At 44.9% G+C, this 245,550-nt stretch overlaps 39 protein-coding genes, 1 long non-coding RNA gene and 1 other non-coding gene across 70 annotated transcripts in view; 18 read left to right on the top strand and 23 right to left on the bottom strand.

Annotated features, from left to right (window-relative positions):
* Nucleotides 1-19,729: 19,729 nt before the first annotated feature.
* On the top strand, nucleotides 19,730-25,454 carry LOC101076551 (multidrug and toxin extrusion protein 1-like). Of its 2 annotated transcripts, XM_029848671.1 has the most exons (16): nucleotides 19,730-20,047; nucleotides 20,891-20,992; nucleotides 21,082-21,150; nucleotides 21,254-21,402; nucleotides 21,509-21,551; nucleotides 21,679-21,723; nucleotides 21,883-21,980; nucleotides 22,050-22,147; nucleotides 22,546-22,727; nucleotides 22,802-22,910; nucleotides 23,091-23,166; nucleotides 23,279-23,348; nucleotides 23,430-23,562; nucleotides 23,967-24,061; nucleotides 24,204-24,442; nucleotides 24,507-25,454. In XM_029848671.1, the coding sequence occupies exons 1-15, from the start codon at nucleotides 19,811-19,813 to the stop codon at nucleotides 24,435-24,437; spliced, it is 1,740 nt and encodes a 579-aa protein (XP_029704531.1). In that variant the 5' UTR covers nucleotides 19,730-19,810; the 3' UTR covers nucleotides 24,438-24,442; nucleotides 24,507-25,454. The 2 variants fall into 2 exon arrangements, with proteins under 2 accessions (XP_029704531.1, XP_003978689.2); XM_003978640.2 differs by having other exon boundaries at nucleotides 19,733-20,047; nucleotides 24,204-25,454.
* Nucleotides 25,455-26,009: 555 nt separating this feature from the next.
* Nucleotides 26,010-34,338, bottom strand: LOC101076323 (multidrug and toxin extrusion protein 1-like). Of its 11 annotated transcripts, XM_029848658.1 has the most exons (21): nucleotides 33,479-34,338; nucleotides 33,183-33,192; nucleotides 32,783-32,876; nucleotides 32,513-32,697; nucleotides 32,091-32,288; nucleotides 31,113-31,214; nucleotides 30,958-31,026; nucleotides 30,729-30,877; nucleotides 30,604-30,646; nucleotides 30,404-30,448; nucleotides 30,087-30,184; nucleotides 29,630-29,727; nucleotides 29,424-29,537; nucleotides 29,082-29,149; nucleotides 28,889-28,997; nucleotides 28,709-28,784; nucleotides 28,565-28,634; nucleotides 28,339-28,471; nucleotides 27,780-27,874; nucleotides 27,547-27,639; nucleotides 26,010-27,452 (listed from the first exon to the last, which is right to left on the bottom strand). In XM_029848658.1, exons 5-21 carry the CDS (start codon nucleotides 32,244-32,246, stop codon nucleotides 27,120-27,122), a joined length of 1,851 nt encoding a protein of 616 aa, XP_029704518.1. In that variant the 5' UTR covers nucleotides 32,247-32,288; nucleotides 32,513-32,697; nucleotides 32,783-32,876; nucleotides 33,183-33,192; nucleotides 33,479-34,338; the 3' UTR covers nucleotides 26,010-27,119. The 11 variants fall into 11 exon arrangements, with proteins under 11 accessions (XP_029704518.1, XP_029704516.1, XP_029704515.1 ...); XM_029848656.1 differs by having other exon boundaries at nucleotides 32,783-33,192; XM_029848655.1 differs by lacking the exon at nucleotides 33,183-33,192.
* Nucleotides 34,339-36,202: 1,864 nt separating this feature from the next.
* Nucleotides 36,203-43,209, bottom strand: LOC101065401 (multidrug and toxin extrusion protein 1-like). Its single transcript, XM_029848666.1, has 20 exons — nucleotides 43,134-43,209; nucleotides 42,437-42,532; nucleotides 41,844-42,028; nucleotides 41,455-41,652; nucleotides 40,477-40,578; nucleotides 40,322-40,390; nucleotides 40,093-40,241; nucleotides 39,968-40,010; nucleotides 39,772-39,816; nucleotides 39,455-39,552; nucleotides 38,995-39,092; nucleotides 38,791-38,904; nucleotides 38,449-38,516; nucleotides 38,256-38,364; nucleotides 38,076-38,151; nucleotides 37,932-38,001; nucleotides 37,706-37,838; nucleotides 37,199-37,293; nucleotides 36,966-37,058; nucleotides 36,203-36,871 (listed from the first exon to the last, which is right to left on the bottom strand). Exons 4-20 carry the CDS (start codon nucleotides 41,608-41,610, stop codon nucleotides 36,539-36,541), a joined length of 1,851 nt encoding a protein of 616 aa, XP_029704526.1. The 5' UTR covers nucleotides 41,611-41,652; nucleotides 41,844-42,028; nucleotides 42,437-42,532; nucleotides 43,134-43,209; the 3' UTR covers nucleotides 36,203-36,538.
* A 2,504-nt stretch (nucleotides 43,210-45,713) lies between these two features.
* Nucleotides 45,714-50,593, bottom strand: LOC101061763 (multidrug and toxin extrusion protein 1-like). 2 transcript variants are annotated; one of them, XM_029848667.1, is made up of 17 exons: nucleotides 50,407-50,593; nucleotides 50,215-50,316; nucleotides 49,745-49,813; nucleotides 49,516-49,664; nucleotides 49,391-49,433; nucleotides 49,193-49,237; nucleotides 48,875-48,972; nucleotides 48,418-48,515; nucleotides 48,212-48,325; nucleotides 47,870-47,937; nucleotides 47,677-47,785; nucleotides 47,497-47,572; nucleotides 47,353-47,422; nucleotides 47,126-47,258; nucleotides 46,566-46,660; nucleotides 46,333-46,425; nucleotides 45,714-46,238 (listed from the first exon to the last, which is right to left on the bottom strand). In XM_029848667.1, the coding sequence occupies exons 1-17, from the start codon at nucleotides 50,560-50,562 to the stop codon at nucleotides 45,906-45,908; spliced, it is 1,851 nt and encodes a 616-aa protein (XP_029704527.1). In that variant the 5' UTR covers nucleotides 50,563-50,593; the 3' UTR covers nucleotides 45,714-45,905. The 2 variants fall into 2 exon arrangements, with proteins under 2 accessions (XP_029704527.1, XP_029704528.1); XM_029848668.1 differs by having other exon boundaries at nucleotides 48,418-48,449.
* Nucleotides 50,594-56,449: 5,856 nt separating this feature from the next.
* Nucleotides 56,450-66,752, bottom strand: LOC105417499 (multidrug and toxin extrusion protein 1-like). The gene is made up of 18 exons (XM_029848670.1): nucleotides 65,476-66,752; nucleotides 61,997-62,194; nucleotides 61,019-61,120; nucleotides 60,864-60,932; nucleotides 60,635-60,783; nucleotides 60,510-60,552; nucleotides 60,313-60,357; nucleotides 59,996-60,093; nucleotides 59,543-59,640; nucleotides 59,337-59,450; nucleotides 58,654-58,721; nucleotides 58,461-58,569; nucleotides 58,281-58,356; nucleotides 58,137-58,206; nucleotides 57,910-58,042; nucleotides 57,403-57,497; nucleotides 57,169-57,261; nucleotides 56,450-57,074 (listed from the first exon to the last, which is right to left on the bottom strand). Exons 2-18 carry the CDS (start codon nucleotides 62,150-62,152, stop codon nucleotides 56,742-56,744), a joined length of 1,851 nt encoding a protein of 616 aa, XP_029704530.1. The 5' UTR covers nucleotides 62,153-62,194; nucleotides 65,476-66,752; the 3' UTR covers nucleotides 56,450-56,741.
* On the top strand, nucleotides 66,687-68,898 carry tmigd1 (transmembrane and immunoglobulin domain containing 1). The gene is made up of 6 exons (XM_011611643.2): nucleotides 66,687-66,823; nucleotides 66,916-67,200; nucleotides 67,864-68,151; nucleotides 68,274-68,377; nucleotides 68,455-68,489; nucleotides 68,593-68,898. The coding sequence occupies exons 1-5, from the start codon at nucleotides 66,757-66,759 to the stop codon at nucleotides 68,464-68,466; spliced, it is 756 nt and encodes a 251-aa protein (XP_011609945.1). The 5' UTR covers nucleotides 66,687-66,756; the 3' UTR covers nucleotides 68,467-68,489; nucleotides 68,593-68,898.
* A 2,103-nt stretch (nucleotides 68,899-71,001) lies between these two features.
* On the top strand, nucleotides 71,002-74,069 carry LOC105417495 (uncharacterized). Of its 2 annotated transcripts, XM_011611645.2 has the most exons (6): nucleotides 71,002-71,153; nucleotides 71,612-71,924; nucleotides 72,005-72,312; nucleotides 72,402-72,497; nucleotides 72,958-72,996; nucleotides 73,403-74,069. In XM_011611645.2, the coding sequence occupies exons 2-5, from the start codon at nucleotides 71,616-71,618 to the stop codon at nucleotides 72,986-72,988; spliced, it is 744 nt and encodes a 247-aa protein (XP_011609947.1). In that variant the 5' UTR covers nucleotides 71,002-71,153; nucleotides 71,612-71,615; the 3' UTR covers nucleotides 72,989-72,996; nucleotides 73,403-74,069. The 2 variants fall into 2 exon arrangements, with proteins under 2 accessions (XP_011609947.1, XP_011609946.1); XM_011611644.2 differs by lacking the exon at nucleotides 72,958-72,996.
* An 816-nt stretch (nucleotides 74,070-74,885) lies between these two features.
* On the top strand, nucleotides 74,886-79,182 carry cct8 (chaperonin containing TCP1, subunit 8 (theta)). 2 transcript variants are annotated; one of them, XM_011611641.2, is made up of 16 exons: nucleotides 74,886-75,072; nucleotides 75,473-75,563; nucleotides 75,675-75,754; nucleotides 75,837-75,986; nucleotides 76,141-76,321; nucleotides 76,414-76,475; nucleotides 76,554-76,691; nucleotides 76,821-76,999; nucleotides 77,082-77,148; nucleotides 77,225-77,312; nucleotides 77,395-77,510; nucleotides 77,612-77,683; nucleotides 77,777-77,941; nucleotides 78,053-78,172; nucleotides 78,456-78,589; nucleotides 78,899-79,182. In XM_011611641.2, the coding sequence occupies exons 1-15, from the start codon at nucleotides 75,013-75,015 to the stop codon at nucleotides 78,561-78,563; spliced, it is 1,677 nt and encodes a 558-aa protein (XP_011609943.1). In that variant the 5' UTR covers nucleotides 74,886-75,012; the 3' UTR covers nucleotides 78,564-78,589; nucleotides 78,899-79,182. The 2 variants fall into 2 exon arrangements, with proteins under 2 accessions (XP_011609943.1, XP_003971223.1); XM_003971174.3 differs by lacking the exon at nucleotides 78,456-78,589 and having other exon boundaries at nucleotides 74,888-75,072.
* A 107-nt stretch (nucleotides 79,183-79,289) lies between these two features.
* Nucleotides 79,290-85,147, top strand: rskrb (ribosomal protein S6 kinase related b). The gene is made up of 13 exons (XM_029848979.1): nucleotides 79,290-79,631; nucleotides 80,672-80,947; nucleotides 81,080-81,163; nucleotides 81,235-81,303; nucleotides 81,811-81,880; nucleotides 82,641-82,748; nucleotides 82,853-82,893; nucleotides 83,020-83,047; nucleotides 83,232-83,321; nucleotides 83,454-83,542; nucleotides 83,716-83,826; nucleotides 83,913-84,026; nucleotides 84,101-85,147. The coding sequence occupies exons 1-13, from the start codon at nucleotides 79,602-79,604 to the stop codon at nucleotides 84,335-84,337; spliced, it is 1,347 nt and encodes a 448-aa protein (XP_029704839.1). The 5' UTR covers nucleotides 79,290-79,601; the 3' UTR covers nucleotides 84,338-85,147.
* Nucleotides 85,148-86,186: 1,039 nt separating this feature from the next.
* On the top strand, nucleotides 86,187-92,249 carry aldocb (aldolase C, fructose-bisphosphate, b). Its single transcript, XM_011611640.2, has 9 exons — nucleotides 86,187-86,340; nucleotides 89,263-89,379; nucleotides 89,493-89,704; nucleotides 90,030-90,084; nucleotides 90,187-90,347; nucleotides 90,425-90,508; nucleotides 90,729-90,903; nucleotides 91,040-91,239; nucleotides 91,319-92,249. Exons 2-9 carry the CDS (start codon nucleotides 89,268-89,270, stop codon nucleotides 91,409-91,411), a joined length of 1,092 nt encoding a protein of 363 aa, XP_011609942.1. The 5' UTR covers nucleotides 86,187-86,340; nucleotides 89,263-89,267; the 3' UTR covers nucleotides 91,412-92,249.
* A 383-nt stretch (nucleotides 92,250-92,632) lies between these two features.
* mia (MIA SH3 domain containing) lies at nucleotides 92,633-94,128 on the bottom strand. Its single transcript, XM_003971312.3, has 5 exons — nucleotides 93,993-94,128; nucleotides 93,316-93,543; nucleotides 93,110-93,243; nucleotides 92,913-93,023; nucleotides 92,633-92,835 (listed from the first exon to the last, which is right to left on the bottom strand). The coding sequence occupies exons 2-5, from the start codon at nucleotides 93,431-93,433 to the stop codon at nucleotides 92,812-92,814; spliced, it is 387 nt and encodes a 128-aa protein (XP_003971361.1). The 5' UTR covers nucleotides 93,434-93,543; nucleotides 93,993-94,128; the 3' UTR covers nucleotides 92,633-92,811.
* On the top strand, nucleotides 93,946-97,785 carry bicdl2 (BICD family like cargo adaptor 2). Of its 2 annotated transcripts, XM_011611638.2 has the most exons (11): nucleotides 93,946-94,024; nucleotides 94,112-94,172; nucleotides 94,539-94,976; nucleotides 95,433-95,648; nucleotides 95,778-95,894; nucleotides 96,097-96,243; nucleotides 96,330-96,476; nucleotides 96,588-96,662; nucleotides 96,910-96,992; nucleotides 97,290-97,404; nucleotides 97,472-97,785. In XM_011611638.2, the coding sequence occupies exons 3-11, from the start codon at nucleotides 94,731-94,733 to the stop codon at nucleotides 97,637-97,639; spliced, it is 1,314 nt and encodes a 437-aa protein (XP_011609940.2). In that variant the 5' UTR covers nucleotides 93,946-94,024; nucleotides 94,112-94,172; nucleotides 94,539-94,730; the 3' UTR covers nucleotides 97,640-97,785. The 2 variants fall into 2 exon arrangements, with proteins under 2 accessions (XP_011609940.2, XP_029703830.1); XM_029847970.1 differs by lacking the exon at nucleotides 93,946-94,024 and having other exon boundaries at nucleotides 94,109-94,223.
* Nucleotides 97,786-97,895: 110 nt separating this feature from the next.
* Nucleotides 97,896-101,413, bottom strand: LOC101070918 (mitochondrial import receptor subunit TOM40B). Of its 2 annotated transcripts, none has more exons than XM_029847971.1 (10): nucleotides 101,239-101,413; nucleotides 100,644-100,842; nucleotides 100,437-100,504; nucleotides 100,258-100,350; nucleotides 100,068-100,169; nucleotides 99,871-99,976; nucleotides 99,540-99,662; nucleotides 99,386-99,462; nucleotides 99,203-99,305; nucleotides 97,896-98,941 (listed from the first exon to the last, which is right to left on the bottom strand). In XM_029847971.1, the coding sequence occupies exons 2-10, from the start codon at nucleotides 100,825-100,827 to the stop codon at nucleotides 98,802-98,804; spliced, it is 996 nt and encodes a 331-aa protein (XP_029703831.1). In that variant the 5' UTR covers nucleotides 100,828-100,842; nucleotides 101,239-101,413; the 3' UTR covers nucleotides 97,896-98,801. The 2 variants fall into 2 exon arrangements, with proteins under 2 accessions (XP_029703831.1, XP_003971360.2); XM_003971311.3 differs by having other exon boundaries at nucleotides 97,898-98,941; nucleotides 101,143-101,413.
* A 127-nt stretch (nucleotides 101,414-101,540) lies between these two features.
* fdxacb1 (ferredoxin-fold anticodon binding domain containing 1) lies at nucleotides 101,541-104,858 on the top strand. 2 transcript variants are annotated; one of them, XM_029847969.1, is made up of 5 exons: nucleotides 101,541-101,712; nucleotides 102,528-102,684; nucleotides 102,965-103,168; nucleotides 103,243-103,401; nucleotides 103,477-104,858. In XM_029847969.1, exons 1-5 carry the CDS (start codon nucleotides 101,694-101,696, stop codon nucleotides 104,603-104,605), a joined length of 1,668 nt encoding a protein of 555 aa, XP_029703829.1. In that variant the 5' UTR covers nucleotides 101,541-101,693; the 3' UTR covers nucleotides 104,606-104,858. The 2 variants fall into 2 exon arrangements, with proteins under 2 accessions (XP_029703829.1, XP_029703828.1); XM_029847968.1 differs by having other exon boundaries at nucleotides 101,548-102,000.
* Nucleotides 104,859-105,252: 394 nt separating this feature from the next.
* alg9 (ALG9 alpha-1,2-mannosyltransferase) lies at nucleotides 105,253-109,972 on the top strand. The gene is made up of 15 exons (XM_003971309.3): nucleotides 105,253-105,453; nucleotides 106,264-106,399; nucleotides 106,480-106,614; nucleotides 106,735-106,805; nucleotides 106,892-106,980; nucleotides 107,171-107,306; nucleotides 107,371-107,458; nucleotides 107,611-107,716; nucleotides 107,993-108,115; nucleotides 108,295-108,449; nucleotides 108,545-108,674; nucleotides 108,757-108,904; nucleotides 108,979-109,108; nucleotides 109,195-109,325; nucleotides 109,414-109,972. Exons 1-15 carry the CDS (start codon nucleotides 105,314-105,316, stop codon nucleotides 109,535-109,537), a joined length of 1,842 nt encoding a protein of 613 aa, XP_003971358.1. The 5' UTR covers nucleotides 105,253-105,313; the 3' UTR covers nucleotides 109,538-109,972.
* Nucleotides 109,973-109,974: 2 nt separating this feature from the next.
* On the bottom strand, nucleotides 109,975-114,191 carry layna (layilin a). Its single transcript, XM_029848838.1, has 8 exons — nucleotides 113,459-114,191; nucleotides 113,318-113,338; nucleotides 112,683-112,980; nucleotides 112,272-112,429; nucleotides 112,151-112,195; nucleotides 112,010-112,063; nucleotides 111,794-111,890; nucleotides 109,975-111,604 (listed from the first exon to the last, which is right to left on the bottom strand). Exons 1-8 carry the CDS (start codon nucleotides 113,547-113,549, stop codon nucleotides 110,935-110,937), a joined length of 1,434 nt encoding a protein of 477 aa, XP_029704698.1. The 5' UTR covers nucleotides 113,550-114,191; the 3' UTR covers nucleotides 109,975-110,934.
* Nucleotides 114,192-116,033: 1,842 nt separating this feature from the next.
* On the bottom strand, nucleotides 116,034-121,798 carry LOC101069998 (complement factor B-like). Of its 2 annotated transcripts, XM_029848272.1 has the most exons (19): nucleotides 121,731-121,798; nucleotides 121,378-121,448; nucleotides 120,927-121,130; nucleotides 120,651-120,845; nucleotides 120,401-120,577; nucleotides 120,245-120,331; nucleotides 120,025-120,164; nucleotides 119,159-119,297; nucleotides 118,939-119,067; nucleotides 118,730-118,843; nucleotides 118,511-118,645; nucleotides 118,333-118,439; nucleotides 118,074-118,206; nucleotides 117,840-117,978; nucleotides 117,684-117,760; nucleotides 117,151-117,251; nucleotides 116,943-117,072; nucleotides 116,800-116,849; nucleotides 116,034-116,729 (listed from the first exon to the last, which is right to left on the bottom strand). In XM_029848272.1, the coding sequence occupies exons 2-19, from the start codon at nucleotides 121,433-121,435 to the stop codon at nucleotides 116,553-116,555; spliced, it is 2,292 nt and encodes a 763-aa protein (XP_029704132.1). In that variant the 5' UTR covers nucleotides 121,436-121,448; nucleotides 121,731-121,798; the 3' UTR covers nucleotides 116,034-116,552. The 2 variants fall into 2 exon arrangements, with proteins under 2 accessions (XP_029704132.1, XP_029704133.1); XM_029848273.1 differs by lacking the exon at nucleotides 121,731-121,798 and having other exon boundaries at nucleotides 120,660-120,845; nucleotides 121,378-121,535.
* Nucleotides 121,799-122,862: 1,064 nt separating this feature from the next.
* On the top strand, nucleotides 122,863-126,095 carry chek1 (checkpoint kinase 1). 2 transcript variants are annotated; one of them, XM_003971306.3, is made up of 14 exons: nucleotides 122,863-122,996; nucleotides 123,230-123,301; nucleotides 123,448-123,562; nucleotides 123,641-123,749; nucleotides 123,825-123,889; nucleotides 123,965-124,034; nucleotides 124,118-124,306; nucleotides 124,408-124,512; nucleotides 124,698-124,781; nucleotides 124,861-124,933; nucleotides 125,009-125,177; nucleotides 125,278-125,409; nucleotides 125,485-125,586; nucleotides 125,726-126,095. In XM_003971306.3, the coding sequence occupies exons 2-14, from the start codon at nucleotides 123,237-123,239 to the stop codon at nucleotides 125,807-125,809; spliced, it is 1,362 nt and encodes a 453-aa protein (XP_003971355.1). In that variant the 5' UTR covers nucleotides 122,863-122,996; nucleotides 123,230-123,236; the 3' UTR covers nucleotides 125,810-126,095. The 2 variants fall into 2 exon arrangements, with proteins under 2 accessions (XP_003971355.1, XP_011609938.1); XM_011611636.2 differs by having other exon boundaries at nucleotides 122,864-122,996; nucleotides 123,258-123,301.
* On the bottom strand, nucleotides 125,924-131,125 carry LOC101069540 (complement factor B-like). Of its 2 annotated transcripts, XM_011611637.2 has the most exons (18): nucleotides 130,926-131,125; nucleotides 130,395-130,598; nucleotides 130,135-130,320; nucleotides 129,877-130,050; nucleotides 129,680-129,766; nucleotides 129,420-129,559; nucleotides 129,103-129,247; nucleotides 128,887-129,024; nucleotides 128,376-128,483; nucleotides 127,943-128,077; nucleotides 127,753-127,847; nucleotides 127,497-127,629; nucleotides 127,252-127,390; nucleotides 127,068-127,144; nucleotides 126,843-126,943; nucleotides 126,630-126,759; nucleotides 126,503-126,552; nucleotides 125,924-126,414 (listed from the first exon to the last, which is right to left on the bottom strand). In XM_011611637.2, the coding sequence occupies exons 1-18, from the start codon at nucleotides 130,981-130,983 to the stop codon at nucleotides 126,238-126,240; spliced, it is 2,277 nt and encodes a 758-aa protein (XP_011609939.1). In that variant the 5' UTR covers nucleotides 130,984-131,125; the 3' UTR covers nucleotides 125,924-126,237. The 2 variants fall into 2 exon arrangements, with proteins under 2 accessions (XP_011609939.1, XP_029704134.1); XM_029848274.1 differs by lacking the exons at nucleotides 125,924-126,414; nucleotides 126,503-126,552; nucleotides 126,630-126,759 and having other exon boundaries at nucleotides 126,854-126,994.
* Nucleotides 131,126-131,211: 86 nt separating this feature from the next.
* On the bottom strand, nucleotides 131,212-137,724 carry vsig10l2 (V-set and immunoglobulin domain containing 10 like 2). The gene is made up of 13 exons (XM_029848271.1): nucleotides 137,281-137,724; nucleotides 136,451-136,804; nucleotides 135,793-136,068; nucleotides 135,314-135,589; nucleotides 134,578-134,841; nucleotides 134,237-134,494; nucleotides 133,876-134,166; nucleotides 133,261-133,614; nucleotides 131,977-132,099; nucleotides 131,874-131,898; nucleotides 131,684-131,772; nucleotides 131,442-131,594; nucleotides 131,212-131,344 (listed from the first exon to the last, which is right to left on the bottom strand). The coding sequence occupies exons 1-12, from the start codon at nucleotides 137,345-137,347 to the stop codon at nucleotides 131,446-131,448; spliced, it is 2,526 nt and encodes an 841-aa protein (XP_029704131.1). The 5' UTR covers nucleotides 137,348-137,724; the 3' UTR covers nucleotides 131,212-131,344; nucleotides 131,442-131,445.
* A 528-nt stretch (nucleotides 137,725-138,252) lies between these two features.
* Nucleotides 138,253-148,293, bottom strand: nectin1a (nectin cell adhesion molecule 1a). Of its 2 annotated transcripts, none has more exons than XM_029848976.1 (10): nucleotides 147,784-148,293; nucleotides 141,902-142,014; nucleotides 141,127-141,385; nucleotides 140,878-140,995; nucleotides 140,622-140,803; nucleotides 140,432-140,549; nucleotides 140,174-140,325; nucleotides 139,909-140,041; nucleotides 139,754-139,817; nucleotides 138,253-139,233 (listed from the first exon to the last, which is right to left on the bottom strand). In XM_029848976.1, the coding sequence occupies exons 1-10, from the start codon at nucleotides 147,833-147,835 to the stop codon at nucleotides 138,919-138,921; spliced, it is 1,506 nt and encodes a 501-aa protein (XP_029704836.1). In that variant the 5' UTR covers nucleotides 147,836-148,293; the 3' UTR covers nucleotides 138,253-138,918. The 2 variants fall into 2 exon arrangements, with proteins under 2 accessions (XP_029704836.1, XP_029704837.1); XM_029848977.1 differs by having other exon boundaries at nucleotides 139,754-139,814; nucleotides 147,784-148,291.
* Nucleotides 148,294-152,571: 4,278 nt separating this feature from the next.
* On the top strand, nucleotides 152,572-155,678 carry bud13 (BUD13 homolog). Its single transcript, XM_011611634.2, has 10 exons — nucleotides 152,572-152,745; nucleotides 152,864-152,951; nucleotides 153,280-153,364; nucleotides 153,449-153,685; nucleotides 153,823-154,052; nucleotides 154,126-154,234; nucleotides 154,406-154,544; nucleotides 154,625-154,806; nucleotides 154,885-154,966; nucleotides 155,166-155,678. Exons 1-10 carry the CDS (start codon nucleotides 152,606-152,608, stop codon nucleotides 155,257-155,259), a joined length of 1,386 nt encoding a protein of 461 aa, XP_011609936.1. The 5' UTR covers nucleotides 152,572-152,605; the 3' UTR covers nucleotides 155,260-155,678.
* Nucleotides 155,679-155,919: 241 nt separating this feature from the next.
* On the top strand, nucleotides 155,920-158,795 carry LOC115252776 (uncharacterized). The gene is made up of 3 exons (XR_003891104.1): nucleotides 155,920-156,017; nucleotides 157,936-158,240; nucleotides 158,535-158,795. It is a non-coding gene; the product is annotated as an uncharacterized lncRNA (long non-coding RNA).
* snrnp35 (small nuclear ribonucleoprotein 35 (U11/U12)) lies at nucleotides 155,985-157,664 on the top strand. Its single transcript, XM_011611633.2, has one exon. It carries the CDS (start codon nucleotides 156,113-156,115, stop codon nucleotides 156,782-156,784), a length of 672 nt encoding a protein of 223 aa, XP_011609935.2. The 5' UTR covers nucleotides 155,985-156,112; the 3' UTR covers nucleotides 156,785-157,664.
* Nucleotides 158,796-160,483: 1,688 nt separating the features above from the next.
* LOC101068403 (rho GTPase-activating protein 42-like) lies at nucleotides 160,484-170,993 on the top strand. Its single transcript, XM_003971301.3, has 24 exons — nucleotides 160,484-161,045; nucleotides 162,428-162,523; nucleotides 162,620-162,681; nucleotides 164,009-164,080; nucleotides 165,012-165,113; nucleotides 165,192-165,302; nucleotides 165,789-165,893; nucleotides 166,056-166,185; nucleotides 166,302-166,402; nucleotides 166,604-166,713; nucleotides 166,798-166,876; nucleotides 166,983-167,022; nucleotides 167,102-167,164; nucleotides 167,255-167,329; nucleotides 167,455-167,539; nucleotides 167,612-167,670; nucleotides 168,038-168,143; nucleotides 168,369-168,528; nucleotides 168,621-168,771; nucleotides 169,093-169,770; nucleotides 169,852-170,014; nucleotides 170,127-170,198; nucleotides 170,286-170,365; nucleotides 170,500-170,993. Exons 1-24 carry the CDS (start codon nucleotides 160,892-160,894, stop codon nucleotides 170,586-170,588), a joined length of 2,943 nt encoding a protein of 980 aa, XP_003971350.2. The 5' UTR covers nucleotides 160,484-160,891; the 3' UTR covers nucleotides 170,589-170,993.
* Nucleotides 170,994-171,030: 37 nt separating this feature from the next.
* Nucleotides 171,031-176,364, bottom strand: trpc6a (transient receptor potential cation channel, subfamily C, member 6a). The gene is made up of 14 exons (XM_011611631.2): nucleotides 176,104-176,364; nucleotides 175,508-175,836; nucleotides 175,170-175,302; nucleotides 174,755-175,055; nucleotides 174,461-174,646; nucleotides 174,157-174,321; nucleotides 173,831-174,077; nucleotides 173,537-173,764; nucleotides 172,916-173,180; nucleotides 172,372-172,567; nucleotides 171,845-172,045; nucleotides 171,681-171,734; nucleotides 171,511-171,586; nucleotides 171,031-171,442 (listed from the first exon to the last, which is right to left on the bottom strand). Exons 1-14 carry the CDS (start codon nucleotides 176,241-176,243, stop codon nucleotides 171,318-171,320), a joined length of 2,646 nt encoding a protein of 881 aa, XP_011609933.2. The 5' UTR covers nucleotides 176,244-176,364; the 3' UTR covers nucleotides 171,031-171,317.
* Nucleotides 176,365-178,479: 2,115 nt separating this feature from the next.
* Nucleotides 178,480-181,393, bottom strand: angptl5 (angiopoietin-like 5). The gene is made up of 8 exons (XM_011611630.2): nucleotides 180,994-181,393; nucleotides 180,246-180,417; nucleotides 180,010-180,113; nucleotides 179,832-179,925; nucleotides 179,607-179,710; nucleotides 179,395-179,515; nucleotides 179,060-179,245; nucleotides 178,480-178,870 (listed from the first exon to the last, which is right to left on the bottom strand). The coding sequence occupies exons 1-8, from the start codon at nucleotides 181,048-181,050 to the stop codon at nucleotides 178,551-178,553; spliced, it is 1,158 nt and encodes a 385-aa protein (XP_011609932.2). The 5' UTR covers nucleotides 181,051-181,393; the 3' UTR covers nucleotides 178,480-178,550.
* Nucleotides 181,394-183,600: 2,207 nt separating this feature from the next.
* On the top strand, nucleotides 183,601-190,858 carry LOC101067712 (transcriptional coactivator YAP1-like). 2 transcript variants are annotated; one of them, XM_011611628.2, is made up of 9 exons: nucleotides 183,601-183,995; nucleotides 184,320-184,554; nucleotides 185,913-186,112; nucleotides 186,661-186,821; nucleotides 187,666-187,767; nucleotides 188,007-188,110; nucleotides 188,207-188,325; nucleotides 188,491-188,591; nucleotides 188,680-190,858. In XM_011611628.2, exons 2-9 carry the CDS (start codon nucleotides 184,351-184,353, stop codon nucleotides 188,859-188,861), a joined length of 1,173 nt encoding a protein of 390 aa, XP_011609930.1. In that variant the 5' UTR covers nucleotides 183,601-183,995; nucleotides 184,320-184,350; the 3' UTR covers nucleotides 188,862-190,858. The 2 variants fall into 2 exon arrangements, with proteins under 2 accessions (XP_011609930.1, XP_011609931.1); XM_011611629.2 differs by lacking the exon at nucleotides 187,666-187,767 and having other exon boundaries at nucleotides 183,607-183,995.
* A 668-nt stretch (nucleotides 190,859-191,526) lies between these two features.
* Nucleotides 191,527-196,515, top strand: birc2 (baculoviral IAP repeat containing 2). 2 transcript variants are annotated; one of them, XM_011611626.2, is made up of 13 exons: nucleotides 191,527-191,818; nucleotides 192,614-192,707; nucleotides 192,786-193,066; nucleotides 193,140-193,442; nucleotides 193,517-193,796; nucleotides 193,939-194,038; nucleotides 194,118-194,196; nucleotides 194,453-194,501; nucleotides 194,665-194,907; nucleotides 194,984-195,082; nucleotides 195,165-195,320; nucleotides 195,411-195,452; nucleotides 195,576-195,775. In XM_011611626.2, the coding sequence occupies exons 2-13, from the start codon at nucleotides 192,614-192,616 to the stop codon at nucleotides 195,767-195,769; spliced, it is 1,920 nt and encodes a 639-aa protein (XP_011609928.1). In that variant the 5' UTR covers nucleotides 191,527-191,818; the 3' UTR covers nucleotides 195,770-195,775. The 2 variants fall into 2 exon arrangements, with proteins under 2 accessions (XP_011609928.1, XP_011609927.1); XM_011611625.2 differs by having other exon boundaries at nucleotides 191,529-191,818; nucleotides 192,522-192,707; nucleotides 195,576-196,515.
* Nucleotides 196,391-198,188, bottom strand: rpl23a (ribosomal protein L23a). The gene is made up of 5 exons (XM_003971170.3): nucleotides 198,054-198,188; nucleotides 197,198-197,378; nucleotides 196,833-197,009; nucleotides 196,638-196,707; nucleotides 196,391-196,447 (listed from the first exon to the last, which is right to left on the bottom strand). Exons 1-5 carry the CDS (start codon nucleotides 198,121-198,123, stop codon nucleotides 196,433-196,435), a joined length of 513 nt encoding a protein of 170 aa, XP_003971219.2. The 5' UTR covers nucleotides 198,124-198,188; the 3' UTR covers nucleotides 196,391-196,432.
* LOC115252822 (small nucleolar RNA Z17) lies at nucleotides 197,089-197,158 on the bottom strand. Its single transcript, XR_003891158.1, has one exon. It is a non-coding gene; the product is annotated as a small nucleolar RNA Z17 (small nucleolar RNA).
* A 408-nt stretch (nucleotides 198,189-198,596) lies between the features above and the next one.
* On the bottom strand, nucleotides 198,597-202,573 carry ddx52 (DEAD (Asp-Glu-Ala-Asp) box polypeptide 52). Its single transcript, XM_011611624.2, has 15 exons — nucleotides 202,370-202,573; nucleotides 201,900-202,143; nucleotides 201,439-201,569; nucleotides 201,168-201,353; nucleotides 200,941-201,084; nucleotides 200,637-200,748; nucleotides 200,479-200,551; nucleotides 200,186-200,389; nucleotides 200,010-200,100; nucleotides 199,779-199,901; nucleotides 199,557-199,707; nucleotides 199,407-199,482; nucleotides 199,236-199,307; nucleotides 198,860-199,138; nucleotides 198,597-198,732 (listed from the first exon to the last, which is right to left on the bottom strand). Exons 1-15 carry the CDS (start codon nucleotides 202,523-202,525, stop codon nucleotides 198,702-198,704), a joined length of 2,073 nt encoding a protein of 690 aa, XP_011609926.2. The 5' UTR covers nucleotides 202,526-202,573; the 3' UTR covers nucleotides 198,597-198,701.
* An 81-nt stretch (nucleotides 202,574-202,654) lies between these two features.
* Nucleotides 202,655-209,290, bottom strand: heatr6 (HEAT repeat containing 6). Its single transcript, XM_011611622.2, has 20 exons — nucleotides 208,973-209,290; nucleotides 208,435-208,542; nucleotides 208,182-208,322; nucleotides 207,988-208,103; nucleotides 207,789-207,903; nucleotides 207,584-207,685; nucleotides 207,337-207,498; nucleotides 207,049-207,257; nucleotides 206,769-206,943; nucleotides 206,478-206,684; nucleotides 206,286-206,385; nucleotides 205,750-206,135; nucleotides 205,555-205,677; nucleotides 205,337-205,423; nucleotides 205,112-205,246; nucleotides 204,914-205,033; nucleotides 204,696-204,820; nucleotides 204,428-204,524; nucleotides 204,124-204,328; nucleotides 202,655-203,845 (listed from the first exon to the last, which is right to left on the bottom strand). The coding sequence occupies exons 1-20, from the start codon at nucleotides 209,261-209,263 to the stop codon at nucleotides 203,271-203,273; spliced, it is 3,579 nt and encodes a 1,192-aa protein (XP_011609924.2). The 5' UTR covers nucleotides 209,264-209,290; the 3' UTR covers nucleotides 202,655-203,270.
* A 941-nt stretch (nucleotides 209,291-210,231) lies between these two features.
* Nucleotides 210,232-212,727, bottom strand: LOC101067043 (HLA class I histocompatibility antigen, Cw-8 alpha chain-like). Its single transcript, XM_003971295.3, has 7 exons — nucleotides 212,356-212,727; nucleotides 211,981-212,244; nucleotides 211,465-211,743; nucleotides 211,081-211,383; nucleotides 210,878-210,985; nucleotides 210,715-210,732; nucleotides 210,232-210,632 (listed from the first exon to the last, which is right to left on the bottom strand). The coding sequence occupies exons 1-7, from the start codon at nucleotides 212,402-212,404 to the stop codon at nucleotides 210,604-210,606; spliced, it is 1,050 nt and encodes a 349-aa protein (XP_003971344.3). The 5' UTR covers nucleotides 212,405-212,727; the 3' UTR covers nucleotides 210,232-210,603.
* A 1,894-nt stretch (nucleotides 212,728-214,621) lies between these two features.
* Nucleotides 214,622-216,095, bottom strand: LOC101075095 (dynein light chain 2, cytoplasmic-like). The gene is made up of 3 exons (XM_011611620.2): nucleotides 215,970-216,095; nucleotides 215,417-215,554; nucleotides 214,622-215,330 (listed from the first exon to the last, which is right to left on the bottom strand). Exons 2-3 carry the CDS (start codon nucleotides 215,546-215,548, stop codon nucleotides 215,193-215,195), a joined length of 270 nt encoding a protein of 89 aa, XP_011609922.1. The 5' UTR covers nucleotides 215,549-215,554; nucleotides 215,970-216,095; the 3' UTR covers nucleotides 214,622-215,192.
* A 1,264-nt stretch (nucleotides 216,096-217,359) lies between these two features.
* LOC101066816 (HLA class I histocompatibility antigen, Cw-8 alpha chain-like) lies at nucleotides 217,360-220,332 on the bottom strand. Of its 2 annotated transcripts, none has more exons than XM_029849040.1 (6): nucleotides 220,201-220,332; nucleotides 219,396-219,656; nucleotides 218,553-218,831; nucleotides 218,169-218,471; nucleotides 217,903-218,073; nucleotides 217,360-217,835 (listed from the first exon to the last, which is right to left on the bottom strand). In XM_029849040.1, the coding sequence occupies exons 1-5, from the start codon at nucleotides 220,247-220,249 to the stop codon at nucleotides 217,937-217,939; spliced, it is 1,029 nt and encodes a 342-aa protein (XP_029704900.1). In that variant the 5' UTR covers nucleotides 220,250-220,332; the 3' UTR covers nucleotides 217,360-217,835; nucleotides 217,903-217,936. The 2 variants fall into 2 exon arrangements, with proteins under 2 accessions (XP_029704900.1, XP_029704901.1); XM_029849041.1 differs by having other exon boundaries at nucleotides 217,962-218,073.
* Nucleotides 220,333-220,759: 427 nt separating this feature from the next.
* On the bottom strand, nucleotides 220,760-223,488 carry LOC101066595 (serine/arginine-rich splicing factor 1B-like). 2 transcript variants are annotated; one of them, XR_003891151.1, is made up of 5 exons: nucleotides 223,074-223,488; nucleotides 222,707-222,876; nucleotides 222,436-222,608; nucleotides 221,603-222,177; nucleotides 220,760-221,299 (listed from the first exon to the last, which is right to left on the bottom strand). XR_003891151.1 is itself a non-coding variant. In XM_029849042.1 (4 exons), the coding sequence occupies exons 1-4, from the start codon at nucleotides 223,262-223,264 to the stop codon at nucleotides 221,995-221,997; spliced, it is 717 nt and encodes a 238-aa protein (XP_029704902.1). In that variant the 5' UTR covers nucleotides 223,265-223,488; the 3' UTR covers nucleotides 220,760-221,994. The 2 variants fall into 2 exon arrangements, 1 of the variants encoding a protein (XP_029704902.1); XM_029849042.1 differs by having other exon boundaries at nucleotides 220,760-222,177.
* A 92-nt stretch (nucleotides 223,489-223,580) lies between these two features.
* Nucleotides 223,581-227,319, bottom strand: pigs (phosphatidylinositol glycan anchor biosynthesis, class S). The gene is made up of 12 exons (XM_003971292.3): nucleotides 227,188-227,319; nucleotides 226,437-226,576; nucleotides 226,243-226,354; nucleotides 226,076-226,165; nucleotides 225,896-225,987; nucleotides 225,556-225,796; nucleotides 225,337-225,479; nucleotides 225,141-225,255; nucleotides 224,905-225,050; nucleotides 224,685-224,785; nucleotides 224,398-224,608; nucleotides 223,581-224,306 (listed from the first exon to the last, which is right to left on the bottom strand). The coding sequence occupies exons 1-12, from the start codon at nucleotides 227,204-227,206 to the stop codon at nucleotides 224,028-224,030; spliced, it is 1,689 nt and encodes a 562-aa protein (XP_003971341.1). The 5' UTR covers nucleotides 227,207-227,319; the 3' UTR covers nucleotides 223,581-224,027.
* A 595-nt stretch (nucleotides 227,320-227,914) lies between these two features.
* LOC101066139 (alpha-crystallin B chain) lies at nucleotides 227,915-229,826 on the bottom strand. Its single transcript, XM_003971291.2, has 3 exons — nucleotides 229,371-229,826; nucleotides 229,030-229,152; nucleotides 227,915-228,951 (listed from the first exon to the last, which is right to left on the bottom strand). Exons 1-3 carry the CDS (start codon nucleotides 229,548-229,550, stop codon nucleotides 228,760-228,762), a joined length of 495 nt encoding a protein of 164 aa, XP_003971340.2. The 5' UTR covers nucleotides 229,551-229,826; the 3' UTR covers nucleotides 227,915-228,759.
* Nucleotides 229,827-230,692: 866 nt separating this feature from the next.
* Nucleotides 230,693-245,018, top strand: cfap54 (cilia and flagella associated 54). 3 transcript variants are annotated; one of them, XM_029849009.1, is made up of 57 exons: nucleotides 230,693-231,038; nucleotides 231,277-231,439; nucleotides 231,638-231,743; nucleotides 231,820-231,969; nucleotides 232,043-232,208; nucleotides 232,308-232,366; nucleotides 232,616-232,759; nucleotides 232,972-233,085; nucleotides 233,282-233,368; nucleotides 233,485-233,677; nucleotides 233,764-233,829; nucleotides 233,906-234,018; nucleotides 234,103-234,217; nucleotides 234,318-234,403; nucleotides 234,490-234,627; nucleotides 234,764-234,905; nucleotides 235,038-235,090; nucleotides 235,205-235,333; nucleotides 235,462-235,657; nucleotides 235,782-235,918; nucleotides 236,025-236,222; nucleotides 236,294-236,386; nucleotides 236,475-236,663; nucleotides 236,814-236,935; nucleotides 237,010-237,157; nucleotides 237,233-237,388; nucleotides 237,461-237,583; nucleotides 237,672-237,788; nucleotides 237,923-238,022; nucleotides 238,122-238,202; nucleotides 238,285-238,411; nucleotides 238,535-238,628; nucleotides 238,728-238,816; nucleotides 238,907-239,104; nucleotides 239,200-239,351; nucleotides 239,428-239,549; nucleotides 239,745-239,939; nucleotides 240,034-240,233; nucleotides 240,446-240,581; nucleotides 240,694-240,799; nucleotides 240,912-241,073; nucleotides 241,155-241,343; nucleotides 241,433-241,520; nucleotides 241,632-241,802; nucleotides 241,891-241,957; nucleotides 242,088-242,273; nucleotides 242,360-242,446; nucleotides 242,519-242,638; nucleotides 242,798-242,845; nucleotides 242,932-243,079; nucleotides 243,185-243,354; nucleotides 243,434-243,588; nucleotides 243,672-243,765; nucleotides 243,893-244,019; nucleotides 244,148-244,299; nucleotides 244,508-244,654; nucleotides 244,736-245,018. In XM_029849009.1, the coding sequence occupies exons 2-57, from the start codon at nucleotides 231,294-231,296 to the stop codon at nucleotides 244,853-244,855; spliced, it is 7,317 nt and encodes a 2,438-aa protein (XP_029704869.1). In that variant the 5' UTR covers nucleotides 230,693-231,038; nucleotides 231,277-231,293; the 3' UTR covers nucleotides 244,856-245,018. The 3 variants fall into 3 exon arrangements, 2 of the variants coding, with proteins under 2 accessions (XP_029704869.1, XP_029704868.1); XM_029849008.1 differs by having other exon boundaries at nucleotides 239,425-239,549; XR_003891141.1 differs by lacking the exons at nucleotides 243,185-243,354; nucleotides 243,434-243,588; nucleotides 243,672-243,765; ... (2 more) ...; nucleotides 244,508-244,654; nucleotides 244,736-245,018 and having other exon boundaries at nucleotides 239,425-239,549; nucleotides 242,376-242,446; nucleotides 242,932-243,017.
* A 217-nt stretch (nucleotides 245,019-245,235) lies between these two features.
* dixdc1b (DIX domain containing 1b) overlaps nucleotides 245,236-245,550 on the top strand; it is a 6,785-nt gene continuing 6,470 nt past the window's right edge. For all 3 annotated transcript variants that reach the window (XM_011611616.2, XM_011611617.2, XM_011611615.2), the window contains exon 1: nucleotides 245,236-245,495. In XM_011611616.2, the coding sequence (XP_011609918.2) occupies nucleotides 245,433-245,495 (63 nt within the window). In that variant the 5' untranslated portion in view covers nucleotides 245,236-245,432. The remainder of the gene's footprint in view (nucleotides 245,496-245,550) is intronic.

Genomic DNA, 245,550 nt, shown 5'->3' with positions numbered 1-245,550 from the left:
CTTGCCTTTGCGCACGTCGAGGTTTAAGCGCACTCTATTGCCTCGTCCCTTGTTCCATCCTGAGCAGCAGAAAAACGCAGAGTGACCTCCTCATCGGGCATCAATTAGGGCCATTTGGTGACGTATCCCTGGGCGTCCGAGACTCGCCTGTGCAGTTACAGACCGTGAAGTGGCGTGCGTGTTCTCCAGAGGCCCTCTTTGTCCCGCAGCCTGCCTCTCTCTCTCTCTCTCTCTTATCCCAGGTTGCCCTGGTCCTGCGCGCCTCACGGGGCCACGCGAGGTACCCAATTTCTGAGCAATTGCCACGGACGGCGCAATTTTCCACCCGCTGTCTCACATTATTGCTGCTCCCCACCTGTCTGCGGCTCAGTGTGCGCTGAGCGCGGCCCCTCATTACCATTCTCAGTCAGGGAGACAGACAAAAGTGAGCAATCCTTTGTTCGTAATTGAGCTGCACTTTATAAAGTTGCCTTTGCACAGGAAAGTAGGAATGTGCAAACCAACATGAAGCCATCTCACTAATTTCTCTATCTGAAGATTAAAAATATGCTGTTTCCCATTAATAATAAAACTACAGCAGTAATTAGAAACCATCTGATCCGTGTCAAACGGAGCCCCGTTAAATTAGAGGCTTTCTGATGCGAACGTTAATATTTGGAGGCATAATTTAACTTTCAAGTGAATCATAATCACAATTAGTCAGCGGACTCGTGAGGTTTTCATCTTTAAAGGATTTGGTGATTCATGAAACCATCTCCCATCATCAGCGCGCCGGTCCCCTTCTGCAGCACCTTCTCCTCCTGATCAGTTCTCTGCTCTCTGACTCTCGTCATTATCTGCGGGGCTACTAGAGGCGCACATTTTGCAGCTTTGTGAGAATTCCTCCGTGTTGATTTGACAGCAGCCTCCCCGGAGGTCTCAAACCTCGCCAGTGCTGCGGAGCACAGGAGAAGAATCAGAGCAGCATGCACGCTCTGACTTCACCTCTCTTTAAGAGTAAAAACGTTTTGGTTTTTTTTTTTTTGGGTTATTCAGCCTGTAATTTCCAGGTTTGTTAGGATTCATTATTGTTCAAGGCCGCCCAAATATTGACTTGCTCATCGTTCTGGATATGTTGAGCATTCAAGAATTTCATGTCCTGAGTAATTGTGTTGATTTATTGCTAAAACACGCTCATTTCCATACGCCTCATTTCAGGATGAGTCTCTATTCTGGCCTCGCACTATTCGCCTGTCACTCATCATGTGCACGTTGGTCCATTTCCAAGTATGTGCATGAGGTTGTGGGTGTGTTTTCTTTGCACGTCCTGTCCATTTGGGTACGCTCACACTGGGATCCTATATTATCAGTGATGCTCTGGGGTTAATTGCACATTAGCTGCAGGATTCAGAGTCAGATGAGGCCGAGCTCATTATGAGATTATGTGTGACCTGTTTCAAGATGTCTCGCTCCGCTGATGTGAATGCGAGATCTCTAATCCCGATCTGATGTGCGGGGGAAAAGACGTAGAGATGACGAAAACCTCGCCCAAAACTTTGACATCTGGGGCGCAAACGGGCAGGTTTGACGCCTGTGAACGGCGTCAGCACCGAGGCAAACCCGTGGTTGGCGCTCGAGAGACGAGGGAGCCCCGCGGAGGGAGGCTTTGGATCGGACAAATGCTTTTGTCTTGTGATTTTCGCAGGTTGGAATTTGGTGCCGCCGCGTAACCTCCGCTTGATGCGTTTTCACGCACGGCGGCTGGTTTGCAGCAGAACGTTGGCGTGTTTTCTGCAGCGGCGGTGGCGGCGGCGGGCTCGCAGAGGTAAGTACTGCGCCCGGGGGCAGATGCTGATATAACGGTGTGGCATTATCAACTGCCACTCAGCATTAGCTGGCCCCTTACCCTCGCTCGGTGTCCGCACCCCCGCTCTGACTCACTCTGCCGCCTGCTCGGCCACTCACACAGACCAACACTGGTACGCCGTGCCTGCGTTTAATGGAACACACACCGCAGAACACATACACACCTCACAGTAATAGTTCCATTTGTACCTCAATTGTGCGCTCGGCTCCTCGCTCTGTCTCTCACACTCAGGCAAACACACTTCCTCTCTCCTACTGTAATGCACATCACAGGAAAACGAGCGCTTGGTGGAGTTTCGTGTGGTCACCAGAGGTTCCCCGTGTGTGAACAAAGAGGCTGATGGTACATGGTTCCTTTAATTTAGCATGCTCTTTTTTCCCTCCTCTTTTTTTTGCAGCTGGCGCCGGACTGGGTTGCTGTCGGACCTCATAACGAGGCAAGATCGAGAGAGATACATTTGCTGCATTTTGGCCACAATTATGCTAATCAAGGCTTGGGGTGGGGAGGGGGGGGGGGGGGGTCCTTCAGAAAGCGTGCTAATGCAGCTGCAGAAGGTCTCTACCTGGAAGTGATAGAAAAACAGGGCTCGTGATTAACAGAAGCTTTTCCGCCCACGCCGCTTTGGCAGAGGAGGAAAGGCGAAGTAATTGCACCATAAGGTTCCTACAACACAAAGCACGGCTGAGACCTGATGATGCGTACAGGACCCTGGCACCCACATTATAATGTACTGTACACTTTCATCCAACTCTCCTTTTGTACACCATCTTTCTGGATGCTACTTCAAGTCGTGCTCACTTTAAGGCGTTTTTTTCCCCTATAAAAACACGTTCGTGTGAAACTAAGGGCATAAAAGGGCCTTGGCGTTCTCATGATTGCATTATAGGGGTTGTGTATACACTCCTTTAAATGTTAGTTGGCTGCTTTGGCAATAAAGGAGGGACAAAGGCATTTATTTTATTTACAAAATGAGCTTTTACAGTTTATGCTCTTTCAAAAGTGATGGCAAAAAGAAAGAGGGGCATCTGTTTTTGGGTTGAGGTTTAGTTTCAAATGGAAGCAGGTTTGGAAAATGACACACACACACACACACACACAGCAGTTATATATACAAAAGAAATGCACAGTTCATTAAAGTTGGCATTTAAACTGTGGTTCGTGGAAGGTGACAGGAACAGAGACGCATGTTTAAAAGGTTGGCAGCCACTGATCAATACTGTAGCTTAGCATCAAGCAGAGAAATAAAATGCAACGATTTAATTCTTCGTAGAGGCAGCCGCCCTCAAATATCCATTCTCAGCGGGGCGTTAAATAGTTCACCTTTTGCCTTTTGCCTGGCAGCCTGAAAGACAAATGTACGCTAGGTAACCCCGACCCAAGTGATGATGGCATAAATCTGTGATGGAGTCTCGATGACTCCCAGCGTAACTCCTGCTAACGTGGAGGAGTTATGGCGGGACTTGGATCCCTCCGAAAATCTGAGTAGTGCCCCCCCACACGTGCGCCACGCTGATTTTGGTCCGGCCCTCTTGAGTCAGGTATTATTTACACTCCCCAACATGGGCCGCAAAGTGAGCACTGCAACCTTTGAGAAACGGTGACGGATGGCGTAGGAGGCCGGCGACGCATTCGAGGTTGATGAGCCGAGTCATATCAGCGCGTGCAACATCAGCGCTCGCCATCAATCTCCCCCCCCTCCATGCTCACCCCGCTTCCCCTGTAGACATCTGGCACATGCATCAGCAAATACACTATTGAAAGTGAATTGAACGCAGTCCCACCACACACACACACACACTCACACACACACACACAGGCTCATGGGCAACGGTGCACATTCAAGGCCTCTAGAAAAGACACTGGGCTGGCAGCCAGCTGCCTCTAATGTACTACTGTAAAACCTAACACGGGGCTTTATTAGAGTAATAGCTTGCAAATGTTTCATTTATAACCTCCGCATCAGAGAGCACGGGCTGTGAAACCAGCGCCTGGGGAGGCAGCGGCGGTGAAAAACAGCCTGTCATAAAAGCGCCGCACTTGCTCATGCAGAAGCTGCTGCTCTTCCACGCCGCAGATTCATCACGCAGACAAAAGGCTGGGCAGACTATCCAGTTCCACCTAACGTCATCATTAATGGGGGGATTCTGAGAATTCCAAAATAACATTGCAAATCTGCAATCTGAGAAAATACTAAAGTCGATCTGATCGTTCGGGACGGCGAAATTAGGAAGCACGCGAAAGGGGTCACAGACGTGGACGGCGCTCGCCACCAAAATGTGCGAAAGTTCCCCAAACGCTCTCCTTGAAGTAATGATGAGACTTGAAAAGATTCCTGATGCATCACCGACACAAACCAGCGCCAACATAAACACGGCGTGCGTCACATTCTGGCTCCTTTAAACACAAATGTCAAATCGTGGCGCGTGGGACGCTGGAAACAGTGGAATCTGCTTCTGTGACCCTGCGTTTGAAAGGAAAATAACAACACCGTCATTAACAGTTAGCCTTGGATTAGCATTCTCAGGCTACACTTAAACTGTCACTTCTCCTTTAAAGATACCGGAAAATCCTCCCGATATTCCCACCAGCATCCGTGACCAGGGATGCGAGCGTAGCTTTATCTCCCAGTCCCTCCTATAGGCCTCATGCAAAACGCACAGAATGTTCCCATATTTTGTAGCTTAAGGCAGAACAACAGATGAGTCCTCCAAAACTCCTTGTTAAAAAGAAAACTGTTATCAGTTATCAGTGCTCCAACTGACTGCAGGGGAAGTAATTTGAAAGCAGTTTGAAACGCAGTAATTTGCCGGCGTGACTCATCGCAAACACCTACAGCAACAAAACCTCTGATCCTGAGAAGGAAGAATAGGATAACACAACTCTGTAGTGTGTGTGCATGTGTGTGCACGTGTCTGTGCGTATGATAAACAAGCTGGTGTTTGAGGTTTATAGATAAGCTATATACAGTTGCAGGACACGCTGAAAAGCACCTGTCATGTAATTATGGATTACAGCAAACTGTTCCCTTTAACCCCCTCCTACGCACACACGCACGCACACACACACACGTGTGTGTTGTGTGAAGACATGGCACTGGTTTCTGTGCACATTCTTCTTCTAATTTTGTCCCAGAATGCCTCAGTGCGCAGGCCGTGAGATACAAAACAGATTGCCGGCACCTTTTTATGAAACAAGCCGATGATATCAATGGCAAAACGGTGCGTTCACTGGAGGTGTCAGGGCGAGGGAAATTATCATGATTAATGCGGGGCTGCGTCAAAATATGAACATAATCAGTCTCTCACTTGTTATCGTGATGTGTCCCTGATTAATTTGGTCGGAAGATTTAAAATAAGATACTGGGGTTCATTTCTTTTGCTTTTTTTGCGAAGGTACAGGAAGCTCAACAGACTTTTCATTTATCGGGTCGTTTAAAAACAATCAATCTTCAGCTGACGATCTGAAGCTTAGACCGTACAAAAGTCAACATTTTCAGTGAGGCCACATGTGTTTCCTTCCTTCACTTCCCACCACATAGAAGAGAGTCGTCGTGCGACTGGTTTCAACGACAGGACGGATTTCTTGGATATCTTTGGTCGTATTCCTTCCAACTGCAGCGACGATGGCGTTAATTGATTTCCCCAGTTTCTTTTTGTCGCTTTCGTCGCAAATCAAGCAGTGCAGTTGAATTTCACAGCTACCTTCTATGCTATGCTATGCTACGCTATGATCTTGTGAGAAACGCGATCTTGTTGGGCCTGTTAAATTGAATCATTTCACAGAGCCCATCTGAAAGGCTTCCCAGAGGAATAACATGGCGGGTTTGCAAACCGATCAGTCGGAATAAAGCCGACCCCACGTGGAGCTGTGGCTCCACCACACACTTAAAAGGTTTACTGGATTTGCCGCTGTCGGATGAGGGCGGGTCTGGGCGGAGACGGGCGTGGATTTGGTGGCTGGATATGTGCGATATCATAGCGATACTTGTGCAAGCCAGTGAGAAGCCAAGAGCGGGCATGACCGCCAGACTCCAGTCCTTTTTCCAGGGGTGGGTGCGGCCCTTCTGTGCCAGTTCCCCAGCCGAAATGCAAAACTTCCACCTCGGAGGCAGCGGCAGCGGTGATGGTGCTGAAGCGAGGGCGGCGCCGCGGCCCGACGGAATTCAGCTGCAGAAGCAGCAGGGTGTGACCTTTGGAGAACACGTTGTGTGTTTGAATTGAGACACAACTGGGTTAAGAATCAGCAGCTAGCACGGCCAACCCAAATGCAAAGACAGGAGGAGCGCCAGATGGAGCCACCAAGCCCCCACAAAGGGGGACAAGGTTACCAGCCCTGGTTGATCCTTAGCTTGGTGAACACCGTCCATTGGTGCAGCCTCCACCTGATATTCTAGTTTATACACACGACCCCCGAATGACTTTCTGCTTCTTTAGCCCTTTGATCAAACCCCCAGTGAAGCCTTTTCTAATGTCCAACCAAGATGCTGGCACGTCCGACAGCACGTGGATGCGAGCTGTCCCGCCACATCCGTTGTGCCATTTGTTAAATGTGGGTGCCTCTGGAAGTCTTTTTCTAAAGATATTGGTTTGTTGATATTGTTTGTGAGCTCACCATGAATGAATGAGTGCTGTAAAAAGGATCTCTGTCTATTTTTCTAAACGCTCTCGTGATGCGAGGCGAATCTCCCTCCTGTTGCTCACCGGGTCGGTGCCGCATTTGATTAAACCACCTCCAGTCCATACTATAAAAAACTTCCAGCCCTTTCTGTTTCTTCCACTTTGTTCCTTGAGTGTCCGATAATCGTCGTGGTCTTTTCAGCTTTTCCCGCGCTTATGTCCGCTGGTTCTACTGAGCTTTCCTGGGGAACCTCGTTTCTGGTCTCACTGTGTACTGGACCGGGCCAGAGAGCAGATACACACCTGTGCCATTGTGGGGGTTTAAAAATGGTGGGTTTGAGTGTTTTGAAACGTTCCTCAGTGGCGTCGATCCTTTGGACAACGAGGGAATCGACATGATAAAAGTACCTACTCAACATGTTTGGAACCCCAGACAAGAAGGGAATCTTTTCAGCTCCGGTACTTCTGTGGAAACTTGACCGTGCGGAGTTGCTGGTGGTTTGTCTCGAGGCCTGACAGCAAATGAAACCCACTGAGGACTGAAATAAGTTGGGAGGAGATGAACCCAAAGTTTGAGCTGTATTCCGATAAACCGTCTAAAAATTGACTCAAAATGAAACCTGTGACATTCACGATTAAACCATGAAGATCTTCACCTGTGGAGCCTGTAGTGGGGGTTCGGGGGCTGGGACAGTACTGTATCATTTTTTTTTCCATGACAACAAGCAGACAGATACCGTCCTCATTGGAGCCAGTGGGGGAAAAGCTCAGCTTGTAAACGTAAGAGGATTCGAGCAGTAAATGGCTGAATAAAAGCTTCCATCCAGCCAGCTCAGTGTTCACAAAATCCATTTCCCAGATAGCAGCACACAATGAAATTTCCCATTTCTTTATCTGGGTCTTCTGCTAATCTGGCGGTGATTTCCTCGAAACAAAGCAGTGTTCTCCATATGTAACCCAATGTCATAAAGACGCCTCTTGTCTCCCCTATCGTTTCATATCACCACCTCCTCTATTATAGCTGCAAACATTCATCATATTTTCCTTTCCCTGGATTCTTTCTCCTTTCTTTTGTGTCCGTGTTGCTCTCAGTGATCCGCATCCCTCCTTATTTCTGCTAACGTGCAAGAAAAGTGGAAACTGCGTTCACAGGCATAATATGCAATGAAAACTGCCAAATCTGAGCTATTTACACAGGCCTTTTATAGTACAATATTGACATCTTTCATCCCGGTAACTGTCGAGTTACGATGAATCAAGTTCATTTTCAGAGAAATTATAGTAAGATTCCATATTCCAACTCTTTTATTTCCTGCATAATAATGCATAATAGGACGTCCTCGTTGCTGTAATCAAGGGCGAAACCAGTTGTTTCTAAGCTGGGGATGCACACGGCGTGCAGATTTCCATATGTTATCCATCCGCACCGACTGTGAATAATTGCATAATGCCGCTAAAATATGACTTCCTGGCAACACGGAAAAGCGCATGAATATGGAACTCTTGCAAGGAAAAAACAAATTTCTGGCTTGAGCAGTTAACACGCGGAGAGCTAATTCCTGGAAACTTGGCCTGAAATGTGTCGTTGCTCAGCTGCTCTGGTGCCGTGACCGACATCCTCCGAGCTTCGTTGTAGTTGGAAGCTTTAATATTTAGCCTGTCTCCTCGTGGACGCCCCTCCCTGATAAACTGGTATCCTGCTGTTGGTTTGCAACGTGTGCGTGTTCGCTAATGCAGTCCAGATAATGGGAACGCGGCTCGTGGTTGGAGACAAACTGCAGCTCAAGACGGCCGGGTTGAGATGAAGGATCAGGAGTCACCTTCGCGGGTCTGGAAGCTGCATCAGCATCGCATTTCTTTGGTTTTTTGACATACCTGTCAGAGCATTGGGTCCTTAATCTTCGTTTTAAACGCATCAACAAGAAAATTAGACCATCTGAATTCTTCTCACCTGTGTCACCTGTGTCTCAGTGTGTATAACCTGTTTATGTACTCTGTTGGTGAAGCCTAATCCTCCGCCCACTCGCACGTCATCACAGAGCTTCTGTTTCCTCCACAGGGTGATCAAAGCGGAGCCGCGACAACAGCGGAACCAATGACATTTTAAAGGGAAACGACAGCAACAAATGACAATCACGCAACTCCGAGGAATTTACCGTTTCACTCACATCCCAAAAATTCGCAGAATATGGTCTGTTGTGGGGTTTCTTCCCAAAAAATGTCCACCCGTGTTGCTACAGATCGTCGGCAAGTCACCATGAACGGCAGCAGAGCGGCCCAGAATAGTCTGGAGGTGGGCGTACGCGCAACATCAGCACAAACGCAGCCCTTCAAGCTGCGTTAAACTGGACGTCTATCACCAGGAGACCGGAAGGGTCAGACCGTAGCCGTGATTGTTGGAGGGCTCCTTCAGAAACAGGGGGATCGGGGTTGAAGGAAGGAAAGTGCAGACACCTTGGGCGGCCCTGTTGGTGGGGCATTACATTTGAGAATAACCCTCCCCGACGGAGCTCTCCAAAAACAACAGAAGCAGACGTTGCAACCAAAAGCCAATATTTCATCACTGTTTTGCTCTGTGTTTGAGGAGACTCTCCCAGGAATAAACCATCAGGAAGGGAAGCATGTTGGCTTACATCTGCTTCCACATGTTTTGTGTAACTAATTGGATAAGCATAGAGAATAAAGCACGAAATTGCCTTAAATATATATATATATTTAAATGTGTGTGTGTGCGTGTGTGTGTGTGTATCTGCAACAGTGGATGCAGCCCACTCTGCAGGGCGTTGGTGGGGTACAGAAGCACACACACACACACACACACACACACACACACACTTTTATGAGTCATACATTTAATATGCTCTCCCTTCCTACTCATATCATAAAGACTCTGGGAGATGGAAACGGAACATCCTCCCTCCTTGTTTTTCCTCCCCAGACTTTACGTCCAAGACTTCGGCATCCATTTCCCCCTCCGATGCCCCCACGGGTCTCAAAAGCACGGTTTGGACCCCCATTGTGCTCTTAACAGCAACAGCAACAACAACAAAAAAAAAATCGTATGCACATGGCGGCGTGTGTGAGAGAGATAAGAGATTAGCCTGAGTCAGATAATGATTCAGGACACCAGGTGGCAAGTGCTTCAAATGAGGCTCTCACTCACACACACACACACACACACATACACACACACACACAAAACCGTGCACTTCCACTGCTGCTCTTTTACCAGCTCTTTTCCACATCAGTTTATGTTTTTCTTCCCTCCTTCACTGCTCTCTGTCCCTCCCCCCAACTGCCCACCACCACCTTCCGTTCTCCATGCAGTGCTGCCCTGCGTCCCTCCACGCGACAAACTTAATAACCCACCGGTTCACGGGTGGGCGTGGAGAGGGTAACGGCAGAGATAAGGAGAGGAAAGACGGATCGAGTGGAGAGGAAAGGCGGCAGGGGCACGAACAGAGAGTGAGGGCCAGGTGTGAGGAGACGAGCGTCGGATTGACATGGAAATTGAGTACAAATCTCAAGGATTTTATCTTTTTTGGTGGTGGTGGTGGTGGTGTGTGTGTGTGTGTGTGTGTGTGTGTGTGTGAAAGCGATGGCGGGTAATTTAGAAAGTGTGGGATATGGGAATGTGTGTTGAGAGGCAGAGAGGGTTATAGAGAGCTGCGTAGAGGTGGATGGAGGTAGGGATAGAGAGATAGAAGGAGGGGTGGTGATCCTGGGGGCCTGATGACTCATGGCTGTGCTGCGGTTTGTGCGTCACTGGTGCTGGCTGGAGGAGGAGATAGTGGAGAGGTCTACACATTTAATTACAGCCTTCGAATTTAGACACACTGCACACACACACACACACACACACGAAATAAGATCGCAAATAATTTTCTCAAGTAGACAAATCGGTGCAGACACACACGTGCACGTGCACGCGCACGCTGTGGAAAAGATGTTTGCAGCATCTACTTGGAAATTGAATACAGACAGTCTTTATGGTCCCTTTTCGGTGTTACCAGCTAAAATGATTAGCGTCACGAGCGCGAGCGCTCATTCTCCGCATGCAGCCATCCCATCCCAGACAGAGCTCCAGGCACAAAACTTATCAAACCCCCCCCCTTCTCCCATCCAACCCCTCCTACATGCACCCTTTTAAAAAAAACTACATTCCAAAATACCAAATTGTATCCTTTGAGCAGGTGCACCAGGCAGCCTGTGACTGGAATATGAAGCAGACCAGCGGACGGACGTGTAGGACCGGCTTTGATGACGCAGTCGACCGTACTCTCCTCAAAGGTTACATCAGCAGCGTCCTCGTCACACTGGCTTGGACTGGTTCTGCCGGTTAAAGGTCATCCCTGTAAGATTGCGCTGCCGTGCATCAGCTGGCGCCTTATTTTGACTTTATTTATGCTTGTACGGTTTTACTTTTCTTTTCTTCTAGCTCGAAATCTTTGCATCTGTTCTGAGCACCTCAACCTCATCGGCCAAATAGTTTACATAAAAAAAGGGCTGTTAGATTTGCCAATAAACTGATTTATAATAAATTCTTTTACATTGTGATGGATGGATGGATGGATGGATGGATGGATGGATGGATGGATGGATGGATGGATGGATGGATGGATGGATGGATGGATGGGAAATCTGTTGCGTCTCTTCGGTATTCCAAAGGTAATATGGCAGAAGACGGAGGGGGCATTCATCTTAAAGCGAGAGAGAGATTGATGCATATAAAAGTCATTTCCTGTGTCACCTCAGCGTAAAGGCTCCTCTTTCCCATGCAAACATATCAGACTGATTCACAGCTCCCTCTCCTCTGGCCTTTTCACCACCTGTCTTTTCCTCCCTCCCTGACTTCCCCTTTCAGTCTGCCGACATTACCGTCTTTCCGTGGCAATTATCCCTAAAGCGTTTGCGCGCCTTGTCCTTAAACAATGGCGGCAATCAATTGCCCTTCCTCCCGCTTCCTCCTCTCTGTGCCCCCTTTTACCCTGCTCGCGTAAAGGGAGGCTAATTTCACCCCCAAACACCCCCCCCCCCCCACCACCACCACCACCACCACCACCACCAAAAAAAAGCATTGGACGAAAAATGGTAGACAGAGGAGTGGAGGAAAATGAGATGGGGGGGGGGGGGTACAGTTTGAGTGGGTCATGTTGCTTTGAGGCGTGTTGTGTCAACTCAACAGTGCCATGCAGATGTTGGGCAGGCAAACGCACAGCTGGCCCGAAACGCATCCCACTAAGGCGTTAAATGAAGAGCAGAAAGACGAGAGCAACGATTAAACGTCACCTGCCTTAGAAATTCAATATTGGACTCAGAAAGCTGCCAGGCTGAATTAATGCGGCTCAATTTGACACAAAGGCCGAATTTATGCTTTTATTTTCATACAAGTTATTATTTTAATGTTATAATTAAATTAGAAAATATATATATATATATATGATTTCAAGCTAGAAAATGTTCTTGATTGTGTGTGTGGGTGTGTGTGTCTGTGTGTCTGTGTGTGTGTGTTTTAAATCAATTCGAGCATGTTTTCCCGTCAGTTTTCAAGGTCTTTCAATTTAACGCCCATTTCCCCTCTCATTCATCCAGTCGTGTCTGCTATCAGGAGGGATCAGGGGCTCCGTCCCTGGGGAGGGAAATCCCAGCTGCCACTAAATAATTTTTCAGATCTCACCAATAGACCTAATGTCCACAGACACCGAGGGCCGCCGAGTCCATTTAACAGCTGCTTAACGCATGAGTACACAAGTGACACACACACACACGATCCCCCGTCCTCTACACACACACACACACAGATTACAATAACCAGGCTAATGATCTCCTCAATGGGACAACTGGGACTCTTCTGGTTCGTCTTCAGACTGAGGCCCCACTGGGACCCCAAGAGAGGCTCAGGGGTAATTACAATAAGTGTGTGTGTGTGTGTGTGTGTGTGTGTGTGTGTGTGTGTGTGTGTGTGTGCGCGCGTGCCTGCATGTGCAAGATTAGCCTAATCTACAATGGAGCTCGCTTTGATTTGGATTTGATGTAAATATGTAAATATTCCAACCTATCTGATGCCGTCTCAAAGGAAAACATGAAGCATTTCCAGCCATAAAATCCATCGATAAATTTAAAAAAAGAAAAGAAAAGGAACAATATAAAGGAAAGCAAAAGCTCGCCTCCGCTGGACTTTATTCACATATCGTGTTTGTGGCTCAGAGCATGTTGGCTGATGATGAAACATTAACAAAAGTGAGTGTGACAGTGGATGCAGATGACTGCAGAGCAGCAGACAAGAAACGGAGAGGTGACTAATTGAAAGGGAGCGAGGGATGAGGAAATGGAGGGATGATTGATGTGACTTTAGTGCTGGGAGAGGGAAGGGGGGGCGGAAAATGCGGCAGCAGGCACAATCCGAACCTCACCTTTTTTTGTGTGCCATTTTGCCTTTGTTTCTGCTGGCTCCCCTCCATCATCATCATCATCACCATTATTACCCCTCCTTCCCCGCCGCGCCGCCTCGCTGGTGGTCTCACATCACCACCACCCCCCCACTCTTGGTGACACTCACTGTGCCAATCAGACCCTAACCTGACATTATGGCTCATTGTGAGGACGAAATGCAATGAATCGGGAGCACCTAGGAAAAGCCTCCTTGAGGCTCCGTCTCATTTTTCCCCTCCTTTATTTTGTGGCCAGAGCACTCGGATCAGGATGTGTTCAGTGGTCACCAGCGTTCAGTGGTCACCAGTGTTCAGTGGTCACCAGTGTTCAGTGGTCGCCAGCGTTCAGTGGTCACCAGTGTTCAGTGGTCGCCACCAGTGTTCAGTGGTCACCACCAGTGTTCAGTGGTCGCCAGCGTTCAGTGGTCACCAGCGTTCAGTGGTCGCCAGCGTTCAGTGGTCACCACCAGTGTTCAGTGGTCTCCAGCGTTCAGTGGTCACCAGCGTTCAGTGGTCACCACCAGTGTTCAGTGGTCTCCAGCGTTCAGTGGTCTCCAGCGTTCAGTGGTCACCACCAGTGTTCAGTGGTCACCAGTATTCAGTGGTCGCCACCAGTGTTCAGTGGTCACCAGTATTCAGTGGTCACCACCAGCGTTCAGTGGTCACCACCAGTGTTCAGTGGTCACCGCCAGTGTTCAGTGGTCACCACCGGCGTTCAGTGGTCGCCAGCGTTCAGTGGTCGCCAGCGTTCAGTGGTCACCAGCGTTCAGTGGTCACCGCCTGTGTTCAGTGGTCTCCAGCGTTCAGTGGTCTCCAGTGTTCAGTGGTCACCACCAGTGTTCAGTGGTCTCCAGCGTTCAGTGGTCACCACCAGCGTTCAGTGGTCTCCAGCGTTCAGTGGTCTCCAGCGTTCAGTGGTCTCCAGCGTTCAGTGGTCACCAGCGTTCAGTGGTCACCGCCAGCGTTCAGTGGTCTCCAGCGTTCAGTGGTCACCAGCGTTCAGTGGTCACCACCAGCGTTCAGTGGTCTCCAGCGTTCAGTGGTCTCCAGCGTTCAGTGGTCTCCAGCGTTCAGTGGTCACCAGCGTTCAGTGGTCTCCAGCGTTCAGTGGTCTCCAGCGTTCAGTGGTCACCAGTGTTCAGTGGTCTCCAGCGTTCAGTGGTCTCCAGCCCGGGAAGGTCTGGTGGAAACAGAGAGCAGGAGGAGAAAGATGTCTCCCAATAATAGTCACGGCCGAGGGAAAGCTAGACAAAGAGAACTGAAGGTTCAGGCAGCTGAAAAACACTGTGGTCATCTGCAGTGCGATGAGTCACCTGTAGGCAGCACACACACACACACACACACACACACACACACACACACGGACCCAAAAGAGACAGACTGTGCAATCAGTCCTCAGCTGTGTTGCTACACTCTCGTGTTTCCTCGTGAGCTGCAGTCGCAGACGTAGCGATCGGAGGCCGCCCGCTGAAGCAAAAGTGGCCAAAGGAAAACATGATTAAAAATCACGAGAAACAATCGGGACGATTCCGCCTCGGAAAGCGTTCCGGCGTTCCCGTAATGAGCGTCTGCTCTTATTCTTCGGATGTTCTTGTGACTCATTGAGTGAACATATGGGGGTTAACTCATCATATCTGACCATATATTTCCCATCCCAAGTCTTTTCTTTACACACGTTTCTGCTATTGATAAATGTTTAAATCTTAGGGAAGAGATGCTTAAAGCCACCAAAATACTGTTGAGTATGATTCAGTACTCGTTAAACACGTTGGATTTACAGTGTTTGTGACAAATGACAAGCTTAATTATTAGATGATAAAAGCTTTATCTTTATCTTTATGAGGAACACCTGAAACGGACACGTTTGAAGAAAAAAACAATGAATTCGCCAACAAACCTTCTCAGCATCGTGTATCCAGCATTCCTGTGTCTATTTTATCTCTTTTCTTTCTGGAAAGCTGAATCATTTCCCAAGCAGGATATACTGAGCGACATTTCTTTCTTGTGTGTGTCAGAAACATTTGTAGCAGAGCTGCAGTTTAACCTGTCTCATTATTCAGCGGCTGTCAGATAGCACAAGGTTACTACAAAACAAGGCGCTGGTCCGGCTGCAGCCTGACGGAGGGAACAGGTGAGCTCTCGGCTAATTTCGAAACAATCCGGTGACATTACGGCGCTTTGATGGGAAAGGTCTGACCGGTGACATTGTTTTTCAGATGGAAAACGCCAGCTAGCTTCATCTCTTTTCAAGGCTCATCCCCGGCACGCAGCACTGCCCCTCCACCCACTTGTGTGTCCCTTGAACAAGGACGATATTCATTCAGTCCATTTGTGTTGCTGGTGGACAGTCGTGCCGGTTAAACATCCCATCATATCTGGGGTTCCTATGCAGCTCTTTCCCTCTGCACATTTGCACAAATGATTCTATGTCTCCGCGCCGGAACGTTACAGTTAAGTGATTTATGTAACTTTCATCAGACTGGAAACATTCAGGTGCGAAAGACCAGAAAGCTTTTTAGCTATAGTTCACTGGATCACCATGGCAACACTGTCAATGAGCGATATGTTAACTACCACTTCAAGAGTTGGAAAGGAGATATCATTATGGAAGCTGTGGAAACAGCTAACTCTTTTGAACTCTCTTTTTTTGTCCTCTTTCGATGTCCAAGGTGTCCCCGTGTTTGAATAAGCTTTATTCGAACTCTTTGGGCCAAGTTCTGTCCATGTCCGTGGGATCCAGACTGTTCCCAAAACAATGGAGGACCATCCAATCTTAAATCAGGGTAAATCAGGAAATCAAACCCACCTTCCCAAGTGAATTTTGTATTCAGTTTGGTTCCTTTTTGTCTTCTTTGACTTCTTTCTCTGGTTCAAAGTGGTTACATTACATTGTTTTCTGTTCATGCAGTGTCTTTGGCTTAAATGCTAACACTACCCATTCACTTCCACTGTTTGAGCTAAGCTAATTAGCAGTAGGCAAAATGGGAACACGTCTCTCTTCCTCAAGGGTAAACAACACCTAAACAAACCGTCATGACTGGCATCAGAGCCAGAGTCCCATCAGTTCCCTTCACATGTCCAGTATTTTAGCAAATTTTTTTGTAAAATGGTACAAAGTGGAGACGTTTCATCCATCTTTGTGCCAAAGGTGAGAACAAATCAACAAGGAAAAGGATCAAGTCAAGCTTGATTAACCTAATGTTCTCTGTGCTTGTCCCCCTTAGGAAACATCTATAGTCACGTTTAAGGGCTGTGGTTGTCCACCACACAGAGGACTGAGCGAGACATTAGCAGGCTGGTGGGGGAGGGAGGAGAAGCTCAGGCAGATCCACTGACTCCATCTTACGCATGAAGTTTTGCATCCAAATCATCACCCTCAGCAGCATGACAGCCCCCCCTTTTATCGCTAAAATCACTCACGCCTTTGCATCAGCTATGGACATGTCTCCCCAGCTGTTTGTTGAGTTGTCTTAGTCCAGCCAGTGTAGAGCCGTAGATGTCAGGTCTGGAGAGGAGGGATGAATCTGAGGAGAAAATCAGGAATGAAGGGATAAATCTGAGGATCACTCAGGAATATGCTAAACATCCCATCGTGGACCAGCACAGGATGAAGACATCATAGTTAATAACACCATGCACCTTAGAGTGGCTCAAGACACAAAAACACATTTGTATTTGTGTCTTTGCAGCCCCCCGAGATGACGTTTTTGTGCCGCCTGTTTGTGTTTACCCCCCTGGACAAACTCATGATTTCATCAAAGGTTCCACCATAAGGGCGCCGAACCACGAGGGGCTGCGTTGTTTAAGAGGCCAGGTGAGTCACGGAGGCATTTGAAAGGCTCATCAGTTGCATCGGGGCGGCGCACTCGCATCAACAGTGGGGGCACGCTGAGTTCCCATGATGCTCGTTTGAGCCGGGAATTCATTAAGCCTTCATGTGACCTAATTACCTGAGAGGCTCACATGTTTAGACTATAATTGGTTCCCAAGGAAGGACAACGGCTCTTCGCTGCTGCCAAAAGTTAAGATTCCCAGTGCAGCGCTGTCACGTCTATAAAGCCCGGTACTCGACATGAGTGGAGCGCCGTCGTGACTCCTTCGAGTAATTCAGATGTGACTCACCAAAGACATCCAAAAAAAGCCCAAAATAACCCAGCGTCACGCGTCAGGTTCATACCTGCGTTCGTCAGGCCTGAGCGACTCCCCGTCTGTATCGTCACTCCTTTGGTGAGACGCTTCCGCTCAATCACATTGAAATTACGAGCACACCGCATCCCTCCAATTTATCACTCGGGTCTCTCCATATTTATCGGTGTTCTCGGAGCGTCGCCACCATAAAAGGAAACAAGGCTGCCTACAAACTGATTCTTATGTAAATCTGTAGCCGCCATGATTCTTTTATTCGGCTTTGACTCATGTTTACCGGCTCAATGCAAGTGCCGGGTGGGACGTGGATTCTGAGCATGAGCCCCCCCCCCCCAGGTTCCCCCCTACACCTTCACCCTTCTCTCTCTCTCCAACTGACCACCGTGCCGCCAACGTGAAACGGGCACGTTTGTGTGGCGCCACGTGCCGTATGTGACGTACATATCCACGTAGCAGCGTTTGGTTTGTTTTTTCAGGGGCTTATTGACTCCAATCATCTCCAGGCAGCATCATCATCATCATTGGGGGGGGGGGCAGACATCACAGGCCTCTGCGTCACTGTTCCCCCTCCCCCCAAATTCCCAAATCTCTCGCCACCACTCACGCTACCCTCAGTGTGGCTAACAGCTAACAAAGGGGGATGGAGAACATGTTAAAAATCACTCTGGCACTCTTTCAACGTCACTCCCCTGATCCATCCTCTCATCCACGGTCTGCCTACCCCCCCTCCCCGCCTCCGCAGCCCCACTGCACTCTCCCTCTTTTGGCCTCTCTATCAAACATTCACCTCCTTTGTCTCGTCCACTCTTTCTTGTTCCATCACACTCTATCTTCTGGCACGACAATCTCCCAGCGGCCGCCATTATCTAAAGCACACATCTCCCCATTTATACCCTTCTGTCATAGGCACAAAAAAAATCACAATCTACACACACACAGTGTCACGGTGAGCAAATACTATCACCCCTCCCAGAACCCTCTTCCCCCACACACGCCCGGCCCAACACCACCACCCTCTACCCCCCTCCAAAGCCCCACCGTCACCCTAATCCTAATCACGCCACCACCGCCGTCATCAGCCCTTATCTCACTCCACCAAATCTGCTCTGACTCAAAACAATTTCCTCTCATTTGCGATTTTAGAGCGCTCCCCCGCCTCCCCACCGCCGTTAACCCACCTACCCCCTTCGGTAAACCCACAGCGCCAGAGCCACAATATTCCATCGCTGCCCGTCAGGCGCAAACCCCACCCAAAGCACAAGGCACGCACTCACACACACACACACACACACACACACACACCCTGATTGGCCGCCATTAAAGAATGACGGCTCGTCGTAACTGGTGACTGTCATCCAGTGGAGCATGAGAAGAACTGCAGTGTGACGTCACGGAGGACGCCGCCGCCGCTGGTTGGCGGAGCATGTTTACGTGTGTGCGATTCTGTGCGTGGGATTGGGATGGGGGGAACCGAAGGGACAGAATTTGGTGGGTGGAACCCGGCGGGCCTTACTGCATCACTGAACTAGGAAAAAGACTGAGAGACTACAGAAGGCGTCACAGCCCCCACCCCTCGCCTCAGATCGGCCTTTGGTTTCCGTCTCCGTCCTGTGGTTTCCTCCACTGCAGTTGGGACCTGAAGCGGGCAGAATTTGCTCCTTCTCTGTCAGGATGAATTATGCTCATTTGCATGGATGGTGGCAAATCACATCACGTTCTGATTGTTGCTACCTGTTCCCCCCACCCCTGTGGTGCCCCTCTCTGCCCCTCTCTGGTGTTGACAGTGGACATCCTGACAGTTTGGCCTGTAGGTGAAATACCCCAAATCTGATGAAGGAAGCACATTTGAATGATACATTAAAATCCCAAAAAGTCCATCCAGTGTTCAGACCGATGTGCAACATTTATTTATCTATTTGTGCAGGGGCTAAACAGCGCCCCCCGATGGTCGCTTTTAGATACACGCTGGCAGAGGAAAAGTTTTAGTTTTCTTATTTGTTTTTACTGTATCTGTGCGTGTGCGCACAAGTTTCAAATTTGCACCCCATTCACTGCCACTGAATGAGGGATCAGCCCAGACTTCTGCACAATAATATTGAAAATCAGATTCAGTCTGCAAATATGGACCTCTGCGTGTTCCAGATTTCCCCTCTATGCCTTTAATAGCATTTAAACAAAAATAAGTCTGTAATTTCAATCACGGTAATAAGCAGTTTTGTTTGGCTTTTCCGTGATTGGCCCCGGGTCCATTCATCCCCCTGAATGGTTTTAATTTAACGGGCTCGGTTGGATTTTGATTACTTGCGGAGAGCCTCCAAACCCCGCTCCCTACCAGGTCGTACACTGTTTGGAAGAATTCCAAAATCTTTTTGTTTGGTTTATGATGAAAACTGTAAATGAATGAACTTCCTTTTGAGTCAGGTGACCTTTGTCATCCACAAAACCCTCACTAACTTTAGTAAACAGTGACCAAAGTTTCAATAAGGCACCAATCTGTTGGCTGGAGCCAGCTTGTTTATATAACCACCTCACCATAAACACTAAACACACACACACACACACACACACACACACACACACACAGAAAAGCATGTCTTTTCCATTTGGACCTTTTGTTGACGAGTTCACGTTGAAACCTGACTTTAATCAACACTGTACACTGTTTAAATCCGTCCCCTCCCAGAGAGTGACGACCTTCCCTTGGTTATTGATTATTAGGAGGGTAACTGGTTATTGATTACGTCCAGCCTTCTTGTCTCTGCCCCAAGGGAATGAAAAGGAGTGAATGTTGGGTCTGGCTTCTGTTTTCTGCCCAACCTCATTCCGATATGAAAGATTCCGCATCAGAAAACTCTGGCAGAGGTGTAAATGAAGAGTCTGAGAGCGATGAATCAGCTCGCAGCGTTGACTCATGCTGCAGATCCTGGCTGCAAAGAAGGCTCAAGCCCGCCGCACCCGAGGATTACAAGAGTGAAACCATTGATTTTTTAAAACTGTCGGGACCCGTGGTAAGATGCTGTTCAGAATGAAGAGCTGCACAGGTTGGGAGCGAAGATTGTAGATTATTACAAGCAGCTAGGATGTGTCCACGAATCATTCCAGTGCTGCTTAACTTGTTGGTTTTAGAACAGGGATTGTCATTTACACTTAAGGGATTATTATATTTGAAAAATACATTTTTAGAACATCCTTCTGGAGAAGCACCAAACCATAATAGCTGTCACATCTAATTGGTTGTATTTTATTTCTCTAGAAATGTACATTAGATATCAGTAATTCAAACTAAATTCCAGGTTGAATTTAGAAGTGTGTTATATTTTCTTTAGGAAGGATAATTAGGATAAAACTATTTAAGGCTATATAAATGCACCTTTCACGTCATAAATTACTGTATTTGGAAAGTTCTGTTCGTACAATGAAATGAAAATGACTCACCAAATAAGTGCATGTGGAAACAAATGCAATATTAGGTAAAAAATGGAAAAACCTACAACGTTTAAATAAATGTAAAATATCCACGCGGTTCAGTAATCATTGCGGGGGGCCTCTGTGTATCACAGCCCCCCGGCCGGCACTATAGAATTCAGAACTCAGCTGAAAACACTGCAGTATCAAACACAAGTGATGTGAATATGCATCAAACCCCTGCGACAGCTTCGACTGCAGGGCGTAAACACACAGGAACACAGAGGAAGACGTGCAGCCTGCCAGAGCACAAATCAACCATTTCCTCCTTCGGGGGCTTTTAAAAGGTTTTATATTTCAGTCAGCTACTGCGTTCAGTGGGGGGCAAATTTCCCTTATGCTAAGCAGCACTTTTCTGTGGTCTCACCAGCATTTTTGTTTCCCAGTTTATGTCCCAGTCCATGAGCTTCCTGATTGGGTTCACCAGTTTGGTGTTTTGCGGACACATGGGTAAAACAGAGCTGGCGGCGGTGGCGTTAGCAATAGCGGTAGGGGTCATTTCCGCTTCCATTCACAATTCTGCTTTGATGCTTTGATGTACTGTGCCACGTTAAAATCACTGACTTATACATTGCAGGTAATAAACGTCACCGGCATTTCAATCGGCTCTGGTTTGGGATCAGCCTGTGACACGCTTATATCTCAGGTGTTTGATTCATCTCCTTCATGCATATTTATGTGTTAAGGTGCATCGTTGTTTATACGTCTCCTCACAGGTGAGCATTTTATCTCCTTCTTTTCTGTTGCAGACGTATGGAAGTGGCAACCTTAAGAATGTAGGAGTCATACTCCAGAGGGCAGTTCTGATCCTGCTTTTAGCCTGTTTCCCCTGCTGGGCGCTGCTCATTAACACTCAGTCCATCCTACTGGCTGTCAGGCAGAGTCCAGAGGTTGCAAGGTGAACCCTTTCTGCATCACAGCCCGTGACATCCGGCGGCTCATTACCCGTCAATCAACCCATTCAGTATTATTTGCAATTCTCCCTTTTATTTGCCAACATAAAGACTCTCCCAGCTGTACGTGAAGATCTTCATGCCCGCCCTGCCTGTGAGTTCAGCCTCCTCTAAAGTTTTGCAGAGTGACATTTCATGTCCTCCGTCCTCGTTCAACGGTGTCTGCGTCACACTGCCGATCTAATTAACCCCCATTCATCGCCCTGTGTCTGCTTCTGCAGGCGGCCTTCATGTACCAGCTGCAGGGGAGGTATCTTCAGAATCAGGTGCATTTAATGACTGCAAAGCCACTGGTGTGAAGCAAAATAATGACTGAAAGTTTTGTTGCTAATGAGATCATTTTGCGTTAGAGAGCAGCGTGCGGCGCGAAAAAGTAAGAGACGTCGGGAGGCAGTGAAATTTTGCCGGCTTGTTTCTGCTCACAGGGTATTATGTGGCCTCAGGTGATATCAGGAGCTGTGGGGAACGTGATAAATGCCATCATTAACTACATCTTCCTCCATCTTCTGGATCTGGGTGTTGCGTGAGTACTATTATGAATAATAAGGTTTCATCATGGCTTTTTGACTGAGCGTTCTTGTTTCCACCGAAGTGGCTCTGCAGGCGCCAACGCCATCGCTCAGTATTCCTTGGCCATATTCTTGTTTGGCTACATCCGCTTCAGAGGATTGCACAAAGCTACCTGGGAGGGTAAATTTAAGCTTAAGCTATTGCTGTAGCAAAAAACACTTTTGCGTGCTTTCACCTCAGCAATCGTTCCCTTCTGTGTCAGTTAGACCTGAAGACTCTAATTTGGTAACATTATCTCACTAACTTGCTAAATTAGGTGCTGTCAGTTCATGCTAACGCAGCTGTGGGGACTTAGCGAATCAAGCTGGTTTGATGGGCCCCTCTGCGCCATTTGCCGTATACCATTAGCAGGCTTTTGGTGAGGGAGGGGTCGCTAATTGCTTTTCAGTTGAGGTGAATCTGTGCATGCAGATGTGACAAAATCAAGGAGAAGAGTTGTGAAGAGGAGGCACATTACTGTGTAATAATCCAATTAAGCTCCAGCTATTCACTCTGACACCTCCTGCCTCCTGCTGAAGGCTGGTCCAGAGAGTGCATGCAGGAGTGGGGCCCTTTCCTCAAGCTGGCCGTCCCCAGCATGCTGATGCACTGCCTGGAGTGGTGGCTCTATGAGATCGCAGGCTTCCTGGCTGGCATCATCAGCGAGGTGGAGCTGGCCGCTCAGTCCGTCATGTATGAGCTGGCCGCGACGGCATACGGGGTAACTCCATCTCCTCGGAGAACCCCGATGGGGGGGCTTACTCTCTGCTGAGCCACTTTCTTCTCGCCCTGCAGATTCCCATAGGCTTCTCTGTTGCTGCAAGCGTACGGGTCGGAAACGCGCTTGGCGCTGGGAACACCGAGCGGGCCAAGCTGTCCAGCAAGGTCTCCCTCATCTTTACACGTATGGACCCAACACTGTCACTCCCCACTCGTTTTGGGGGTCAGACCCTGAGTTTCTGAGGAAAAAGCTAGATTATAACTGCAATATGAATAAAGTTGAATGAAGCGAATTCATTTTTTGTCCCTCTGAATCTTCCAACCACGTTGTAATAACAGTTTCTGTTTCTCACCCTCGGTCCAGTCGCAGCCTCCTGTCTGGTTGCAGTGTGTCTTTTCGCCACTAAAGATGTGATAGGTTACATTTTCACTGCGGACAAGTGAGTTTTGTTGTTTTTAGGTCAACAGCGCTGACACTCACACGATGCGTCGCCTCATTTCGTGTTAACCTCGACAAAACTCACCCTGGAAAGTGATTTTTTTTGCACACAGGGAGATTTTACAGCGGGTGGAAGCTGTCATGAAGATGTACGGTTTAATCCACATTGCAGAGGCCTTTGCGGTCAGTGTCCAGTCACTTATTCCTCCTGCTGAACTTTCTTTTCTTTGTCTAACTTTATTTTTGTTCTAACCCTCCACCCAGGCTGTTACGGGAGGTATTGTCAGGGGGGCCGGGAAGCAAACGGTCGGTGCCGTGTGTAACCTGGTGGGTTTCTATGTTATTGGGCTTCCCATCGGGGCATCTCTAATGTTCCCTGTCAAAATGGGCATCGTAGGTGAGCCACACTGTTCTTTTTCACCCACAACACACTGTAGAGGGGTGGTCACCAAATCCTGCCAGGTTTTCTGTCCCACCAGGTGGACACCTGTTTTCACCTGGGATCCATCCCAGTTTTATTTGTGAAAACAACTGTCGATCTGGTAGGACAGAAAACCCGGCTGGGCCTGATAGGACTGGATTGATGACCTTTGCTGTAGACCTTTGCTATATCAGACTTCTTTCTGACAATAAAGCCAGAAAATTCTGGTTTTATTGAAGTAGAAGAAGCTAATTATTTATGGCCCAGTAATCAAGTCAATGTATATATGCTGACATTTACTGTACAGAACATATACATGGATACGCTCGACCGTCCATTATTTACCCTCAAACTAATGGCTTTTTCATTTCCTGTTGCAGGGCTGTGGATTGGCTTCTTAATTTCTGTCAGTGTGCAAGCTGTGTTTTTCACAGGGTTTTTGTATAAACTAAACTGGAAGAAAATCACAGAAGAGGTGGGAAAACTCAGCAAATGACTGCGTTTGGCTTTAATAAATTAGATAACATTACAGTAACTGTGTTCCAGGGCAGCGATGAAACAACATCGTAGCCAGGCTGGTATTTAAATGGGGCAAAAATGCTCCTTTACCCCCACAGGCACTGGAGAGGGCAGGAGTCCCTACAGCCAGCGAGAATAAGGATGTTAAAAAGAGCAGTGGAACCAGTCCTCCGTGGTCAGTGGAGGGGATGCAGGAAGCAGCGGGCGCAGGTCAGCAGATGTCTTCGGCACTGACGGTCAGGCAGCTGCTGGTGCGACGCGGCCTCTCCCTGGTGCTCATGATCATCGTCCTCGCCACTGCAGTCTCCATCGCTGAGCTGCTCGACGCCTAGGAAACGTAACCCACCACCACACCGTGGGACGACGATGAGCTGAAGTTGATGCTTATGCTGTTTTTACAGCCTTTCAGGAGGATTATTCCCACACTGGAGGCGTCATTTGGAAGGTCTAAGGGAGCGATGGAGGCGCAGCCACTGCTTTTACCACCGCCAAACACCAGGGGGCAGAGGACGACGTTACAACTTTACACTTGTTGCTTTAATTTAGTTGATATGGTTCATTGATCTTATTAATGATGCAACCAACAGGAGCGTGGCTGAAATTCTTATCCACATCTAAAAACCTGCTGCGTGACAACGGCTCCAATTAAGACCCACAACAATCTGTTCTAGTTAAAGCAGCAATGTTAATATTCTGGAATTAGAAATGACAATTAGGAGTTATGTTTAGGTGGCAGCAGGTGTCTGTGGATGTGTGTCGCCTCCATCAAAGATAGAGAAGATGCTTTTTTCCCCCAGCCCTTTGATCTGTTTTGCCAAATTTGACAGTAATGAGTTCTCTGCAGCCCCTTCTGCAGCAATAAGCCGCCTGTGTACTGTGAGAGCTGCTGGCCACCTTCAGTCAGCCTGCCCAAAAATAAAGGCTGCATTTTTGTAATAAGACGCTGAACAAAGCAGGTAAAAACAGGCAGGATTTCCTTAATTTTTTCCGTGACCTCCAAGATGAATTCAGAGGAGACGATAAAAGCTTCCACCAGTGTGCTGTCCACAAACTTTAACATCAACACCTCATTATTTAATATGCAGACGAGGCTTGATTTGTGGTTGCGCCGCTGTCTGAGCTTCAGACTTGCTCATCAGTGAAGACGCTGCCACGGGCTCCTCAGGGAGACTGTAATCTGGGCCCGTTTCCCTCCGGAGGCTGCAATCAGTGACACGCTGTGGCATCATTAACAGGAAGCTTTTACATCAGAGCCGACCGACTGACGAACCTGTGACCTAGGAGGCAGCAGCTGAAGGAAGAATGTGGCTCCTACACTGCAGTTAACATCTTATTGTGCGGAACACGACATGAACAGTAACACTGGCTCTCCAAAGGTTGGACTAATGCATAGTTCGCTTTTTTTCATCTTCTTTTTCCCTTTTGTGGCCACAGAGAGGGTACACACACACACACACACACACACACACACACAGACAAAGGCAGGCCCTGGATGGGTCGCCAGGACATCCCAGAGCCCCATGTAGCATTTGTGGTTCAGTGCCTTGCTCAACGGTACTTCAGCAGTTCTCTGAAGGTGCTCTGGCACTGTCAATGTTAATGACGAATATTCAGACATATATACATCTCATTGATCACAGCTACATTAAACCATAAAATGTTTCTGAAGTTTCTCATCACATTAAAGGGCAAATCAGGTCCTGTTATACTGCAGCCCGTCACCAGGGGGTCGCTGGAACTCTTAGATTAGATTATGCTATGTCAGTGACATAACAGCTCCATAATATGACATAATGTCATTCATTTAAAACACAATCGGCCAGTGATTACCATGCTACATAACATGTACTCCAGACTAAAGTGGGTGTTATGTAACAAAACCAGCCGTAGCCTCTTGTCTCGAATAAAAGAGAACAATCACATCAATCACTTACGTATGACATCATTTTTACATATGAATTTAAGGAGTCATTTTGTCATTGAACATCTAATTCCACGCTGAAGAATTCCTGTATGTATGTAAACGACCATGAATAAATTGCTGCCTCAGATCAGTTATGAAATACCACTTTTAGTAGCCTTTAAAGATGAAACCTTATGAGAGGTGTAATCACCGTCCATACGATGTCCCTGACAGGGTGATGGATGAAGCCTAATCAGGCACACTCTGGAAATGACAACAGAAAACCTGTTGATTGTGACTGAAGCAATTATGAACATTGGCAAAAATGAAAATGAGTTCTAGAATTTTGCCCCGTTGATGAGCTTGAGCTCCTGCATTATAATGATTATGGTCTTGTGTTCAAACTGATCCAGCAGGAATGAGAAGATGCTGGAGAAAATGATGCAGCTTCCACCTTTTAACTTTACAATAAAAGCATCTGGAAATCAAACAAGCCTTTTCAGAATAAAAGATCTGTGGCAATTATTTACATTACTGCAGTGCTTCTTATGCCACCTGACAAACTGTAACTGTAAATAATCGAAATAAACAGTTTTAACTGTAAATAATACATTTGACACCCTTCAGGTGCATTATCTATGAATTAACATCAGCATCAATTCATTTAGCTTTAATTGATTGATCTATTTTTTATATTTTTTTAAACATTTTTTTAAGATTGAGTCCATTACACAAGACATTTTCCGGTAATGCAGCTCTTATTTTAACTCCACGTCTCCACTTCTGCTGGACCTTCTGAGTGTTGTAGACCAGAGACACTGGACAACCAAACCAGGGACAGATATCATATGTCCAAAATGGAGGTGGTAATACCAGACATTGTCTCAACGTTAATTAGCACAAGTGTTTCTTCTTTTAAAATATCTTATTTTTGTTTAATTACTACACATACCACTACTGTTATATTGGAAGTGATAGCTATATGATCCGTGGTTTCCACCTATGGACCGAGACCAGGTCAGATGACACCCGGGAACATGACTGTTGTCGACCACTAGATGGCAACATTTACCCATCGGCGTTGGGGGAGTCAGAGCGACGTCCCACACACTCAGTGGTGTAGAGGCAGAGTTTTATTCTCAGACATGGTACCGTTGGCCAGTAACAGGATAGGGGGCTCAGGTACGGGGAACGCAACATGAAGAGCGACTCCCAGAACCAAAATGAGAACTACAACCAAGACAGCCAGCCCCCGTCGCAACAGCAGCTGAGGGACAGAGAGCGGCGCGTTGGGTCGGCTGCCGGTGTTGCTCTGCTCGGCGTCTCCGTCAGGCGGGCCTGCGTCTGCGTTGTTGCCTTCATCCTCCTGGTAAACTTTCAGCTCCTGGGTGCTGACCAGAGTGTATCCCTCAGCTTTAGGAACTCCCACACTGTCACAGTCGGCCTTCACAATACAAGGGTACAAAAGTTAAACCCTCAATGACTCAACAATGACACAATTATAACGAACCAATCGGTTGTTTTCTGCATGTGCGTACTGTGTTTTGGCAGTCAGAGTCAGGCACCACCCCGTCACCCTGAGCTACACTCACAGGAGCCCCCTCGGCTGGAACTCCAGCTCGCTTCTGAGCCTAAAAATGCAGCACAAGAAAAATGATGCTTTTAAATTCTGGTGTGTTTTTGTAGTTTGTTCCAGTTAACCAGTAGGACTAATTAACCCAAGTAGATCATATTTTTCAGTGATGCTGATGCTCGATGATAAAAATATTACCTTCTTGGTGATTTTCTTCCAGTCGATTTTGAAGAACAAACCAAGAAAGAAGAGCGACTCCAGCAATATTCCAGTCCAGACACCCGCCCACAGACCTGACAGGAGACAGAAAAACTCCCTAAATGAAGGACAGCTCATGCTGGGGAGAGGAGCACTGAAGAGTTAAACACATTTTATTCTATCTTTATGTGGAACAGGTGATAAATTACTGTGCAATGTATCTTTATAGCATAGTAATTACAACATAAAAGCTAGAAACACATCAAACATCTTAACATCTGGAGTCACTGTGCATGCGTGTGCATGTGTGTCAGCAGGATGCATGCCCAGAGTCTCCATGCTCTCTGGACTGAGGACTCTCTTTTCTTCCATTCCTTGCATTTATTGGGGTGGTACCATCCACACAAGATATTTAAGGTAGGTGGCACTAGCTCACGCGGATGGATACGTTCACCAGCCCTTTAGGATCGGCGTAAAGAGGCCGATGCTTCTGAGGGCTGCAGAGAGTCGTGCATCAATAGTGAGACATCCAGCGATAGATTATGAAAGAAAACTTTACCGAATAAACTCAGCTGTGCAACAAACATCAGAGATGCTCCCACTGCCAGACCGATGACGTAGTAACAGATCATGTTGGCGAAGGCAACAATTGCCTGCAGTCCTGATCCCAGACAGATCCCTGTGGAGGCAAGCTGCAGGAATACACAATCAGACCATGTGGAATCAGAGAAAAAAGCAAAGTTTGGTTCATAAAATGGCCACATAAAATAATTTGCTCCACTTACCAGGAGTGCTTCAAAGAACCCAGCAAAGATGTTGAGAGTGAGGATCTGCGAGACAGTCGCCACAATATTTCTGCAGTGGAGAAGCATCATCATTCAGTTGCTTGAGAATGATGGAGGAGTGATATGTGGTTGTTGGAAACTCACTGGTCAGAGGTGAATATGTATCCGACGTACGGCTTGATTACAGCGATGATGATGCCCTGAACCACAGCAATCGTTCCTTTAGATAAAACCCAGTTGTGTTACTACGTTTGACACTGAACTACTCTGGATTTACAACTAAGATGCTGCTTCTACTTCTAATAATAATAATAACAAGAGTACCTGCGGAAAGCAGAGCCACTTTTCCACTGACTACAGCTCTCTCAGTGTCACCGGCCCCCAGCGCATTCCCCACACGTACACAAGCAGCTGCACTGGTGGCTGCCGGAACCTGCAGGGACCCAGCAGCAGAGACACATGTGTAGTAGCATTAAATGTTAGCATTTAAAAAATAATGATCATGAATGATTCATACCATTGATGTTAGAAGTGTTATTTGATACAGCACATGTTGAGCTGCAAGAACAGCTTCTCCAAACACTCCTGGTAAAACAAAGGTCAGAGTTCAGGCCTGTTTTAGGCTTTCACAGCTCCTTCACAAATTAAAGACCACAGGGTTAATGCTGTGTCTTTTATATCACCCAAATATCTTGAATTTAGCATAATAGGATAAAAATTGTATGAATTTATGTAATGTTTAGCATAACTAATTACATTGGATGCCAGCAATAACTTCAATTAAAACAGCGACACTGAAACAAAACTACAGGAAATGATTCGTATTTTTCAATGATTGTGAGAAACAAAGAGCACTAACCAGCCAAGACAGATACAATCTCATACATCCACCAGTCAAAGCACACCACGAGTGCACAGGGAACCGCCAGCTTCATGTAGGCCCCCCACTCTTGGAGACACTCCATGGACCAGCCTGAGGAGTTTGATTTAGATCAACGTACAGTCGGCTCTGGATGCCCACCCTCAATAGTTCACATTCTTTTGCTGTTGCTGCCTCTAACTCACCGTCCCACGTCTCCACATGGAGCTTTTTCCATCTTATGAAGCCAAACAACAGCAGACAGGAGACGATATCAGAGAGGCTGTTTGTGATCGCGGAACCTCTGCAGACACACACGCCTCGTTACAATAAATGAGAATCCATGTTGCTCTGAAGATCGGCTGCATTAGGAAGTACGTCAGCACTGATGAATGTAAATGAAGCGGTGCTCTGAGTGCTCTGGGGGGAGCAGATCAGACCACAAAATAAACATCTCATTTCATAAAACAGCTCATCTTAAAATCTAAAATGACATCTCTTGAATATTTCACCATTACAAAAAAAAACTTTTCAAACTGCATACAGCAATCAAGATTTGAGACGTGGAATGGAGGCTAGCAGAGTTTTCTTTTTCTTTCTTCCTAAGGATTAGATGTTATATATTTGTCTGTGATTAAATACACAATGTGAGAACACACTTACGTGCCGCCCAACTGGAGGCTGTAGATTAAAACGTAGTTTGATATCACGTTAAATACATTTGTGGCCATGGAGCAGAACATCTGAGGCAAAGTGATCCCCTGGCAGACAGACAGAAATAGAAGTTAGTCAGAGCCCCACTATCATTTACTTTCATTTCTAAATACACTAACATGCTAATGTGCATCTTTATTCATACGCACTGGACATCGAACAGCTAATGTGGACACTTTGGCTACAGTAAAAAAAAAATCCCTTTCAGTGAATCACTGGTCAACAGAGCTGATATTCCAGGCAGGTGAAGCTCTCTGTTCCCTTACTTGGTTTTGCAGGTAGGAAGACTGCAATTCACGCAGCAGCACTGCCTGTGTAATAAGCAGAATCAGTGATCACCTTTTTTTTTTTTAACTCCGATTGTGTCATTCATTTATTGATTACTTTGGAGATGTGAATATTTGACATTTGCTTTCTTATGGCACCAATTACTGGCGCATTAATACAGAGCAAACATTGACCTCACCGGAATAGCTGGTAGATACGCAACCACGTAAACGTTGGCAATTCTGGTGGGTTTTCAAACAGAGAAAATTCAAATGTCACAAACGCTTGAAGCAACAATAAATTAAGTGTTTCATGTCAATTTACCTCACTAACTTCTCATCCTGGTGCAACAGGAGCATTATGTTGGAAATGTTGAGGAGAACAGCCCAACAGAGAAAACAAAACAGGAACAGGATCAGCGAGCTCCTCTGGACGATGACTCCAACACGTTTCATGTTCTGACCTCCAAACGTCTGTCAATAGTGAGTGATAGCAACAGGAACTGAGTCAAACTCATTACAGAAGTTCAATGGGTTAAATGGGTTCAACTCACCTGGGAAATGAAGGTGTCGCACGCCCTTACAAGTCCAAAGCCCATCGCAACTGTGGTAACAATAATGGCCTGGAAGTAAATCAGGTGACAACAGGTAACTTTTGCTGTTTGATTCTCCTCAGATAAATTTACAGAAAGGTAAAGAATATCAGCACTGCGAAGAAAAGAGCAAAGCCACCCAGCTGAGCACTTCCAATGTGACCACAGAACACGCTGGTCACAAACTTTATGGAGATTTCCAGAAGCCGAGATATCGCCTGTAACAAGAAGAAGATATCAGAAGGTTCCTGACTGTCATTGATAAAGGCATCGGTCAGGTTTGGTTTTAAAGTACCGTCCATCTCACTTTCTCCGTCGGTCAGCATTTAGTCCCAGCTGACGTTTTCACAATCATAGCATTATATATATCATATTATATATAATGATATGATAAAAGCAATAATGATGACAGAAGGAATAGCTGTATAATATAGGATAACAAGTGGATAACTACGGAAGCGTATTGCTACCACACATACAAAAAAGTCAATGCTCAGTATTATGTTAGAATGAGAAACTTTCACATAATTTTAAGATGTTGCTAAATCATAATGTTCTTTTTTCCAAAGCAAAAAAGACATGAAACTGAAAGCATAAGGGAAGAATTATGGCTTCATTGATCACTTCTCACCCTCTATTTGAGTAATCAAGATTGTACTCAAAACATAACTAGTCCAAACTTAATAAAAAAAACTGGTAGTTAGTAGTTGTCTAGGCAACCAGCACTGTTGCCGTTTTACCGTAATACCAGAATTATCGGCGCATCCCAAAACAACGAGCGGCTGATTTGGCCAGAAAATGCGCCTCACTTGATAGCGGTAGAAAACCATTTCACATCTAACTTGTTTAATGGGGGATAAAACGTTATTACGTGAAAACATAGCTCATTCCGAGATTACGTAATCGCTTCTAGTTATAACATGATACTGAGCAAAGCACTTCTTGTATGGTTGGCAGCAATACGCTTCTGTAGTTTCTGCCTGTTATCATATATTAGACAGCGATTATTCCTGTAATCATTATTGCTACTGCCATTCTATATACTAGCGCTTCCGTAGACAACAGGTTCCCCAGCAGTGTCGTCCTGGACTCACCATTGGTCCTGTGAGCTTCATGGTGTGGTACAACTCCTCTCTGTACATGGGGGGCAGCCACCGACAGAGAAGTTTGGACCTGGTTGCATCTCCATCGTCTTGTTCACTGTTGTCCTTCTTAGCATCGCTTTCCCCAGCAGCAGACCCCGAATCCATCACTAGATCTGCAGGATCCTGGCAACTAAAATGATTTAAGTTCTAAAGTAATACAGAGAAAGTGAGAGATGGAGAGAGGGATGGAGAAGAGAGGTGGAGAGAGGGATGGAGAGAGGGGTGGAGAAGAGAGGGATGGGAGAGGTGGAGAGAGGGGGAGGAAATCGGATTAGTGGTCAGGGAAAGTGGAGAAAATGTGGAGTGACAGAGGGACAGTTAAAACAAACAGTTCGATCAAGCACTTTGAGTGATTCCAGACGAATTTGAACCTCTTTTCCTTGTTTACGTCACTTATCGCGATGTTTTGGCCCTTCCGAGACTTCGAGGTTTGTCCAAAAAAAGCTTTATTGACACCTGTGAAACAAACACTGGGCGCTCACTCCACAGCGGTGAGTCCCAATGTGTGAGCTGCCGCCCTGGTGGACGGTGTTGGTACTGCCGGTCGGCGCTGAGACTATATAAAAATAAACAAATGTGGTAGGAATCGAAATAATTTGATAAACTTATTTGAATGCTTTTTAATAGATACATTTACGTACATTTACGTCAATCTGGCATTCATCAACATTTTAGTAGCTCAGATCTGTTCGTAGCTACTATCAAATTCTGCACATGATTTCGACCGTGTCGCACCTGTGTAAATGTACCAACACACATAAAAAGCGCTGGTCACTATTGTAAATTACAACTTAAATTCATATTTCACTCTGTTATGTAAATTGTAAGCACATGCCTTTCAAAAAATGTGATATAGGCATAGGCTAAACATGAAAAGCCATTAGAAATATATGCAAAAACTATAGGAAATATATGCAAAGGCACGGGTCCTCCCCGGGACAAGTCACCAGTTCTTTGTAGGGTCCTAGTTGAGCATTTCTTGGTCTGGTACATTGCTCAAGGGCACCTTGACAGTGCTCTGCAGGTGTTTTAGAAACTTACCCCACTTCCCCTAAACACACTCATACACACACAAACACACACACACACACACACACACACACACACACACACACGAGTTAAAGGCCCTGCACTAAACTTTTCCCAATTGTCAGACTTGGAAACGGACTTTACACTCAACACACTAAAAAAAAAAAACAATTTGGTGACTTAAGCAATAAAACTAACAGTAAAAAACTGTTCTGTGCACAACACAAAAAGATTAAAAGCTGCAACATGAGTGATAACAGGAAATATGTTAGCTTAAATCATTTCATTTAACATTAGACAACACTCACCTTCACGTCACCTTCAGGTTACACATTCCAGCTAAAGAGTTTTTGTGTTTGGTGGGACAGAGGAGCTGATTGTCTGAGTGAGTCCTGCTACTTCCAGTTTATCATTTCAGCTCTGCACATTGCAACACCGTGAACTTTAACCTCTACCAACTGTGGCAGTACATGATAATGCTCACTGTGTATGTGGTGGGAGGTAAAAGCAGCTTTGGACAAAATATTAACACTATGAATAGATTCAATTTTCTTCTTTTAACTAGTTAAATATGAGCAAAAGCATAGCATTATTCTATTCTATTAAAGCTGCATATGATAAAATATATTGTTTAAAAACACTGCATATATTTGTAGTTATTGTTACTTACAATCCAAACACCACAGTGAGACCAAATACATTTGATACATTATTTTACATATGTCATGAATGAAGGAAGTAGCTTTAATATCAAGCACGTGTCGTTTAAATTACAAACCAGATCTGAGAACTGATCCCAAGAGCTGCAGCTCAGTGGTTTAACAGCAGGAGCAACATGGAATAACTGACTGGTCCGATGAGGAGAATTCCTGCTGTCTGCTGGCTTTTCACTGCGAGGAGCTTTGTAATTCAGTGTAAATATAAATGTTTTAAATATTCAGGGGCTCAGAAATGAACAAATAAACCTGACAGAACCAGTCAAAGCTCCAGTATTTTATCAAATAGACATGTTGCGATATGAAACCATGAGATTAAGGGCCCCTCTCTTGGGTGAAGAGAGGGGGGGACCTGTCAACTGATCACCACCTGGTGGTGAGTTGGCGCCGATGGTGGGGAAGGATGCCGGACAGACCCGGCCGACCCAAACATATTGTGAGGGTCTGCTGGGAACACCTGGCAGCCTGTCGTGGCGGCAATGCCCAAACTCGCTGGTGGACACCAGCGTTGAGGGATGCCGTCAGGCTGAAGAAGGAGTCGTATCGAGCCTTACTGGCCTGTGGGACTCCTGAGGCAGCAGATAGGTACCGGCAGGCCAAGCGGAGTACAGCTACGGCTGTTGCCGAGGCAAAGACCCGGGCATGGGAAGAGTTCGGTGAGGCCATGGAGAACGACTTTCGGACGGCTTCGAAAAGGTTCTGGACCACCATCCGGCGTCTGAGGAAGGGGAAGCAGTGCACTGTCAACACTGTGTATAGTGGCGATGGTGTGCTGCTGACCTCAACTCGGGATGTTGTGGATCGGTGGAAGGAATACTTCGAGGACCTCCTCAATCCCACCAACACGCCTTCCAGTGAGGAAGCAGGGCCTGGGGACCTGGGGACAGGCTCTCATGTCTCCGGGGCTGAAGTTGCCGAGGTAGTCAAAAAACTCCTCGGTGGCAAGCCCCCGTGGCGGATGAGATCCGCCTGGAGTTCCTTAAGGCTCTGCATGTTGTAGGGCTGTCGTGGTTGACTCGACTCTGCAACATCGCGTGGACATCGGGGGCGGTGCCGCTGGATTAGCAGACCGGGGTGGTAGTCCCTCTATTTAAGAAGGGGGACCGGAGGGTGTGTTCCAACTATAGGGGGACCACACTCCTCAGCCTCCCTGGTAAGGTCTATTCAGGGGTACTGGAGAGGAGGGTCCGCTGGAAAATCGAACTTTGGATTCAGGAGGAACAATGAGGTTTTTGTCCTGGATGTGGAACGGTGGACCAGCTCTACACCCTCAGCAGGGTCTTCGAGGGTGCATGGGAGTTTGCCCAACCAGTCAACATGTGTTTTGTGGACTTGGAGAAGGCATACGACTGTGTCCCTCGGGGGGTCCTGTGGGGGGTTCTCCGAGAGTATGGGGTGTCGAGCCCCCTGATACGGGCCGTCCGCTCCCTGTATGATCGGTGTCAGAGTTTGGTCCACATTGCTGACAGGAAGTCGAACTCGTTGCCGGTGAGGGTTGGTCTCCGCCAGTGCTGCCCTTTGTCACCGATTCTGTTCGTGACTTTTATGGACAGAATTTCTAGGTGCAGTCATGGTGTTGAGGGGGTCCGGTTTGGTGACCTCAGGATCGGGTCTCTGCTCTTTGCAGATGATGTGGTCCTGTTGGCGTCATCGGCCCGTGACCTCCAACGATCACTGGATCGGTTCGCCGCCGCGTGTGAAGCGGCTGGGATGAAAATCAGCACCTCCAAAATCGGGGCCATGGTTCTCAACCGGAAAAGGTGGCGTGCCTTCTCCAGGTCAAGGAGGAGATCCTGCCCCAAGTGGAGGAGTTCAAGTACCTCGGGGTCTTGTTCACGAGTGAGGGAAGAATGGAGCGGGAGATCGACAGGCGGATCGGTGCTGCAGTAATGCGGACTCTGCACCGGTCCGTAGTGGTGAAGAGAGAGCTGAGTTAAAAGGTGAAGCTCTCGATTTACCGGTCGATCTTCGTTCCTACCCTCACCTATGGTCATGAGCTTTGTGTCATGACGGAAAGAACAAGATCACGGGTACAAGCGGCCGAAATCAGCTCCCTCCGTAGGGTGGCTGGGCTCTCCCTTAGAGATAGGGTGAGAAGCTCTGCCATCCGGGAGGAGCTCGGAGTAGAGCCGCTGCTCCTCCGCGTTGAGAGGAGCCAGATGAGGTGGCTTGGGCATCTAGTTAGGATGCCCCCTGGACGCCTCCCTGGTGAGGTGTTCAGGGCATGTCCCTCCGGTAGGAGGCCCCCGGCAAGACCCAGACCAGTCGAGAGACATAGTCTCTCGACTGGTCTGGGAAAGTCTGGGGATCCCCCCCGGACGAGCTGGAGCAAGTAGCTGGGGAGAGGGAAGTCTGGGCTTCTCTTCTTAGGCTGCTGCCCCCGCGACCCGACCACGGATAAGAGGTAGAGGATGGATGGATGGATGGAGCTTAAGGGCATTGATAACTTTGAAGAAAATTCCGGAAACACCTGTAAAATGGCAATAAAATGTGAATTTTCCCAAACACAGCCATAAATGTTTAACGTCCATCAAATAAAAATGTTCTTTGAGTGTGGAAAAGTTTTTTTGGTTTTGCTTTTGGTTTTTAGAAACAAGTGTCTTTCAGCCAAAGCTCTGCTGACCTTGTGGGTCAGAGCGACGTCCCACACACTCAGTGGTGTAGAGGCAGAGTTTTATTCTCAGACATGGTACCGTTGGCCAGTAACAGGATAGGGGGCTCAGGTACGGGGAACGCAACATGAAGAGCGACTCCCAGAACCAAAATGAGAACTACAACCAAGACAGCCAGCCCCCGTCGCAACAGCAGCTGAGGGACAGAGAGCGGCGCGTTGGGTCGGCTGCCGGTGTTGCTCTGCTCGGCGTCTCCGTCAGGCGGGCCTGCGTCTGCGTTGTTGCCTTCATCCTCCTGGTAAACTTTCAGCTCCTGGGTGCTGACCAGAGTGTATCCCTCAGCTTTAGGAACTCCCACACTGTCACAGTCGGCCTTCACAATACAAGGGTACAAAAGTTAAACCCTCAATGACTCAACAATGACACAATTATAACAAACCAATCGGATGTTTTCTGCATGTGCGTACTGTGTTTTGGCAGTCAGAGTCAGGCACCACCCCGTCACCCTGAGCTACACTCACAGGAGCCCCCTCGGCTGGAACTCCAGCTCGCTTCTGAGCCTAAAAACGCAGCACAAGAAAAATGATGCTTTTAAATTCTACTGTGTTTTTGTAGTTTGTTCCAGTTAACCAGTAGGACTAATTAACCCAAGTAGATCATATTTTTCAGTGATGCTGATGCTCGATGATAAAAATATTACCTTCTTGGTGATTTTCTTCCAGTCGATTTTGTAGAACAAACCAAGAAAGAAGAGCGACTCCAGCAATATTCCAGTCCAGACACCCGCCAAAAGACCTGACAGGAGACACAGAAACACCCTAAATGAAGGACAGCTCATGCTGGGGAGACGATAAATTACTGTGCAATGTATCTTTATAGCATAGTAATTACAAGGTAAAAGCTAGAAACACGTCAAACATCTTAACATCTGGAGTCACTGTGCATGCGTGTGCATGTGTGTCATGTGTGCATGCCCAGAGTCTCCATGCTCTCTGGACTGAGGGCTCTCTTTTCTTCCATTCCTTGCATTTATTGGGGTGGTACCATCCACAAAAGATATTTAAGGTAGGTGGCACTAGCTCATGCGGATGGATACGTTCACCAGCCCTTTAGGATCGGCGTAAAGAGGCCGATGCTTCTGAGGGCTGCAGAGAGTCGTGCATCAATAGTGAGACATCCAGCGATAGATTATGAAAGAAAACTTTACCGAATAAACTCAGCTGTGCAACAAACATCAGAGATGCTCCCACTGCCAGACCGATGACGTAGTAACAGATCATGTTGGCGAAGGCAACTATTGCCTGCAGTCCTGATCCCAGACAGATCCCTGTGGAGACAAGCTGCAGGAATACACAATCAGACCATGTGGAATCAGAGAAAAAAGCAAAGTTTGGTTCATAAAATGGCCAAATAAAATAATTTGCTCCACTTACCAGGAGTTCTTCAAAGAACGCAGCAAAGATGTTGAGAGTGAGGATCTGCGAGACAGTCGCCACAATATTTCTGCAGTGGAGAAGCATCATCATTCAGTTGCTTGAGAAAGATGGAGGAGTGATATGTGGTTGTTGGAAACTCACTGGTCAGAGGTGAATATGTATCCGACGTACGGCTTGATTACAGCGATGATGATGCCCTGAACCACAGCAACCGTTCCTTTAGATAAAACCCAGTTGTGTTACTACGTTTGACACTGAACTACTCTGGATTTACAAATAAGATGCTGCTTCTACTTCTAATAATAATAATAACAAGAGTACCGGCAGAAAGCAGAGCCACTTTTCCACTGACTACAGCTCTCTCAGTGTCACCGGCCCCCAGCGCATTCCCCACACGTACACAAGCAGCTGCACTGATGGCTATCGAAACCTGCAGGGACCCAGCAGCAGAGACACATCTGTAGTAGCATTAAATGTTAGCATTCGACAAATAATGATCATGAATGATTCATACCATTGATTTTACAAGTGTTATTTGATACAGCACATGTTGAGCTGCAAGAACAGCTTCTCCAAACACTCCTGGTAAAACAAAGGTCAGAGTTCAGGCCTGTTTTAGGCTTTCACAGCTCCTTCACAAATTAAAGACCACAGGGTTAATGCTGTGTCTTTTATATCACCCAAATATCTGGAATTTAGCAAAATAGGATAAAAATTGTATGCATTTATGTAATGTTTAGCACAACTAATTACATTGGATGCCAGCAATAACTTCAATTAAAACAGCGACACTGAAACAAAACTACAGGAAATGATTCGTATTTTTCAATGATTATGAGAAACAAAGAGCACTAACCAGCCAAGACGGATACAATCTCAAATATCCACCAGTCAAAGCACATCACAAGTGCACAGGGAACCGCCAGCTTCATGTAGGCCCCCCACTCTTGGAGACACTCCATGGACCAGCCTGAGGAGTTTGATTTAGATCAACGTAGTCGGCTCTGGATGCCCACCCTCAATAGTTCACATTCTTTTGCTGTTGCTGCCTCTAACTCACCGTCCCACGTCTCCACATGGAGCTTTTTCCATCTTATGAAGCCAAACAACAGCAGACAGGAGACGATATCAGAGAGGCTGTTTGTGATCGCGGAACCTCTGCAGACACACACGCCTCGTTACAATAAATGAGAATCCATGTTGCTCTGAAGATCGGCTGCATTAGGAAGTACGTCAGCACTGATGAATTTAAATGAAGCGGTGCTCTGAGTGCTCTGGGGGGAGCAGATCAGACCACAAAATAAACATCTCATTTCATAAAACAGCTCATCTTAAAATCTAAAATGACATCTCTTGAATATTTCACATCCATTACAAAAAAACCCTTTTCAAACTGCATACAGCAATCAAGATTTGAGACGTGGAATGGAGGCTAGCAGAGTTTTCTTTTTCTTTCTTCCTAAGGATTAGATGTTATATATTCGTCTGTGATTAAATACACAATGTGAGAACACACTTACGTGCCGCCCAACTGGAGGCTGTAGATTAAAACGTAGTTTGATATCACATTAAATACATTTGTGGCCATGGAGCAGAACATCTGAGGCAAAGTGATCCCCTGGCAGACAGACAGAAATAGAAGTTAGTCAGAGCCCCACTATCATTTACGTTCATTTCTAAATACACTAACATGCTAATGTGCATCTTTATTCATACGCACTGGACATAGAACAGCTAATGTGGACACTTTGGGTACTGCAAAAAAAAAATCCCTTTCAGTGAATCACTGGTCAACAGAGCTGATATTCCAGGCAGGTGAAGCTCTCTGTTCCCTTACTTGGTTTTGCAGGTAGGAAGACTGCAATTCACGCAGCAGCACTGCCTGTGTAATAAGCAGAATCAGTTATCACCTTTTTTTTAACTCCGATTGTGTCATTCATTTATTGATTATTTTGGATATGTGAATATTTGACATTTGCTTTCTTATGGCACCAATTACTGGCACATTAATACAGAGCAAACATTGACCTCACCGGAATAGCTGGTAGATACGCAACCACGTAAACGTTGGCAATTCTGGTGGGTTTTCAAACAGAGAACATTCAAATGTCAGAAATGGTTGAAGCAACAATAAATTAAGTGTTTCATGTCAATTTACCTCACTAACTTCTCATCCTGGTGCAACAGGAGCATTATGTTGGAAAAGTTGAGGAGAACAGCCCAACAGAGAAAACAAAACAGGAACAGGATCAGCGAGCTCCTCTGGACGATGACTCCAACACGTTTCATGTTCTGACCTCCAAACGTCTGTCAATAGTGAGTGATAGCAACAGGAACTGAGTCAAACTCATTACAGAAGTTCAATGGGTTAAATGGGTTCAACTCACCTGGGAAATGAAGGTGTCGCACGCCCTTACAAGTCCAAAGCCCATCGAAACTGTGGTAACATTAATGGCCTGGAAGTAAATCAGGTGACAACAGGTAACTTTTGCTGTTTGATTCTCCTCAGATAAATTTACAGAAAGGTAAAGAATATCAGTACTGCGAAGGCCAGAGTAAAGCCACCCAGCTGAGCACTTCCAATGTGACCACAGAACACGCTGGTCACAAACTTTATGGAGATTTCCAGAAGCCGAGATATCGCCTGTAACAAGAAGAAGATATCAGAAGGTTCCTGACTGTCATTGATAAAGGCATCGGTCAGGTTTGGTTTTAAAGTACCGTCCATCTTACTTTCTCCGTCGGTCAGCATTTAGTCCCACCTGACGTTTTCACAATCATAGTATTATATATATCGCATTATATATAATGATATGATAAAAGCAATAATGACAAAAGAAGGAATAGCTGTATAATATAGGACAACAAGTGGATAACTACAGAAGCGTATTACTACCACACATACAAAAACGTCAATGCTCAGTATTATGTTAGAACGAGAAACTTTCACATAATTTTAAGATGTTGTTAAATCATAACGTTCTTTTTTCCAAAGCAAAAAAGACATGAAACTGAAAGCATAAGGGAAGAATTATGGCTTCATTGATCACTTCTCACCCTCTATTTGAGTAATCAAGGTTGTACTCAAAACATAATTAGCCCAAACTTAATCAGAGAAACTGGTAGTTAGTAGTTGTCTAGGCAACCAGCACTGTTGCCGTTTTACCGTAATACCAGAATTATCGGCGCATCCCAAAACACCGAGCGGCTGATTTGGCCAGAATATGCGCCTCACTTGATAGCGGTAGAAAACCATTTCACATCTAACTTGTTTAATGGAGGATAAAACGTTATTACGTGAAAACATAGCTCATTCCGAGATAACGTAATCGTTTCTAGTTATAACATGATACTGAGCAAAGCACTTCTTGTATGGTTGGCAGCAATACGCTTCTGTAGTTTCTGCCTGTTATCATATATTAGACAGCGATTATTCCTGTAATCATTATTGCTACTGCCATTCTATATACTAGCGCTTCCGTAGACAACAGGTTCTCCAGCAGTGTTGTCCTGGACTCACCATTGGTCCTGTGAGCTTCATGGTTTGGTACAACTCCTCTCTGTACATGGGGGGCAGCCACCGACAGAGAAGTTTGGACCTGGTTGCATCTCCATCGTCTTGTTCACTGTTGTCCTTCTTAGCATCGCTTTCCCCAGCAGCAGACCCCGAATCCATCACTAGATCTGCAGGATCCTGGCAACTAAAATGATTTAAGTTCTAAAGTAATACAGAGAAAGTGAGAGAGAGATGGAGAGAGGGGTGGAGAAGAGAGGGATGGGAGAGGTGGAGAGAGGGGGAGGAAATCGGATTAGTGGTCAGGGAAAGTGGAGAAAATGTGGAGTGACAGAGGGACAGTTAAAACAAACAGTTCGATCAAGCACTCTGAGTGATTCCAAACGAATTTGAACCTCTTTTCCTTGTTTACGTCACTTATCGCGATCTTTTGGCCCCTCCGAGAGTTCGAGGTTTGTCCAAAAAAAGCTTTATTGACACCTGTGAAACAAACACTGGGCACTCACTCCACAGCGGTGAGTCCCAATGTGTGAGCCGCCGCCCTGGTGGACGGTGGTGGTACTGCCGGTCGGCGCTGAGACTACCGGTATATTAAATAAACAAATGTGGTAGGAATCGAAATAATTTGATAAACTTATTTGAATGCTTTTTAATAGATAAAAACGCATTTTCAAGTAAAAATACAAACCAATTGAGTGTTCTTCTGCTTTCATCTAAACTCAATACGATGAGGGTCACCTCATTTTTTGAACCCTCACATAAGTATTGGAATGTAACTCATATCTCATTATCAATGGGGGATCATAACTGAGGGACTATTTCATCTTGTTTTGTGCCCTGCAAGATGCTGTGGTGGCTGCCAAGAGTTGATATAGTTGCACAATACAATAGGTTTCAAATTATAAAGGGTTGCTTTAAGATCAGAGCACTGATCACTGGGTCTCATTCATCAAATTTGGGCATTTGTTTAAACTGTTTGTAGACGTACATTTACGTCAATCTGGCATTCATCAACATTTTAATAGCTCAGATCTGTTCGTAGCTACTATCAAATTCTGCACATGATTTCGACCGTGTGTAGCACCTGTGTAAATGTACCAACACACATAAAAAGCGCTGGTCACCATTGTAAATTACAACTTAAATTCATATTGCGCTCTGTTATGTAAATTGTAAGCACATGCCTTTCAAAAAATGTGATATAGGCATAGGCTAAACATGAAAAGCCATTAGAAATATATGCAAAAAATATAGGAAATATATGCAAAGGCACAGGTCCTCCCCGGAACAAGTCACCAGTTCTTTGTAGGGTCCTAGTTGAGCATTTCTTGGTCTGGTACATTGCTCAAGGGCACCTTGACAGTGCTCTGCAGGTGTTTTAGAAACTTAGCCAACTTCCTCTAAACACACTCATACACGCACACACACACACACAAACACACACACACACACACAAACACACACAAGTTAAAGGCCCTGCACTAAACTTTTCCCAGTTGTCAGACTTGGAAACGGACTTTACACTCAACACACTAAAAAAAAAAACAATTTGGTGACTTCAGCAATAACACTAACAGTCAAAAACTGTTCTGTGCACAACACAAAAAGATTAAAAGCTGCAACATGAGTGATAACAGGAAATATGTTAGCTTAAATCATTTCATTTAACATTAGACAACACTCACCTTCACGTCACCTTCAGGTTACACATTCCAGATAAAGAGTTTCTGTGTTTGGTGGGACAGAGGAGCTGATTGTCTAAATGAGTCCTGCTACTTCCAGTTTATCATTTCAGCTCTGCACATTGCAACACCGTGAACTTTAACCTCTACAAACTGTGGCAGTACATGATAATGCTCACTGTGTATGTGGTGGGAGGTAAAAGCAGCTTTGGACTAAATATTAACACTATAAATAGATTAAATTTTCTTCCTTTAATTAATTAAATATGAGCAAAAGCATAGCATTAGTTTATTCTATTAAAGCTACATATGATAAAATATATTGTTTAAAAACACTGCATATATTTGTAGTTATTGTTACTTACAATCCAAACACCACAGTGAGACCAATTACATTTGATACATTATTTTACATATGTCATGTATGAAGGAAGTAGGTCCCCCCCTCTCTTCGGTGAAGAGAGGGGGGGGACCTGTCAACTGATCACCACCTGGTGGTGAGTTGGCGCCGATGGTGGGGAAGGATGCCGGACAGACCCGGCCGACCCAAACATATTGTGAGGGTCTGCTGGGAACACCTGGCAGCCTGTCGTGGCGGCCATGCCCAAACCCGCTGGTGGACACCAGCGGAGAGGGATGCCGTCAGGCTGAAGAAGGAGTCGTATCGGGCCTTACTGGCCTGTGGGACTCCTGAGGCAGCAGATAGGTACCGGCAGGCCAAGCGGAGTACAGCTACGGCTGTTGCCGAGGCAAAGACCCGGGCATGGGAAGAGTTCGGTGAGGCCATGGAGAACGACTTTCGGACGGCTTCGAAAAGGTTCTGGACCACCATCCGGCGTCTGAGGAAGGGGAAGCAGTGCACTGTCAACACTGTGTATAGTGGTGATGGTGTGCTGCTGAACTCAAATCGGGATGTTGAGGATTGGTGGAAGGAATACTTTGAGGACCTCCTCAATCCCACCAACAAGCCTTCCAGTGAGGAAGCAGGGCCTGGGGACCTGGGGACAGGCTCTCATATCTCCGGGGCTGAAGTTGCCGAGGTAGTCAAAAAACTCCTCGGTGGCAAGGCCCCGGTGGTGGATGAGATCCGCCTGGAGTTCCTTAAGGCTCTGCATGTTGTAGGGCTGCCGTGGTTGACTCGACTCTGCAACATCGCGTGGACATCGGGGGCGGCGCCGCTGGATTAGCAGACCGGGGTGGTAGTCCCTCTATTTAAGAAGGGGGACCGGAGGGTGTGTTCCAACTATAGGGGGACCACACTCCTCAGCCTCCCTGGTAAGGTCTATTCAGGGGTACTGGAGAGGAGGGTCCGCTGGATAGTCGAACCTTGGATTCAGGAGGAGCAATGTGGTTTTCGTCCTGGACGTGGAACGGTGGACCAGCTCTACACCCTCAGCAGGGTCTTCGAGGGTGCATGGGAGTTTGCCCAACCAGTCAACATGTGTTTTGTGGACTTGGAGAAGGCATTCGACCGTGTCCCTCGGGGGGTCCTGTGGGGGGTTCTCCGAGAGTATGAGGTGTCGGGCCCCCTGATACGGGCCGTCCGCTCCCTGTACGATCGGTGTCAGAGTTTGGTCCACATTGCTGACAGGAAGTCGAACTCGTTGCCGGTGAGGGTTGGTCTCCGCCAGTGCTGCCCTTTGTCACCGATTCTGTTCGTGACTTTTATGGACAGAATTTCTAGGTGCAGTCATGGTGTTGAGGGGGTCCGGTTTGGTGACCTCAGGATCGGGTCTCTGCTCTTTGCAGATGATGTGGTTCTGTTGGCGTCATCGGCCCGTGACCTCCAACGATCTCTGGATCGGTTCGCCGCCGCGTGTGAAGCGGCTGGGATGAAAATCAGCACCTCCAAAATCGGGGCCATGGTTCTCAACCGGAAAAAGGTGGAGTGCCTTCTCCAGGTCAAGGAGGAGATCCTGCCCCAAGTGGAGGAGTTCAAGTAACTCGGGTCTTGTTCATGAATGAGGGAAGAATGGAGCAGGAGATCGACAGGCGGATCGGTGCGGCGTCCGCAGTAATGCGGACTCTGCACCGGTCCGTAGTGGTGAAGAAAGAGCTGAGTTAAAAGGTGAAGCTCTCGATTTACCGGTCGATCTTCATTCCTACCCTCACCTATGGTCATGAGCTTTGTGTCATGACGGAAAGAACAAGATCACGGGTACAAGCGGCTGAAATGAGCTTCCTCCGTAGGGTGGCTGGGCTCTCCCTTAGAGATAGGGTGAGAAGCTCTGCCATCCGGGAGAAGCTCGGAATAGAGCCGCTGCTCCTCTGCGTTGAGAGGAGCCAGATGAGGTGGCTTGGGCATCTAGTCAGGATGCCCCCTGGACGCCTCCCTGGTGAGGTGTTCAGGGCATGTCCCTCCGGCAGGAGGCTCCCGGGAAGACCCAGGACACGTTGGAGAGACTATGTCTCTCGACTGGTCTGGGAACGCCTGGGGATCCCCCCGGACGAGCTGGAGCAAGTAGCTGGGGAGAGGGAAGTCTGGGCTTCTCTTCTTAGGCTGCTGCCCCCGCGACCCGACCCCGGAAAGAGTAGAGGATGTATGGATGGAGATTAAGGGCATTGATAACTTTGAAGAAAATTCCAGAAACACCTGTAAAATGGCAATAAAATGTGAATTTTCCCAAACACAGCCATAAATGTTTAACGTCCATCAAATAAAAATGTTCTTTGAGTGTGGAAAAGTTTTTTTGGTTTTGCTTTTGGTTTTTAGAAACAAGTGTCTTTCAGCCAAAGCTCTGCTGACCTTGTGGGTCAGAGCGACGTCCCACACACTCAGTGGTGTAGAGGCAGAGTTTTATTCTCAGACATGGTACCGTTGGCCAGTAACAGGATAGTGGGCTCAGGTACGGGGAACGCAACATGAAGTGCGACTCCCAGAACCAAAATGAGAACTACAACCAAGACAGCCAGCCCCCGTCGCAACAGCAGCTGAGGGACAGAGAGCGGCGCGTTGGGTCGGCTGCCGATGTTGCTCTGCTCGGCGTCTCCGTCAGGCGGGCCTGCGTCTGCGTTGTTGCCTTCATCCTCCTGGTAAACTTTCAGCTCCTGGGTGCTGACCAGAGTGTATCCCTCAGCTTTAGGAACTCCCACACTGTCACAGTCGGCCTTCACAATACAAGGGTACAAAAGTTAAACCCTCAATGACTCAACAATGACACAATTATAACAAACCAATCGGATGTTTTCTGCATGTGCGTACTGTGTTTTGGCAGTCAGAGTCAGGCACCACCCCGTCACCCTGAGCTACACTCACAGGAGCCCCCTCGGCTGGAACTCCAGCTCGCTTCTGAGCCTAAAAACGCAGCACAAGAAAAATGATGCTTTTAAATTCTGGTGTGTTTTTGTAGTTTGTTCCAGTTAACCAGTAGGACTAATTAACCCAAGTAGATCATATTTTTCAGTGATGCTGATGCTCAATGATAAAAATATTACCTTCTTGGTGATTTTCTTCCAGTCCATTTTGTAGAACAAACCAAGAAAGAAGAGCGACTCCAGCAATATTCCAGTCCAGACACCCGCCCACAGACCTGACAGGAGACAGAAAAACTCCCTAAATGAAGGACAGCTCATGCTGGTGAGAGGAGCACTGAAGAGATAAAACACATTTTATTCTATCTTTATGTGGAACAGGTGATAAATTACTGTGCAATGTATCTTTATAGCATAGTAATTACAACATAAAAGCTAGAAACCCGTCAAACATCTTAACATCTGGAGTCACTGTGCATGCGTGTGCATGTGTGTCAGCAGGATGCATGTCCAGAGTCTCCATGCTCTCTGGACTGAGGACTCTCTTTTCTTCCATTCCTTGCATTTATTGGGGTGGTACCATCCACACAAGATATTTAAGGTAGGTGGCACTAGCTCACGCGGATGGATACGTTCACCAGCCCTTTAGGATCGGCGTAAAGAGGCCGATGCTTCTGAGGGCTGCAGAGAGTCGTGCATCAATAGTGAGACATCCAGCGATAGATTATTAAAGAAAACTTTACCGAATAAACTCAGCTGTGCAACAAACATCAGAGATGCTCCCACTGCCAGACCGATGACGTAGTAACAGATCATGTTGGCGAAGGCAACAATTGCCTGCAGTCCTGATCCCAGACAGATCCCTGTGGAGACAAACTGCAGGAATACACAATCAGACCATGTGGAATCAGACAAAAAAGCACAGGTTTGGTTCATAAAATGGCCAAATAAAATAATTTGCTCCACTTACCAGGAGTGCATCAAAGAACACAGCAAAGATGTTGAGAGTGAGGATCTGCGAGACAGTCGCCACAATATTTCTGCAGTGGAGAAGCATCATCATTCAGTTGCTTGAGAATGATGGAGGAGTGATATGTGGTTGTTGGAAACTCACTGGTCAGAGGTGAATATGTATCCGACGTACGGCTTGATTACAGCGATGATGATGCCCTGAACCACAGCAACCGTTCCTTTAGATAAAACCCAGTTGTGTTACTACGTTTGACACTGAACTACTCTGGATTTACAACTAAGATGCTGCTTCTACTTCTAATAATAATAATAACAAGAGTACCTGCGGAAAGCAGAGCCACTTTTCCACTGACTACAGCTCTCTCAGTGTCACCGGCCCCCAGCGCATTCCCCACACGTACACAAGCAGCTGCACTGGTGGCTACCGGAACCTGCAGGGACCCAGCAGCAGAGACACGTGTGTAGTAGCATTAAATGTTAGCATTCAACAAATAATGATCATGAATGATTCATACCATTGATGTTACAAATGTGATTTGATACAGCACATGTTGAGCTGCAAGAACAGCTTCTCCAAACACTCCTGGTAAAACAAAGGTCAGAGTTCAGGCCTGTTTTAGGCTTTCACAGCTCCTTCACAAATTAAAGACCACAGGGTTAATGCTGTGTCTTTTATATCACCCAAATATCTTGAATTTAGCAAAATAGCATAAAAATTGTATAAATTTATGTTATGTTTAGCCCAACTAAGTAAATATGATGCCAGCAATAACTTCAATTAAAACAGCGACACTGAAACAAAACTACAGGAAATGATTCGTATTTTTCAATGATTGTGAGAAACAAAGAGCACTAACCAGCCAAGACGGATAAAATCTCAAACATCCACCAGTCAAAGCACACCACGAGTGCACAGGGAACCGCCAGCTTCATGTAGGCCCCCCACTCTTGGAGACACTCCATGGACCAGCCTGAGGAGTTTGATTTAGATCAACGTACAGTCGGCTCTGGATGCCCACCCTCAATAGTTCACATTCTTTTGCTGTTGCTGCCTCTAACTCACCGTCCCACGTCTCCACATGGAGCTTTTTCCATCTTATGAAGCCAAACAACAGCAGACAGGAGACGATATCACAGAGGCTGTTTGTGATCGCGGAACCTCTGCAGACACACACGCCTCGTTACAATAAATGAGAATCCATGTTGCTCTGAAGATCGGCTGCATTAGGAAGTACGTCAGCACTGATGAATTTAAATGAAGCGGTGCTCTGAGTGCTCTGGGTGGAGCAGATCAGACCACAAAATAAACATCTCATTTCATAAAACAGCTCATCTTAAAATCTAATATGATATCTCTTGAATATTTCACCATTACAAAAGAAAACTTTTCAAACTGCATACAGCAATCAAGATTTGAGACGTGGAATGGAGGCTAGCAGAGTTTTCTTTTTCTTTCTTCCTAAGGATTAGATGTTATATATTCGTCTGTGATTAAATACACAATGTGAGAACACACTTACGTGCCGCCCAACTGGAGGCTGTAGATTAAAACGTAGTTTGATATCACGTTAAATACATTTGTGGCCATGGAGCAGAACATCTGAGGCAAAGTGATCCCCTGGCAGACAGACAGAAATAGAAGTTAGTCAGAGCCCCACTATCATTTACTTTCATTTCTAAATACACTAACATGCTAATGTGCATCTTTATTCATACGCACTGGACATAGAACAGCTAATGTGGACACTTTGGCTACAGCAAAAAAAAAAATCCCTTTCAGTGAATCACTGGTCAATAGAGCTGATATTCCAGGCAGGTGAAGCTCTCTGTTCCCTTACTTGGTTTTGCAGGTAGGAAGACTGCAATTCACGCAGCAGCACTGCCTGTGTAATAAGCAGAATCAGTGATCACCTTTTTTTTTTAACTCCGATTGTGTCATTCATTTATTGATTATTTTGGAGATGTGAATATTTGACATTTGCTTTCTTATGGCACCAATTACTGGCACATTAATACAGAGCAAACATTGACCTCACCGGAATAGCTGGTAGATACGCAACCACGTAAACGTTGGCAATTCTGGCGGGTTTTCAAACAGAGAACATTCAAATGTCACAAACGGTTGAAGCAACAATAAATTAAGTGTTTCATGTCAATTTACCTCACTAACTTCTCATCCTGGTGCAACAGGAGCATTATGTTGGAAAAGTTGAGGAGAACAGCCCAACAGAGAAAACAAAACAGGAACAGGATCAGCGAGCTCCTCTGGACGATGACTCCAACACGTTTCATGTTCTGACCTCCAAACGTCTGTCAATAGTGAGTGATAGCAACAGGAACTGAGTCAAACTCATTACAGAAGTTAAATGGGTTAAATGGGTTCAACTCACCTGGGAAATGAAGGTGTCGCACGCGTTTACAAGTCCAAAGCCCATCGCAACTGTGGTAACATTAATGGCCTGGAAGTAAATCAGGTGACAACAGGTAACTTTTGCTGTTTGATTCTCCTCAGATAAATCTTGTTGCTTCATCAGCTGCAGGTTTTATTGGTGATTTGATAGATTGTTATTGTTTTGCATCACATTCAATCAAATTATAATTTTGACTTAATTATTTATCCAGCCGGCCGTTAGTCATCCATTCTCTGATTGGCTATTTTATTTTTTAGGGTGCAACAGCATCAAGTGCATTTCACAGTGATGCTGCTGCACCTTTAACAATAGAGTCAACCTCAACGAGGCCAAGATTATGATGACTGTTCTATGAACAAACGTATTGTGGTCCTGGGATTAACACAGGGATTACACATTTGCAGCAATTTAGGGGCAGGTACAGAAAGAACGGAAAAGAATATCAGTACTGCAGAGGCAAGAGCAAAGCCAGCCAGCTCTGCATTTCCGATGTGACCACAGAACACGCTGGTAACAAACTTGGAGGCGAATTCCAGGAGCCGATGTATCGCCTGTAACAACAGTGGTAATAGCTGTATAATATATAATAGGAACCAGATAACTCCCGAACAGTTTCCTCAGCAGTGTCGTCCTGGACTCACCAGTGGTCCTGTGAGCTTCATGGTTTGGTACAACTCCTCTCTGTACATGGGGGGCAGCCACCGACAGAGAAGTTTGGAGCTGGTTGCATCTCCATCGTCTTGTTCACTGTTGTCCTTCTTAGCATTGCTTTCCCCAGCAGCAGACCCCGACTCCATCACTAGATCTGCAGGATCCCGGCAACTAAAATGATTTAAGTTCTAAAGTAATACAGAGAAAGTGAGAGAGAGATGGAGAGACGTATGGAGAAGAGAGGGATGAGAGAGAGCCCATTACACACATGGGAGTGACCTTATTAATAGGCCTATCAATTAGATTGTTAACAGAAAGTCTCCACCAATGTACCAGTACATATTAATAAACAATTCAGCTTGTGCTCACAGAGTCACGAATAAATACACAGTTCTACATAGCCTCCTGACTACCAGTAGTTCAAATTTGTTCTGGAGGACATTTGGAAGCCTGAATGTCTGAGACTCAGGACTGAAGATAATCACAGCTTTAAAGACAAGACTGGGCAGAATTCGGCATATCAGGAGGGGAAGGTGAACACAGTAAAGGGCTGGCCTGACTCGAGAGCCTTTGTCTCATCAGGGAATGAGTAGATGTGAGATGGTGGACGGTCGGCCATCTTGAGCAGGTCAGGCTTGGCTCGCCACAGGTGACATCCTCGGCAGGAGTGTTGATGTTTGAAAATAGCTTGTCTATCCAGCAGAACCTAGAATTTCCTTTGCAACTCAGCAAGTACCAACTCTGGTCCGGGGTGTAAAAGAGTGCAGTCATAGTCTAGGATGAGCAGTTCCATCAAAGGAAGATGTGGATCCAAGACTAGTGGGTGAGTAGCATCAATGGCCAAATCCTCAGCTCTGCAAAGTCAATCGCCAACCCTGAGAAGAACTGTAGCTTCATCGTACTCCGCAGACAGGGAACTGGTCCTGCCAAACTTGAGAGCTTTGATCTAATCAGTCTAGCTGGGCTTCATCTCGTCTAGCTGAGCTTCACAAGGCTGATTTGGGATCTGGGGATCTGCAGCTCAATGAAGGACCCTCATTGTAGCTTCTATGAGCTTCTTTCATGAAGCGAAATCTTCAACAACAGGGAGCTGGGAGGATAGTCACATTACCAACCCTACCAGACTTGCTTAGCTCGCTGTCATCGGACTGAGAATCAGAGGGGAGCATTGTAGGCCACTCATCCTGAGGTCAGTGGAGAAACTCTGGACATTGATGTCAACGCTGCGGACTTGTCAGCTTGCCCAGGGCCAAACCTCAAATGAGGCTCACATATCCAACTGTCAGGCTCAGTCAGGTACTGGAACTCTGCATCTCATGTCCCCACAGAGACCTTACATCTTCAGGACTATGATTTGATCCAGTAGAATACCATGGTTGGAGTAAGCCCATAGGACAATCCATTGTATGGCCATTGTAAGATCTGTTTGAAGGACAGAGCTTACTCATAAATACTAGGCTCCTGCTTTCTCTCCATATGCCTCAAGATGAAGCGTTGCACTCGTTTGTCAGTGGGCAGCAGGCAGATGTGCTGAAACATGCCCTTTATATCCCTGCTCACTGCCATTTCATTTTGAACCCAACATGGACACAGAGCAAAGTAGTGTCCATGGTCCAAAGCAGGTCTAGGGGAGACAATGCTTGGAGACAGACCTTGGCATTGAAAGTAGTTAAAAACAATCATTTCCTTATCATTATGCTTCAGTACATGGTGAGGAACCAGGACTCTGCAGTCAAGTTGTCTTCTTCAGGGGGGCACCTTTACCGCATAACCAGCCTTTTCAAGTTTTCAAGTCCATATCTTGTTAGAGTGGACCTCTGCTCTGTTCAGGTCTGTGGCAAGTCTTCCCTCTATACTATGGCTGCAAGGTCACACAGCTTCCTTTGTTGCATGAAGTGGAGTAGCAGTAGCCCACCTAACTAGAGGGGTAGTGTACCACTGGGACTCAACATTCATGAAGAGCTCAGTAGCAGGGGACACAGTGGGGATGCAGAAAAATTGTGAAGGTAGATGTAGGATGTAGGACCCTGAAGTGACCCACCTAGTTGAGTACAAACATCATTAAGACCACCTGGTCTAGCTACCCAGACTGGCTGTATGGGGACCAAAGGTATTGCATATCTGAACCTATTAGGAGCAGTGGGTGAGCATGGTTGATTGGTACTAAGGGCAGACCTCTGAGGTGCCCTCTGCTGTAGTGCCGCCACTAGGTAGGAGTGTTCAACAAGGCTCAGACCTTCAACAGTGAAGGCCTGGTGGAAAGTGGGAAAGTGTACACATTGGAGAATGTTCAAAGGAGACAAAACTGCCCTGGGGCTGTTTGACATTCTGCTGAATTGTCTGTAGGTCAAGAGTCTTTGGTCATCCACAGAGGTTCAGTTACCACACTGCTTGAGGGAGAACCAGACTTTATACTGAGCTCTAGTGTGGGACATGTAGGTTTCCAAAGTGGGTCATCATTCTGTAGGATAACCTTGATGACATTTAGCGTCACATGTTGTGATCAGTTGCATTTGGCATGGTCACCATGTTGATGCAGGTTTGGGTCTGCTGGATGGAGTCGTGTAGAATGGCGAGGTGCAGTTCCTTGCACATCCTGCAGGAGGGATTCAAATTACTGTCGTTTGCAGTCCTCTGATCCATTTTACAACCTAAGTGGTGCCGCAATATCTAATAATTGATCTTTGTGATAAGTGATCCATGTTCTCAATGTGACGACAGTATGGCTTAGACTTGCAATGAGGAGTCTCTGATGGGTTAGGGCTAGGGCTCTAAAGCATTGAAAAGGATAGTTGTGGTCTCCTCTCAATAGTGGGTGATACAGTCCTTCTTGACTAGCTTAGGCTCCTAATGATGATAGAGTGCAGCAGCTAAACTTGAGAGGCACTTAGCTTATGACTTCATTTGAAGCCAGACTTCCAGGTCAGTGAAGGTGTAAATCAGGTCTGACGACCCCAAGGTTCAACTTGTATCCATTTAGTCCTTCAACGGTCCCAAATACTCCCCCACAACATTAAATAGAGAGGGTAAATGAGTCACAAGCTTCAGAGACACTGAACTTGATAGCAGGCGTGTTGAAAATGGCACCTAGCTCTGACAGGGACAAGCTGCTGTGGTTGGCAGTACTTACCTTACAGGGCCTCCAATGCAGCAGTGTAAGGGTGTGTGTCATACATATAGGCCTTAGCTTTGTGTGAATTACTGGGCACCTTGAAGTGGTCTAGGCATGCCAGTCCTGCTGTGGAATGTTGTGGGACCTGGGTAGCAATTTTTATGGACAGAATTTCTAGGTGCAGTCATGGTGTTGAGGGGGTCCGGTTTGGTGACCTCAGGATCGTGTCACTGCTTTTTGCGGATGATGTGGTCTTGTTGGCGTCATGGCCCGTGACCTCCAACTATCACTGGATCGGTTCACCGCCGCATGTGAAGCGGCTGGGATGAAAATCAGCACCTCCAAATCCAAGGCCATGGTTCTCAACCAGAAAAAGGTGGAGTGCCTTGTCCGGGTCAAGGAGGAGATCCTGCCCCAAGTGGAGGAGTTCAAGTACCTCGGGGTCTTGTTCACGAGTGAGGGAAGAATGGAGCAGGAGATCGACAGGCGGATCGGTGCGGCATCCGCAGTAATGCGGACTCTGCACCGGTCCGTAGTGGTGAAGAAAGAGCTGAGTTAAAAGGCGAAGCTCTCAATTTACCGGTCGATCTTCATTCCTACCCTCACCTATCGTCATGAGCTTTGGGTAATGACCGAAAGAACAAGATCACGAGTACAAGCGGCCAAAATGAGCTTCCTCCGTAGGGTGGCTGGGCTCTCCCTTAGAGATAGGGTGAGAAGCTCTGCCATCCGGGAGGAGCTCGGAGTAGAGTCGCTGCTCCTCCGCGTTGAGAGGAGCCAGATGGGGTGGCTTGGGCATCTAGTCAGGATGCCCCCTGGTGAGGTGTTCAGGACATGTCCCTCCGGTAGGAGGCCCCCGGGAAGACTCAGGACACGTTGGAGAGACTATGTCTCTAAACTGGTCTGGGAACGCCTGGGGATCCCCCCGGACGAGCTGGAGCAAGTAGCTGGGGAGAGGGAAGTCTGGGCTTCTCTTCTTAGGCTGCTGCCGCCGCGACCCGACCCCGGATAAGAGGTAGAGGATGGATGGATGGATGGATGGACGGATGGGTAGCACATGGAAGCTATGTGTTCAGGTCGTACAGCTCTACCAGCCCTAAAGGAGGGAATGATAGTGGACTGTGCCTGGATGGTCATAAAGGGGTGGAGCAATCACTTCAGGTAGAGACTGACAGCTCCCGGGTGACGCCACTACAAGTCCCTTTTTTCCTTGCTCCTGAAGTAATGAGTTAATTAGCTTGGCTAGCTGAAGCTTCTCCTCTTTATTCATGATTCTTCTCTGCCTGTCAAGACATTTAGTCAGTGTTTCACAGGCCTGTTGTGACTTGTGTTGTAGGCGTTGTACTTTGGGCCCTCGAATTGCAAGCTCATTGTGGAAAGGGAGGGGCTAGTTCTTTTGGAGGTTCATCTGGTTGTTGAGGTTCTTATAGTCACTTTGGTAGTGAGGTAGAAGTTGCTTGCTCTTTGGACGAACATGCCTCTCTGTGACATCCTGGTGAGTGACGTCAAACTCCGTTGAACCCATAGCATTGTGGAGGAGCTGTATTCGTCCCAGAGGACCATGAACAAGAGGTCTGTGCCGAATAAAGTCAGTGACTCTCTGAGGCTCTGGCTAGAGAGTCTGAGAGGCAGTTTAGGCTTATAAAGGCTTTGTTTCAATCAATCAATCTTTATTTATATAGTGTCTGTTACAATCAAAATTGTTTCTAGGTGCTTGAAGAACATGGTTCTGAAAACACAATTTAACAGCATATGGCATACTAATAAACAAACAATAACAAACAAACTGACATTCATATAATGAAATTATAAACATCTCCAATTAACAAGAAGGAATAACAACATAAATCAGGACATAAATTCCTTGAATCATAAATCAACTAACAGATCAGACATGTCAATTAATAATAATAATAATAAAAAATTGTTATTATATAAATCATGTGTATAGGTTGCTTTGCAAGCATGCACAAGTTAACAATCAACTTGGCTACCTGAGCAAAAGCCAACAGAGAAACGCTACACAGAAAAACAAAATAACAATCTCCAGGTTGCATTAACTGTAGTTATAAAATAGATCAACTCTACTTACATTTGTCATTTACACGTTTCCCATGCCGCAACGCGCACAAAATTCCACAAACACTCAACATGCAGGAGAAGAAACTCCACCGAAACTCTGGTGCCAACAGAACGTTAAGTACTGCAAATTTATAACAGCTTTCCTACAGTCAGGCTAGAATAAATAGAAAAAAAGAAACATGACACAAAAAACCAGTTTGGTGACTTAGATAATAACACTAATGGTCAAAAATAATTGCACACACATGTGCACACAGGACCACATCCCTTAACACACAAAGGTTACAAAGTGAAACATGATAACTGGCAATATGGCAGCTCATATGATTTGACGGCACATTAAGACGACACTGACTTTCACGTCACCTTCAGGTGACATATTCCAGCTAAAAAGTTTTTGTGTTTGGTGGGACAGAGGAGCTGATTGTCTGAGTCCTGCTACTTCCAGTTTATCACTTCAGCTCTGCACATTGCAACACAGTGACCTTTAACCCCTACCAACTGTGGCAGTACATGATATTGCTCACTGTGTATGTGGTGGGAGGTAAAAGCAGCTTTGGACTAAATATTAACACGATGAATAGATTCAATTTTAGCCAGCTTAAGGGCATTGAAGAAACATTAACTTTGAAGAAAATTCCGGAAAAACCTGTAAAATAGCAATAAAATGTGAATTTTCCCAAACACAGCCATAAATGTTTAACATCCACCAAATAAAAATGTTCTTTGAGTGTGGAAAAGTTTTTTGGGTTTTGCTTTTGGTTTTTAGAAACAATGACAAATAAAACAGAGGGTGGGTAATTCAAAGGGAACACAGACATTGCGGAAATACAGTATCTAAGTTACCAGTTGTAGTTTATTTGCTACAATTGGTGGCACATCATTCAAAAAGCTTTTTTTAACGAAAAGGGCATCTTGAAAGAGATTCAGTAAATAGATGCATAGATTCATCCATTTTTTTAATGTTGCATGAAAACAAAAAAAAAGTTAAGATAATGGTCAACGTGGGCCGCTGATGTCATTGAAATATCAAAACACCTCCTACTGTTTTTAGGAGAAAACTGACTTGAGCAAAGTGTCTTTCAGCCAAAGCTCTGCTGACCTTGTGGGTCAGAGCGACGTCCCACACACTCAGTGGTGTAGAGGCAGAGTTTTATTCTCAGACATGGTACCGTTGGCCAGTAACAGGATAGTGGGCTCAGGTACGGGGAACGCAACATGAAGAGCGACTCCCAGAACCAAAATGAGAACTACAACCAAGACAGCCAGCCCCCGTCGCAGCAGCAGCTGAGGGACAGAGAGCGGCGCGTTGGGTCGGCTGCCGGTGTTGCTCTGCTCGGCGTCTCCGTCAGGCGGGCCTGCGTCTGCGTTGTTGCCTTCATCCTCCTGGTAAACTTTCAGCTCCTGGGTGCTGACCAGAGTGTATCCCTCAGCCCTACGAACTCCCACACTGTCACAGTCGGCCTTCACAATACAAGGGTACAAAAGTTAAACACTCAATGACTCAACAATGACACAATTATAACGAACCAATCGGATGTTTTCTGCATGTGCGTACTGTGTTTTGGCAGTCAGAGTCAGGCACCACCCCGTCACCCTGAGCTACACTCACAGGAGCCCCCTCGGCTGGAACTCCAGCTCGCTTCTGAGCCTAAAAATGCAGCACAAGAAAAATGATGCTTTTAAATTCTGGTGTGTTTTTGTAGTTTGTTCCAGTTAACCAGTAGGACTAATTTATCTCAAGTAGATCATATTTTTCAGTGATGCTGATGCTCGATGATAAAAACATTACCTTCTTGGTGATTTTCTTCCAGTCGATTTTGTAGAACAAACCAAGAAAGAAGAGCGACTCCAGCAATATTCCAGTCCAGACACCCGCCCACAGACCTGACAGGAGACACAGAAACACCCTAAATGAAGGACAGCTCATGCTGGGGAGACGATAAATTACTGTGCAATGTATCTTTATAGCATAGTAATTACAAGGTAAAAGCTAGAAACACGTCAAACATCTTAACATCTGGAGTCACTGTGCATGCGTGTGCATGTGTGTCATGTGTGCATGCCCAGAGTCTCCATGCTCTCTGGACTGAGGGCTCTCTTTTCTTCCATTCCTTGCATTTATTGGGGTGGTACCATCCACACAAGATATTTAAGGTAGGTGGCACTAGCTCATGCGGATGGATACGTTCACCAGCCCTTTAGGATCGGCGTAAAGAGGCCGATGCTTCTGAGGGCTGCAGAGAGTCGTGCATCAATAGTGAGACATCCAGCGATAGATTATGAAAGAAAACTTTACCGAATAAACTCAGCTGTGCAACAAACATCAGAGATGCTCCCACTGCCAGACCGATGACGTAGTAACAGATCATGTTGGCGAAGGCAACAATTGCCTGCAGTCCTGATCCCAGACAGATCCCTGTGGAGGCAAGCTGCAGGAATACACAATCAGACCATGTGGAATCAGACAAAAAAGCACAGGTTTGGTTCATAAAATGGCCACATAAAATAATTTGCTCCACTTACCAGGAGTGCTTCAAAGAACCCAGCAAAGATGTTGAGAGTGAGGATGTGCGAGACAGTCGCCACAATATTTCTGCAGTGGAGAAGCATCATCATTCAGTTGCTTGAGAATGATGGAGGAGTGATATGTGGTTGTTGGAAACTCACTGGTCAGAGGTGAATATGTATCCGACGTACGGCTTGATTACAGCGATGATGATGCCCTGAACCACAGCAATCGTTCCTTTAGATAAAACCCAGTTGTGTTACTACGTTTGACACTGAACTACTCTGGATTTACAACTAAGATGCTGCTTCTACTTCTAATAATAATAATAACAAGAGTACCTACGAAAAGCAGAACCATTTTTCCACTGACTACAGCTCTCTCAGTGTCACCGGCCCCCAGCGCATTCCCCACACGTACACAAGCAGCTGCACTGGTGGCTGTCGGAACCTGCAGGGACCCAGCAGCAGAGACACATGTGTAGTAGCATTAAATGTTAGCATTTAAAAAATAATGATTATGAATGATTCATACCATTGCTGTTACAGTTGCTATTTGATACAGCACATGTTGAGCTGCAATAAGAGTTTCTCCAAACACTCCTGGTAAAACAAAGGTCAGAGTTCAGGCCTGTTTTAGGCTTTCACAGCTCCTTCACAAATTAAAGACCACAGGGTTAATGCTGTGTCTTTTATATCACCCAAATATCTTGAATTTAGCAAAATACCGTATTGGCCCGAATATAAGACGGTGTTTTTTGCATTGAAATAAGACTAAAAAAGTGGGGGTCGTCTTACATTCGGGGTCTAGACATTATACCCATTCACAACGCTAGATGGCGCCAGATATCTTTAAAGCGAATGCTGAACTTAACTTCCCAGGCCAAAGCGAACCCCTGTCACGAAGAAGAAGAAAAAAAATAGCGGTAGCACGAAGAAGAAGAAAAAAAAATAGCGGTAAGAAAGAAAAGAGAAGAAAATAAGAGAAGAGATAACAGAAAATAGTCTTTTTTCAAACTTGAGTCTTGAAAAAGAGGGGGTCGTCTAATGTTTAGGCCAATACGGTAGTAAAAAAAATTGTACGAATTTATGTTATGTTTAGCACAACTAATTACATTGGATGCCGGCAATAACTTCAATTAAAACAGCAACACTGATACAAAACTACAGGAAATGATTCGTATTTTTCAATGATTATGAGAAACAAAGAGCACTAACCAGCCATTACGGATAAAATCTCAAATATCCACCAGTCAAAGCACACCACGAGTGCACAGGGAACCGCCAGCTTCATGTAGGCCCCCCACTCTTGGAGACACTCCATGGACCAGCCTGAGGAGTTTGATTTAGATCAAAGTACAGTCGGCTCTGGATGCCCACCCTCAATAGTTCACATTCTTTTGCTGTTGCTGCCTCTAACTCACCGTCCCACGTCTCCACATGGAGCTTTTTCCATCTTATGAAGCCAAACAACAGCAGACAGGAGACGATATCAGAGAGGCTGTTTGTGATCGAGGAACCTCTGCAGACACACACGCCTCGTTACAATAAATGAGAATCCATGTTGCTCTGAAGATCGGCTGCATTAGGAAGTACGTCAGCACTGATGAATGTAAATGAAGCGGTGCTCTGAGTGCTCTGGGGGGAGCAGATCAAAATAAACGTCTTATTTCATAAAACAGCTCATCTTAAAATCTAAAATGACATCTCTTGAATATTTCACAACCATTACAAAAAAAACCTTTTCAAACTGCATACAGCAATCAAGATTTGAGACGTGGAATGGAGGCTAGCAGAGTTTTCTTTTTCTTTCTTCCTAAGGATTAGATGTTATATATTCGTCTGTGATTAAATACACAATGTGAGAACACACTTACGTGCCGCCCAACTGGAGGCTGTAGATTAAAACGTAGTTTGATATCACGTTAAATACATTTGTGGCCATGGAGCAGAACATCTGAGGCAAAGTGATCCCCTGGCAGACAGACAGAAATAGAAGTTAGTCAGAGCCCCACTATCATTTACTTTCATTTCTAAATACACTAACATGCTAATGTGCATCTTTATTCATACGCACTGGACATAGAACAGCTAATGTGGACACGTTGGCTACAGCAAAAAAAGAATCCCTTTCAGTGAATCACTGGTCAATAGAGCTGATATTCCAGGCAGGTGAAGCTCTCTGTTCCCTTACTTGGTTTTGCAGGTAGGAAGACTGCAATTCACGCAGCAGCACTGCCTGTGTAATAAGCAGAATCAGTGATCACCTTTTTTTTTAACTCCGATTGTGTCATTCATTTATTGATTATTTTGGAGATGTGAATATTTGACATTTGCTTTCTTATGGCACCAATTACTGGCGCATTAATACAGAGCAAACATTGACCTCACCGGAATAGCTGGTAGATACGCAACCACGTAAACGTTGGCAATTCTGGTGGGTTTTCAAACAGAGAAAATTCAAATGTCACAAACGGTTGAAGCAACAATAAATTAAGTGTTTCATGTCAATTTACCTCACTAACTTCTCATCCTGGTGCAACAGGAGCATTATGTTGGAAAAGTTGAGGAGAACAGCCCAAGAGAGCAAACAAAACAGGAACAGGATCAGCGAGCTCCTCTGGACGATGACTCCAACACGTTTCATGTTCTGACCTCCAAACGTCTGTCAATAGTGAGTGATAGCAACAGGAACTGAGTCAAACTCATTACAGAAGTTCAATGGGTTAAATGGGTTCAACTCACCTGGGAAATGAAGGTGTCGCACGCCCTTACAAGTCCAAAGCCCATCGAAACTGTGCTAACATTAATGGCCTGGAAGTAAATCAGGTGACAACAGGTAACTTTTGCTGTTTGATTCTCCTCAGATAAATTTACAGAAAGGTAAAGAATATCAGTACTGCTAAGGCCAGAGTAAAGCCACCCAGCTGAGCACTTCCAATGTGACCACAGAACACGCTGGTCACAAACTTTATGGAGATTTCCAGAAGCCGACATATCGTCTGTAACAAGAAGAAGATATCAGAAGGTTCCTGACTGTCATTGATAAAGGCATCGGTCAGGTTTAGTTTTAAAGTACCGTCCATCTCACTTTCTCCGTCGGTCAGCATTTAGTCCCACCTGACGTTTTCACAATCATAGTATTATATATATCGTATTATATATAATGATATGATAAAAGCAATAATGACGACAGAAGGAATAGCTGTATAATATAGGACAACAAGCGGATAACTACGGAAGCGTATTGCTACCACACATACAAAAAAGTCAATGCTCAGTATTATGTTAGAACGAGAAACTTTCACATAATTTTAAGATGTTGTTAAATCATAACGTTCTTTTTTCCAAAGCAAAAAAGACATGAAACTGAAAGCATAAGGGAAGAATTATGGCTTCATTGATCACTTCTCACCCTCTATTTGAGTAATCAAGGTTGTACTCAAAACATAACTAGTCCAAACTTAATCAGAGAAAGTGGTAGTTAGTAGTTGTCTAGGCAACCAGCACTGTTGCCGTTTTACCGTAATACCAGAATTAGCGGCGCATCCCAAAACACCGAGCGGCTGATTTGGCCAGAAAATGCGCCTCACTTGATAGCGGTAGAAAACCATTTCACTTCTAACTTGTTTAATGGGGGATAAAACGTTATTACGTGAAAACATAGCTCATTCCGAGATAATGTAATCGCTTCTAGTTATAACATGATACTGAGCAAAGCACTTCTTGTATGGTTGGCAGCAATACGCTTCTGTAGTTTCTGCCTGTTATCATATATTAGACAGCGATTATTCCTGTAATCATTATTGCTACTGCCATTCTATATACTAGCGCTTCCGTAGACAACAGGTTCCCCAGCAGTGTCGTCCTGGACTCACCAGTGGTCCTGTGAGCTTCATGGTTTGGTACAACTCCTCTCTGTACATGGGGGGCAGCCACCGACAGAGAAGTTTGGACCTGGTTGCATCTCCATCGTCTTGTTCACTGTTGTCCTTCTTAGCATCGCTTTCCCCAGCAGCAGACCCCGACTCCATCACTAGATCTGCAGGATCCCGGCAACTAAAATGATTTAAGTTCTAAAGTAATACAGAGAAAGTGAGAGAGAGATGGAGAGAGGGATGGAGAAGAGAGGGATGAGAGAGGTGCAGAGAGGGATGGAGAGAGGGATGAGAGAGAGGTGGAGAGAGGGGTGGAGAGAGAGAATCTAAATAAGTAATTTTTCATTGGGGTTACCAGTGTGAGCCCATTACACACATGGGAGTGACTTTATTAATAGGCCTATCAATTAGATTGTTAACAGAAAGTCTCCACCAATGTACCAGTACATATTAATAAAGAATTCATTTAAATTCATCATTCAAAGCGATGCTACGCTTTCCCCGGCAGCAGACCCCGAATCTAGATCTGCAGGATCCCGGCAACTAAAATGATTTATGTTCTAAAGTAATACAGAGAAAGTGAGAGAGAGATGGAGAGAGATGGAGATTTAATCACATCTTTATTCTGCCATTTTGTTCAACATTAACAGGAAATCATAGGACAAAGCAGCTTGAAAACTGACAATAGGTAAATGAATAGATGGAAGACAAATTATACCAGTTGGTCTGAAAAAAGAAAGGTCAAATCCCATAAACGAGCCTCCACTGGAGGTCAGCCACCATCTTGGAGAGAAGGAGGTTGTCGAAGCTCCTCCACTCAGGCCAAACCTCTTTCCCCAGGGCTAGTTTGGCCCTCCAGTGTGATCGGGACTGGCGCTCCAGCCTCTGCCTGTTCCGTCCCCTCACCATCAGTCCAGTCAGAGCCTTGCTCTCAGCCGAGACCAGTGTCACTTTTCCATACACAGTCTTTTCCATTAAGACGTGTCCATCAATAATGTGGTGCAACTCCACAGACTGAGGCTTAAAGTGTAGGGAGATCAGGATTCCCACCCCAGCACTGTTGGACAGTTTGTGGCTGCGGAAGACCTGGCCTGGCCAGTCCCCCCCCATTGTTTCCGTCACTGTCTCTTGAATTCGTAGAACCTCCAGTTTTGTCAGCCAGCACGGCTGAAACAGGGAAGCTCGCTTGGTATCAGAGCGAGACCCGTTTATATTAAGAGTCCCGATCTTGATGTTCATGATGAACCACAAAGTGAGAGAACAAATAAAAACGGGATAGGATAGACATCGTCATTTAAAAAAAAAAAGACACTAGCTGACGTCTTCAGAGCACTCTTGGCCTTGGTGACAAGCTTTTAGAGTCTGTAGACCTCCTGCTCTGAAATGACATTTTCCTTTTTAAAACGATTTACCGATCTTATAAAACCATTCAAATCAGGGAAGAAACTTTCGGTCCTGATTGCCCTCTGACCCTTAGTGTCAGATTAAGTGACCATCGGAGTCTTTAAGGACCATATAAAGCTGCCTCCGATGACACACCACGTGCTTTAACTTCAGGGACTTGCATCCCAGCAGCACCATTCGAACCGGCGAGACCACCTGTCCGTACTTGGACAGAGCTTTACACAGGTCGTCGTGTTTAATTAACGGTGGTGCGTTGTGTGATTTTGTTGGCCGGATTCACCAGCGGATAAACGGGGGTGAAGGCGTCCCTGAGGAAGACGCCGCTCTCCACCTTGGACACGTCGTCTAAGAAAATGAGCACCGCGCTGTTCATTCTGGAGGCCGACTTCACGCTCTCGAAGCCCACCACCTCACCCACAGCATAGCTCACCTCCTCAACCGACACACCGGCAAAACCTTCACCGCGTGTCGAGAAACAAACAGTTCGATCAAGCACTCTGAGTGATTCCAGACGAATTTAAACCTCTTCTCCTTGTTTACGTCACTTATCGCGACCTTTTGGCCCCTCCGAGACTTCGAGGTTTGTCTAAAAAAAGCTTTATTGACACCTGTGAAACAAACACTGGGCGCTCACTACAGCGGTGAGTCCCAATGTGTGAGCCGGCGCCCTGGTGGACGGTGTTGGTACTGCCGGCCGGCGCTGAGACTATATAAAATAAACAAATATGGTAGGAATCGAAATAATTTAATAAACTTATTAGAATGGTTTTTAATAAATAAAAACGCATTTATAAATAAAAATACAAACCAATTCAGTGTTCTTCTACTCTCATCTTAACTCAATACGATGAGGGTCAGCTCATTTTTCGACCCCTCACATAAGTATTGGAATGTAACTCATATCTCATTATCAATGGGGGATCATAACTGAGGGAATATTTCATCTTGTTTTGTGCCCTGCAAGATGCTGTGGTGGCTGCCAAGTGTCACAAGGAAAACAGAAAATGAAGCGTCAATTCAAAACCAATAATCAAAGCAAAACAATGTCATCTAAAGTATTCAAGAGGGTGCCTATCAATTGGATTCACAAGTGTTGGGCTGGAAGTCTTTAAACTGTCCGTGTGTAATACAACATTTACATGTGATACAACAGCACTTACGGCTTGAAGGACCAATCAGAGGAAATAATTGGATGTTCAGCCGGATTACTTTCTGCAGCTCACATCCATTCAGCCAGACATCCACAAACTGACAGCCAAGGTTAGTTAACGTGAGTTGATATAGTCGCACAATACAATAGGTTTCAAATTATAAAGGGTTGCTTTAGGATCAGAGCACTGATCACTGGGTCTCATTCATCAAATTTGGGCAGAGCGAATATGTTTAAACTGTTTGTAGACGTACATTTACGTCAATCTGGCATTCATCAACATTTTAGTAGCTCAGATCTGTTCGTAGCTACTATCAAAACCTTCACATGATTTCGACCGTGTGTAGCACCTGTGTAAATGTACCAACACACATAAAAAGCGCTGGTCACTATTGTAAATTACAACTTAAATTCATATTGCGCTCTGTTATGTAAATTGTAAGCACATGCCTTTCAAAAAATGTGATATAGGCATAGGCTAAACATGAAAAACCATTAGAAATATATGCAAAAACTATAGGAAATATATGCAAAGGCACGGGTCCTCCCCGGGACAAGTCACCAGTTCTTTGTAGGGTCCTAGTTGAGCATTTCTTGGTTTGGTACATTGCTCAAGGGCACCTTGACAGTGCTCTGCAGGTGTTTTAGAAACTTAAACCACTTCCGCAAAACACACTCATACACACAAACACATACACACAAGCGCACGCTCTCACACACACACACAAGCGCACGCTCTCACACACACACACAAGCGCGCGCGCACACACACACACACACACAGAGTTAAAGGCCCTGCATTAAACAAAGTCCACTAAACTAAGCTGTTCTGTGCACAATACAAAAAGATTAAAAGCTGCAACATGAGAGATAACAGGAAATATGTTAGCCTAAATCATTTCATTTAACATTAGACAACACTCACCTTGACGTCACCTTCAGGTTACACATTCCAGCTAAAGAGTTTCTGTGTTTGGTGGGACAGAGGAGCTGATTATCTAAGTGAGTCCTGCTACTTCCAGTTTATCACTTTAGCTCTGCACATTCCAATACCGTGAACTTTAACCCCTACCAACTGTGGCAGTACATGATAATGCTAACTGTGTATGTGGTGGGAGGTAAAAGCAGCTTTGGACTAAATATTAACACTATAAATAGATTAAATTTTCTTCTTTTAACTAGTAAAATATGAGCAAACGCATAGCATTATTTTATTCTATTAAAGCTGCATATGATAAAATATATTGTTTAAAAACACTGCATATATTTGTAGTTATTGTTACTTACAATCCAAACACCACAGTGAGACCAAATACATTTGATACATTATTTTACATATGTCATGTATGAAGGAAGTAGCTTTAATATCAAGCACGTGTCGTTTAAATTACAAACCAGATCTGAGAACTGATCCCAAGAGCTGCAGCTCAGTGGTTTAACAGCAGGAGCAACATGGAATAACTGACTGGTCCGATGAGGAGAATTCCTGCTGTCTGCTGGCTTTTCACTGTGAGGAGCTTTATAATTCAATGTAAATATAAATGTTTTAAATATTCAGAAACAAAATTATCTTGACAGAACTCAACCAAAAATTCAGGTTTTCTTTTTTTAAATACACTGCTTCATCAAAGCATTAGCTTAAGAGCATCAATAATCTTGAAGGAAATACAGGAAGAACCTATAAAATGCCTATAAATGTTAACGTCCAACAAATAAAAATGTTATATGAGCATTTGAGATTTTTTTGAAAACAGTAAAATATGTCAGAGGGTGGTAATCTGAGAGGGTGTTGACAGGAACAGTTAACTAAAAGCACGAGAAACCCAATTAGAAACAAAGAGGGATGATAAAAAAGGTCCTCACCCACTTGTAAACCGTTTAAGAGCCGTATTTATGCAGGAAACATCAGGAAGAAGGAGAACAGAGGCAAAACTTCTCATCAGGTAAAAACATCATCCTGTGAACGTGGAACGTCTTTGGTGCTTTTTCATTTCTGCTGCTTGTGTGGAGACAAATCAGTTATTTAAAGCTCATTTACAGAGTTTACTATTAACCCAGCTATTTCTCGGACATGCGCGTGAATTTCTAGACTTTTTTTTCTACCCTTGAAGTCCTTCTGTGAGACAACCTCTGGAAATCTCTGATTACAGTGACAAATTTTCAGAAACACGTTTTGCTGATATTTTGCGTCTCAGAACACAGAGACATGAAGTCAATGTTCAGACAGGTGTTTCTCCACTGGCTCCTGTGCTCCTGTACAACCCAGGTGTTAGGTAAGAGCTTCTGGTCATTAAATCATGAACCTTAGTAAGCATTCAGGCGAGGGCTCGTAACCTTCTCCCTCCGTCTTTGGCTCTTCCCGAAGGTGTCCTGATCCAGACGGCTCCGGGAACCAGCACCGACGGCGTTATAGTGACAGAGCTGAATAAGACCGTGTCGCTGGTTTGCCACATTAATGGCAGCTCGTACCAAGATGAAAATTTGGTCTGGCTGAGGAATGGTGCCAGTATCAGCCTAAAAGAAGGAAACACAGAAGGCCGCAGCAGCGTTTGCATCACCCCTGTCATCCAGGCAGACAACGGCGCCACATTCACCTGCTACCTGAGTAAAAACTCCTCACTGAGAGACTCGATCACCCTGAACGTCACATGTAAGTCTCAGTTAGTCATCCCAGCAGCTGGATTTGCAGATACTTTCTGTCTGTTTTTATGCAGAAATCTTTTCATTTTACTTCTGTTGTTTCTGAATATGACACATGCTATCCCAAGATGGTAAAATAATTTTTGGAATATCTATTATGGGCAATCAAAGCGAGCAAAATAAACCCGATGAAGCACTCTAGTTCCTAAATATGATTCATTCAGAAATTGGGCTCACATAAAAGAAAGAGGACAGGCAGATGAAAGCATTTATTTGGCTGAATAAAGTAAAACTAAAATAGAAAGCTTCTGATACGTGATGCAGCAGGAAGTTTCAACATTTAAGCGCTTGTGTCTAATTTACAACTATTGAAATATGCAAGTCAAGAAGTTCAGTTAAGAACTTTAAAAGATTTCTTTAAAATTTTAAAACAGCAATTTTAACTGAACCTTGAAGTGTCTTGAAGTATCAACCCAAAACTGTTAGGGAAGGGGGGGGGGGGGTAATTGCGTAACTGCAGCCTCCCACCAGGTGGCAAATGAGACCCTCTGTTCAGGTAGCTTTAATGAACACTTAGTGCACAGCTTTAATATTAAGGCTTTTAGCTGTTACTGTTTGATGTAAAGCAATAATATGCATGTGTGTAACAGCAGTGTGATCCCCCCCCCCCCAGATGGCCCGCAGCTTTCTGGGTCAGAGGAAATTACGGTAGAAAAAGAGGAGGCACTGGTGCTGCAGTGTGACATTTGGGCCAATCCGCCAGTCCAGTCCGTGTCCTGGACCTTTAATAACACTAATGTGGATCTGGAGGCCACGGGTTTGCTGGAGACCACTGACGGGTTTAACACCAAGCTGTCCAACGGCAGAGCGGTAAAAAGCTTACACGAAGGCACCTATGAGTGTTCAGCTATTCACGCCATCTATGGACGACACACCAAGACCTTCTATGTCACGGTAACAGGTCAGTTTGCATAACCCCCCTTTGTAAAGCCAGACGTTTGGGTTGAAAATGCCCATAATCAGCACAGTGTGTAACCAACACATCCGTGGATGAATCATCCTCGCCATTATCCTCATTTGTAGAGAAGACCTTCAAGTTCCCACTGTTCCCCATGATAGCTGGGCTGGTGGTGGTGTTCCTGACTATACTTCTGGCTATTATCGCTCGATGTCAGAGAATCATGAAGGTAACGCAGTCGAAGCACAAAGGCCGAGCTTGACTCACCCGAACTGACTCATCTAATGCTTTATCCTCTTCTGCCAGTGCTTCCAGTAGGTCTCCTGTCCTCGCTTCACCGGGTATGGAGTGATTCAAACGTCACCTCTCGGCTTTCTGTCCGCCTGATTCTGCAACATAGTGTTTCATTTTTAATATATTGGAGATGTTTCCTTTTTCCTTTAGGCTTTAATATTCAGAAATGTGCGTTGGAAGGCGAACGAGTCCGAGCTGTCAGAACCAGTGAAGGTGGTTAGCAGAACCATAGGAAACAATGTGGGGGGGCAGCAAGCCTGCTTCTTTTTAAATGTACATGTGAAAAGCACCAACTTGATGTTTCCATTGTGTTTTTGTAAGATTGTTCTAGTTTTGAGGAGAAACAGGATAAACATTTATATCCTCTGTATAATGCAACTTCTTAATATTTATTGTTGTACTTGGAAAATCTAACATAAATCGAATAAACATTAAAAGTCATACCTTTTAATGTTTTTTTTTTCGTCTTTCTGCAGTGTTTAAAAAAGTTTGCAGTCCTTTTCTGAACTTTAACCTGTATTTTAATGAGCTGTGTTCATTGAGCCACAAGTTGAGCCATAAACACGCCCGGGCTATCGGGAGGGTCAAAGTCCGCAGTGGTTCGCTTTTGCCGATAAAAAGTTAACAAGATCACATAAAAGGCGACAAACTTAAATGAGAACGATAACAGATTCACCAACAATGCAAAAAATAAACAGCAGGTTTTTTGTGTAAAAGGAGCTGATGGAGGACACGTGTTTGAATTTTATGTGGGAGATCTATTACATTCTTTTATATGGCATGCCATTTACTTTAGTGCTCCTTATTTTAATGTAGCCTTTAGATAAGTCGTCTTTAAAGCCACAAACGAAATTTCTCGTAAATCTTGTAAACCTGAGTGCAGCCTTTGACATCATTGATCAGAAAGATTTGCATCAAGGACGTCAACGAGCTTCTAGATAGGACTTTTGCAGTGTCCAAAGGTAACTGATCATTTGTCCTCGTCCACGTCCTGAAATCAATCTTCACAATCATCTAGAACTCCCTGCTGGACATTTAGGTGTGATACTTGACTTAAGCCTCCACGTTGATCAGCATGTCACAAAACAAGACCCATCCAGTCTTGCTGCTTCCATCTTCATGGATTCTTTATCTTCATCCAACAATATCCAGATCACCATAATCCCAGTCGGACCTGGACATGATCTCGTACGTGTTAATCTTCTCCAGGTTTGACTTCTGCAACCCCGGGCTGTCCAGAATCTCCAAATGGTCCCTCACTCCCAACAGCAAGTTCAAAGTTCAGCAGTGAAGCTGCTCACGGGTCCTAACAGACGTCATCACATCAACCCCATACTGGCCTTCCCCCAGTTCGACATATCCAGGAGCCTGAACATTAATATACATTTTTTCTTAAAAAAAAAAACATATATTAATGTTCAATTAACTGCCTCAATTTTTGCTGTGCTGCTGTTTGAACTGGCTATTAAGCGCTTAAAAATCCTGACTTCTAAACGGTGTCATTTAAATAAAGTTTTTATGAATTGCATTCACGTGGAGGTGAATGGTGTTTATGCTGTACATGACGTCAGGAGGTAATAATGAACTCTTTCTTGGTGGCCTATCGTGACACCTGCTGGACATGTTGCAGTATCTTTAATTTAGCGTTTCCTCAAATAACAAGACGGAAAATCCATTTAGCTCCTGCAGAGTGAGTCGGATTTTCACTGTTGCGTTAAACCAGAATCACAAACCACAGTAAAGGGAAGAAAAAAACACAATAATAATGATAATGATGATGATAATGATGATAATAATAATAATAATAATAATAATAATAATAATAATGGGAATTCCCCTCTAAACCAGGAGGAGGTTCTGAACCCTTCTTTATTAACAAATAAAATATGATTTTTTTTTTCAAATTATGTTTTACTGGTGCACAAAATGAACCATGCATCAACAACACTAGGAACAAGGAACAAACCTGGCAAAGCGTGATTTTCATACAAAAACATGTGATCAGGTGAGCTGATCCTCGTGATCCTCGCAGCTCATCAGTGTGTGGAGGCAGAGTGGCCCTTTCAGTACATCTGGCTCTCTTCGCCTTGAATTCTGCAAACTTTGTGTTCTTGTTCCTCATCTCCGTGCAGTTTAAGGAAGTCTTCCTTTAGTTTCGTCGGTGCTAGACTAGAACTAGTCCTACTAACTACTGAACTTGGCATTGCAAATCATGCAGTTGGGACGCCGATTCCCATCAGTTACACCTGTATCCATATTCGTCCGATTGCTTCTTCTGTTTTTGTTCGATTTAGTTGGTATGAAGGGATTATTAATTTAATCATTTAATAAATTCATTAGATATTAAGGAAAAAGTCACATGACGTACCGTCACAACAGTCTCCAAGGCGACTACTGCAGCACAGGTCCGAGCGGGGGTGTCAACAGGGATCATATGAGCCGAACCCCTGAGACTGACGCACCGAACTCCTGGGGTTCGGTAGAACCCGAGTTAAGACCCACTGATCTAAACAACAAGAAGTTTCATCTTGGAAAATTGACGTCATAGAGGCGCGTCGGTGGGAAAGGGGCGTGGTCACGGCCGTTTGCCCCGCCGCCAAATTCAAACACTGGGAGAAAGAAAGGAAGGAATAAAGGAAGCAAGGAAGCAAGGAAGGAGAGCGCAGCCGACACGCAGCAGGAGGAATAAAGCAACGCTTCTAGTACTCTAGGTAAGATATTAGCTGCTCCAGTTGTTTCTGTTGTGATCGAAGTAACGATTTTTCTGTGTGAGGGGGAGTTTGCACCTTAGCTGACAGGAGGAATTAGGAATTTTATGCATTGTTGAATGGACGGAGACCAGCGGCCTTTGTCTGATAAATGCGCCGATCGCTGTGTTGTGCTGTGTTTTGCTGTGTTGTGCTGTGTTTCTAGACGTTTATTGATCCTGGAGTTGCAGACCAACCTTAAAATGTTACTGAGAATAGTCAGCTTGATTATTGTTTCGTCATCGACATTTCTCAAATTTCCACATCAAATCACAGTATTGCAAATGTTCTCTTCCTTATTACACCTAATCTGTTTAGAAAATGAATGTAACTGTAGCCAATAACTCCACACTAATACGAATGAATTTATTCATTTACTATTGGAGTCTTCTAAAAATGGGTTTATTTATCACATTTAACAGGGAAATGGCATCTTCAGTGATGGATGGAGTTGGAAAGGCTGTGGTAGGAGTCTGGCGGGCGCATACCGTCCTGGATGAGTCTGATGGGGCAGAAAGCTCTCCAGAAGCCCCCGATCGCTTTCGCAAGCTTCGCTCCTCATCCTCACTCAACTCTCTGAGAATGTCCCTGCGCAAGCGCCTGCCGCTGCGCGCCGTCCAGACCAACTCCTTGCCAGAGAATCCCACTGGGGAGCCTGTGAAGGAGCAGCCAAAAACCAGCACCGTCCGAAAACTCAGCCGATGCGCTCGCAATTCAGTCAGTGAAATGTATCAGGTGGGTGGACTCTAGTATAAAGCTGTTCTGTGTGTTCAGTGGCTCTATTGTCCTCATTTCTAATCTCCATCTTGAACCAGAGGCTGCAGAGGACCCGAGAGTTTTCCAGGGAGGAATGTTTGGTACAGACCCCAGGTCGGACAGACAACGTTGAACAAAGGGCAGCTTCCACCTCTCGCACCCCAAGACGCACGCCTGGGCGGGCTGCCACTCCCAGACGAACCCCTGGAAATGCCAACACTCCAGGGCGCACGCCAGGCTCCAGGGGACGAAGAACCCCTGATGCAGGTGTACGTGGGGTGAAGGCTGCAGGAGGCAGGAGGCACCTGGTCCGTATGGCGGCACTACGAAGCCCTTACGCCTCCCCCAGCGCCCACAGCCAGAGACTGTAAGTCCTCACGTCAGGCATCTTCCTCTTTTCTGTAATTCTGTGTCTGATTTATTTGCTGCTTCATCTTCTTTTTGTGTGTGGAAAAGAAAATTTGACCAAGATTTGGAGTCGGTGTCCAGCGGGCTCAGGAGGCTGAAGCATCTGTCTAAAGTGTTTGATGACCTGATCGGCAGAGACGACAGGTAAAACATCTGTTGAGTTTACAGCACCGATCGCCCGATGTTTGCTGTAACCAATTTTGATTGTTACCAGCCAGAGAGAATTCCTGATCGTCCTCATGAATAAAAGCCTGTGTGTGTTTTCTACACCACAGAAGCACAGGATGGCTCCTAACAGCCGCCTACACAAATAATCCCAGATTCCTGCCTGGGAGAATTCCCTCCTCATTTTGAAACAGGGTCTGTGTTTCTGGAATGTGGTTGGGGGGGGGGGTGAGGGGGGAGAGAGCAGGGGTTGAGAGTGTGTGTGTGTGTGTTTGAGGGCCAGATGAAGCTCCGAGAGGGTTTGCAGCTAAATTTACATCATTTCCTGTGTTGACATTTGAAAATCTGAATTCCCGGCTGGACCAGATCAGTGAAAGACTTCCTTCCACACCACCTGCTTTTGGAATTTTAACCAGACATTGTTTCTCTTTTACACCAGACAGTTCGGCTATTCTCTAATTGCGGAGTAGTGAAGAAGGTAAACCAAACGTGCTCCTTAAACAAAAGCCAATTGGGGTTTCTTTATTCGACTTGGTGACGCGGCCGTGCATGGCGCAGCTCGTTGCACATTGTGACGCACGCAGGGGCGAGTGAATGAAATACTGATATCAACGGTCTCGCTGCGCTGTGAAGCCGTTTAACAGTGTCTGAATAACAGCATTGTCCACACAGGCTGCTCTTCTTCCTGGACCGACTTGCATCCTCTTCCTCTGTCTTTTCCACATTTACCCCTCCGGCTGCCTGCATGTCTAATGATGCCTGAACATTTAAATCTTACTTAATACTGTCAAAACTGTCCACTTTATAAATGCATTCAGATCTTCAACATTCACGTTTTGGCCTTTGTGTAAATTTCTCTTATTGACTTGTTTCTCTACTTTCAGCACAAGTGCAAAGGAAACTTGTGGAGGAGCCGTGATGAGAAAGTTGGACCCCAGCGGTAAACTCAGCCGGTCCAATCTCGCTCGCCGAGCAACAAACCTGTCTGACACACTCGGAGGCTGGGCCAACACAGCCGTGAACACTATTCACAAATCCATCTGAGCTGTGTGTATGTGACGCACGGGGCCTTTTCCAGCAATGTTGCCACCTTAATGTGATATAACTGTTAAATTTGCATGTAGTGTTGTGTCAGTATACTATCTGTGCATTTAGCAAGCATTTCTTGTCTGTTTACATAGCTCAGGTTAGCTACTTATGGACAAAATACTCTGTGTAGCTGCCAAAGGGATTTTTGTATTGACTTTATATCTTTTATAGCTGCTACAAGCAAATGTTAGGTTTTATTTTTTATAGTACAAACCTGTAGCTCGTGTTCTTTCTCTATGTATGAAAAAATGTTGCACAAGTTGAATTTGGATCTTCAGAACTAACACTAATTTTCCTGACTGAGGAGAGACACAATTTCCTCTTTTTAAACAGTCTGCATGGAATAATGTTACTAACTTTGATGTGGATTATTTTTGTTTGAATTATGCCAAAATGTAAACGTGTTTTTTATGAAACAGTACTTTTATATATACTTTATATAAAGCGTAGAAAAAAATTTAATTGGGATTTTTGTTCTTTCCAGGTTTCAGTCCAGATTTAAGGACCTGTGAATGATGTGCACATTTTGTGACTACACTGCTTGAAAAGAATATAAAGTCTATCACTTTAAACAGTCGGGCAAAATCTAGTAGTTTAGCCTTGATTTAACGCATATGATTCATTATAATTTGTCTAATTTCATGCTGTCCTAATCTGGCATATAAACCAGTTTAAAAGAGAGCCTTTTCCCATATATATATATACACACACACACACATAGACTTTATCCACTGCATTTAACCCATACTTGCAAGTGCCACGCACCAGTGTGTGTGTATATGCAATAAACATCCAAGTAGTGGGGGAGACGCTCACGGGCACCGCAGCAGCGACCACACACATATGTAAAATATGCAAGAATGATTTAAAAGCCATCAGGATGCAAAACATTTAAACTCACTTTATAATGAAGCAGTAAAATGTGAATTTTCAGCCAATGATTTTGATTTATTTAAAAGTGTTATGGCAGAGCTATGCCATGAATTCACAATTCTGATGTTCGTTAAATCAATTTCATGCACTTGTTTGCTTTAGAACATATATATCAGTAAAATTGCAAAAAGAGACATATTTAATTGAAAACTGACTTTTTCCAAATATGTTTTTCAGCCTCCTCTATGAATCTAATTAAGTTTCAATGATTGGGAGTTAAAACGGGCCCTGCCAAACAGCCCCTGGCCAACAGATGGCGGTAGTGCACCTTTAATGTGGTTCGCCAACCACTTCCTTGGTCAAGAAAGAAGATATCTGAAACGACAATCGCTCAGTTTGTCCCCTCTCTGTACCCGTCGTTAGCCCCACGCCTCGCGGCCATCGCTCCACCTCCGTCTCTCCGGCTTTGTACCGAGCTGAATCCACGCCGCGGCCAACATCTACCAGACAGCGGGCTGCTAAACAATAAATAATGGCTCTCCACGTCCCAAAGGCTCCTGGCTTTGCCCAGATGTTGAAAGATGGTGCCAGGGTAAAGCGAAATTAACGTGTTGATTGTTGGTGTTCTGTAGTTTTAAGTGCGTTGTGAACCAAGCATGCTAGCTAACTTTAGCCGTGGCTCATTCGCAGTCATGTGGGAGAGTTCTAGAAGGTAGCGGCGACGCTCCCACTCACTTCCCCAGCCTCAGATTATAAACCAAAATGCAGTTTGTCTGTGTTTTCACTGCATTTAATCCTACACAATTACGTAAAACCTGCGGTACTAACTGTGGTCCCGGGAAGACGCACCCATTAAGCTGTCACTGCGCATAATTTGTCGGCATGTCAGAGATGCTCCCGCTTAACTAGTTAATTCTGGTTGGCTTGCAAACTAGTTTTCTATCTGTCGCACAAGCACATTTATTACAATACAGTGTTATTTTCTATTTCAGCACTATTCGGGGCTCGACGAGGCAGTGTTTCGTAACATCAGAGCCTGTAAGGAGCTTTCTCATACCACACGCACCGCCTATGGGCCAAATGGTAATTTCTCCCCTCCAGCAGTAATATAACATTGTTGTTGTGATTCTTTGGCTCATGCAAAGCTGATATTATTGTTGGTTAAGGATCAATTTTGAAACCTTTGCTTTTTAGGCATGAACAAAATGGTCATCAACAACTTGGAGAAGCTGTTTGTCACGAACGATGCCGCAACCATTCTCAGAGAGCTTGAGGTTGGGAATTATCTTTGGGATGGGGAATTGGCACTTGATTGAACTGGTTTGCAGTGAACGTGGTTACACCTTTTCATTACAGGTACAGCACCCAGCTGCCAAAATGTTGGTGATGGCATCCCACATGCAAGAGCAGGAGGTTGGAGATGGTACAAACTTTGTGCTGGTCTTTGCTGGAGTTCTCCTTGAGGTGGCAGAAGAGCTCCTCAGAATGGGCCTTTCTGTGTCACAGGTTATTGAATTTGATATCTTGCCCTTTCAATGTTTGTGTGTTTTGCCTTATACATGTTTTGCTTTTTATTTAAATGGTCTACATTCTATTGAAAACAAAATTCCATACCAAAATTACCAACTCTGCTGTCTGTGTTCTTTTCCTCTCGCTCCAGTTGATAGAAGGCTATGAGAAGGCCTGCAAAAAGGCTCTGGAGATTCTACCAGATTGTGTCTGTTCCTCGGCCAAGAACCTCCACGATGTCAAAGAGGCAGCGTCTTACATTCGTACAGCGGTGGCCAGTAAACAATATGGCAATGAAGACTTCCTGGCAGACCTCATCGCGCAGGCCTGTGGTGAGTTAATTCTGCAAATTGTTGGGGCAGTCGGACTAGATTTAAAGAAATGATCCTTTTGTGCTATTGAAATTATTTCTCTTTCCTTAAAGTGTCCATTTTCCCGGACTCTGGCAGTTTCAACGTTGATAATGTCAGAGTTTGCAAAATATTGGTGAGAAGTTGTGGTTTTATCTCCATCAGTTTTGGCGGTGTGGTTTTTGTTCTCGTCTAAATGGACCGGTCTGTTCAGGGTTGTGGGGTGACGGCATCATCCGTGCTGCATGGCATGGTCTTTAAGAAGGAGGTCGAGGGGGATGTCACATCAGTCAAAGATGCCAAGATCGTGGTCTTCTCCTGCCCCTTTGATTGTATGGTGACGGAGACCAAGGTAGTGAACCAATAATAGTGTTATCAAATAGCAGACACTGCTCTGTCTTAGCTGACCACAGGTCAAGCTAACCTTGTTGAGAGATTTCTGTTCCTGTTCAGCACATAACAGTACTGTCTTGTCTCACAGGGCACAGTTCTGATTAACAATGCGAAGGAACTCATGGATTTCAGTAAAGGAGAGGAGGTCATGATGGAGGCTCAGGTGAAGGCCATCAAGGATGCCGGCGCCAATGTGGTAGTAGCTGGCGGAAAAGTGGCCGACATGGCGCTGCACTATGCCAACAAATACCAGCTCATGGTGGTGAGGTAAGGGCTTTAGGAACCTACAGTTTCTCACAATATAACCGTATGATAATTGTGGCATTATTGTCTTCATTTCTGTTATTAGGCTCAACTCTAAGTGGGACCTCAGGAGGTTGTGCAAGACGGTGCAAGCTGTGGCCCTGCCCCGGATGGTAAAGATGTTTGGTTCACATTTAGTAGTTAAGCCATGAGAATGAGGTCCTAAATTCAGACGACCTCTTTTTAAAGGGGGCTCCAACTCCAGAAGAGATGGGTCACTGTGATAGTGTGTATGTAACTGAAGTTGGGGACACGCAGGTGGTGGTTTTCAAACACGGTATAGTCTGCTGTTTTTCTTATATTATCGCACCTGATCTTTGTTGTTATGTTTAGCTTTAAAGGTGTATTCCCTTTAACAGATAAGGAAGACGGCGCCATCTCAACAGTGGTGATCAGAGGCTCCACCGATAACCTGATGGATGACATTGAGAGGGCTGTGGATGATGGGGTCAACACCTTCAAGCTTTTGGTCAGGGTATGTCAACACAAGGAAAGATTATAACAAATATACATTGAGAATACTATATTTTGCCTCAAGGAGCAGGGTTTCCAATGTTATGCGTGCTTGTTGCCCAGGACAAGCGGCTGGTACCTGGAGCAGGTGCCACAGAGATCGAACTGGCCAAGCACCTCACTTCCTACGGAGAGGTAGACGGCATTTACTGCACGCTCATCCCTGATTCTGTGATTGCAGCATTTTCTCACCAAGGGGACAAACATGACCTTGTTTTTGTGTGACAGTCCTGCCCTGGTCTGGAGCAATATGCTATTAAGAAGTTTGCTGAGGCCTTTGAGGTGCTGCCACGTGCGCTTGCTGAGAACTCTGGTGTGAAGGCTACTGAGCTCATCTCTAAACTGTACGCCACACATCACGAGGGAAACAAAAACATGGGCTTCGATATCGAGGTGCGTACGAACTAGACGACACAGGCAAGAAGCTAATCGGTAGTGTGAAGCTACTGTGTCTGGTTACATGGAACGCATTGATTGACCTGTTGGTGACTGCCTTGCTTACAGGCTGAAGGACCGGCTGTGAGGGACGTCCTAGAATGTGGTATTCTGGAGCCTTACCTGGTCAAATACTGGGGCATTAAACTGGCCTCTAACGCCGCCATTACAGTACTGAGAGTCGACCAGGTGTGTACACCAATACTTAAAGCACACTGCTGATCCACAACAGTGAACTCATTGGTTTAAAAACAAGAATGACACCCCAATTTGTTAAGATTTAAGTTAAAGCACTCAAGCACTCCACACCTAATGTTTGCAGGTCAAAGCTTCATCTTTGTTTGTACCTATGTTGTCTCCTTCATCATGAAAAGTCTGTCTCGGTAGCTGTTTTCCTCAGTCCAGCAGGTGAAGGGCCTCCCAATGATCCCCAGGTAGTTGACTTTAGTGCGTGTACTTATTTGCAATGCAGATCATCATGGCTAAGCCTGCAGGGGGACCCAAGGCTCCCAAACAGAGGGGCCACTGGGACAAGGACAGTTGGGACGAGGAGCCCGATAAATTTGATACTCACCATTAAGGGGCGTTTATATGCACCCTCCATCAGTAGGTCCTGGAATGGGTTTTGACTCACTCGTTTGTTCTCACTCACTCACTCACTCGCTCACAGGACTGTATAAAGGATCGTCTTCACAACTAACACTGGGTGTGATAAACAGCTGTGCAAAAGTGTCCATGCCTCCTGATTTTAGAATGCCTCTCACTGCCAAACACCTGGAGTTTGAATATGGTGGTTTTTAGCTTGCTGCATGCAGTTTCAGGTGTGGTTGAATCACCGGAGCCGCAGTGCTGCGTCCTCTGCTCACATCGGCATTTTCAGTGCAGCTCAGCAATGCCTTTGCCTTTTTCTTTCAGATCATCATGGCCAGACCAGCAGGGGGACCCAAACCTCCCCAGGGCAAGAAGGACTTTGATGAAGACGACTGAGGCTGATGCTTGTCCGGCTGCTGTTCCTTTAACCCCGAACACGCTCACGTGGATTTGCAAAAGATTTTCTACTTGTTTATTTAAAGCGCAACAGTTTGGTTTTTTTTTGTAGCAACAGCCACCAGTTGGCTGTCCAACTATGTGGAAACTTATGGATGGCACTGTTTGCTTTTTACGTTCTTGGTCCCAAATAAAAGGCTCTTGCTGTCATATGTCTCTGTTTTCTGGTATAATTCTCTCTTTAACGCAGTGTTAGGTTTATTTTTCTGGTTTCTGTAACAAACATGTTTAGTTATATTGAAGCATCAGTGATAATGCGTGCACTGGGTTGTTTTTAGAACAGCATTTACAATCTATAACCGCCATGATGGCTGCGGAGCCGAGTCGATGCCAGCAGGGGGCGCTGCAGCATCATTGGATGGCGCGGCCGTGGGCGGATTTGCACTGACGTTGCCCACACTCGGGATTAAGTGTGTTATATGTCGCCATATCGTGCTGGATGGTTCGCTCGACTTCTGATAGAGGTTTCCAGTCTCTCCTTCCGGCAGTTCGACGCGTCCTGGGCGCTGCTGATGGGAGTGCGGACGGTGGCGCGCCTGGATGAGGACGCTGCCGATGTCCTGCCACACTGATGGGGGCCGACGGCAGTAAAACCAGAAAGGTGGGTATAGTTTTCAGGAGGTGTGACTCGCTGTGGGGGGCTTCCTCCGCTCCATGGGATGTTTTCACTTGAATTACAGGATTGTAGGCTTGTAACGCTCCGTGACGTTTAATTCTTACTCCACTTGGTACTCCAACCCAAAATATCTGCCTTCTAAACTATCACGGAACTTGACACGTTACATCACATGCATTTGTGTTTAATACCGAATGCTCTGGCAAGCGTGACACATTTTTGTGTCCGAATAAACTAACAGATCTGTTTCCACGGCTGATGTCACAATGATGGCGATTATCTGCTGTGACTGACCAAAGATGTGTCCCTTCCTTTGCCTCACACGATAACAACATCCTGCACGGTTGATTACACTCATCCTGCACCACACTGCTCCAGATCCCAAGGGGGGGGGGGGGGGGGGGTTCTGTGACCGAGTTACTGCAGAAACCAGTTACTTCCCGTTAAAATACTCAAAATCGTACTGGAGGGGGCCTTCATATTTATTCTGCAAAATCATAAACTTCCATCACAAGAAATCTTCCTATCATTGTGTAAATAAAAGTTTGGGGTTTTATTTTTATACTTGCATGCCATTAAATATTGAGAAATTCATTTCTGGGAAAATCAGGGGAAAATGGTGCAAAGCGCGCTGACGCAAACTGAATAATTCAGCGTTTTTCATGTACACAATCTGTGCAGTTGCTGAAAGGAGCGACAGACTTTCAATCATATCTGAAACGGTGTCTGCGGTCAATATGGAGCAACCTTAAGAGCATGTTTAGCTTGGCTAAACAGGGAAACACACATTTAAGAGCACTATCAGAGGGGAAGGTTGCTTTGACTGCAGCACGACCAGGTCGATAAAAGTCGAGACTTGGTCCTCGAATAAAAACCCCTAATTTCACTAACAGTGCCGGTGAGACTTGGAGCTGGTCGAAGCACAACTGTGGGGTCTTTGACCTTTATCTCAAGACTTTTCAGAAAATATTCAGATGTTTCAGAAGCCTCTTTAAGTGTTCTGCTCTTCCCTGTCCCCCCTACAGAGGTCTGAGGGTGAGGACTCATCTGGGTGGCGTGGGTTCTTCTCCAGCATGGGTCTGTCCATCCCAGCGACCCTCTGTCGTCTTGCCCCGCCCGGTTTGCATCTGAACCAGCGTCGAATGCTCCGAGGCAAGGCCCCAGACATCCCCGAGCACGTGTTGAGGTTGGCAGGGGTCGGCCCAGACAAGCTGAGAGCGGAATGGAGCTTTCCTGCTTTCATCGCCATGTTCCTGCCCGAATTCCCCCACAAAGTTGTGCCTGGGCACGAGCACTTTCAGGTGAAACTCGCCCTCAAACACAGAACTGAGAGACGAGTCACATTTCCACACTCACATCACTGACATGTTTTGTTTTTGTTCCCTCTGTGACTTACTACTTTTATGTCTCTTCTGTTTTCCAAAACCTTCCAGGTGTTGAGTTACATCGCCAAAGGTTCATTTGGACCCATACTGAAAGTGAAAGACAAGGCCAGACAGAAAACATATGCTGTCAAAGTCAGTCTTCAGTTTCTAAACACAATCATTTTTATTGTTACTACAGCTTCCTAATTTGTGTGATTCAACAGGTTATTCCTAAAGCGGAGATTTTAAGGCTCGGGGTGTTGGAGCAGTCAAAAGAAGAAGTTATTATCCAGGTTAGTAATGAGAACTGGTCTTTCAAAATCTTTATCAATAAAAAAAAAAGTCCTGAAAGATGTTGAGATATTAAAGATTTAGTCCGTAAGATTTGGTGGAAGCGTCAAAAATCTCTCACATGACTTACTCTTTGGAACAGAATTGGACACTTTTCCAACTTACTTAAAATAAAAATTACTTTGTATGTCCTGTTCAACTCAGTTAAATGTATTTTGTACTACAGTAAATAGAATGTATATTCATTACTGGCGCTAGTGTAGTTTGTATGTAAATCCAGGCTTCCTCAGATGTGGGTGATACAGAGGTAACCTATACTTTTATCACATTTATTCATCCTTCATGTATTCCATCATGAGGTCTCTTTGTTGGCTCTCAGTGTTTGGAAATCTTATGTTTCATGATCTAGAAGTGACGTTGTGTCTCTTGTTTGAGTTAGTGAGAAGTTTTGGACATGTCTTTGGCCCAAACGGAGATTTTACAGGTTGATTTTGGACCTTTGTCCACAGCGTCAGGTTCATCATCCATTTGTCCATGACCTCCAGGACTGCTGGCAGACTCAGCGGCACATCTACATTAGTGAGTCAGCCAGAGACTAGTGACCCACCAACCCAGAACCACTGTCCAGAACCCTTGCACTCCACTCTCACCTCAGCACCAGTAGCGTTACCCAGGGTGTACCCGCAAACCTGAAAAGGACACAAATTGCTCAATTTATTCTCAGCGCTTTGTATTGTAACCCCAGCAGTTCTCCTACAGCCCTGCATCCTCAGCCTGCCGGTGTTTGTGTGTGTCCTGTACATGCCCCCCCCCCCCCCCCCCCCCCCAGAGTGGTTAACCTTTCCCTCAAATCAACTAGTGACCCAAAAAAAGTGTGACCCACTTTGTTTGTGTTTCCCCACCCCCTCTGAGTGGAGTGTAGTCGCCCGAGGACCAGATGTTGAACCCAGTTTGTGCTCATGGAGTACACACACACACACACACACACACACACACCGCATGCAGAAGAGACGCCGCCGATGTGCAAAACAGAGACTCATCGTTGAATCATCAGACATACTGCACGTGTAGATAGAGGGCATATCTACAGAAATCAGGGTGCAAAAGTTAAACAGCAGATTAAGAATTCAAACTGTGTCTCTCCATATATACATCATTCACCCCCCGAGTTGGACCATCACTTTCCAAACTCAGAGTTTGGTGTGCAGCTCTGGACTGGCACCTCTCGGTCGCAGCCCCCTGCTTTAGTTGGTGTTGCACACCCCACTACCCCCGCCTACACCCTGCACCTGCACGCCAGGTCCGTTTTAATGGGGATTTAATGCCTCTGCTCCCACAGTGTGCGACTACTGCAGCACCGGAGACTTGTACACCTACTGGCAGATGATTGGCCAGTTTACTGAGGACACGGTGCGAGTGTTTGCAGCAGAGTTGGGTTGTGCTCTCGGTGCGTATGAATGCTTAATGCAAACTGTACGTGTGCGTCAAATCTATCACTCACACAAATGACGCACATCCTATTTTTCATGTTTTTTTTTGTTTTTTTTAAAGGATTTCTGCATGATTTTGGCATCATCCACCGGGATGTTAAGGTAACAGTGACAGGAAGTTAGCTGGAGGGGGCCAAGTACCCAGAATATTGTACAGATGTACAAAAAATAGCCCCTTTGCTTTTTAGAAAATATTTTGTAAACCTCTGAATTGCAATTTGTTTGTAGATGGAGAATATTCTTCTGACTGACAACGGTGAGTAAGGACAGAGTCCAGGAGAACCTCCCAGAGAACATATTGTGAACGTTTGAACACCGTTGACAGAGAATAGCCTCTATATTACAATTATTTGATGAGATTTATGCAGATTTGATTATCAGGTTGTTGGGTTTTTTTTAAAAAGAGAGAGCGATAACGCTGTAAAAATGGTCTGCTCTAGGACACCTACGTCTAGCAGACTTTGGTTTGTCCCGTCGCCTGGAGAGGGGAGGTCGAGCTTTCACCATCTGTGGAACCATCCAGTATATGGGTGAGATGTCACAACACCACCTCCATTCTTATTTACACGTGAAGTGAATCTGTTGTTCTTGGACGTTATTAAATGAGTGTTGGTGGGGGGGGGGACATCCTGTGCAGTGAGCATGCTCCCTTTGTTCTGCAGCCCCAGAGGTGCTGAGCGGTGGACCATACAACCATGCAGCTGATTGGTGGTCACTGGGAATTCTGCTTTTTTCATTGGTCACTGGCAAAGTGAGGTCTTTACTCCTGTTGTCATGACACACTGTTTCTTTTAAATCTGTTTGGAGGGTTTTTCAAAGCTATTTTAATGCAGCAGAAGATAAAAGCTGAACTAATTATCGCTGAAACATTCTAATAATTACTTAATGATGATGTTTGTCATAGTGACAATTCATTTTTTGCAGTTCCCTATGCCTCCAGAGTCTGACCACTGCAGTATGCTCAGAAAAGTGAGGAGTTTTCCCTATGAAATGCCCCTTAGTTTCAGCCCGCCGCTGGCATTGCTAATAACTGAGGTAATCACAGGAAATGTAAACTGCAGCCAGATTTTCTGCCTTTATTTTAGCTACAAACGGTTTGATCGACACCTCTTGCTTTCTAGCTTCTGTGCAAGAGTCCCTCCCGCCGCCTCAGGACCCTCGAGCGCTTCAAACGCCAAACCTTCTTCTTTGGGATGACATTTGACCTCACCCTGCTACAGCGCCAGCCCGTGGAGGTAACTGATGTTGTGATCATTCCCTACACGTTCCATGGAATCCCATATATGTAGAGATGTTTTCCTCTCCTCAGGTGATTCTCAAGCTAAGAGAGAGACCCGATCGGGCCGCCAAAGCCCGGCGAGGCTTCACTCTGTCCCTGCAGCCTCTCAAGGGCTTCGACTACGACTCTTTCCTCAGCCCACCTGCCACCCCCGATACGCTCCTGGAGGCTGGAGCCCACATTCACAGCGCTGCACCACTGCCCGGCCCAGCACTCCCCCTGCAGCCTGCTCAGGACAAAGGCCAACGCTGGGAAGTGTTTGTCTGACAGAGCTTCTTGTTACTGACCCTCTAAAGATGTATCAGCCTGCTGTAAAAGTGTTGCTACACACTGGACCTGTAGTTTTGCTATGAGGAGTTTATGTGGCAATCCCCACTTCCCTACAAATACTGGGATGATTTGAAGATTTTGTGTTCCACTGGAAGCATGTTATCGTTACTTGTTTGCCTTTTTCCAAAGAGCACCTTTTCAGGCATATTGTGTTTGCTCCAACATTGCAGAAGGAACATTGCAGCACCTTCTGTTTGTCCCCGATGGCCAATCACTGCTTCCTGTTTGTACTTGCAGCAGTCGCTCTTCATCAGTTATTATTTGATCTTTTCTATTTCAGCTGTTGTTCTCCTGTTTAATATTGGGATACATCATAACCTTTCCCAGACTTGACCTTTTCTCCCTGATTTATGGCAGCAGAAACATTCCCTACTCCATTCCCTAATCACCAGTGTCTTTTGACTGACTTTTTTACCTGTGACTCAGGGAGGCAAAATCACGAAGTTGACACCAAGGTGTCCTGATCTGAGCTGGTGCATGTTTGATAGATTTTTGCTGCCTGGCCAGTAATCACACCTTCATCAGATCATCATATTATGGTGTATTTTATAATATATGACCTTGTGTTGTATCCTGATTGCCTCACATTTCATCCTGATCTTCCTTATATGTCACAACAAAAAGGTTTCCAAACATTTATAAAAAAAACTTTTATGAATATTTTGAATGATTTTAGATGTTATGTTACAATGTATTTTTGTAATTACCTTGTCGCACAGAGGGAATATTAAACACCTACTGTACAGTGACCTGGATGTTTGTCTTTATGAAATGTGAAAGGAGCAATGAAATTTTTTATATATATCAGTAGGGCTCTAGAAAATAATGCTTCCATCGCCCATCAAAACATTTTTGTACCCATTCTGCACAATATCGAGCACTGTACATTCACTGTGGGTACTGTGCAGACTTCATTTCATTTCATTTTTTAGTGTTCAAACCTTTACCAGCAAATGCACATTTATGAAACACAATCATGAGAAATATGTTTGTTCACTATTAGTTTATTCAAATATACAGATGTGAATGATCAACATTTGAATAAGATGTAATCCAGCATTAGAAACTGAAATCATTTTATATTAATAAGAGTAATGACCAAAATAATATATATATTTTTTCATGATGCTATTTCTGGTTTTCCTTGATTGAAGGCTCTATCAGAACCTCCAGGGACAGAAGACAACTGCTCTTTAGGAAAGCAATTTTTAAAAGGTGATTAAACTGGGTGAAATGAATTGTTATACATTTCTAGCTCTTGTCTTTGCAACCTATAAGTTACCTTATAGGGAAATCATGCAACCTTTTATGAGTCTATTCCTGTTACTAAAATAATAAATAAAACCTGAATTTCCCTCAAGGATCAATAAGGCACTTGGCTGAGATTGGCTGTATGACCTATTCACTCCCATAAAGACTTCAAATAATATATGATTACTTTTACTGTATGTTGTTTTTCTTAATATTACTTTGTGTTCTCAAGAAAATTACAATAGACACTATAAGTATAAGCGTATATGTTTAATTCATAGTGGAAAAAAAAAAGATTTTGATTGGACTGATTTAAAAAAAAAAAATCTACATTATTTCATTTATCAAACCCTGTTGGTCCCAAACTGAGGCAACCGGAGGAGTATGTTTTCTAAGATTTTGCTGATTTGACGCAGAGAAAATTAAATCTGTCAGATGATGTCGACGTTTGTACATCCACAAACATGCAGACTCATTCTGGTTACTGCAACTCTATGGGTGAAGGGGCTGCTCTGCGCATGCGCGTCCTCTCATCACCATCAGTCACGTGACGCCGCGACTAAGCTCCGCCCCCGGCTCTGGGCTTTAGTAAAGGGTCACGTTGCGCTGCAGCACTGAACCAGGAGACACCTACGCATCCTCGACAGCGAACAAACCTGCTCTGTACGCTCCCAGAGAACCATTAGCAGGTAAGAATGAGCCCAGAACCATTCGCCACGGTGTCTACAGTCACTCATAACAAGTGTCATCGATTAAGGAACGATTTAAAATGTAATGTCGATGGTGATGCTCTGCGCCACCTAAGCTAACTATATCTTTTAGCCAGTTAGCTGCAAACGAATTTTATTCGTCAATCCGACGCCCGTTGCTCTTAATTCGTCGTATAAATGTTTTGGTATAAAGTTAATACATGTCGCAGCCTTTCTGGTTGCGTAAAAGTTGCGTTTATTGCCCCATCATCTAAATACGCAACAGGAAGGGCGTGAAAACGGTGACCTTCAGGGATGAATGTCTATTCTGAGGACACTGGGGTGCATTCTTGACGCGTAAAGAGTCGTTCCATGACTTATTGTGAAAGCTACATTTGAGGGAAAATGGTGGCAATATTCTGCCTGTCTGTTGCGGTCGTGTGAGCTGTCAGTGAGTATATGCGCCGAAGCACGTAGACCATCTCTGGGAGGAGGGGGAGGGGGGGGGGGTAACCTGTAGCTACACCATCAAACGTTCAAATCACACCTTTCAGGCTTCGGACTTTTGAGTGGTTCATTGTTGAACAAAATCAGATTTAATATGACGTTCAGGGGAATTTCACTGAACAACGTGGTTTTCAGCAATGGTGGTTTTACCAGGAGTTCCTGCCGGTGATGCAAATGAAACTGTGCATAGAGATTTATCGACGAATGGAGGTGGATGCCTTTCATATTCTACAGTTAGTGTGCTCACAGTCTTTCCCACGGTTATTCTTTGAAGCCCCTTTTGACGAAGGGGCCTTTATCAACCGCTCTTATGTGGGAAATGTGAGTTACTGTTTTCCTACACTCCCTCAGAAGTCGCAACTTGTTGCTTAAACTGCAATGCACGCAGCTTTGTCATCAATCACCTTTGTATCAGCGTGCTGAATGGGAAACGGCACCCCCTCTAGCAGTGCTGGATCCAGGCCCGAGGATAAGACCCAAAAGGCAGAGACTTGCACCACTGTCGGGAGCAACAGTCCGTCTGGTAATAAAATGCAGCACATTGACAAGGCTTTTGGCTTGAGGTAGTGCTGCCCGGCAGAAGCAGTCTTACCCCTTTAGGGGGTCACGCAGCTTGCAATGTAGAGAATAAGCAAGGTAGGTAAATCCCCAGGAGGGCTTATTGATGCGAATCAATACGATCAATACTGCATATACCATTTTGCAGTTTGGTAGTGGGTGGGAGTTTAACCCCGCATGCTTGCTTATAGTCCTGGAACCGTTAAGTCTGTCAGGCCATCGGACGCTTTGCTCAGTCAATTCGGACTTTTTAATTTCTCTTTTGGGATGTGTTTACCCCGTGTTCTGGTAACGGAGTTGTTGTAACTGTGGCGGGCCCATTATTAGACCCAGGGATCGTCATCGTGCCACCACAGTAGCAGCGTCTCCATCCTGATGTCGCACTGCAGAAGCCGTCGCGTGTCGCACATTTGCTGCGCAACAGGCAGCGCACAAATGACCAAGAGCACGGCGGAGCATCCGACGCCAGCCCTGCTCATTTAAATAAGAATTCATATCAAAGGAGTAGACGAGTCCCGAAGGTGACATCCAGGTATAGATAACAGCCAGTATTGTGTCTGGAGCTGTTGGAGCAGTTGCACTGGTGTGACATTATGCATATTTATATTATCCTCTTTAGTTGTCAGCTGGGTGCAGGTCCAAATATATACACTTCAAACAGCGCAGGCCTGGTCTGAGTGTTGCTCCTTAACCTTTTGCAGGTTTTGCCAGTGCCACGTCTCTCCCCTGCTGGGGGCCATTGTCCTTGACTTCCCCTTTTCAAAGCTCTGCCTTTGGCAATTGATATGCAGTAACGTACTTTAGTTCTCTTTCCTTTACGGATCAACACGTTTGATAGCATTATTTGAACGTGCTGACTTTGGGTAAAGTGACTTTTTTTAAGTAAATTCCACACCAGACCTGGAGTCGGTAGAAAGGGTTGCTGTGGCCTGCAGCTTCCTCACAAAGACTGCAGATATCTGCTGAGCGTGACTTTCCGTAGAACCTGTCATGGGTTAGACATTATCAAGTGTAGATACCTTCTTTCAGTCTTACCCAGTTACACAGAAGCATTTTCGAGTTCTGCGCCGTGGTGCCGGCGCACTGTAGCCCATAGCGTGAGCTCTGAATGTTATCAGGTTTAAGCCGGGGATTAGCAAAGGATATAATGGACGGCAGGTAGTACACTGCCACAATAATCTTGTTTTTTTGGTTGCCATTAGCAGCTGGAATAGTTTAATCATTTTCACACATGCCGGTGTTGGAAATGGTGACACAAACATAGAAATGTCCTTCGGATACACCTTAATTTTCAGTTTCCAGCAAAAAATAAAGCAATGCGACTGAAAAATTAGTTTGCAAATGTGGAAACAAACCTGATGTTTGTCACAACTAGGAATTTAAAGACAGAGTGTCACAATGGGAAGAAGCTTTTGCATTGAAACGTCGCTGAGGAAGGAGAACCGCTGGGCCCAGCATCCAGTCCTGAGTGTGTAATGAGCGCTGGTGTTGGTGCCATGTTGCGTAACTGCTGCCTCCCTGGCTTCTGTGAATGGGATGGCGGGAGGGGGGGAGGGTTACGTAACTGCTTAGTTGTGGCTGAACGAACAGGGAAAGACGGAACAAATGAAAATGGAGGCATGTCTGTGCACGTTTATACTCTACTCTGTCGTCCACCAGGAAGCAGGAAGCACACACACACACACACACGCCTCGTTTTTTTTCTACAAATATCTTTTTCCTGTTGCGGCTTCGAGCGGCGCTTCATGCTCCAGCAACATAGGCATGCTGTAGACAATAGCAGGACCAAACAATGACACCAGCGCCTGTCATCATAAAACGCACCATAAAAGAATGCGACCTTGCCCCCTCTTCCAGCCACCATGACTCACCAGTACCCCGCGCTGACTCCTGAGCAGAAGAAGGAGCTGCAGGAAATTGCTCAAAAGATAGTGGCTCCAGGAAAAGGCATCCTTGCTGCTGATGAGTCCACCGGTACGCACGTGCACCAAATACTGACGTTCAGATTCACCGCACAGCAAGCTTACGATTCATCTGTGTGTGTGTGTGTGTGTGTGTGTGTGTGTGTGTGTGTGTGTCGTCTACAGGCAGCATGGCCAAACGCTTCACCCCCATCGGGGTTGAGAACACAGAGGAGAACAGGCGCCGCTACCGCCAGCTGCTCTTCACGGCCGACCAGCGCATCGACAGCTGTATCGGCGGAGTCATCTTCTTCCACGAAACGCTGTACCAGAAAACAGATGACGGCGTTCCCTTTTCCAAGCTGATCAAAGACCGTGGCATTGTTGTCGGCATCAAGGTGCATTTCCCCCCCATTTAACCCCCATCTACCTCCATTGCTCAGTTATATCTGTCTGTACACAGATTTTATGCTCCCAACTCTTCTTGCCTTATTTGGTGGCCCTTCCTTTGACTCGCACCTCCTCAGGGACAGTGCGGACAGTGTGCTACAGCTAAGTGTTTCAGCTTAGCTGGAATGTCCTCACAGTGTGCAGGGAAAGGAAGCCGACAGCATGTTTAGATACTCGCCAACCCCTATGTAATGTGTGTGTGTGTGGGGGGGGGGGGGGGTTCCCTGATTGTTGTAGGAAATACGAGCCACTATTTCTGTTTTGCCTCCACAGGTGGACAAAGGTGTTGTCCCTCTCGCTGGAACAAACGGAGAGACAACCACTCAAGGTAAGCTGCACCGAATGTTGCGCAGCTAGCAAAACGCCGTCCTCTTTCTGATGGCGTGCTCCGTGTGTGTGTGTGTGTGTGTGTGTGTGTGTTGGAGCGCAGGTCTGGACGGGCTGTCTGAGCGTTGCGCGCAGTACAAGAAAGACGGAGCAGACTTCGCCAAGTGGCGCTGCGTGCTGAAGATCAGCAGCACCACTCCATCTGAGCTGGCCATCTTGGAGAATGCTAATGTTCTTGCACGATATGCCAGCATCTGCCAGCAGGTGGGTGTGAGCGTAGAAATCGCTATCGAGTTACGATGATTCAACTCACCCGCTACCTTTACGGTCCCTTTTTACAGAATGGTATTGTTCCCATTGTGGAGCCCGAGATCCTCCCCGATGGAGACCACGACCTGCAGCGCTGTCAGTATGTCACCGAAAAGGTAACGCAGAAATTGGAGCTTTTAGTCTCGTCTTCTTATCCACACTGGGCTTCGAACCAAGAACCCTCCGTTTCTCAGCCCAGTTCCTGACAGACTTGCCTATCACCGCTATACTAAAGTATATTTGATCACAAATCTGTTGCTGATTATTGTTTAGAATTAAATGTTTAATCTTTACAGTGTCTTTACAGTCCGTGCGTCTGTCTGTCTGTCCGCTCAGGTGTTAGCTGCAGTGTACAAAGCTCTGTCAGACCACCACGTATACCTTGAAGGCACTTTGCTGAAACCCAACATGGTTACAGCCGGACATTCCTGCACCATCAAGTACGGCAGCGAGGAGATCGCCATGGCTACCGTCACTGCCCTGCGCCGCACCGTGCCTCCTGCCGTCACAGGTCACACACCATCGTGCCTAAACTGTCGCCAGACACAAAACATTTTGGGAATTTGATTTGAAAGTACCTTTTTTTTTTAAAAATTCCATTCCAACCATTCTCAGTTGTTGACTGTGTGTTATTTTTTCCTCCTCAGGAGTGACATTCTTGTCTGGTGGCCAGTCTGAAGAGGAGGCCAGCATGAACCTTAATTCTATTAACAACTGTCCTCTGGCCAAGCCGTGGGCCCTGACCTTCTCCTACGGCCGTGCCCTGCAGGCCTCCGCTCTGAATGCGTGGAAAGGACAGCTGAGTAACGAGAAGGCCGCCACCGAGGAGTTCATCAAACGCGCCGAGGTCAGACGCGGCAATGAAAACACGTCAAATATTTGTTCTTTGTGGAGCTTAACTGGAATATCACTCCTCTGTCTTCTAGGCAAACGGCAAAGCTGCTCTGGGCAAGTTCGAGTGTTCAGGAAGTGGTGGTGCCGCAGGGCAGTCCCTCTATGTGGAAAACCACGCCTACTAGACCAACTTCCACATTCAGCCGTGGTCTTCTTGTAGTCTTATAACTGCTCCGCTATTTCCCCTCACTCCTCCATCAGTAACAGGCCTGCGCTGTCTACTGTACTTTAGAGTTGTCAGAATTATTATAATTACATTATTACGTGTCTCTTTAAAGATTGTGAAACTAAATTAAAGGGGAGAGGCTTTTTTTTTGTCTATTTTTTTTTTTTTTTCCTATTTAGTCCAACAAATCACATCAGACAAATCGTCAGTCAGTATTCAGTTGTGCCTCATGTGAACAGTCTCCACTTTGGAGCCACTCCCAGCACGCCAGATCAGCCCGTGTGTCGGTGTTTGGATTGTTAGACCATGAAACACCTCACTGACATCCTGACAGCAGGACCAAACGCTTCCTGGTGGCGCCAGCGTGAGAAGCTTTTCCAGACAGCTCCAGCAGAGGTCAGTAGTGCCCTCTGTTATTGACCACAGCACACCAGGGGGCCACCCTTCGTCATTATCAGCTTTCCGTTCACGCACCTAGGACCACCATTAATGGACACACGTCGTGCGCCTGTTTCAGTATAACATTAACTTTAAATTGCATCATGTGAGTAATGTTTTTCGGTTGTGTAAAGGTGTCGATATTATGATGCTTGTGTGTCTTTCTTCCCCCCCCTGGATCCCCTCTGCACGCCCCACAGGAAGAGGTGGTTTATGTAGTGAGGACCAACATTTGGGGTTAGCAGCAGGGGAGCCAGTCACTGCTGTGTTTGAGTACTGTGATGTTTGTGACGTTAATATGGCTCTTGAAACATTTGGTGTCTCAAATAGTGGAGAAAAATAAATCTTTAAAACTCGCAGAGATGTTGTCCGTTGCATTCATTTCTCTTTGGTTGACATCTAAGAATCTGGCCGAGGTCTTTTTGAGGCGGTCGTCAGGCTTCTCTCCAAAATTCCGTTAAACAATTTTCCTCACTTGGTCCACTGTTTTCTAGTTTAAAGCTGGAGAACTATTATAACGTAAAATGACAGAGCAGAAACCTGGCAATTAGGTGAAATTGCCTAATTTTAATGATGTTAAATTAAATCTGGTCATGTTTATGTCTCTGTTTTAACATTTAAATGGAAACAAAATAGTGTGACTTAGAAACATCTACATACCTGAGTGAAGAGAGTTCAGAACTGTTCATGTTGAGGATGCTGTTTAAATCCACTCATATCAGGATAGACATCCACACACCCAGAATATATCTATCATTTTAATTATGAATCAGGTTCATAGATCAAATGATCTGTTTCCTACATGTGCATCAGATGGGATAGAGAAGCAAATTTAATGTGATTTACATTTGAGTATGTTTTGACCACATTTGTAGGTCTCATTAATCCCAAACATTTTTAAGATGCGTGTGTGTGTGTGTCTCAGTTGCAGTAGAAGTCCCAGTTCTGAAATTAAAAGGGAAGATCTGTAATTAGAAGCCACCACGCTTGACTTAAGAAGGTGTTCAGGTGTGTTGGCTCACCGTGGTCTTCACTTCAGTGTCGGCTGGCATGAGCGGGAGGACCTCCTTCACTACACTGCTGGGAAAGTGTCCAATGCGAGCCTCCTGCTGTCCATAATAAGAGTCCTGCACCTGCAATTGAACGTATGAACAAACCTCTGAGCTATCAAACGCATCTTTGGATCCTTTTTACTGTATCATCCAGTGTAATAACATACAGTGCCGGCCCAGAAGAGGTTCCCTCTGCCCTTCAGCATAGCATAAACGTAGATGAGCTGGCCCTGTCTGAAGGTGATGAACCTGCAGTCAGCAGTGTTAAAATCCTGCAGGGCTTGAGCTATCAAGATGGGGTCTGCAGAGCAGAACGTGGTTTGATTATGTCTCATTCTGGGTCAGAAATGGACAAACACTTGGTTCTACTCACGGCTGCAGTCGGCGTCAGCGCAGAGTTTCTTGGCGGAAAGTTTAGACATCTGCTTCCCTCCTTCGCAGGTCGACAGCAGGAGCCAGAGGGAAAGAGCGAGCCAGAGTTTGGAGGCCATGTCTGTGGGAGAGCACCAGGAGAACCGATGATAGAAGATTTTCACAGGTCTCTTCTCTGCTTGCTGTCCCCAAGACAAACAGGGGTCTCTTGTTGTTACTCCCCCAGCCCCTAAACACAGAGAGAGAGAGAGCGAGAGAGAAGGGTCCTTTCAGGTTGTTCAGGCAGGTAAACAGAGCAGGAGGGGAGCGAGGAGGAGGGGGCAGATTAGACAGAGCCCTGCTTGTGCTGTGACCTTTCCCCTCTCTCCTTCTCCGTCCGGCTGTGGCACACTGCCCGGATTTACCGGTCAGCAACACACTCCTCTGTGATCCTTATCCACCTAGTGGCCTTATCCACGGCCACCAGGTGTCAGAGCGGCAGGCATCTGACGGCAGATGCCCACCATCCACCCTGCCACGGCAGATTCCTCCCTCTGCGGCCTGTCTGGCTCCAGAGGTGGAGCCACTGGCTGTATTTACATACTGTATGTTTCCACTGCCAGGGAAACCAGCTGAACCTCTCTTGTGCAAACACACACACTCACACTAACACACACCTACCCAACAGGAAGACTTTACCTGCTTGGTATGAGTCGGCTGGCAACGCGCAGGTAAGACAAACTCCATTTTTGTCCTTTCCAGTCCGGTAATTTCTTTTGTCTCCCAAACATCAGTTTAATTCAAAGGTTTCTCTCCAGGACTGAAGTTGTTGGGCCGTGAATCAGCAGCGAGTTTCAGTGGAATTCGCGGCACTGACAGGTGACTCAGGGAACGCTGATGTTTCAATCAAAGTCTACAGTCAATGCAAAGGTGTTTTCATGTCTTTTCCTCATACGGCAAACATCAAATGGGACTGGCCGAGAATGTTGTATTTGTATAAATGATTAGTGGGACACAGTGTTCTTGGAATTTAGGGAGGGGGAGTGAAGCAGAGATAATAGTTGAGCTGGTATTTCGGTCAGAGTAACAGTAGGAAGTGTTGCACAAAAGACGCCCTCCAGGGCCACATGGGATTGTATTACTTGTACACAACTAGAACTACTCACTAAGGTCATCTTTTCGATCCTGAAGTTCCCAGTGAACGTGCTGGTTTACAGTTAACTGGGGTATTTGTTTCACCCTCAGAGGCATCTGTGAAGGCAAGAGGACTTGGGACTGATGAGAGCGCCGACAGAGATGCACCATGAGTAGAACAGAGGATGGGAAGTGAATCGTCCGCTCTGGATCGGACCGTCGAGGAAGGGGAAGTTCTGATCTTCAACCTTCGTCCCATCCACCTGCTGCTGCTGTGATGTTTGCAGACTGAGCCTGTCTGGGATGTTTACTCCAAGGAAGACCAGCCTCCCCTCCCCCAGCCTGGAGGACTCCTTCTTTCCTCTGTCCTCGTCCTCATCTGTGTCCCTGTCCTTTGTGCGCCCTCAGTCCACATCATCCCCCGGCAACTGTGACAGCGGGGGAGGGCTGGACCCGGACCTGATCCTGGCTGCAGAACTGGGGCAGGCTCTCCTGGAGAAAAATGAGGAGCTGGCGGCCTCTCTGGAGCAGAGCAAGAGGCAGGTGGAGGTGCGAGAAACTGCGAATCAGCGATTATTAATGGAGCTCCTGGAGCAGTCTTGGATTACAGCAATTACACATTCTCAATAACTATTCTTACCCCCGTTGGGGCCCATTTTCTCCTCATGGGGTCAGGGGAGATTTAATCAAGAGTGACTGAATTAGCGCACCTCTACCTGCTGAGAGAACGAGAGAGCGTTCCAGGGCGCCCTAAATAAGACATCCGAGTTGTTGAGAGGTTACTCTTCTCACCTAGTAAGCGCTGGAGATGTAATCAAAAATAGAGGATTGGGATATCCCACTTTTGTCTAAGCTGGTGTTAGCGTGAGTGTAGCACTAATCCTGAACTCTGCAAGTTACATAAAAGTGTTGTCCGTAGATCACAACCTTTCTTATCTTCAGCTTTAAATGATTCAAAGTGTTCGGGTCAATGTGTCTAAAGTAGCATCTTTTGTGATGTGTCAGGCTTTACAGCAGGAGAAGCACGTTCTCCTGAGGAAGCTGGAGGTGAACGAGCTGGAGTCCGGGCAGAGGGAGGCCGAGCTGGTCGCAGATTTAGCTGCGGCCAAGGCCGAGCTGGAGCGGCATCACAGCCAGGGACGCGACCGGCGGAGAGATGAGAGCGGGCAGCTGACCCAGCTCGCTAGCCACAATCAGCGGCTGGTGGAGCAGCTTTCAGAGGTGATGAAGCAGAGGACGTCACTCAGATGGGCGGGGGGGGGGGAATGCAGCCGAGCAGGTTCAGATGTCACAGCCACACCAGACTTTGCACAATGTTTTGTCTCAACTCTTGGTCTTCCATCCGCACAGGCCGTGACGCTGGAACACTCCCTGAGGACGGAGCTACGCTCCCTCAGAGACGAGATGGAAGAATCCTCATTCAGCCGCAATATTAACTTCAAACAGTTGGAGGGCATACAAGCAGAGGTACCTGTTGCAATGAATTCAGTGGGGCCTGCCGTCGCTGCAGACTTCTAAACACATCTCTGTGAATGAAAGCATGGAAAAGCTTAATAATTCGTGAATAAGGCGAGATAACAGATGGGTCCGTGCCTTATCACAGCAATTAGGCACGTTTAGAAGGTCACAGCCTCAAGTTATTGTAGTTGTGATGGGACATCCTTTGCAGAACCGAGTTTTGCTGGAGCGTCTTTCGCACATGGAGGTGCAGCTGGGAGCTTCAGAGGAGGATGCCGAACGCCTCCGCAGGGAAAGGGAGCAGCTCCGAGAGAGGCTGTCAGAGCTGCAAAGCACCCTGAGAGAGAAGGAAGCAGAGGTGAGCATTGCATGGGTGGATCCCGGGCAGCAGGGGCGCTCACCTGCGCGTCTCATCGCTGCTCTGGCCGCGTGTTTCACCTGTAGATAGAGCAGGAGCAGGGCCTGGTGTTTGAGCTGCGAAGCATGAATCACACCCTCCAGCAGAAGGCTCTGAACATGGGAGAGGACGGCATCCTGGACGGCGTGCAGGCACAACCTCTGTCTCTCCTCAGTGAAATTCAACAGTCACAGGTCTCACACACACTCCCACACACACACACAACCCCCCCTCCACACACACACACACAGACACAGACACACTCAGAAAGATGCCTGTATCCTATATTTTCTGTTTCTAACCAGGCTAAAGAAGCCCTTCTAGCTCACTCCTCCGTCCTACAAGCCAAAGATAAGGAGATACAGCTGCTCAAAGAGGAGGTGTGTTTGCTCTTCTGGCCTAAAACATCTAGAATATGAACTGTCCACAGCAAAATGTATTTTCCCTCCAGATTATTTTTGGTGTTCAACTCAGTAAACGTAGAATTCCTGTGAGGTTGAATGTCAGTCTTTAGCCTGAATTGTTCATACAGCGTGTAGGTGAAGAGGCGCCCTACAGAGCTGATGCGAGCGCGCAGAACTTTGCATTGATATGCGTTCATCTGAATTTGAATTTCACACATTGCAGCTGCAGTCCCAACGAGAAGAACTTGAAGCCCTGAGCGAGGAGATAAAACCATTTAGAAACAGTCCTGGGATGCCAAGTTACAGGTGACTTCATTAATACGATTCTCTAGAGAAACCTGTTTGGTGTGTGTGTGTGTGTGTGTGTGTGTGTGTGTGTGTGTGTGAGTGAGAGATAACTGGAGCAATCACATGTTCCAAGAGTTTACAGTAATAATGTAGAAAGACTTGCTGTAGACGTTCTCTTTTTAAAATTATCATTGCAATTGAATAAAATATTTCCATAGGTGTAAATTAGCTTTATTGTCATCATTTACATGTATGGAAATGACAGACTTTTTCCTCATTTATCAGCGTGCATGTGTTCTCTGTGTTGTCGTGCAGCTCTTTGGAGAGCGAGCTGGCCACGGTGCGTCAGGAGAAAGAGTCTCTGACGCAGCAGCTGCTCAACACCATCAAACACAAGGTGGCGCTGTCCCAAGAGTTAGAGGCCTGGCAGGTAGGACCGAGCGCAGTTAAACAACGATCTTTTTCTATTGGTAACTGGGCCTTGGGTGGTGTTGCAGGAGGACATGCGCTTGGTGATCAACCAACAGGTGCTGCAGAGGGAGGAGGAGAGGAAGAGGGAGAAGCAGGAGGAGAGGGAGAAGACGGGAGGTCTTCAGAGGAGCAAGTCTCTGAAGGTGAAGGGAGAGGCAGGGAAGGGATTCTTCTCCTTTTTCAAAGACAAGTGACAAAGACAAGCAGCAGCAGTTTTACCAGGCCTGAACCTGTGCTGGTCTGAGACCAGCTACCCATGTTTACAGCCTCAGATTTGATATATTTATGTAGAGATGAATTTACTGGGTCAGGACTTTATATTAAACTCTAAAACCACTAAGTGATTGTATCCCTTTTACAACTTCATGTTAATAACTGTCTTTCTGTCTTATCACTGAAAGGGAACAAGCGGAGATTATGAAAACACAAACTGGAACTGATATAAATAATATTTTTATTAAATTAAAGTTCCAAAAGATAGTCATTCCCTCCAGCCACCTCTGTTTACATCAGATAATGAAATATGTAATAACACATATGCAAACTGCTCAAGTAATATGTAGCACGTCCAGAAGCGTCCAGGCTGCCGACGCTCATTATCTACCTATATTCACATACAGTACAGTCGCGGCCCGGCACGGACGGTGCAGATCCACTCTCACGTCGCTCAGCTGGAGTTGTCGGGTCAGCACCATTTTGTCTTCCAGTAAAAAGCAGCCTTTTGTCCACATGTTGGACCTCCCTCGCTTTAGAGAAGGACGTGCACCTGATCATACGCACATATGATTTCTGGCCTTTGGACGCAGTCTGAATAATGAAGGGAAATGATCAATTTAATGAGCTGTGTTTGGGGCTGTTTTAAGCATAATCCTACAGAATATCAAACCAGTCAGTTTTATTGCCAAATCTAACATGGATCCCAGTTTCTATCGACCAATATTTCCCCCTTTAATTAGAAAACATTTACAATGACTCCTTTAAAAATGCTCGACAGAAAAATCAGGTAAAACACTATATCTCTGAATATATAATCATATAATGATTAGTTATAGTATAAAACATGATTTTGTTTTCAGTGCAATAAATCTCTTCTATTGTTTTCCCAGGAAGTGATGTGCAATCTGGTTTTAGATCAAATGAAACAGAAGCTTCTATTTTCCCCTTAAAAACCGTTTAAACTAGACAAAGCATGACCTCATTTTTGTGAGGTAGACTTGAAATACTGCGAGGAGGCGGTTTGGGTTGGAACACCCAGCCGGGACAATCGTGTCGTTCGGGGCTTGACTGAAGCTGTTAGAGTGACCTGGATGAATCAACTCAGCTCTGAAACAGGTCTCTGCTCAACTGTCCTGAGGCTCATCCCACGGTGACGCCAAGCCCCACCTGGAGCTTGTCACCACGGTGATTCACAAAGGCCCCCATGATCAGCGTGGCAGGGAGCGGGGTCAGACGCTTCTCCAACACCCCTCCTATGATGCACCGACTGTTAATCATACCTGGACGAAGACAAAAGTGTTTTTTGACCACTGCTCATGAACGCAGGACCCTAATGGACGTTTTAAATGCCTCGAAACTCTTTGAATTCAGATTACACAAAAGTAGTCCGACAACGTTGGGTCCCCTCTTCTGCTTCTAGTCCAGTTGAACCTCAGACTCCAAGCCCAGTCCCCTACAGACTGAGCCCCTACAGTGATTGAACCCGTGACCTTGGCGCTATTGATGCCTAAACTACAGTAAGATATGTACAGATAATCTACCTCGAAATACCATGTTGGCCTCTGGAAGTTCCATTTGGTATCCAAATGAGGTTGTGGTCTCCTGTGTGCGAGTGCTGGCTTCGAACTCAACCCCTATCTGGATCTGGAGAACAAAAGACCAACATTTCTATGCTGATTCTGATGTCTTCCTGACGGTGGGACAGCAGTCACTATCCTCACTACCTGCTTGTTGGCTCGGTGATAATAGCTGGCATGGGCACCTCCTTTTCCAGCATTCAGTGTGGCTACCCAGTTTGGTCCTGGCGAAGGAAAGACAGAGAGAATGAAATAAAAAGAATCAACCTTGCAAATCTATGGAACATTGAGGAATGATTACTTGAGTATTGTCCTGCCAAAGTGAGAATTCCTCCTTCCTCTGCTCGGCCCCGGTGGTAAACCAACTCCCCTCCTAACACCAACCCAGAAGACACACTCTGCAGGAAGTGTGCCACAAGGATGACTGTCCGGCACCAATGCAGCAAATACACAAATGAATAACACAAATAACACACGAAAAACACAATGAATAACAATGAAGACTTCTTTTCTATGATTCTATTGCATCCCCGATCTTTAAAAGACCACAAAAATCAAGAAGATCTTTTTAGTAATTCACCGTTTCACTATTGGAGGGTCAATATATGAATGCACATTCCTCAATAACTCACCTGACTCCCGGAGGACATCTGGGTTGGCTACAGTCACTGCAGCAGTAAAGTCACTTCCTCTGTACTCAGTCTCAAACTGCCAGGTTACAAACTGGGACTGTTGGGTCTACAGCACAAGCAGTAATAATCAGAATTAGTTAGACCTCTTTCATATTCTGCCCCTGAGAATGGAGTCAGAGTGTGTGTTAGAATCTCACCTGGAACACTGTTCTAGCTCGTACGCGCTCCGTGAGATGCAGCAGAGCGTGAGCGTTCAGGCTACCAGACGAGTCCATCTCACCAATCAACGCTGGAGCATCCTAAAGAGGGTGGAAGGATTAAGCTGCAACGTATCGTCACAAAAATGATTGTGGTTGTTGGTATTTTCAGATGAATATCATGTTCAACCTTGTCTTTGCTGTAATCATCAGACTGAAGATGCTCCACATGGAATCTATAGTAAGAAGGACTGACAGCACTTAGATGCAGCATATGACTGGCCTGGAGACAAAGCAACATGTTTAAAATGGAAATAGAAGAGATTGACACAGCACATTTGAAATGGGATGATATTTGGGAAAAGACACCTTGAAAAAGCTGCTTAAAGTTTTATTAACAATCATCTTGATGCCCTCAATTTGTTGTGGAAAGACATCTAAGGACGGGAAGACATAAAGTAAAACATTAAATTCAACATTAATAGTAAATGACAAATTGAAATTTCACTTAAAAATGTTGCAGCCTCTGTGATAACAAACTGCCAATTTGTGCGCTCTAAAAGTGGTCACACAAACCTTTACAGCTCCTGTGGAGAGAGTGGAAGCTGCCTGGGTTGGGTAAGCGTCCATCTCTCCTCTCCCAGCGTGGAGGACTGTCCCAGTGAGCAGGGTGTGAGTCCCAACGAGAGGAGGACTGGTTGGAAGAAAAAGGCCAATTATGATGGCCAGGACTGGAGGATAATGCCAGAACACTTCCCATGTGGGGAAACACTTTCTGGAAGACACAAAGGAATATAAGAGATTCATGATGAGAATAATATCTATGCAAACATTCAGTTCCATTCAAAACCAACACCCTATAGTGAAAGCATAACGATATAAATCAATTTAAACCCACTTATTATTTTAAAAAGTCTTGTATGTTTAAACCACAGTTCAATTTTGTAATGGACAATTTTTGGGTCGCTTCAAAGCAAAGCTAATATTTTTTATCATCATATCCGTTAGCTAGCATGACCTTAGCATCGATAGAGAACAACCCTTACAAAGCCGAATTTTAGTTTTTGATACGTACTTTCGTTGTAGTCGGCACACTTTAAAATCCCGAATGGAAAAGAAAATTGCACATAACAAAGACTGACAAGTGAACCATTTGAAAATAGCGAAGTACAATTGATGCTGGGATGTACTGATGCTGCACGCAGAGCCCTCCTTCTTCCAGATGTGATGCGCCACCCTGAAAAAGGGTCCCTCATGAAACCGCAAAAACGTAATCTGTAACGTTTTAATTCAGCCAACCGAGACGATTTGCGTCTTGAAAATATCGTTGTTATCCAAATAATAATAACGTGTGAATATATATCTCGAAATAGGATACATTTTCTATTTTTGAGCTGGAGTTAAACTAACGAGTGAGGATAGCGAGATTGTTTCTCGTCGGACTACTGTATGTGTGACACTTGTGTCCTACAAGTGAAATTGTTCGGCTTTCGTCTTTTGGACTGTCAAGGCACATAAACCCGGGTTTGGAGAACGCGTTACAATTAGTACAGATTTTCTTTCTTTAGCCCATTATATGATTGGCAGGAGAAAAAGGTTAACAAACCGACACAAATGTCGTAGACCATGATGGAGAAATTTAAAGGTGACCACCGTGCGACTCATTCTTTGGGGCTCCAAACGGTAAATGCAGACGCGTCGATGCAGTGAAAATTCGTTTATTTTGGCTCCCTGTCGTTTGCCTTTGGATCGCACATGTCTTTGCCAGGGTCGATATTGCTCGTCGGGGAGGGGAACTTCTCATTTTCTGCCTCTCTAAGCCAACAACACAATGAAACGGCGACGCGCGTAACAGCCACCTGTCTGCAGAGCGAGGAAGAGGCGCTGCGGCATGAAGGGGCCGCAGAAAACATCCAGATTATTAACAGCTCCGGTATGCGTGATTGCTCTATACCTAATAATGTTGCCACATTTTCTTTGCGACGCGCTCCGTTATCAATAAAGGCTGGATTCACGCAAAAACTAGATTTTAAAAATAGATCAGCAGAACTAGTGGTCTGGGTTATTAGAGCCGCAGTAATGTGGCACCGGAGGAGGTTATCTCATCCCAGACCTGGAAAACAACATCGCGACACAGAACCAGTATTTGCTTGTGTTAGGTATACCAATATACGTTGTCTTACAGGCAGGATTTGAATTTAGGTCAGGGAAACAAGAGAATCACTCAACGTCTGTGCCTTTTTCTTCAGGGAGGTAGCTGCCTGCTCTAATACATGAGACTGAGCTGTGTTATGAAGGCATTCGATCAATACTGACCATCAAATCAGAGTCCAAACAGAGACCATAAGCCTGCCCGGAGAAAGGAGCGCTTAGTGATTCTGTTTTAACAGATATTCTGTATTGAAGAGTAATTGTGCTGCACTGTCATCTATAAAAGTGCTATTTTTATTGTGTGACCAGGTGGAGCAGTGGTATTCGGAGTGGACTGTACAAGGCTGGGGGAATGTGCTTGTCTTCAAGACCCTTTGTTTGACCTTGTGGTCTTTAACTTCCCTCACTGTGGAAGAAAGAGTGGCGTCAAAAAGAACAGAGATCTTCTCAAAAACTTCTTCCTCAGGTACAACGATATCTTGTCACACAGATCTCTTCCATGAACATTCCTGCTTGTTTTTTTTTTTTAGATTTTTGACAAAGCTTTGGGTTGAGGACAACTGTGCCGAACATTTTTAACAGTTTGTTAACATTTAATAACCCAACAGATTCACACCTACCTGAAAAATTATTTTGCATTGTCCCTGTTACTGATTTTCAGTGTATAACAGCTACTAATTTTAAAAACATATCCTAAATATGTTATACTCGTTGAAACTGTAACAATCACTAATTTATTCCTCCAGTTGTGTTCAGGTATTGGCTGAAGACGGAGAAGTTCACGTTTCCTTGTGCAATGGGCAAGGCGGGACACCGGCAGACCAGCCGAAGCGAGAATGGCACAATAGCTGGCAGGTGGTTGCCATGGCAGCAGAGGCACACCTGATCCTCACTGACGTCCGTCCTTTTGAAAGCGAGAAGTATCAGAGCTACAAATGCACCGGCTACAGGTGAGGCTTGCGGTTCTCAGGTGGAAGCTTACCAATGTGACGGCTGGTGGTGGTGGTGGGGGGGTGTTTTACAGGAGCCAGGATAAGGGCTTCCATGTGGAGAAAGCTTTGGTCCATGTGTTCACTCGCAGCCTCCCTTACACTCCTGCTCAGACGCTCACAGTCGAGGAGACCGTTGACGGGCAGAAAGTTGAGTTCAACCTGCCGGCTGAGCTCAGTGATTTCATGTTCAGGTACGGTTCAAGACACTGATGCGCTTGGACGGCAACAGAAACAATCCCATAAACGCATTTTGTCTGTTCCGTCAGAGGGTTCCTCTCTGCTAATTCTGTCCACCCCGTGAGACTGGTACAAGACTTTCTTCATAAAGGACTGACAGAGAAGTGGGCGGTCCACATGGTGACGGAGAGCGTTCCTTTCCTCCTCACAGCCGAGCGGCTACAGGCGTGCCCCCATGGTGTCGACGCCGCACGCTGGTACTGGATCCGTCCCGCTGAGAAAGAGCTGGGCGCGGACAAACAGGACAGTAGCTCGGATAAAGCGGACCCGACGAGGAGCAAAGACCAGGCAGACGCTGCATCTGAAGGGGACAGTGGCATTTATGTGCTGCGTCCATCTTTGCTCCCTCAAATAGACGAGCTTTTCACTAAAAACGCAGAGTGTGTTAACAGTGCAGCGAGTCATGGGGAGAATGATAAAACCATTGAAGGACATTCAAACGAGGGACATAGCGACACCTGTAAACATGCTCCCAGTTTGTTTGGTATGAGCGGCTTGGTTTTTAGAAATGTGTCTGTCAACCTTTGGGCTCTGCCATCATTTCACCAGCTTGTCCTCAAGGGCCTCGTTCCCTCAGAATGTAACCCAACCGCACTGCTGGGACAGAGGCTGGAGTCTTTGCTCGGTCCTTACGGCGTCTCTCTGGTAAAAGAAGAGGGAGGTCTGAATGTGACAGCGAAACCCGTGGGTGTAGTCGGAAACCTGTTCGCAAGCAACCATGGTGATCACACCAGCATCACAGCTTGTCTAAATTTGGACCTCCTCGCTGTTGTCCTCTTCTCACTCCCAGACTGGCGGCTGCTGTGGTCACATGACCCGCGCTTTTTGAAACAGTTTGCACTGCGGCCCTCACCTGGGGAAGCTTTCCACCCATTCTCACTGTTCCCTGAGCACATCAGCTTTGACATCAGCTTCTGGACGGCGTCCACGTACGAGGAAAAAGAGTTCCACGCAGTGGTCCGAGAGGCCAGCCACGGCACTGTGGAGCGAGTTAAACTCATCGATAGGTTTTCTCACCCCGAACTAAGTCAGACCAGCTACTGCTACAGACTCACCTACCACTCACACACACACGCCCTGTCACACAGCCAAGCGCTGCAGTTCCACAAACAGCTGGAGTCCTTGCTTGCCTCTCGTTTGCAGGTCACCATCAGGTAGCTGAAACGCCACCATTAGACCTCATCTTGAAACTAAAATCAAAGCTATAAACTGTTGCTGAAAGGTTACAGGACATGAGGCATTTTTGTCATGTTGTATGTGTCTCAAATGTGACTGTGTTTCAGTTGTCCTTCCTAATGAATCATGTTATTTATTGTAATTTGTGCCGTACTGAAAGTCTTAAGTGTGAACAAGCATTCGGCTAAGTAATTTATAATAAAGGGGCCATGCATTAAATAAGTGGATCAGTGGCATATTAATGTTTGTTAAAGAACCAACTTGTACCCATATGGTAATGGAAGAAAAATACCAACACTTACAAAGCATCTGATTTCAGGTTGGAGTATCTAATAATTGAGAACACAGATTCCACCTATTACTGCAGTAATTGAGGAAATCCTTCTCTCTGTAGCACCATCTCAGAGGATCCCTTCATGTCTTAATCAATATTAACAGCAGTGAAGGGCCAAACTGGATCCAAACCAGATGTCATTCTGCAAGACATTTATCGTATATGTTAATATATCTTTAAAAAGCTATATAGCATATTCTAATGAATTTGTATTTATGACTTGTATCGATTAAAAACAACAGGCGAATAGAAGACGAAGGAAAAAAGCTTGAAAAGGTCGTTAAGTTTTTTACGAGCGCCGACTTTAATCGATCACTGACGGAAATGAACGAAGAGTGACGAACAGACTCGGAGCCATGGCGGCCAAGGCGCTCCGGCAGCGAACCAGGCGAGGCAGTAGGCAAGATGCAAACAACCTGAACGTCCCTTCCGAAGCCCGGCCACAGAAAGAGGAAAAAGGTGGCGATGACAGTAAAGACGCAGAGCCTCGACAAGAGTACGTACGACCCAGAAAATGGAGACACCAGCGACGGTGCTCCATCACCAGCGCCGCCTGGCGCACCGCTTTCAGCAGGAGAAGCTAGCTCGCTAGCTAGCTACTCACCGGAGAAATGTGTAATAAGTTTTCATCCAAACCTGTATTTAACATATTCTGTATAACGCTTAAGACGCAGTATGCTTCCGTTGGTTATGGACATAACGTCTGTCATTAGCATCTGAAAGTGCAGCTTTATATTGGGTGTGAATCCATCGGTTTTACCTGTTCAGGTTCATTCATTCCCTTTAAACTGGACACTGCGCGGTAACATCGGGTCATTTCAACCCCAACAGAGGTTATTGATATGCCCCTTATTAGTGCGTTGAAATGTACACAGAGGTCTATTCACCAATGTTTTGGTAGTTTATAAGATGACGTGTCATAACGCGAGGATCGGCGCTAATCTGTAGTTTGAGACAAGTAATCTTACTAATCTGATGATGGGCGTGAAGCAAAGAAACACACGTCCAAATGCGGATTATTTCTGTAGTCGACACTGCTGAAGTGTTTCCACACCAATGACTTGATTTACGCTAAAGAAGCACACAGCTGGTTGGACCCATTATCCCGAAATAATGTGACATTCTCTCATGGTTGCAGAGAAAATGTGGTGAAATGGAGAATGAGAAAAATGTAACAAAACGAGGACAGAACTGAGCGATGAAACGACTGCTGTTGCTCATAATGAGAGTAATTAGATGCAACTGTGTTCACTGAGGAAAAACCACAAAAAGTCAAGGAGATCAACCTTTTCCTTGTGATCTACAGGTCAGTTAGTCGAGGAAGTCAAGTGTGGGCTCCTGAAGGTTCCACTGCGTTTAAATGCCTGCTCTCAGCACGGTTCTGTGCAGCTCTGCTCAGCAACATCTCTGACTGCGATGAGACCTTCAACTACTGGGAGCCTGTGAGTACCGTGAGCACTGTCATCTGTTCACCTCAGAGCACTCACAGCCCATAATAATGCTGTGCTGACTGTCCTGACAGATGCACTACTTGCTGTACGGCACGGGGATGCAGACGTGGGAGTATTCGCCTCTGTACGCCATCAGGTCATACGCTTACTTATGGCTACACGCCCTTCCAGCCTGTTTGCATGCACACGTTCTACAGACAAACAAGGTAACTTTATTAACGTTGCTACTTGCTGTGAGCTGCTGATTGAATTGCTGTGTGTGCAGACACAAATGCCCCCCCCCCCTGTAAAAATCCCTAAAGGCTTGTATCGTGCTGATGTTGCAGGTATTGGTGTTCTACTTCGTACGATGTGTCTTAGCGTTCGCCTGCTGCGTCTGTGAACTTTATTTCTACAAGTGAGTTCCCTAAGCGCTTTGACCTTTGTCTTTTTACCAATTATAGTGATGCAAAATTGATAAGTTGGTGCATATTTGTGACCCAGGGCGGTTTGCAAGAAGTTTGGATTACACGTGGGCCGTCTGATGTTGGCGTTCCTCGTCCTGAGCACAGGAATGTTCTGCTCCTCTGCTGGTTGGTCACATTTAATATCTAATCCATTCTCTTTATTGCCCCTGAACCTTTCATCCGAAACACTTTATGTTTCGTATTCTTTTAAAGTTTAATTCCACAAAGGTCCTCCGGATAAAAAGTGCGCACATGTTCGTGTTGTTTTGCTCATGAGTCCTTTATTTTCCCCCATCCTGCTCTTCTTCCCTCTCAGCATTCTTGCCGTCCTCCTTCTGCATGTACACCACGTTGGTCGCGATGACGGGATGGTTCCAGGACTCGCCACCCTTGGCCATCCTGGGAGTGGCTGCAGGCGTCCTGCTTGGATGGCCGTTCTCTGCTCTGGTCGGGTAGGTGACCTAAATGCATGTTTAGATATTCAGCAGAAGTGAATCCAATATTCTTCTCCTGCAGGGTTCCGATTGCCATCGATCTGCTGGTGTTGAAGAGGCAGTGGAAATCTTTTATCCTCTGGTCAGTTTTAGCCCTGCTTCTACTGCTGGTGAGTGTGTATATATATATATATATATATATATATATATATATATATATATATATATATATATATATAATGCTTAAAAGTGAAATATTGTTACATTTTAAATAGCAAGGCAAGTAATTTTCCCCCCTTTTTATCCTATTTGTGCTCCACAGGTACCACTAGTGGCTGTGGACTCCTACTTTTATGGAAAACTGGTCATTGCTCCCCTTAATATTCTCCTTTATAATGTTTTCACGCCACATGGACCAGATCTTTATGGTATGTTTTTGATTATGTAGACATTTGTTATCAAATTGAAGACAGTATTAGGACGCCTGAATCACACACGATGTTGTCAGGGTTAGAGCTGCTGCACCGTTTTAAATTGACCTCTAGGGGGCCCACCAACATAAAGCCACAGCTAAAAGTGTGCCAGTGCTTCAGCAGACGTAGGACCGGGAGTCAGACAGTGACCCAGTGTTGGCAGGATCTTTGGACCTGTGTTTCGACACCATTGCTCAATATTTCATCTATAATTGCCACTTCTTTTTAAAGGTACAGAGCCATGGCATTTCTACTTTGTAAATGGAATTTTGAACTTCAACCTGGTGTTTGCATTGGCTCTGTTTTCGCTGCCCCTCACGGCGCTCATGGAAACACTCCTGCATAGGTTCAATGGTGAGTGCTTGGGTTTCAGTCACATGTACGTAGAATAGACCACTTTACCGTTTTCACTCAGCAGTTTAAACTCAGACATCGGTCGAAAGCTGAGGCGATGTTATCCTTAATAAAGTTCATTTCTCACAGAGCATCTTTAATCCCCCTTTATTATGGTTTCATGTCTGTGCACACTTCAGTGCAGAACCTGGGGCGTCCATACTGGCTGACTCTGTCCCCCATGTATCTGTGGATGCTGGTGTTCTTCACCAGACCTCATAAAGAAGAGCGATTTCTCTTTCCCATCTATCCCCTCATCTGCCTCTGTGGGGCAGTAGCCCTCTCCTCACTACAGGTGTGACACAAATTCAGCATTGTTAGTCTTTATTTGGTTTATTAGATTTTTACTGTGCTGGTAAAATGAGTTCTTCCATGTTTCATTTTTTGCAGAAATGCTACCATTTCCTCTTCCAGCGGTATCGTCTGGAACACTACACCGTCTCCTCCAACTGGTTGGCTCTCGGCACTGTGGTGGTCTTCACGGTGCTCTCACTGTCCCGCTCTGTCGCCCTCTTTAGAGGTGTGTGTCAGGACACACACTGGTCACTTCAGCCGGTGGTTCGTACACCCTCCAAAAGCAAACATGTTCTCTGCTTCTGTAGGCTACCACGCCCCTCTGGACCTTTACCCAGAATTCCATCGCATCGCCAAGGATCCCACTCTTCACTCTTTCCCAGAAGGCCGGCCTGTCAGCGTGTGTGTGGGCAAAGAGTGGTACAGATTCCCCAGCAGCTTCCTTCTGCCACACAAGTGTGTATCCAGAGTTTCTTCAGACACAAATTTCCGCTCATTTCCAGCTAACTGTTGGATTTCCCCCTCTCCAGCTGGCAGTTGCACTTCATTCAGTCGGAGTTTAAAGGGCAGCTGCCGCAGCCATACGCCCCCGGTCCTCTGGCCACACAGAACATCCCGGCCCACATGAATGACCAGAATCTGGAGGAACCAACCAGATACGTGAGTCGCTCTAACGAGGACATGCTTGTTGAACAAAAGACGCTGGAGCAATATCCATGTGACGGTGAGATTTCCCTCCCGGGCAGGTGGATTTACGGCAGTGCCACTATTTAGTAGACTTGGACACTGAGGAAGAGACGCCCCTGGAGCCCCGTTACTCAGCCAACAAAGAGGAGTGGAGCATCATTGCCTATAAGCCGTTCCTTCAAGCATCAAGGTATTAACTGGCAGGATGTAATGTAAAGGTTATTCAATATAAGTCACAGGAGAATGCAGGCTTGTAATGAAATACTTTAATCTCCCAGGTCCTCACCCCTCCTCAGAGCGTTCTATATCCCGTTCATATCGGATCATCACACCACGTACCGCCGCTATGTCATCTTGAAACCGCGGCGGCAAAAGCAGACTCGTAAGCGGACCCACGGCTGACCTGGGCTTGGCCTCAGAGCGAAACCTGAACAACAATCGGTTGCTGTCCCTCAGACAGCTGGCGTGCGTGTGCGTGTGTAAATCATCTCAACGAACGTGAAGACCAGACCCTTTAAGGACATTATCTCTGCTGTTCCGGTGCGTGAGAAGAGGACGTGGCGTGATTGACGGGGCGCTCACGTGTCGGCCCAGGACTGATGTCACACACTCATCCAGTTTTGTGGAAGTATGTGGCCTGAATAGAGTTTGGAATAATCTCAGAAACTGTGTAGTGTCTGCTCGTCTGTATTTCAACAGTATCTTATCGTGCACTTTTTTGTGTGGGAGTGAGGAATGGAAGTATGGGTGCATTAATTTATGATCAAATGTTAATAAAAATCATGATTGACTGTGACCGCCTGCGCTCTCTCTCGAGACAGTGAAGTCACTTTGAGATGAAATCCTTTTGCTTTATTTGAAGGTCTTATATAACAAATGTACAAACAGTTTTCACTTACAGGAGAGACGTCAAGGCATTACACATTCCCAACCATAATTTAATCTTAATACAGTTCTCATCAGCGTCATGCCGTCGCTGTAGTCAGGTTGCAGGCGCTCGAGCAGAAGTCGCTATGTTCTGCTGAGTTTATACGATTAAATACGAGAGAAAGCCTCTGAAAGTTCCGACATCTGCCAAGGCATCGCAGAGCGTTTAAAGATTTCCAGCTTCGCCTCCTGGGATCCTAACCTGTTGGAGGAAAATTTAAGGGAACAGCAGCAAATGTGGGCCTGAGAAATCAACCGTGATGCTTTAAAGCACGACCACCGCACACGTAAAATCGGATTGGCCACCGAGTCGTGCTCCGTCACAAGTAAAGTGATTATTAAAGGCTTTTAGGCTGCTTCTCTCTTGGAAAACACCACATGAAGAAGAGAGGAAGAACTGCACAGCACAGACACCAAACACCTGGAAATACACCAAAGGGTCACGCCATCGCATTAAAATCCTTCCATTTTGAATTCTGCCTGATTCACTCAGTTCGTTCATCCAATTGACTCACATTAAAGTATTTCTGTTTTTAATTAGGCACCAGTTCTTCCTGCAGTGTTACATTCAAAGCTGTGGATCCGAGCAGCATTTAATTCTCTGATGCTCTGCTCACCATTTATCTAATTCTATTTCATTTGCATTCAATTACGATGAGGGTGTAAATCTCATGAGCGCGGACATCTGTCGGCCTGTTTGTTTTGGAGCGCATCCCTAATTTTAAAATCATGCTTCTGAGCATCATGAAGCAATTCCCACCCCCGCTTCGCCGCATATCAAATCCGCTCGCCCATTTTCTGCTTAAGCCCCCTGAGCTTATTCGACTGAATTTCCTCTCACGCCCTCTCACGTGCGTGGGAGCGCGCCCTCCTCAGTAGTTGTCTCTGTTCATCCATTCCTGTTCATTGAAGTATCTCCCTCTGCCGTCCAGAGTCAGGCCACTTCTGTAGCAGCCTACGTTTGCTTCGTAGGGATTTCGGGTTCCGTGGTTGGCCAGGCAGGTTTGGTACGCGTCCCCTTTGCCGTTGGTGGTGTACGTCTGATAAAGGTCGGCCTTCATCGCCTGACCTCCAGGCTGCAGGTCGTTCCCTCTTCCGATGCCCCCGTCACCTCCATGAAAGCTGCTCCCATAATGCTCGCTCTTTGTTGTACGGCGACCCAGACTCCTGTCATATAACCCGTAACCCAGGCCGCCGCCGCCGTCGACCTCCCTCTTCCCAGAGCGCCCTAAGCTGGTGTCCTGGAAGGTGCCACGGCGCCCGAGGGTGAAGTCATTCAGGTCAAAGTTCAGGAAGCAGCTCTCTGTGCTGGCCAGGGTCACAAAGCCGCTCTCTGTGTCGCGTCCCCCGAGGTTGTCGTAGTCCCCGGTGGGCGTGTCAGGAGAGGAGCACAGGAAGGAAGTGTTTTTGGTGTGCGGGCGAGCCGACACCAAGTCATCGTCGTTCTGGGAGCGGATGACGTTGTAGATGTCAGTTGGAGTGGCGGCGTGACTGGGGGCTGGCTCCGGGGGGGACGCCTCGGGCTTGTGCTCCTTCTTCCCGCTGTGGCAGACAGAGATGCATAAATAACAACACAACACCACAAACTGTTGTGACAGTCTGAGACACAAGTGTTAGTGCGTTAATGTTGACAACAGCAGCGGCTTCACATGGACACACGTGGCTGAGGCGTGTGGTTGTTGTTGTTGTTGTTGTTGTTGTTGTTGTTGTTGTCCTGGTTTAGAACCTCACCGTGTGGAGAGCATCTTAAAGCAGCAGACTCCTGTCACTGTCATGAGCAGCAGTATGAGAGGAATGCTGGGAATAATGATGTAAATGATGTTTGGAGCTGAAAACGAGACAGTAGAAACACAAATGTAGTTACTCTCAGAGCACGTGTGTGTGTGTGTGTGTGTGTGTGTGTGTGTGTGTGTGTGTGTGTGTGTGTGTGTGTGTGTGTGTGCTAACCTCTACTTTTGTCGTGTTTGTGGTCACTTGGAAACACTGCTGAAGGCAGGATGTCTGGAATTTAACAATAATAACAGTTTTGTTAACTGCATCAATCACAAAAAGTCTCCAGAATGTTTTGAACCCCAGAAGCACTTTTACTTGTTTGATTAGAGTCTGGAGGAGGAGACGTGTCGGCCAGCGTTTCTGTGGATAAAAACGGTGGAGGTCAGGGGGGGGCACAGTGATGAGTGATGGGTGGAAGAACGCTGCGTCAGCGTACCTGCCGTGTATTTACAGATGAAGTTGTTCTTGGTTTCACAGTTGTCATCGTTCCACTGGAACATGTAGAGACCCCCCATACTGGGAGGAGCCGACGGCTGGTGATACATGACCACACACACTTCGTATCCGCACGATGGCTCGTCCCAGTGCCAGTTCCTACACACACACACACGCACACACGTGCAAGCATTTATTTGTTTGAAATGCATGAACTGTAATTAATATTAAAGGATCACATTGTGAATTAAGAAACAAGCATAATTATTCAGCAACAGCACAATCTAGTATCAATATATAATCAGATATCAGTTATTTTTTAATTTAAAAAAATCACTAAAAGGGAAATATATGGATTACACTTTGACCTGGGACAGTTTGTCCTTTGACCTTTCGACCCTTTCACACCCACCTGAATGTGGATTTGCTTCCGTCTGTCCAGTAGTACTGTTTGGCGCAGTCCAAGCTGCTGTCCACCTCCGCCTGGTTCCTGCGCAGTCCGATCCAGAAGTCTCCGTCGGTGGGTCGGAGCTCAGTGATGAGCTGCTCCACGAGCTTCTGCTCCGACGCCGACTCCACGCTCAGCAGCTGGCCGCCGTCCCGCCTGCAGGCCAGGTCGGCCTCCTTGAAGTTCAGCTTCCGCCTCAGCTCAGAGAAGTAGGCCAACTTGTAGCAGGGCTTCCCTCTCCCCGCCCTGCACACGCGCTGACCTGCACCCACACAGAGGAAGCGGCCACCTCATATGCCATTCGGTCGTCATGACAACCAGGTCTGATAGGTTATATTGATCTAATGCTGGTGGCAACAGGTGGATCATCAGGCGGGATGATTGGGAATGATCCACATGATCGATCTTGTCTGTTCAATTCTGTTTTAGATTGATTGGAATGTTGTGTTGACTCTAATCTGACACATTCTCTGCATTTATTAGGCATTGCTTTCCTTTTTTTAGTCTTCTGGATCTTTTCTCTGCATCGGTTGATACCAAAAGGAATACTATCAAAATCTGAATGGATAGAAAAAGCAAGAAGGAAGAGTTTTGCCTACCTTTGGTTTCAAATATATTCGCTTCAGTATCCAAACATCCAGCAGGGAGCCGTGAAAGCATTCCAGGAGGAACCCAAAGAGGAGCCACATTTGAATCAAGACTTTCTCTTCTCTTGTGATGTCTTTGTGTGCCTGTCTTACCTGTGATGAGGCTGGTAGCTGCAGATGCATCAAAACACAGACAGAGGAGGCAAAAGGAGAGCGCGCACAGGTCCATGGTCTTCTCCCTCATTCCACTGTCGGAACGTCTGGAGCGCCGTGGAGCTGAGCTGGAGACGAACCCTGAGAGGGGAGAAAAGCTGAAGATGCCACCAAGACACAAATCTCCTGCTCAATCTGCTGACGGAGAGTAAGTGAGACAGAAGGAGGAGCAAAGAGAGGAGGAGGAGGAGGAGGAGGAGGAGGAGGAGAAAAGGGCTGCCTGTTTGAGAGGGAGCTGTAATCTGTTAAGAGCAGCCGTAATGATTGGAAGAAGAGGGGCTGCATCGATCCCAAGACATCTAATCAGGATAGTGCTCCCCATCGTAAACGCTGACAAGAGGCAGATTTCACTCCTTCCTTTATTACTTAAGGCTTCAATTATCATCACAAAAGTGTTACATGAAAATGATCTGCTCTAACTCAATCAGGGATTATTTTGAAATATTTCTCCCCGGTCGTTACTGCAGGCGTGTCGCCGCGCTCTCCCCCCGGCTTGCGTTTCTCTATAAAGCAGCCGAGACTGGCAGCGCTGCTGAAATGTTCGAGAGGAGATCAATAGTGTTTCTCTTCGGGGTAAAATATCTGAAACAATTAAAGCTGAAAAAGGCGCTTCCTCAGTATCATGCGGGTGTGGCTGATGTTATTGCCCACGATGCCGTGACCTCATCCTTTTTCCCCAGTCAGCCCTGCCCACTTCAGACCAGTGAGGGATGGGGGGGGGGGGGGGGGGGGGGGGGGGGGGGGGCAGAATGGGAGAGGAAAAATGCTTGTTCAACAGGTTCAGCTGAATGTAAAATATGAGTTCCCATCAAGACTGCACCTGAAAACTACGGCCGACGGCCATTTTGTAACCACAGGGGCAGCAAATTTCTAAAGTTTTGACGATGCACTCGTGATTTCTGTAGCTCTGAAATTTTTTTTGATGACTTTTGCATTAACACAGTGTTGTACAATGACAGAGTTTATCTCTTCTGGTGACATTTCCATTTAATTAACTTCCCAGTCATGCATTTTCTGAACTGAATCAGTGAATATTGTGCGGTGAAAATGCAACTGTTGCTGTTTTTGCATCTGCGCTCGAGGCCAAGCTGCTGCACCTCCAGTATCCGTTGCAGCCAAAAGCCAAATTATTCCTTTGACTCTAAAGCAGTTTCATCACAATCCCTCCACATAACAGCCAATATGAATTCAGCTCGCTGGAAAGAGCTTCTGCAGCCCCAGAAGGAACAATTTGCATTTTTTTCCCCCCTTTGGCAAAATTCAATTAAATATAACATTAGTTTTTAAGATGCTAGTGAATGGACGGATGAATACAGTGGACAAACAGGAGAACTCTCTATCTCTATAATGATGTTATACGTTTCTTATGAAAACGTCAGCAGAAGCCCCAGATGCATGTGAATCGCTTTAACTCGTGCAAACCGGAGGAAAGTGTATGCACGCCATCCTTAATGGCAGTCATTTTAAAAATGGCCCATAAGGTTGATTTAAAGCTTGCAGAGAGACGGATCAGCCAGAGTTTAAACAGCAAGATGCTCCTTCTGGAAGATGCTGTGTGTGCTAGTGTTGAATAAGAGCGGGAGGAAGGCGGGGAGGGGTGGTGGTGGTGTTGGGGGTGAATCAGTATGCTGCTCTCTCCAAATGCCGCTAATCAGCTTAGCTTCAGATTGATTCCAGTCTCTTTTTTTTTCTTTAAATTGACGGCAAACTGTAAGTTGCCAGCATTAGTAGGTGATGCTCTCAGAGACAGAAAAGTAACCGACTCCTCCGCCGGGACCGAATAAGGAATTCTCCTTGCTTTAAATTTCCTTCTTGTTTACAGTCTCTGAAAGGGTTTCATTCAATTAAGGCTCTCCCATACGTCGCTCATCCCACACAGTCGGCCTCTCGCCGTCGCTCCTCTCATCCCACTGGTCTCCTCCCTCTTTCCCAATTAGCTAAACGGAAACCAGATGAATGTTCCCGGGGGGGTCAGTTCATCACAGACCACACACACGGCCGAATAAAACGCCGGTGTCACAAAGTCAGAGTAGGGAAAATCCTCCTTCTGTCTTTGACATCTGAACTTTCGACCTAAACTTTAGCCAGAAGAATGACTGAATGTTAAATGTGAGTTCTGACAGGGGCCTTGCCTGGCAGCCTGACGGTCGACGGCTCAGAGTTACAGGCTAAAGTCACGACGAAGCCGTGAACTCGCTCTGACCGCAACAAATCACAAATAATGCGAAGGCCTTGTTTATTCCTGCGCCGCAGAGATGCAGCAACGAACGACAATCCCAGGCCATTTCCATTTTAAAGCCGCAAAGAGAATGAAAATAACCTGATTAGTCACCAAAAAAGAATTTAACTTTCTACTAAATTCACTTTGAGTTATCTGAGATGGCGCTCTGCCAGGGCCGAGGGTCCGCATTGCGTCTATTTGCATAAGAGCTGGAGACTGGCCCCGAGTCAGTGACCCAGCCGGACAGCGCCATCAGCAGAGGAGACTTTTGATGAAACCTTTTAGGCGCCAGTATAATTCTTTAAGTAATTGCTTTATTAGGCAGTTTGGGGACGCTCCACACAGAAGGGTGCACATGAAACAACCACTGAGGGTGAACCTTTGAGTCAAACATTATTTTTGTGGCATCAGACAATATTATGTTCACCTTTAATCTAAAACTAGCCTCTGGGACTCCAGACTTTTTTTTTTTTTAAATGGACAGAAAAGGGAGGCGGACTTGATCTGCCTTTATTAAACGACAGATTTAAAATGATTTGTGTGTGTAGCTACAATCATCAGTCCTCATAGAAAGTAAAAGCTCTGATACAACACGACTGATCCTGAGTCAGGTTTTTGGCAGAGATTTTCTTAAAAATATCAACATGTCTGCTAATTACAATGCCGCCTTCATAAACAGATTTACCATAAAAGAACAACAGAGCAAAGGAAAAAAGGAATCGCATCAACGGGAAGAAAAATCCCCCAAAAACAGAGTTCAAACATTTGTCCCAGGACACGCGGCACATGTATAACATGGCAAATATAAAGCGTCTAGGTGCTCAAAAAGTGAAGCGGTGCGTAATCGTCCTGCGTGTCATTTCCAAGGATGCCTTTCAGGAAGGGGACGACTCTGAAAAGATTTAAGTGGAAATCTCTGGATTTCTTGGTGGACTCGAGGAGACTGCCCGACCTGCACAGATTCTGGGTTCCCCAGCTGACCAGCGCCACCTGTGGACGGAAGCATTCGTTACTGCCTCGGCAACAACGGCTACGCTGTCGGAAGAGAGCGGCTGTTCACCTGTATCGTGCGATGCTTGTAGTTCTTGAACACAGCTCCTCCGGAGTCACCTGTATGGTCAAACGAATGAGCACCGGCGAACCAACGAAGATTCGATTGTGGAAAAAGCTTCTGCTTCTGAGTGTATCGATGGAATAACATACCTGTGCACGCTATATGATCTCTAAATGGCAACTGACCACCGGTGCAGAGGAAGTTATCAGTCACGGGGATCTTGGGATTAGTCGTCGTGATGCCCTCGGCCTCCAGAGCGTGGCGGATGCATTCATCCCGCTGCCAGGTAGAAAAGAGAGATGAGACTCCTCATTTGGAAAACAACGCAAACGAAGGTGGCTGCACCTCCAAACTCACATTATCGCCAAGTTTAGCGTGGACTTCCTTTTCCTGCACCACGCTGCTTTTCTTGGTCAGGAAGTTAAGTTTTTCAAGATGGGTCCTCAGCAGCTCTTCCTCTGTATGCAAAAGAGACGGGAGAGACAGGTCAGACAGGCGCGTCCTCCTCTGGCCGCTGGCGACTCTCACACCTCTGTATGATGGGATGGATTTTGCACATACAGAAACCTTCTCCTGCAACGCGAAACATTGGTTCACAGGCGTGTTTAACAAGGTGAAAGTGATTATGCTATTGTTCCTCCAGGGATTATTAGCTGTTGTGGCCTGGCTTTTGGTTTTCAGTTCAAATCCATTGTTTATACTGCATCGGCTACAAGATTGTCTTCCTGTGTCAGAGCCCAACCTGCATGTATGCCACATCACACATGCAAATACCTGCAGAACACAAACTCAGGGGATCAGTTTGGCATCGACTGTAACGGAACTTTCGCTCTTCATGAACCTCAGGTTGTGTAAACGGAGCTGCGGCGTGTCCACAAGTGTCGCCTCACCTTGCTGCTTGCAGGTCGAATCACCGACCAGGCCGAGAGCGCCACTGGTTTCCTGGGTGCACGGAACGCAAATAGGCCTGAAACCGGGAATACGTGCATGAAATGAAGCTCCCGCTGATGCAGAGGAACATCAAGTCTAAATCCTTCTGTCCTCACCTGACGGCAGAGGAGATCCGAACGTCTTCCTCCAGCTGGATCAGAGCCACGTCATAGTCGTAGAACTCTTTCACGCCCTCTTTCGCTTTTGCATTAATGTTGTATTTTGGGTGCAATTTAAACGTTTTCACCCTTTTAACTGGAAAAAAACCCACGACAAAACAGTCAATGCACTACATCGTGGAGATAGACGGAAAAACTAGAAAAACCAAAAGAGCGAATGTTTCGAATTACTTCTTCCATTTCCGTCATCAATCTCTACCACAACGTTCTCGGGGCGATCTCCAAACGTGAAGCAGTGAGCGGCCGTCAGCACGAACTGGGGAGACACCAGGGAGCCGAGGCAAGTCTTGGTCGTCTGCTCGTTCTTCACGTTCACATGGAAGAAGAAGAAGAAAACAAAGCAGGTTTGCTGTGTTTAAGGCTGCACACCTCGTGAAATATACCCTATACGTACACGCTGGAGCTCTAGAACAACTGCTGAAACATTCACCTGCACGACAATAGACGCCATCCATGGATACATTTTCCTGGTGCTGTCTTTCTCGGCTGTCTCGTACTCTTTGTGAAGACCGCACATGCCAACAACCTCTTCTTCATCTGTGTAAAGGAGATGCTTCTGTAAATTCGCTAGTCCAAGGGGGAGCCCTTGAGGTGCGAAGGCGACGTACCGATGATCTCATCAAAGGTCTCCTGTAAGTTTGTGATGTCCTTCATTTTGAAGAAATGGTTGCCACCGGTCCCAGCAGTGAGGGGCTTCAGGTCTGATTCGTAGATCTCTGCCCCGATGCCGAAAATATAGATGTCTGGAATAGAGCATAGCTTTATGGATTAGACAAGAGTGTTAATGTGTAAGAGTGATGACACAGAAGGGTGACCACAGCGTTTACCCAGATATTCCTCTCTCGGCTGAACGCCGGGCTCCTCGCTGGTGTGGTTCATGTAAACCAGGTTCTTTATTTTTGCCACAGTGGGAAGAGGCGAGCCACCCATATTATAAACACCTGAGAGGACGGAAAGAATGACGAGGAGGTCTGAGATGGTTGAGAACGAACACGAGTCGTTTCCCGTCATGCTGATGTGAAGAAGCTGCACCCACCGTCTGTAAAGACGATGATGGCGTGACGATGCTGCTCAAAGGTCTTTTCTCCGACTCGCTGCTTAATGAGAGCCATCCGCTCCAAAATGGTCTTGAAGGCCAGGTTCAGGTCTGTTCCTGTATGCTCCGCTGTCGGTGAAAGCCCAACATGGCCAACGTCAACACGCATGCAACAGCCAGCGCTTTCATTGGAAACGCGTCTCCGATCTGCTCGACCCACCTTTTACCGTGAATTTTTCCAGCTTCTCCTTCATATTGACCTCTTGGCCGTCGAAAAAGTCGAGAATGCTGACGACTTCGGAGAGCTCGGACGAGAAGAAGAGAAGCTCGTAGTTTGGACTCACGCTGAAGGAGGAGATCTGCGGAGATGTGAAGCAGACGCGACACGTGTGATCGTTGGTGCGGGCACCTGCGCAGCTGCTGGGACACATGTTATTGATGCGGCACCAACAGCACGTCTCTGTATTAAACTGCAGATGAGCGTTCTTTTGTTGAGTAATCGATTCCGTTATCAGCAGAATACGCATCCGTGCCCAGAGCCTCACACCGAGGAGCATCAATCAAGGCTATGATGTGTAATACATAATGAAATTGCCTCTAATTGCTGTGCTGGCAGCCAAACAGGGCTGAGATATTACTGTACTGCGTCGTGGCTGCCAAGTGCCCCTCTGAAAACAGTGTGGGACTCAGTTAATGATGACAGAAAGATGAGTCAACTTTTGCAAGAAGAAAGTCTTTTGTTTTTCTGTTGTGCTTTTGAGAAAGACACCATCGTCATCATCATCATCATCATCTTCTTCTTCTTCTTAGTATTTCAAAATACCTAATAAAATCTTAACTTTGCTAATTTAATGCCAACATCTGGATTCTCACACCACATCTGCTGCAGTTCAACCAAAGCTTCCTTTCTTCTCTCCATGGAGCACCTTGTTACTGGCCGTTGACTCGGCCCCTTCTGAGCATTTGTGCAGCTGTGGGTTAGTAAAATCTGTCAAACCTCCACCATGCCTTATTAAACTACTGGCATTTTGGGCTTTATCCCCAGCATCATTTTTTTAATGAAGAGAATCGCACCCGTCCCCTCACCTTTGTGATCAGTTTCGAGATGGCGTCCTTGGCGTTGGTCACGTGTTCCTTTTCGATGCTCTCAGAAATGTCAACAGCAATGTAGATGTTGAGCGTGCCGTTCTTTGAAATGCGGATTTTTCTCTCCCCCTGCACGTCATCTGTACTCCCACACACACGGAAGAAAAAAGGTTATTGCGTCAACGCATTTCAGACTGTTGAGGGTTCATCTTGAACTTACTGACGGACTCCAAGGTGGTCAGGCTTTCCTTGATGGCGCTGCCAAAAGCCTGGGAAACCTCCAACGGAGTGTCATACGTGTGTTTGTCTGAAAGGGTTAAAACGCATTTAAATCATGAGAAAACACTGACAGAAAACACCCCATATTCTGTCTTACAGTAACATGCTGGTTCAAAGCCAGTCCACTGGCTGTTCTCCTGACACGTCCTCTCGCTGGATCCCATCAGGAACAGGTTGCTGTTGCAGTTGTATTTGACTTTGTCACCAATTTCAAAAATGTTGCCTGCTCTCATAGCACCAGCTGGGATGCCGGGATCAGCACAGTGATCCCCCGCTGCGTTGACAGAGGTGACAGAAGTCGTGAGCGATGAGGCGAAGCAGGAAAGCGAGGAGAAAGGAAAGGATACCGGGCTCACTGTCACGGCTGCAGATGGGAGTGGAGCCGCTCCACTTCCCGTTTGGTAAGCAGACGCGTCTGGACGAGCCTCGCTGCGTGTATCCAGAGTCGCACTCATAGGTGGTCTCATTGTCCACAAAGTACCTTTCCTGGGGAGGGGAGACGGTCCCGTACTCCAAAACGTTGGGGTCAGGACACTCAACCACTGCAAAGTAATAAAATAGGAGTTAAAAGAGAAAGTGTCCCAAGACAAAGAAGGGGAGAAAATATCATTTTCATTACTCACCTCTGCATCTCTGAGGGAGAAATCTCTTGGGCGCTGGTTTCCAGGCACCGTTTTGGTAGCAGGATCTCGTCAGAGCAGGGTACGGGTAGTACCCCTCAGGGCAGTAGTAGATCAGCATGCTGCCAGGCTGCTGCTCCCTGGTCAGTTTGTAATGGCCTCCTTCTATCCCCACATTTTCGGTTGGGCAATCACACCAAACTTGCCCTGAAAAAACATTGAATTTCAAATTGAGGGATGAAGTTTGGTTGAAACAGCAACGTGTCCATTAAGGTAGGTGAGAAGAAGGAGAAGAAGAATGCTTTATTTGTCATTGTACAATTCAATTGCACAGCAAAATTACAAGACCAGTCGTAACTGCTGCAACTAGCATGTACATGTCACATGTACCTGTTGCATTTGTGTCTAAAATAATTTGTCCTCAGATAACGTGAATGAAGTTAAAGCAGCTCACCCAAGAAGACGAAGAATAAAAGTGCAGCAGTCCAGCTCCAGCAGACGGGCGACCTCATGTTGAGATTTGAACTGGAGAACAATGGAAAAAATGAGCTGGGTTGTGAAGCACCTGTAGATTTATGTCAGAATGACAGAAAACCAGGGGGTTGCATGATCATAGACCAAACTTATACTCATTAACTTCACGGTAAATAAAAAGAGATCAATAATGTGTTACAGGAAACAACACAACATCCCACATTCGTTTATACCCCTGCAGTTGCCTGTAAGTGACGATTTAGCAATACGGGGAAGAAATTGAGTTATGATGTTTTAATTAATCAATCAAATCATTCGAAAGTTTGATGTTACCTGAGTTTTCGAGAATGTTGTCCAGAAGTTTTTGTGTGACCTGACTGTCTCCTTTTTGAGGCATCTGTGTTTACCGCTCTGTGTGCACACCAGGTCACATGACTTCACAAAAATAATTGCGTAACCAAGACAAAGTACACACTTTAACTTCATCATTTCCCAAAACCCGCTGGCAGTGACTTACTGGGGTGCTGATTCAGTTATTGATCAGGCTGCTCGGTCACAGCAGATTAGTTAAACTGCTGATCCCTGCAAGTGTGACGCTTCCCTGACAGATTCAGTCATTTTAGTCTGTTTAGTTTCTTACTCACCAGAGTTACCAACAGCTCGTATGGTCTCTTAAAACCATTACTGTCATTCTCTAAAAAATATACACACAATTCATTGTTTTGTTCCCTTTTTGGAAACACATTAAAGCCTGTGTACCTTTCTTGCCTTCACTTTATGCCTCTTTTGTGTCTGTTCTGGTTATACATATTAAAAAACAGCAATCAGCATTTGCATGTATCTGTCTGTATCTTTATTTATCTGCTTTCTGTCAAAAGGATCATCATTACAGCTTAGATTTTCTGAAAAGAACGTAAATCTGGATCCACAGTGCCTCCTTCCGGATGCCATCCTCTAGGTAAACGCTGTCAGGCCTCGGATTTACATAATACAATCTGAATGAACAGTCAGCAGAGACTCATGTTTGTGTTCAGTGTGGGAACAGGGACACATTTTTACCTAAAATGAAAGGATCAGTGATTTGCCAATATCAGGCATACGTGGACCATGGAAATTCCACCAGCAGACACAATATTTGGGATGTTTTACACAAACTAAATGACTTTCTACTGCACAGTTTTCTCCCCATTTTCGATAAATATTTTCCATTTAATTTTGGTGTAACTGTCAAAGTCACATTCTTCTGGTATTATTTAGAATTGTATTTTTGATTATTTTCAGCATGGAAGCTTTAACATTATTCAGAAATATTTTTTGGGTACGTAAATACATATAATGACACAAACTTTGTTGGACACCTTTATTGTCATTTTCTTAATTAAATAATAGATAGTTTATTATTTTCAAAAGGGGGCGATGTCGCGCCACTGAGGAAAAGCCAACGAAGAAGAAAAATAGGAAGTGACGATGGCCGGAAGTCAACACTAGAAAAACAACAACGCGCCAAATTTGTGCAGAATCGCTGCCTCGTTACAGATGAGAACTAACATCCAATAATATATATTTATATATATTTTTTAAAAGCTCTAGGCTGTGCAGGTAAGTTCAACAGGTTTTTGATCATACGTTTGAGATTCTGTTTCCTTGGTTCACAACATTTGGAATTGTTTCCTTCCACATGATTGCAGGTGAAAGTTAGTTTTATAGATAAAACTGCAGAAATTATGTCAATAAGTGTAAATTTGGAGGAGAAATAAGAGTGAGCATGGGCTTAATACTGTTGTCGTGGATACGTGTTCTGTGGTAACCTGTCAAGGATGCTGTGTTTCTAGCGCTAGCATGGCTGTACCTTTCGTGCAGGACTGGGATCTTGTCCAGACACTGGGAGAAGGAGCTTATGGAGAGTACGACTCCTCATTTGATTGTTTTAATATAAAAATGCATTTCAAAGTTTCTACTGGCTTGATCTTTTAACTTTGAGCTGATAAAATAATATAATGCACCGCTACCTGTTGCATTCTCTTCATCCCCAACTTTTCTTTGGTACCAGGGTCAGATTGCTGGTGAACAGACTTACGGAGGAGGCTGTGGCTGTTAAAGTAATTGACACTTCTCAGGCAAAAGATTGTGCTGACAATGTCAAGAAAGAGGTCTGCATTCACAAGGTTAGTTTAACATGAAGGATGAGTGGTAACATACAGATTTCAGCACAGTACCACAATATACGTGTTTTTTTGCCATAGATGCTTAGCCATGCCAACATTGTACGATTTTTTGGGCATCGGAAAGAAGGTCTAACTGTGTACCTCTTCCTGGAATACTGCTCTGGAGGAGAGCTGTTCGACCGTATTGGTGAGACATACAAGTACTTTTTTATTAGAGGTTAGTTGCTTAAATGGTGTTAATGTTTTCCAACTGTGCTTAAAGAACCTGATGTGGGGATGCCAGAAAGTGATGCTCACAGATTTTTCCTGCAATTGATATCAGCTGTGGTAGGTGAAGCAAATCTGTGTGATGAAGGCTTCTCCTCTGCCAATTTCACGTAATTCACAGTTGCACTTTAACAGGAATATCTCCACAACACTGGCATCACCCACAGAGATATCAAACCTGAAAACATTCTGCTGGATGAAAAAGGTGAGGGAGTATTTAAATTATTCATCACTTTATATCGATCTGCTTGTGTTCTCATGTTGCTTGCTGTTGTCATTTGTCCTCAGATAACCTGAAGCTGACAGATTTTGGCCTGGCCACCATGTTTCGTTTCAAAGGACGAGAGCGCCGGCTGAATAGGCTGTGTGGGACTCTTCCTTATGTTGCTCCAGAGGTCCTCAGCCCAGATGAGTACAGAGCTCAGCCTGCAGATATCTGGGCTTGTGGGATTGTTCTCACTGCCATGCTGGCTGGAGGTGGGATCAGTACATTATAATCTCAGATCTGGACTCTGCATAAACCTTAAAATAACCTGGTATGGTTACATTTTGTCCATTTCTTTCTGCCTATTTTGCAGAACTACCTTGGGACCAGCCCACCGAGAGCTGCCAAGAGTATTCAGACTGGCTTCAGAAGAAGACGTACCTACCTCCCTGGAAGAAAATAGAGCCGATGCCTCTTCGTAAGTGCCAGATTAATTGCATTTCTAACACTATGTGGAACTGACACCTTACACACAATTGATGCTCAAACATCTGGGGGCTGACATACTTAGTGCATCTAAATTGGTTTTAGTCTTAATCTCAAAATGACACTGTTGACATCTGCCATTGTTGTTGTAAATGGATTTACACTCCTTTTTCACAGGTTTGTTGTCCAAACTGTTGCTTGCTAGTCCAAAACTTCGTATCACTGTTGCAGACCTGCAGATAGATCGCTGGTTTAGTCAAGGCAAGTCTCGCTATCGGAATAATAGATACGGCTCAGACTTTATTGTAAAGAGACTAGACTGGGGTGTGAATCTCTGCAGGTGTGAAGCAGCCGCCCCCGGGCTCCGGAAACAAGATTCTCCGAACCGATAAGGGACTCGTATCCCACAGCAGGTCAGAACATTTGAGGTAGTAATAGCAGCAGCAGCAGCAGCAGTATTCATTCCTACGCCTTCTGTCCTTCTGTAGTGATGACAGGATGCAGTTTTCCAGCTCTCAGCCCGACTTTGGTGCAGGCGGTTGGGAAGGCGTGTTAATAACCGGCCCAACAGAAGCTCATGTCAGCTTCTCTCAGCCCATCAAACCTGAGCACATGTTGCTGTGTAGCCAGCTGCTGGGCACGCCTGGAGCCAGTCAGGTCATTTGAAAGTTTTACTCATCTAGCCTCAGATCATCTGCTGCACGCACACAAACTCAAAAGCGCTGTAATTTATACCACCTCTCCCGTCTGTCTTTAGACACTGTTGCAAAGATTAGTGAAAAGACTGACCCGTTTCTTCACCACCGTGAACGCCGATGCTTCTTTGAGCGCCCTGAAGGGCGCCTGTGACTGCCTGGCGCTCAACTTCAAACTCGCCTGCAACACACAGGTACATCTGCACCTGGGTGGCGCCGACCACGGTAACCGTCCACGTTGACACCGAGCTTTGATTTCCCACTTTCAGGTGACGGTGAACACGCTGGATAAACGCAACAACAAGCTAATCTTCAAAGTTCACTTGCTAGAGATGGATCAGAGGGTGCTGCTGGACTTCAGGCTGTCTAAGGTGGGTGTACGGTCGCTGTATGCAACCCATTTGTTAAACTTTGAGACTTGTGAACTCTTTAGGATTTTTGCGACTACCTTTGTAGCTTCCAACAGAGGCTTTTTATTTGACCGTAAACCTCTTGTCTCTGTGTTTCCAGGGCGATGGGCTGGAGTTTAAGCGTCTCTTCATTAAAATAAAACAGAAACTTGGTGACATCATCAGCAATCAGAAGATCACATGAGGTTTCAAGAACATTCCCGTTGCTTTGACGGGCACCTCCATACTCAGCTGTTCTTTGTTATTCTGGTGTTCCCTGTGTGTTTCTCTGCTGTACTTGTGAATCATCAGAGGTCAGTCGTTCTTTAATGACTTTAATGAAATCTTTCACGTTTTAGGTCTGTTGGTTCAGGTAAATGTTGACAGGTGTGCATGTGTCTTCTGGCTGGAAGCCTACTGAGAAACTTGTTCTAATTATGTTTGACACGATGTTCATTACAGTGTAAATTATTAAAGAAACAACTGTGGAAGATGGCTTTTCCTAAGGACTGTTGACTGAATATTCTGTATGACATCATGGTCTGTGATGTCACCGTGGTCAGCTCAGCATTTTCCATCGTTACAACAAGCTCCCCGGTTTTTCTCTCAACATCCCATCTACAGATCTCAAATTTAACCATCCAAAAACCGTAACGGCGCGTATTCATCCTGGGTGTCGTTGCCGAGGACAGACTTCAGAAATGGAACCACCCTGAAAAGATTAATGTGGAAATCTCTGGAGCTCTGATCGGACTCGACGAGACCACCTCTCAAGCACAGCAACTTGTTTCCCCAGCTGACCAGTGCAACCTGCAGCAGAAAACACCCGGTAAGGGCAAACATCTTCCCCTTGAGCTCATTTCTGTGGATACCTGAACACATCGTACGTGTCGTTCACCTGTATTGTGCGATGTTTGTATTCCTTGAAAACGGCACCGCCTCTGTCACCTGACGCGGGGAAGAAAACATCCCATCAGTGTCAAATGGAATAACCACTGCCCGGTTTCACCTTTGAGGCTACAAACCTGCACATGCTATATGATCTCTGTAAGGAGTCTGACCGCCAGTGCACAGGAAGTTATCGGACACAGCGACCCTGGGATCGGTTGTTGTTATTCCTTCGGCCTGTAATGCGTGTCGGATGCATTCATTCCTCTACAGGTGGGAAGAACCAGTCAAATATTAAAGAGAGAGACATAACACACATTTCTGGGTGACCATGGTAGCGTCAGACTCACATTGTCACCAAGTTTAGCGTGGACTTCTTTTTTGTCTATGTATTTGGATTTTCGGGTCAGGAAGGAGAGCTTTTCCAGTTGAGACCTCAACAGAATTTGCTCTGTTTAAAGAGGGCGCAGGTCCAGCTCAGATAGTTGAACAAACTGACCATCTGCAATGTATAACATGCTGAACATTTGCAAGAGATTTAACTAAACGCGGTGGAACTTTATGTTTCGGGGCACCTTGTTGTGCACAGGTAGAGTTGTCGGCCATCTGGAGAGCATTGCTGGTCTCCTTGGTGCAGGGTATGCAAATGGGCCTGGCCAGGGTGAAAAACAGGCTTCAAAACTGTGTCCTTTCACCTTAAACTGTAGTATTTTTATATTTATTACTAAAAGCCCACATTTGAGCTCCAGCAGTTCTCACCTCGCACCATATGAGATGTCAATGTCAGTCTCCAGCTGGATGAGAGCCACATCATAGTCGTAGTACTCCCTCACCCCCAGTGCTGCTCTGGCATTAATGTTGTAGCTGGGATGTATGATCACCGTTTTAACTTTTTTCACTGTAAAACAAGTGAGGGTGCCATTGATTCCAAAGAGAGGAAACTGCCCTTTTACAATAAATGCAAGGATTTCTAGTCCAATCAGGAAAAGTGTTGTTTTTGTTACATTTGCCAGCTCCGTCATCGATCTCCACGGTGATGTGTTCAGGTAGTGTTCCAAAAGTCAAGCAGTGAGCAGCTGTTAACACAAACTGGGGGGACACCAGAGAGCCGAGGCATTTCGTCATGGTTACTTCATTCTAAAGTGTTGAACAAGAAAAACACATGACATTCTGAGGTGGGCAGGATACATAGATGCAAGAAGAGCACATTCAGGTTACTTTTCAATGTGAAAAAAAGTCTAACAATGATGGAAAAGTCACCATGATGAAGATAAACGCCGCCCATGGATACATTCTCCTTCTGTTCCAATCATCCTCGATGTGAAGACCACACAGACCCATCACTTCTTCATCGTCTGCATTACAACACGGCAGCACACAGGCCCGGCACTCATTCTCTTTGTGATATTCACATGTACGATAGGATAAAGGAGCAGAGGAAAGGCCTCACCAATGATTCCTTGGAGGAGCTCGTGGACATTTCTAATGTCTTTTATTCTGAAGTAATGCTTGTCATTGTCTCCCACTGTCAGGGGCTGAAGGTCCTCATCAAAGGGCTCCACTCCGGTGGCAAAAATATAAATGTCTGGCAAATAAAATGCAAAGATATAAATGGCAGGCTGCATTTTGCCTGTAGGTCTTGCAAGTATGATGCCTTTATTTCACGATTGAAGTTTGACTGGATTATTTTTGAGCTGGGCTGAGGTTATATTGAATAAATAAGTGGTGGTGGGGGGCGGTCATTACATTCATAATAACGTGGCATCGTAAATCAGTGGTTTTGCAAATATTTGCATCACAGTAGCAGTTTCATGTTTTATTATGCTTTTTTAAGGGGAAAAAGAATCTATTTTCTTAAAAATAACAAATGAATAAATACACACCGAGATTTTCTTCTGTTGACTGAGTCCCCCCTTCAGTCATGCTGTTTGTGTACACCAGGTTCTTTATTTTTTGTACGGTGGGGGCCGGTTCGCCCATATTGTACGCACCTGTAAAGGTATGGCCAACTTCAAAATACTTTTATTAATAAACCTAATCTTAGCCACACATTTTTTATCTATCCTGACGTTAATACGTGGCAGGAGTAACTATAAACTAAACATTTAGGTACATGGATAATAATGATAATAACTATACATATAATGCAACATTTGCTGTAAAACCTTTTAGTGTAACAACACTAAAGGTTTTAAATCACACTGAGCGAAAGCACAAATGAATGCTGAGTAAATCTGTCCTTGGCTCGGAGGGAAGGAGCATAATAATGAATAAATTAAACCTGTCACTTTCAGAAGCAAATTTGAACAATTCTGTTGTGAATCCTCAATGTGGCAGTTTGGAATCTGTGCCTGAAAATCCATTAAAGGGTCAAAAGTAAATAGGTGAAGTTACCGTCTGTAAAGAAGATCAAGACGTGACGTTCCTCCTTAAAGGCCTCGTCTCCAACCTGCTGCTTCACTGAAGTGATTCGCTCCAGAAAGGTTTTAAAAGCAAAGTTCAGATCCGTGTCTTTTATAAACGTGTCTCTGTCTTTTAGTTAAAACACACACACACAAATAATGTATTCAATGATTTTTTTTAGACGATATGTGGATGTCTTTGTCTCACCATCGATGTTAAAGCTTCTCAGTTTATCCATTACGGTCACCAGGGGGATTTTGCCACTCCGGAAATCCATGATGTTGACAACTTCGAAAACGTCCCGTGCGAACAAGATTATTTCATAATTTGGCGTCACGACAAAGGATGAAATCTGTGGGGACAAAAGGTCACATAAAGTTGCTCTTCAGTACGTGAATTTTCCTAAATTAAATTCCATTCATTTGTTGCAGCGTTGTAAAATTTTTACTGTTTTTTGTCCATATAAATCATCTTTTTATATCTGAAAATGCTAATATTGTCCAACATGATGCCACATTTCTCACCTTTTCAATAAGGGTGAGAGTTAAAGCAATGGCTTCACTGATGCTCTGCTTGTCCATGCTGGGAGAAATGTCCACAGCGATGTAAATATTAAGTTTCCCAGTTTTTGAAATCTTGATTCTTCTCCCTTCCTGTGTATCATCTCAAGAGCCAAATGCACACAAAGTTAACATAGTTCATTTTCTGCTTTCTTCCAGTGAATTAAAAGTTCAAGAGTGACTGAATGTGCTTCAGATGCAAAGCTCTAACTACTGGAACTTACCAACCAGCTCTGGATTAGTGAGGTGATGTTTAATTGCGCTGCCAAATACCCGTGAAACCTCCAAAGGTGAGTCGTAGGTGTGTTTGACTGAAAGATGCAAATATCAACAACATATCGTCAAGTGGACACTAGTTTCCTCTCAATGGTGTTGATGGGACAGGGTTAATACTGTGTTTGTGAACCTCTGTAACACTTACAGTAACATGCTGGTTCAATGCCCGACCATTCACCGCTCTGTAAACACGTCCTTTCGCTGGAGCCCACCAAAAACAGCTCGTTGTTGCAGCTGTAATTCACCATTGCGCCAGTTTCAAACAGATTCCCAGTTCTTGCGGCTCCAGCTGGGATACCGGGATCAGCACAGTGGCCCGCTGTTGGTAACAAAAAGGGAGATGAACAGTCGAACGCCAGCCCACCCTAGACACAGAAGAATAAAGGCTGCTGTTTAGGCTCACTGTCACGGCTGCAGATGGGAGTGGAGCCGCTCCACTTCCCGTTTGGTAAGCAGACGCGTCTGGACGAGCCTCGCAGCGTGTATCCAGAGTCGCACTCATAGGTGGTCTCATTGTCCACAAAGTACCTTTCCTGGGGAGGGGAGACGGTCCCGTACTCCAAAACGCTGGGGTCAGGACACTCAACCACTGCAAAGCAAGAAAATAGGGGTTAAAAGAGAAAGTGTCCCAAGACAGAGAGAAAAATCCTTTTCCTTACGCACGTCTGCACGTCTGAGGGGGAAATCTCTTGAGCGCTGGTTTCCAGGCGCCATTTTTTTGGCAGGTTCTCGTCAGAGCAGGGTACGGGAAGTACCCCTCAGGGCAGTAGTAGATCAGCATGCTGCCAGGCTGCTGCTCCCTGGTCAGTTTGTAATGGCCTCCTTCTATCCCCACATTTTCTTCTGTGCAATCACACCAAACTTGCCCTGCACACAGATGAGAAAGGCCCAGACACACTTCACAAGGCTGTAGAGGCTGAAGGCTCCCAAATGTGAACCCACGTACTCTTTAAATAATAATTATTTCCTTTATTAGATATCTTAGAACTAAAATACTTCTAAAAAATATAAATCAATGACCTACTGTGGTATTTAGATGTAAAAAAAAAAATAAAATAAGAATTTTACAGAAACGGGCATTTTACTTCTTTTTCTTTATTTAGAATTTTGAAAAACATGTTAACAACCAATAAATCATAAATACCTTTACAAATTCATGAGATCAAAACATAATGCTCATTTCTTTTAGCTCACCCATGAAAAGGAGACTAAAAAGTGCAGCAAAGCAGCTCCATCGGACAGAAGTCCCCATGTTAACTGAGCAACAAAGTAATAACTATGAAAAGCAGAAAACCCACACTGGTTTAAAAACCAGATATTGATGTCGGCAAAAAAGAGTGGTTGAACAAACATGCGCTGCTACTTATTAACTTCATGTAAATAAGGAATATTACAGTCCAAACAACTGCATTAACCTCTCAGTGTAATGGAGATTTAACTGGCTGTCGGGCCAAAATTCAAATACATTCATTTTAATAGCACATCGTTGTCAGAAGGACTATCGGCACTGCCAAAACAAGTGCCGGCCTTCAGGCTACACTTTCTCTTTCATTGCCATGTGTACCAGAAGAAGCACGAGAGTTCTGTTGCCTCATCGCTTCCAAAAGTTCCACCTGCTGACACAGTAGTGATACAGCGTTACATATTACATATGTCTCTACACTGTAGCTGATAATAACTCAGATGGGCTAAGAAATGCCTGCTATGTACAGCATCACTGTGGTCCTGTCGCCTTAACGGTGATGGTGACATTCACACGCTCGTCATCATCTCCAGGGGGAGGGGCTTGGCTGCTGGTGGGCGTGGCACTCGTGGGCGAGATGGTGAGAGGCGAGGAAGCCCGGGGTAAAACCAAAGTGGGACCTGGAAGGAAGCACCATCACAGATCAGCAAGGGCGCAGCTGGCTTTGTCTTGGATGTGCAGGAAAACACAATATTTGATCTTGTCTTGCCTCCGCCAGCGTCCCCAGTTTGTCCCTCTGATGCACCCACAATCTCATCCTCTGGGAAATTGATGTTTTCCCTCGACTGGCTGTGCTGCCTGGATGTAACAAAAGGAGGGGAAACAGTTTCTGTGGTGCGTCACTTCACAGAACACTAAAACCAACCAAACGTTTTTGTCATTGCTGCACAGATACTCACAAACCAAACAGCATGTCATGTAGCCCTGGCGGACGAAACACGCAAGATTAACGCAAGCTCGTTGATGATGCAGACAGAACTGGGGCGCTTTAGTCAAACTCACGAGGATTGTTGTGGCGGTTGCGTATAATGAACACGAGCAGCAGCACGGTGACGACGGCTGCGAAAAGCATCCCCCCTATAGCCGCTCCAACCACGGCCGGGTAGACGTTGTGGCGGGGTTCAGCTGCAACATATCACAGGGAGACGTTGCAAGGTGGGGCAGGTCAGGCAGGGCAGATACAGTAAAGGCTGCACTGAGCAACCTCTCTGGATGGATACACCCACTTGGGCTGTATTAGCGTTTTTTATTTAAGCTAAATAGGTCAGGGTAAACAAGTAAGTTTGTTTTTAAATTCAACATCAGATAATGGATGTGACTCACTTCTTTAACCAACCACTTGTTTTCTGTTATATAGTCCCTACTAATCCAATATTATTAAATGTAATATAATATAATAATATCAGTGTAATGTGCCAAGTATCAAATGTGACTCTGCTTTATAGTTAGTAATTAATCATAGTTTGTTCACAGCCACCAAATGTCTAGGATTATGGGTAGCGTAGTTTCTATGCACTATCACTAGATGATGCTGTTATGAACTGGCACCTTCTGTAGGAAACGTGCTTCACTGTCGCACTCTCAGAAAAATCAGGAATTAAATAAATCAACTGACCAGATGACTATTAAACTTTAAACTAATGACAATATTTAATTACATTTAAAATATACCTAGTCACAAAAATTTGAAAGGAAGGTGTTTGCCTTCTATTCTAGGCCAGGGAAAGGAGGTTAAATAAGAAAGGAAAAATGGGCTTAAATACAAGTGAGCTAGAATGTTGATGTGAGTGGTGGTGATTAATGTGCACTGACTGAACAGAAGGTGAAAACAAGCGGCCAACTTTCCTCAACAGCCCTGACCAGCACTCAAACTTTAGTTCACCGGAGCAGATGACGTACAAGAATACACAGGTGGAGGAGGAGGTGGTAAACAGGAAATAAAGAGGACAGAAAACACAGGTAGAGATGAAGGGAGTGGAATGTATGAGGCGGTCGGTTGTGCAAATGTTTCGTGTGCTGTTGATCGTGCGTCTTTCACCTGTGTGGATAACAAAGAGAGGAAAGCAGAAAACTATTAGTCCCGTTATCTTCATCACGGAAAAAAAAACGTCCAAACGACTGGATGAGCACCCAACTTACCTGCCACACATTCTCTAGGGAAATTTATAAAATATGACCAGAAAGCTGCAGCGCTCATACACGGAATCTTTAAATACAATCCATAACAGTTCTGCTCATATTTTACAAACGGTGTCTCATCACACTTTGTTTCTCTACTCATTGTACCTGGAGTCTTTGCCGCAGATGCGTGTCCGACAGTGCGGTGGTTGACGGACGTGATCCGAAACTGGTAGGTAACAGTCGGCGTCAGTCTCCCAATGGTGTGACTCCGGGCCTCCGGGTCCTGGATGATGCTGCGGTACCAGACCGCTGGCCCGATCCTCTCCGCCTGCCCCTCCTCTGAAGCGTTGCTGCCGTCCCTCCTTCCGGGTCGCTCTGACAACCACACGTGCTCCAAAATGAAGCCTGTCAGGCGGCTTCCCTCTTTGTTCTCTACCTGCCACTCCAGGTCCACCTCATTCCTCTTCTGGCTGTTGTACTGCACACTGACCAAAGTTGCATTGGGAGGCATGGGGTGCCCTGATGAGGAGAGGAAAAAAGCAAAATAAGCACTTCCATTAATCTGTAATCTCCACCGCTTCGTTCAGGCCTTATTATGTTGCCTCTACCCTCAGTTTAACCCTTTTAGATTGATTAAGGCTTTTATTATTATTTGTATTATTATTTACTATTTTTTTCAGTTGCACTTTGTAAGCTTTGCAAGTAACAGGAGTTCTATTTTATTATAGTCTTATGAAGACTGAGTACAAAGTGAAGTATTCTGATTAACGATAAACTTACTGTTAACTCGTAGCGTGATGTTAATCTCTGTCCCGCCCACTGCATTGGAAGTGGAGCATCTGTATTCACCGCTGTCCAGAGTTTCGTGCACATCTTTCACAGTCAGATTGGCCCATGCAGAAGTTCGGAGGACCGTGTACTTTGAGGTGCTGTGGACGTCCATGCCTTGGTTGTTGAACCATGTGATTTCATTGGCAGGAAGATAGCTGGCTCTCAAGCTACAGGTGAGCTGGACATCGTCCCCCTCATAGACAGAGACGACTCTACGCTGGGTTAGTAGTACAGGAGCCTCTAGAAGTGGAAATGAATCTATTAACATCACGTAAAGCTTTTTAAAAGTGTGTGTGTGATGCTGGCTGACCCAGTGTGAGTCTGCAGGTCTTGGTTTGGACCAGGAGGGGATGCTTAGCGTGGCAGGTGTAGGGCAGTCCGCTGTGGGCGGTGCCGTAGCGTAAAATCAAGATGTTTGAGTTTTCCTCTCCACCTTTGCTCTGACCTCCCGGACCCTCCCACCATACCAAAGCTTTCGGAGCCCCTCCATCCCAGGAGCAGGAGAGCATCAGGTACTGTTGGTTGTTTGTCACATAGGCAAAACACACCGGCTCTGCAGGGGGGACATCTGGAGCGAGACAGCGCGTAACATATGAGAGCTTTGAAGAATTAAAAAAGCAAGTTTTTAAAAAAAATTCTTCTCCTTCTCACATGTGCGCACGCTGCACGCCGTCGCCTCTTTGAGTGCCTGATGTGAGCCAATGCATTTAAACAAGCTGTTGTTGGAAGTCAGGCCCTCGCCCAGCAGCAAGGTGGCAGCACTGGTTTGCAGATCTTCACGTCCGGGTAGTATCAAGTCTCCGGTCCACCAGAGGGAGGGGGAGGGAAAGCCACCAGGCCAGGAGCAGAGCAACATCAGAGAGGTGTGGTTCAGGGCCGGCTCCACAGAGCAGGAGGGCGAATCATCAGGAGGAACTGTGGGGGGGGAAGAAACGTGTGATGTGGCAGTATGGTAACGTATGGCGGTTCACCCTGAATGTCACGTTCTGTTTCTCCTTGACTGGTGCGTTGTCGACGTTTGGTGACAACGTCGGTGACAACCGAACAAAAGCTCAGCAAAACTACGCAGAGAGGCAGAGTGACAAGTGTTTGGCCTCCTAGCCAATCAGCACTTGTCATGGCTGTGACATCACAGCAAGGTACCTTTAAAAGAGTCCCACCGACTTCGCTGACGGTCCGCAGCAGGCCTGCGCCCCTTCCACTGTCTGATGTGGTGTGTCATAGTGCGAGTGTGTTGTGGGTGTGAGAGACGATGGTGCCGTGATGTGAGGGACGTTGAGTGAATGATTGAGAAGGAAGGAAGGAAGTTTTTGTATAAGATGGATGAACGGACAGAAGAACAGAGGCAGTGTCCAAGACGACACAAGCTCAGGGCTATCACACTCACAGTAGACAGTCAGGCTGATGGTTTTTTTGGAGCGGGTGTTGAGGTAGGTATTCTGTGCCAAGCATGCGTAGTCTCCAGTGTGCATACGAAGGACCTTGGTGATGGTGAACTGTGGCCCGGTGTAGACCTGGGAGTTGTTGTAGAACCACACATACTGACTGGCTGGATTGGAATGGGCTTGACACAGCAGGGAAACTGTTTCCCTCTCCAGGGCCGAATAACCCCGCTCTGTCACGGTGTACGGAGTCACGGCTATTTGCGGAATGTCCGGGCCATCTGAGGAGGAAGTACACCCGCAGACAACAGCTGAGCCACCTCACATTCATCCAAAGATGGATGACAGGAAATCTCCCCCAAAGTGAAGCCCATCACTGGCGCCCCCTGTTGGTAGGCTGCATTCACGTAATGAACTTCTGAATAATGAGAAACTAGTGTTTTGTCACAAATGCTTTTTTTTAAGCCATAGTAAAGGAACTCACAGATGGTGTCCAGCCATAACCGGTTTGAGCTCTCGCTGTTGACAGAGTTGCTGGCCACACAGCGGTACCAGCCAGTGTGGTTGCGGTTGACATCGGTCACGTTGATGACGCTGGAGTTGCCCCGTGCAAAGGCTGTAATGTTGCCACTGCGGGTCTCGTGGTTCCACTCATACTGGATGGGCTCCGTCCCATTTTCCAGAGTGCAGCGCATCCACATGGTGGACCCCTCCACTGGAGATGCATCGCTCATCAGGAGGAAAGGCTTGGAGACAGGAACTGTTGCCAGGACAACAGTTAAGCACTCCTCAGTGATCCAGTGTAAAATTTCATACCTTGATTGTTGCAACTTTCTTTCTTTCAGTTAGTTTACATTCTGGAATGTAATTGTATCATATTTGCCATTTTGTCATTTTTAATTTAAGCTGTTCTTTTAAATTGACCTAACAACACTGATATAACCTCAGAATCTATAACCCAGCCAGTACCCCGAAACACACGGGGGCCTTGAACTCTAATCAGATCTGGTCAGATATTATGTGCATCATTCTTCTCCAACTCTCCCAGTTTCCCATCAAATTAACTCAAATTAAACAACACCATCTCCATGGCAACATGGCGGCCCTCCTGTTTAGTCTGTGTCAGAGTGGAGGACTCTTACCTCGGACAGTGAGATGAACGTAGTAGTAGTAGACCTTGGGCTCCTCCTCTATATCGTAGAAGGCCTGACAGGTGAACAGACCGTGTGCAGCCAGGGGCAGTTTCTCGATGCTCACAGCTGCACTGTTTGAGATGACCGACAGCTGCCCAAGCCCCTCGGCCAGCTTCTGGATCCTCATCCCTTTCCCCAGGTCGTACACCACAGCTTTTATAGCCTCAGTTCCGGGCTTGGTGAAGCTCCATATGTACATGTCAGGTAAGGTGGGGCCACACTCCAAGATGACTGCTTTTCCCACCACCCCATAGACGTCGGTGTCTCTGTACACCACCTCCCAGTTTTGATCAACCTGCACCGCTGCACGAGAGAGGACACACACACACACACACACACGCAAACATTTGTATCTGTGTGTGTGTGTGTGTGTGCAAGAAAAGAAGCCGCTGGTGTCATGTGCACCGCCCGTGTTCTGTTACGGGATGGATTAAAGTTTCAGAAGTTTCTAAAGAATTCCAAAATATACTTCTACACAAATTTATATTTACTAATGTTTGATATCAGGTTCTACCTCTGTTACAATTCCACAGGTCATAAGGTCAACACGTCGGGCTGGGTGGTCAGAATATCTGTTGCTGATGATATTTTTCTGTCATGCAAGACTAAGACTGGATATTAGTATTTGGCTTGATTATTACCATTATTTTGTTCTACAGACTTGCAGCAGTCTGAACTTAACTCAGCAGCATTGGTAGGTCTCTTAATATATCTTCAGTTATTATTTAACACAATCTCAACTCTTCTAATATGATTTCTTTTCCTCAGGAGATACTTACCATGGTTACAGGTTATCAAGCTGATAGGTAGAAGCAAAAAGGCCAGCCCAACCTGTTGCGCTACCATGGTAACATGATGATCCTGATTCCAATATCCACTCCACTCAAACTATCTGGAAATGATGAAGAAAAATGCTGAAGGTTTAAGAGCACAAAGCCGGCCTGCATTCACCTGGGATGCTCCTGGTTCTTGTCCTCCCCGATCCACAAGTTTGGTGCACTGACTTCATTCAGCTGAGAGTAAGAAGGGACACTAAACTGATTTAAGCTCAATTATTCATGTCTTTTTCCTTTCTCTCTCTCTTTCTCTCCATCTATGCATCCTTCTTTCTGCTGCAGGGTTAGAATAACTCATCTATTATACAAGACAGGCCTCTTTCTGACACATACACCAGAACATTCCTGTACACTTGCCATACATGTTTCTCTGCAATAAACAATCATAATCCCCCAGTTTAATCTCAAGCCTTTTCCTCCTCACTTCCAGCTGCAGTGCAGAATAACAGATTATCCATACAAATGAAAGGATCTTGAAAAATAAAAGGCTAAAAATCAAACTTTTACCAGGATAACTTTAAGATAATTATTATGAGATGGGGATTAGAATCCAAAATTATGGACACACTGCATGGAGAGAGGAGGATAACCCAGCCACAGGTTCTTTTAAAAAGACCTTATGGTTTATAAAGGACGAAGGATGAAAGTAAGGCAGTTCCACAAATGAGTAATCGGAGATGGGTGTCATGAATGAATGCAGGGTAGAGATCAGTTTCCCCACATTGGATAAAATGAGAAGCGACGGACATCGCCGCCGCTCCAGCACATAAATGCAAAACTAAAATATGAACGAATAAACCATCTTCTTACTAAAAGACAGAATCCATTAACTTCTGGAGAGGAACTAAAATTTAACAGAGGGTGGCAAAATCTAACCAGCTCTCTGTGTATTCCAAGCACACACGTGAATGTGCATTAATGAGTGCTTTAATTGTTGATAAATGTTTACATGTGTTTTATTCAAATGCTAAAAATGCAAGGCTCATCCAACAACCAGTGTCAATGAATGCTAAAAACGACAAATATCACAGATACACATCAATATCATGAATCCAACAAACCATCTTCAGTAAATAAAAATGTGTTTTCTTTGCAAAGAAAAACATATATGATATAAAATACAACCACAATAAAAGCTTTATATACAGAGGAGGAAATGAAACCACAAGTTGAGTGCAGCTGCTCATCAGACAGGATAAAAAGAACGGGCCATACAGATTATGAAGGACACTCTTTTTTAACTTTCTTTTTCATAGAAAATGATATCATAAAGGATAAAATAAAGGGTCAACCACATCAGACAACCAAACATTAAGATGTAATCCTATTTTGTTGACAATATTCTTCGATAAAATGTAACTGAATTTAAAAAAAAAAAAATTCCAATAAAAGTCAAATCACCTTTAACTTGAAGGGATTTACTTTAGGAAAATTCCAGAAACAATTGCTGCATTGTCCTCATTGACCTGCAGAGCCATCCATAGTGCAGAGAGGCGGCCCAGTAGTCCACAGTTCTGCATCAACCTCAGAGGAAAGGTTTCGGGTTCAAATGGGGTTTAATCTGCTTGTTTTTTCCAAAGCTCAGACGTACTGCTCTTTGGGGAAAGTGTACGCCGCCACTCCTGGCGGTGGGGAGGACAGGCCCTGCACCGAGGGGTATTTAAAGACGGCTGTGGTGTGTGACGGAGGAGAGTAGGTGTTTTTTGAGGAGGTGGTGGTGGTGGTGCTGCCCGTCGCTGTGGGTGGTTGCGAGTGGTAAGGGTGCTGGGGCAGAAACGAGAGGGGGGGGTTGATGGGGGGGGAGTAGGGCTCCGGGTAGTCATCCTTATTACAGGCCAGTCTGTAGCTCACGTAGTCCGCTGTGTTCGGAAGCTCTTCATAAAAGCGTCCAGAATGCTGCAGCAGACAGAGAACTGTCACACGCATGGCAAACGTCCACACAACGCACATTCTACAGTAAAATTAGCTCAAGTGATTCATTGCCCTGGTATAAAATACAACGAATCTGGGGGCAACTGGGAGAAAACAGTTGCCATTTGACAAACCAGTGCCCACATTGTTTACATAGCAAGTGCACTTGTGCCTGCCTGAGTGCACGTGGGCGTGTTGGTCTTAAAAATGAGGCGTGGTCTAGCATTTTGGAGCATTGGAACTCGTGGGACAACTGGACGGGCACTCCACACATAATCCTGACGTGAAGTGTGTCCCTATTATTTTAGTAAGGGTGCAGAAGAAACAGCACGACAACATTACTGGCATCAACAAAATCAAACTCTGAGTCAAATCAAACACTTTCCCCTAAAGTTCTTTCCTGACTGCTTCAATCCCTCTAATCTGCAGATATGCAGGCAATGCCACGATCAGGGATTCTCAATCTGAAGAATGGAGTCATTCATTCTGTTGTGGCGCAGGTTACCTGGATATCATCTCCTGGTCGTTTCCTAATTGGCTGGGGGAGTTTTTTGGAGGGTGAATCCCTGCTGAGCAAAAATGAGAGGAAAGAGAAGACGGATGAGGATGATATTAGAGGACATGCCAGCATCACTGCGGATGTAGAGGGAGTATACGTACGACGACTGCTTATTTCTGCTTCTTATCTTGAGGACCAGCACTGTGATGGTAATACCCATAAGCACCCCGGCGGCCAGTAATAAGGCGATAACGCTGATGACATCGCCTGTGGCAATCTGTGGCAAGGGCTTTTCTGCAGAGGAAAGGAACAAGCAGCGACGCGGGGAGGGAAATGAGTGAGGGATTGTACTGGCAGCATCGGTGGCGTTATCTACGTTATCAACGCTGCCTGTCGATTCATTAACGATGACAGGAAAAAACCCACCTATGACGCTGACCTCCACAGAGGCTGAGCGTGTGCCAATGCTATTGGTTGCGTCGCACACGTATGTACCCTGCAAGTCATACGTGAGCGGCCCTTTAAAGATGAGGACGTTGTCCCTAATCTCAGCGTTGCTCGGTATTGAGCCATTAATCCTGCAATGGTTTAAAAAAAAAAAAAAATACAATTTTGGATTAAATCTGCAAACTAAATGAAATTGCATTACAATGATTAATAACATCTGAGTAATGCAGAACTCACAGTCTCCACTGATACAGAGAGACGGTGGGGTTGGCGTCAGCCTGGCAGCTCAACTGGACGTTTTCCCTATTGAGGTACCAATTTCCATCAAACCCATCCACTGAAACATCTGGTTCATCTGGTGGAGACACAGGAAAGACTCTTTTGGAATCGGGCTGCCTCTGGAAAATTCACGTGCTTTGCTGCTTACACTGAATATCCAGGGTGACGCTGTCGGTGAAGACCTCCTCGTTGTACGTGGTGACGCAGGTCAGCGTCTCCTTGTGTGTCTCTCTGCTGGGCACCAAGATGTAGTCGCTCTGCACCGTAAACGTCCCGTCAGAGTTCCGGTACTCTCTGGTGGTGGCTTCTCCAGGCACGCTCGTCTCCCACCTGTTTGTGCGGGGAGACAGAGTTGATGACGGGGGTGGACGCCATTAAGGGAGCAGCGATGCAAAAACACACACCTGAGGGCTGCAGGAGGCTTCCCATTGGCAGACACACAGGTGGCCACTGGCATTTTCAGATTGGACGATCGCGCCACTAACGTCGGCGTGGACAGACTCATCTGAGTCGTTGGGCGAACTGACGGTTGAGAAAATCGGAGCAAAGAGCTAAAGTTACTGCACAGTATTGCACATGCTTGTGCATCAGCACCACGGTGTTTATTTAAAGCGTATTTCTGAAGTAGCATTGGCCATTATTATCTACCCCACCGTAAACCGTGAGGTTGACGGTGTTCTCTCGGTTCCCCGCTGGGAACGTGGTGTATTCGCAGATGTAGGTGGCCTCGTCGGACAGGCGCAGCGAAGAGAAAAAGATGGTGGTGTCTTCCAGATTCGGAGTCCGCCGCCTCACCGCGCCGTTCTTGAAGGCGACACGGTCCCTGTAAGGCGGGGCCACTGACACACCCAGGGAGGGGTTGGCGATCGCCACGTTCTGCTTGCTGCCGTTGACCAGCTTCTGCCATGTTACCTTAACAAAACGGCGGTGGGATTTAAGGTAAGCTTGGTTGATTTTTGCTCATTGTGACGTCTAGTTAGAGAGTTTATTTGTAATATCCAGATTCTGACAAATGTACAGTGCTTAAAAACCATGAAGAAAAGACGATCATCATGGAGATGCTAATCTGAGGTACACATGTAGCCTTTCCTGTAACAAAGTTAACATTAATCAACTTAATGAGAGATTAATCTGCAAAGTTCTTGTTCTTGCTGCAGTTTAAGACTTCAAGTCTCAGATTTCTCTAGCATGATCGTCACCGACTTCTGGTTCCTTTGTTCAAATCATTTTAATATCAGTGTAGCTACAAAAAAAGCTGATTCCAAAGCTCCGTAAAAAAGCTGCATTCATTTTTTTTTAAAAAAGGCTTCCTGGTGTTTATGATTTTCAAATGAGAACTTTATAATTAACATGTTATTTGCTTTAAATGACAGTACAAACAAGAGAATTTGCTTCTGTGCATGACTGCATCTGTGCATGTGGAAATACCTGGGAGATTTTGACAGGCGGCGAGCTGTTGATGAACCGACAGCGTAGATCAACCTTGGAGCCGACAAACCCGGACTTCCCGTCATCCATATCCACAGTCTGGCCATTTATTCCTGGGACAGAATCAGAAATCAATTACAATTTAACCTTTTAAACATTTGCGAGGGCACATGTCAGCCGCATCACGTACGTTCTAAGCTCTTGACAATCGGCGCATCATGTTGAGCTGATAAAGTGAGCTGAGCCGTCAAAGGTGATCCACTGCAGCAGCGTAAGAGGTGAGCCCGGGTCAAAGGTCGCGGATTAGAGTGAGTTATAAATAAACGTGATTCGATTGGTCACAGTTCCCACTGACTTATTGATCCTTAAACAAATCCACAGCTGAGACTCACCTCTTCGTGGCTGTACACGGGTCACGTGTTAGGGTTAGGGTTGGGTTAGGGTTACATGTGGGCACCACTGATGGGCTGGAAAGTATGTTTCCTTCTTTGAGCACCATTTAGAGGGAAACACAAAAGAAAATGTCCCAAGATTCTGCACAGTTTTTTGGAATCCATAACTAGTTCCAAAGTGGGCTGTGATCCTCTCTCACTTCATCAAGATTAACTTTGATTTTGACGTAAAGCGCTCAGTGGTGTGTTTCCATTTGCAGAACCACAGAGACAGATCGAACTAAAGCTGTGTGCGTTCACCTGCTCCGACACACACATTTATCAGCCACAAACCTCAGACCAGTCGAGCTCTGGACAGATATGGATCAGGAATATGTAGGTTTCAACTCAAACAGCTATAAATGCTGCTTCAAACGCACATGAGTCTGATTTTTGCATATCCTGTAGATGCTGAATATAGTATTGAACATTTTTATATACACAGACATACAACAGGATGAGATGCTTTGTACCAGCAGTTGCTTTTTGACTCCAGGAATGAATTTTAAATTGTTGTTCAGGTGGGAAAATATCAGTAAATGTCATTTAAAGAGTAAGGTCTTGTTTGTTTGGTAAATCGCCCAGTATTTTAACAGTCTAGTAAAGGATTCATAAATTATTACACGATAACAAGACAGTTTCTAAGGCATACTTCATAAAGGTTTACAGCCCATGAATTAAAGAGAAGAAACAAATGGCAAATGTGGCATTAAAATGTCTTATTTGCTAGATATACACTTTTTTAATAAAAAAAACATGCCAGTTCCAACATTTTGTGTTCTTCCTGAGAAAATCCCCTCAGTATACATTTAGAACCTAATCATCTTGAGTTAATTCCAAACTGTCCCCACATTGTCACTAGCTTAACGCATAGAACTGTGATACGATAACAATGGAATCCTAAAGAGGTTGTTGTATTGTTTTTATGAGTTGGTGCAGCTCGTGTAATCCTCATGTATTTGATATTGCCTCTATAAAAGGGTGCCACAGGTCGTTGCCGGTATTTTCATGGAATTCAGGATATTGATAAACCTTTCAGTTTTCTCATCACAAAAGCTTTTACAACCCCCCCCAGGCTACCAAAATATGTGTCCCTGAAAAATGTCCTGTTGTAACCATGGAGTAGTGCTTTGACCCGTAAAGAGAATTCTGACAGCGCTGTGTCAGAGCTTCCTGAACAAACGCGCATTTCCTGCAGGGTTACAATACACAATCACCAACTTCCTGTGCTGCCAACTGGTAGCGTGACAGGAGTTCATATCAATGTAAAACGCATGACATTTAGGGTCTGCTGGTTATCTATACGTTATACTTAAAGAAGTTAGATGTAATATAGACCCTGTAGCAGCCGTTGGATACTTATCACATCCGGCAGGCAGGATATTGATAATATTGCTAAGTGCAATATTGCTAGCTTTCTACCTTCAATAGTCCAGGAGCACAAACAGATGAAGGCATCTGTTTTAAGCAAACAAGAGTGTAAGTTTTGATTTAAGATGGAAGACTACTAAAAGCCCCGACATTAGACATGAGTTTGTCTGTACATCCTGTAGTTGCTGACAGGCTTAGACGAAGCCTGATGTGTGGTGTGACCCAGGGGTCAGTCCTGGTCCCGATCCCATTCTCTGTCTAATTTCTTCCTTTCTTTAGTAACGTCTGTCATCACCAGCCATCATATACAAGGATTTATTCCAATGATTATGTGAAGTTTACCCAATCCCAAGAGGATTTCATCTTAGAAAAACACAATATTCTCTGCTTTGTTTCAAGAAATCTTTTGAGGTCCTTTTTAATAAAAAGGAAGCAGTTAAAGTCACCATAATTTACCCTCATCACATTTTAGCCCCCGTCACAACTGGTGCCAACTAAAGCCCATAAATCTGCAGAAAGACAGGCTGACTTTATCCTTTTAATTTGTTTTACATCCCATGATAATCCCAAAATGTAAACAACTGAGTTCGTAGAATCACTAGTTAAGCTACCCAGAATGCATTAAGAAAGAAGTGTGCGTATGAGTGCAAATTACCAGGATGAAAAATTAAATCCCCGCAGCAGTTGATGTTTTGTGTAGCATTTGAATACGAATCTGTTTAGTTTGCGTTACTGAATTTTTCTAATGTGCAACATTCTCACAATGTAAAAAAAAATGTATTCCCAGGAGTTTAGTACTCGCATTGCCCACATGCCTACTTGTGAATTGCTGTGTGTTTTTTGTGTTTGTGTGGGCCATGTGAACAGGGAAAAGGCCAGCAGTGGGAGTAGATTACTACATTAGAATATTAAAATGCAATAGGTCATTTTTGGTCGGCTTGCTGCTAGAATGGCAGCGTACAACTCCACCAGGACTTTGCTCTGCATTGTTACATCCTGGTCTATGAGGTGCATTGTATCGTCTCTGTATGTAAATGAAAATCCGTTACAGGCACTTTTTCGGTCATGGGACGCGGGGTGACGACGGGGTCATGCTCACAAATAACAATACTCCCATAATCACATACGGTGTGACTGAGAAACTTGAGGGAAAAGGAAAGTTCCCAAATTAAAGAAATGTTACTTTGCATCCTGTTATTTTTACCTTTCACTTGTGTCTGGGACTTAATCCCCTTCTCAGCTGAGCGTGTCTCTCTGTGAGACTCCCCCCTCACGCACACCCCCACCACTGCTGAGCTCATTAAGGGAGCTTCAGTGAAGCAAGTGCAGGAAAACCTCCCTGACACGGACGCAAAGTGTTATCATATCTCGCTGACCTCACATCTCCCCCTGAATGTGCCCATTCACATCTCCCCATTGTTCAGACGATGGGAAATGACCTCACCGGTCCTCATGACCACAATCCCAAAACAGCAGCACGCAGGCAGGAGACGGCCATGGGAACGCCACAAAAACAATGGCAATATTGTTTCACGGTTAAATGTGCCACATGCAGCAGTGCAGCATGGAGTTGCGTGTTTTCTGTCTGTGTGTGTGTGTGGGTGGGGGGGGGGGGATGTCTGCTATCCTTCTCCATCTCAGTCATAAAAAAACATTCATTGTACCACCTGGCTTCTGCTGACTGAGTTCTGAGCTCAACCATTGTACGAAAGCTGACAGATTTTAATAATTTCCTGGACAGGTGCTATTTCCTGTTGCCCTGCAGGATCAACCCCCTCTTTTTGTGGTAAATCTACACCAGCGTAGACAAAAAAAAAAGCTAAGGTTCGAGACTCGAGTGAGAATTTGCATCAAAAGTGGCAAATCGCAGTTGCCCGGCTGAGATGTGAGCAAACAGCTTGGTTGCTGGTGACAGAATGGAAGACGCGTGGGACGAATAACTGGCAGGGATCCGCATGTAGAGCCAGATTAAAAAGAAATGTTTTAGGGGAGTGGCGGCTATTGACAGGGATTTGAACCATGGATTACTCCATCCGTTAAATATGAAATGAAACATGAAATTGTTGCGCAGACGTACCAAAGACGCAATCAATTTAAACAACTGTGATAATAAACTGGAAGGTGAAGAGCACGTTGTGAAGCTGTTTACTGCGATGATCACGCGGTGCCGTAATGTTACGTGGATGAACAAGCCACAGCAGCGTAGAACCAGAGCGGTCCAGGCACAAAAAGAAAAAGCCTGAACTCAAGATGAGAAGATGAAACAGAGAAGAGTGATTAACCCTTTAATCTGTAGAACATCAAATCTGTGATTGATCTGGGATTACGCAGTCTTTATCTCTGGCCTTGTAACTTTTTCTGGTGTGAAACCTCACGCGAAACTGGAAAATAGTTGTTTTCCCTGATTGAGAGGCAGAAAATGCTCCTCCCATCATCATCTTTGATGGAGCTCTGTGGGCACGCACGGGTCCATGGGAGCGTGTTTGTGTGGGTGTGTAATCTCTGCAGGAGCATGGAGTGTGCACTTGGCTGTTGTTCAGTGGGCAGCTCACGGGATTATGATGACTGCTGCCGCAGCATCTGTAGTGTGGAGGGAATGAAAGAAGAGGAAAAACTCTTGAGAGGAAAAAAATCATAAGAAAAGAAAAGAGGAGTGAAGGTCTGAGAGTCAAAATGACGCAGGAATGAAAAGCCCAATCCTTAAAAAGGGAGATGCAGGGCGGGAAAAGGGGGAAGAGGCCAGACAAGCTGTGTTTACGCTGGATTATTTTGGTGGGGTGGTGCCTGTGTGTTCCAGCTGTAGACGGTGGATTATCAGAAACGGCATGAGCCTGCCTCCGGCAGCCTTTTCTGTTTTTCACGAGAGGAGGAGTGAAAACTTTCAAGAGCAGAAGAAAAAACTGCCCATGGCGGGTCCCATGGCCACCCGGACTGAAGCTGCAAAGTGGCCACATTGAAGTGTTGGCCTGACTTGGCAGCAATCAAGTGGCTGTGGCTCCCCGTGCGGCTCTAATCCACCGCTCTGTCCTTCACCGTGACAATCCTAAACACATGTGACAGACTCACACTCAGTGGTGCGCCAGCACAGCCCTGATCAGCCTGGGGAGGGCTACAAAAGAGAAGAAACAATCAAAGCAGATGTTACATTAGCTTAACACATCCATATGTGTGCACGATCGCGTTCATGCCATTGTGTAATGCAGGATGTGTACGCCACAGGCCCCCCCCTTCCCGTTTCTACGGACTCTGCTCTGATGATTGCCGGCCAGTTGACCCCAGCTTAGTGCGATCACACAGCTGCACCTGTTACAATGAGGCATGATTTCAAGTCCATTCATTCAAACACAAGTACAACATTGTAAAATATGAGGATCCGCAAGCGGACAGCCGCATGTCGGTGTGATTGTGCCAGCACACCTGCTGAAATCACACAAGCGGAGTTGGACCGGCTGGTGCCGAACCCTTCCTATTTATTACATCCAGGGCCTGATTAATCTGAATGGATTTATCTCAGAGTGTCTGTTAAAAACAGTTAAATGCAGGATTGTGTTGTTTGGCTCTGAGATCCGATGGTTATGTTCTGGGAGTTTGTTTAGTTTGGTTACCAGGGCAACGTCCATATCTCCTTCAAAAACATTTGGAATGTCAAAATTTCACTTAAAACATCTTTCTATGGTACAAAAGTGACAAAATCCCAGTGGGTGCTTTAGCAGAGGGATTCCGTGTGTACATGTATAAAACTATTTATGTTAATATTTGCCAGAATTGGTGGGCAAAATATGGACTCAACTCATTATTTAAAGTGTGCCCCAGTGTCAACTGCTACTTTAAACCAACCTCTTTATTGTTTCCAGGTTTTGATTTCAATGACAAAATGCTACGTAAATCGCCAAATTAAGTTATTACAAAACTTGTTTTAACATTTGTAAGCAAGCATTAACATATTGATGCATGTACTCATATCTTGTTCAGTCAAAGAATAAACCCATAGATTTATTACCATTTCCACAAACAACACCATGTTTCCTCTCGCTCTGTGTGACAAATATATTTTTCACCAGAAACCGCAGCTGAGCCTACCTGGAACGACACAGGTTGCTGCCAGGATTATCCAAAATCTAATGTTTTCCATGCCCGTACCGCCGGTGCCAGCGCCTCTGTGACTAAATTCCCTTTCTGGACTTGATCGGTGCGTCCCGATGAGCACGCTGGCCACAGGAGAGCAGCTTCAGCTTCAGGTCTGTGAGCCGGGTTCGAGTCAGGTCTCCATCTATGCAGCAAACCCGTGCGCGCACTCCTCCGACCCTCAGCCACTACGTCTGCGCTGTCCCCACACCCTGTGCCACTTTTTCTTCCTCCCGCCGACCTCGCTCTGTTCGCTCCCGAGCCGCTGTCCTGTTTAAGCTTGGCGGGGATAAAGCAGCTTAACGCGTGGGCAGATTATTTCCGAGATAGCCTACCCCCAGTCCCGAAAGACAACTGTCACTGGGAGTCAGGGCTCTGAACCAAACCGCTCGATCCGACTACTGTGCGCATTTTAGCGCAGTCAATAGATGCACTTAGGGAGCCAGACTGGGGCGGAGGTACGAGTTCATTTGAAATACAAAGGTCTGTAGGTATCGTGTACAAATGATCATGTCAAAGATATCACAACTGAACTGGCCCCCTGGTGGCAGGTTGCAGTCTTTATTTGGATATTTTCCACATTATCTCCCCATATTCCAACCCTTGTTGACAAAAAAGAATGGAATGATTTGGATTGTTGTATCGACCAGAATGGCAGCTTCACTCTGGTTCCAACATGCATTACTGCAACCGGAGGGGGATGAGGACATTTTCTATGTCCTTTTGAATGACAAAAAGAATGGTGCTGACTGGATATGAGAGCCAAAATAATCCCTCTATCCACAACCCCCCCTGTGGATGTTTCAGTGTTTTCATCTATATTCAATCCTGGTAATGTTGTCCAATAGGATGCACTGACAAGCAAGGGAAGGATAACAGAGCCTTCTGTCCTCTGCAGAACTAAATGAAAAGAAGACAGAAGTGGATCATGGTCAACATGTAGCTAAATATGGCCAGAATTAGCATACAGTTGTTATTGCTGTAATTCAGTTCTGTTCTGGGAAGTGCACCCATACAGTATATACTGTATATAGGCAGTAGTGATACAACTTTACATGACATTGTAGGTTGCTTTATGATTCAAGCAGCGTGGCTTTGATATTTCAAAGATCACAGGTCAACGTCCCTCCTGGAACATCACTTAAATTTAATCATCTCTTACTGGCCCACGATCAACCTTTTCTGAGAATGTCATTAAAATCTGTTCATAACTTTTTCAGTTGTTTTTCAGTCAACAGACAGACAGATGGACGGACGGATGGATGGACTGCTGTAACATAACAATTTTCCTGAGCTGACATTTTTTTTGTATATTTCCTTTTCAGAAAACACTTTATGGAGACAGAATGATCGATATCTCCTTCATATCTTTTATTTGACGTAACACAAGTCTTTTGAAAGTCTTGGATGTGATTGTTGTGGAAATTCTGCAGATTGTGGAAATGACACACAGGAGACTCAGATGTGTTGAAATGAAGTTTACTGATCAGGAGAAGTGACACCAACACAGCAGCAGTTCGTGCGTGCACCAATTCTGATAAGACATTTCTACCGAGAGGAATATCAGGCAAATGGACGGCTTCTGGCTTGCATCAGCAATGCACGGTGCCGGCCAGTCTGTCTTTCACTCTCCCAAACAGAAGATGCTAACCTTGGACACAACAGCATTGTTTTGTCTCTGGGAAGAATGGAAAACAAGATCTGGTCACCGAGAGCTCGGCAGCTCCTTCAGGACACCAACTGAGAGCAAAGTTCAATTCTACAGTGCAATTAGAATTTAGAGAGAAGTACTAACTTTCCTTCACATTAATGCATCTGAAAACTCCCTGAGAAACAAACAAGGACCGGATGCAGGCTACAAAATGTTGAAAGTGTAATTGCAACTTTCTACCTCATGATGGGACCAATGAGCCGGGATAAGCTGTCGATTCTAAAGCTGCACTCTCGGGCCCATATTAATGATGTTATACCTAGAATACTCAGAGACAGTCATTGATCTGGCGGGTTGGAAAACGCGTCCACATGTTTATACAGCACATGTGAACGATGGTGTCAACCCAAGGGTTGCTCGGGGAGCCTCTCGCTGCATATTGGGACGGAAAAACTGATCCTGAAGAAGTAAAAATAAATAAAAGGAAATGAATGATGATGTTATAAGGTGGAAGAAGCAATGATTTGGTCATATTTCAGCACTGCTGACCACCCTGTCCACCCTGTCTCCACCCTCAGACACTGCAGAGGAGGAGAAAGGCGAATCAGTGGTGCCTGAGCCACTCTTCCTTCCTCCCTCCCTCCTGCTCTGTCCACCACTCTATGTTGCAGCAGCCTCGCCTCAGAAAAGGGAGGCTCTGCAGTGACGCTCACTAACACCAACTGGTTCACTCCCACTCAGACAGCAACAACACCAGGAAAGACCTGCTGTATCATCCAGCCCTGACAGGAGGTAAGACACCCCACAGACATGCGTGCAGATCAGAGAAGAGATGCAGGGACTGTAGAGTCACAATGGACAGTTCTGGTACAGTCAGGCAAACAGAAGGAAGAAAGAACACCTAGTTTTTATAGAGATATATATTCAGTTTTATTATTATTGCATATTTAAAGGTATGTTGTATGATGCGACCACTATATACATGTTTCACAGGCATTGGAGGAATACAGAGAGTAGGTGAAGAAACAGGAAATGAAACTCTTAGAATATCTTTGTTTACTCAGAACAATGTCGAGTCCTAAAGACTGGCTACAGGTGGGCCTCAACTTCGAAAGGCATCTGCCGATTTAATGCCCTCTCAAATTGTTTTTTTTAAAATATATACATCTCGAACCATTGTTGTTTTGGTTGTGACTGATGGATCTTTCCTTCGCAACATTTTTTGGAAGCACTTGGGGGAAAGAAACAACCAAAGTATTTTTTATTTTTAGAGAATAAAATGACAATTTTCCACTGAGTATTTTAGGAAAACTTCCAAAACATCTTGAAACATGAAGAGATGAGCTGTGTTTAAAGCCCATCACAGCACAAAGTGCCTGTTGGAGCAGTGGCTGTTTTTGGAGATCGATTCACTGCAAATCAATAGAGCGTATTAATCTTTTAAACAGTAATCTCCGCTTCCGTTACAGTTGGATGGGTGTGTCTTCATCATGCTCAAGTCACTGTTTGTATATGGTGTGCTGGGAGGTAAGGATTTATGGGAAAATAGTCTCCTCTGCTAGATTAAAGTGCATGTTACTATTTACTATATGTGTTTTGTACTCCTCTGTAGTCTCAGTTTTGCTGATTCCAGCAAAGAGCAACAAAATCTCTGTGTGCATTGAAGATGAAAAAGACCTGAGAGTGGACTGTCTGATTAAGCCTGAGCCCAGCAAGAGCAACACCTTTCAGTTCTCTTGGTCTTCTGGTAGCAAAGAATCTGTCATCACCACCAATGACTCCAGATTATCTCCAGACGCTGATTTCAAAACCACGGTTAAAGAGCTGACGCCTCACGGCTACAGAATGACCCTGACTAATTTCACAGACAAGCTTCCTCGCAACTCAAGCTTGTTGTGCAAATTGTCTGGAAAGACAGCCAGAGTCGTGGTGGTGAACGGTGAGTGGACGTCTGCATCTGTGGTTTGACGATGTGAGCATGACGATGTGTGACTTGGAGAGAAATACAAGATTCTTTTGACAGTTGTTGGCGTCTCACCTCTCTGCCTCTGCAGATAAACTTCCCAAATGCTCCGCTGGGAACGTATTTCTGAGAAGCCCTATCTCCTGGATCTTCTGTCTGCTGCTCTTCTTCTATCAAACACAGAGCTAAATAAACAAAAAATGAAAGTGTGCTTTTGCTGGAACTGTTGCCCATCTAACTCACCTACATGTCTTTGCATATTTGCAAGAATCCCCTAAATAACACCAAAATATCAATCTCAAGAAATTGCACATACATAATCTTCCTCAATAACAGGGGCATTGAAATGTTTTCACTTAGACAACATAGAATAAAGGTAATCACCGGAACTGCTAAATGTGTTTGTTGCTGCAGAGGCACAAACAACTGCATGCGTATCGATATCAGTTATCTCAGAACGTTGCCAAGTGCTATCACTGTGGATGCTACAGCATTTGTTTTCAATAAAGACGCTTTAAGAGACATAACCTTGTTTGGTACATTCAGTGGTCTCAGGCTATTGGTCTGTGCTCATGTGTGTGTGTGTGTGTGTGTGTGTGTGTGTGTGTGTGTGTGTGTGTGTTGAGGCACAGTACACAGCACCCCCCCCCCCCCCCCCCATTACCCTACAATTTTAAATTTAAAAGACTTTGCAAAATAAATTCTGTATAGGTAGATGCTTGTGAGTTGTCATTCACTCAGATGCAAATAATTGGAAATGAATCACAAACACTCTGCATGTATACAGTTACATGTATACAACGTTTAATTTACCACTATTCATTGTGTATGTGTGGATAGTGGATACATCAGAATGGAATAATTTAGTAATAAGAGTGCGAGAGCAATAAAAGCCTCTGGTGCAGCTTCAGTATTTGAGAATTAGAGGCAGAGTAAAAGCGCAATAGGAAAAAAGGATGAAAGATTTTTTTCTAAATGTAGAAGAAATAATTTAAACCTATTTTAGTATGCCTCATTTGCATACTTTGTGGTTTTAAATAAAGTTTCGGTAACCGTTTTTCACCGTTACAACTGTTAGAAAATGCATTCAACAAGAATTAGGTTCGCCAACCTTCGACCGATTGGACCTTGACGCTTTCCGTAGTTTCCGATAGTAATACAATATGGCTGCGTTCGAAAGTGTCAGTAAAAGCACGGAACTCTCTAAAGCTGAATACTTAAAGCGATATTTATCTGAAGAAAATGATGCCAAGAAATCAAAGGGGAAACTTAAAAAGAAAAAGCGCAAGGTTACCGGAAAAGGGTGAGTTTAAATTAGATCTGGCCGTGTTTGTTTTGGGTGTTAGCAGTGAAGCTAGCATAGACTGCTACACACGTTGGCTTATTTATTAACTATTTAATTATCTATTATTTTATTCAAGCCTTAAAATAGTGGATGATGACGTAGACTGGAAACAAATGGTCAAAGAAGAAGAGGAGGTTGAAGAAGATGAAGAAGAAGCTCCAGTGGTAAGATCCAAGCTAACTCTGTCCAATTATTATTAATGTACTTTAGGGTATTTTCGATTGTTCTGAAGTACTTGTGTTACCAGTTAGGTTCTACAATGGAACCATACTTCTTTAGCCGTTCTAGGGTGAAAAGAACAAGGCAACAGAAATTAAAATTGTAATTCCATTGCAATAAATTGGAAAGTAATATCACCAGTAATAACAACAATAATAATGACTGAAACTTGTCCTCTGAAGAAAGCTGTCCTTATTTATAACTGAGCAATTGCTTTATAAAGTGCAAATCCAAGTTTTATGTGATACTTACAAACTATTCCTTTCTACTAAGATTGCAGAAGTGATCGATGATAGACCAGAGGAAGTGAAACAGATGGAAGTATTCAGAACTGGCAATAGATGGAAAGTAATTGGAGGTAACTGGTTTTTTTTATGTTTTGTTTTCAATGTAATTTCTGTAAATATGTTGTATATTTATTTTGAGTATCCTCTTCCAATAGCTGATGAAAAAGAAGACACAGATGAGAATAATGGAAATGAGCATGAAAATGAAAAGGCTGAGACATCTAGCAAGAAGAGTAAAAAGAAATCACCTGTCAGGAAGACACGCCATGACTCTCCAGACATATCCCCTCCCAGAAGAGCCCGTCATGACTCTCCAGATATATCCCCTCCCAGAAGAGCCCGTCATGACTCTCCAGATTTATCCCCACCAAGGCATCACTCAGGGAAATCAGGTAAAAGGCTTAGGTTAGGTGTTAGGTGGGGTATTTAATTCCAACACCCCATCGCAAATATGTTTATCGTTATTTGATTTTTTTGCAAGAATAGGGACTGTCTTCAAATAATAACCTTGATTCATTGTGTTCATCAGGGGCAAAAAGGACCCAGAAGAGGCATGACTCTGACTCTGATCAGTCACCACCGCGAAAAAAAACACAGGAGAAAAGAGCCTCAGACTCCGACCAATCACCTCCAAGGATACGTCCCAGAACAAGCAGAGGCTCAGATTCAGACCAATCACCACCCAGACGGCGGCCCTGCAGGGGGGGAAAGGAATCAGATGAGGATCTGTCCCCACCTCGTAGACCTAGCCAAAAACATGTGAGCGGGTGAAATTCGTGTGTGTTAGCCAACGTAGAGCTACTATTGATGGATTTGTGCGTATTCCTCTCAGGATCCAAAGATGCTTTCTGGTCGGAAAGCAGGTCTGGTTTCTGGAGATCTTTTAAGGAAAGAACAAGAGGAGAACAGGCGCAAAGAAAAACATAATCAGCCATTAGAAGGTGGGTTTCTTTTTTAGGCCCCTCACATTTACAATTTTGTTATTATTTTCATAGGAAATTTGTCATCACCTAGTTATTCTTTAGCTGCTAGCTACAGTATGTCCGCCACCATTAATTTCTTATGCAGTCATTATTTGGTTACTGTTTTCACTAATATTCCTGGCATTATAGATGATTCCCGTAATGCCAAGACGGTTTTCAGAGACAAGAGTGGTAAAAGAAGGGATTTAGAATCAGAGAGAGAAGAAAAGAGAAAGAAGGCTGAAGAAAAAGCAATCAAGGATGAGAAATATGCTCAGTGGGGAATCGGGTAAGTTTTTGTCTGGAGCAGCATAAATTGTAGTACATCCTGCTATTGTTTCCCTCATTAAAGTCCACTAATGTTTATAGGATGGCACAGAGTGAGATGCGTCAGCAGAATCTTGAGGATGCAGTGCATGAAGCTCAGAAGCCACTAGCACGTCACTTGGATGACGAGGATCTGGACCGTATGTTGAGGGAGCAGGAAAGAGACGGAGATCCAATGGCTGCGATGCTCAGAAGGAAAAAGGAGCGCAGTACTACAACAAAAGGTTCTGATGGTTGCAGATGTGGGTTTTTTTCTATAACACTTCAGACACATTGTAAACAATCTTATTATTGCTTTGCAGAGAAACCAAGATATAAAGGTCCAGCACCCCCTCTAAATCGTTTCAACATTCTTCCAGGCTATCGATGGGACGGTGTTAACAGGTACAGAGTGTCCGCATTTGTATTAGTTATATGCGTCTTTTAACTTTCTAAAAAAAAAACATAGCAGAAATCATTTTACTGTTATTTATATATCAATGTCTCCTTTGTTTCTACTTTGATCTGAATGGTACTGTCATTTTAAATTGCTTAGGCTGACAATTTTCAGAAATAATGGCGATATTTGTTGTTCCTCCTGCAGGTCAAATGGTTTTGAGAAGAAACGCTATGAGAGAATGGCAGATAAAAGAGCTGCTCAGGAGGCAGCCTATAAGTGGAGTGTAGAAGATATGTGATGTCTTTTGAAAATTGTTGGATATCTTTTTATACAAATGTGTAGTCTCAAATTGTTTTCCACAAATGTATTAAATACTGTTTTTGTAAAATATTGTTACTTGTATTTATGTACCACTGTATATTTTGGATAATGGAACTTGTTTTTAATGTATTTTAAATGCTAGAGTTGTAGTTTATTGAATCAAATACAGGCTGATTTTGCGGGACACCTTTAACGATAAACACTTGTTCCTCACAGTTGTGTTTTTCTGCTACGAGTGAAAGATCACTGACCTTTTGTCGTTATGTATATATGTATCTTAAAGTCAAGAAGTCCGAGATAGTACAGTAGTCCGAGATTTACGATTATAAATTAATTGGGGAGATTAACCCTAATGATGTTCTAAAGTTTCTGAAATATAATGAGTGCAACATCTTATGTTTATCTACTGTTGAATTTGGTATTGCTGTTTTATTTATTGTTGTTGAGGTATGATTGACTTATCTGTTACAAGTACGAGGTGTTTAGTCAAGTCCAAGTCTTATTTAATACCGTGTGGAATATAGCATTTTTGTGACTAATTTATATTATCATCAACCAATATTGATATAGTTTTATTAGGTGTTTGTTATTGTGGTTTTTACACTTTTTTTTTTACACTTTTTTTTACATTTTTTGCGTCCGGCCGCAGGATAGGACACTTAAATCAACGACTAGTCATTTCCGTCGGACCATTTTGGCTGACGGACTCGTGACTGTGATGTTTCCGGTGGACAGGTGGGCTTAACTAATACAATGATCTGTTTAGTTTAAGAGGACATTCACTGAAAGTTTCGCTGTGAACGGAAACATATACGATAGGTTTTGAGAAAATGGTTGACTGGAGTCCAATAGCGAAGGTTTACGACCCACTAAAAGCTGGAAGCATCGACGGTACCGATGTGGAGCCCCACGACCGGGCGGTGTGGAGAGCAATTGGTGGTCGCTATAAGCCCAACAAAGGAGTTGTTGGGGACGCACTCCTAACTCTTTTTGTTTCTCGATTGAACCCACAAACAACTGAGGAAAAATTGTACGAAGTGTTTTCCAAGTACGGAGATATTAGGCGGCTTAGGTTGGTGCGGGACATCGTCACAGGGTTCTCTAAAAGATACGCATTCGTTGAATATAAGGAGGAAAGATCTGTTGTCCGAGCTCGCCGGGACGCAAACAAGATAGTGGTGGACCAACACGAAGTGTTTGTGGATTTTGAACAGGAACGGACTCTTAAAGGATGGGTTCCTCGACGGCTTGGTGGTGGCCATGGAGGAAAGAAGGAGTCCGGGCAGCTGCGGTTCGGTGGCAGAGACAGACCTTTCCGCAAGCCTATTAACCTTGGGGTCGGTTTGATGCAGGAACGGGGTGGTGGATTCAATAAGTGGGACAGACCGGGGAAGAGAGACAGAGAAGACCGGGAGCGACCCAGAGAGAGTGAGTACGGCTACAGAGGAAGGAGGGATGACCGCAGACATGGAGACAGGAGCCGGCACCGGGACCGGAGATGAAGGAAGTGGTGTAAAGTTCTGATCCTTTGAAACCAAGTCTGCCGAAGATGTCCAGAAATTCAGTAAAGATATATTCCAGGATAGTAGGGGGAGAGGGAGAACTGGGGCTAATTTGCACACAGAGGGAGAACTTCATGATCAGATTACATCATTTTATTTTGGGTGTGGGCTTATTTCATGCTTGTGTTTAAGAGTCGCAGAAGAGAAAGATAGTTAAGACTGCTTCGTATCTAACAGCATCTTAACATGGCAATAATTCTGCTGGATAAAGGCTGTACTGGGAAAAATCACCATAAAATGCTGAGTGGTGAAACTTATTAAGACTATAACAAATGTATTTGTTGTAATCTCAAACCTTGTGCTGTAACATTGACTGAGCAACTTTGAAGGTTCATTTATATTTGATTTATTACAGCATCATCTTAAAACTGCTAGTAGATTTTATTTTATTTTTTTACATCATTTGACAGCAGCAAGCTCAGTTTCGTGCAGTTTAGAGAAAAACCAATCAAAGTGTTCAGCTTCATGTCCAGTTTACAATAAATGTGCAAACATCAAATTATACACATGGTTTAAGGATGGAGGACACAACCTTTTCTTTCTTTAATGTATCTGATTCCGTCACCGAGTGCTGTGCTTATATCTTCCTGTTCTATCGACATAAAATGTTAATGGACTGATAATAAAATCAGTCCATTTAGTGTAATGCAGTGCAGACACTCTGCACCATTAGGTGATCACAAGGTCCTGCTGCTGGGAAACTGATGATGTCTTAATGGAGGGCGGAAAGTACTACAGATACCGGAGGTAAAATGGATGTAACCGAGAAACACGCAACCAACAAATGTCATCAAACTCTGATTAAAATGCGTATTCATGTATAGTAGTGGTTGTCTTTATTAACTATAGATAGTAACAGTCTAGACATCATTTTGAATTTTATTTGTTACAAAAATGCCATTTACACCTAGAAATGAGCTCAGAAATGCTAAATCCTACAGTTAATCCTTTGTGAAGTTCTGTTGGTCGGATGAGCTGGTGCTGAGCCTGTGATCCTGGATGGGCCAAGCAGGGTACGCGTCTCTCTGCACTGTGCTGAACTCTAACCTATGAACCAAGCACAAAAGACTTCCCTGTCGTTTTCTCTACAGAAAAATGTCTGCATCAAGCCCACTCTCACCTGAAGGCAGGGTTAATGCCAATATTGTCAGGATGTGGCAGGGCCGGCGTGCGCCTCCTGGGACAGGGAGGAGGAGGAAAATCCTGCTGATACTGAGAAAGCATCAGCGGAGCCGCTTGCTCCACTGCTGCCTGGCCTGACTCCTCAGAGTGGTTTCCTTGCTCGCTTCCTCCTTCTGTTCTGTCTCTGCTGCTGGACATGGCGTGATACCAGTTGGACCTCTGCTGGCTGTAATGTGTAGCACGTCCTGAGGGTCCATCGCAAATATTTTGAGAGGTTCGTAAGTCTTTTATATTTACAAAGACGTTGTTATTTAACCACGCCTGGCTTACAATTATGTACAACGATCAATGGTTGAACTTTTAGTGCTCTTAAACTTGGCATTTAATTTCCTTTTGCCATTAAATTCACTGTCTAGTGATTTTATCACCAGTTGTTTTTATCATGTAAGAATTTTTAACCTTCAGTCTATTAAAATACACATTTGAAAATATTACTATGTCATAGTATTTACCAGCTGCGGTTACATTAGTCAACTAAGCACAACTTGTACTCGACTACTCTGTGCAGGAACACTCAGCAACACCATTTGGACTGACTGGTTTGTTCTTGGGTCAGATAAGACTGCTGACCTTTGCCTCCATCTTGTTGTGGAACGGGTCTAAAGGAGAAAGCTTTATGTGACGTGGTCTCCATCTTAACGGGAGTGTCTGGGTAAATGAGAAATCCTGCAGAGGGGAAAAACTTCAATGTTTTTAAAATGGAAAACAGCACTCATGGAAAAACACTGCAAATACTTTTCCATAGAGCAGAAGTCAGCAGATCTTTACCTGCCAGTGTAGGAGGCTCTCCTCTGTATGTTTTAACAGGCTGAAAGAGTTCATAGTAACGATTTTGTTTGTTTTTGATGAACATTATGAGACAGCGACATCAACAGCGCCACACCCAATCCTGTAAGAAATGAGCAGCTTTTCTATGGTGGGCCTCAAAATGACAATCAATAAGCCCTACTTTATTCCAAATAACCACCCATAAAATATCTGAGTAATTTATTTGGTTATCTTACCTTAAATCCACTAAGATTTCCACAGCATACTGCCTTGACTTCACTTCAAGTTTGTTTCTATACAATGAGCAACATAAAGCTTGTTTACTGCAGTAGTCATGGAGTTCTATTCTTCCAGCATGAGTGACAGAAACAGTTACCAATTGGGACAATGAAGCTGGACCACCAGCAGAGTTCTGGAGTCTTTGGAGTCTTGAAAAGACTTGGCACGTGGTACGTTTTGAACATTTGAATATGAATGTATTTCTACTGGGGATTGAGAACATAAAATTGAAATAAAACAATTCTTAAGAAGAAATATTGATTGTAGCTTGTAAAGTGTCTTTTCAGTGGTTACCTTGGAGCCTTTGGGCAGCACGCAGCAATGCAACGTGCCTCCCAGAGTTCAGATGATATCAATTACAACTGTATCACCCCCCCCACACACACACACACACACACACACACACACACACACACACATCAGAGGGCTGGTTCTGGCCCGTAGTCTTTTCAGTATGCATAGTTTATATTCAGCAGTGACACCATTGTCTTTGATTGTAAGTAAATGAAGAGAGACGTTTTTATTGTTTTCTGGTGCATACCTTCAGTATTGTGTCAGCATATTTTCAAGGTGTGGGAGAATCACTTTCATCATATCCTACTGTGCAAAGCAATAAGTCACTGATATGACATAAGATTAGAGTTGCTTTAAATACCAAATCTCTTTCCAAGGCCAAGCAATTAATCTGACCTGATCTGATATATGAAGTTAACAAAGCAATTTACAGACAAGAACTTTTTACGAAAACTACATGCGTCACTCACAATATGTGAAACAGTAGTAGTATACCAGTAAAGGGTATACTACTCTCTTTATTCTTTATTTAGGATGGCCATGCCATTTCACAAAATTCCTCTTTTACTTTAAATTCAGGTAACATATAACACATGTGTTACCTGTGTGTGTGTGTGTGTGTGTGTGTGTGTGTGTGTGTGTGTGTGTGTGTGTGTGTGTGTGTGTGTGTGTGTGTGTGTTATGCAGGAGCATGATGTATGACTGAATATTTGAATATTTGCTTTGAAACTCCAGACACTGTTAAACGGAAACATGTTTTTGGTACAGTGAGGTTCGCCTCATCGGATTACCGGGTGAGCCAACATATTTCAGTGTAAATAGAAGTATTCCATAATTCCTCCCTTTTATATAATGCGGGCTTTGACATTTCGACATTTTGCATAATTTTAATGATAGGTTTGCTAAGTAGATCCAGATTAAAACGACTGTAATACACGAGAGGATGAAGGAAGACAACCTAGTGCAGCTCTGACCAACTCCAACTAAAAATGATTTGGCTTTATTTTAAATAATGAAGAAAAATACCTAAAAGCATTTTCGTCTGTGTGTATTTATTATATGCACTGATTTCAGCACGCGCCAGCAGGAGTCTCCCGTTCCCATAGTAACAAGAATTCATTCACGAGCGGTACGTGGTCGGATTAGAAGTTTCGTTCAGCGTCACACGTTAAAATAGTTTTTACTCTCGATTTGTGGCGTTTTGTATTACAGGAAAAGACAATAACGTTTTGTTATAACTCTGCGTTTGGACACATCGCTTGTAAATGTTCAAAGTAGCAGCGTAGAGCTCAAAGTTTAGCCGAGCCGAATTCTTTCTGTCAGACTGCGGCGTTCGAGTGTCCGGAAGTTGTGGAGGGGAAAGAGAGAAAGGCATGAAAAAAAGAGAGCTGGGGATCCTTCTCACCACCATTCTAACAGGATTTTGACGTTTCTAAGTGGACAAACGTGTCCTCGTCCGCCTCACAAGGACTGGAAACGCACCTGAATTCATTACAATAATCGGCCGTGAAGGTTTATATTAGCATGGGGCTTCCGACGCTGGAGTTTAGTGACTCTTTCTTGGACAGTCCGGAGTTCAGGGAGCGACTACAGTGCCATGAGATCGAGTTGGAGAGGACCAACAGCTTCATTAAAGACCTCATCAAAGATGGAAACATGCTTGTGTCCGCACTCAAGAGTAAGTTTTGGACGATTGCTGTCTTTTTGTCGGGGTTAAGGTTCGTATTCCAGCAAGCGTTTGTGCATTCTGGGTCCAGATAATAGAGCAGCCAGGCCAGAAGAGAACAGAGTCCCTGTTCACCCTCCATTAAACCAGGTTATTGTGGTCATAGATTCGTAACTGTACTTTAATGTGATGATTTGGGTTAATCAGTAATCACGGTTAACCAGTAATTCCACTGTTATGTATCGTGTATTGCGTCACTTCATTTACTTTGCAGCCTTTTTGGCCTTTTAATAATATTTCCAAATAATTTTCCAGTCCCTCAGTTTGCATTTGCTGAGTGAAAGTGTAATCCTGCATCACAACGTGCCCTGAAGCTAAGATAAGTTGGTTTTGGTCATGCACTGCAGATATTTAAAGGTCAGTCCTGTTTTTGAGTTGCAAGTGGATTCAGAAAGTTTCCTCCATTATTAATTCAGATAGGAAACGTGTTTGGTGATTACGTACATGGAGAAAAAAGCAAAAGAAAGCGCACGCACACACACACAATCTGTAGTTAATCTAAGAGGAAAAGAAAAATTTGGCATCTGCACAGCTTCATGATTCTGCCATATTCCTCATATATCAGACTTTTCAGCGCTTCAGATGATTAAAGCACAAACACACCTACAAATTCCGTCTTCACATCTGGTTGACGTCAATCATGCTGGATGAGGTCACGCTCCTGAGCCGTGCTGACCTCAGGGCGAAACAAAGTGGTACAGTGACGTTGCTCTCGCTTTCATGCATTTTTTTTGTTTTTCTTTAAAAAAAAAATAATTTTGGAAACGGGAAACACAGCCAACACCTGTTACCGTCTGATACACTGTATCAGACGGTAACAAGTACAGTCTGTGATGCCAGTAATGTTTTGACGTAAGTGGACTGTTGACAGCAACAGGAAAAAAAACATATCACGTTTCCAGATTAGGACAAAAGCGTTTACCTATAGTTTGTATTTTTTTTGCTTACCTCCACACAGTTATCTGTTAAGAACTGCTTCCAAAAGACATGTTGATGCTTTTATGTTCCTTTTTTTTTAATCTGTTAATGTGCTGTATTACAATGGCTGGCGCACAGATCACACATGGGTGTGTGAGTGAAAGAAATGCAGTCCTGCAGTGCCAAAGATTCTCAAACTGTTTTATAGAAGAGGCACAAACGCTGAAGTCAAGTATGGTGCAGGGTGTGTGTTCTCTTGTTTGCATCAACCTTTGAAACCACCTCTTGAATAGACCCTCTGCTGACTTGTTCTTATAAACCAGTGTTTGTTTTGGCGTGAACTTCTGACTGTAATTTAATTTTTTTTCTTCCGCTACGATACTGAATCACGCCCTACATCTGTGCTTTCTCCCAAGGTCTTTCTATCGCTGTGCAAAGATTCTCTCAGTCTTTGCAGGAGTTCCAGTTTGAATGTATTGGAGATGCGGAGACTGACGACGAGATCAGCATTGGTGAGAGGGAGCGAGTGCCCGGCGCTCTACGCCGGCTGAAACGTTAACAATCGGATCAATCTTACGTGTAAACATTTTACTATATTGTTTTTACAGCTCAGTCCCTAAAAGAGTTCTCTCAGTTGTTGAGCACCATGGAGGAGGAGAGAAAACGACTGGTAAGAAACGTGCGTGCGTGTGTGTGCGCTCACGTGTTTAGATGATGGACAAAGAGTAAATGTCAAATGACAGATTGTTTACTACGACCCTCAAAATACCGGATTTGAATGGGATGATTCAACGCATGCTTATTTGTGGTCTGCCTATAATAAGTGAGGTCACAAACCTAAAATATTTACACATTTATATCGAAAAGATGCTTATTTTTTCATTTCACCTTCTCTGATAATAACATCATTTCAATGAGATTCACCTCGTTTCATTTCAGCACGTAAAGTGACAACGTTTGGAATCTCCCTGCATTAACGCCCTTAAACAATTACCTTTTATCTTCCTACACAAGTGTGATTCACACAGTTCTGTTGAATACTTTGGGTCAGTGGCGGTCAGTACTCCATGGTGAATCACAAAAATGTCTCAGACCCTCCGTCAACCAGTGGCCTCTGTGTGTGCGGGAGCGGATTCTGGGCCAAAAAAAGAAAACTTGCAGTGTGTAGTACTTACTTTCTCCCTTTCTCTTTCTTTCACCCTCTCTCACTCTCCCTGTCTGATTGTGTGTACATGGTCTGGTTACAGAGAACCCATGTGGAACCTATTCTGCCAATTCCCCCTTGAGACTGTTAGCAGAGCCCTGACTGCCTGGGAAAGTCCATAAAAGTGTGTGTGTGTGTGTGTGTGTGTGTGTGTGTGTGTGTTGGGGGGGGGTCGTTTTTTAATTATATGCTTTTCCTCTTCCCTACAACACTGCTGAACACACTAAACCACTAATAATGCCAAAACTGAGTGAAAGGACAATTAGGATGTGCCTACCTGTTCAAAGTGAAAGAACTATTGTGACCTGACAAGGCCCGCTTGTCTCCGAGTTTACAGTTTCACTCTGCGTAAGGTAACGTGGTGGAAAAAGGCTCTAAAGTGAAACAAAGCCACTTCTTTTCCCTTTCTCTTTAATTTGCTTACCCACAAAAACAAGAAGGGCCTATTAGATCTTCTGTGGGTTTACCAAAGGGGACTCAAATCCAATGTAAACACTAAACACTGATTACATCTTGACCTGAGTCTGGACAGACGCCGGAGTTTTTCTTACCCGTTTATGAGAACGCACCTCTGAATCAGTGCGGATTTATTTTAAATTCCTGCTTTTCTCGGAAACTTTTCCTTTTTAAGACTCCAATAATCGGACGGAAATAACATTTTAGCTGGCCGCCGCTGCTATCGTGGAACACTCACTTACAGTAGTTGCTGTTCCTTTGTATATTTTTCTTGGTGGGATATGAAACTGAGCTGCTGCGTCGTTTCGCTTTTTTTTTTTTCTTCTTCTTCTCTCAGATCCAGAATGCTGACGACGTGTTGATCTCACCACTTGAAAGGTTTCGTAAGGAGCAGATTGGAGCTGTTAAGGTACGTATGTGACTAAGTGGAATTAATCATGAATCACAAATTAAATGATCTGTTTTTTAGAGATTTAAGAAGAACTGCAGGTGGAATTAAAAATGGTTCATGTCGACCTTGCAACAATGCCAACTCAGAATCGGTTAATAAAGCAGCAGGCGGCGGCTCTGATTATCCTGCAGTCAGTGGTCACAGAATGTAATTTGGTCTGATAAAAGACGGATCACCAGCCCGTGTCAGTAGCAGGGTCATGGGAACGGACACTGGGAGGAGAGACAGGCAGCACGTCACAGAGAGACAGCCAGGCAGTGTAAACATAAAGCAAGCCTGGGGTCTGCTCGCACCAGCTGCCTCATTTTCTCCTTCAGTTTTTCCCATTTTTCCTTTTGTCCTCCAGACTGAAATAGCAGCGGAGATGGTAACGCATCCCTGCTCCAAAAACCCCCCCGACAATGGAACGTGGATGCATGTAGAATGCAGCAGGAGTGTGTGAAGAGCACGTTCACACACCGATGAGATCGGGCCGCCACAAGTCAATATGTATATTTTTAGATCTGGAGCTAATTTTAAACGGATTTTGACATTTAATTTTACAGTCATTTTTAGACCACAGCTTTTGTGCTCCGCTCTTCACTCAGATAACAGACGTTTGTAGCATTAGTGAGTTTTACATTGTTGATTCAGTGTAAATATGATGTCTGGATATTATGTATAAAGAAGGTTTTAAAGAAACTCCCACACATGATGTAAGAGAACAAACCTGATATTCCGGAATGTTCAGCCTGCATGAAAACAGAAGTAAATGATGTAAACCTCTTTTTGCACTTCATCGTATTGTAGCACATCTAGAGAACAAAATCTAGATTGCTGGACACGTTGGGATGTTCCACTGAAACAGGATGAGCTGATCTGAACTTTAAGTCAACCTTTTTTTCTTCAGGAGGGAAAGAAACAGTTTGACAAAGAGACTGAACGGTACTACTCGGTTCTGGAGAAGCATCTCAGTCTTTCATCTAAAAAGAAGGACTCACACCTACAAGAGGTAAAACACCGACTACCTCTGCGCGAAGGTTCTCAGTCATGTGTTGTTGGGTAACCTTTACAGAAACCTGTGTTGCAGGCCGACACGCAGATGAGTAAAGACAGGCAGGTCTTTTATGACGCGTCGCTGCAGTACGTCTTCAAGATCCAAGAGGTGCAGGAGAGGAAGAAGTTTGAGTTTGTGGAGCCGGTGAGAATGTTCTCTGACACTGTGCACGTTTCCTTTGAAAGCTGCTAAGATTTGGTCTTGGGTAGTCACCATCTGACTTTAGATCTCTGACTACTGAAGAGAAACACACACGCACGTGCGTTTCAGTCTGTTCTATAAACGGAGACACAGATATATGTATGCTAGATGCAGTGGCGACCACATGTGAGCATCTGGCACACACAAACACTCTGGCGAATGATAAATCTGTTTTATTGATACGTATCAGTAAAGCCCACTTCCTGTTGCCGTAACTGCACTTCCTGCATGGATATCTCTTCCGCCGACCACGACAGAAACTGTTGGAAAGTAAACAAAGGCAGCAGACAACAAGAAGATTTTGGGATTTCTCTGCTCTAGAGGCCATTTTGATTCATTTTCCAGATGAGGGTTCTTTTGAAATCCTTTGAATAAACCCTGTGGCCTCCCACTAACACTTTCCTGTGGATCTTTCCCATTGTCCTTCAGTTACTCGCCTTCCTGCAGGGTTTGTTTACATTCTACCACGAGGGCTATGAGCTGGCCAGTGAATTTGAGCCATACAAGCAACAGCTTCAGTTTAATCTGCAGAATGTAAGTATGGATATTGACCTCAAATCTTAAAGCAGAAGTCATTTCGCTTCAGCTCCGGATGCTTCTAGTATCAACTGTTTGACAGTCAATGAGAGATTTTTAAAAGATAAAAATAATCTGTATAGGATTTTTTTTTAATCGATCTTGTTACATTTGTGCCAGGCTCGGAATAATTTTGAAAGCACGCGGGCTGAGGTTGAGAGGCTAATGAGGAGGATCCGATCCGCAGAGGAAGACTTCAAAGCTCCCAGCAGTTTCACCATGGAGGGATACCTGTACATACAGGAGAAACGTGAGGCGCACGCACATCACAGTAGTAAAACAAATCAGTCGGACTCTCTTTCTGTTTTATTGAACCTCACACATGAGTGTGTTGCAGACATGAAAATGCCGTCTTGTATCTTGCAGGACCGTTGGGCAGCATCTGGACCAGATACTACTGCACGTATGAAAAAAGCTCCAAGATGTTCACAATGAGCAGCACAGAGTCCAGAGCCGCCAACAGACAGGTGAGCCGAGGCACAGATTCATCAACGAGTGGTAACATCTGAGCAGTGACCGATAATATGAACATCTGCATTCTCGAAGCTTGTTTTAACGGCGCTGCAATAAAAGCCAATTTAACGGTATTTCACACAGATGTCAGGAGGACCCAAAGATAAAGAAGTGTTGCTTAACCCGTCTTTGAAAAATACCCTCCCTGTCGACAGAACGGCGTGGTGAACGGCACCCCTGAGATGTTCAGGCTGCGCTCTTGTGTCAGAAGAAAGAGGGACTCCATCGACAAACGCTTCTGTTTTGACATCGAGGTGGTCGAGAGGTGAGACAGGAAGACAGCAGAGGGACACGTGGACACCTCTGGGCTCACGTCTGCTGACCGTTGCTCTCTGTCTGTCTCCTGCAGACATGGCGTCATCACCCTGCAGGCTCTGTCTGAGGCCAACAGGCGGCTGTGGATGGAGGCTATGGATGGAAAAGAGCCTGTATGATTATATCCACCTTTTAAGTGTATCAGCTTCAACGCACCAGCCAAACATTTCAGTCGACCTGTGTTCAAAATGGGCCCTAACAGTTTTTCTTGCTCTGCAGATTTACACGCTGCCGTCTTTGCTCAGCAAAAAAGAGGAGAGTAAGTGTTGTTATTTTCTACCACTTAGTTCATATCCTTGTCTTACAAACCTGAATCATTTGGTGCGCCTTGTTTTCAGCGTTCCTGAATGAGGCAGGACTCAACTTTGTTAAGCAGTGTATCAGCCTGATTGAGACGAGAGGTATTCCTCTTAGTACATTTGTGGTAAAATCTTCCTTGGTTGTGATTTATTCTCTCTTATTTCTCTTATTTAATTCTTGTATTTTTGAAGGCCTCACCACACCGGGACTGTACAGGACCGGAGGAGTCAACTCCAAGGTGCAGCGGTTAATGACAAGTGTGTTTGGTAAGAATTTCTAGGCTCTTCTTTCAATCAGAGCAACTTTGAGTCCGTAACAATAACTAATGAACACTGTGTTTTTAATTAATTAGTGGCTTCGTCCCAGTTATATCTTATCTACTTTCCTGCAGCATCCACAGCCCCAGCTGACCTGCATCTGGATGCAGACGCCTGGGACAACAAGACCATCACTAGTGGTCTAAAAGATTATTTTAGGTCACATAAAGCACAGTGTTGATATTTTCAATAAAGCCTCTTCTGACTGATGAATTTACTTGATTTTTACAGATGTCTGGCAGAACCTGTACTGACCTACAGACTGCATAAAGAGTTCCTCAAAGCAGCAAGTGAGAACCCTGAACGCCTCGTTCTAAACACAGCTGCAAGCTGGCCTGTCTGTGTTTCTAGACCTGTAACCTAAAAGTGGAATATCGCCACCTAACACATCATAAGTCTCCATAGCATCAGGTCCTCCACCAGGTCCAGGACATAACATTTGATTAGACTTATTTCTGCATGCTTCACAAGAGTTAATAGTGAAAAGATCTATCAGCAGTTAGCAGCCAAGTCCTCATACTTTCAGGAAAATGTCAATTTGTCTGTTTCTTTGTTTCTTTGTTTTAAATTTGAGACATTTCACATGCAAATGTCTGTAAATGGTTTGGCTGTTTGAACTGTCTTGTCTCATTCGTCTTCTGTCTTTTCCGTTCTCAGAGTACGATGACCAGAAGTACAGAGTGAGGGCCATTCATGCTCTTGTACACAAACTCCCAGAAAAAAACAGAGCACTACTGGACCTCCTAACCAACCACCTCTACAAGTATGCTCATACTGACACACGCTGTCTGGGTTAAACAAAGCTTTCTGGATCTGATTATTCTATTAGAAATAGTTGTTTTTGACAGCTTTGAAGCAGATTTCATACGCCCACATCACACATCACTGTGATTTAAATTATTTTAATGTGATTGTTAGTGTATGTTTCCGTGGTTTCGCTGTTTTAGAGTTTACTTAAAGACCTACTTTTTTTTCCTCGGTTGTTCAGGGTGTCGAGTAACTGCAGCCAGAATCTGATGACCGTCTCCAACTTGGGGATGATCTTTGGCCCCACACTGATGAGGTCACAGGAGGAGACCGTGGCCGCCATGATGAACATCAAGTTTCAGAACATTGTGGTTGAAATTATCATTGAAAACCATCACAAGGTACTGTTACCAATATCCAAACACGTAAAAAAACCATCCATAAACGCGCTGCACACACTCTCGCTGGACATGTCTCGTGCACATTTGGACAGATATTTGGCGAGGCTCCAGACTTGTCGCTGCCGCTTCCTCAAGCTCCGTCATCTCGGTCGACCCCTCGGAGAAATAAGGCCATCTGCCTGTCGTCTGGAAAGAGGAGGGCCCGTCTTTACCCTCCTGCATTGTGCCTCGCAGACAATGACAGTAAGATTGCTTTAAAACCTTTCAGGATTATTATTATATGTGTCTTTCAGAAGGTGTTGTGTTTGGATCAGGTTGAAACTTACCCGGCGCTGCTCATCTGTGCTATTTTCTCTGACTTTGATATCCGAGGGACACGGTGACTCAGGAAGTCCCTGAGTTAGGGACAAACATTCACTTCCCACATGTCAGAGTGAAGGTCACTGTCAAATAGTCTTCTTGAGTATTATCACGCTGGTTCTGGCCATTGATCTATCTAGTTAGCAGATTTTCCTGTGATCCTTGAGATCCCCTGATCTTCTATGTTTCCGTGTCTTCCTGCAGGTGACACGTACAGTAGCAGCCCGGAGACAACCCCTATGGGCAGCCGGGAGTCTCTGTCCTCCCACTCCTCTGAAAAGAATGGACAGACTGTCCTCTCGTCTCCTCCATCCTCTCCCACCACAGAGGCTAGCGTGTCCTCCGCAGCAAAGGCGTCTCCTCCGGTCGCTCCCTCCCAAGGCTGCTCAAACGGGGGCGATCAAAAAGACACCGGTGCCTCCCCTCACCTCGAGACGTCCTCTTCCTGGACTTCCTCCCAGCTCACTTCGACCCAGCAGACTTCCTCTGTGTCCTCCTCCATGTCCTCTTTACTGTCCACAGAGAGGACCTTGTCTGCCAAAGGAAACTCAGACGCCTCTTTGTCCTCAGTAAAAGAATCCAGGGTTCCATCAGGAGCCTCATCCGTTGCCTCCACCCTGTGCTCTTCAATGGAGCACGTCTCCTCTCTCAGGGAGGGTCGACGCATCCAGAGAGGATCCTCTGTCTCCTCTCTGAAGAGCAACTATTCAGCAGACCAAAAAAATTCCTCTGGAACTGAACCCAGAGTGACAGATTCAGCTTCTCCTCAACGACCACGAAAGTTGTACAGAACTGCCTCCTCTTCATCCTCCTCCTCCTCTTCCCTTTTTACCTACCAGCTTTCTACTTCGTCCTCTCTGACATCGCTGCACATCTCTGAAGGTACAAACCTGATAACAGGGAGGAAAACTTGAAAACTTTTTTTTTTGGATTTGGTTCTCATTTTGTTTCGTTGTGTTGCAGATTACAAAAGCTGTCACGGATCGGTACAGAGCCTCATGTCACTGAACCAACGAGAGGGGGGACACCCACGTAAAATCTCACACATGCGCTCTGGCTCTGATCTGATCACAAAGCACTCTACAGCTGAAGGATCCAGCAACGGTTACCAGAAGCCTGAATCCTTGTGAGCATGGCTAATGTTGCTAATCTCAGATGTCACCGTGCTGTAATCTTGGGCCTCAGCCTCAACAAGTTATCCCCGAGAAGGCGTTCAGGCTCCTGCTTGTGTGTTTCAGATTATCGGTTGGACTACCACAGCGTGAGAGCTCAGTGTTCTCCTCAGCCCTGGACATATGCTCCTCAGGAAGGTTTGTTGGTTTTTAGATTGTTTGCAGCATGACCAGGCTAAAAATATTCTTTAAAGGTCCCTCAGCTCACAGGTTCTTTTCCCACAGGGACGCTAAAGCTCTTTACTCCTGTGAAGCAGAGCACAGCCATGAGCTCAGTTTTCCACAGGGGGCGCTGTTCTCGAATGGTAAGAAAGCACGTTTTGCCTGAAATTCATTGTAGAAGCAATTTATTATTTCTCAAACACCGTTCTGTATGAAAACTGAGCGCACGTTAATAAATGAGTAAATACTAAGTAGATGTCTCCTGGTTTGTCTTCAGTGTATCCTTCTGTGGAACCAGGGTGGCTCCAGGCGACGTACAATGGCAAGACTGGCCTGATACCTGAAAACTACATCACATACTTATGACAGAGCTGCTGGTGTGTTATCTCTGGGTAATCGAGATGTAACATAAGGGATCAGCAGTCGAACAACAGCAACAATGATCACTTAACAATAGACTGGATATAGATGATGCTTGGTCTGTATTTATATCCAAAAATATGCAACCGATGTTATTAATCTTCTTAGGATTCAGTAGCTGTTCATATCTGACTGTAGTCGCATGTCTATGGATTAAAAAAACACACTCCTCTTTTGTTCAGCTCTATGAATGAATTAAAAGTCTGTAAATATAAATATTAACAATATTTTTTTCAATCAGTGTTTGTAATTTATCTTTGTGAATAATAATGAACAAGCGGTCCAAAAGTGAATCTTTAAATAACATTTTTTCTATTTACATTTCCTTAAATAAATGCTTTCCCAACAAAATGCGACACTAGTATTTCTTTTTTTTTTTTTTGGAAAGTACTTTTGAAGCTACTAAACTGCCCTGATCATACCTCGAGGTAATCATGAAATGGATACACAAACTCAGTATTACATTTATATTACACCAATGATACAAAAAGGTACAATCAAAATCAATGTGTTCCTAGTTAATGCAGTAATAGACTTTAGCCCAGAGATCATTAATGACAACATGAGTAAGTCTTAGCTAATGTTTATTTCTGCATTAACTGAGGTTTTGTCATTGTAACGTGATGTGATCTGTATCTAATATGCTATTTAATAGAAAACAGGCCCCTTTGGAGCTCAGGCGGTTCTGATCCCTCCCATCCTCCTCAGCAGGCCGTCCAGCGTCTCCATGTTCTGCGCCTTCTCCTCCAGCAGCTCGTATCTCAGGCTGGAGATGTCTTGTTTGATCTCCTTCAGCTCACCTGGAGAGAAACAGGCAAGTTGGTGAAAGAGCCTTTGCAACAAGTTTGGTTTCACCGTTGAATCTTACCTTCAGTGATCTCATCACTTTCTCTGTCCGCCTGCGCTTTGATGATGTAGCGCTTTATCAGGCGCTTCATGATCTTCTGTAATCAGTGATGAGGAAAAAGTGTTTTGTTTTTTAATTATGGGTAACGTTAGACTGAGACATCTCAGAGACCCTCAGGTGTGTCTATGTACCTGATATCTGCTCGCAGTGTTTGATGCGCCGTAAGAACCAGAATTATCTCCAAGCTGGAAGATAAAACTCATCAAAGTTAATGATTCAACACGATGGAAGGCTGTGATGCAGCGGTGAAACCACTGGGAGGTGCTCAGCCTCCAAAACTCGGCCAGTTTAGTACCTGGTTGAGTTGAGTGCCAGTTTTCTCCTCACTGTGTCCCCGCACCAACCGCAGAATCTGGGCCCTGATACAAGTAGCCAGCCCCAGCATGGATTTAGGACTGGGGATGAGGTTGAAGGGCACGGGGAGAGTCCTCCCCTCCTCAAAGTAGGAGAACCAGAGTTTGGCTCGAGCAAACTTCCACTCAACATCAGCGTCATCCTAAACAACACATAAAATAAATGGATTTTGGAAGAAAGCGCCACCAGCTAATCACAACCGCTGCCTAGTTTATCATATTTATGCTCAATTTGAGGCCAAAATGTTCAATCTTAAACATCACCGCAACTGACAACAGGGTTGGGCTAAAATTGTCCTTATTAGCGGTTCAAAGAACAAATGTCCCTAAAAAATGTAGCGTACATGACTCCGATTGCAGATCTACAACTAGATGCACAGCAACACAGTAAAAACTGGAGTTTTGAATAAAGAATGCAGCATGTGAGCATGTCAGTGGCATCTGGGCGATCCACAAATTGATGACGAACCTCAATCTCCTGGAAGGAACTGTTAATCATGGCGATGAGCATGTTGAGGAGCACTATCACCATGGTAACGTTGTACACCCCGTACAGCACGTAACCAGTGTTCTCAATGAATTTGTGTCCGTTGTTGACGACAACAGACCTGACCTCGGAGAGACCAAATATAGCCCAGAACAGCGTCTTGAAGCTCTCCTCCAGGCTGCACAGATGCACAGGGAAGCAAGCGAAATGAGACAAGAGGGAAGTTATTCTGGATATCAAACAAACTGTTCATCATCACGAGGGAGACATTAAAGATTCTGTCAGAGAAAATGAGCAGAAGACAAGACTGTTTTTTTAAGACTGCTGTTAAACCCGCTGTTTGGATTACTGATATATTTTTAGATTTATTTCCAGGCTTTCAGGCAAATACTGAGACCTCCTCCATTCGCATAAAAAATTTCGACTGATAAACTGTCCAGCGCGGTGCTACAGGATTCACACGGTGCGTTTAGGGTCCGCGCCGTGTTCAAAGTCATCTCGGACTGCGTAAAACTGAAAACCTCACGTGGTGAAGGCGTCGTTCTGCTTGGCGCCCAGGTAATACGAGTACAAGTTGAACATGCCGATCATGAACGCCAGAAAGACCATGAGGAAGATGACCATGAACTTGAAGATGTCCTTGACGGTCCTGCCTAAAGAGATCTGCAGGGGGCCGAAGCTCTCGTTGGCCGGGAGAATGTAGGCGATCCGAGAGAAGCTCAGCACCACGGCGACCGCGTACAGACCCTCCGAGACCAGCTGGGGATCTGATGGCAGCCAGTCGATGCGTGCTAGACAGGATGAATAAATAAATGTACATATTAGGCTCCTAGCCTTTGTACCTATAGCAATACCTATATAGTACCTATAATTGACTGATGCTGTTATTTTCATAATTCGAGGCGTTCAGGGATGTTTATTACAGAGTTCCAGTGTATTGATGGTCAACAGAGTTTGTCTGGGAACAGGTTCAACAACTGGGCGACAGTGACATTGGACAGTGATGAGCGTGCATGGTGTCAAGGAGCACAAACATTTTGGGATTTACTCGCCAAAGGAATTTGAAAACACTTTTGACAGATGGGCCACACACACACTCGCACCCATACACACACACACAGAAAGAGAGAAAGAAACACATTTTCACCTAGTGTTAAGTAGAGAATCTCCGGAGGGAGGGTCACATTAATCAGTGTTGTATAGTGTGTGTATACAAAGGTCTGGGCCGACTCCACGTGTCTCAGAATGGAGAAGCGGCAGCTGAAGGAGGCGAGGAAGATGGCCAGCATCCCAAAATCCAGGAAGTTCCAAGGTTCCAGCAGGTACTCCCCAAGCCCTTGACTCCATATCTCCTTCACCTCAGACCAGATCATACCTGATGAGAGACGCGGGGGTCAAACGGCAGGGTCCACGAGGTGTTTTCTCTCATCGGCTTGCTCACCGATGATCCATGAAATGATGAGGATCTCCATCCACGTGAAGGGCGTCGTGGTCATGCGGTAGAGGAGCAGGGGGTCCGGCTGGGGTCCTCCTGCCTGCTGATGGTAGTGGCGATGGGTCATGTTGGCCAGGAGGGTTGTCCCGGCGAAGCGGTCGGCAGCGTTCAGGATCAAAAGTCCCAGGAAGATCGTGAAGGACGAGGCGTGGGCCACAAACTTCATGAAGGGGCTGCGCATGATCCTCCCCACCTGTGCAAGAGCAGAAAGCGTCCCGTGAGGATTTACAGGGTGCGTGTGGGAGGCAAGCAGGAGGGTAACTGCTACACACTCTGCTGCACGGAGTGATCCAATAGGCCAGAGCCAGGCCCGGCAGTCCGATGGCCACCGCCATCACCACCAGCAGCTTGACCGCCGTGGTTTGTTGTCTCAGACCCGGCAGGTTTTCATACCAGATACTCAGCAGCTGCTGCTGGCAGTTGGGGTGAGCCACAAACTGAGGGAGCGGGGACAGAGACAGGAACAGGACAGAGACAGGAACAGGACAGAGACAGGAACAGGACAGAGACAGGAACAGGACAGCGGCGTCAGACTCCTGCTCATTCTCAAGGTTGTGCTACAACTGTTCGTCTGACCTTTTTGAGTTCGTACTTGATGGCTAATTTAAGACGTGTGAGCGAGGGGCGCCCCGGCAGATTATAGGTGTCATCAGTGTCGGTTTCCCCGCTCATGATGGCCTCTACCTCCTCGGTGCTGCGACACAGGTCCAGCAGACCCACCACGTAGTCCTTACACTGGCTCGACAGGCAGCAGTATTCGTTCTGTGGACCCAGTGACGTTAGAATAAGACTTGCGGATGCCGGCGCCATCTAGGGGCCAAATGTTGGGTCAGAAATGGTTGAAAATCATAATAATGATAATGCTGACACCTTAAATTCTTTCTCAATGTCAGCCAGCACGGCCAGTTCGTTGCTGAGCTCCAGGGCGGCCAGCACCGGGTCCTCGTTGGACAGGGAGAGGTAGGCGGGACTGGCGAGTCCTCGGTAGGCATTTATCCTCGATCGTGAGTGGCTGAAGGAGTCGTACTGCTGTTGATAGTTGCAGGAGTCGCAGCCGCAGAAGTAATCATGAGGATGGTCGATGCGAGCCCCTTTGCTCAGCAGCGTGTGGACGATCTCGTATTCCTGGCAGTGCGCGGCGAGGATCAGGGGGGTGACGTCGTGAGAGAACCTGGGACACAGAACTCAGATTCAGAGGCTTTCATAGATCTTTTAACGATCTGTGACTGGATCACCAAGGGGCGACAGAACTTTCAAATCACACGTTCTTATAAATCTGTCTGACCTCGTCCCGTCCTCATCATAGGCGTAAAAGTCGTCCAACATGTCTGCTTGAGCGGGGCTCGCCGTGAGACGACGGGCGTCTCTGAAGGCTGGGTGAGACAACAGGGCTTCTGTGATGCGAATATACCCTTTACCTGCAACACACACACACACACACACACACACACAGAGTACACATTTTGATGATTGCCTCCCAGAATGCACTGCATGACCTCATTTGTATCGTAACGTCCTCGCTGGGCCGACAAAGCTGACAAGCACGAGGTTGTTGGTCTCTGTCCCTCTCGGGATCACTACAATCTAATAACCTGATGATTAATAACCGTGGTTCATTCTTACTGATGGCTAAGAGCAGGGCGTCGCCCACTCTGGCCAGGTCCGCCCGCCCCAGCAGCAGCTCCGTCACCTCCAGGTGCTCGTTGGCCACGGCCAACTGCAGGGCGTTCTGGCCCATGTAATCCACCGCGTTGATGTTCAGGTTGGGCACGTGCAGCAGCATGCGCCGCACCTCCGGTATGTTGCCGTACTCGGCCGCCTCCAGGAAACGCTGCTCCACCTCTGACAGGCTGTAGGAAGGAGCCGAGAACATGTAGGCCGGGCCGCGGAGGGCCTGGCGTCGTTTAACAGCGCACAGGCGAGCCAGGAGCTGTCTGTCAGAGCTGCTGTTTCTGCCAGAGATGGGAACCATAAGCACAAGGAATTTCATCTTCCCTCAACGTAAAGAGGAGCACAATAACCCTTTAGGAAAAAGTCGTCTCTCTACACTGATTTCGTTATTTAAAAACAATCATTTCTGTTCCAAAGTCACCTGTAACATGAGGTGACCTGCAATGCTCGACTGAAATTGTCATTTTTTACACTCATTTCATTGTTCGACAGAAACACTTTTTAATCTTCTTGCTTTCTTTATCTCTGCTCAGGTAAGAGGGACCTACCCAAGGCATCGTCCAGAGCAACAGTTCTCCTCTCCAAAGTCGTTACACATCAGCAGGTTGTCACGGCTGCGGGCTCTCGGGCTGTCGCTGTAACCCGCTGGCGGTCTGTTACTGTGACCCGCTGGCGGTCTGTGGTTCATCCTGGAGGCGAGGATATCTTCGGTGGACTGTCTGCTCCAGGCCCTTATGAGCCAGCAATCAAGTCTCTCTCTGTCTCGCTGTCCCTCTCCGTCCCTCTCTCGCTCTCTCTCTCTCTCTCTCCTTGAGAAAGAATGCATGCTCGGCCCTCTCATTGCTTTTACGTACAAGACACAGTGAACTTTACAGATGTGGAGGGCAGCGCTGTGTTATGACTGAACACACAGAAGACTCGTAGCGGTTAACGTCTCCAGACATGGCGACTTTTTTATTGCAGTTGACCGTGGAGCCTGGAGACGGTGATACGGTGTATCGAGGATGATGAGCAGGAGCAGGGACAGCCTTTAAAGACCCGCCAACGGTTTTCATACTCAACGGTGCATTTCCATTTAAAAACATGTTCGTGCACATGAGTGTGAGTGTGTGTGTGTGTGTGTGTGTGTGTGTGTGTGCGTGTGTGTGTGTGTGTGTGTGTGTGTGCGTGTGCGTGTGTGTGTGTGAGGAATAACTGATCGTTGATGAACAGCAGATGAGATTCCTCGGGGTTTGAATTCCCAGTGGACTTTGCTTCCTGTGCGCTCCCACTCACCGACGAGGACCGTATAGTGTGGGAAAACTACTTCCCATTTTACACATGCACGGATGCCTACACACACACTCACACGCGTACACATCTGTACTTCTATCTTTATTAGGACTTTGATTGACATAATATGATGCCCTGTCCCTAAGCCCCTTTAACCCTCAAACAGACCGTTGAAGATACGAGAACCAGCCAAAATTTCACCAATTTCCTAAAATGTCCATTATGTCTCCTGGTTCTCACTAGTATGTAAAAGAACACACACAGACACACTCGCATCGCGTTGTTCGTTGATTGTGCTGATTTGAAACATTCAGATATCTGATAAAGCGTCCGTCTTTGATGTGAAGCCGTGGTGGGAAAAATGGCCTTTTAAGGCCGTGATCCTAAGGAAAAGTCCGTTTGGACACTTGTGATGTAAGAGCCGCACATTTTATGGGAAGGATGGCAAAGTGAAGGGGTATAAACTCTGACAAATGTCATTGGTGGAGTTTTTGTTAAACATTCTTGCTCAGAGCAGAGCAGAACAAACCTCCGCGTGTAAACACTGTCATCTCCAACATACACACTCTTATTTGGGGTGGGGGTGGGGATGAGCACCTTGATAGGCCTTTTCTGAGTGTGTGGGTGGATTCCCTACTGACAGGCGCACGTCGGACCACACAGAGAGCCAGTTCCTACATTGTTATCATCCCCATCGGTGATATGAAAGCACACAAAGGTGGGAGCTCTCCCCCTGTGGGGATTTTAGCCGGAGCAATAGCTGGATCTCAACCTGGAATGTTAGAAAAACAATATTTGGATGTACTACAGCGATTTTATAATTCCTGCCTGATAACCAAGGGTGGGAGTAAGTATGATTTTATGTCTTGGATCTCACCCCTGAATAAATGTACGCATACCGAGTGTACATAAAATTACAGTGTTTTTGGCTAATTTGGGTTACAGACTTGTTTTATGTTGATGTGTTTTTGGTTTTTTGAATGTAAAAACCCAGAACCCCCCCCCCCCACACACACACACACACACACACACACACAGCATAGAATTAAGGACTAGAACAATAGGAAAGTTGGAGTTATGAGCCATTCTCCTAAACGTGGAATTTAAAATGTCAGCGTTTTTTCCAGAAAGCGCTGAGATGTGAGCGCGTCAGTCTCTCGAGAGCTTTAATGGAAACATTTTAAGTCACTTTTGTAGCTGTGCTGCGCACGGCAGTTATTTTAGTACCAGAGCAAAGCCGCAGAGATGAGTCCAGATTTCAAGCGCACGTGCGTTTGTTTACTTCACGTTCACTAAAGGTTTAGGAGATTTCTCTAGTTGTGATGCTCCATCTTTAAGCTTGATCGTGAAGCTCCCTGAAGATAAGAACAATTTAAATTATAATTATAATTTTCTGTTGTATTCTTTACTTAGGAGGAGCAATGAATATAAAACAAAAGTACGCACTTTTGCATGATGTGTATATTAAAATTAAACACTGATCACTTGTCGTTCTCTCCTGCTATTAGTTATTTTATGTGCACATTTTGGTTTGGAAAATGGTTCGACAATTTGCAACAACACCAATCAAATCAGGGTTTTTCTCTCACACATTTTGCTTTGAACTCTTTCATGTTTGCCTTTTATTTCTGCATATAAAGAATCACCAGCTCTTTGATTCAATCTCTCTTTATTGAAAAGCAGAAGTTCTCCAGTTTGTTTGGTTTCTTTTTGCCGCTCTGTGTCAGTTATTGGTCACAATCCTCCTGATCTTCATGGTGACAGACTTGATGACGTGCGGGATGCCGTTCCGCCGCCACGTGTCCCACAGGATGCGTGTTCTGGGCGTCTGGTTGTGCTCCGTGTCCTCGGGGGAGCTGTTGAGGTTGGCCAGGCCGCACCGGTTGAACCACCAGCCCGTCTGGTTGTGCAGACTGCTGCAGCTTTCCACGGTGCGGTTGTGGATGAAGCAGGAAGGGTTACAGCCGTCGCTGTCCACGTCCAGGGCGCTGAACGGCGCCGTGTCCTGGTTCTGCTCCTGCTCGTAGCCGCGGAAGGCGTCGCCTGTTCAAGCAAACACACGTTCCCACCGTGTGAGATTATTATGTGGGTGAATCCAGGCCGATCGTGTTTGTAGTCCCATGAAAGCGGAGAAGCTGCTGACTCGAATGATACCAAACATTCTATGGACTACAATACCCAGCGGATACAGAGTGTTTCTGAAGGACTCGGAGTTTAAAGGTGAACTGTTACCGGCGCTGCCTGCGTATCTGCCCAGGTGGATACTGAAGAACTCGGTTTCGTTGTCCAGGTGGAAATCGTCATATGACGCATAAGAGGTGGCGTCGTCGGCGGAGACCAGAGCCACGTGGAGTTGGAAACGCGCGTCTTTCTGGTTCACGATGTGAAACAACTTCTTCAGACCTAACCAGTGTTCTCCTGTAAACCAGGTTAGAAATGAACAATTTAAAAAACAGTCACAAGAAACTCCACAGTGACGGGGTCGCCCTTCAAACTGAGGGCACGTTTTAGCCCTAAAGCTACAGGTCTCAAGGTCAATGCCCTTGACCTTTCCGCTGCTTCACAACCTGCGAGGTTCCCGAATCCGTCGGCGTAATCAGCCCAAGGCCGTTTGAAGTCCGTCAGTCCGTCCGCCCTCCGCTGCATCACCGTCCACCCGCCCCCCATGTAGTCCATCTCACAGAAAACCTGCCAGCACATTGGACCAGTTGGACACATCTGGACCAGTTGGACACATCCGCTTCGTGACCCGATGGCGCCGACTGACTGGAGCACAAACCTCAAACGAAGAGTCTGTGTTCTCTGGGTGGATGATGTAAATGCCGCTGGGGATCTTGGGGACGACCCACATCAGGTTATCCTTAATGTCGCTGCAGTCGCGCCCTGATCCAAGCACACACACGTCCATTTTGAATTTGGATATTTAGAAGATCAACTGCCTGAATCGTGGTAGGAGCTCAGACACAGGAGTCCAAGGTAGAAGTTTATGGGCTGGATGCGTTACCATGGGAGGGCACCGGTTTAATGGAGAACATCTCAGTGTTGCTCCTCCGAACCTCAGAGCTCAGCGTCTGCACCTTGGTCATCAGTTCTGTTACCTGAAAACAGGACGCTGCTGTATGTTCCAATCGGCTGCTTTCAACCTCTGTTGCCAAGGCGACCGGCAGCGGATCACTCCTTACCTGACTGCTGAGGATGTCCAAGGCTCTCTGCTGCTCCTCCATCACGTTGCTGATAAGCTTCCTGGTGCTGCGGCCAAACACCAAGAGAGACTGTTGCAGCTGGGCTGCACACACACACACGCACACACACACACACACACACACACACACACACACACACACACACACACACGCACACAATCAGAAAAAATAAGCATGACATTCAGAACGAGGCTACACGGGGAAGCGAATTTTACCACAGATGGAATGTTTTTCATCTTGCAGGATTTTGATGGTGATGTCACACGGAATGGCGCAGGTGTCCCGACCTTTGACCCCTGCTGAACGTTTCGGGTCTACGGCCGGTGCATCGGAGAGTTGCTCCTCGGCTTCTGCTGATTGGTTGAAAAGTTTGCCATTTTCTGTGACCTAGTAATGAACAGGAACTCTCAGTAAGACCTAAATCTGCTCCAATCTGTCCACCCTGACTCCACATTCAACAGCTAGATCAGGTATCAGCACAATTTCCTGCTGGACGACTCTACAAACGCTCATATCCGTCAGTTTGTAAAACCCACCACCTACATAGGCGCACGGTGTCCACTCAGGTCTGTCGTCCAGGTCTAGTTCTGGGCCAGTGAGGACGTTAACTCTGCTGTTCTCTCCACAAAAGTAACACATTTCACTGATTTAACTGGACTGATGCATTTTTAAACCACTGCTGAAGGTTAAGTAACAAACTCAGCTCTGAACTATCACAAAAAGAACTACAACCACCCGGTTTGTATGAAACTGGTGAGAAACAAAAGAAGTCCAGAATGCTACCTGAACCATCAGAGCAGCCCGATTGCATCAGCAGGTTCTGAAGCAGCTGATTAACATCTGATATTGGTTTATTTCTGTAGACGTGAAACACTTCCGAAAACGCCTTAAACCCCTGATTTTAAGGCACTAAAGTGACTAATCTGAACGGAGCTGAGGAGCGTGACGGCGGCTCATACGTACTGAGGAGTGCAGCAGCCGGGGCAGCAGCAGCAGGAGGACGGCTGTTGTCCACATCATCTCGGGGTCGTCTCCTTGTGAGCCGTCTCCAGAGGAGTCGGGGGGCTGAGCTCCGTCACCGGCAGCCACTCCTTCGCTCCTGCTTCATTTTTCCACACAGTCGGCTCTTTTCTCTCATCCTGTCTGCATCTTCATCATCGTCTCGTTTCCCCTCCGAACCTCCCCTGGTCTCTGTCCTCCCAGCGCCTGTCTGCCACCTTCACATGTTCCTGGTCAGTGGCCTTAAAGACTGGACGTGTTTCTGATGAGCAGTTGACTGATTCCAGATTTATTTTCAGGTTTACAGGTTGTATCCTGCCGCCAGTATGGAAACAGATGTCAGGATGTAAACAGGGAGCTGGGTTAAATGTATAAAACTGGTGCCTTTGACTCGGAGCAGCGGCTGAGGGTTGTCGGGACAGCAGGGAGCCTCCTGCGCTCATATTTTCCTCCACTATATCCCTGACAACTGACTCACACATCTAAAAGCAGCTCCCCGCAGGTTCAGACCAATTACCCCTCTTAACTGGCCAGTCAAGCAGTCAGAAAGTGAAAAGCGATAAAGGGCAATGGCACATTCCAGGAGGGCTCCAGCTGGAGCCGGCCGGGTTGTTTTACATCCCAGGAAAACCTTTTTTTTTTTTCCTCTGAGAGCTATAGAAAAGATTTGCTGTTGTTCTGAACTTGTGTGCATTTACAGCCACGGTCAGCAGGAGGAATGTGGAAGGCTTGCGGGGCCCCCACATACATCCTTTACACTCTTGTAAAGCAGTCCCTGCGTGTGAGGAACACCTCCGATCACCTCGTGAAAATTCAGGGTCTGTTGTGGAAGATCACTTCAAATCTCTCATCAAACATTGAACAAAGTTGGTTTTTACAGTCTATAACATGATCTTGGAAATCTTTTGAAATCCTGCATTTAGATGCAGCTCTGCCTTGTTTCTACAGCCGCACAAAACTTTAATAATACTTAATATCGGCTTTACTGTGTAGTTTATAGGGGATATTAATTTATTTTGGGCCTTGGCTGACACCGTAGTTTCTCAGCCGCTTATGAAAGGGCTGGGGGGGGGGGTGTCGGTACCTGCAGTCTGTATTCTCGCCACTTGAGGTCAGCAAATGCCACACAGCGGACCTTTGAGAGAACAGAAGGTCTAGTTTTTAGATGGAAGATTGTGAATTTATAATTTTTTAAGGTGAACACATGCGAGAAAGTGAATATGGCTGCAGTCTATTTATAAGATCTCCGAGGGAAGATGTTGCTCGGACGTGACGGCGATAAAAGCTGCACTTCCTTCAAGGCTTCACTCTTGGCTGGAAAAAATAACATGGCGTGCGGCTGAAATCCCAATAAATAAAAAGGTTTAACACAGGAAAAGCAGCACCGGGGCAATCTGGAAATCCAACCGCAGGCCCATTTACGATGTCGATTCTAGTTTTTTCTGCTTGTTTGTTTGTTTGAGCGGTTGGAAAGGTTAAATGAAAACAACGAAGAAAATACCCATTTTTAAAATAGCACTTTCAGAATTCATTTGAGTTGGCTCAAACCCGCAAACCTCACAATGATCCCGTCTGTGGTGTTGTTGATATTTGTTTTCTCAAGAGGAAAATAAAATAACTTGTAGAAATAGAATGTTGCAGCTGTAACGACGTGGTGGCGCCACCTCGTGTCAAAAAGTGGCCATTACACCACGGACGTGTCCGCGTTAACGATCTCAATTAAATGAGAATTAATTTTGACTTTATCGACGTTGTAGATAAAATAAATGCATACAAATGTATGTAAAGACTGGGTATACTTGTTTGGATGATGTAATCAATGAAATCATGAACTACTTTTGAAAACAACTATATGAGGCATTAAAACAAGTTAATACTGGGTTAGTAATGGTTTCGGATTTGTATCTTTTGTAACAGCCAAAGGACCACAAGCTCATACCATAAAAAACATTTAGTCTTTATTTAAGATTAGATTTTTAATATGATGGGGGGCTTTACATTTGCAGAGGTAGCCCTCACTTACATAAGTTACAATATATTGGAATTAATTCTTTTAAACTATTAACACAGATCATCAATATATTTTCATTTTCCCCCCGTTAGTGCGTAATGTGGACTGAATGAATTGAGATTCTTCTGAAAGTTCTGGGGATTTCATTTGAGGCCATTTCTCACATCCTTGGGTTTAACATGCGGGCCAGCTGAGCCTCGGCGGGCTGTGCGCATGGCTTCCGCTAGAGGGCGCGCTGCGGCTGCGCACGGACAAACAGGCTCCAGCTGGGTTGGCCTCATCAGGGGCGGATGTTTTCTCAGTGCAACTTCCCAATATCCCCTCCCCAACCCCCACCATAGGAAAAAAAAAAAGTCTCAGAGCAGGCCAAGAGTAGGAAAAATGACCCAAACGCGGCAGTTGAGTCTTACGTCTCCTCTCAAACGATCTCTAGTTCCAACTTCGGACCAAACAAACCCCCAAAAAAACTGCAAACAGCACTTTCAAAGCAGATTCCATTGAAATAATTTATAATCCCAATGTGGTTTCCGAGGCTGAACGTGCCTTCTTTAGTAAACGTGCAAATATAACGCGACTTAATAACTTGTTTTGCTTGTGCTGGTGGTTTATGTCTGTCCTGGGAGTGAAATATTTCACCCCGCAACTGCGGCGGCTTTAAACCCAGCAACCCCGCCCCTCCGCACTATCACATGAATCTGGACTGAGCAGTGGACGTGAAAAAAGTTTGGAAGTCTCGCTGAAATCACTTTGCTCTAAGTGCTTTCACGTGTATTTGTTTGTTTAGAAGAAACTTCACAAATTTCTCGCCCTGGAGTTTGCATCGGAGCTCGCTGTCGGCCTGGCTGTGCGGGGCTTTTCCTTTCCCAGGCTGTGATTTCTTCAGTTTCTTGTTTCCCCTGCAGGAATACAGACTCAGGGAGAGAGAGAAGGGGGGAAACGGTCTGTCTGCTTGAAGGTATGTGGGAGGCATGTAACTTCTACAATGCTCACATTGATTTCTGACAGCGAAGCCGCTTTTAAATGGCTCTCCTTCGACTTTCGTGCCCGGGGACCGGTTTTCTTTCCGCAGTCGATTAAATCTCCGAGATGTTACGGCTCGAAACAGACACGCAAGGACACAAAAGTTCAAAAGGGGGGCTGTTGGGGGGGGGGGGGGGGGGGTGCTGGTGGGGACAGAAATTGTAAACAAATCCGACCAGAACCGCAGCGCCCCAGCGTCCACTTCTAACGCGCCTCGACTTTGTGCTCTTTTGGTCTCGTTTTGTGTGTCAAAACTTAGATTTTTAGCGGCGACACCGAACTTTGGCGACATGGACGCGCACCACGGCGCGCCTCCGGCCGGGCAGCAGATTGTGCACGTCCGCGGGGACTCGCAGACGGAGCTGGAGGCCCTTTTCAGCGCGGTGATGAACCCCAGCAAGGCGAGCCGACAGCCGCCGTCTCTGCCCATGAGGATGAGGAAGCTGCCGGACTCCTTCTTCAGGCAGCCGGATTCTCGGGGCCACTCCAGACAAGTAGGCCCCCGATACACGCACCACAGCCTGCAGCAGCACCGCTGCAGGGTGATCCAGCGGTAGTCAGATGTTCTCATTGGGTTTGCCAACGTTAACCTAACAGGATAGAAACAATAATAAAAGCCTCCAATTCTCTCTGTGTGTGTGTGTGTGTGTGTGTGTGTGTGTGTGTGTGTGTGTGTGTGTGTGTGTGTGTGTGTGTGGTGCAACTGTCAGTTAATTTAAAGGCCACATTTTCTCACTGCACCAGGCTTAAATAAATTGCGCATCAGAAACATAAAAACAACAGTTTCATTTCACGTTGGTGTGTTTGAAATTATGCCTCAGAGTTCCAGCAGTGTGTCGGATGAGCAAAATCTTGTTAAGTGGACAAAAAGAAAAAGCAGGAATGAATTAGTTCTATAAGCGCCAGCAGAACTGATTCCTGCTCGATGGGTTAGTTTTGCCTCAACGCTGAGCCTGTTTTCTTTACTTTTGTAAAGATGTATTTGCATTTTTGAACATAGTCAAGCAATCTCGTTGATATTTGATAGTTGATAAACCTTCCTTATATATCACATCTAACTGGATATCTGCACTGTGACATAAACATTTAACATCATCTAGAGGATTTTTTCCACTTTTCTGACAGTTTTTCTCCATAAGAAATTGTTGCTCTAAGAAATAAAATTTTTAAAAGTCAGGTTTTCATCACAAGTAATCAAAAATTAACCAGATCACATTATTTCAGGAGGGATCAAATGAGGCTATTTTTATCTGTCCTAGTTTGGGTTCAGGAAAATTATATCTTTTCTTAATGATGGTGGCAAAATACTGAAAAGAACAGGTAATAAAAAATGTAATGTTAGTTTTTGTTATTTTTATGCATGTTATTTAATTTTATGCTGCTCCAATTCCTCACAATCCCAATCTGATCCAAATGAGCAGAGATTAGACGAACTTTATAACTATACGAGGCTCTTCTGCTGGTGTTTTCCTAATGATTGTGGAAGACTGTGGCTCCATTTTTAACATCTTTGGGAATTCGTTTTGTTCTGTTATGGCAGAATTCACTGTGTTATTGATGGAAAAGAGAAAACGTTAATGTTTGGAAACTCGGTTAACTCCTGTTTACTAGTTCATTCAAATCCTCATCTGTGTTTAGTAGTGAGTTTGACCTGCAGCTAACATGATGTCAGAGAGGACATGTGTCCAGCTCATTGAGGATAAGGACAATGACGGAGTTCACCAATGTCTAATCTGACGTCCACGTGACTCGAACTTGATAAACGTTCACATCCTGGGGTTTATTTTCTGGTTCCTGGCTGGTTCCTGGCTCTTCCCCTGAGTTGCTGTTAACCCTGCTCCTTTCTCGTCAGGCCAGTTCCGACGGAGGTGTGTGCAGCTCTCTGACTCCTCATCACATCCGCGCCCATTCCTCCCCTGCCTCCCTGCCAGTCAACTCACTCTCCGCCCAGGCCCCCGATGTCGCAGCAGCACCCATTATCCCTGATGATGTGCCACTCCCCCACGGTTGGGAAATGGCCAAAACGCCTACTGGCCAACGTTACTTTCTCAAGTAAGACTTTGCATGATTTTAAACTTCGGCACTGCCGATTACTTGAAATGTTTTACTCTAATTAATATAAAAATGCCCCCTTGCATTTCCCTAAACTTTCCCATTTTAATTAAAATGCACAAAAGTGCAGAGCTCTGACAGGTTTTAGAAGAATGTTCTTCAGTTTTATTTCCATTCCTGTCACAGTCCCTCTTCAAAAAAAAAAAAACACCAACCCAAAAGCATTAAAAGTAAAAGGAAAGTAAAAACAGGGCTGTCGACACTGCAGGTCTGACTAATCAGTTGCAGGCGAGCAGAGAACGTTCCAACGGGTTTTGCAACCGGCGTGGTTTCAGTCGGTTTCATTCATGGCCCGTCAGCTCGCTCCCCTGTCAAAGGCCGCGGCAGCACGAGCCGTGCCGCTCGGCTCCAGCGTGCAGATGCACACGCACATCTGGTAGTACAGGTAGAGCAGGTCTGAGCCCAAGTGTGCCTCGTGCTTCCTATCCATCAGGTTGCCGTGACGTCACAGATGCAGATTTGTTCAGGCTTGTCGTGTGTGTTCGCAGCCACCTGGATAAGACAACCACTTGGCACGACCCCCGAATTGCGCAGCTCCAGTCGGCTGCGGCTCAGCGTCCCATCGCCGGCACCCCGGTCCACACACACTCCCTCAGCAACCCGGCGCAGCCCGCCACACAACCCCAAAACAACATGAGCCCGGAGACAGGTATCGCTCTCGCTCTTCCACCCCCTCGTTATAATCCAGTTTCTTTTTAAAGCTCAGACCTGCTTTTCAGAGCTTCAGCAGCAGTAGGACGAGTCTGGGTGTGGTTTTCTGAGGGATTCCCTTTTGGTCGTCACTTTGGGAAGTATATGTAGAGTGGATCCTTAGAAATATAACATTAGTATGGATTAGGCATTTTTGTCTTTTTAAAAAAAAAAAAACACTAGATCCAAACTGTACTATTTTTTTTACTATTTTTTTTATTAGTAGTTCCATTAACTTACAGCAAAACTGAGGCAAAGGAGGCGTGCTTAGGTGGAAAAAAAACACACCTCCCACTCCAGACTTTAATTGTAAGGGAATGAGTGCATTCAGGTTTAATCTAAATTAGTTCATTAATATTTCATACTGAGGTTTGGTGGGGATGTAGGTGATCGTCTGTGTGATGGATCTTGTCGCACCATAAACTCAGACGTTTCCTTCAGGAGTCAATGAAGGCAACCGTCTCTGTTTTGTGGTATTTGCTGCCCCCCTGTGGCCAAACGGCTTTGCACATGCACAGTTGATCAAGGTCAGTGTATCACGGTGGCACACTGGCTGATGTGTGTGTCGATACACACTTTCATCATTGTGCAATCCCCCAGCTTTTGTCAGTCATTCAAAATCATAAAGATGTGTCTCGCATCTTGGTCTCGGTATCTTGATAAAAGTGGCCTACCGAGCAGACACTCTGATGAGGAGAACATGAGCTAGAAACCACACAGACACGGGCCAGATTCTAATTTGTACTCTCCATGCACTCCATCCATCATTTGCCTTCTCACTGTTTACTTTCACTGCTATTCAGGTCCACTACCTGAAGGCTGGGAGCAGGCTGTGACAGCAGATGGAGAGGTGTACTACATCGATCACATAAATAAGACCACCACATGGGTCGACCCGCGTCTAGGTAGCACACTGTCGAATTTGTGTCTCCTGAATTGACCAATTTTTTTTTAATTTTTTTTTTTTAAATATATTTTGGTTTTCTATTGTCCATTCCCACAGTTTTGGCAATGAAAATAAGAAAGATCGCAAAGTTTTTGACATGTTGTATCTCACATATGACATTTCAGACATGTTTTGTCCCCAGCAGAAGTGTTTTCTAAATCATCAAAAGGTCCCTGTCATGTGATTTGTATGTTGCAGCCCAGAAGATGAACCCCAACATTCTTGGCTTGTCGTTGCAGCAGAGGCAGGAAAAGGAGCGGATGAGGCAGCAGCAAGGCCTCCCCCCACAACTCCCCCCACAGGTCAGTGCGCCACTATCATCAGGCCCGATCAAATCTGGGAGGTTTCTGGACTGAACACTGGTGTGAGGAAAGCTGGTGTGTGCTTGTGCACCATAGGAGGCAGCAGGAAGGAACCAGGTGTCCGGAGGGTTAGACCATGACAGGAACACGCAGATGCTCGTCCCACCCCTGGATGTCAGGATCAGAGCTCCGAACCATGAACCCACACTCAACGGGTGAGTGCACGTAACCGCTTTTCTGGGGACGGGAGTGGAAGGGTCCCCCCATTTTTTACTGTTTCTTGGCCTTGTTTACCACCTTTTGGCTACACTGTGATTCGTGCCGGCGGGTTTTGGCTCCTCTAAACTCGGTGATCAGGTTGTGGGCGTGGTCTCTTGCAGCGCCCACTCACGCAACGAGAGCACGGACAGCGGTCTGAGCGTCAGCAGCCTGCCCCGCACGTCGGACCACATGTTGAGCTCCGTAGATCACATGGACACTGGTAAGGTGCTGAGAATTGAGCACGAGGCTTTTAGCACGGACTCGATGTCCAGTCGAGTCCAATGTGTCTTCTTTGGTGGTGTCTGCAGGTGATTCCGGCGACGCCTCCTCGATGACCTTGCAGGAGTCGATGCCCGTGCTGCCCATGTCCGAGGGTGAGGAGCTAATCCCCTGCATCCCAGAGGGTCTGGGTTCGGACCTCCTGATGGACATGGAGACCGTTCTCTCTGGGTCACACATGGACAGAGACAGCCTGCTCACCTGGCTATAGGCGAACCGCCCCTGAGATACGGTGAGACGTCGAGTCGCTGTCACGCGACTGAGACTTCCGGAGAGATGTTTTTGGTTTTTTTTGCTTCAGAAATGGTACAGAAGAGCGTTCCTGAGAGGAGGCGCTGCTGTTGTGTGACGGATACCTAACAAATACTCGCTCTTTGAGGAACAGATCTCCGAATCTCACAGATGCTGGTAAGCCGCTGGCGCTCTCCCCTTTTCTTATGGAGCGTCCATATTTTAGAGACAATCCTTTTGCCGTATTAGCCATCACTACACCTGGATACTCCTATCTGCAGCATTAAAAACACACTCTGTGGAGTCATTGAAATTTGCAGTTTGGCAATCATGCTCAAAAAAGTGTTAGACTAACATTAAAATATGTTCTAAATATATTTAATTTTAACAGAAAATGTGATATTCCCTCTATTTCTATTGCTTGTGGGGTAACATGTACTGCTCCTACCTCAGCGAGCCTTAAATTTTCTACTTTTATATCCGCTGATGTCAAAAACATAACAGGAGTCAGATAATTTATCTTCAGTCAACACTATGTTGGTTCCATGAAGCCAAAAAAAACACTACAAGATGAGGGCACTAGGTGGCGCTGAGCCAGGTGTATTTAGTCAGAATTTAGTCTTTTTAACTAAAGAAGATAAGCTACGTCTTTGCTGACATCTGAAGGGAGAATCACAGCTGCAGAACAGTCCCGCCGCGAGAAGCCCGTGAATACACAGTAGCGTTTGATTTTTTGCAACATTTGACATGTTTTTACAGTTAAGATCTTCACTCCTTTCGTTGTGTCCGCTCCACTTTCGATGGTGAAGGTCGCGTTTGTCAAAGGTTTTATCTCCTAAAATGCAGCCAAGGTCGCACGACCTCGTCAGTGCAGATGCAGTGTTTAGTGGCTTGATATTTGATGGTTATGATTATTATTTTGCTGTTTTAATTAACTTGCCAGGTTGATGTTTTCTGAACAATTCAGTTTCCTGGGATTGGATGTTTTTTTTGTCCTTATGGAAAAACAAAGGCAATTTTAGCTGCAACCTGTCCCATATTGCTGTGCGTTTAAGTTTCTATGCAGTGCAGGTGGGAAGGCACCTTTCCCATCATTTAATGAGCATTATTTTTGCTAACCTAATCCCGCTGCCTCACCCACTAAGCAATGTTCTGGCATCTGCTTAATAGTTGTTTACCACAAAAATATGCCTGGAAAATGTGTTTTATTTCTACAACAAAAGAAAGAGTGCCTTTTTTAAAGTTTTAAGACGATACGTGCCGTTTTCCATTTGATTAAAGGAACTCAAATTTCATCCCTTTGAAGATATTTGAGCTGTAAAGAAAAGCGTATAGACCCGAGGATATTAAATGTCAGTTTTCTGATAAATTAGCCAAAACGGCAACAAAAAAAATGTCCTCGTCTGTGCTTAAATGAGATTAGTGGAGACTCTTCTGGTATTAAACTGCTAGCAAACATTCTAGCAGATGCTGTGGTGCATCTTCTTCTAACTGCAAGTGCTGTCTGGTGCTCTGACGCTGAAGGCAAACTAACATGGTGATGTCTTCAACTCCATGTTTACTTAAACCGCATTATTATTATGTAATCTGTTTTTATACGCTGGGTTGTTTCCGCAGTGTGCTCATTTGAATTTGAAGCTATTAATTATTAACGAGAGCATTTCTTCCAAGCAGATTTCTTTTTACATGTACAGTACAATATGGATACAAATGTAAGATGCCACATCCTCAAATGAAGAGCTACATCACTTACTTTTCATACATGTAATGCAACACACTACCTAGCCTTTTATTTATCTTAGCATGCATGACACTTGCTGAGTATTCTACATATACAAATGTTTATCATATTTAGTTTGGAGGCAATGAGATTTGTTTTGTACCTTTTTTATGCATGTGCTTAACATAAATATATTTCTTCTTACTATCAATGTAATCATTTTAAAGGACTTTCTTGTTAATAAACTTTTAAATATACATGAAAGTGGCACGGGGCGTGTGCCCTGTCTGTGGTTGATGGTCCTCGTTATTTAATCAGTTTTTGTTTGTTACCTCGGCCAAGGTATAGGACAGCCGGCTTTGTCTGGCCGGTGGTGAAATAACTTGAAATTTATCAATGGAGTTTAATGAAATTTTCAAGAAAAGGTCAAAGGTGACTATTAAGTTCAGGTGATGTTCTGCATTCTGGACTCCAGATCAAAGGTCAAAGACCCTCCAGATCCTGGAGGGTCTTTGACCTTTGATCTTCCAAGCAGTAAATGGGAGGCTTTGATCATGAAGCAACTTATGTTGTGTGACCTTGTATTACTGCTGCCTATATACATATATTGCTGCCTATATAAATCTACTCTATACTATAGTTCCGGTACAAGTCACAATAGTTGAGAAAATGAGCTGCTTGGCAGGGCTTTACCCTCTGCTTAATTCCCCTATTCTTTTAAGATCTTGTTGGTGTTTCACTCATGGACCCACTCAGTTTGCTTTTAAAACGGGTTTTAAAAATGTATTTGGGGGACTTTCCAAGCAAAACAACGCAAGAGTCAATCTCCCCTTAAAGTTTCGTTTAACGGGAAGCGTATGGGACATTCCTCTGAGGCGATTCAACCCTCAACAGCACAAATAACTGACTTTTATTCAAGAACTCTAAGGATTATATGTCACCGTGTTCCTCTACGTAGAATAATGACGTTTGATTTTAATGAAGAAAAATATTTGGTTTTAACAATCTAGTGTGATTTTTGCAAATGATGTGGTGGAGGGAATAAGATGAAAGCAAACATTTCAGGGGAAAGACGTGGATATCGGTTTCATCCAGAAGGGCTGGAAGAGTTGGGCCGCTTTTTGTTTCGTTCGTTAACCGGAAGCAGCACCTCGGTCGCACCGAGAAGCTTCCAGGACGAAATTGGGACTTTCTGCACCGGCTGACTCACACAGCAGGTGAGTGAGACTCGACTCTCGTCATTTACTCCGTTTATGCCGTTTTACGTGATTGTTTTTGTCCGAGCTGTGAGGTATTATGAACCAAAAGTGCCGTTTGTTTAGCGCTAGCATGCAATTTCTCTGTTGAGCGAACACGTAGCCCTTTTACGCTACACGGCGTCCCTAAATTCGAAATATTATCCTCCCGAACGTTTAAAATTGGGCTTTTTACACTCTTTCAAATTTAAAATGGCTGTCAAATAGATGTTAGATGTTAAACGTCGCTAATAAAGTTGGCAAAAGCAGAAGTGTTTACGTAACGAGGCTAAAACCGGAAGTGCGTGAACGCGGCATGAGGTGCGGAAAGTACCTGACGTAATGAGAGAAGAGCAGCCATAGAATTCGACATTTTCAGACGGATTGTGCACTATAATAATGAAAAGAAAAAAACCGAATCTCTTTGGCTATGGGGCATTCCAACAATTATGTCATTTGTTGTCGCGGAAATACCAAGAGAATGTATCATTGGACGGAACCTCTTATCGGATTCACTAGAAATTGATGTGACTGATAAACAACTAAAAGGGCGAATTTGAAGTTATTCGTAATATCCGTTATTATTTGGCATTCTGTCAGTTTTTCATTTATTGAGCAAATGCTAACTACACAATACTGAATAAGAGCCTAATGGGAAACACTGAAACTTCTTCGCTCTCTTTAGTGTGTCTGTGAGATCCTGGCTCTTTGCTCAGCCCTGACCCCCCCCTGGGAGGACCCCCCTTTACTCTCATATTGCTCTGCTTTCATACAAAGATGGAAACACTCGTTCAACTCAAGAACAACCCGTTTTTGATGGGGCTGTGTCGCAACTGTCCGCCACCTGACCTGCAGTATGACAACTCCTCAGGTGAGTGCCGTGTCCATTGCGTTAGGTTGTGTTTTTGTGCCGGTGTGATTACAATTCTCATCTTTCTACTATCAACAGAACTCTATCGCATCTCTACCTTCGCGCGATTTCCGACTTCGGGGGTGACTGAGCGTAGCCTGGCCCGGGCCGGCTGGTTCTACACGGGGGTGGGCGACCGCGTGCAGTGTTTCAAGTGCAACGTGACAGCCGAGGGCTGGCAGGCTGGAGACTGTCCCACCGAAAAACACAGGCAGCTGTCGCCGTCTTGCTCGTTCATCCAGAGCCTCCCGTCCACGTCGAACCTCCTCTCCTCCTCGCACTCTGCCTTTTCCCCACTTCGTATTGCTCCAGCTATTCCAGTAAGATCAACAGAAGTTTTTTTTATCATTTAATATTTATTTTTTTACTTAATTATGCTGCTTTTACGTGTAGCTTTCTGGTGCCGGGCCAGCTGTTCCCAACCCATCGGCAAACCAAGGTGAAGAGCCAGTTGGCTATCTGAACATGGGTTTCTCCGCTCCGCCACCCTCAAGCCCACTTATATCTCGTGGTGTTGAGGACATGTCCCACCAGAGACCAACGTGTCACAACCCCAACATGCGCAGAGAACAGGACCGCTTGGAATCCTTCCACTCCTGGACACTCACCATCATAACGCCCGCTGAGCTCGCCAAGGCGGGCTTCTACTACCTCAGCCAGGGGGACAGAGTGGCCTGCTTCAGCTGTGGAGGGCAGGTGTGTATCAGCGCGGGGGCAATAGCGGTCCGCGGTTCACCCACGGACAGCAACACTCCAGTGTTTGTTTGCAGTTGAGTAACTGGGAGCCGGGCGACAGAGCCATGTCTGAACATCAGAGGCATTATCCCAACTGCCGATTTGTGCGCGGGGACAGAGCCGACAACATATCGTTGGCCGGAGCAGCACCCGGGGGATTAACGTCTCAGCTGTCTGCGGGAGTCCCTGCCCTCAGTAATGTGTCCAACCCCGCCATGCAGCAGAGCGAAGAAAGGTTGCTAACCTTTGTCAACTGGCCGTCTCGTATCCCCGTGCGGCCCGATCAGCTGGCGAAAGCTGGTTTCTACTACGTAGGTAAGGTCGCTCTTTATTCCGACGTTGGAAGCTGATTCCAGATTACGTGGGGTCAGAACGCCTCGTCTGCTTGTTTCCTGTGGACCTTTTAAAAGTCGCCACCGAACTTCAACACTGGGATGTTTGCTTCCCCCCCATCCAGGTCGTAATGATGACGTTAAGTGCTTTTGCTGTGATGGGGGCCTGCGGTGCTGGGAGTCTGGTGACGACCCTTGGGTGGAACACGCCAAATGGTTTCCTCGGTAAATGACACTTTACATACTTGCAGTTTCCCAATAAGAATGTTTTTGATGTTGTTTTGCATCTTCCATGGTGGGGCAGGTGTGAGTACTTACTCCAGGAGAGAGGACAGGATTTTGTTCATCAAATACAGGCTCGGTTTCCTCGGCTGTTTGAGCAGGTCAGTAAAGATTGAGAGAGTTCGTCACCATTTCATCCAATGGGACAAAAGACAAACCAGTAAAGCTTGGGAAACAATAAATTTAGTGTTTTCCATTTTGAGTTTGGTGCAGATGACCTTCCTATAACCCCCCACCAGAGGGTGATCAAGCCTCACTGGCTTCACTTTTGCAACACACACACTCACACACACACACATTTTCATCTGTGGTAGCAAAGCGGACCAATTGATATTCTTGTGTTTTCTCCGTCAAAAGCTTTTAACAAATGGAGACACCACCTCCAGAGAATTTGTTGATCCACCTGGTGAGTTTGAAATTTTTCTGATGAAGATTTGATAAAATTACTTGTGTGGCTGTAACTTATTTAGTGCCTATATTCAGTGACAATTCGGCTTTTTTACTCTAAAATCCATCCTGTAAAAAGGGGACATTGTCCTCAGCATGACACTCTCCAATCACTGTTTCAGTGGTTCATCTTGGTCCAGGAGAAGAGCGTTCTGAAGACGCTGTCATGATGAACACTCCTGTCATAAAGTCTGCCTTAGAGATGGGCTTTGAGCGGAGTCTAGTCAAACAAACGGTCCAAAGCAAAATCCTGACCAGTGGAGAGAACTACAGAACAGTCCAGGAACTGGTTTCAGACCTGTTGAGTGCTGAGGACCAGAAGCGGGAAGAGGAGAAGGAGATGCTGGCCGAGGCGATGGCATCAGGTTCAGTTCACACAAGAAAGTCTGGGTTTCTGCAGTTTTTGTCAGGGATCATTACAGTGAATTCTTGCTGCTTTAGATGGTTTCACCTTTGTGAAGAGACACCAGGCAGCTCTGATCCAGCGTCTGAAGAGTGTGGAGCCAGTACTAGAACACTTAAGAGAGCAAAATGTGCTATGTAAGTCTGTTTATTTTGGACAGCCAAAGATTACAACTAGATAAATTTCCCTTTGTGTAACTGCTTTCTCATTAACCCGCAGCTCACGAGGAATACAGTGGCCTGAAGGCTCAAACATCAGCCCAGCAGCAAACGGCCCGGCTCATCGAGCTCGTCCTCACCAAGGGAAACGCCGCGGCCGAGGTCTTTCGCAACTGGATCCAGAAAAATGACGTGCACTTGCTCAGAGATCTCATGGGTATTTTACCAACACGCACTGAAGCTTGACTGAATTGCAGTTTTGAGAGTTTGAAGAATGATCTAACGGAGTTTAAATGTGCAACTTTAGCCCAGTCGAGCGAAGCCTCGTCGCCGAGCCAAGACCTCTCAGGTATGACGACACACCAGCATCAGCGAGTCGTGCACCGCTTCTTTTGTCATCATTTCCACACAAAGATGTATTTAAAAAAAAAACCAATTATGTGCACGTAATTCCGGACCGTCCTATTTTCAGACCTCCCCATGGAGGAGCAGCTGCGGCGCCTACAGGAGGAGCGTACCTGTAAGGTGTGCATGGACAAAGAGGTCAACATCGTCTTCATCCCTTGTGGACATCTGGTGGTGTGCAAAGAATGCGCACCGTCATTGAGGAAGTGTCCGATCTGCAGAGGCCTGGTCAAGGGCACCGTACGGACCTTCCTCTCATAACTCACCTGGACTGTGTCACAGAAGTATGACTGAGTGCTGAAGTAATCAGGATGGTTGCGGTGGAACCTCAAACATAAAATAACCTGTTCTACAGTCTTCGAAGATGTCAGTCTCCACATGGGACCATATTTAAAATCTCCCTCCTAACAACTGTTCTAATATACTGCCGTGAAATATTCCAGAATTCTATTTTCAGACTTTCAAACTGGGCCGTCTAAATGGGTTCATTTATCGATCTTTTGTCACATTGCAAACGCCTCGTGGCCTCCACGTGCTGCTTTCCAATGAATGTAGGAAAACTTTGGTATTAACGTCTTAGTATCTGCCACTATAAGCACTAGTTATTACCCGCCGTGATCTGTTGTGGCCTTAACAGCAGCTAAATCAATGCCAAACTGAGGACCCAGTAATAAACCAGCCTCTGTGCAGAACCCGTAGCCAAAAAACTTGGGTACTTTTTTTTATATTTACACTGCCCAAGCCCACCTCTTCACCGGAATTTAACAATGCAAGAAATATGGCATCTGCCACGTACTTGGAATTCAACATTCCTTTGAAATATTAAAACTGAATTTAGGCAATGTTCATTAAATATGAACATGTAAAACAGACAAACACCAGTTTTAGTCAATACAAATATTTATTCAAGCCCTTTCTGCCAGTTTAGATGATGCCAATCTGCAAAGGAGGAAAACATGTCAATTAGATGGTGTTCACCATGGCGTAATAAACCAGTACCTGAAGTATCTGGCATCAGTGGTTCCTTTGAATGCATCACATACATTCAGCTATAGTAAAAGTTTACATCACTTGCACAGGACGGACTCCTGAACGCTAAATTCTAGACTTTGGCCTCACGAAGACTCACCTTGTTTGCAACATCCAATGCATCGTAATCTGGTGCCAGACGAACATACGCCTTCTTTTCACCGTCAGGTCTGAAGACAATACAGAAGATCAAGTTACCAGTTACTGACCCGAACTGAGGCCGATTATGGTTACTGCTTACATATTCAATATAGTTAAAACACAGACATCCAAAGGAACATCCAAAGGTTCCTACCTGATTAGAGTGTTGACTTTGGCAACATCAATGTCATACAGCTTCTTGACAGCGTGCTTGATCTGGTGTTTGTTTGCCTTGACGTCCACGATGAACACAAGTGTGTTATTATCCTCTATCTTCTTCATGGCAGACTCTGTAGTCAGGGGGAACTTGATGATAGCATAGTGATCCAACCTAGAGAGGTAGAAACAGACATTTGATCACAATCTTCACAGTTAAACACTCTTTACCTTCTACACATGTTGTAGTCTTGGGTGCATCAGCAGTTTGAATGTGGAATCACAAGTTTCATACTTTGATCGCTGTTTACCATCATTTGCATCAGGTATCTACTTTTCTTTACAGCTGTCAGTGCAACTTACTTGTTCCTACGGGGAGCACTTTTGCGAGGGTACTTGGGCTGCCTGCGGAGACGCAGAGTTTTGGGGCGACGGAAGGTTGGAGAAGTCCTGATCTTCTTCCTCCTCTGGCTGTGTACACCCTTGAGCACGGCCTTTTTGGCCTTCAGAGCCTTTGACTTGGCTTCAGTCTTGACAGGGACCACTAAAAGAGACAGTGGTGTTAATGACTGGCCCAAAATCGGAATTGCACAAGTTGATTTGGGGAACATCTCATTTGTGGCGATCCCCATGGATGCGTTGAAGAACCAACGCCGCAGCAGCAGGAAGCTACCGGCTGTACCGCGAATAAGGCGATTTAACCTAGCATGACATTTGAAATTAATCTGGTTGGATGATAGTAATATCCAGTCACACGTCACGCTACACCAAAGCTAAAGATCCAGTTGTGTACATATTGTGGACTAACACCAACTTCACCGTAAACCAGCTAACTTTCACGTGTAGCTACTGTGACGTTTCCAATATAGCTTCGTTATAGCATTTGGGCAGAACTTGGCACGTCAATCTTAATGCGTATACGTTCCAGCTGAGACAATTAAACAAACACACTTACGTTAAATATAACAGGACAGATTAGTAGTCATCACGGTTACCACTAGTGTGCTACTGTTAGCTTAGCATCACGTTATAGCACAAGTAACATGCCGGAGACGCAGTGCCTTAGCTTTTTATTCATTCGGTTCTCAGTTCTATTCTTACAACACTAACGTCCGGATTGTCTCATCTATGTGTTATGATCACGTCAAACGATCATAGGGTGCGCATTTTTATTACAAACTGCACATTTTATTCCGACCAAAATATAAGATTAACAGACCTTCCTTCTTCGCCTTCGGTGCCATGTTGGGAAAGGACGATAGAGCGGGGTTTCCTGGCGTATAATGCATGGGCGAGATCTCGCATATGTCTCGCGATAGTTTGGCTAAAGACGCATTAGGATGGTTTTAGTTCGCTTACTTTTTTATTCTTTATTTTGTAAGGGATGCAAGATCTACTTGATCATTTTCAAAAAGTGACCATATACCTTCATCACACCGTATTTACAATTCATTACGGTGTGATATTTGGGTTTGTCTCATTAATTTTCCAGGCTTGATAGCATATATCCAAATATTCATTTTCTATAATGAGAATCCTCATTACAAAACTACTACTACACAAATTTTGTACCTGAAATAGTTTTATAATTTAGTATTTCTTGAGTTAAAATGAGCTCAAGCAGTGCTCTTAAACACAGTATGGTTGCCTGTATGTAAATTTAATCGATGTAGTGCTGATTATTCAGAATGGTTGTGCCTGACGTTTAATGACTACCAACATCAGTTTCTGGATAGCAAAGGCAAACAAAACAAATATAACATAAAGGGTATATAAGTGTTTATTTTATAATCTGATAAAGCACAAAACAGTAGAAAAATGACCAAAAAAAACATCCATGTGCATATTCAGCATCGGCTTGCTGTCTTCATTCTTGTGGTTTATTTTTCTTAATTTTCCTGTTTGATAAAAGAAAACAATAAATTATTAGTTAAATGCCCACTCTGTAAACTGCAAAAAAGAACCAATAGGTCAAATAATTATACTGCTCAATGCTTGCATTATTAAAATAAAGAAGTACTCCACTTTTTGAACTTTTCTCCTGATGAATTTGTTCCGCTCTTCTCAGATGCTTTGTCTTTTCCTTCTCGCATCTTTTTCTTTGATGGATTTTTTTGAACCTTTTGTTGCACTACTGCTGTTTGAGATCCAGTTTCTCCCTTCTGCTCTTCCCCCGCCGCTGTCTGTATTCCTCCTTTCTGTCTTTGAGTCACAGCTTTTCCTTTCTTCTTCAATAAGAAACGAGGCGTTGTGCAAATGGTGAGGCGTTTGGGAGGTTTCTTCTCAAGTCTCCGCTTCGCTTTGCTGAATTTAACACAAGACAAATGCTCAAAATCATGTCGCCATATACACAGAAAAGACCATGATAATGAAAGAAATTGATTTGATGGTAGTTATTTACCTAGGTATCTTCTTGAAGCCAGTGATGTAGTCGGGTACAGGACATCCAGCTTGCTTGATGACATTAGCAATGCTGATTCAAAAGAACCAAAAGAACCTTTTTAACCGTTTCACACCAACAACCCATAGAGTCCAAAACCAGCCGAGTAAGTTTATTCGAATGTGTGCGTACCTGCGCAGCAATGGTTTGTCATTTTCTGTGAAGAAGGTGATGGCCTTTCCTTTGTGTCCAGCTCTACCAGTTCGACCTGAAGGAGGAATGAAGAAGACAGACGTTTAAAAACAGGTTTAAAATCTCACTAAAACCACTGACAAGACTCACCGATTCGGTGGATGTACTCAACGGAACTGGTGGGGAAGTCATAGTTAAGTACAAGATTGACTCCCTTGAAGTCGATACCTCTGGCAAGCAGAGCTGTGCAGATCAAAACCCAAATCTTCCCTGAACGAAAACTGTTCACGACGTTGTCCCTCTGAGAAAAAAGGACAATAAAGCCAAGCAGCACATTGAAGGCGTAAGCTGACGTGTTGTGTGTGTTGCTACCTGCTGCTGCGTCCGTTCAGCATGGATCACATCCACATTGATGCCTTCGTAAACCAGCTCATGGAAAAGCTCTCGAGCTCGATCTTTGGACTGTACAAATACCAGCATGGGAGGCAAAAAACCCTGAAAAGGCCAACAGGACATGTCTCACGCTGTGTCCTTCCAAATAATTCACAATTAATTACGGTGTGAAACTAATATAAAATACAGGGCAGACGGAGGTTTTCTCACTTTTTTGATGATCTCCCTAACGGCTAGCAGTTTGCCGTTTTCTGTCCCAACAAACAGCAGCTCCTGGTCCACTGTCTCGACTGCCGTGTTTCTGAGAAGGCCAGATTACAGTTTTCTAAATGTCTAAAATCAAAAGAAATCAGCCAAGGGAAGGAGTTCTGAATATAGATTATTACCTGGGTCCAATGTTGACAGAAACAAGGCTGTCGAGGTTTAAACGACACCACTGCTCCACATCGGATGTGCAGGTGGCGCTGAAGAAAGCCCGGCGCACCTTTGAGCCAGAACAGGCCAGAAAAATGCTAGCAAGCTGATCCCTGAAGCCCGTCTTCCCATCTTCAAAAAGCTTATCGGACTCATCAACAACTAGCCACTCCACACTGAAGAACACAGAAAAACTGTGTTTTTACCAAGTATATATTACCTAAAAATACAATAATTTAAATAATAGCTAAAGATTTTCTGTTACCTGCTGAGGTCGAGAGCTGGAGGATCCTGCTTGAGGAGAAAGACGAGTCTGTTTGGGGTACTGATGAGTATATCTGCCGGGAAAATGTGGGAAGCGACACAAATGATTTTTATATTTCATTTTTTACTGCCCATAACCTTCCCCCCCCCATCTCTTACCATATTTTTTGTTTGAGCGTGGTCCGTATTTCTTTGCCGCTAGAGAAGCTTTGTCTATGATGTGAACTCTAAATCCTACTCCGTCTGTTAGACGCAGCAGCTCTCTGTAGGTCTGGAAATTGTATTTAAATATTAGATCATTCATGCACACAAATATATAAAAGACAAAAAGTCTGTTTCTCATGACAACAATGATAAGAATCCTTCACAGATGCTCAGTGTACAGTCTTGTGTCTCAGATTGTAGGTTTAAATTCATACTGAAACTTGACTTCTAGCAACAAATAAAGCCTGGTATTGCGTACCTGGCTGGCTAGCTCTCTGGTTGGAGAGATGATCACCGCTCTGAAGCCAAGGTTGGCAGGCTGCTGCAGATGGGCGAGCAGTGGAACGCAGAAAGCCAGAGTCTTCCCCGATCCTGTGGGAGCACATGCCAGTAGCTCCCGTCCCTGACCCGAACACAAAAAAAGCTCATGAAACAAGGTGCACGCAGCATACGCACATAGCTGAACCCATGTGTCTCCACACTCACATGCATCATCAGTGGTATCGCCTGCATCTGTATCGGCGTTGGGGAGCACAGCCCAGCCTCTTTGAGGTTTTGGAGGATACGCAAATTGAGATGATATTCAGATTGCAGCTCATCGAATGTACACACGGGGTCTGGAATGTCAGAGCCGTGCACGTTTATACGGTTTTGAGACCGAATTCGATTCACCTAAAAACAAAATTATTGACTGGTCTTATTAAGGATATTGAACATTTTTTAAGTGAACAAAGCTTTCAGTTGTGTTTGTGAGGACCTTTTCCTGGTGAAGATGTTTTAGTCTCTTCATTGAGTGCTTCTCTTTTTCATCAGGTGCCAGGCTGTGGATCTTCCTTTCCAATAAGGACGTCCATGTGATGCCCGCATTACTGTCTTTTGAACAACCACCTGCAGTTAACCACAAAAGAGCATAGAGCAGTGAGTCTGTGAAGAGTTGTTTTACACAAAATGCACCAATTTTCATTGCAAAGTAGAGACAAGAGTCCTTTTAAAATAAAAAAATAATATTTAAGCAGTTTCAAAAGGATAAGTTTACAGTGTACATATAATAGGGCAGTACAATGTTTATATATAAATATATAAAATATGTTATAGGTGTAATTGCGTTGTGAGATTTGAATGTTGACTAATTTTCTAATTAATCTTATTTGAGCCAAATACATCTCTATAAACACTGTTTTGCAGTTTCAGTGTGTAAAAATAAAGCTGCATCATTACCGTCCAACTGCTCTTTTTGGGATTTTTTCTTTTTGATCTTCACGTCTCTTTCTGCATGTTTCTGCTTCCTTTTCCCTCTTGCAGCCCAGTCCGCATTTTCCATCTCACAGTCCTCCTCATGATTTTCCTCGTTGGAATCATGTGGATTGGAACTGATCTGCGCTCCATTGGTTTGTCCTGCGCCAAAATAATCGATGGCAGAGAGACGATCGGCGGACGGGTTTATTCCCCGAGACCTGTGGACCTGTAAAATTAGCCACGAAAGTATGATTGTCTTTCAATATGGACATAAATGTTGTAAAACGCGTTACATAATCTGGTCAAACGCCCCCATATTTACACAATAATGCAACAGAAATTCCGATATTTTCTTGCTGAGGCATGTCTGAATTTGTCAGCCTGTAGCAAACAGCAGCTGGTACCCATCGTCATTTTGTTCAGTTTACCAGTAAATTCACGTTTTTATTTACCTTGAACCGAGCTGCATCCTGGCTAAACCTTTTCAAATCAAATTTAGCTCCAGCGCCGAGCTTTCGAAACAACTCGAAAGAGTCCATAGTTGCTACAGGAGCAGTAGCAGCGTGGTCCGCATGGATCCAGACATCAGGAATCAACCTCCGAATCATTCACCGTCCCTTGTTGGAAGTGGCGCCCCCTAACGGATGCGCTTATAACGACAAGACGTCGTCTGATCGGGTCGCTACAAACGAGCGTTTGTCTGATTGTTGTGGCAACTCAAGAAAAAGTCCGACCAATATGTTCAAAAATTATACGTTTTTTATATGTATATTTTAGAGAATCGCTGCTAAAATAACCAATAAGCTAGTTGTTGGATATCAATATATGGTTGCTTCAAGATTGAAGCCACACTTTCTTTGCACATTGATTTTAAAAATTACAATTCTGAAAAACCACAAATGTGCAATATTCTCTCAATACTCAAAACTGCAGTCAGAAATGAAAACACAATTGTTTTTGAAGCAATTGTTAGAATTTTTTTTTTTGCAATAACACTTGTAAAGTAGCAACTACACACCGTATTTAAACGTTTCTTTTTTCCAAATGAAGACAAAACAGGAGATAAAAATTTAAAGCAAAATGTGGAAGCAAATACTGTACTTCTGGAAATGTTAATAACAAACCCTGTGTGTCATCTTGGAAGAATAGGTTGACATATTGTTGACAGAAGAGACTTATTTTTGACATTCAGCGTCCCCCTTTCCCCAGGATCAATGACAGTGCAAACCATAAAAGTGTTATAAAGGCACAAAACGTGTATGAAAATGTGACTAACATTTTCTCAGCAGTTAGATGTTTCCTCTTTGCTCCGCCCACCCTGAGACATCAGTCTTCATCATCTCTCTAACTCTCTCACATTTCCTCACAGGCTTTTAGCAAATCCTCCAGGAATTGGACGACCACAGCCTTCCCTCTCTCCTGCTCAGACTGTCCCTCTCCTTCAGTCTTTAAATCTTTCAGTCTCATTAGTGTCTGCTGCAGCCTTCCAACTCTCTGCTGAGGAGTGAAACTCTCCTTGCCCATGTCCTCCTCTCCCTGCTCCATGATGCCTCCTCCTCCACCCTCTCTCATATATTTGATCACGTGTTCTCTGATGCTTTCCCCTTCCTCTCCAGCCAGCGACACCCCAAGGGCAGGCAACTCCTGCGCCTGGCTGAGGCTGAGCAGGTGTAGCAAAGCTTGTGAGAGTGTGTGGCGCAGACTGGCGCTGAAGCGGTATTCTAAGAAATCATTGACGTCGTCACTGTTCTGAAGGGCTGTAGCCAGGGAACGCCACACAGAGATGAACCTCTCCGAGTCCCCGTAGCAAATGCGCTCTGCAGGGACCGCCAGGGCAGCGGCAGACTTGATTCGTACTTTAAAGTTCTTACAGGAGGTGACGACGAGGCAGAGGGAAGAAAAAGCATGGCTGGACCACGGGGCAGAACCTGAGAGGCAAGAAGGAATAAAACTGAATGTAGACACCATCAATCCAACTCATATTCAAATCATCACTGTCTGTATTACAAATTGGTGTAATGGAAAATGCTTGGATCTAAAGGACTAAATGGTTGCCAAAGACTTGGTGGTAAATTAACACAAGGGCAACATTATACAGTGCAATAACCAGATCCATATGAAACAATTTTGCATCGAATATAAACACGTGTGCAACCTTCTTTCTTCCGGCTGTGTGTTCAGCATGTATCAAAGCAACGACACTCACCTAGAGACAGGGCAGGGTTTCTGAAGGCGTTCCCAAGTGCGTAGCAGGCGTTCCATCTGACCTTCATCACGGAATCTGACTGGACGGTCTTGACTAAAGCCCGAACTGCGTCCTCCACTGGGCGCTGGAAGGTAGGGTGGGACAGCTGACTCTGACGCAGAAAGTGAAGCAGATTTCCAAGCACCCGCACTGCATTAGATCTCACCTGGATCATACACAGGGAAGAAGTACAGTAAGCTGCTTTCATTGGTCTCATAGTAGAAAACAAATGTTGCTTCTTTGTTATAAAGAGTAAAGCGCTCACCCTGTCTTTATCAGAAGATGCGCGAGTAGCAGCCTGCAACATTTTGAGCAGCAGCGTGTCCGATAACTCCTCTTGGAATTCCACACCTACGCTTGCCCTGTTAAAGATGCAGAGTTTATGTTGTATTCATGTTGAAATGCATTTCTAGTGCTACTAAAGCTAAATGATCGCTGTTATAGCAGCAGGATCTGTTCAATAATTTCTTATTGACATGAACGAGAAGAGCGGACAGCTTTCTGAAACACTGACTGAACTGCGCTTCTCTTACATATTGACCCGGAGGGTATCTGTGAGGTTTCCGAGGGACCAGGCTGCTTTTAGACGAACATTTGCGCAGCGATCCTCCAGGGCAGCTAGAAGGGCGTTTGCAGTGTCTGTCACAAACATCACATCCTGATCAAAGAGACACCGAAAGGAAAATTAAAAAAAATCCCAACCCGTATAAGGTAGGTGAACAAATGTGTTGTCAGTGGGCCCAACCCCAACCTCTCTCAGGCAAGGGAACATGATGTAGATTCCCAGAGCCCTGACAGCTGCTGTCTTCAGATAGTTTTCACTATAGGTCACTCCCAGCAGCACAGTGATGCACATCATCTGGGTCTTGTACTTAAGAGCAAAGCAGCATGTCACGGGCACATATTCATGAGGTCATGATTATTAGCTGCCGTGGGTGGACACACTCACGGGAAGCTGCTCGAAGGCCTGTGGCAGGATGGAGGACAGCACATCGCAGGCACTCATCTGCACTCTGCTTTGTTGGTTGTTTTGCAAGGCTCCGTTCAGAGGACCGCTCAAGATGTCTGACCAAAACTGCACCACCTACATCAGATCATCACACATTAATTCAAGTCACATTAAATTGCCTTATTGAATTACAAATATATCTTTACACATATAGACTATACATACTTGACTCAGAGGTACTCTGATGCTCTCTGGAACGTTATTCTCTGCTTTGTACTGCTTAATTATTCCCGTTCCTAGTTCTTGTATCAACTAAAAATAAAAAACAATAGCAATACACAGATCTTCACCAAGCCTTTGTGATTTATTTTGTAGTTTTTAGACGTGTGCAAGTGATCCGCATCATTAGGCAAAAGAGTGGAAGCACTAGGAAAAAATGTTACCTTTGCTCCATGCAGTTGTATCGAAGGCTCCGCCTCCTTGAGGCAGCATATGCTCACTTGACCAATCTCACACAAATTAGCTTGGACAAGAGAGAAATATCCACGGACCAGGTGGCACATAACCTGGCATGTAATGAAACATTAAAAATGCATTCAAAAAAAAAACTATTTCGTGCCACTTTTCCACCAGCTCACCTGAAGTGCTTCTAATCGGACAGGGAGGGGCTCTAAAATGAGACTTCCCGTTTGTGTGGCTCCCTCGCTGTCCGAGTGGTCCTCCCTAGGCTGAGTTATTAGTGATGCACACAGCTGCATCAGCCACGGTAAAGACCCATCTTCTGCAGGTGTCTGTGGAACACCAGGGGAGTGTGTGCAGGAACCTCGCTGGGATGATGTGACAGGTTTATGAGCAGGTGAGGACAAGTTGTCTCTCTGCCTCCAGTCTGAGCCACCTGGTGTGGATGAGCCAGCCCAAGTGCTGCCCTCTGGCTGCTGGAGGAGAAGCTGCACTTCAGGGAGGGGAGCCTGAGTTGTCACCAGAGCTCCGTACAGTGTCAGCACCGTAACTCGCACATTTACATCTGAAGACAGAGAAAAGCCTCGGTAAAACATGTTTGGTTTCCGAATTGCTTCAGTTGCATGCATGAGGCACAGATGAAAAATAAAAAGCAAATCAAAGCCCGCGCTACATCCCAACAGGTTAAGGTGATCTAAGTTGAAAATTTGCAGACCTCGGTGGCGCAGGTATGGACGCATTTGCTTCCAGAGAGGGCTCAGCAGACCAGGTCTAAGACGATGATAGGGAGCATTTGCCACCAGGTAGGCTAGACACTGTCAAAAGGAAGGATTTAAGTTATTAGGACAGGAAACATGCAGACCGACAGGAATCACGGAATTCATGCTTATTGGAGAAACAGTTGTACCTTTATCACTTGGGTAAGTGTCTGATGAGAGGTCTCGGCCAGCAAAGCCAGGCTTAGAGCACGATGCAGTTCTCTCACTGCCGTTGCCAGTAGGAAAGAGAAAGGGGTGTATGATGTTCGGGGAGCTGCTGTGTCTTCCGCTACAGCAAGAAACTGATGGGAACCATCCAGCATTGCTGACAACACTTGCAGCGCACATGCACGCACCTGCAGACAGGTAAAGAGAAAACTGCTACAGCCACAAGTGTCAGGGGGAAACAACACCAAAAGGCGAGACGAAGTAAGTTGTACCCTTGGCGAGGGGTCCTTTAGTATGACTGTGATTAGAGAGAGTGGTGGCAGTCCACCAGCTGGAGAGTCTGGGATGAAGGAGGACCAATACCCATACAGAACCCTCTTCTCTGTACTTTTCACTACAGCTAGCAAACACTGCAGTGCTCCCTGACGCACACGACCCTGGTAAACCCTGCACAAGAAAATGTTGTAATCAGTGTGTGAGTGTAACACAACTTATCCTTTAGCATCTGGTAGGAAAGCTTAATATGAACCAGAGGACAGTGTATTTTTATACCTTAATTTGCTCTGTGCACTGCCTTCGGGGTCAGAAATCTCAGAGTCAGAGCTGATTGTTTTCCAGGAAGGGTAGAGCGATGGGGCAGAGAGTTTAGGCTCCACTTTCTGCGATACAGACCCGGCTTCCCTCTCATCTTCCTCTCCATCCTCTCTGCTTGTTTCAGCACTTGGATTCTTTGCTTTCCCTCTGGCTTTCTTCTTCTTATTCTAAAGAATGACATTAAAAAGATGCTGAACAAATGTTTTGTTCATTTGTTTCATCACTGATTTTAAAACCACTTAATACCCCTTTGGTTTTGCCCTGCACTGCAGCAGAATCCTTTGATGAATCGGATGGTGGTTCAGCGGATTTTGGTGTGGTCTGACCTTCGTACTGAGGAAGGGGCGATGGATAAAGCACAGCCGGCCACTCAACACCTACACCCGGTGTTCCATGGAACATGAGCCTCTGCAGGAAATACAAAGTAAACCAAATATTTGGATGGATGGTTGGTTGGATGGATGGATGGATGGATGGTTTAATAAACTAGTACCTTAAGTGAGGCTAATGTAGACCCAAGCTCCTCTGCTCCTCTAAATTTCCATTTACCAACTGAGAAACAATTTTGAAGCCCCTTTAGCGCTGCCTGGATCACCTGCTCAAATACACAAGAAAGTACATGGGTCCGCTATGATTACATGTTTTTTTGGGGGGGGGGGGGTTTGAATATTCATTTGGAAAAGGACAATAAATCATACCGTACAACAGAAAAGTTCATCGGTGTTGGGAGGTTTTGGTGACTGCAGTGTTCGCAGAAAAAGCCCAAAAGCAGCATATCTGTGATGATCATCCAAAGGTGGCTGACCAGGCATCCTGTCAACCATCAAGCCATACTGAGCCTTTTGCTTTTAGGGGTTGCTTATTTTTGCTATTATTCATAAGTACAATAAAAACTACCTCAGACAGATACTAGCCATACAGGTAAGAGCAACATGGCGCAACTCATCATTTGGCTGGGATGGAGACCCATACAGCAGAAGGATTCCATCCTCCTTTAACAAGTCACTGAGAAGCTGAGTATAAAGTAAACATATTGAGACACAATAGTTATCACAGACAGTAAATGTTAAAAATGATGCGCAATTATCTACCCGTTGGCACTGGGGTCCTTTGTAATAAACTACTGCAGAGAGGGCCAGGAGGATATCGGAATGGGTCCATGTACTACACACTTTCAGTGCAGTGGTGGTATAATTCACCAGTATGTCCAAGGTCTGCTCATCCAATATTACCTTAAGTAAAGTTATTAGCACAGAGTCAGCCACATAACAAGACACTGTCAGTCATTATTAGTATATGAATGCATATGCATTAAAAAATATATATGTTGAGCATCATCATTACCTTTAGCTGGTTGAGCAGATGATGTATTAACTGACAGAGTTTGATGACCATATGTTCCTGAGAATGTGGAACTAGGCGACTGGCACATGTTAATAGATTGCACACGTTCTAAAATGAAAAGACTCAAAATTATCCCCAACTTTCTTTCACGGTGATTAAACAATCTCAAAGTATTCAGTCGGTGAGTGTACAATTGAAAGTGGCTGATTTTAACTAGATTATATTTAGCTGTATTTTCAACTAGATAAAAACAAATCTATGTAAAAAAAAAAAGGTTGACTGCGAAGAAGCTGTTATCGTGGCTTGGACAAAATCGTGACAAAAAACCACAGAAATTGTGCTCTTGATGCAGAATGGTTTAGTAATGTACGTTGAAAATGTTTCAAGGAATTCAATGAGCCTGCTGGTGTTGATGGTGCCAAGTGACAGCGCCCACCCCTATAACAGTTCTGGCTGTAAGATGTAGCGTCACAATACGTTTTATATTTAATTGAAGGGCTACGATAGTAGATACGAAACCCAAACTGGCGTGCTTTACCTCTGGCTGGATGTTTTTACTTGGTTCATTGCTTAAGTTGTAGCTTTCAGATAGAAGTTGGTCAAACAACAGGTTCAGCTCCTCCCTGAGACGTTCGGAGTCTGGTCTTAAATATCTTAGTCTTTCGGTACAGCGGAAAAACTGTTTCTCGGTGTCCGACGCTGGAAATGCACAACTATAACGGGCCGGGAAGAAGGGGGCGGTGTCCGCTGACAAAGTCACCTGCGAAGACACAGTGGCATCATCCCGGTTACCGTATACCGGTGCTAACGAATCCCCATGAGCCGCCATGTTTGATGACCCGGAAATGCTGGTTTACTCCGGAAGTTCTTCATTCGATACAGCACGCATGACGTCATTTTGCAAGGGTCTCAGGCGTGATCCCCGTCATCACCAGTTCCTTCCTGCTACCTATCGGGTATTGCTTGTATGCATTTATAAACGCATACATTATGGAAAACCGGCGCGATTTTAGCAATAACACTTTAAATATGTCACAATTTCACATCACCTTATTTTAGGTCAGACTTCAGTCTACAGAGACAGATTGATACTAATTATACTCATCGGCTACTTCATTGGGTACACCTTACTAGTAAAGGGTTTGACTTCCCTTTGCCTTCAGAACAGTCTTAATTCTTTGTGGTATTCCTTCAACAGTGTTGGAAACTCTCCTCTAGAGATTTTGGTCCATTTTGACACGGCAGCATCACTTCATCTGCACATCTATGATGCAAGCTTCCCATTCCATACATCTCAAAATGTGCTCTATTTGGACTGAGAAATGGTGACTGTGGAGGCCTCAATTGGTAGTGAGGGACCCAAAGGGCCAAAAATATATTTCCTGCACCATTAAGCCACCAGTAGCAGCCTGAACCATTGATAAAAAGCAGGACGGATCCATGTTGTTTATGCCCAATTCTGACCCGACCACCTGAATATCACAGCTGAAATTGAGACTTGTCAGAACAGGCATAATTTTTTTCCCAATCTTCTAATGTCCAATTTTGGTGAGCCTGTGCAAATTATAGACATTTTCTGTTCTTAGCTGAGAAGAGTGGCACCCGATGTGGCACCCTTCTTCTGCAGTAGCCCATTTTCTTCCAGGCTCGGTGTACTGTGCGTTCAGAGAAGCTAGTTTTGGATCAGCATCTAAACCCTAGAGAGGGCCGTGCGTGAAATTCCCAGTAGAAATATAATTTAATATAATTGCAAATGAAATTCCTAGTATAATATCTAAAAAAAAACAATGTTAATAATTCATTAAAAATAATTTATTTATTCAAAACATTTGCTAATTTACTAATATTTACACATTTGTAGTACTTGCAGCTGTCTGTCAGCAATGATGGTCAACATGGAGTTAGTGTGAGATTCTACTCATAACAGCATTAAATGAATCAATAAAATGAATTAATAAAAGTAATGTAAATTTGTGGGCAGAAAAAGAGGAATCCACTGAGAAGCAGAGGGTTCTGGTTTCAGGACACCTTCAGATGACTGCTGAGGTACCCATGAGCAAGGTATCAAACCTCTAAATGCTCACATAGGGCCCTGGACAGACACCAGGTGTATGCAGGTGGGATCGAGTATTCTCCATGTTTCTGAGATCAATGAAGAAATGCTTCAGTTTAGGTTTCAGAGGTTGAAGGGTCAGAAGCTGCAGAAGAAATTTAAAGTACAGTTAATGCCATTTAAAATGTCTCCACAAAAGCAGTCCATTGACTTAAAATGATACCTACAGCTCGCACGAGAGAATCCTGAAACACAAAAGGGAAAAACAAATTACAAATAAAGTTTTTAAAAAATCAATTTAAATTATATGAATGAACTGAATGGGTTTTTTTAATCATCCCAGACACTTTTAAACACAATATTTGCTATAACAGGATGTTTTCATCATGCCTTTGTTAGGTCTTTTCCAGATGAAGTAACCCATAATGGAGGCGAGGAGGAGCAGGACCACGACGACAACGCCAGCGACCACCCCAGTAGGAAACTCTGCAGGAGGGACTGAAACACATTTGTGATTCATAAAGTTACAATTTCAAACAAAAGGCATTCAAGAAAGGAAATCAGTATTTAAACCCATTTAGGAGCCATCTTACCCCAGTTGGTCCTGATCACACTTGTGTCCAGTACGATGGCAATGTCCTCCACGACACCAGGAAGTTGAAACACACACTCATATCTACTCCACTCTTCAGGTGAGACGGAGGAAAGCTTCAGATCAACACTCCTCTGAAAGGTCCCGTCATGGTTGGGAAGGATCTCCATGTATTCTACTTCCTCATGAAGTTTTTCTCCGTCTTTCCTCCAGAACATCACAGCTTCTTTTGGATAGAAACCTGTAGCGTGGCAGCTCACTGGAGAAGAGGGAGTCTTCTGGAGAAGAAATACAGATGGTTGTACTGGAGAGAAAGCAAAGCGATTAGTAAGATTAGTAAGTTTGTTAACAGTATGTCAACAGTCACCAAGTCCTGTAATCCTACCGTCTCTCTGGTGAAACTTTTGTATATATTGGAGATACTTTCTCAGCCTTTTGGGGCAAATCTCGGCGTTGAATAGCTTTTTTATCTCAAGATAAATGATTTCATTATCCCACTTGCGTTTGGTGATAAGAGCCTGTGGTTTTGCAGCCACCCATGTCATTGTTTCTGGGTCCAAGGCTATGAAGTCTTCTCCATCATATCCAAACTGATTGAAAGCAGTCTTTTTGTCAGTCTCATCGTCCCACTCACAGCCATGTATCCTCTGGAAAATGTGAATCCCTGAGAAAGAGAAATGATATCTGTTAGCTGACTGATATAATTACAAAGGTTTTAAAACTTCTTTCAACATATCTGTGTATTCCCTGCCACAGAAATGTAATCTAATCTTAAATAGAGCAGATTTTAGGACAAGATTGATACTGGACCATTATTTAAATTCTTGCTTAGGAAATCATACTGCTGTTTCATGTTTCTTGCTGGCTTTCACTGGGTTAATTTTTGATTAACTGATCGTACCTTCAGTTTGGTTAAATTGTTCCTTTAAGTTCTTAATCTGGGTTCTGTATTTGTGTTGGTAGCGATCACACTCATTTTCATAGATTTCAAACTGTTTGGGGTCTTCAAGGATCATTTTTACTGCCCAATCACGAGGCTTTGGGATCTTCCGATTGCTGTCACAATAGCCCCCAAGGAGGTCATCCACCATCAACTGAGCCACAAACTCTGGGAGGTTTGTGACTCCTGAGGATTCTGTGAGGAAATATCTCAGGCTGTGCTTCTCTGCAGAGAAAATGTATAATTATATAATTAACTGGGTATCTAGTTTTGTTCTCTTAATGATAATTTTACAGGTAATCACACGTGTAAAAGGATATTTTGATGTGAACTTACTAGCAGACAGAGAGTAAAGGTGGAGCAGCAAAAACAGTTGCCAATTCATCCTAGTAAACAACGAAGTCTTCTTTCTCGTTTAACGGCTTTTGGCAAAGATTGAATGATTACAGCCGTCTGCTGGTTATAACGGTTAAAAATAGCTAAACATTAAAAAACAAAACAAAAAAGTTTCTGTTTCCTGTTTCTTCTTCCTCTTCTTAATGTTTTAATGGTGGTTGGCAGCTTGTAGGCGCACTACCGCCACCTTCTGGACTGGAGGTCTATCAATTAGGCCTAAACCCAGCTACTTGGTTCTGTTACATCCAAATCTCCCTAAAAGCGACATCGTCCGGATTTCTCCTCAATAATTCTGTGAGATTCTACGGAACTTTATTTCCTTTCAGTGTTTCTTTTAGTGTAACTCTTTGTGCCTGTTACTTTGGACACTGGAAGCGGAGAGGCTCCACCATTTCAAACAACCCACAGCGTTCACACTTTCATGGATCGTGCTTCTGTATCACAAGGGTGCTGTTTAACTTAGCCTCGACTCCTGCTCTCTTCATTCCTTGCAGCATATTTGTTATCGCCTCTATAATGTGTTGTCTGGATTCTGACTAGATGTGTTTGATGCTGATCAGTGCACTGAATCTGATGCTATGAGTAAAATACAGTCCAACACCACATAAATGCCAACATCTTACCTGTACACACTTTTATATAATCATTAATTATTTTATTTAATAACCCTGTAACTACCATTGCTATTCTTACTCTGTTTTGCTCTGAGTTAGATGCATCCGTGTATGCTTTAATAAACTGCCTGTAGTTTTTATTTATATAATTACTTATACTAAATAAATACTTCAACTATAAATACTTCCATCACACTTTTCCCTTGATCGTTTTCCAATAGACCCAAATCACTACTTGCCTCTTCCAGTGTCCAAGGTGGGACAGCAAAGAGGGGGACTGTCTTACTCACTCTGATGTCAGCAATCCTATCTTCTCTGATCCGGCCTTCAATTGTCCATCAAAACTGTGTAGCTTTCTTTTTTCCTTCTCCTGGCACTCTGAGCTGGATGCTTTTCCTCCATGACCCCTTAAATGTGCCCAATACACCAACGATGTTTTCTCCCTTCTTATTTCCAGAGCCATTCCACCCTCCTATAACTTTCCTAACACCAATGGCACATTTCGCCCCCTTTTCCACATACGCCACCATCTGCACATAAGGAAACCCCAATAGAGCTGCATATACTGCTAAATGTATATCATAACCGATAACAAAACTGGGCTAACAATACTTCCCCGAGGGGTTCCACTGTAAACTTCTCGGATTCCACTCAGATTTTTACCCACTCTTACTGCTATTTTCCTGCCGGTAAGAAAGTTCCTGATCCATCTAAATATCTTGCCTTTTACTCCCATATGATATAATTTAACAAGCATCTGTCCTCAACATATCATAAGCTTTTCTATATCATAAAACACAGCTGCCACACTTTCTTTATTGATATCGGTTCTTCTCATTTCATGCTCTGCACACTAGGCTGGGCCTATTGTGCTCCTTCTTGTCCTAAACCCACTTTGCCAGCTCTTTAGTTCTTCCCTGGTTTCCAAATAATAGCTCAACCTTTCATTAATAATTTTTTCCATTGTTTTGCCTACATGCTATGTTAGAGCTATTGGTGTGGAGCTCTCTGCCAACCTTGGGTCCTTACATATAGGCACAATAATAATAATTCCACTGACTAGGCTACTTCCCCTCCTCCCATGTCTTGTTATCTTACGATTTCAACAATACCTCTTATTGTCTATCATTCTTACTTTGAACACTAAGGTTATCCAACGTGCAGTAATTTATTTGTTACCGGTACTGTGTTTTAGGAAAGCTTGCATTCAAAAATTGAAGGTGTTAGTTTATATTAACGGAATGCAGTAAATTATCAAGAGAACATATGAGAACCCTTTGGTGCTACAACGTGATAGTATGGGTGTTTATGTACGTGTCTTTATTTCCCATTGAAGACAACAGTAATCCGACCGCCTCTCCAATTCCATTGGTCAAAACACAGCCCTGAACTTGCAAGAAGATGCAACGCTTCACTGTAAAGCTCGTCAGTAAACAAATCATCTTCTGCTACAGCCAACTTGATATTGTGACCAGGTCAGCACCTGCCAGTCTTACTAAACCCCATTTCCTATGTTTTCACGGATGGCAGTCTCCTCAGTGTTGTTTGGAAGGAAAAAGGTACAAGCATCAAATGTGCGATTTTTCTTTTCATCTATATTAACTTTAATGACAGAATCTTTTTTTCTAAACCAATTTAAGGTCTTGCTAGCAATAACAGCTAAGATCAATCTTTAAGTGTAGTTTAATGAGTTAATATAAATGTTAATTGGTAATTAAAAATCAACATCTTATTAGAACAAGTCACACTTTCGAAAGTTGTTTTCTACCAAACACTACAAAAATCTCACAACTACCTCGAGAACATTATGTGAAGACCAGAGCATTTAACTACTTTAGCTGGTGATACTCTTTATTAAGTTTAAAGCAACAGTTGTGCGTTTTTTGTCAATATCAGTCCACACAAAATATAGAACAAAAACTGTCTGTTGCTTCCCAAAACCACATGAAAAAATAAGTTATTCTACTTACAAAAGCATATGAAATACATAAGGGCAAAACACAATATCCACAAATTCCTATCCACAAAAGTGTGGAGATCTTCAACCCATGTATGACTGAAAAGATGGCAGTACAGCTGTAGCTGGCACAGGTTTTCTTAGAGGTTGCAGCAAAAAATATAATTGGCTGAATAAAAGAAGTGTCAGGAAGGCATGTTTGCATTTCAGCCTGACTTGAAGAGTAGAATGGCCACTTGGCCCAGGTAGAAATAAATGAAGTGTTTTGTCTCGTGCGTCACGTAGCTGCCAAAGTTCCTCCCAACGATGCAATGCCATGTGGGGTTGTACTTTTTGTCAAACTCCTGCAAAAGAAAAAACACGTCGCTAACAAAAATGCCACTATCATCAGTTTTCATGCAACATATATTTTTGGTCTGATTCAACATGCCTTCTTGACAAAAGCAGCTATATCCTTCTCAATGTTGTATTTCTCCATTGCTTGCATGGCATAGTCCACTGCATCCTGTTGCATGTCATCAGACATATCTGCATTCTTTATTACTGCCTTCTTGTCAGACATTTTTCCCTGCATTGAAAAACAAAAAAAACCAAACCATATATACCAAATATTCCTTCAAGTTCCACCCAACATTGATAAAGTTGTATAAAGACCTCAGTGATAGTTTGGCTGTTTGGATGCAAATATTGTTTAGCATTCAAATAATGGCAGTAAATGATAACGTTCCTGTTGACTTGTTCTCAGCACACATTCAGCAAGCTCTTCATCTAACTAAAAGGGTCCAGTTCAACACTATATATATATATATATACACACAAATTAATAATGCATTCAGATTTGTTTCGGGTATAATACAGACTGAATTTGAACAAAAAACCCACAAAGATATTAGCATATAAAAAGAAACGCCTGTAAATGTTGTCAAGACCCACCAGCACAGGTTTATTTAAGCATCTAATGCGATCAAGTATTTTATTCTTACCGTTTCGCGGCTCAATATAAAGGCTTCTATGTAAATAAGAGCATACACATACGAGTTAGCTATATTTATAGATGGAAGGCGTGGCTCTCTGACCCGCCCCTACATCAAATACAAGAATCTGATTGGCTAAAGTGAGCCACAGCGTTGGTGACGTCATGCATTCTTTGTTGACAAACCAGCATTTTATTTCCACCCAGAATGCAACATTTTCACTGCCCACGTTTCTCAGGGGAAACTAATCGATCCGGAAAACTACAGTATTGATCCTTTATTGTTAGTAACTGTAGTGCTATAAAAACAATGGATACGATCATTTTAGAATAATCAAATAGAGGAAGTTTTATAATGTAATGCACTAACATGTCAAGAAAGAAATATCTCCTATACAGCGAAATCGGTTAACACATGTTTATAGCAGGTCCTCTACTCACATATTGTGCCTTATGAAATTGTCGAAAGAAAAGCATTGAACAGTGCTAATAAATTAAGCAGGGTATGTTACTACAATTGCCAACCTATGCAGTTTTCTTTTAAATTAAAAGGACCATATAATTCAGTCACTAGATGGCAATGTGGTTCCACGGCAAAATCAACACCTGTACCTGTAATTTGGTCTTCAAGGCCTCCAGACATTGAAATGGATCAAACCTTAGCAAGGTTATAGAGAGTTTGGTCGATTACATAAGCATTTATCTAAAACTTTTCAAACACATTTTCAACTCAACCTACAGCTGGAGGATCAGCATTGTGGTCTGATCTGGTCGTTGTCTGAGGGACTTAAAAATGTCAAGAAATAAGAAAGGTGGGAAGGCTATGTGTGTGTTTGCATGTTGTGATCTAAAGAAAGATAGAATCAAAACAGAATAGAGAGGGTCTGAGTTCAGTTTGTCATATTGATTCACTGGAAAACTGACAGTTCCTTCGGAAGTGGCATCCATAGATCTTACAACATATAGATTGCCCCGTTGGTTTTCACGTCCCTTGGTTCTACTCTCTTATCTCTTCCTGAGATTTTACCTGGAGAAGGATTCCAGGCAATAAAGCACGAAGGGTGTAGAGATGGGTTCCAATTTAAATCCTTAAGTCCGTTAGCACCTTCCTTTCAGAAGGTGTTTGATCTCTTCCCTCCTTGAGATTTAGACCCTTTCTCATAGATGCCAAGGTGTCTGCAAGAAAGGCTCACTCAAGAATGTAGACGTCATCTCATCTTATACAGAAATGTCCACTTCAAATAAATGAATCAAATCAAAGTCAGTGTATCAAGCAGAGGGCCACAAGTGTGTCTGCAGGTGGCCTCGTTGGGGGCCATGTGGGCTACCCTTGGCAATCCTGGCTGACATCCTTTGTAGTGTGTCAGCAGAGTATAAATGCATTGTGAAGGACAGAGAAATTTTGCCATATCTTAATCCCATTGGCGTCTTTATTAACTTAAAATCAGGATTAGGTACAGACAAACATTGGTCTGATATTGATCTGTGCAATATCAAAAATAAAATCACAAACCAAACATTTTTTAAGGAGCTTCAAGCGTTACCTCGCAATAAATATGCAGCCAATAAAAAACTAGAGAAACATGTACACAAGGAGGTATAAAACATTTACATTGGTCAACAGCACCTCTGGCATCTCTGCCTTCTTTGAAATGACCAGTAGCCAAGCTTGAGCGCAGGGAATACCTGCTCAATTACAAAAAATACATGCGGATATGTTTGATTAATGTTTAATTAACTGATGTCCATCATTATCAGTCATATTTTCTTCTTGTGGGTTGTGGATTGTGTTGTCATGCAGGCTCATAATGAAAGGAGACCAATATCAGACCTGCTTACTGGAATTCTTGAGTTCCCTGAGATGAAGGGTCAGATGCTGCAGAAGAAATTTAAAGTACAGTTAATGAGATTTAAACAGTCCATTGACTTAAAATGATACCTACCGCTCGCTAACCCTAACCCTAACCCTAATATTTGCTATAACAGGATGTTTTCATCATGCCTTTTGTTACATCTTTTCCAGATGAAGTAACCCATAATGGAGGCGAGGAGGAGCAGGAGGATCACTACGACAACGCCAGCGACCACCCCAGTAGGAAACTCTGCAGGAGGGACTGAAACACATTTGTGATTCATAAAGTTAGAATTTCAAACAAAAGGCATTCAAGAAAGGAAATCAGTATTAAAACCCATTTAGGAGCCATCTTACCCCAGTTGGTCCTGATCACGCTTGTGTCCAGTACGATGGCAATGTCCTCCACGACACCAGGAAGTTGAAACACACACTCATATCTACTCCACTCTTCAGGTGAGACGGAGGAAAGCTTCAGATCAACACTCCTCTGAAAGGTCCCGTCATGGTTGGGAAGGATCTCCATGTATTCTACTTCCTCATGAAGTTTTTCTCCGTCTTTCCTCCAGAACATCACAGCTTCTTTTGGATAGAAACCTGTAGCGTGGCAGCTCACTGGAGAGGAGGGAGTCTTCTGGAGCAGAAATACAGATGGTTGTACTGGAGAGAAAGCAAAGCGATTAGTAAGATTAGTAAGTTTGTTAACAGATTGTCAACAGTCACCAAGTCCTGTAATCCTACCGTCTCTCTGGTGAAACTTTTGTATATATTGGAGATACTTTTTCAGCCTTTTGGGGCAAGTCTCGGCGTTGAATATCTTTTTTCTCAGAAGATAAATGATTTCATTATCCCACTTGCGTTTGGTGATAAGAGCCTGTGGTTTTGCAGCCACCCATGTCATTGTTTCTGGGTCCAAGGCTATGAAGTCTTCTCCGTCATATCCAAACTGATTGAAAGCAGTCACTTTTCCAGTCTCATCGTCCCACTCACAGCCATGTATCCTCTGGAAAATGTGAATCCCTGAGAAAGAGAAATGATATCTGTTAGCTGACTGATACAATTTAAGACTACCATCCATCCATCCATCCATCCATCCATCCATCCATCCATCCATCCATCCATCCATCCATCCATCCATTTGAATCCATCCTCTACCACTTATCCAGGGTCGGGTCGCGGGGGCAGCAGCCTAAGAAGAGAAGCCCAGACTTCCCTCTCCCCAGCTACTTGCTCCAGCTCGTCCGGGGGGGATCCCCAGACGTTCCCAGACCAGTCGAGAGACATAGTCTCTCCAACGTGTCCTGGGTCTTCCCGGGGGCCTCCTACCGGAGGGACATGCCCTGAACACCTCACCAGGGAGGCGTCCAGGGGGCATCCTAACTAGATGCCCAAGCCACCTCATCTGGCTCCTCTCAATGCGGAGGAGCAGCGGCTCTATTCCGAGCTCCTCCCGGATGGCAGAGCTTCTCACCCTATCTCTAAGGGAGAGCCCAGCCACCCTACGGAAAAACTACCGTCAATTTATTCATATATCTTCTTCCAACAGCCACATAAAATTAAACATTAATGTAGAGTTGCTCATACCTTCACTTTGGTTGAATTGTTGGTTTAAATTTTTAACATGAGCTCTGTATGTGTATACATAGTGCACACACACATCTCTGGAATATTTCAGTTCTATGGGATCGTCTTCGATAATTCTCTCGGCCCACTCATCTCTCGGCTTGGCACCGTTGCTGTCACAGTAGCCTCCTTGAAGGTCATCAGCAACCATCTGAGCCAGAAAGTCCTGGAAGTTTGTGGCTCCCGTGGACGCGGTGAGGAAGTACCTCAGGTAGTGCTTCTCTGCAGCGGCAAAAAGCTTCACTTTATTTTGCATCATAATTGTGATGATGAGCATATATGAAGGCGTAGTTTCATTTCTTAATTATCTTCTTTCTATTTTCATATGTATAATAAAGACAGTTGCAGTTGAGATTCAGGTGAGTAATAATTTATAACAGATCGATAGCAATCTATATAATAAAACCCATGAATGCTGTACGACTTCTCACAGGCACCTGTTCTGCAGCCCAGCACAACTGAGTGAGAATGATGTTTTTCTTCGTTTTAGCTACAAATGTAACACTCACTCACTCACTCACTCACTCACTCACTCACTCACTCACTCACTCACTCACTCACTCACTCACTCACTCACTCACTCACTCACTCACTCACTCACTCACTCACTCACTCACTCACTCACTCACTCACTCACTCACTCACTCACTCACTCACTGCTGGATTACTAAACAGAATTTCCGGTTCAGTGTGTGTATTGAAATTATCATCTTAAGTAAAGGAAGCCAAAACTAAGTAAAAAAAAAAAAACAATTTGTGAACTTACCAGCAGATAAAGAGTAAAAGTGGAACAGCAATAAAATCTGCCAAAGCATCTTGTTGTCCGTCCAGAACCTTTTATTTGATCGCCTAACGTTTTGGACCTGATAGGAGCTGTGTCGCAGAAGAATATTAGTTAGTGAAAGTGAAAACATCACATCAGGAAGTGCAGAACGCAAAACGTCGCGATTGCTCTTAAAAAACTGCTGCCGTGCAACTAAATGATAGTTAGTTGGACTTTTTTTTGCCACAAAGCCACCAAATAGGCCCACGGAGAGGTTTTAGCTGTTGACATCATCAGTTATCGTTATTAATGTTCTAAACTTTTGTATTTGTATGTTTGTGCTCGATGATCAATGGATGTCATGGTTTTACAAGAAAATCATCAGGGAAGGTCAGAAAGATTAAAATTCAGGTGTGGACCATCAGAGAAACATGTTTATTCATTCAGGGTCAGTTTAACACAAATACCCAAACTTTGCTCAACAATATTGTCTAAAGTTTTCGTGCGTTTTGTGCTGAAACGTCTGCGGTATTTTAAGCCTTTGAAAGAATAACAGCATGAACACGTTCGATGAAGGTTTTATTAAAAAGAGAATAAAGCTTACAGGGTGAATCATATCGAAGACAAAAATGTATCCTTTGGGGAAAAAAACAAATCTGACCTAAATAAAAAATACAAACTCTAAGGTCACAATCCCTTGTTGCCTCCCAGTCCTCCATCTTCCTCCTCTGCCTCATTAACGCTTCCCCCCTTTCTCCCAACGTTTGTGGGTCCGTGCTGAACGTCTCATCCCTCTTCCGACTGAGCCAAGATTTGCTTTATTTTTTCCAACCGCCAAAAGAAAAAAATGTAGCAGCACTACCACAAATGACGTCTCTTCTGTTCCACTCAATATACATATATAAAATAACGACTATGTAAAAGCCAAATTAGTTTGGATGTTTGCTACAGCGTTTCCAGTTTGATGGAGTTATGTGGACCTGGATCCTGGAGATCCTTTACCAAGCATCCATGTTTCCATCCTGAAGCCTATTTCCTAATCTGATCCTGAATCCTGTTGCGGCTCCAGAATGCAGAGACATTGAGCCCCGTCCAAAGAATACTAGTAGGACCAAAGAGAGGGAGGCAAGTTAGAATCACAACATAGAAAAAAAAAAAGTTATGATTAATTTTTAACAATTACTTTAGAGACTATAGGTGGTACAAATGGAACCTTGGGAGGAAATTAGAGAAATACAATGGACTCTGATGATAATCAATCCCAAAATACCTAAAAAAAAACAATTGAGTTTTCAACACACAGTTACTACTGAGGACAGTCATATTTGTCACTATTGCTAAATTTGGAAACTCAACAGCCTTATATGAAGCTTATTTAATAGTTGTTGAGGCACGGCCATCATACCATTGATGCCATATTTGAATCCTCCTCCTCCTGTTTATCTTATTATGAACTGTTTCCTCTCTTCCCATCCTATTTTGTTCCTTTGAACTCTACAGAGAGACACACAAGAAAGTCATAGGAAAGAAGATTATATCTAAAAAAAAAAAAAGCATTACACAAAGAGGGGGCAATCCAAAGGGAAATGGAGCAAAAAGGTAAAAAGGTGATCAGAAAAGGAATAATGACAGACTGATAGAAACCCAAACCTGATGTAGAAATGAAAACAAAACAGTAGAAGAACAAAATTAGGAGAGCACGTCACGCCATCCATGAGATTACACTGAATTGTATACAAATCGTGTCGGTTTCCGTCTCCAGCCTAAAGGAGCCCAGCCGCCATTACAAAGAGGAACCTAGGAGCGGGAGCGGGAACGGGAACGGGAGCGGGAACGACGTGGAGAGTAACGTGGCGAGCCCTTGCTGCGGCGCGGCGAGTAGCTGCGTGACCTGCTCTTGCTACGGCTACGGGAGCGGGAGCGACTGTAGCTGGGGCTGCGAGGGCCATCCATCTTCACACGGATGTAGGCCGTCTCTCCCTAAACACAAAAGGAGTTGACAAATGAACTTCTACCCTGCTTTTTTTTTTTTTTTTTAAACAGCATAATAACTCTCAACATTTTGATCTTGCAAAACCAGGTCAGCAATGGTTAGGTTCTGGTGGTCAGAGGAACAACATCACACGGCCACAGACACCTAAACCGGCCTTCACTTACTGTGACCTTGAGGCCAATTTCATTTCGAAAAACAATCCCACAGTCACTCGTTATTAAGTCAGATTGATGATGTTACCCTACCTCATGAGAGCGAAACTTGGTGTTATCCAATTTACGGACCGCGTAAGTCATGTCTTCTTTGCGAACAAACTCCACCACTCCGGTGCCATCGCGGTACACATCAGTATAACATACATCACCTGCCTCCCGCATGTGATCCTTCAGATCCTGCCAGCTTCCACTCTGAGGAAGACCTGATGACAAAGAAGCACATTAGACCTGCGCATTCATCAACACGCCACAAAAAATGGGTGAGGTGTAAGACTCATAAAGAGGAGCAAACATCACCCACCGGACACAACAACTCTGTAGTCCGAGCGCCTGGACGGGGGGCCATATCTCGTTCTTGGTGGTCCCATTCCCCGACCTCCTCCTCCCCTTCCACCTCTAGGGAACTCAACACGCAGGCGGTAGCCATCATAGTCGTAACCATCGCGCTCATAAACAGCATCCCCAGAATCCCTGCAAAGCACAGACGTTAATTTGAAACATTCGGTTTTATTTCCAAAAATGTATAAATTCCGGCTTCTGCAATCATGCTGGCTAACAAGTGCTTGTATCGATACTCTGCATATACGTTAGCATCGGCTAAACAATATAGGAACTAGCACAAGGGAATGTTGGCTGTTTCGAACTGGGGGAGGAGCGCTGCGGCTTACCTCGGATCTTCAAATTCGACGAAGGCAAACGGGGGTCCTCCTCTTCGGTTCTTCAAGTCAATATCACGGATAGCACCAAACTTGTAAAAGAGGTCTTCGATGTCCTTGGAGCGAATATCGGGCGGCAGATTCCCCACGTATATGCGACAATCATTACTCCCTGCTGGTCCTCGAACTATGCCGCTCGACATCGCGGAAGATAGCAAGCTAGCTGGAAAGTTCGCTTCAGATAAACACAATACTACAATACTCGAGTACGTAGAGGTATATACCAAAAGCGGTGGAATATCCCCTATCGCCTTTAAACGCGTCTAAAATAGATAATCTACTGTAAATTTCCTACAACAAAACTAATAGGAGACAGTGGCCACGTGATGGTTGAAATGTGTTCTTCTTCGGTCGTAGCGTGTCGTAGCTTCAAAAATAACCGACAGCGCCGCCTGCTGGCACGGAGAGTCACCGGCGACGAGACTTTAAGGAAATGGTTCATTTAGTTGCTGTTCGGGGTTTAGATTTGGACCAGAATTTAATAGACGTGAGTTTGCAGGTTATTTGTGTAGTTATTTCACATTTGACACAATTAAAGTATAAGTAGTAATCAAAAAAATATAGCAATATAACAAATAGGATAAATGACCTGGAAAGGGGGGTGCATTACATTTAATGTATTATTTACACTTTATTAAGTTTAAAAGTATAAATTCAGGCATAATTTTTCATCCTACCCAACAAGCAAATGAATATGATGCAATGTTAGCCCTTATTTATAAATAAATTAGGAGGGATAATTCAAATATAAAACAGTTGCAGTGATTTAAGTGTTCCAGTCCAGTGTCAGACAGCGACAGCAGTCATCCATTACAACCCCACAATAAACAAAAACACAGGACACATTCTTTCTTCACGCTCAGATTTGTACACAAATATAAAAGTCACCCTTTAGCCTTTCTTCCTTCAGGCATTCTTGGCTTTTTTGTCTCGGCGTCTCTGCCTCAGCTCAGTCAAGATTTTGAGCAGTGACAGCAGAATAGGCACACACATGGGCAAGAAGAGTGGTATGTAGATGGCAAACTTCTGATCGTCAGGAAAGTAGAGGAGATGGAGCAGTGAGGGGTCAAAGAAGGCTCGCTCCGACGCTGAGAAGGCTTCTTTGCTGTACTGCAGGGCAAAACCAAGGTTCCCAGCCTCCAGCTCAGCAACAGCCAGCTGAAGTGATGTGACAGCGCTGGATACCTGAGTGATATTAAAGTACCTTAATGACCTCGATACAGTTTGGGCTGTTACCCCACACTATATACACAGTATGCATGTCTTCACATCATACCTGTTCAGCAATGTTGTCATTTATAACAATGTTTCCAATCTGGTCAAGCAGCTGTGCAAGTGAGGTGATGGTGGTGGTCGCTGTTGCAATATTTTCCACACTTCGGCTCCACATTAGACGGTCGAGCTCCCAGTCAGCTAGACCTGCACTGCTGCACGGCGCTACCATGAAGCCAGGTGGAGGAGTAGATGACTGCACGCCCAGCAACAGTCTGTCAGAACACAGCAAAGGATAGTTAACTTCCTATTAACTGGATACATATAACACCTCAATAAGAATTGGCCTACCGAAGCTGGGCGAGAAAGACTCCCATGACCCTGGCCATGCTAATGTCGATGTCAACAGGAAACGTGACTTCAGGTCCATACAAATCATCAACATTGTAGATCTATAAACACACAAGTTGCTATTTCAGATGCATTCAGTGCAAATCAAGTGTAGTAAAAGTTGTTTATTTATAAAAATATGAATATTCAAAGCATATTTAAGGTCGTGTCCATATCTCACCATAATCCCACCCCACCGTGGTGAGTGAAACGCATTTGTAGGCACTTCCTGTTTGTTGTAATTGTGAATGTGAAGGGGTGAATGTTGGGCATCTGGGACGTACAGGAGAAAGTTCAACACCGGATTGGAAGAAGCAGCATTTGATCCTGTTAAATAATAGATTATGAAATGTAATGATGATATATTACACACATATGCACAATTTGTTAAATAACGCCATGTATTTATTTTTTAACCTAATCTTGCTTCCACAGGGTTGATGACATGGGCAAGACTGTCAGCATTGAGCGTGTAAGCACTGCTGCTGCTGTCAAAGCGTGGGTTAACACCCAGCATGGCATAGTACAAGATCTGTGAACAAATAACAATTGAATCTATTAGCTTTGCATGTGTAATCATGGGGTAAATGCTGCACGCTTGCATATATAATACCTGAGAGTCAATGCTAAAGTTAGCCAGAGGGGCTAGCTTTGTAAGTAATGGCTGAATGTAGGTCTCCACACCACCCTCAATATCCCAATGTAGCCGGTGTGATTTTGGGTCGGGGTTCAACAGACTGAACGTTATCTCGTAACCTAAAGAGAAGATCAGAGTCACGGAACAGAGACAAGAATATATTTGTACTTTAGCTGGACTGAAGCAAAGACCGACCTGGGCTGGATTTAAAAGCCCTCATGCTATCAGCAATGCTCTCTTGGTTGCCGGGGCTGACACGCACTCGGTCACTCAGAGCAGCAGTGATGTCGGTGCGGCTAAAAGACATCACCTGCAGCACCTGCTTGAGCCGAGGCTTCAGATGGGTCAGCAGCTGCTCCAGTGTCCTGCCCACTTTCACCTGGGAGCCGATGCGCAGCAGCGCCGTGCGCCGTTGTCCAATATACACATCCACATCCTAAGAATGGGGTAAAGGTAAACATTGGCTATTGTGTTTTTAAGTCTGTTCCACATTACTAATACATTAATTAAACAAAAAAAACCAAACAGTTTTCACCTCAGGGAGCAGTGAAGACGACTCTGGGATCACATATACACCCAAAGACCCACACCAACTTTCACTGAGTGTGTGCAAAGACAGATCTGCAGCTAAAGATGAAGTGCAGAAGATTTCAGTATAATTAGAACCTTTTTATTTGAGATGAGCAACTTTGGGCATATGAAGATAATATCTCACCTGCAGCAGTTGGCTGATTTAAGGCATCTTCCTCCATGACTGTAGCCGTGCGATACTTAACTTCATACCTGTAGTTTAGAGAGGTGTCCTCTGGAAACAAGTGGTTTTAAGCCAATAATTACTTTCCAGTCTTTGCTTTACAAAATCACACACTATTATCAAATTACCATTGACAGCATGTTTTTCATCCCAGGTCTGGGTCACTGGGACCTTCTTCTGCTGCTCTGGGGTCACAGTTCCTCGTGCGAATACAACCTCAACATCAGCACTCAGCTGGAGCTACAACAGAAACATGACAATTCCAGCTATGAAAAACAGATCGAACTAACCACAACAGTAATGCCAAGAACACATGACAAACCTGAAGGTTAGACAAGGCATTTATCTGACTGACAGGCAACCAAGCGCGGTACGTTTCGGTAGTTCGCCACCACAGAGGGACTCCCACGATGATGACCACAGCTGCTATAGACAGAGCAGCAATCTGGCCACGTCTGCGCTCTGACAGACATACAAAGAGCAAGGAGAAAGTTTTAAGACAGAGTTTATGTACCATTTAATAATTTCACTGGTTATTTTTTCCCTCTGCATTTCAAAAACAGTGATAACCAGTTGAGAAACATACGAGAGACACATACAATAGAACAGTGCAGTTGCCATGGCCAAGCATTTTCACATTAACATTGGTTTCTCCTTTTCCCCCACGACACACAAGTAATACAAAATTACACAAGACAAAGTGAGCTGTGTCTTTAATCAACATCTTCAGCTCACAATACGATTCAATTTGAGGGCTGATATTGCACGGACCTTTGCTTTGTGTTATGTAGCTGACGAAGGGAACTCAAAATGTGCAATAAAAGTATAAATGATAATAATGGGGATAGCCTGGACATAAACACTTGATGTGCTCACAGGATGGTGGAAGGCTAAACTGCAAATGTGGCTAACTGCTAGCTTTAGTTCGTGTTTGAATGTCGAAAACAGCAGCCTCGGCGTCGACGCTACTTTGTTGAATGTGCTTACAATGGATTAGCAGACGTTAAGAAGAAGCAATGGGGAAAGGCTGACATTTTAAAATAAAAACTGACATGGAAGTCATTTATACTCACCCACTTCCGTGGTAGCCATTTCTATCAATGAACACAAAAAGGTTCGTTTGTTGCAGCTGTCAAGTGTTGGTCTATAGATCACGTGACAGACGCGAAAGCGATTTAATGTACTGTAAATGCACCGGAGGCAAGGTATTGTACGTGAGATGGTGTTGTTGTGGTCCCATACATATATAATACATATGTTGTTTAGTTGTCTTATCTCCAGTTCACTAGGAAGGTAGTATTATTGTAAGCATGGTAAACCGGTTCGCGTCGTGAATAGAATCAAACGCACACCCGCAAAACTAGCGTATCGATATTTTTCTTCCGTAGGATCGCGAAGTCAATGACGTTTCCTTTGATTGGCCATTATTGATAAGCGCTTGAATCGGATGCTTTGCGGCAGGAATTCGGGGTAATCCAATGAGAGATGTGTAAAAAAAAAACCAACCTCTAATATTACTGACATATTCCGGCATAGAATGGTATGAAACAAAGTTATGTTAATTAAAAAAAATCTATCAAATGTGTCTTTGATGTGTAGGGATTTCCCCCACTCTCGATTAAAAAAAATATGTTTATACAAAATCAAAACGTCATATGGATGTCATTGCTAAATCCCATCTATACATCAAAGAACTAAGGTGTGTTCTCCCACCCACAAATCTCAGCTAAACGGGAACTTTTCACGTCTCAAGAAGCCGAAGAAATGAAAGCAAACAGTAACATTAATGAGTGACACAGGTTTCTGTTGCATCGAAGGTTTATTTTAACCACTATTTGAGTCACCAAGTGCTTCGTGAGCAATAATAAAATAAACGCCACAGTATTTTAACACAGCGGTTCCTTTTCATCTTAAATCAAAGCAGGCATATGCGTGGTAGGTGCCAATTAGGAACGATAGAGCTTTACTTCCCGGTCCTACAAGCACGTACATGAAACTTTCTCTCTCTTTCAATCACTCTACTTTCACACACACACACACACTCACACACACACACACACACACACACACACACACACACGTCATAGCAGCTCAGAAGCTGTGCTCCCAGTATGGAGCCCACTGAAAACACTACAACACCGGTACCCCCATCCACTATGTTTTCCTCTAGCAGCTTATCTGTCTTCGTCTCTGACTCTCAAGACAATTTCATCCTTTCAGAACAAATTTGCAATAGCTTCCAGTGACTTTCCAGTATGAGCATGATCTGCACACTCTACCGTGTTCAAGCCAGTTTATAGAAATGATATAATGACGTGGTATTTTTTTAAATTATGGGGTATATTTGCGAAGGGCAGAAAGGAAAAATCAACTTTGTTACACATGCACCACATAGAGGGGTTAAAATGTTCTGTTATTCCTTCAGCAGTAGTTTAAATACCCTTGTCTTACAGAGACATGAGAATAAAAGTAAGTAAAGGATTAGATACTATTTTATTAGAAGCCACGTGCACTTACAGACATCTAGATCTGTATGTTCCACTACTTTAGAGATTACTGAACTGGCAACAGAGCTACAACAGGGTAAATATACAATACAAACAGGCAGCACTTGGGGTTAGTAGTGAAATGACAGAAGAACTGCTCTACATTTTCTGTTTAGCTGTTCCGTCTTCACAGGAAATTGGAATTGTGCGCTCCGTGCCGAGAGGTGACCGTGGCACCGTGATTGTAAGCACTCCATCGACGGACAGACTGGAGGTGACATCAGCACTCCTCACACCAGCGGGAAGCTTATACTTCCTCAGAAACTCCCTCGACACAAAGCCGTGGTCGTCCTGTGGACACAATCGCATCAGACACACGCTGCCAGTGTAGTCAGGGTGAAATGTGCAGCTCCCTGCAGGCGCTCTGACCTGTCTGTCCTGGTGTCTGGCGTGGATTGTGATGAACTCGTCGCTGATGCTGACGGACAGTTCGTCGGGCGAGAAGTGCTTCACATCCAGGTAAATGACATAGCGGTCCTTTTCAATCCGCATCTGTGCAAAGGATACAGCTGTTTGGATCGATGCTGGCAAAGGTGCATCGGAGAGTAAACATCATCGGGATTAGCGTTGAATAAAACAACTGCTCATCATGGTAAGGATTGTGTACAGTTCAGAGGTCATGGAGATGGTCGTTGTTAACGTATGTCGAACCAAATTTAAGCAAACATTTCGCACTGCTTTGTTTTGTCATTGAATTTTTTTTGGGTTACCTCACTGTGGCCATTGTCGGACCAGCTGAACCAGCGCATGATGGAAGGGCGCATCCAGGGGAAAGACCAGGACAAGGGCCAGAAAAACGGCCAATCGGTGAAAGGCTCTGCCATGGAGAGGTCGGAGAGGCGAGGTGGGAAGACCCGACGGTGCCAGGGAAACTGGATGGGGATATCCATGATGAGATTCCGAAGACGATGTAACAATGTTGGGTAAGCACGAGGTCTGGCTTGGTCTCGAACTAGTACCAATGCAGTCTCCTGCTGCCCATTTATAGGCCCTTTGCTCCCATCCTGCCTGACTGTTATTGTTCACTACATGGCAACTCTGCCAACAGGCCGGTCATTCTGGAACAATGGTGTCAACTATTCATCCCTCCACTGCCCACTTTGTTTCTTCTGTGCGTTAGATCCATCCGTCTCTCTCTTTTATGCTCGTTCTCTCTAAAAACTGTCTATCCCTTCTCCCCGGCTCAGAGTACTGCTGATATCACCACCCTCGTTCCACAGGAAATGCCCCTGTCTGGATCCCTTTGTGTGTCTGTGTGCGAATGCGCATGTGTTTGTTTGAAGGAATATCTGCCAGAGCATTAGCTTGGTGTGCCCTGACTGCCAGAAGCTTTGGATTTGTGTGTGGAATGGATGTGAGCTTGAATGAGAACTGATGAGTTTGTATTGACAGCATTAGGAGACACTCCGAGCGCGCATTTGTCATGAGCTCAGATGTCAAATATAACATCCTTTCCAAGTGTGTCACCGAACCAAATGAATGTCTTTCTGTCTGCTAATTACTGAAAGAATGAAGCAGACTTTCTGTGCATTTAGTGCACAGACGGTCGACTGCACTAGCCTCAACATTAAGTCAACACAAACAACTAAATCAGTAGAATATTTGGGGAGTAATGGCCATTTTAAAGGTGACGTGAAAAGAAATCAACAACTTCCTGTTGCAGTCACAACCCCCCCCCCCCCCCCCCCCCCAAAAAAAAGGTCAAATAACCCCCCCAACACACACACACACACACACACACGCACACACACACAGATTTTTAAGAATTTAAATATAAAATTTGCAAATATTTAACTACTAGCTTTTATTGTATAGAATTAAACCTAAACGCCCCAAACTGTGACTAGAAATAGTTGTTAGAACATTCAGAGCAGCCTGTTGCAATTTTGGCTCGAATCTTTGAAATTGAGGCACAATTTCAAGCGAAAAATGGGGGGGAAAAAAATCACATTTTTAATTTATCCAATTATTCATCACTTCCGTTGTGTTCAGCGTTGTCGCCATGGTAACGAAGCCGACGTTTGACCCGGCGAAGAGCAGCGGCTTTGTCAATTTAGGGACATTCTAGCTAAATATAACGACTTTTCAAATCGTCTTGGCCACTTTTTTTTTGTCTTAAGGCCCGACAGGAGGAACCTTTCGCACCAAAATGCACTAAAAACGCGCGGTTCGACCGGAAATAGCGGCTTTTGTGCGTTACTGCGACAACAGTCTCCGAGGATTCGCAAACGTCTGCGGATCTTCGATCTTTGACGCGTCTTTCAGCGATCAAAGGTCGAAGGAGCTTTCATTCACTATTACAAAAATGTTGCTCTTTGCAACACCTGTGTCGTTTAACTCCAACCACAATCAGCAAATATAGAAATACAAGATACAAGGTAAGATACTGAAAAGAAACATAGGTGCCTATAAGATATTAACATTTCCATAAAGCTTTTTTTTTAAAAAAAAAAGAAAAAAAAAAGAGTATTCCAAAATTTAAGGATCAAACGGATTTATGTGGATTTAGATGTCAGGGAGTTGATCTATTTCAATAGGACAATTAAAAACAAACAGAACAAACTGATAAAAATGTGTTTGTAGCTCAAAACATATTTAAGGTGTTTCTTATCCAAGAGTTGGAGAACAGAAACATGGATTTACCGGCGACACACTATGGGAAACTGGACAACAGGAACCCGGTTGTTTCAGTTTTTGAGCGAGACGTGAAGACGTTCCAAATGCTGATGAGACGGGTAACTTGTGCCAGCAGCCAGGACAACAGCTCCTATGCTAAAGGGTGAGATATTAGGGGCCAACGCAGCTAAAGTGCCACAACAGTCACTATAAATGCAACCCAAATAGAGATGGGAAGAATGTACCTTTACTTTTCATTAGTTTATTAGCTCACAAACACAAACACGCACTCTTCTAACTACAGAAGAGTCTTGTCTTCCATTAAATGCATTCTATTAAGGTGTGTCAATTTTAATAAAAGGATTAAGACCCTTGTAGAGATATGGAAGAAGTACAAACATCGACTCCCTTCCAAGATGTATGAAGAGCGCATGCTGCAGGTCGCAGACTTCCTCGTTGAGATAGAGGTAACCCACACAGGAGAACATCTGGCCAAACACCATGTAACCGCCCAAGAAGGCTGATAATCCGCTGCCTCCCCAGATGTACGAGGTGGCTCTGTGGCAGGGCTACAGCCTCCACCTGTTTCAGTTCAGCCCCCTGAAAATAACTGAGGTCGCAGACGTCGACCAATTCATGGCCTCCTTTTTCCCAGAAGGTTTGGATGTGGACCAGGATACATTTACCCTGAAGGTACCTCATGGATACACAGGCTTTGTGCAGGACGGTTTTTGTTCCACGTCTGCTTTGCTGCGTGTATGTTTAGATCCGGGCGATGCTGGGATGCGCTCTCTGCATGTTGGAGCGGGAGAAACGGCGCCGCGGCTTCAGCCAGATGGGACTCTGCAACCTGCTCCAGGTGTTGAGCTTTTTGAGGATCATGATGCAGGTTTTACAGCAACACGAGCACCTCTGCTGGCATGTTTATAACGGTGAAGACTTAGTTTCTGCTTTAAGTGAAATTGTGAAATGCAGATTTTCTTAGTTGCACAACTAACTTCTGCTGGTGTCTCCTCCCCCCATCTGTAAAGTTTCTTTACACATCTACAGGATCTGCTATTACCTGATGACCATGAACTGTAGTGCACAGGTACATTTAAACTGTTTTCTGTTTCCTGTCAGCTGCAACATTAAAACTGCACCATTCAGCCTGATGAAGTGTCATGTAGCTGCAACAATAACTGGATTATTTGGGTTTGTTGGGTGGCTCTGGGTGCACAAATGGCTCTGTCACATTCCACAAGTGCTCAAATGTGAGGTGGAAGGGTGGGGGGGGTGGGAAAGGAAATTGAAATCACCAGTTATTTGTGTTACATTATCTCCCAATGCTGTCATCCAGGCACTGGAGTACCTCCTGTGGGCAAGTGTCAGTTTAGAGTTGTCTGTCCCCATCATGACCCCTGAGCACCTCCCGTGGATCGTCACCCTCTACTGTGCTGTTTGCCGTTGTTACTATGATAGCCAGCTTCCCATGCAGGCCGAGGTATGAATCAGGATTTGTGGATTGTCAAAGCGTCAGAAGGATCGACCATTAACTTTGGATGCGACTGTATGGAATCACACTATTTCCAATTATTTCTTATCCCTGTGACATAAGATGCAATGTGAATGTCTCTTTTTCAATCTATTAGAAGTTATTGCGAAAGATTCTTTCCTCTATTGTACAGTTGTTTATGTGTGTTTATATATTTTAAGGAATTTGCCAGAAGGGCCTTGGGAAAAATTGAGAAGCTGGCGAGATGGGAACAAGAGAATGATGTTCCTGTAAGCAGGGAGACTCAGAGCGCTTTCAGAGAAGCCTCCATTAAGGCAGGGGACACATTTCTTATACGACTTGTTATATTACCTCCAATATAATATTCACATTTGGTCACACAGGAAAGCATGCGTACGTGTATCACTTTACCGCTTTAACATGTTAATTTTCTTTTACCTTGTGGTAAGAGTGCTTTTAACTTTGTGTGTTGGGTTTGATTTAGTGAACCTTTTTGTTTCCATCTCCCAGCTGGCTGCCCTGGTATTCAAACGGTTGGTGTTCGAGAATCGAAAGAAAATCAAACCAGTCTTCAAACCCAAAACCAAACTACCCAACGTAATAACGTCACCTTTACTGCAATGTTATCTAATTTTATAGGAGCAAGTGATCGTCCAGTCCTACCAGATTTGTGTCTCATAAGGAGTTAACTTTGCTGCATGCGTCTGCTGCAGGTGCCGTGGCCCCGGACGACCACAGAGCGAGCGCTCATGAGCCTCTTTGACAGCAGTGCAGGATACTTTGTGGGCATCTTGGAAGCCCTCAGGGACACAGGTTGGTGTCCACAGAAGAAGAGCATACCAGAGGAACCAGATCAGCAGGAGGTGATCGTGGAACTTCTATCAGCCGGCTTGAGTGTTTTATCTGGTATGTTACCAGTAATTACAATTAGGATGAAGCAAATTTAAGGAGGTCTTTATGTTTAATAGTGTGTTTGTTTCTGTCGGGGGAAGGAGCTGGAAGTGAACCTCTGGGGGCGGTGACAACAACGTCCACTCTCATGGAGTTAGCCATCGCTGGTTGCTCACTATTTTATATTTGCCACTTCACTATCAGAGATGGTTGTGTGAGGTCTCAAATGTGTTGTGCTTCCAGGAGAGAACAAGGTCAACGTCTCGTCGGCATTGAGCTTCATTAAGCTCCTATTTCACTTTAAGCAGGCAGAGACGTGCGGCAGACTCACCAAAGAGATGCAGCAGGTTTTATCTGTGAGTAATTCCTGACAACTTCCCCCAGTTTCAAATGTACGTGGATCTAAAGCCTCGCTGATTGGCTTTGTTTCACTGCACCAGGCTCTGGAAGGTCAGTCCTTCAGGAAGGCCGAGTCAGAGCTGGCGTTGCTGGGCAGCCTCAACAGCCTGCTGTGTGCCGAGAGGAGCCGCGGTAGAGACGACCTCATGCCCGATGGTAAATTGTGGAGGATCATACACGCCATCGTAGCGGTGGTTGAGATGACGACTGCGGATGTTTCTACGTAACAATGAATGGCTGTGCTCCTTCCTGACAGTCAGACGCAGGTCTCTTTTCCAAGTGAGTGAGGAGTTGGCGGGGCTGGTGAGAGCTTTGCACAGTTCTGTTTGTCTGCTCAGTCCTGTAAGTATGACCCGTGTCTGGAAGATAAAGGTGGACGTGAAACTTTTAGCTGTGGATTTTCACCACGCAGTTGTTTTTCTGTGCAGGAGATTCGACCAGATGGAGGCCTGGTGTTGGATGTTGTGTTGTTTCTGTGGAATAAGGTGAAAGAGGTCATGCAGGGAGATGAACTGCAAAACCCTTCATTTACATACTGCGTTGAGAAAATTGACAATTTTGACAAGGTATGTTTAGAAATAGCCCAAACTGACCATTTTATTGTGAACTATTTGTGCATCTTATAGTCAGCACTAGATTTGATATTGTATTACGGATGTTCCATTCATATTTGATCAATTATGTGACGCTACACTATTGCAGTGGCTCTGGTGTCTCTTTGTACTGTGTGAGGTCACGTCTGTCTGTGACCCGGTAAACATGGACTGCATGGTTGCAGCTGAGATGCACTACATGTTGGCCGTGCTACTGGAACGTGCTGCTGAGAGCAGGCATCTTACTTCAAGTTAGTGATTTCTGTACATCCAACATACCGGTACTCTTGTTTATCTATTGCTCTGGTCTGAAATACCCCTCTATAGTTCAAAGCTACATCTGTAGCAGTATTTATTGTACATACATGTGTTGTCTCTAAAAGCTCTACAAGCAGACCCGGATGAAGTCCGTCCAACTACCTTCTCTCTCACTGAGGTATGTGAACATACTGAATAAAAACTGATTTGCATTGATTGCATCTGTGGAGTGTGAGCTGTTTTTCTATGCGATAGATTTTTTGGTGTAATGTGTGGATTTCCATGCACACAGACCTCAAGAACAGAGCTGTTTCAGAAGGTGTGTGAGGTTGTAGAGTGGGGTTTTAAAGCTCTGGAGAAGGATGGAGCTACAATGATTTCCCAGGATGGTTCAGCAATTACTGACTCTGTTTTCATGCAGGTATGAGGTTAAGGTCTCCAACAACAGTGGGGCACGTGTTGCACTTGAATAATCACATCCAAATCAGGCTATATACAGAAAATGTACAAGCTGTGTTGCTAAAAATGTGTATCCGTTTGTTTTGTTAGAAAGGCCACCCCGTCCTTGCATTCTCGAGCCCTTGGGGTCCGACAAAAGTGGAAGGGGAATCAAAGGGAGCATCAGATAATCAAGATTTCCAACATACTGAATCAACACCTGTGTCTCTGCTGGCTAAAGATCTTTATCTTGAGCTCCTCATCATCCAGCACAGGGCATCTCTCAAGTTAATGCTGCAAAACGGAGGTTAGGCTCACCGCCATGTGCTTAATTACACGGGAATAATAACATGTCATATCAAGATCACTATTGTTATCATCCGCTGATCGAAATGTTACTTTATTCTGACCTCTTTGTCGCTTGTATTTAGTCACAGAGTCTGAACTGTTAGGGCGAATCAAGAAAAACAAGGTTCCCAAAGCTGTTTTCCTGATCCAGAAAGCCCTGCTGGTGCACACGGACAAGGCCACAAATGATAGCAAGAATCAGATCAAAAGTCTGCTGGAGGTGCACAAACATTCCCTCTTGTTTGTGAAAATTCCCCCAAACCTGCCGATTGTGGCATCTGTATAACTGTTGTAGGAAGAATGCCGTTTCTGTATCATCCTTTCAGGAGGCATCTTCCTTGATAGACAAGGCAAGTGTGGAGGAGAGAAAACTGTATCATTCCAACACTTTTCCAAGTCCGGCTGAAAACGAAGACAATAAGATGAAGAACTATAAAGACGACCCACCACCTGCTCCCATCCTACTGTCACGCACGGACACCACTCTCACCTTCACCCCTGCACCTTATAACCTGCAGGGACAAGTGAGATTTACCTGCTAGTTATTTTTTATGTTCACAAGTAAAGATAATTCGTTATGATTTCAATTTTACAGTTGTGCTGGTATCAACTCTATGGTCGTGCAGTTGAGGGTGTTGACCAGAAAGTGCGTGTTGGCGACTGGAGTCTGAAGGGAACTGGAAATTTGGTACATTTTCAGCTGAAAAACTCTCAAGGTCTGACACATTGTAATGATGTTGGTTTGGTCATTTTAGCTTCATTTTGCTATATTTTAGGTACCTGCTGTCCCTGGTGAGTGTCTGTTGAAAATTGAAGGGCTGGAGCCGAACCAGAAGTATGTGTTTGCGGTAGCTGTGTACAACACCCAAGGGAACATGTTGGGCAGCAGCATAGGAGCAAAAACATTGCCAATTCTAGCATCTATGCCAATACCACTGGTCTCAACATGGGTGCACATGGCACAGGTACACTATGCTCTCGTGAAGAGCACAAAATGCTGCAAGTGGAGTCATTTTTCTGCTTCAACAAACCTTTTTCTGTGCTGTCAGTGGCTAACATTATGTTGATGCTGATGACGGAGGCCTGTCTGAGTGATTGCCCTTTTTCCTCCACAGGTGGCCTACCAAACTGAACAGTTTGCTTTGGCAAAGAGAGCCTGCAGGACGCTATGGAGCCATTTTACCTTCCCTGACAATGGATCCCAAAGGAATCAAGACAGACTTGCCACCACTACAGGGTGAGGAAGGAAGTGCATTATAAATCAGGAACTTTGTTAATGTATTGGCCACCATCCCTTTCACTTGTCTACAGGCTACATACCCAGATCTTACAGTGCGGCTCTCTGCACCTCTGTCGGCGTTTCCTTACCTCCATCTTTATTGAGACAGAAATAAACATTCAGCAAGGATCGCTCAGCTTTCAATCTTTTAGTAACAATGGACCTTTCATATGGGAACAGGTAAAAAAAAAAAACATACTGTGTTCAAAGTGATTCAAGTATAAGCCAGTGTGAAATATGTGTGTTCCTACACAGGAAGCAAGGCTGGAGGAGTGCGAGAGGATGCTGGTGGCCATGGACCTAGCGCTGTGGTTAAACGATGGCATCTCTGCGTTACAAGCTGTAGTTGTATGTTATGGCCTCCTGACACCATTAATATTCCACCAGGTCAAACATAGCCCTTTTGTGGAGGTATACAAAAAAAACTGATACACACACCTGTATGATTTTTGTTGTATGATTCTAATAATTGTGTCTGTTCAGGTGCTCAAAAAGTGTCTGGTAGTTTTGGAAGTGATTTCAAGCCTTCCAAAGCAAAAGTGGACTGGAAGAACCTCAGAATCATTTGTGCACATGATAGCGTGCATCACCTACTACCTTGCAAAGGTGTGTGTGTGTATCTTTGCTTGGTTTCGTATGCAGTGTGAAGTTGACCACCTCGTAGAATCTAATTCACCAACAATTGCTCAAACAGACTTTAAGAACGCTCAGAGAGACGCAAGCAGCTTCCGTGATGCTGGATTCTGGGCGGAAGCTGCTCAAGAAGGCCCACGAAGCCTGGCTGCACATGAGGAGGCTTTCTAAAAAGACCGTAAGTACTAGAATCAGAAAAAAAACATAAAAAGCTTTCAATGACACCCGGTGCTGGGATCTTGTTTTGCATCGTAAAACATTTTAAATACCATCTAAATAACGTTTTTCCACGTGTGTATCTGCAAAACATAGGAATGTATCACTGCAGTCAGAGGTGAAAAGGTGATACCTCTGCTGAGGGCCCTTCTCTGTAAAAACAGGAAAACGATTACGTGTGAAGCGGCAGACAACGGTAACACAAACACACCACACAAGTCATGATTAGTGTACAGACATGTAGGCACGCTGTACTATATCGGGTGATATTTCTTTTTTAACGTCTTTGTTGCAGAGGTTCACCCTTTGACTGGCAGTCTCACCTCAGTGTATAATCAGATCTCCAACTCCACATTAACTGCTGCCTACCAACATGGTGAGGGGCTCGCGCTCACTGGCTATTTTTTTAAAACAGAAACTTTGTCTTGTACATTTGAACCTTGGTTTTTCTCTGACAGTGATGAAGCTGAGATCCAAGCCATATTTCGTGGAAGTGGCTGCACAGCTTCTCCAGAGAGCCATGGAAGAAGGCCACACACGCCTTGTGTTAAAGTGGGGGAAAAGCCTATTTCAAAGTCTTTCCAGGTCTGCTTTCATTACTAGAATCCTTGTATGTTAGAAAATGAATCCAAATGTGAAGGATATTTAGTTTTAAAACGGCTAAAGAGTCATTTCTGTACCCACGGCTAATCATACTCTCTTTTGTAGGGATGAAGATGGGATTGGCCTTTCCAAAAACTCTGTGGAACAAGACAGCCAGAGTAACAAAGGAGTTCACCAGAACAATAGTGAGCCACCTCAGGTAGGAAAATACACATAAACCTGTAAGTGCACACGAACAGACGACATCCATGTATTCATTCATCGCTTTATTAAAACATTGCCTTTTGATATTTTGTAGAACAAAACCCCAGCATGTAAAGATGACAAAAGAAAGATACTAAAGCAGAAAATGCCATGTAGCATGCTTCAGAAAGTACAAACTAACAGGTACCCTGAATGTTAAAATCCAGGTTGAATGAGTAGCGTCTCCTCACTGGTGTGTTGGTTGTGAACGTATGTGTATTACATTACTTGAAGGGAGGTGCAGATTGTGGAGAATCTGATAGCCAGGATGACCTCTGTGGTTGAACGTAACAAGAAGCAGATTCAGCATCGGAACCAGTGCTGCGAGGAGAGAGTGTGGAAGTCTCACCTCAACTACAGTTTGGCAAAAGCCTGTTTACAGCTGCTCTATCAGAGTCTGGCCCAGAGTCACCGAGGATCCCTGGAGTGCAGGTGGACTCTGAAGATACTCGCCAAACTTGCTCTTTGTCCTCTACATCATTGACTAGTTAAATCAGTTACCGTTAAATCGTTTTTCTATTCTCCAGGTACAGCCAGGTAGACCCTCTGTGCTTTTCCTTGCCCTCCTCTGGCATTCTTCTGTGGAAGAACACGCAACAAGAGCTGTCCTGGAAAAACAAGCTGGTTTCTGAGGAAACCTTGGCTGTTCGGAAACACGTGTGCAAAGAAAAGCCCAACAGTGAGGGGAGAATGATTTAAACAACATCAGAGGAAAAGAAAAATAAACCAGCAAGTCTGTGTTTTTCTTCTAGTAGACCTTGTTGATGACTCGGTGTCAGAGAGCAGCGAGGAGGAAGAAACTGCAGAGCAGCAGATTAACAGGCAGAATTGCGCAGAGTTATTTAATAGAGCTGCGTTACATCTCAGAAGGGCCATGGTACTGTTCACACTGCCTGACAAGGAACCACACGCTCATATCAGTCACGCACCTGCGCAAATATACAGTGTTCAAAATGCACGATTCACCTGTTTTATTAAGCAGATAATAAATCCATTAGAACCTTATTGAATATCTGAGAATGTATCGGCACCGTCTGGAGTTCCACTGAAGATGTTCGGTGTGTATTACCAGGTGTTGGCCCATCGCGGGAGCCTCTGGAACCTTCTGCGGAGTGTGTGTCAGACCGTGTGGGATCACAGCTGTAGAATCGGTGTCTTCGCTGCTCAGCGTGAACTTCCAGTCGCACCTGAGCAGCTGCAGGACACCCTCACCTCCTTACTGGTGTTGTCTGCAGACCTCATCATGGACATGATGCACAGATTAGGGGTAATGATCACATCCTCTGCAACATTTGATGAATTGGTAACGGAGCTTTCCTTTTTGTCCTGCTTCATTATCGTAATTTATCACTTGTGATTAGCTGTGGAGTTTGTATGACGGGGGCTTTACTGAAGAGGAGCGAGACTCTGCTCTCCACTACTCATCCACGCTGGATGACAGCACACGTGTGGATCTGCGCTGGGTCCATGCTTTGGTGTTACATACCTTGGAGCGCCTTCATGACAGAGCAAAATGGGAAAGCCTGGCACACTTTGGCTTAGTTTTTAACTCGTACACACGGTGAATAAGTCTCCTTGCTGCTCTTTATACTGTTCCCTTTACAATTTCATAAAACACATGATTTGCTATTGTTAAAAAAGCCAGAATTAGCCTAAAGGCCAGTTTTCATCTGCAGTCCCCGGCTGATGTTAAAAGCAATCAAATACTCCTGTTCAGTAACGAGCACTGTCCTGGAATAAATACACCTGGCTTAACTTGTACATCTATTTTAGGGATCATTATGCCTCCATTGTTACTCCACTAATCATAAACGCTCAGAGGAGGTTACTTGAAAGGATTAATTTGTTGGGGGGCCCCGCTGTCCCACAGCCACACCATGTGAAGACCCAAAAGACCTCAGGAAAAGAGGTGGTGATATCTATCATAACCAGTTGCTCCAAGACGTATAAATTTACAGTTACACTATGAGTCATAAACTGAAAACGCATCTGAATCCTATATTTACATTCATACTTTACAGGTAACTTATAGCACCTATGCAGGCCTCCGACTTGTCAGTGGGTGGGCTCCTCTTCCGAGGCCAGAGACCAAAGGCCTCACTCCTCCTGACACAGATGTTCTGAAAGGTCAGAACTCAAGTGGACTCACATCTTATATCACATGATATATATGTAGTGAAACATTCACGTTCACAGACGTCACATTTTATTGGAATTTCTTCTCGTCTGATCTGTCTAGATGCAGAGATACAGAGGTCCCTGTGCCTCGTACGTGTTCCTCTTAATGTAGAAGACACGCTGAGCTGTTACCAACAAGCTTTGGAAAGGAGACCCCACTGTCTCCTGGTCTTCCAGCGGAGCCGCGCTTTGCTGCTGAGACTCCTGGCGAACACGATGCCCTGTGAGCTGAGCGCCGATGGGCCGGATGCAGACATGCTCGTGCAGCTACAGCTTGGAACTCATACTTCCTGTCTCCCTGCAGGCTTTGCGGCACCGTTTCACCACTCTGCGGGCCGACGCCAGGTTAAATTCGATCCCTCCCTGGACGACGTTCCGAGTGTGCAGTCACTGGACTTATATGAGGACTTCAGCAAGCTCAGTGCTGTCTGCAAACTCCCTGTCAGCCCTGATAACATGATGACTGTCACTGATGCCTTCTCTGCAACCATTAGTAAGCGCTTCTGTAAATAGCAACGTTTCCCTCTACTACTGTCTGCTGTATCTAAAACTAAAAGTCCCATTTTCTTCCAACTCCTTCAGAGTATCTTGGAGACAGCGGTAAAAACGTCCTCAGAGTCGTGGCGCTGCACGAAATGGGAAATCTCCAGTTCTATAATGACAACAAACGGTCAGTATTTGGTGGCACTCAAGCACCTGCAGCCTTTTGCACATTTACACAGCAAAAGTAGAGACGCTTTTCCATATTCTCCATACTTAGATCGTGTGTGTGTGTTTTCAGGGCAGCACATTCGTACTGGAGTAAAGCTGTAGATTGTGCCCTACAGTCATCGAGGGCCATTGAGAAGTGGGACGGTTTGTCCATTGGGGGCAGTTCCATGGAGAAAACGTTCAAACACGCTGGCATTTGGGGATGTTTACATGCTGCCGGCCTTATTGCTAAAACTGCACAGTGAGCTTTGAGTTATTACTGTCTTTTCTACATTTCACAAGACTTTCTACATCCTTTTTTTTCTTGTGTTTTGTATTTTCGTCATTAGGTATACATTAACTTCTGATATCAACCAGCGGACGAAGTACTGCCTCCTCTCAGCTCACCTCTTTAAGGTAAGAGGTTCAAGCATGTGTAGTTTGTGCTTCATAAGCACGTCCACTAGAGACACAGTAATTAAACAATAAATCAGGTTTTTTGTGTCCCTGTTTGCTGTGGCGCTACATGTGTCTTCTGCTTCTCTAGTGTGTGCTGCGATGCTCCATGGCTCAGCCTCTGGCCGATCTTCAGTTTGCTCACCACAGCATTGGAGAAGAACTGCTACCCGGCACTGATCTTTTCTCTGAACCACACAGGGTTCACCTGGGCACCACGGTATCCAGCCTGAAGTTCCTCTGCCACTGGTTATTCACTAAAGGCTTCTATACGACGGTACTCACAGACACTCACACCCTGTAGTTGGTCAAGATGATCCACCAAATTTAAGTTGAACTGTATTAAATCCCTTGTGATGTCAGCTCCTACCTATGCTAGCCCTTTACCTGCATCTCGTTGGGACCGTGTGCAGAGATGTGGAACGCACTGTTGAGGGCAAAATACTCAAGGTGAGCACAAAGGTTTAAAAGCACGTCTCATTGTCTGGTAGTTTTCCAAGCCCAAAGTGATGTTTTGTGCAGATACGAGCTCTCACAGAGCTGCGTCTGTTCGCCGAGGCTGTGAAAGAATCTGTGGAGCTCATCGGTGGACCAGGGATCCCGCTGCCTTTTGGACCACACGTTGTCCACGGCAGCCCTCAAGTATGCTGTTGATTGCTGTCCTTACAGTTTTTATTAGATGTAAATCCCATCGTCCTGCTAATATCTTCTAAATAATCCACGACCTCACAAAATGAACCGTGAATCCTGATTTAATAATCGGTTTTAATTTGAACATGAGATTTTGTGCTTATTGTGCAGCCAATGAGGACATTCTACAACAGCAAGTGTCTGCAGGACAACACGGAGGTACCTCAAGATTTATTTTGGTTCCTAAAGTAGTCCTGTCGCATAAAACAAGTTAATTCTGTGACCTCTGTGGGGCTTGTGTTCAGGCTTTGGAGGAACTTGGAAACGGCGACTTTGCTCCTGATACACGCATCCTGTATGGATCCACGCTGTGCCTTCGCTACAACCTGGCCCGCGTTCAGCTGATTTTGGGGCTATGCGACACCATCCACGATACCGGTCCTCCCGTGGCAGGTTCAGAACCATGAGTCCTTGTTTTCTGTTTACTCTGCCTCCTTTTTGTTCCAAAGCTCCCTTTCAGATTCTCTGTTAGTTCATGAGATGTTACTCCTTTAAAAGGGTCTTTAGATGGTCCTGATTCTGCTGAAGCTGAAGCTGAAGCCGGTGCCACCATGACAAGTTCTGCAGAGAAGTTAAACCAGGACGCTGAGGGTTCCTGTCTAAAACCAGAAGAACCCAAACCTCTAAATCTTACAGGGAAGGAGAAGCTCAGTCAAGCACAGCTTAAGGTTGCATTTCTTTAGCGATTTCCTGGAAACTGATGTCTTTATTTGAAATTTCCTAACACTGGGCTCTTGTCGGTGCTAGCTTGCTTTGTTAGACGGAGCGTCCTCTTTGTTGTGCGCTGCTTCAGAGCAGCTCTCCTCCGAGGTTTGTAGCGAAGCAGAGATCCTGGAACTGACCGTGGAGGCCAATCTGCTCAGGAACAACTTGTACCTGCAGCAAGGACAGTTTGCTCGGAGGTATGAGAGCCTGAAACTGAAACGATTCTTATATCGTCCTGTTGTGCATTCTGTTTCTTCTCCATCTCAACACGCATCCTCAGTGCGGAGACGGCCGTTTCTTCACTGGCGCTGCTGCAGACATCTCCGGTAATCACGGGCCGATCCAGTAACGACGCTGGGATCGGCGCTGAACAGGTACCGGCGCGGTTGCGTAACTGACCATACAGGAAAAGAGAAACGCGCTCTTGAAACCTAAGCAGGCGCTTTAAATTCAGGAATCTTAAGTATATGTTGTTTACATGTTCTGCCCCTTTCGTCAAAGCGCGGAGACGCTTTCAGAGCGGTCGAGGCCAGTGAGAGAATCGGAGCTCACCTGTGGCTCCGTTGTCGCCTGGCTCTGTTCCAAAGCTTGGCTGCAGAAGTCTCCGGTGGTGTTCCCCCTTTGCAAGGTGACTTCATGTGATGTCCAACCTCTTTTTCTTCTGTCTAATTCATGTATTTCATGACAAAACAGCACTCTACTACAAAAGAACATTCATATGTATGCTTTAAACGTGTTGTTGGTTGTGTTTCAAAGGCAAGACGAGGGAGGCGCTCCAGGTGCTGCAGGATGCTCTCCATGAATGTACCAGATGGGGGGAACCTGATGTTCAAGGCCTTTTGATGTTTGAAGGTGCAAAACTGGAAGTGCAGAGAGGCAACACGGGCAACGGCGTGGCAATGCTAAAGGTACCGCAAGCAAACGCACACACGCCCGACAAAATGTCAGTACCAGTGGCAGCCAACTGGATTTTCCTATTTCCTTTGTTATAAAAGCTTGCAAATGATTCAATGAAGCATTCATATTAAAGTAAATTATCTTATTGTAATAAGATAATAAGCTCCCACCTGTGCTAGTGTGTGTGTTTGTGTGTATAAGGTGTGTGTATCTGTGCAGGAAACCATTAACCTGCTGTCAGGAGAGACACAACTGCCTCCAGGATCCACTTTGACTGTGGCTCGAGCTATTTTGCTGCTCCATGAGCTGCGAGAAGGCCCGAACACCGCACTTCTAAAGCTATTGTACGGACTAATTAAAAATGAGGTAAGCACGTTTAAACAAGCCAATATTAAGACTTGATTGTTTTGTATCATAATGTGCTCCCCCCCCCCACTTTTTCCGCAGCTTTGTGCTTTTGGTGAGAGTGTGGTGTTGGAAAATGGGCAAATGCGCTTGTTTCCTCCTGAACCCAGTAACGTCTACCTCCCACATCTAAGGTTCCTGCAGCAGGAGATCAGCAAATAAAGGACACAAATGTGGGGACACTGTGGATCCAAATGGGAAACTGACAATTTAAAGCTGGATGGACAAGAGACACATTTATAACGATTTATAGTTAGGCGTTCTTTAAGCCTTTTGTGTTTAACAGTTCCGTGCTATTTCAAATAAAACTGAATATTTATGCTAATGTTTCTGGTCATCTCGGCCACAGGAGTCTACAACAGGTAGCACACACTCGCTATATTTCACGCTTTTCCACTGTAGATATCAGCATTTTGTGCATTTATATGGAAAGTGCGCTTCATGTGGCGATTACGGTACTTTAATCGGTAAAATTGTACACGTGACAACAAAACCATGAATACCGGAAGTGTTCTCACAAATGTAGCTTTATTCTGAAATCCCCCAGCGGAAGACGGACCCATCATTCGAGCGTCGAGCCGCCGGGCTGGAGCGATGGTGGCGCTCCGGTGTCCCGTTTGTCCCGGTTTGTTGACGCTCTGGGCTGGTTAGTAACGGCGGATTGCTCCGTGTTCCGGCCGCAGCGTGCGTCAGTGCAGTTAGCCGGCTAGCTAGCGTAAATGGGTTCTAAAGTTAGAAGATGATCGCCTCACTTTCCAGAGGAAGTTTGCTGGATGATGTTCTTCATGGGGGCTTAAATGAGGTGAGGTTAAATTCGGCAACATTAAGGCTTTCACTAAGTTACATTGGATTTAAAT

This window comes from Takifugu rubripes, chromosome 15 (assembly GCF_901000725.2).
Source record: "Takifugu rubripes chromosome 15, fTakRub1.2, whole genome shotgun sequence".
In the NCBI taxonomy this organism is placed as follows: Eukaryota; Metazoa; Chordata; class Actinopteri; order Tetraodontiformes; family Tetraodontidae; genus Takifugu; species Takifugu rubripes.
This window is presented reverse-complemented; position numbering and strand designations above follow the sequence as displayed.

Excerpts from the sequence above, each read along its gene's own strand:
- tmigd1 (XM_011611643.2), top strand. The coding sequence starts at position 66,757 with ATGAAGTCAATGTTCAGACAGGTGTTTCTCCACTGGCTCCTGTGCTCC. Across the intron at positions 67,201-67,863 it reads GATCACCCTGAACGTCACAT|ATGGCCCGCAGCTTTCTGGG; the intron begins GTAAGTCTCAGT and ends CCCCCCCCCCAG. Across the intron at positions 68,152-68,273 it reads CTTCTATGTCACGGTAACAG|AGAAGACCTTCAAGTTCCCA; the intron begins GTCAGTTTGCAT and ends CCTCATTTGTAG.
- nectin1a (XM_029848976.1), bottom strand. The coding sequence starts at position 147,835 with ATGGAAAACATTAGATTTTGGATAATCCTGGCAGCAACCTGTGTCGTT. Across the intron at positions 141,386-141,901 it reads CGCCTGTCAAAATCTCCCAG|GTAACATGGCAGAAGCTGGT; the intron begins GTATTTCCACAT and ends CGTTTTGTTAAG. Across the intron at positions 140,550-140,621 it reads CGTCACCCTGGATATTCAGT|ATGAACCAGATGTTTCAGTG; the intron begins GTAAGCAGCAAA and ends TGTCTCCACCAG.
- bud13 (XM_011611634.2), top strand. The coding sequence starts at position 152,606 with ATGGCTGCGTTCGAAAGTGTCAGTAAAAGCACGGAACTCTCTAAAGCT. Across the intron at positions 152,952-153,279 it reads ATGAAGAAGAAGCTCCAGTG|ATTGCAGAAGTGATCGATGA; the intron begins GTAAGATCCAAG and ends CTTTCTACTAAG. Across the intron at positions 154,807-154,884 it reads GCGCAGTACTACAACAAAAG|AGAAACCAAGATATAAAGGT; the intron begins GTTCTGATGGTT and ends ATTGCTTTGCAG.
- snrnp35 (XM_011611633.2), top strand. The coding sequence starts at position 156,113 with ATGGTTGACTGGAGTCCAATAGCGAAGGTTTACGACCCACTAAAAGCT.
- pigs (XM_003971292.3), bottom strand. Across the intron at positions 226,166-226,242 it reads TGAAAAACATGCTGTCAATG|AGGACACCTCTCTAAACTAC; the intron begins GTAATTTGATAA and ends ACTTGTTTCCAG. Across the intron at positions 225,988-226,075 it reads AAATCAGCCAACTGCTGCAG|CTGCAGATCTGTCTTTGCAC; the intron begins GTGAGATATTAT and ends CTTCATCTTTAG.
- mia (XM_003971312.3), bottom strand. The coding sequence starts at position 93,433 with ATGGCCTCCAAACTCTGGCTCGCTCTTTCCCTCTGGCTCCTGCTGTCG. Across the intron at positions 93,024-93,109 it reads ACCTCTTCTGGGCCGGCACT|GTGCAGGACTCTTATTATGG; the intron begins GTATGTTATTAC and ends GTTCAATTGCAG. Across the intron at positions 92,836-92,912 it reads ACACTGAAGTGAAGACCACG|AACTGGGACTTCTACTGCAA; the intron begins GTGAGCCAACAC and ends TTTTAATTTCAG.
- aldocb (XM_011611640.2), top strand. The coding sequence starts at position 89,268 with ATGACTCACCAGTACCCCGCGCTGACTCCTGAGCAGAAGAAGGAGCTG. Across the intron at positions 89,380-89,492 it reads TGCTGCTGATGAGTCCACCG|GCAGCATGGCCAAACGCTTC; the intron begins GTACGCACGTGC and ends TGTCGTCTACAG. Across the intron at positions 90,348-90,424 it reads ATGCCAGCATCTGCCAGCAG|AATGGTATTGTTCCCATTGT; the intron begins GTGGGTGTGAGC and ends CCCTTTTTACAG.
- LOC101075095 (XM_011611620.2), bottom strand. The coding sequence starts at position 215,548 with ATGTCTGACAAGAAGGCAGTAATAAAGAATGCAGATATGTCTGATGAC. Across the intron at positions 215,331-215,416 it reads TAGCTGCTTTTGTCAAGAAG|GAGTTTGACAAAAAGTACAA; the intron begins GCATGTTGAATC and ends TTTCTTTTGCAG.
- alg9 (XM_003971309.3), top strand. The coding sequence starts at position 105,314 with ATGGCGGCCAAGGCGCTCCGGCAGCGAACCAGGCGAGGCAGTAGGCAA. Across the intron at positions 106,400-106,479 it reads CCTTCAACTACTGGGAGCCT|ATGCACTACTTGCTGTACGG; the intron begins GTGAGTACCGTG and ends CTGTCCTGACAG. Across the intron at positions 108,450-108,544 it reads TAGCCCTCTCCTCACTACAG|AAATGCTACCATTTCCTCTT; the intron begins GTGTGACACAAA and ends CATTTTTTGCAG.
- chek1 (XM_003971306.3), top strand. The coding sequence starts at position 123,237 with ATGGCTGTACCTTTCGTGCAGGACTGGGATCTTGTCCAGACACTGGGA. Across the intron at positions 123,302-123,447 it reads GGAGAAGGAGCTTATGGAGA|GGTCAGATTGCTGGTGAACA; the intron begins GTACGACTCCTC and ends CTTTGGTACCAG. Across the intron at positions 124,513-124,697 it reads AATAGAGCCGATGCCTCTTC|GTTTGTTGTCCAAACTGTTG; the intron begins GTAAGTGCCAGA and ends CCTTTTTCACAG.
- angptl5 (XM_011611630.2), bottom strand. The coding sequence starts at position 181,050 with ATGATGTGGACAACAGCCGTCCTCCTGCTGCTGCTGCCCCGGCTGCTG. Across the intron at positions 180,418-180,993 it reads CCCGGCTGCTGCACTCCTCA|GTCACAGAAAATGGCAAACT; the intron begins GTACGTATGAGC and ends GTTCATTACTAG. Across the intron at positions 179,246-179,394 it reads CGGATTCGGGAACCTCGCAG|GAGAACACTGGTTAGGTCTG; the intron begins GTTGTGAAGCAG and ends CCTGGTTTACAG.
- rpl23a (XM_003971170.3), bottom strand. The coding sequence starts at position 198,123 with ATGCATTATACGCCAGGAAACCCCGCTCTATCGTCCTTTCCCAACATG. Across the intron at positions 197,010-197,197 it reads AGTGCTCCCCGTAGGAACAA|GTTGGATCACTATGCTATCA; the intron begins GTAAGTTGCACT and ends CTACCTCTCTAG. Across the intron at positions 196,708-196,832 it reads AAAGTCAACACTCTAATCAG|ACCTGACGGTGAAAAGAAGG; the intron begins GTAGGAACCTTT and ends TATTGTCTTCAG.
- LOC105417495 (XM_011611644.2), top strand. The coding sequence starts at position 71,616 with ATGGCATCTTCAGTGATGGATGGAGTTGGAAAGGCTGTGGTAGGAGTC. Across the intron at positions 72,313-72,401 it reads AGCGCCCACAGCCAGAGACT|AAAATTTGACCAAGATTTGG; the intron begins GTAAGTCCTCAC and ends TGTGTGGAAAAG. Across the intron at positions 72,498-73,402 it reads CTGATCGGCAGAGACGACAG|CACAAGTGCAAAGGAAACTT; the intron begins GTAAAACATCTG and ends CTCTACTTTCAG.
- LOC101076551 (XM_029848671.1), top strand. The coding sequence starts at position 19,811 with ATGAAAAGGAGTGAATGTTGGGTCTGGCTTCTGTTTTCTGCCCAACCT. Across the intron at positions 20,048-20,890 it reads TAAAACTGTCGGGACCCGTG|TTTATGTCCCAGTCCATGAG; the intron begins GTAAGATGCTGT and ends TTTGTTTCCCAG. Across the intron at positions 23,349-23,429 it reads ACATTGCAGAGGCCTTTGCG|GCTGTTACGGGAGGTATTGT; the intron begins GTCAGTGTCCAG and ends CCCTCCACCCAG.
- LOC101061763 (XM_029848667.1), bottom strand. The coding sequence starts at position 50,562 with ATGGAGTCGGGGTCTGCTGCTGGGGAAAGCAATGCTAAGAAGGACAAC. Across the intron at positions 47,938-48,211 it reads GATTTTATCCGTCTTGGCTG|GAGTGTTTGGAGAAGCTGTT; the intron begins GTTAGTGCTCTT and ends TTGTTTTACCAG. Across the intron at positions 47,573-47,676 it reads AGTGGCTCTGCTTTCCGCAG|GAACGGTTGCTGTGGTTCAG; the intron begins GTACTCTTGTTA and ends TTTTATCTAAAG.
- LOC101069998 (XM_029848272.1), bottom strand. The coding sequence starts at position 121,435 with ATGAGGTCGCCCGTCTGCTGGAGCTGGACTGCTGCACTTTTATTCTTC. Across the intron at positions 119,068-119,158 it reads GGAAAAATTCACGGTAAAAG|CGGAGCATACAGGAACAGAC; the intron begins GTGGGTCGAGCA and ends TTTCACCGACAG. Across the intron at positions 117,761-117,839 it reads CGGATCTCCTCTGCCGTCAG|GCCTATTTGCGTTCCGTGCA; the intron begins GTGAGGACAGAA and ends TCCCGGTTTCAG.
- cfap54 (XM_029849008.1), top strand. The coding sequence starts at position 231,294 with ATGGATTTACCGGCGACACACTATGGGAAACTGGACAACAGGAACCCG. Across the intron at positions 232,209-232,307 it reads CTGCTGGCATGTTTATAACG|TTTCTTTACACATCTACAGG; the intron begins GTGAAGACTTAG and ends CCATCTGTAAAG. Across the intron at positions 241,521-241,631 it reads TTCTATAATGACAACAAACG|GGCAGCACATTCGTACTGGA; the intron begins GTCAGTATTTGG and ends GTGTGTTTTCAG.
- LOC105417499 (XM_029848670.1), bottom strand. The coding sequence starts at position 62,152 with ATGGAGTCGGGGTCTGCTGCTGGGGAAAGCGATGCTAAGAAGGACAAC. Across the intron at positions 59,451-59,542 it reads CCATGTGGAGACGTGGGACG|GCTGGTCCATGGAGTGTCTC; the intron begins GTGAGTTAGAGG and ends CAAACTCCTCAG. Across the intron at positions 58,722-59,336 it reads GATTTTATCCGTAATGGCTG|GAGTGTTTGGAGAAACTCTT; the intron begins GTTAGTGCTCTT and ends TTGTTTTACCAG.
- LOC101067043 (XM_003971295.3), bottom strand. The coding sequence starts at position 212,404 with ATGAATTGGCAACTGTTTTTGCTGCTCCACCTTTACTCTCTGTCTGCT. Across the intron at positions 212,245-212,355 it reads CCTTTACTCTCTGTCTGCTA|AGAAGCACAGCCTGAGATAT; the intron begins GTAAGTTCACAT and ends TTTTCTCTGCAG. Across the intron at positions 211,744-211,980 it reads ACAATTTAACCAAACTGAAG|GGATTCACATTTTCCAGAGG; the intron begins GTACGATCAGTT and ends TCTCTTTCTCAG.
- LOC101066816 (XM_029849040.1), bottom strand. The coding sequence starts at position 220,249 with ATGCTTTGGCAGATTTTATTGCTGTTCCACTTTTACTCTTTATCTGCT. Across the intron at positions 219,657-220,200 it reads CTTTTACTCTTTATCTGCTG|AGAAGCACTACCTGAGGTAC; the intron begins GTAAGTTCACAA and ends TTGCCGCTGCAG. Across the intron at positions 218,074-218,168 it reads CGTGATCAGGACCAACTGGG|TCCCTCCTGCAGAGTTTCCT; the intron begins GTAAGATGGCTC and ends AATGTGTTTCAG.
- birc2 (XM_011611625.2), top strand. The coding sequence starts at position 192,614 with ATGGAAACACTCGTTCAACTCAAGAACAACCCGTTTTTGATGGGGCTG. Across the intron at positions 193,797-193,938 it reads AGCTGGTTTCTACTACGTAG|GTCGTAATGATGACGTTAAG; the intron begins GTAAGGTCGCTC and ends CCCCCCATCCAG. Across the intron at positions 195,453-195,575 it reads GCCGAGCCAAGACCTCTCAG|ACCTCCCCATGGAGGAGCAG; the intron begins GTATGACGACAC and ends TCCTATTTTCAG.
- rskrb (XM_029848979.1), top strand. The coding sequence starts at position 79,602 with ATGGGGGCCGACGGCAGTAAAACCAGAAAG. Across the intron at positions 81,164-81,234 it reads AGAAAACATATGCTGTCAAA|GTTATTCCTAAAGCGGAGAT; the intron begins GTCAGTCTTCAG and ends GTGATTCAACAG. Across the intron at positions 81,304-81,810 it reads AAGAAGAAGTTATTATCCAG|CGTCAGGTTCATCATCCATT; the intron begins GTTAGTAATGAG and ends CTTTGTCCACAG.
- fdxacb1 (XM_029847968.1), top strand. The coding sequence starts at position 101,823 with ATGTCTTTGCCAGGGTCGATATTGCTCGTCGGGGAGGGGAACTTCTCA. Across the intron at positions 102,001-102,527 it reads CCAGATTATTAACAGCTCCG|GTGGAGCAGTGGTATTCGGA; the intron begins GTATGCGTGATT and ends TTGTGTGACCAG. Across the intron at positions 102,685-102,964 it reads CTCAAAAACTTCTTCCTCAG|TTGTGTTCAGGTATTGGCTG; the intron begins GTACAACGATAT and ends TTATTCCTCCAG.
- heatr6 (XM_011611622.2), bottom strand. The coding sequence starts at position 209,263 with ATGGCGGCTCATGGGGATTCGTTAGCACCGGTATACGGTAACCGGGAT. Across the intron at positions 206,136-206,285 it reads TCCATACCTGCGCCACCGAG|ATGTAAATGTGCGAGTTACG; the intron begins GTCTGCAAATTT and ends CTCTGTCTTCAG. Across the intron at positions 204,821-204,913 it reads TGTTCCCTTGCCTGAGAGAG|GATGTGATGTTTGTGACAGA; the intron begins GTTGGGGTTGGG and ends CTCTTTGATCAG.
- layna (XM_029848838.1), bottom strand. The coding sequence starts at position 113,549 with ATGAGGGAGAAGACCATGGACCTGTGCGCGCTCTCCTTTTGCCTCCTC. Across the intron at positions 112,430-112,682 it reads GGAAGCAAATCCACATTCAG|GAACTGGCACTGGGACGAGC; the intron begins GTGGGTGTGAAA and ends GTGTGTGTGTAG. Across the intron at positions 112,064-112,150 it reads TCCAGACTCTAATCAAACAA|ACATCCTGCCTTCAGCAGTG; the intron begins GTAAAAGTGCTT and ends GTTAAATTCCAG.
- LOC101066139 (XM_003971291.2), bottom strand. The coding sequence starts at position 229,550 with ATGGATATCCCCATCCAGTTTCCCTGGCACCGTCGGGTCTTCCCACCT. Across the intron at positions 229,153-229,370 it reads CCGACAATGGCCACAGTGAG|ATGCGGATTGAAAAGGACCG; the intron begins GTAACCCAAAAA and ends TCCTTTGCACAG. Across the intron at positions 228,952-229,029 it reads CCAGACACCAGGACAGACAG|GACGACCACGGCTTTGTGTC; the intron begins GTCAGAGCGCCT and ends TTGTGTCCACAG.
- LOC101065401 (XM_029848666.1), bottom strand. The coding sequence starts at position 41,610 with ATGGATTCGGGGTCTGCTGCTGGGGAAAGCGATGCTAAGAAGGACAAC. Across the intron at positions 39,553-39,771 it reads CTTCCTACCTGCAAAACCAA|GGGATCACTTTGCCTCAGAT; the intron begins GTAAGGGAACAG and ends TCTGTCTGCCAG. Across the intron at positions 38,365-38,448 it reads TAACACTTGTAAAATCAATG|GTTTCGATAGCCATCAGTGC; the intron begins GTATGAATCATT and ends GGGTCCCTGCAG.
- vsig10l2 (XM_029848271.1), bottom strand. The coding sequence starts at position 137,347 with ATGGTAGCGCAACAGGTTGGGCTGGCCTTTTTGCTTCTACCTATCAGC. Across the intron at positions 133,615-133,875 it reads CATCACGCTACGAGTTAACA|GGCACCCCATGCCTCCCAAT; the intron begins GTAAGTTTATCG and ends TCTCCTCATCAG. Across the intron at positions 131,899-131,976 it reads CAACCGCCACAACAATCCTC|GGCTACATGACATGCTGTTT; the intron begins GTGAGTTTGACT and ends TTCGTCCGCCAG.
- trpc6a (XM_011611631.2), bottom strand. The coding sequence starts at position 176,243 with ATGAACCACAGACCGCCAGCGGGTCACAGTAACAGACCGCCAGCGGGT. Across the intron at positions 174,322-174,460 it reads TCAAGTACGAACTCAAAAAG|TTTGTGGCTCACCCCAACTG; the intron begins GTCAGACGAACA and ends CCGCTCCCTCAG. Across the intron at positions 171,587-171,680 it reads ACACTGCGAGCAGATATCAG|AAGATCATGAAGCGCCTGAT; the intron begins GTACATAGACAC and ends CACTGATTACAG.
- LOC101069540 (XM_011611637.2), bottom strand. The coding sequence starts at position 130,983 with ATGGGGACTTCTGTCCGATGGAGCTGCTTTGCTGCACTTTTTAGTCTC. Across the intron at positions 130,599-130,925 it reads TTTTAGTCTCCTTTTCATGG|GGCAAGTTTGGTGTGATTGC; the intron begins GTGAGCTAAAAG and ends ATCTGTGTGCAG. Across the intron at positions 127,391-127,496 it reads CGATGACGGAGCTGGCAAAT|TGAAAAAAGTTAAAACGGTG; the intron begins GTAACAAAAACA and ends CTTGTTTTACAG.
- cct8 (XM_011611641.2), top strand. The coding sequence starts at position 75,013 with ATGGCTCTCCACGTCCCAAAGGCTCCTGGCTTTGCCCAGATGTTGAAA. Across the intron at positions 75,564-75,674 it reads CACCGCCTATGGGCCAAATG|GCATGAACAAAATGGTCATC; the intron begins GTAATTTCTCCC and ends TTTGCTTTTTAG. Across the intron at positions 77,149-77,224 it reads CTGTGGCCCTGCCCCGGATG|GGGGCTCCAACTCCAGAAGA; the intron begins GTAAAGATGTTT and ends CTCTTTTTAAAG.
- bicdl2 (XM_011611638.2), top strand. The coding sequence starts at position 94,731 with ATGTTTACTCCAAGGAAGACCAGCCTCCCCTCCCCCAGCCTGGAGGAC. Across the intron at positions 95,649-95,777 it reads TGGTGGAGCAGCTTTCAGAG|GCCGTGACGCTGGAACACTC; the intron begins GTGATGAAGCAG and ends CCATCCGCACAG. Across the intron at positions 96,993-97,289 it reads CCTGGGATGCCAAGTTACAG|CTCTTTGGAGAGCGAGCTGG; the intron begins GTGACTTCATTA and ends GTTGTCGTGCAG.
- ddx52 (XM_011611624.2), bottom strand. The coding sequence starts at position 202,525 with ATGATTCGGAGGTTGATTCCTGATGTCTGGATCCATGCGGACCACGCT. Across the intron at positions 199,308-199,406 it reads GACAAACCATTGCTGCGCAG|CATTGCTAATGTCATCAAGC; the intron begins GTACGCACACAT and ends CTTTTGAATCAG. Across the intron at positions 199,139-199,235 it reads GGCTTCAAGAAGATACCTAG|CAAAGCGAAGCGGAGACTTG; the intron begins GTAAATAACTAC and ends TGTTAAATTCAG.
- LOC101070918 (XM_029847971.1), bottom strand. The coding sequence starts at position 100,827 with ATGGGAAGTGTTCTGGCATTATCCTCCAGTCCTGGCCATCATAATTGG. Across the intron at positions 100,351-100,436 it reads CTTTAAGCAGCTTTTTCAAG|GCCAGTCATATGCTGCATCT; the intron begins GTGTCTTTTCCC and ends CTTTGTCTCCAG. Across the intron at positions 98,942-99,202 it reads GGCCAACATGGTATTTCGAG|GTATGATTAACAGTCGGTGC; the intron begins GTAGATTATCTG and ends GTCTTCGTCCAG.
- LOC101076323 (XM_029848656.1), bottom strand. The coding sequence starts at position 32,246 with ATGGATTCGGGGTCTGCTGCTGGGGAAAGCGATGCTAAGAAGGACAAC. Across the intron at positions 30,878-30,957 it reads GCGACACCTTCATTTCCCAG|ACGTTTGGAGGTCAGAACAT; the intron begins GTGAGTTGAACC and ends CACTATTGACAG. Across the intron at positions 27,640-27,779 it reads GGAAGAAAATCACCAAGAAG|GCTCAGAAGCGAGCTGGAGT; the intron begins GTAATATTTTTA and ends CTGCATTTTTAG.
- LOC101067712 (XM_011611628.2), top strand. The coding sequence starts at position 184,351 with ATGGACGCGCACCACGGCGCGCCTCCGGCCGGGCAGCAGATTGTGCAC. Across the intron at positions 184,555-185,912 it reads CTCGGGGCCACTCCAGACAA|GCCAGTTCCGACGGAGGTGT; the intron begins GTAGGCCCCCGA and ends CTTTCTCGTCAG. Across the intron at positions 187,768-188,006 it reads ATGGGTCGACCCGCGTCTAG|CCCAGAAGATGAACCCCAAC; the intron begins GTAGCACACTGT and ends TGTATGTTGCAG.
- LOC101066595 (XM_029849042.1), bottom strand. The coding sequence starts at position 223,264 with ATGTCGAGCGGCATAGTTCGAGGACCAGCAGGGAGTAATGATTGTCGC. Across the intron at positions 222,877-223,073 it reads GTCGAATTTGAAGATCCGAG|GGATTCTGGGGATGCTGTTT; the intron begins GTAAGCCGCAGC and ends TGTGCTTTGCAG. Across the intron at positions 222,178-222,435 it reads CCAAGTTTCGCTCTCATGAG|GGAGAGACGGCCTACATCCG; the intron begins GTAGGGTAACAT and ends TTTTGTGTTTAG.
- LOC101068403 (XM_003971301.3), top strand. The coding sequence starts at position 160,892 with ATGGGGCTTCCGACGCTGGAGTTTAGTGACTCTTTCTTGGACAGTCCG. Across the intron at positions 165,114-165,191 it reads AGGACTCACACCTACAAGAG|GCCGACACGCAGATGAGTAA; the intron begins GTAAAACACCGA and ends CCTGTGTTGCAG. Across the intron at positions 170,015-170,126 it reads TACCAGAAGCCTGAATCCTT|ATTATCGGTTGGACTACCAC; the intron begins GTGAGCATGGCT and ends TGTGTGTTTCAG.